General features: G+C 34.9%; 10 protein-coding genes across 11 annotated transcripts; 6 read left to right on the top strand and 4 right to left on the bottom strand.

The window, feature by feature from the left end:
• Positions 1-53063: 53063 nt before the first annotated feature.
• On the top strand, positions 53064-80967 carry LOC132555834 (probable nuclear hormone receptor HR38). Of its 2 annotated transcripts, none has more exons than XM_060220193.1 (9): positions 53064-53215; positions 71487-71665; positions 73200-74023; positions 74481-74664; positions 75060-75189; positions 75883-76043; positions 76331-76533; positions 76760-76938; positions 77555-80967. In XM_060220193.1, exons 2-9 carry the CDS (start codon positions 71645-71647, stop codon positions 77812-77814), a joined length of 1962 nt encoding a protein of 653 aa, XP_060076176.1. In that variant the 5' UTR covers positions 53064-53215; positions 71487-71644; the 3' UTR covers positions 77815-80967. The 2 variants fall into 2 exon arrangements, with proteins under 2 accessions (XP_060076176.1, XP_060076177.1); XM_060220194.1 differs by lacking the exon at positions 53064-53215 and adding an exon at positions 59091-59622.
• Positions 80968-95305: 14338 nt separating this feature from the next.
• On the bottom strand, positions 95306-104296 carry LOC132555838 (acyl-CoA 6-desaturase-like). Its single transcript, XM_060220198.1, has 10 exons — positions 104027-104296; positions 102784-102873; positions 102344-102541; positions 101673-101774; positions 100806-100992; positions 99031-99107; positions 98135-98232; positions 97495-97671; positions 96193-96318; positions 95306-95885 (listed from the first exon to the last, which is right to left on the bottom strand). The coding sequence occupies exons 1-10, from the start codon at positions 104228-104230 to the stop codon at positions 95834-95836; spliced, it is 1311 nt and encodes a 436-aa protein (XP_060076181.1). The 5' UTR covers positions 104231-104296; the 3' UTR covers positions 95306-95833.
• Positions 104297-113204: 8908 nt separating this feature from the next.
• Positions 113205-116797, top strand: LOC132555862 (temptin-like). The gene is made up of 3 exons (XM_060220221.1): positions 113205-113396; positions 115388-115538; positions 116733-116797. The coding sequence occupies exons 1-3, from the start codon at positions 113205-113207 to the stop codon at positions 116795-116797; spliced, it is 408 nt and encodes a 135-aa protein (XP_060076204.1).
• A 3344-nt stretch (positions 116798-120141) lies between these two features.
• LOC132555844 (temptin-like) lies at positions 120142-133401 on the top strand. Its single transcript, XM_060220203.1, has 3 exons — positions 120142-120324; positions 132461-132611; positions 133337-133401. The coding sequence occupies exons 1-3, from the start codon at positions 120142-120144 to the stop codon at positions 133399-133401; spliced, it is 399 nt and encodes a 132-aa protein (XP_060076186.1).
• Positions 133402-145172: 11771 nt separating this feature from the next.
• On the bottom strand, positions 145173-210621 carry LOC132555847 (mitogen-activated protein kinase kinase kinase 2-like). The gene is made up of 15 exons (XM_060220207.1): positions 210535-210621; positions 179428-179550; positions 168770-168882; positions 167715-167764; positions 159354-159459; positions 158925-159104; positions 158282-158392; positions 151125-151210; positions 150640-150716; positions 149390-149701; positions 149035-149183; positions 148372-148497; positions 147679-147808; positions 146781-146955; positions 145173-146385 (listed from the first exon to the last, which is right to left on the bottom strand). The coding sequence occupies exons 2-15, from the start codon at positions 179429-179431 to the stop codon at positions 146157-146159; spliced, it is 1848 nt and encodes a 615-aa protein (XP_060076190.1). The 5' UTR covers positions 179432-179550; positions 210535-210621; the 3' UTR covers positions 145173-146156.
• Positions 210622-229341: 18720 nt separating this feature from the next.
• On the bottom strand, positions 229342-233923 carry LOC132555846 (2',3'-cyclic-nucleotide 3'-phosphodiesterase-like). Its single transcript, XM_060220205.1, has 3 exons — positions 233777-233923; positions 230989-231664; positions 229342-229928 (listed from the first exon to the last, which is right to left on the bottom strand). Exons 1-3 carry the CDS (start codon positions 233921-233923, stop codon positions 229342-229344), a joined length of 1410 nt encoding a protein of 469 aa, XP_060076188.1.
• A 1772-nt stretch (positions 233924-235695) lies between these two features.
• On the top strand, positions 235696-240848 carry LOC132555860 (deoxyribonuclease-1-like). The gene is made up of 7 exons (XM_060220220.1): positions 235696-235836; positions 236688-236776; positions 237257-237343; positions 238187-238293; positions 238803-239073; positions 239830-239926; positions 240645-240848. The coding sequence occupies exons 1-7, from the start codon at positions 235696-235698 to the stop codon at positions 240846-240848; spliced, it is 996 nt and encodes a 331-aa protein (XP_060076203.1).
• A 4192-nt stretch (positions 240849-245040) lies between these two features.
• On the top strand, positions 245041-257520 carry LOC132555841 (cytochrome P450 3A9-like). Its single transcript, XM_060220201.1, has 14 exons — positions 245041-245117; positions 246126-246222; positions 247215-247267; positions 247764-247860; positions 248495-248611; positions 248980-249068; positions 250514-250665; positions 251256-251380; positions 252371-252455; positions 253214-253371; positions 253620-253708; positions 254433-254570; positions 256206-256362; positions 256712-257520. The coding sequence occupies exons 1-14, from the start codon at positions 245041-245043 to the stop codon at positions 256790-256792; spliced, it is 1515 nt and encodes a 504-aa protein (XP_060076184.1). The 3' UTR covers positions 256793-257520.
• Positions 257521-261803: 4283 nt separating this feature from the next.
• Positions 261804-266343, top strand: LOC132555859 (uncharacterized). The gene is made up of 8 exons (XM_060220219.1): positions 261804-261893; positions 262575-262724; positions 263317-263409; positions 264588-264650; positions 264802-264846; positions 265311-265396; positions 265770-265845; positions 266197-266343. The coding sequence occupies exons 1-8, from the start codon at positions 261804-261806 to the stop codon at positions 266341-266343; spliced, it is 750 nt and encodes a 249-aa protein (XP_060076202.1).
• A 4773-nt stretch (positions 266344-271116) lies between these two features.
• On the bottom strand, positions 271117-282465 carry LOC132555832 (dnaJ homolog subfamily C member 7-like). Its single transcript, XM_060220192.1, has 13 exons — positions 282416-282465; positions 280660-280757; positions 279754-279878; positions 279157-279270; positions 278582-278656; positions 278150-278268; positions 277670-277823; positions 277054-277218; positions 276268-276359; positions 276113-276186; positions 275748-275894; positions 274295-274450; positions 271117-272964 (listed from the first exon to the last, which is right to left on the bottom strand). The coding sequence occupies exons 1-13, from the start codon at positions 282463-282465 to the stop codon at positions 272834-272836; spliced, it is 1500 nt and encodes a 499-aa protein (XP_060076175.1). The 3' UTR covers positions 271117-272833.
• Positions 282466-288358: the final 5893 nt, after the last annotated feature.

Raw genomic sequence — 288358 nt, 5'->3', positions numbered from 1 at the left:
GTCCTTGGCCCAGATGTTGACCTAAGTGAGGACGATTATAAGATCTGACCGGGACCAATGTCTACAAGGTTGGTACTTACTGGTCTGTTTGACGTTCCGCTGAGATATTTGGTGATAAGGAGTAGTTAGAACGGTGTGACCGGGTAGGATGTCAGAATATGACATTACACTGTGATAGCACTATAAAATCTTCACCAACAGCCACCGAGGACACATACAGTAACGAAATGACAGTTTTCACTCAGAATGTGCATTCGCTCGAATACAAAATGGTGTGCATAAAGAAAATCAACGCCTACAATTGTGAAACGCGTTATGCTTTAGCTAAATGGAGTGAATATAGTATTTTACACATCTGTACATTACGGCAAGTATTGGCAATGCTATAGTAAATTGATTACAATATCTAATAATATTGTTAATAACATCTTTAGATTACCGAGAATGCTTTCCGGGCGAAATGCACGTACATCTACATGTATACTTTAATTATAAACGTTCATGATTTGGTCGCGGGGAACGTCGGCTGACGCTATGACTTAATGTTACATAAAAGAAATACAACTGAAGACTAACCGTTTGGTTGATGTTTTCTCGGTCATATCACGGTCTCTACAAATGAATATCCCCAGCCTTGTTCTACCAAAAACATTTTTAAAGGGGGATGTCTAATCGAACAGACATGCGTGACCAGTATTGAATCAAAGTTTTACACGGGTTTCCCCGGATGCAGTTAGTCTATATTATTACGTAGAATATTGTAACAAATGGCTCGAAAGATTGTAGTTTCTTTTTCTTGTTAAAATCAAATGTATTTTCCCGGTAATGTTGATAGAATTGGTAACAGCGCAAGTTTTATGCTACTTTTGTGAAATCGATGCTGATTGGCTCATTACAATGCGAATTGGTTTTCTAATTGTGACAAGCCAATCAGTGACGAGTTCCCTAAACAGATATAAATGCCCAACTTGTTCAGATTTCCAATTATAAACCGCGTGGCTGGTTTGAAATAAGAGTTTGAATATCTAACAAGATAAAGTGTGGTTGATACATGAAAATATTGAACATTAGTTACAAATCAGTCTTGTGTGCTACTGTAAAAATGTGTACATAACCCTTTTCTTTCTCATCTTAACCCTACTACACTTTCGTCCTATGTGCCGACCGTCCACTCAATTAAGAACTTGCTCTGTCCCTGAATCGTGATTCACCAAAATATTCTAGCTACTTCGTGCTCCCTGTTGGTCGATCTTCTTTTGACTTGGATACACAAAGTCTGGTAAGTCCTTTGTCTGTATGATGTGACAGAGTGGATGACATGTTACCGTGACCAGTGTATGATATTTCGATATCAGTGGCCCATTATCTGTGTACAGCGCGGACGTAAATCTACAGAATTACGTGCGTTGGATTATAAGCTAGTAACCTACATTGAATGTATCCCGTTGGGTCGTTCTTCTAGGCCGATCAGGTGACCAAACAACATGAAAATACCCTCGACAAACTTATAATTCAATCCAAGAATGATTGACGGAGATGCCTGAAAAAAGTAAAAAGTACCGCCCAAATGCTTTCGAATGGTAATAAGTATTATGTGTGTGTGTGTGTGTGGTGTGTATGTGCTGTGTCACGAGTGTACTGAAAGATGAACCTAGACCTTGTGTTAGGTCTTTATTGGTACCACAAGTTCTTATAATGTACTGTACATGCAGAACAGCTCTACTAGTGTTTTGTTCTTAACTCATCAAAAGAACAACACGAAGTACTCCCTTTTTTGTTGTACTCGATATAGTCCTCAGTTACGTGTCTTTCATTATTTTTTTTTCAAATTCTGTCCTTTGTCGTCTTGGATACTCATTTACTTTGTTTTCTAGACCTCCCATGCATGAGTTTCTCCTGTATACCAGTAAAAATATCTAAATACCGCAATATTTCGCGGCTATGAATTTTGCTCACATAAATGGTGTTGACATCGTGCTTTCCAACCGTGACGTTTTTTACCGTCAATGTTTACTATGTAAACAGCGTAGTCTACAAACTCGCAGTAAACATTCTCCTAGGATGATGTTTGTGTAGTCATTCCTGAGTGTCTGGATTTTTTAGAAGACTGCTGCAATTGGTTTAAACGTGACCTTGCATGCGATACGTGTTTGTGCCAAGAATTAATGGTGGATTAAATGTTTTTAAAGAAATCTCTACAGATTAGTCTTTATCAAATTCCATCTTAGTAAAACAAACGTTTAAACTCTTTCCTTGTGTGGTACTATTGAATCACTAGTCCGTACACGAAGCTGGTGTTACCTTGATTCTCTTCTGTAGTAAAGCACAACATAATGGTGGATAAGCGGTTCGCTTCATTTACTTATTTTGTGATAACCAAATATTTGTAAGCTAGCTCAAAAATCTAATCCTCCTCTTGCTTTCGTTTGAATCTAACGCTCCAAATAAAAGCGCAACATGTTTGGTGTTTTGGGTTACTAAACAACATGTTTTGGGTTACTAAACAACAGAGTCACACCATAACAACGAGGCTTACCTGAATATATAGCAATCTCCCAAACTCGCGCATGCCCAGTTTGCATACATAAGAAGGCACCGTTTAATGACTATTTCTGATGATAGCAGCATAAACAAAACTAAGCAATAATTGCTCGACAGGATACAATTCCTGAATACATTTCAACACGTCTAGTTCTTTGGATACAAACGCCATTAAATGTAAATCGGATAGGGTATTATTTCTAATCGTACATTCGACACTTATCCAGGTGGGCTGCTAATCATATTAACTGATTTCGAAAGGTAGCAAGATTCCTTGATGTGAACATTGTCGATTTTTTTTTTTCATAAATTCAAACTTAACCAGGTGTATTTTATTGTGAGGTAAGTGCCTCTCGCTAGAGTGCCATCACTACAATGATTTAAGGAGAGAAACGACATAAACGATATCGACTTGTATTTTATTGTGTATTTTCTTTATAACTTTTTTAAGAACTGTTGTATTAAGTCTACATCGTTAATCTTCGAGAGTCCTCTGGGTTTGCCGTAACATGCATGTCAGGTTTTAAACATTCGATTAGCGGCAAGCTTCCGAATATACAAATGCTTATTTGACATTTATGTGAAAATGTCAGATATAGGAAAATTACAAAATTCATCTAAGTATTGGACTAATGTACAACTACCTCCCCCTCTAGATGTTGACATTTCTGTAGACAAATTTTGATTTTCTAAATTACCTCCTGCATGTTTATGTTCAAAACTGTAGGCACTGTCAGGTTGAGAAGGACGAAACATAAGGCAGTTTAATTCATTATTTGGTTCCACTGTATTAAATTCTTAATTTCTAGTGAGAGGTGTCAATGCCTTGTGTACCCAGGAGAATCATTTGTTATCTAAATCCGAGATACGATGATCACGTGCCGGATTAAAAGTTAAATCTCAATCACTCCTCGGTTTTAAATATTGTGCAAACATGTCCTTCGATGTTTTCTTACTGATAGACTCGATTTCAACCTTCCATTGAAAGATATGGAACTTACACACTCTGAGTGAAAACACGTTTGCTATAGAATGCACCAAAGAAAAAACCGCTGATATTTTCGAAAGTAGTACCATATCTTAATAGGAAAATTTATGTGGTGGAGAATATATGTATATGACACTACTTAACTATTCTACTAAATACTCAATAGTTTATAATACTTTGCTGAATTACGGTTCAAATGATCAATAATTTTGTAAAGTTCAAATGTAGATTGATAATGTTTAGTTGTTAAGTTGTCGATTCTTTAACAGACAAGATAATGTTTTACTTACCTGTTATCGTGAAGTCCAAATGTAAGACTCGCTGGAACCAAAACACAGCGCGTATATGGCTACCAGTTCTATAGACAAATGTCATGGTGTCCTTTTTACAAAATTGCTATATTTATTTCATTGTGGGGCTGCTACACCTTTCCGTCTGGATTTGGAATTTTCTTTCGATCACTTGTGATTTTCCGAAGTCGTAAGCTTCAAGATGTAGGCTCTTGTCATCACTGACGAGTTCTAGAAAGATGAAACAGCTGTATGATGTCGTTTAATTCATTGTTTGGCTCTACTGTTTCTAACTAAACAATTCAAAGGTGCTATAAACGTGTGTGTCCTTTGTACAATCTCAAAGACAGTTTTTCTCGCCAATATCTCTCTTGACATTTCCTCATTAGGGTATGAGTTCTCTCCCCTGATCATGACATAATGAAATCAATAAATTAATCATTTGTGTCCCATGCTTTTCGCTTAAACATTGAATGAAATGTAGAACGGCTTAACCCTTAGTGTAATGCAAAAGATAAGTGGTACTAGCGTCTTTTACCGGCTGTAATTTAATTAGATATTGAGGACAAATTGCAATGCCAAACACCTGTCCTGTTTTCTAATTAAACATGCACATGTATACATAAACCCGTCTAATCCGACACCTGACATTTCCTACATTTTGTTGAATCGGTCAAGAGATACTCGGTATATTTTCAAACTTGAAATAGCTGTTTACATCTAAAACCAATTAAAATGTTTAATTGATATTTTGATGTTTTATCTTAATGCTAGGATACACGTGCACATATTATTGGTTGTAGAAGCCATACACAGTGTATCATACCAAATGAAGTCTACCTGACCTTACTTTTCTGACCCCTGACCAGAACGATAAACTCACCCGTAACAGGCTTTTTAGGTTTTGAACTTATGCTATCTACTGTAAAACAAGAGTTTTAAGGGTGTTTATCGCCGCTGTTTTCCAGGATAAAGTTGATGAACATTGTTAGGAAGTTGTAATAACGATAAATGTTCCATTGAGACTGATTTCCACACGATATGAAGCTGGGTTTATTTGTTGCTTGTTAGTATGCCAGGTGGTTCCGTCGTTGTTTACATTCGTTTAAAAAGCAGAAGACGCTTACCCTTGTGGAACATTTGGTCTTGTTCTCTTTTTTCATTATTATCGTTATAAACTTTTCGTTTGTTCGTCTTTTTAATTTTTTTTCAATTTGTGCTTGAATTGAGATTATCTCGATATGTCGGTACTTTCCTTGTAGTGGTATGTATCCATAAGTTGCTTGCCGGACATATTTACTGTTTACAGCTTTCGACAGAACAATTCAAAAACAACCTTTGCAGTTTTTGTTAATTTCAGGGTCACATAAGGTCAAAGAGCATCACGACTTGAACAAATATGGCATGACGTCGTAGATTTCAAAATGACGTCTTTTGTAAAATCTGTAATCATTGCATTAATTGGTAAAAAGAAAATCTGGATGAAAAATTATTGCTATCTAAATGAATTCAACTTCAGTCTAAATAATTAAAAGCCTCCAAAAATTAATCTGAAAGAGATTCAATGAAGATGGTAGATGAAAACAATGGAGTTATTTGATTATACACTAGAACTCCCATCAAAGCAGCCACTGTATCCATGTATTAAAAATACCCAACAACATCAGCCCATGTTCTGTGAATTTTTTTTCCCGGTTCTTTGAGCTCCAGCGGCCAAAGAAACTAATTCTGGGATTGCTGAAACTATATATAGAACCTGGCATCACACACCATTGACAGAAAGCAACACTTTAGCGGATTCTGTCACAGACCTGGAGACCGGCTTTTGATGTTTTATCTGGGTTTGTGCGTATTTGCTATGTAAACTGCTGAGAGCTACCGTATGAATGAATTTAGAAGCCTTATCAACTCTGTAGGGTTTACGTATACATTAAAAGCCTAGTTGTGACAGCTTCACTAATAGAAGTTGACGACATATGAAATGGCGTCAAGAAGTACGTACAAACGTTTAATCCTACATGAATGAAAGAAAGGAACTTACAAAATGACGAAAATTCAACATTGATGCTTATGCGGTGACGTGAACCGGATGATATGAAATTGCACTACAATGTTCTTAAGATTGTATAATCGGCAGATAAAATGTTGGATAATAGACAATACACATTGTTTTGGGAGTTTGAAAGAGCAGTCAAGACAATGGACATCGTCACTGAAGACATAGACTACGACATGACATTATAATGTCACAAGGGGAGAATTGAATTACACCTGAAAGACGAAGATTCCACATTCAAGCAGTAAAAATCGTTAATCGCGTGACGATCATGACGTCAGAATTGTAGTCATAGTGACGGTGATAGTACACCATTTAAATTATTGTGCAGTCGTTTGAAGATTTATTCCAGCCGTAATTGAATTAAGATGTAAGCATTTCTCTAAACTTTCGATTGAAGTGTCTAGATTTGGAATTTATATACGGAATATTTTACTTGAAAATCTCTGACATTTATAAACTATAAACGCCATATAAAGAAAGCCCCATGTTCTCATATAACAGGTGCACTCTGTAGATATAATCGTCATTTTGTTTTAATAATATAACTTCCGAAGTAGAAAGTTCAAGTTGATCTGAAAACCTGAAGATATATAATTCCTGTTAAAATGGTGCTGTATACCTACATACAACATACTACATACAACATACCTATATGCTACATACAACACAAACATGGAAACTTTAGATTTCGAACAATGAGAAAGCAACTGAATGACAAGTATCGACCATGGCGTTATACAAGTGCCTCCCACATGGCGGAAGGTGGAAAAGAAAAATCAGGTTTGACAAAAATTATTTTACGTAAAATTGACATTTTATAGAACATTTTACAGCAGAAGGCAAAAATTGCCCTTTGACGTAAACATCATGAATGAGAATCTGTATGCTGTACAGAAGCGCACGTAATAAGGGGTTAAAGGTCATCGTCTCCGACGCAATGGAATTTCGAGATAAATTCGCGGAGATGTGTATAAGCGATGATGGAATTGAACTTTACGGGCTTCCTGTACCAAAACACTACACCCATCCCAGCAGTTAACAATATCGAGTTGGACAGATTCATACGGTATGACGATATCGATCAGTTAAACTAATTCAGCGGAAGCATCCATACAAGAGCGTATCAAAAGAAATTAACTGAACGCTCTAAAACACCTTATAAACAAGAGTTCTGTTGACGTGGAATATTTGTGTATTATTTTTCATGACGCTATCTGTTTTTTTTTAAGAATAAAAAATGACGCAATATGATTAAACTACAGAGGATAATGTGGATGTTAAAATTGTCACGTACAGATGTAACATAGAAAGTTAGCAAATTTAATTGGATGTACGCTTTATTTTTAGCAACATATTTTTATATTGAAAATGTTACTTTCCATTCAAGTAAATAACAACACTATGTTACCACCTCCCTAGCGTTGTAAACCAGTTGTTTATAAGAAGAGTATGTCTAACTTTTGTTTTTGTTCGCCCATTTTTACACTTAATTGAGTATTAAATTTGTATTCACGGCTGTTCTCAATTCAAACTAAAGGAAATTTTTGCTTTGCTAAAGTAAGAATTCTTTTCAAACATATGAAAGAACAGCATTTCGAATAAATAGTAATCTGTTATTTGCTCACCTGCCCAAAGGGTTACCTCTTTTTCATATAAATATCATTAATCAAGAGGTGAATTGTGTTAATCCGGTCCGTGTTCCGGCTCCTTTTCCAGGTAGTCTAAATTATGGAATTCTCGCCGTTCAGGAGTTATATAGTCATTCGAATGTGTAAGAATCGATTAAAACGATAAGGATTGTTGTTAACAACGTACAATTTTTCAAAACTATATATTAACACAAAAGTTGGATGACTATAATTTAAACCCATGGGACTATCTAGATAAATTATAAAAAGGAAAGTATTTTAAAAAGAATGAGAACAGTTTAAATCATTTTATTTTAAAATGACACAACTGACACCAGGATTACGTAAGAGGCTATTTTGACAGGTTGCTGTAGTATTAGAACTAGGTAAACAAAACAGTCCTTCTGTCTCATGACATACTAGCAGAGGTTTTCCCTCAAGTAATATGGACAGAAATGTTCCCCCTCGTGTAAAAGAATGTTTTTGTTTTTATGGAGTTCAACATCCTTGCAACAGCCAGGATCATATGAGGATATGACAAGAAGATTTTTTAATCTTGAGGGAGACCCATTAAATGTTACAGCACTTTGTTTCACTAATTTGTGTTTAAATGATCGTGTTGTTTTCTATGAAGCGCAAAGCTGAAAAAATATAAAGACTTTAAAAAGCAAAGGCGTAAGGTTAGTATTTAGAGGAGAGATTGAGATAACACTTATAATTGATTTTTAATGGTTTAAACTATTTTTTAGTTAATTAATCTAACAATATTTTGGATAGTGCCAGCAAGTTATTTATTTCTTTTTTTGTTTGCTTTAATCACAAGTAACCTCAAATAAAGATGATGATTATTAATGATAGATACGCAACAGAATATATTTTATAGCGCAAGCACACTGGAATATCATTACCGGGACACGGTAGAACACACCGCAAGATTACATAACACTGACTATATGGCACAAAGTCTTATGAAATCCCGATAAATTTGGTATCAATTTTAACAAATGAAAATTGTGTAAATCAAGTTTATATAACAATATGATAAACTACTCTATACATATAAATATGTTTCAACGATGAAAGTGAAGACTTTAATTGAAACCATGTTAACTGATCTCAAAAATCCAAATGATTGCAAATAATGTGTAACAATTCTTCACGAAATATGGTACACAGGTATAGGATTTATATATATTTATTGTTTGAACATTGGCATTGGTTGGTGCTAGGTGGCAAACAAGGAAAACCGTTCGCCTTGAATAGTTTCTTAAATATAATTGACATTAACAAGTACAAATAGGATTGCGTTTGTATTAATAATCATTTTAATAATCGTTTTAATTTTCAAGAGACATTCTAATACCGTTAAACGTATATACTGGAGATTTTCATCAACGGTATAATGGTTTCTGTCTATACCTAATTGGACAAGATTATGTGGACAGGGGTTTATATATAGGTTCCAAAAGAAATCCCCATGTGTGTATGAACCTGACCCAATCATAAAGTGATTACACCAAGACATTTCTCATCATGTACTACAGCACTTCAAATTTACGTAGCAACACTACACCGTAGAGAATTGGCGTGTGTCCTAACTCAATTAACAAATAGTAGGACTTAAGTCCTTTCCCGGAGGTTTGTCCAGATTTGACCTCAAACTTAGTTTCCACAAATCAAACGAGACTGACATTATAGCTGCCATGCTACAGACCAGCTGATCTGATTTATTGATAGACCTGCTATTCCGAATGTACTTTCAAATAGACCTGCTATTCCGGATGTACTCTCTAATAGACCTGTCATTCCGAATGTACTTTCTAATAGACCTGCTTTTCCGGATGTACTCTCTAATGGACCTGCTATTTCGTATGTACATTCCAAAAGACTTGTTAATCCGAATGTACTTTCTAATAGACCTGCTTTTCCGGATGTACTCTCTAATGGACCTGCTATTCCGTATGTACATTCCAAAAGACCTGTCATTCCGGATGTACTTTCCAATAGACCTTGTATTCCGTATGTACTTTCCAATAGACCTGCTATTCCGGATGTACTTTCTTATAGACCTGCTATTCCGAATGTACTTTCCAATAGACCTGTTATTCCGGATGTACTTTCTTATAGACCTTCTATCCCGGATGTACTTTCCAATAGACCTGCTATTCCGGATGTACTTTCCAATAGATCTGTTATTCCGGATGTACTTTTTTATAGACCTAATATTCCGGATGTACTTTCTAATAGACCTGTTATTCGGATGTACTTTCTAATAGACCTGCTATTCCGGATGTACTTTCCAATAGACCTGCTATTCCGGATATACTTTCCAATAGACCTGCTATTCCGGATGTACTTTCGTATAGACCTGCTATTCATGATGTACATTCCAATAGACCTATCATTCCGAATGTACTTTCCAATAGACCTGTCATTCCGGATGTACTTTCCAATAGACCTGTCATTCCGAATGTACTTTCCAATAGACCTTCTATCCCGGATGTACTTTCCAATAGACCTGCTATTCCGGATGTACTTTCCAATAGACCTGTTATTCCGGATGTACTTTCCAATAGACCTGTCATTCCGAATGTACTTTCCAATAGACCTTGTATTCCGTATGTACTTTCCAATAGACCTGCTATTCCGGATGTACTTTCCAATAGACCTGCTATTCCGGATGTACTTTCCAATAGACCTGTTATTCCGGATGTACTTTCCAATAGACCTTCTATCCCGGATGTACTTTCCAATAGACCTGCTATTCCGGATGTACTTTCCAATAGACCTGTTATTCCGGATGTACTTTCTTATAGACCTAATATTCCGGATGTACTTTCTAATAGACCTGTTATTCGGATGTACTTTCTAATAGACCTGCTATTCCGGATGTACTTTCCAATAGACCTGCTATTCCGGATGTACTTTCCAATAGACCTGTTATTCCGGATGTACTTTCTTATAGACCTTCTATCCCGGATGTACTTTCCAATGGACCTGTTATTCCGGATGTCCTTTCTTATAGACCTTGTATTCCGTATGTACTTTCCAATAGACCTGCTATTCCGGATGTACTTTCCAAAGGACCTGCTATTCCGGATGTCCTTTCTTATAGACCTACTATTCCGGGAATACTTTTTTAGATTGATTATTTACCCGTATGTCATAGAGACATCGTCCAATACCTAGTTTTCCTGATGAAAACTGTCAGTTGCCATATTAATGGTGAAAATCCCACATGGACATTGTGAAAACAGTTTCTCTTTTCGCGACATACGGCCAAGGAAATCAATATAAATAAATACACCAAGGATTTAGATAAATTCACTTACATCGGTGATGAAATTAGATAAATGCGATATCTAAAAATAAGTGTATCTTAATACATAGAATCTCTGTTTACAAAACATAAACAAAAACACGGACTGATCATCAGTACACGTGTACTTTTATAGTGCAGTTACCTGACCCTGGCACATGACAACTGATTGATGACATCATGTGTTTTTATCACTACATCTAATTAAAAACGTATTAATCGATTACAGCCCCTCTAACTACCGTTACTATAAAGCTACAGCCAGTGTCTTTAAATAATATTTATCGTAATATAATGTAATAAATAAATTGAATGCAGAATTTCGGAACGTTTAAAATCTATAAGAAAAAGCTGAAATGAATACTGTATAATAGCTGATTTCGCAGAGGTGATAATGCTTGGTTGTTCTGGTATGGGCTTGTTCACTGTGTTTCACGTATGTCGGTTAAAATGATGTTTATGTACATTGTATAAGGTATAACAGATATTATTTTAGAATTTCATTCACTGTACAAAAGCTTGCAAAGTATTTAGCATCGCGCTATCTTTAATGACCGCATATATAGCGAAAATTAATCCCCACGATTATAACTAAATATAGAGTAATTGATTTGATTTTTAATAGATTAAGCATGTTGATTTCATCGCTTTAATTGTAACAGGTTCAGATGGGGAGTGCGGCGGAAAGGCAATTAGAAAAAGTGGAGCAGCGCGATGAGGTAATAGAGTGAAGGTGATGAGTTAGAAGAAAGAAGAGGAGGGAAGACGAAGGATGGAGGACGTGATGGTGGAGGACGAAGGACAGACGGAAGGGAACGAAGAAAAGGGATGGGGATAGTTGGGTAGTCATATTGTTCGAGTAAAATTTTCTTGTTAAATTTCGCTCAATCTGCAAACTTTTGAAGTTTGTACGGGAAACGATAACAAAAATGCACGTAAAATGTACTTTTACGGTAGTATGAACACATTGTGACTGATCTACACTGACGCATCTGGACATACATCATGGTGGAGACAGAAGAACAATATGGCGATGAGCGTTTTCACTTCACAGGTTCGTCCGTAGGTATAATGGATTACAATAGACCTGTTCAGACATTAGAAGTACACACATGTCTCCAAACGTTAAACGGTTCACGCCCCCAAAACTCCTCATGTATCACACTAAGAAGGTCAATGTCATCCTACTCACTTAGCAACATTTTTTTGTAAACGAAAATAAATTCGTTTAAAATATCCCTCAAGAATCACAGTCATGCAGATAGGTAAATCCAAGACAACAGACGAAAGTAGTGTGATTAAGGATAAAAAAAAACAACTAAAAAAAACAAACACAGTTTAGTTCAGAGAGAACAGAAATACTGATTTGATTTCTCTGTTTGGAATTAATCAATCTCACAAGTAACTACGATTGATAGAGTTGTAATAGAAATTATCTCAGTTTAAACATATTTTTGTTTTTCCATGTGCATCAGTATTTCAATCATTCGTTCATTACGTGCAATTATAACAGCTATCTCATAATTGATGATAAGGATATGACTTACTTAAAGGCGGGTATATTCAGTCATGACAAATGTGTCACTTACTAAGCGAAAGTACAAAATACCACACAGAAAACGCCTAATCAACGTTAACAGAGGCAATCTATTTTCTGTGACATTATAACTGACGTGCAAACGCACAGGTGACTCTACTTTCATTCATGAAAATCTGTGGAAGTCGCCATTGAGTTGATAAATGATGTAATATCACTCTCCTGAGGTCACGTGACTAAATATACAAATGTACTTGGGCCGTACATCAATCATGGCGTTAATATCGCGAGTTGCTGATGAACTTAAGTGCGAATATTATAACAACTGATCGCCCCGATACATCACTTACTAATGATAGTAGATGATTTATGAAAATGACGACGGAATTTTTTTTATCTATAAGCAACGAGTCCCTCAAAGGTGTACATCTGTATGTTACTTTACATTTCAAATTTCCTTATCCAAATTGCTAGACTGTCCTGAATATAATTTTCAATCTTGTTTTCCAATGCCAGATATAATGCTAATGTATGTATTGATATTTTTCTGAACTACTAAATATACTTTATATAACCATTTATTCCAAAGGTCTTGATTTGGAAGTCTCTCTTTAATGATACCATGGTCGGAAGTGTTATAGTTACTTCTTGTTCCTAACAGAAAATCCAAGATGTTAGTCCTGGTCATTTTCAAGTACAGCATCTCCATAGTTTCCCACCATTGCCTCTTATTTGCTCAGATAACTTTGCCTTTTCCTGCGAAAGGAAAGCCGTCACTGACTGCTCTCTTTGCGCATATGTACACAACGAGATTTTGATTGATAGACTCGGACGAAAAACGTATTGATCTCCGAATCTGATGTGTCATTTAAACATTTTAAACTTCTCTTGTGAAAATAGCTGCAGTAACTGCACATGTAGCACCTAACGAACAGGTAGGAATGTGAAAATCACGTGAGCGTGAAGGCCTATCGGACCTCTTGTATCAGTTTCTATTCTGTTTTAACTGTAATAATGCTGCTTTGATTTTTTATGTTATTGACCACTAAATTTCCTTGATGAATATGACTCTTTACAAAATTCATGTCCATTTTCAGGCCTCATTAAAATTTTTGATTGACAGTTCATACAATCGTGATAATTACAAGTAATTTGGGATAAGATTGATTAATTTAAGTCGGCAATGTTAATTGATATCAATCAGACAGCAATCTATTGATACTTCCGAAGTCATTATGATTATGCAAATATTATCACCTTAATTGTGTCAGTTATTAAGAATGCGATTAGCGTATAGTAATTTGACATACCATACATCATATGAACCCAATTTGTGAAACAATTGTTAGCTTAAGATACGAATAATGCTCTGAAATATTTATAAAATCTTTGTACAAAATATTTTCTCTGGGAATAGTCATAATTAAAATCAAGCACTATTTATGGTCTTTTTTTAATTTATGACTAATGATTAATCAAAGTTTTAAAAAATTCTTATTGTCTACTTGAGTATGTCGTAAACTAACATGTTTAGATAAAACCTTTACGTATTCTGAACATAAAATTTCACCTATGTGTTTGATATATCTTAACACGTAAAAGAGAAGTAATATACATTTTAAGTGTCAATTTCCGGACAAGCTAATTATATGTAAATAAAAGTAAATTGGATCGACCAGGAAATGAACGAAACCGAAGACATGATGTTTTAATAGTATTCTGTCACCTTTGACCAAAGCCATCAGCATGTTTACCTATATAGGTCGACGCGTGATCTTAATTAGAGTTGAAAGCTCATAATCACCTGACGATAAAATACCTGTGTTTTTCACACCTGTAGACAGGTTCAGGTCACCAACCTACTGTACCTGTACACGCGACAAACACAAAATCACACCCTTGACGGCCCTGGATAGAATTTCGTTACCATATCACTATATTATCACGGTGTTAATATTATTATCAAAAAGCCGGATTTTTTTAAAATCTGCTTCAAAGTTGATTAATCTGTAATCAATGTTTCTAAATATAGCCTTTAGACAAATTAGACAAAGTCTAATTTTTACCAAGGGTTGTATTTCGAATAAGGAACTAATTTTTAACTTATCGTTTGTTTGGACATGGTAACAAAGCTTGTAACGAGTAAAGGTGGACGTAACTGTAACAGCCACAGACAATACCACAACTCAACACCAGTACACTGCATCTCATATAGTCAAGTTGGTCTCTGCATCAGCGTATTTTAACAGAACCAATGCTGAAGTGTACGGAGAACAGGAACAGAAGTTTACTACATACGTTGCTAAACCGTCAGTTGTGTATAGGACATGAAATAAGTTATTAACATTACGCTCTGTTTTGTACTCATAAAAAGTACTGATATACCTCAAAAAAGTGGTTAGTTTGAACTTTATAGGCAAAACAGTACGGGCTGTACAAAACCAATGCTGTGATCAACCTTTCAATACAATTAAAACATTAGATACAGTGTTGTAGATTTAGTTATAAAACACACATCTCTTTAGTCAGCTTTAGTCAGTTTAGTCGTCATTAGTGATGCTGAGGGTCTAAAGTGTGCAAACAAGTTGTTGCACGAAGATGGAGTCATGTAGCGGTTTAAATTCTCTTTACATATGGCTAGCATGTTCCTTGAATACTTTGGAATACGTCACCTCTAACCAATCAAATGACGTTTCGTTTCCCAAGTGTCTTATATGGGTGCTCCGACTGGGTTGATCAGGCCAAACCAGAGACTGGTCGACTGTCGCCGCCCGCATGTTGTTATCGCAGCCTGGTACGTTAGATGTTTCCACAAACTCTCGTGCATCTTTACGGTCAGTGATTCCAACTTTTCTTCTGTCATCTTCTCCCCAGAACTGTGTCTGATGCTGACACCAATAGTTTATACTCCCCTCCTCCCTATCAAGCTATAAGCAACCTCTGTCTGTCAGCTTGCCGCCATACCAGTTTCTTCTTGTCTGCTCATATGACATGTAACAGTCGAAAGATTCACCATAATGACTGGACAGAGAAGCCATCGTAGTATCAGATACTCACCACAGTTCTCCATCCTTGCTGTTTACATTCATCAACCAACTATCAGTACATCTGTCGCTTTATCTCATTTGCCTCTTCATGGTAGAGTTAGCTCTCCCAACACTACCTGCTTGGAGATGCGGAACCACAGCACAAGGTTTAATGAGTAGTGTTGAAGTGACCTCTGCTGGGAAAATCATCCTTCGATAGATACCTGCCCTCAATGTCCATTCTCCTGCTGTTTCTAATATCCCGCATGCTTCCATGATGCACTTCCTGCTTATTGCAGATTTCACTAACCGAAATTTCGGGTCGTTTGAAACTAGCCGCTTATTTCGTCTGGCGCAGTGGAACATGTCATCACATGATTCAAGTCAGATGTTCACTCGCACAATGCAAAAGCAGCATTGTCCTTAATACCCTAGATAAACAGGTTGGAATGACCTCCAATCGCATGCTTTCTTAAAGAGAAAACTAAACCTGAACTCTTCTATGTTCCTGATGTCGCCAGGATACTTTCCGCTTATCCAACTTCTTTGTCTTCCCAAACCAAAATAGTTCACTTGCCTGTATTCCTCATCCAACGCTGTTATCTCTGCCTGGGTTATGTCCCGTTGTAGAGCGCTCTCATCTTGGTCTTGGAATAGCTCACAGGTCGACCTTATGCCAAAGTTTCAACGGTGTCCGAATATCAAAATCTAGCCTAAACTGTATTAAGTGCCCGCTTTGCGTTCCATATTCTTCCTGTCTATGTCCCCACCCTTTACCCTCTGAACTTGCGTCTACGCCTGTATCTCAGCAGAAGGCCTGTCGCACATTTGTTACTTTCGTCAATGATTTATGTGAAGGAGGGAGTCTGGTTCCTGAGCTGTGCGAGCATACACTGCTGAAACTCCGATATACGCTTTACAAACATCGCAGACATCCGTTATCCCTGAGACACTGTTCATGTCATTCAGGGATTTGTCGGCCACTTCCCAAATCGCTTAATTGGCTTCTTGGTGACTGTTTGTATCTCAACTCCGCTGATCTTAAACCTGCGTTCCTTCACCTTGTCTGCATTAAATCGTTGTCTTGTGATTCATCGACGACACCCGCCAATCAAGGTAAGTAATGTCACCATTGCAAATGAGAACAAGGTATACAGCAATGAAACCAGCAGGCAAACGAAGGAATATCACACACGTCCAGCTTCATATCGCACAAATAAATAGAATATTTCTCAATGAGATCACTTTGGCGGTCATAAAATTTCGCCATAATTTTCATCAACCTGCATCTTTTGAAACCCTGTATTACGAGTTTGTCCGTCAGTTGACAAGATAATGTGAACAGAATCTTGATTATCGAATCAACTGTGACATGTAAACACCATAGGTTGAAGATGCAGGGATATTGCTATCCAGAAATTGAAAAATCACAATAGGGAAACTGAAATCATCACACTTATCGTACACTGTGGAAATCTGTCCATGTTGGATTCGTCAAAGGAAAAGATTAAGTTCGTTTGTTATTGAAAGTTGCCATCAATATATCTGAACGCGAAAATGAAGGACTTTGACCTGTTTTGATAAACTCTCCGAAAAATTCAGCCTCTTATGAAAAAAAAATCACCCAACCGAGGGTTATAGTTAGTACCCACAGACTCGATAATGTTTCCTTCCTCTTATTATCTATTCTTTGATGTGGACATATTGTCACGACATCTGCTTTAGTATAGTCCATAACCATATATATGTATACCGCCGTTAACGTTCTATATAGAGAAAATCTCTCTTAACAAGAGAACGAAAGCGGTCTTTTGGTTTAGAATGTGGTATGGCGGTTTACAGCATGAAATAAACAAATGTTCCTATAGAAAAAAAAATGATTTTTAGCAGATGTACATAGCAGAAAAGTACATGACCTCCCTATGCACGAATAAGCTTGAAAAACAGTCATATATAGACTTCTATTCTCACACTTAAGTTCTATAATTGAACAGAAGGGTGTACAGGTTGACTGGATGAGTCGTAATATGAACATACCCGTGTTCTTGCAAAGTACTGTTCCAGACGAAGTCAGAATCGTCTGATATATAATAGCACAACGTGTTTACGACAGTCATAACCGACGACAGAACATGTTGGTTTAGACTACTGGGACAAATATAAAGACGAAATTTCATATATTCAGCTGTAATAACGTATCACACTAACACTTCATCTCTAAACATTCAAAATCCTCTGTTACAAGTACTAACAGCTTGAATAGAAACTTCGAAAACACGCTTTAACACTAACTTAATTAAACAATAGTGTGAATTTTCACTAAGCAATATTAAAATTCTGAATAGCAAAACATTGATGACGTCATAATAGGATTGCTTATGACGTCATAGTGGATTAAATTGCATGTTTTATTACATAATTAAAATTGATAACAATTATCGGAACCCGTTATTTTAGACATATTTACGGCTGCAGTGAATGCTGTAAATACAAATTTCTAATTTCAAACAATAAAGCATGTTCTATGTCATATTTCTTATAAATAACAGTTTTAACAACTATGCTTTAAAGATATGGCCGCCAATACGTAGAAACGTTCGTTCGTACGCATAATTTCTCCCGACATTTTAGGCCTAAGCTTCAGTGTCATGTTTGCTTTTTGAGGGACATGGAAAAGTTAGTGCAACATTTTGTTTAATCAGAAATCCAAAACAACAGACGAAATCATATAGAACAATATAGTACAATCAGACGACAGTTTAAGTGGAAGATAAATTCGATACTTAGCAGACAGAATATCTATACTGTAACACAGCCAGAGAACATGATCATCATGCCACGGAAAGACTTTCGTAATAAGAAAACAAGGCGTCCACTTGTTAACTTTTTATACAAATTAAGAGATAGATAAAGCAGAGCCAAACGATGTATTAAACCGCATCAGAGCCGAGTCTCAGCATTCTAGACCTCGTTAGTGATGCTATAGAACCCGTCAGTGATGTTAGAGAACTCGTCAGTGATGCTATAGAACTCGTCAGTGATGGTATAGAACTCGTCAGTGATGCTATAGAACTCGTCAGTGATGCTACAGAACTCGTCAGTGATGTGATGCTACAGAACCTGTCAGTGACGCTATAGAACTCGTCCGTGACGCTATAGAACTCGTCAGTGACGCTATAGAACACGTCAGTGATGCTAGAGAACTCGTCAGTGATGCTACAGAACCTGTCAGTGGTGCTATAGAACTCGTCAGTGATGCTAAAGAACTCTTCAGTGGTGCTATAGAACTCGTCGTTGATGCTATATAACTCGTCGGTATTGCTATAGAACTCGTCGTTGATGCTATATAACTCGTCGGTGATGCTATATAACTCGTCGGTGATGGTATAGAACTCGTCGGTAATGCAATCGAACTCGTCAGTGGTGCTATAGAACTGGTTAGTGGTGCTATAGAACACGTCAGTGGTGCTATAGAACTCGTCGGTGATGCTACAGAACACGTCAGTAATGCTATAGAACACGTCAGTGATGCTATAGAACACGTCAGTGATGCTATAGATGCTATAGAACTCGTCAATGGTGCTACAGAACACGTCAGTGATGCTACAGAACACGTCAGTGATGCTAGAGAACTCGTCAGTGATGCTATAGAACTCGTCAGTGATGCTATAGAACTCGTCAGTGATGCTATAGAACTCGTCAGTGATGCTACAGAACTCGTCAGTGATGTGATGTTACAGAACCTGTCAGTGACGCTATAGAACTCGTCCGTGATGCTACAGAACCTGTCAGTGGTGCTATAGAACCTGTCAGTGATGCTATAGAACTCGTCAGTGATGCTATAGAACACGTCAGTGATGGTATAGAACTCGTCAGTGGTGCTATAGAACTCGTCAGTGATACTATAGAACCTGTCAATGATGCTACAGAACCTGTCAGTGGTGCTACAGAACCTGTCAGTGATGCTATAGAACTCGTCAGTGATGCTATAGAACACGTCAGTGATGCTATAGAACACGTCAGTGATGCTATAGATGCTATAGAACTCGTCAATGGTGCTACAGAACACGTCAGTGATGCTACAGAACACGTCAGTAATGCTAGAGAACTCGTCAGTGATGCTATAGAACACGTCAGTGATGCTATAGAACTCGTCAATGATACTTTAGAACTCTTCAGTGATGCTACATAACCTGTCAGTGATGGTATAGAACTCGTCGGGTGCTATAAAACTCGTCAGTTGTGCTATAGAACTCGCCAGTAAAGCTAGAGAACTCGTCAGTGATGCTATAGAACTCGTCAGTGATACTACAGAACTCGTCAGTGATGCTACAGAACCTGTCAGTGATGCTATAGAACTCTTCAGTGGTGCTATAGACCTCGTCAGTGATGCTATAGAACTCTTCAGTGGTGCTATAGAACTCGTCAGTGATGTTATAGAACACGTCAATGATACTATAGAACTCGTCAGTGATGCTATAGAACTCGTCAGTGATGCTACAGAACCTGTCAGTGATGCTAGAGAACTCGTCAGTGATGCTACAGAACTCGTCAGTGATGCTATAGAACCCGTCAGTGATGCTATAGAACTCGTCAGTGATGCTATAGAACTCGTCAGTGATGCTATAGAACCTGTCAGTGATGCTATAGACCTCGTCAGTGATGCTATAGAACTCGTCAATGATACTATAGAACTCTTCAGTGATGCTACAGAACCTGTCAGTGATGGTATAGAACTCGTCGGGTGCTATAGAACTCGCCAGTAAAGCTAGAGAACTCGTCAGTGATACTACAGAACTCGTCAGTGATGCTACAGAACCTGTCAGTGATGCTAGAGAACTCGTCAGTGATGCTAGAGAACTCGTCAGTGATGCTATAGAACTCGTCAGTGATGCTACAGAACCCGTCAGTGATGGTATAGAACTCGTCGGGTGCTATAGAACTCGCCAGTAAAGCTAGAGAACTCGTCAGTGATACTACAGAACTCGTCAGTGATGCTACAGAACCTGTCAGTGATGCTAGAGAACTCGTCAGTGATGCTAGAGAACTCGTCAGTGATGCTATAGAACTCGTCAGTGATGCTACAGAACCCGTCAGTGATGCTATAGAACTCGTCAGTGATGTTATAGAACACGTTAGTGATGCTACAGAACCTGTCAGTGATGCTACAGAACTCGTCAATGGTGCTAAAGAACACTTCAGTGGTGCTACATAACACGTCAGTGATGCTAGAGTACCCGTCAGTGATGCTATAGAACTCTTCAGTGGTGCTATAGAACTCGTCAGTGATGCTATAGACCTCGTCAGTGATGCTATAGAACTCGTCAGTGATGCTACAGAACCTGTCAGTGGTGCTATAGAACCTGTTAGTGATGCTATAGAACACGTCAGTGATGCTATAGAACCTGCCAGTGGTGCTATAGAACTCGTCAGTGATGCTAAAGAACTCTTCAGTGGTGCTATAGAACTCGTCGTTGATGCTATATAACTCGTCGGTATTGCTATAGAACTCGTCGTTGATGCTATATAACTCGTCGGTGATGCTATATAACTCGTCGGTGATGGTATAGAACTCGTCGGTAATGCAATCGAACTCGTCAGTGGTGCTATAGAACTGGTTAGTGGTGCTATAGAACACGTCAGTGGTGCTATAGAACTCGTCGGTGATGCTACAGAACACGTCGGTAATGCTATAAAACACGTCAGTGATGCTATAGAACTCGTCAGTGATGCTATAGATGCTATAGAACTCGTCAATGGTGCTACAGAACACGTCAGTGATGCTACAGAACACGTCAGTGATGCTACAGAACACGTCAGTGATGCTAGAGAACTCGTCAGTGATGCTATAGAACTCGTCAGTGATGCTACAGAACTCGTCAGTGATGTGATGTTACAGAACCTGTCAGTGATGCTATAGAACTCGTCAGTGACGCTATAGAACTCGTCCGTGATGCTACAGAACCTGTCAGTGGTGCTATAGAACCTGTCAGTGATGCTATAGAACTCGTCAGTGATGCTATAGAACACGTCAGTGATGGTATAGAACTCGTCAGTGGTGCTATAGAACTCGTCAGTGATACTATAGAACCTGTCAGTGGTGCTACAGAACCTGTCAGTGATGCTATAGAACTCGTCAGTGATGGTATAGAACTCGTCAGTGATGCTAAAGAACTCTTCAGTGATGCTATAGAACTCGTCGTTGATGCTATATAACTCGTCGGTAATGCTATAGAACTCGTCGTTGATGCTATATAACTCGTCGGTTATGCTATATAACTCGTCGGTGATGCTATAGAACTCGTCGGTAATGCAATAGAACTCGTCAGTGGTGCTATAGAACTGGTTAGTGGTGCTATAGAACACGTCAGTGGTGCTATAGAACACGTCAGTAATGCTATAGAACACGTCAGTGATGCTATAGAACTCGTCAGTAATGCTATAGAACACGTCAGTGATGCTATAGAACACGTCAGTGATGCTATAGATGCTATAGAACTAGTCAATGGTGCTACACAACACGTCAGTGATGCTATAGAACTCGTCAGTGATGCTATAGAACTCGTCAGTGATGCTATAGAGCTCGTCAGTGATGCTATAGAACGCGTCAGTGATGCTATAGAACACGTCAGTGATGCTATAGAACACGTCAGTGATGCTATAGAACTCGTCAGTGATGCTATAGAACACGTCAGTGATGCTATAGAACACGTCAGTGATGCTATAGATGCTATAGAACTCGTCAATGGTGCTACAGAACACGTCAGTGATGCTACAGAACACGTCAGTAATGCTAGAGAACTCGTCAGTGATGCTATAGAACACGTCAGTGATGCTATAGACCTCGTCAGTGATGCTATAGAACTCGTCAATGATACTTTAGAACTCTTCAGTGATGCTACATAACCTGTCAGTGATGGTATAGAACTCGTCGGGTGCTATAGAACTCGTCAGTGGTGCTATATAACTCGCCAGTAAAGCTAGAGAACTCGTCAGTGATGCTACAGAACTCGTCAGTGATGTGATGTTACAGAACCTGTCAGTGACGCTATAGAACTCGTCCGTGATGCTACAGAACCTGTCAGTGGTGCTATAGAACCTGTCAGTGATGCTATAGAACTCGTCAGTGATGCTATAGAACACGTCAGTGATGGTATAGAACTCGTCAGTGGTGCTATAGAACTCGTCAGTGATACTATAGAACCTGTCAATGATGCTACAGAACCTGTCAGTGGTGCTACAGAACCTGTCAGTGATGCTATAGAACACGTCAGTGATGCTATAGAACACGTCAGTGATGCTATAGATGCTATAGAACTCGTCAATGGTGCTACAGAACACGTCAGTGATGCTACAGAACACGTCAGTAATGCTAGAGAACTCGTCAGTGATGCTATAGAACACGTCAGTGATGCTATAGACCTCGTCAGTGATGCTATAGAACTCGTCAATGATACTTTAGAACTCTTCAGTGATGCTACATAACCTGTCAGTGATGGTATAGAACTCGTCGGGTGCTATAGAACTCGTCAGTGATGCTATAGAACTCGTTCGTGATGCTATATAACCCGTCAGTGATGCTAGAGAACCCGTCAGTGATGCTATAAAACTCTTCAGTGGTGCTATAAAACTCGTCAGTGATGCTATAGAACCTGTCAGTGGTGCTATAGAACTCGTCAGTGGTGCTATAGAACTCGTCAGTGATGCTATGAGGTAATGTTTTAAGGCTACAGCAGGTGGCTGAGAAAAATCAGAAGTGATTGATTAAAATATCAAGATATTGATGTGAAGGTGCACTAGCCCCATAATTTCTAGTTTTCTAAATTTCACCATTTTTATAGATCCTTTTTAGAACAACGGCAAATAAAGGTGTATATTTATTTTCCAAAACTAATGATAGGATGATTTGTACAGTTAGTGACGAAAGTATATTTAACAAATTATAACATTAATATCAACACCTTTTTCTCCGAAACAGACATACCATTTGATATAAATGGCACAACGAGATGCAATTAAGTACACATGTATAATGAGATAATAATAATTAGAAATGAAACAATACAGTCTCTATCATAGTACTCATAGTTTCCTAAAATATTCCATATATTGTGTTGTTTTTATATGCAAAACGTTTACGAAATCTTCAAAATGTACTTAAGATTGAAAAATATTAAACTCTGTTATAGCATAATTTTACACGAAAGTATACTTGTGATGTTGCAAAAATTGCCGTACAATATAACAAGGCCACAAGGGTTAGAAGACAAGAACATGTGTATCATTAATTAATTAAATATTGATAACCCTGTGAGATCGTAAAATCCAATTATCGAGTAAACAAGGACACCATTAACGGTGTAAAAATTAACGTTCCGTACCCTGGCCGACCTTAAGTTATATAGAAACAAGCAAATTATACTTTTATTCTATCCATTTAGTTTGCCTGTCGAAAATATTGTAATATTTAGATACAAGTAAAAATACCTAATAAACGGTATTATAGAAATAATTCTAGACGTGGCTGTTTCATGTGTCGCTGAGTAGGCACTAGCATAAAATCGATAAAACTACTGTGTAAAGAAGCAGACAAATTGACAAGATAAACATATTTCGGATACAGATGGTCACGGAAACAAGTTGGAAACTTTAACGAAAATATGATATAATCAATTCATATATAGATATATAGCGACACTCCTTGTTCATTGGTCTTTTGAGAATCCAAGTCACAACATAACATCTGGTCGTGATGTTGTTATTATCAACTTATATCCTATATATCTTTTCAGCGTATATACTATAACGTTCATAAGCAAGTTTTTAAAGAGACACAAAGACAAAATAAAAACACTTCCAAAATCCATGTGTTCAAGGGCAAGACTTCCCGAAGAGATAAAGACTAGAAGCTGTGTCATTCTGCACAGGTGCGTTTGGTCTCCAGATTAATACAATACTTCCTTGTACCTCTATGGCTAGGTTTTGACTTCTCTTTCGATTTCCCTCAGTCCCCACCTTCATGTATGCTTCAAAATTTAGGCCCGCAGCATCAATGACGAGTCAGTGACGAAACAGTTGTATGATGCAGTTTAATTTATTGTCTTTACTGTATCTACCTCTAACTTGGTATAAAAAGTGGGTATTCACTTGTGTGCGGTTTTCATCTAAATATTTTCAGAGGGTTGTGACCTCTATGCATCAATATGGATGTGAATATTATTTTTTCTTACCCTGGTGGCCTTCATACACATGTATATATATATATATATGTATCATACTGTATTCCTAGTCGTTCGCATCGTTTACTTGACGTCATGGATATAAAACGGAAATCTGCCGTCGCAACCCTATTCTCAAACCTTAATCATAGTCTTAACAGTAACGCCTCTGAGAAACTATTTACTTGGCTCAATTGATTTGTCATAGAAGGATAGAAATATCTAAGAGGACCGAACGTTATATCGGCGAACGGTCCAAGAAATGTAAAACATTATGCATAATAACATTGAATTATTATTACATTATTCTTATTTAGTAATGATGCGTTTGAATTTCGATGCTGATGCCAAAAGAATATGTCTGCTGTATGTTATTTAGTGTTATTTCCTTTTCACGCCATAAGAATAGAGTGTGTTTTACTCAGCTCTATGATCACAGGAGGCAACTAAAAGTTAGATTCTTTCCTTGTTCTGCTTTCTCCATTCCAACACTTGGGATCTTGATCTTTCCCATTTGTTTCTGTTCGTTTTTCCTTTGTTAGTTGTAGGTCCATGTTTTTGAAGCTCTCTTCGCTTCTATCGTTTACGTCTGTTCTGCCAATCTGATTTAATTTCTCCTTTTGAAAGCTCTCCTGGCTTCTATCGTTTCTGACTGTTCTGCCTTTCCGATTTAGTTTCAACCTTTTGAAGCTGACTTGACTTCTGTCTCTTCTGCCAATCTGATTTAATTTCTCCTTTTGAAAGCTCTCTTGGCTTCTATCGTTTCTGACTGTTCTGCCTTTCCGATTTAGTTTCAACCTTTTGAAGCTGACTTGACTTCTGTCTCTTCTGCCAATCTGATTTAATTTCTCCTTTTGAAAGCTCTCTTGGCTTCAATAGTTTTCGACTGTTTTTCCTCTCTGAGTTTTATAGTTTCCACTTTTGGAAGCATTCTTTCCGTCTGTTTTTCCTCTCTGAGTTTTATAGTTTCCACTTTTGGAAGCATTCTTTCCGTCTGTTTTTCCTCTCTGAGTTTTATAGTTTCCACTTTTGGAAGCATTCTTTCCGACTGTTTTTCCTCTCTGAGTTTTATAGTTTCCACTTTTGGAAGCATTCTTTCCGACTGTTTTTCCTCTCTAAGTTTTATAGTTTCCACTTTTAGAAGCATTCCTGGCTTCTGTCTTTTCCGTCTGTTTTTCCTTTCTAATTTAGTTTCAACCTTTTGAAGCTGTCTTGGCTTCTGTCTTTCCCGTCTGTTCTGCCTCTCTGATGTATTTTCCACTAGGAAGCTCTCTTGGCTTCTTTTGTTTCTGTCTAATTTTTCCATTCTGATGTAGTTTCCACTTTTGGAAACTCTCTTGGCTTCTATCCTTTCTCTCTGACATGTCTTTATGTGCCTTAGTTTCCACTTTTCGAAGCTTTATTGACGTATATCGTTTCAATGTGTTCTTCTTCTCTCAGCTTTATGTTCCCACTTTCGGAAACTCTCTTGGTTTCTATCTTTTCTGTCTGAGCGTCCTCTCAGAACTTAAGTTGCCTTGTTTGGAAGACGTCTATCGTTTCTGTCCTAGTTTCAATTTCCACTTTTAGAAGGTCGTTAAACCGCACTAAATAAAAATATTATTCATATCAATATTGTCATATTTCCGAATATAGACATAATCTCAGGAATTTTTTTAAATCGTTCGAAATTTGAAAAATTCAATTAGTTGAATAATGAGACTGTTGATCATCTTACCTAGATTTTGACATTTACGTCAATAAGTGATTTACCTCCTTAGTCAAGCGTGTTTTTAATTCATTATTTTCCCCTACTGCAACTAATTCTCAATTTGTATGAAAATGTTGCTATATTTGTGTGTCTTTTATGCAATCTTTTCCATACGCATGAAACATATAAGGGATGAACAGCTCTATGGTGCATTTTAATTCACCATTTAATTATATAATGTATCTAATAGATACTGTTAATGCTTGGCCATTTTAAATGACATCAAATATGACAATAAATGGACTATTTTTGTACTTACATCGGTGAAAGAGCCATTTTGAGGTCTCATAGATTCTTTTAAAAATGTGGGTGGCTATTGAAGGAGACCAACTTCCGAGATGAACATTATATAACCAAGGCATATGTTATTATATTTCAGTTACATATGTAGTTTGTGTTGAGTCATCATTTTTTGAACATTTTGTGACAGGTTTATGCTGACTGATGAAGGATATAATTCCAGTTATTTTAAATTCATTGACAATATCAATAACGTTCAGTTAATAGGTAACACAAAATCACGGGTTATTTGTAAATTTCAAATAGCCGCGCTAGTCTTCCTAGCTCGAAGGAATTACCATAATGAAAAGTATCCGATCATGGTAAGAGATTTCTGCAATGTAAAGAGCAGGTTTTATTAGACATTTAATTTCAAACTATCACGAAAACTTCATTTTCATGTCATTCAGAATTAGGAAAATAATTGATGTAGAAAATTTGAAGATAACAGTACTTGCTAAAGCAGGCTAATTAGACTAGACACATGATCGCTAACACGGTATGCTGATATCTCAATGGGGTTTTATTGAGATTGTAAACATATCAATTCACCTCTTTAGATCAACAAAACACGATGTCTCCATGGTATCACATTTCTGTCCGCAAATTAGTAATTTGGATTGAAAATGTATTCTAAATAAAGATTTCTACATAAATGCCCAAGTATGTTCATTTCTGAATAAATATTCTCTGTTCAAAACGTGGTTATTAAAACGAATCAAGATTATATCATTCATGCGATACTTTGCCTTACTATAGTTACAACTTATGCACTGTTTAAATATAGACTTGCTGAGTGATTTGAGGTCTGGGAAAACAACGTATTCTTAAAAAATTAGCATTACAGATTTGAAAACCAAAAGTCTAGCTTTACCTATCATGCAGTTGACTGCATATTGATTCAAAAGAAACATGTATGTTCCTACTTTTGGGATATTATTGTAATATATAACAAAGATGCAAAACCTAATGCAAATTCACCAGAGATTTGATCTTATAAAGGAAGTATTGACAATTTAATATCATTTAAAGGTTATTATCATTATTATGACATTCTTAACGGCCCACCAACACATAAAAAGTCATTAGGGGCATCACACGGTAAAACACACAGCGACCCAAAACGGAAATAACATCAAGCAAACTAAAAGATAAAAATCTTAAATGGGTATGTTAACACAAAAGATTAAAATGGTACGTCATAGTCTATTGTATAGACCAACATCTTTCAGGTAACCGAGAATTTTACAAATCTCAACAGTTTCAAAAAAGGGCTTTAAGACTTGTTATTTTACGATAAAAAAATTCTCGAGTAGACAGAAGGTCAACGCAGTCAAATAAAAAATGATTAACGATGAATGGTTCATCACATTCTTTACCGAGGATTATTTTCGCCTTTCAACACATGTCTTATTACTGAACAACCAAGTAACAATGTACGATTTATCTAAAAATAACTAACAAACAATTGTCAGTATAACTTTGAAACTGTTACCGGACCCACTTACCGCAGATTTTTGTGAGATACGAGTTAACAAAGACTATTTGTAAAAGCTATGGTAGCCATTTTGATCTCACGGAGAATTACTTTAATTTGCGGTTTGATATAAGGTTAGATAAATCTATTTGACTAACGGATGTCTTGTCGCAACATGGTTTGGTTTTTTTGAAGAAATGTGTGGATTAGATATAGACTTGACATCGTTGATGTTACTGATGAAACAACAGACACCTAATCTTCTAGAAAAGCTCGTTTCCTTCTTCCTATTGTAGTTTAAATGTTCTTAGTATATATATTGTTTACTTTTCAACCTTCTTTCATCTGATGGTTTCCTCTTCAAATTACCCACGTCCGTGAACGATCGTCTATCCGTCCAGCGTTCCGCCTGTCCGCTATCTTCTTGTTACAACTGTTTCTGGAACAAAATATTGAAAGGATCATCTTTCTCAAGCATCATATGTAAATTGCAATTTGTCATTTACTCTTCCTAGGCAATTCTGATGCTATTGTAAAACAAAATGGCAAGCAGACTTTGGTAGGTAATATTTGCTATGGACGACAAGTTTTGTATGAATACTTTTCATATTAATTGATAGGTTTCCAGTAGTCCTTAGTCATACCATTTCATTTTCAAAACTAATAGGAAAACAGAGGAATACTTGTCATTTTTGGTTTGATATCAGAAAAGTTAGAAGGTATTGGATGGAACGTTCGCATTTTGCACTTCACCCTCACATCTACATTTTCAAACAATCATTTTAGGATTTTCCTCAGTCGCCTCCTAGGTTTCAAATTCCTTAGCATCACTGAAATGTCGCAGAAGGACGAAGACGTTGTATGATACAGTTTAATTTCCCAACTGAATCTACTGTACCGAACTATAAATTTCTATGTTGAAATGGTATTCACTTGTGTGTCTTTCGTACAATTTCACGTGGGTGATTACCGCCTACCAGCTAGTTCTTTCTATTTTTGCTTTGTCTTTACCATTAATATTTGTCCTCATATTACACTGGCTGTAGCAACGATATAACAAACAACAGTCCTTATTTTGCTTATACGAAAAATTAATTATACTGGAAGTAGAGAGAGGTAGATGGAAAGGCAAAGATCCAACTTATTTGGCACCAATGAAAATCTCCCCGACGGCTGCCACCAGGATTCCATCGAACTGTCTTCCTATCTAAATTACAGGAAAAGAGACACTACATAAATTTTATATCATATATCTTCTCAAAAGCTATGTTCAAATACCCCAATAGATCTATGTCTTTACCATCTCTTTGGTCAAATCAAACAAAATTCGAAAATAAGAAAAGAGACCAAACTGCAAATAGTTAACTGATAGGGTAATAGAAACCAGATTAGGATCCTTATATATATAACTGACAATCTATGATATAAACGATGGTAAACCATGTCCTATAAGTGACTATGGATTAGCAAAGACTGAACATTTCATATATATGTCACAACTTTGGATAAAATAAAGAAACGACTTTCACTTTTATTGATTTTACAATTTCGAATAGAATAAGATGGGGCATCACTTAAAAATAAATTGCTGATGTCTCATTTTCGGTTAAAACAAAAGATGTCCAGATATCGGATAGGAAAACAAAGATAAAACAGTTCTTATTCATGGCTTTTTATGACCAAAATCTTTTAAGAAAATAACAAATTTAAGATAAGACATTTTCTATGTAGACGGCTTTGATGTGCAAATCATTGGATGACAATTAAGATAAGACATTTATGAAATTTTGTTTTGTTGTGAACATCGAGAATAATAGCGAAGATAATACGTGTATTATATCTGGCATAATCCCACAGTTTCGGTTAAAAACAGGGACATTTCCTATGAATGACATTTATTTCACAATAAGTCACTTTAATTGAATTCTTGATATCCTTCAACACCAATCATGGTCTTCAGAGCGATCCATAATGCTGGATTAGCCATTGTCTGAAATCGAGGTGATGAACTTAAAAAATACATAATATCACATTCAAAGACTTAAATCAATAGCAAAAAACCGATGTTCTTTCAGATAGTACATTTATCGCCCATTTGAAATGTTAAACTAGTACTATTTGAAACAATAAAATGGAGTTACCTCTTACTTGCGTTTTTGTATGTGATAATGGCCATTATATGGTAAGGCGCAGTTAAGTCACAGACTGGTGGTTGTACTTTCCACACGGATATAATTAATCTAAGTGAACCATCTTGTAAGAACATTGTGATAGGCGACATCTTACTAAATTCCATTGAGAGTAATCTTACGTCAACCTGTACTTTGCTAAGCAACCATTACAGTCCAAGTCCCGACATAACACAACTGCTATTCTCCTAATAGTACCCAAGACAATTTGGATTTTATAGGCGGAAATATAATCAGAGAGAACTATAACTAATTTAAGCGCGAATGGACAAGACCTCTGCAATTACTCATATCATTTCATAAAAAGTCTGTACAATTGAACACATTTTCTATCGAGTACTGTAGAATAGCTTTCATTTTATTCTCTTTTCCTATTATCTGTCCATGTGTTTTTAGGGGCATAAGCGTCAACAGTAATTTTTTTGTATGGCCATAAGCGTCCCCACGTTGGAAGCATTACGAAGCTATTAGAGCCAATTATTGATCGACGAGGTAGTTATACTACCTCGATGACGTCACATATTGGATTTTAGATTTAACGTGCGTATGCTGTCTGCTAAAAATGAATTCTACAAAGAGGATGCGTGCGCATACACTTTCATAGTTATTTTTAGGAGGAAAATTCGATTTTTTCTGATTTTGTTCAAACCAAGTTTGGCGGTTGAGTGATATTTTAAATTTTTCTCAAATGAAGTAATTATTTTGAAAATTAAATAGAAATATCTTACACTTTGGAGGCCTTAAGTGTTTTGTGACCTGTTACTCTCGTTATGTGCCCAAATTGCTGCTTTCTTTGCACTGCAAATGGATATATATATAGGAAGCACTATTGTGCGCCAAACTACAGTTTCTACAATAGCATTAACGCTTTGTTCACCGTCGGAATTGGTCGCCACGACTTTCACTAATTGCTTTACCTTCTATAATTAGTAACGCAATTAAAGTAATTTAACTTCCTTTCTCTTGGTTACGAAATCCCAGTCGGAGACTTTTTCAGTAGATTAATCTCCTTTTGTGCCTCAAACTTCTCCGTCGCAGGTTGTGTAATATTTGTGATTTTCAGATACATTTTCCTTCTAACTTTATCTATTTATAATTAAATGAACGATGAGTTAAAACTACATTGTATTTCGAAATACTTTTTTCAAAGTGGAAGCAAACTAGTTTGTCGTTTACTTATAACGTCAATTGTTAAATCTTTAAACAATTTTAGTTAAATTTTTCTTAAGCAAAATTTTATTGCATTCTATTTAACTTAATTTTATCAAGATATTTCAACAATGTGACAGTGGGAAGATCATTACTTGACTGAAATCGATTCGTTGAAGCGACTTTTCCAGACGCATGGTATTGAAACTACTACTTACCTTTTGATTTATGGTTCCTTTGATCGTTTTTCATAAATGTGTAATATCAAAATCGTTCAAGTATCATATTCACTTTTTCATATTAATTAACATAGTTCTTATAATTCAGTAAGTACAAGCTTTTACGCATTTTAAATTTGACAAAATTTGACACCTTTATACCGCTCTTTTTAAAAAAAATCATTTTAATTCTATATATTTTGAAGAAATATTTCATATAGAGCTTGACAATTTAAAACGAAATTGCAGCTAAATTAGCTTTAAATGTAAAAAATAAAAAAGGAAAAGAAAAAGAAAACAGCGACAGGAACTGGGTTATTTTATTAAAAAGAGTCCATCATTTTCTATTGGTATTCCATGGCATGTCCATAATCAACATAAGACAATCTGGATAAAGGATAAAGTTTAGTGTCTGTCCGGATATCTAGGGGTCAAGGCAAACGAAACCTGACCAATTATCAAATTCGAGGCACACTCTGATTATGGTCGCCTTTCTGTGTGTATCTAGAAAATAGAAATTTTTTCCTGGCGGTGGAATATTTGTTTGCGGAAAGAAACCAAAAACAAGTTCATATTTTGTCAGATTGTGTTCTGAGTTATTACTATCGCTATGACTATAAGCAATAAGTTATTGACTGTTACAATACGCTAAACTGATATTCGAGCGTTGTCAATAAATGTTCAGAACAAACAGGGTTCTTTTCGTAAATTTAATAATTCGCTATTTTTACATTACCATAAAACATCTGGATCAATGTTCAACAAATTAGAAAAATAAATAAATAAAACAGTATTTTTCACATCGCGTATATGGTAGACACAAAGAGATTGTGAACTTAACTCAATTACGTAAATTTCTCTCGAGATAATGGTCTCACTGTTTTCCACAGAAATCACTTTTTCTGCAAATCAAACATGCTAATTGGGACCTTGACCCGTAAAAGGTTAAAGACTCTATTTGGGAGTGGTGTATCTTTCAATTCCTAATTGGTTCACTGACATTGCCTGTAAAGTAATCAATCTTACGTGTAAGAAACTGCACACAACGACAGGGTCTCGGTTAGCTGACTGTTAGTATCCTGTTCTTATATCACAATGGTACTTTTTCATTTATTTTTTCTCTTTTTTAAATTCTACTTCTAGGAACACCTTTTTCATAAATTTAAAATTAAATGAAGGAAATCATAATTTCTATTTCTGACGATGATTCCAATTTCGGTCTGGAAACACAACCAATAGTAGATTTAAGTGAGACTTCTCACTGACAATGCTGTCACCTTCGTCAGACCGAGATCTTTCAACAGAATCGGTCCATTTGTACACCGTGGTTTTGTTTTACGCTGCAGAGTTTAACACACATCCTTGCAACAACCGTGCATCATGAGAGACACCTTAAATGGAAAACAAAGTGCAGACAAGAATAGCAGACAGGAAAGAATGGATAAAATCACGATCTCAAGTGCAACACTGGGACCAGAAGACCTGTTTTGACCTATCCAATGTCCTCTTGCTGATAGACAGAGAAGAAAATCCCTTATATTCGGTATTAGTCACCTCCTACTATCATGAAGTAGAATATAGCATACTATAGATATGGACTCTCGATTCACCCTTAACATCGAAAAAAAAACACAATTGACCTGACAAATTAGACCGACATGCAATGAGATTTTGCAAGGATATATTTTTTCTCGTTTATTGTATGGGTCTCAATCCATATTATCATAACAGCAAGTTCTACGCTTTTTTAGTTAGCTTGTCATCGGTCAAGGTTAAAGAGTCAAAGGTCATATTAAAAACCTTCTGTAAATTGATTTAACAACGATACTTAACTGTTAGCTTGGACATAGGTACCATGGAAACATTTGGTATTTTGTATACTTTTTGTCAAAATTGTGCCATGACATTTATTACGATTATAAATGACAGATCGATGAGTACTCTTTTTATTTGTACTGTTTTATACACTTTCCTATCAGAGTTGTTGAGAGAGAAGATATTCGTTATTCAACAAAAGCGTTAGTAAGGCGCAGTCTTTTTATCGTTGTACTATCGCTGTCACACTGGTTATGATGATGACGTCATAATGGTCACACAAATAATGAATTCACTTATTCGCTGATTTGCTTCTGAAAGCGGTTGATGTTGTTGAAGCTGAATGACACGCACACCTGAATACACTACATAGCACATTATTTAGGAGAAACATTGATATTTTGATGATTGATTGACGATGAACAATCCGGATCAACCGTGCGTTTGAATCAAATGTGTTGACAAAGGCAAATATTCCATTCTCAGTGCAGAAATGACAAGGTCACATTGCAACGGTTTTCTACACGCGACGGGGCCACATACTTGCCATTTTATATTGCTACTACACTTAAATGTCACCACCTGGACAGGAAAACCCCAACAATCAAATTATTTTGACAACGGCATAACCAGATAAGCAGACATCACCGGGAATTAAAGAGCGGAGCAGAGAGAAAAAAATAAACAGATAACGCTCTTAATTGTGCAATAGGGGCGGAAGATCAGTTTCTGGCCATGGTATCGCCAGTAAGTGGGTGTGAAAGAAGGAGAAAAGTCTTACATTGACGACAGGTTTATGGGTTTTACGTCATAGGAACCCTACAGTGGGATATTGCTGGAAACTTTATTCCCCATAATTACAGGAGAGATTCGATACCTAATCCCTTGAATTGACTTTACATTCCGGATCAAAGTGTTGATAATGCTTGATTTTGTATATTTATAAATTCTGGCCACGTTCTGTTATCAAAGGTTAGATGATTCCATAGCCTTTTCGACCGTATAGTAAAGAATACTAGAGACTTTCAAACAGGAACTCCACTGCTTCATTGCTTGAATCAAATCATATAATGCATACAAGTATGTAATGTTTTACAAATTCGCCATATTGCTCCCACCCATGAACGTTCTCGTCATATACCATTTGCTATCACTTGAACGTTATAAAAGCAAATTAAATGAAAGAACAACTGAGTGTTTATTATTTTTCATTGTGACATAAACTGATATATAGTCATTTCATAAAAAAAAAAACGTCGAATTGCATTAAAATTGACTTTTCAGTATCTACAATTATGAATGCTACGAGAAGGTAAGCAAGTCTTTGCATTTCATGGACAGATATTACATGTACTATTTCATGAACATTTTGATTCTCTGACGTTGAGTATTGATGAGACACACCCTCGGCTGAAATAACATTCGTTGTCCGTAGTCGATTAAAATCCCATGTGCAGCAAGTTACCACATGCCACTGCGTGCAGCGACATGATCATCTCTCAGTCATTGCTTGCACTCGCTCATCAAGGAACATCTGAAAGAGGTTAGATCGAGACAGCTTTTGTTAAAATGTGTTATAAACAAACAGCGCACGCGCAATTTATACCAAACATTTACGCACGGGTCCACGTGGTAGTAAGTACCACACGCGACGTTGTATGTAATGTAAATAAACATGTGTTTGATGGACAATAAATGCTTCAAATATAAAGTGATGTGTTTCCCTATCTACGTACAGCACGGAGAGCCAATAGACAACCTCGCCATTATCCATCCGAAATATTATGTTATGTAGAGCTGCATTTAGTAATAGATTTAATGTATAGCTTAGTTATCATGTTTATAGAATAAAATATACTACATGTAGGTTTATATTTACTGTATACAGAGTTATATATACTGTATACAGGGTTGTATATACTGTATACAGAGTTATATATACTGTATACAGGGTTGTATATACTGTGCAGGGTTATTATATATACTGTATACAGAGTTATATATACTGTATACAGGGTTATATATACTGTATACAGAGTTATATATACTGTATACAAGGTTATATATGCTGTATACAGAGTTATATATACTGTATACAGTGTTATATATACTGTATGCAGGGTTATATATACTGAATACAGGGTTATATATACTGTATACAGAGTTATATATACTGTATACAGAGTTATATATATACTGTACAGGGTTATATATACTGTATACAGGGTTATATATACTGTACAGGGTTATATATACTGTATACAGAGTTATATATACAGAGTTATATATACTGTACAGGGTTATATATACTGTATACAGGGTTATATATACTGTATACAGGGTTATATATACTGTATACAGAGTTATATATACTGTATACAGGGTTATATATACTGTATACAGGGTTATATATACTGTATACAGGGTTGTATATACAGGGTTATATATACTGTATACAGAGTTATATATACTGTATACAGAGTTATATATACAGGGTTATATATACTGTATACAGAGTTATATATACTGTATATTATATATATACTGTACAGGGTTATATATACTGTATACAGGGTTATATATACTATACAGTGTTATATATACTGTATACTGAGTTATATGTACTGTATACAGGGTTATATATACTGTATACAGGGTTGTATATACTGTATACAGGGTTGTATATACTGTATACAGGGTTGTATATACTGTATACAGGGTTGTATATACAGGGTTATATATACTGTATACAGCATGGTTATATATATATACTGTATACAGGGTTATATATACTGTATACAGGGTTATATATACTGTATACAGAGTTATATATACTGTACAGGGTTATATATACTGTATACAGAGTTATATATACTGTATACAGAGTTATATATACTGTACACAGGGTTATATATACTGTATACAGGGTTATATATACTGTATACTGTATACAGGGTTATATATACTGTATACATAGTTATATATAATGTATACAGGGTTATATATACTGTATATTGTATATACTGTATACAGGGTTGTATATACTGTGCAGGGTTATATATACTGTATACAGGGTTATATATACTGTATACAGGGTTGTATATACTGTATACAGGGTTGTATATACTGTACAGGGTTATATATACTGTATACAGAGTTATATATACTGTATACAGGGTTATATATACTGTATACAGGGTTGTATATACTGCGCAGGGTTATATATACTGTATACAGGGTTATATATACTGTATACAGGGTTATATATACTGTATACAGGGTTATATATACTGTATACAGGGTTATATATACTGTATACAGAGTTATATATACTGTATACAGGGTTATATATACTGTATACAGGGTTGTATATACTGTACATGGTTATATATACTGTATATATATACTGTATACAGGGTTATATATACTGTATACAGAGTTATATATACTGTACAGGGTTATATATACTGCATACAGGGTTATATATACTGTACAGGGTTATATATACTGTATACAGGGTTATATATACTGTACAGGGTTATATATACTGTACACAGAGTTATATATACTGTATACAGGGTTGTATATACTGTATACAGGGTTATATATACTGTATACAGAGTTATATATACTGTATACAGCGTCGTATATACTGTATACAGGGTTATATATACTGTACAGGGTTATATATACTGTATACAGGGTTATATATACTGTATACAGGGTTATATATACTGTATACAGAGTTATATATACTGTATATAGAGTTATGTATACTTTATACAGGGTTATATATATATTATACAGGGTTATATATACTGTATACAGAGTTATATATACTGTATTGACTCGTCATTTATTCTCTTGTCTGTAGTTCCATATATTCCATATATGTCAACAGAATCTTAATTCAAACACAAAGTCCATGAAACAATAAAAAAACAAAACAGAACATGAAAGGTGTACACGGAGTAAGTAGAAGGAGAGGACAAGGCGGTTATGGATTGCATCATCTGCTTCATCCACTATGTAAGTCTAAATGTTAAGTTAGTGACGTCATATTCCTGAATGGAGACAAGATAAACAACCACAGAAACATCTGGTAAACTAACGAGTATCAAACACGTCTAATTCATGTCGTACGAAGAAACAGAATATGTCTCACTTATATTATCATGAAGGTTGAAAAACATCCTGTTATTCAACAACTATGGAAATGGTCTGTTTCGACCAAAGTGGACGAAAAGTTGGTCAACCAGAAGTTCTTTTTTTTTCATTTTTATCATTTCGCTTTTTTTTTTTTTTTTTATCACGACATAATTTCAGTAATGTTTTCAACCATATATTTGTGCCGTCGTTCACCTTTATTGGAAAAGAAACATATAACAAGAGAACGCTTCCGTTCTTTCAGTTAAGGCTGGAAATTTTGACAATATACAGAGCTGAACAATCAGATATCCTTTGATTGGTCAAAAACATTTGGATTTCTCTTTGAAACCCACATCTAATTACTTTCACATCTTGTGTAAACAGTAACACAATAAAGCGAACCCTGATTTGATGGTCCTTGTCATGATAACTAGCAACGGTTTGATTGAACAACACGTTTCAATTAATGGACACGGATTTTAATGCGCTCCTTTAACCCATAAAATTAATCTGGATTACATTCGTACAGGAGCATAGCTACATTCTAGATAAGAAGACAATATGATGAGATAATTATGACATCATGTTGAGTAACATTACGTTAATTTGTATTTTGCATCTTTTAAAACTCAAGGTGTATTGACTTCTTTACGTGGATATTTCGCAGGGTAAACAGGATTAAATGAACGTAAAGAATATTTATCTTGCACGACTTCAGGCTCGGCCTTTAGCTTAGTATTCGTCCAAGCCTTGTCAAGAAGGCTTTTGGTTCTGTCACCTGACTAGGACATTCTGGAGTTTTTAAACATGAGAGTTAATACTCCCTGCTTAAATCGTAAATTATGGTAGTTTAACGACTTGTTTGCCCGTTCACAGTATAACGTGACCGGGAGGGGTGTCCTGCTGGGGGCATTAGACGGTGCAGCACTAATCAAGAAGGCTTACACGGACATTGCGTAGCATCCCCAAAACACTCACGTTGGACGTTTGCACTCACCTTGCATACACCGGGAGGCCGAAGCGTCCTTTGGTAACTAAAGCGTTTGATAAAGTATCTAACAATATGATAGCAAAGCATTTAATTGCGTAATATGCGGTAAGCCATTTCTACAAACAATTATTCATTTTCTATTCGTAATAGAAGGATCTATGTGTATTTAAAAATTAAACAAAAGACAATGAATTAAACTGCTACATACTGTTGTTTCGTCTTTCGAGATGTCGTAAGTACTGCCACGGACCTAAGATGAGTTTTGTCCACAGAACTCATAATATTGATTCCCTTTTTATTTGTAATTCAATCCCTCCAATAAAACACAAATATAACTTTTACATTCTTGTTGAACTCCTCCCCGTTACCCGTCAAACGCCACTTGGTAAAAACCTGTTCCCTATGAGAATCAGTGTGACAAAGCCTGTCTGTAAAACGAATCTTTTTGTGTTGAAATACACGCAGTCTAAAAAGTTTAAATCCAGTCATGATGCAAAGGCGATGTAATTTAAGATTTAATTGTTAGTTTTTGTGGTGTTCACAATTCCCGAGAGGACGCTGCCATATTGTTCTCTCTCGTTATAGTTTGGCCTTGATGTCTAATTGGCAGAGGCCTTGAAACGTTTACTGGAGTAGATGGAGAGTGTTGGGTTGTATTCTGGACAGATAGTTCTCAGCGTTACTGAAACCATGTTCTCGTTTACAACTCAACTTCCTTCGCGACTTTTTTAACGTTAACATTGATTTACATATTCAATTAGTGTCTGAATGTTGAACAAGAATTAATGCATGCGAATATTTTCTCTATCGGAAAACGTTTGAGTATTCCCACCCCAGCGGAACAGACATTTGACTGAAAATAACTGTTTGATGTCTGCATATTTAGAAACGTCTGTATAACCATTAAAACATAAGGGTAGGACAAACAATTTGTCTGCCGCTGATTCGACCGCCTAGATGTTGTTGCCAGTTCTTTTCTTTCTGTCCTTTGTTCTTTTGAAATTTTCGAATACATGACAGCTAGGACATTTTTGAATCAATGGGCTAAAGGGCTAATCCACCTCCCATGTAGATTATATAATTCATATCAACCAAATGGCTTATTGTTATATTGTTTAGCATAACTGACGAATCCTAGAAGGGCGAAACGATGGCTCTGCTGTGTGTTATTTTACGTTTCTACTTAAAGGTCGTATTCACTTGTGTGTCTTTTGTACAATCTTCTAAACTGTTTGTTTTCTTTTCCGACGTTTTCCTAATTTCTCAAATGACACTGCGTCGGTTTCGTCCTTAAGTCGAAGCCCAGGGAAGAAAGTTTAAGTCACACCCCCTACTACTTCCTGTGTTATGCCTACTATTGTGGTATGTAATGACTGGTTTCCCATCAATTTTTCAATGCAATAGTATAGGTCAGGGAACACAACAAAACCTACTCTTTCTTCAGGTCATAGTAAAATTGTAAGAGTGTTTGCATTAGAATATACACATATATGAAAAATTATGCAATTAACTGATCTCAGTCGCCTCCTCGGTATTACATTTAGGCCCTTAGCATCACTGACAGTCCTAGAAGGACGACACAGCTGTAATATGTAGTTTAATTCATCAGTAGGCTATACTGTATTTTTTTTCAAAACTTGTTCATTTGTGTGTCTTTTATACAAATAGAAAGTAGAAAGTGTCAAAGCGATATCCATTTGTGTAGTGAATGCAATAGAAACTCCCACGTCTAGAGGCTAGTGGAATACACTGTGAGTAGTCTTAAGCATGTTCTCGCATGGCTCAACATCAAGTATTGCTCTGCTTTGTTGATGATGGACGAAGCAATCCGATCCCAACAGAACGTAGAAGAGTTCTGTACTAACGTTCTAGATACGAGTAGAACGGCCAAAACCTGCATTTTCCATTTTCAAGTTTTCTGCATTCATCATGATTCGGATTACGTTCCTCATGTGTTCCAACGATACATCAAAACGTGAAGGTCGTGTCCCAGAACGTGTTTGTGTTACTAGGGCTTTACAGGTTGAAGATATACACCAATTACATTTACATCTTGAAAGGCTTCATCTTAATCTAAATACTATTTATAAGAAACGAAGAAAGCTGCCAAATAAAACAGAATAAAACGAAATATATTTCTTATTACAGCGTAGCATATGCATAACGCAATCGTCGAAATCTAATAGACAAACTGGGTTAGTTTTTCTGAAAGGCAATTTCAACAAAATTGCGAATCATTGACAAAATAGAAATTCCTTTTCAAGTATGAAGTTGCTATTTACAACAAAAATTATTTAGATCAATAACTAAGTAAGATATTAATGGGGAGGAAGTATATTTCACTAGAAGACTCATTCAATACTTCTGTTACAATGAACAATATAATTCACATCCAGAACTGTCAAGTAATGGAATGTATGGAATTGCTGAATGCAATGCCTATACTATGCAAAAAAGATTTATTGAGGTTTATAACAAATTAAGAATGTGTGATTGAATAATGAGCAAAAATTTCATACAGGTTTCCTTTTCAAACTAGATAATGCACGTGCAAAGCATTTGCTGTTGCTGCGACACTATTAGGCAGCGTGCGTATTTAATAGATAAAGTGATCTGTCAGGAAAGAATTGACTAATAAACAAGAATAACAGTAAATCTGTGAAAAATTCTTATTTAGATGTTTTAAATAGGAAATATAGAAATGGATTACCTGTTTGATATTCTTCGTGTTTTCATTTATTGTTTTAACCAATGGAGCACTTTGTTTTAACTAATCTCCTTACCATTTACTTATCTATTTCTTATTTATTCACCTGGTTTCTTTATGTTTTGTAAGTCTACCTGAAGCGAAATTTTATCTTTTAAATTAGAATACCTTGTTATACCATAATATCAATATTTGATTATCGTCCCAATCTGTCAATCGAATGCACAAATGCAATGTTTGCGACGCATGATAGCATTTTAAGAGATGTGCAACTTTTCTGGCGGACCTACTATCGACCTTTAGAATTATACTGTGGTATAAACGTGAGCTGTATTTTGTATTGACATTGTCCTTGACGTGTGTTGACGTTGATGTTGAATAAGACCAAATGCTATCAAAGTAAAAGATGGAGTAATTAAAACGAAACCACTAGACATTCTTACAACAAAAATAACAAATTGTATAGTAAGCTTGGATTCAGGTCATTTAATTTCGTTATGCGATGTGAAATTAGACGTGTGTGATGCATGTTGGTATACCTTTTGCTTCCGTTGTTGTTTACCGTGTTCTCATTTGAAAACGTGGCATTGAAGATTTACATGACGAGTGTCGTTGATGAAGCAGAAGACAAATACCTTTACACCTTCTTTTTGGCTTTTTGTCGCGAAATGTTTCCTTTTTCCACATTCTATATCATATTTATTGAATTTGAGTTTCGATTATGATTATGTTGACATGCTGGTATTTATTTATTTTTTATACACATATTTTATCAGAATTCTGTTAGCATGCTGGCATTTTCTATGTTATTATTATTTTAGTCTTCAGCAGCCTCTCTTTTCCTGTTTCTTTTAAATGGTACTTGACACATATTGTAACCAAATAGACAATTCTAATGTAGAGATTCAATAAGATCGAACTTTGTTTGTCAAAAAAGGCCAAATCGGACAATAGATACACAATACACAGGGATGGTTCACTGATAATTGCTGATGCACGTGACCAAATATTTAAAAATTGTTGGTTTATTATGTTGTTTTCATCGTAGTTGTTGTTGCTAAATTTGATGAAAATGGAAACATTATCAATGTTACAAAACTTTTAATAATTACATTAAAACGTTTCACATGAATTCGAATAACAATTAAAGCGTTGAGTATGAAGTAGACATCTTTATAATATATTGATTCTAGCGTAAAGGCTTTTTCTAGATTTCCACTTTTATTCGTATAAAATTATTGTTAAACTTGTTAAGTAACTTTAGCATAATGAACCTTGAATCGAGATGTACAGAATGTGTGTAACAATCGTTAACTGTTAGTGAAAATCGTTAGTTATTGACGGGAGAACCCCAGACAGCATGTGTGGCGAGATAAGTTATTGCCATTACTTCAGCGCACCTGGTTTAGCCTCAGGGCATTTGTATGAATTTATGACGTCGCTCAATGTCTCCTCAGGAACGTTTAATATCTATATACTTCTCTATTCGATGGTATTTTTTAACATTATCTTTTATCCTTTTTGTTACTTTATTATTTATTTTATACTGTCCACCTTCAGACAATCTCGCCAAAAAACGCACTGCAAGTCCTTTAATTTCTATTTCAGCCTCCATTTCGTTCCCTATTATACTTTTTCCTTTCATATTTGTCAACTGTAATATTTTCGTGAGTGAAACTTTGACATGTAACAAATGATGGCAGAAGCTTCGTTCACCTTGATTTTGAGTTTCTTTATGCCGAACACGCTTTGGTGTGTCTAAATATAATTCATTACCTATTTCGATGTCAAAGGTTTCTTAAATCACTTTACCCCTGCATTTATTACCACACAGATGGGCGTTTGGAGCATAACTAAATAGACAGGCGTTCTGTACGGTGATAAAGCTGATTATTTATTATTGATAATTATACTTATCTCTTCATCGACTTCCTAATAAAGCTAAATGTGTTGTCCAATCACAATTTAGATCCCTAATTTCCTCAACAGTGAAACGTAGAGATGTAAACAGTTGTTTGATAAGGTGTTTCTGAAGCATTTATGTAAGTATTGCAAGGACATGTTGAAAACATTTTATTATTTCATTTGCTTCCTCAAAAAAAAAACGATTATAAATTTACATCTGGAGCCATTGTTGAAAGAAGAAAAGACACATACCAAATAAAATAATGTCCAAACTAACACAAACATATCACCCGGAAAATGGTCTATGTCAACATTTGTCAACTAAATATCGTAGTGGACCACAACGTGCCAGATCATTTTAAAACAACTTCGGTCGATTTATTTCTCAGCAAAATAACAGCAACATTCCAAGGATACTATTTAAACCAAAGCAATATATACAGGTATACAGCATTAAGCCCCTTTAAACGTTTCCTAGTCTTTGTTCACACGTGTAGGAAAGAGATTGAGATTGTATATGAAAAATAAATAAATTCCAACATAATTACAACCCAAACTCAATAAAACCATGGGGATGTGAACAAAAGAAAGATTTCCACGAAGACTGCTGCTGAGTACAAGGAGAGTGTTAAGGAAGAGTAAGCGTCTTCTGCCTCGTCGATGACACCCACCATGTAAATATTAGTCAATGCAATTAAGTAATGTCACGTTCTCAAATAAGAAGAAGGTATATTACAACGAAACGAAACCAATAGGCAAACGAACGACCATAAAACACTTCCAGCTTTACATCCCGTAAAGAAATAGAATGTTTCTCGATGAGATCACTATGGCGACCGTTTAAGATCACTCTGGCGATCTATTAGACTATAGCGTTGTTTTCATTGCTACGAAGGATCCTAATTTCTTCAAAGGCTATGCATTCTTGTGTGAGATTTGTTCACAATTTTACTAAGTTCTTCTAGAAATAGTCTCACAAATAATAGTTTCACATATGATACTGACATATTTATCACATCCTGATTTTTGTGACATTTAAATGCGACAAATTATGGAATGATTAAACGACTTCTTATAATCAAGATTATTTACAAACAGTAGCTACGCATGGAGATCTAGTGAAGCCAAAACGAGATTGACATTCACACATAGCTTATCATCTTACTGTTGATTCTCCTTCAGTAGAAATTAATTATCAATAACAAAACACCTTCCTTACAACGCTTAAGTCATCGACACAAACCAGTAAATTATTTAACGTTTAGTTATAGTGATATCTTGATTTGTGTACAGCCTACATAATTCAGTCGTTTGATTTATCAACCTGAAATTCCGATTCCTGAAATAAAATTAGCTGCAATTGTAATCAGCTACAAAACATTTTATTTTCAATCATGTAGTATGTGGATATATGGATTTTGGAATATAGAATAAATTTGCCTTCGACAATTCTTAACAACCTCGAATCAAACTTTGTTCAGGATCTGATAATCACCTTTTGCACTTTAAGTATATCAGGACATCCTACGCTTATTGAAATCCATTGGATTACTCTTTTTGGTTTTTTCTTAAAACGGCTGCTGTGTCTGAACAGCGTATGATGAAATCTAGAAATAGTTGATATGCGTTTTCTATATAAGAACCTACTTTTAAGGACTATGGTACAATCCACAAAACAGAAGAGTACGCTTAACAGTGTACTTCAAATTCGACAGTTTTTTATACATTTTTTGTCTGAGACTATTCGAAATCTATATTCCCTCTTTATACCACGTTTTACGCTATATTGCCGTCGTTATCGTATTGTAATTTCTCAAGTACGGTAATGGACCCCTGGAGTATCAACTAACTGCAAAAGTCATTCTATCTTCAACGTATTTTATATCACAAAACAATTCCCGATTTCGATACATGAAGGTTTCTTACGGCTATAAGAAAAAAGTGTTCTGTCGTTTTGATAGGTATTTTATCTATTAAATGAATAAGTATAATGTTGTTTTTAAGCAATAGATTGTTACGACAGTTTTAAAATCCAGTGTTACGAAAGGTTACCTGTACGGTTATAAAGAAATACTTATTAAATACTGTGAGTGTAATTGCAGAGTCCTGTCGTCTCCACGGGATCATAACACATCTCTCTAAAACAAATTACATATATATATATATATATATATATATATATATGAGTATAACGGTAGGTTAACAATTTCACAATTATACATTCCTAGCTAAATATTCTGTTAATATTTAAAACAGCAGGGTACAGATGTAGGTCATTATACAATCTGTGTACTACTTACAGAGACATTACACTGCTAACGACAACGATAAACACGTTCCTCTGATATCAGCGGTATCAAATAACACCCTCAATTACATTTGTACAAACCAGTAAATCACCACGTAATTGATTTGTAGATAAAAACATGCATTCATTCATAGAATCTGTCTATGTATACTTACGATTCAAACGGTTGTATTGTTGCGAGGTACAAAATCGAATTAGCAAATGTGGAGGTATAAAAGAAAAAGAAAAATAGGTGTCTTCAACCTTTTAATAAGTCTTAATTTACATATGTTCAACATTTCTACCACTGATTAGGCCATTCCACAGACTTACTTCAACTGTGCTGACAGATATAATTTTTTTCATATGACCGAGTTTTCGACTCCACAAGGCATTTAAGTTACTAAGACTCAGTTGGTGTTTATTCAACCTAGTTAAAGACTCATTTGACAATCCGAGATATGTTCAATTGCACTTAAACGACACTTAGACTCAGCTGATAAGTCATCAACTTAACTTCGACAGATGTAACAGTTCTACAATGCTAAGTCACCTTTTAACAACAGACTTAGTTTATTACTTTTCAACCTACCGAAGACTCGGTTGACTTTCATTTAGACTACCTAAGACACAAGTTGAAATTGTTTATCCGAATTACGATTCCTTTCACAGATCCTCTACCTCACTTAGATTAAGCTGATCATTTTTCAATCTCGCTTAAAATTCGTTGATAATTATCTAACCAAACAAATATATAATTTAATACCTTATCAAATAATGTTAACATAACGTCTTTGCTGTTTTTACGATGACGTCAACATCCAAAGAAAAATACATCTATATAAGGCAAGATATTTGACAAGTATGCACTGAAATATATGAAAAGAACAATCTTGAACCTCAACGAAACCAAACGCAGAAACAGGCGTTTGGAATGCCTATCAGAAATATTACTAGATGTGCATATTCACACAGGAAGATCATTATAAGATCAAATATCGTAAGAACGATGTGTTTTATTTGACAGTGAACACTGCCGTTATCTTAGGAAATAATCTGGGTTTTTTTAAAGTTTTGTTTATTTTTTGAGGGCGTTTAATACTTAAATTTATCCTGACATGTAATGATTTTTAAAAAAAACACTCTTTTAATCAGCGAGTGTACATCAACTGTTTTTTTTTTTTTTTTTTTGTTTCATTTTTGTATCAAATACTTAATAAACTTCAGATTCGCACTATAGATAAAGGTTTCATTATCAAAACATGTTCATTCACTGATTTACATTATTTACAAATGTTGTTTTTATTTTTAACAAATAGAATGAAATGATGTCAACTGTCATGGTAAATGTTTACATATGTTAAAAATATGTCCATCATCAACATTATATTAATGTGCAAGCGTTACAGGCACGTAATCCAAACAAATATGCATTTAGTTTAGCAGGAACTGGATATGTATTTTTATACATATTCCGAGTCACGACTATTTGAAATTGGCGCATGATCATTATTAGTATGCTAGAAAGTGACACTTGAGTGTTTCTTTAAAGATTAGTTGTACATGTTACTTTTAACACTAATGATAATTAGCTTAATTACTTTAAACAGACTTAAACTTTACAACAACTTATACATCAGTTATAATAGAGTCGTTCAAATTCTTGCATATAATATGATATTTCTACGACAGATTTAATAAAATGTTCTTGGAAAACTGATATCATTTAAACAAATGTTATTAACTTGGATAGTTGTAACAAGTGAGTTGTTTTCCGTTCATTCGTATACATAAACGAAACATTGATTATTCTCTCATTGCTATTTAAGCTGACACTGCTTTAGATATCTAACAAGCAAGCAATGTTCTGACTAGCGATTTTGTTCGTCACTACAACCATTGTACCTCACATGTAATAAATGAAGCATCTAATTGATAAATGCTAAAGGATATATGATATTTTTAACTTCGTGTTATATGTTATGAAATTTTGTATAAAATGTAACCATGAAATATGGTCATTTTGTAACGACGATGTGGAATAATGTGTCCTATTGTTTGGACACTGTGGCACCTTGTTCATTATATGGTTGTGTGTGTGCAGTGTGGGCGTTGTACTGTTTGAGCAATATCTTTAACAATTTGTCTATGTACATGTGATAACGCTGTGATAAAATAATCCTGATGTCGAGATGATGTAGAATTCTGTATAATCATACATTTTAGTTGGGCTCAAATTTTGTAACATGCATTTGTAAGTTTTCGTGTGTATGAACTTTTTTAAAGAAAATCACTAATACTAAAATTGATCTTTTTTTCAGTTAAATGTTTAACGGTTCGTGAATATATGAATTGGATTAAAAGTAACCACAAATTTAACGATAAATACATAACACATTTAGAAACAAACACGGCGATGTTCTTGTAAATGGTTACATGTGGTTCAAGGTTTTGTTCCTATGTTATCACCTAAATGTTCATTAGCCAGTTCATCCGTTATGAATTATAACTCTTTACTATAACCGGACAGTAGTCAAAATGCGGCAACAACCGTTAGGTTGAGAAGTATGGCTTTGAAGTTCATAATCGAAATTCGACTATTGTTTTGTCAGTAAATCTGACATTCTCAAGTATTTATTATAGTGTGACATTGATAGGATATAACCTTACTAATGTGATTTATCGGCTCGTGAACTATAAACAGCGTAGGAATATTTAAAAGTACTGTTAACAGACTGAAGTTTCTTCACTTATAAGATGAAAATTGAAAACGGTAAATGTAAGCATTTAACTGCGTTCAGTTGAAGTTCATGGGCTCTGTATGCAACCTGGATAACTCGAAATTCACAATGAAGTTGAATTTGCCCTCTTTCTGTTGGCATTCATTAGCTCTAATGAATGCCAACTGAAATCGTTTCAAGGATTAACTATGTTGGAAGGTACCTAGCTCTTCAGAAGGCAGCTGTAATACAAGTCAATGGATAAAACAGGTATTGTAGATTAAAAATAGATCATTGTCATGGTTGTTTGGGAATTAGAAATCAGCATCAGGTCGTGATTTCAAAGTCAGATGAAAATTGTCTTATGGGTCCCACAACGATAACAAGAAAATAATTAAACATAATATTGATTACTGTTTACTACTACACGCAAATTAAAAAGGAAACTTTGTTTTGTCGAATGTTTCATTATATATGACACCAATGTATAATCTAATTTAGACTTATGAATTCTAGAAATTTTTCGCCGAGAAGAGACATTTAATGAATATTTAGATAGTAGATACGTAGGCATTTTATCTATTAAAACACTTTGTCTGATCTGAACATCTGTAAATACAACAAACAGTGCACACAACACACAGTATAACTGACATTGTGATCAATTTCCTTTGATTTAGAAAACAGGGATAAAAACATTAAAAATTACGTATAAATTTAGCCAGACTTTTAAAAAAAAAGCTTGTTGCTGACGTGTATTACATATAACATATCAATTTAGATTTGAAACGGGATTACCTTGCCAGGTATTAAAAACAATGAACGTCCACGTCACCGACTGCACAGACCACAAATAATGATTACCAGTGGCATTGTGTTGACATTAATGAATTAATGACTGGAACGTTTCCTTATCGTACAGGCTTTCTCTGTTGGTATGTAATTTGTTTAAACACGAAATTGAATTTTATTTATACGTTTCTGACTTTTGCTTTGATCCAGACCATTACAGAGCATAAATAAAATGTATGTATGACAAGTGAATTACCCTGAGTTTAAATTATATTTCAACGCGCATGTTTATATTTGCAGCCAATGCACTCTCACGCTTTTTCTTCTCAGTTTGCATTTGATTTTCATATTTTTTATGTCAATACTATCAGTAATTCATTTACGTTATAAACGAAATATAAATGTATATTTTTTCCCCGAAAGTGCCATATTGTAAAGAAAATTTCTCACCTGACCGTTTTCTCCCAAATTGTATGGTTTTCTTTTGTCATTGATACTACTGTATGCTGACAAAACACTAGATGCACAACAGACGTCAATACATATGTATCTAATTTTGGTTTACGGTTTGCTACAAATAATGATTCATGCCTAGCGTTAAGTCTATTATATGTTTTTGTTAATTGATTTAGATGCAATAAAATCAAGTGAAAGGGAAAAATGAACGGATTGATGAATAAAACCCACTGGAGATACTTCCTCCTGTAGACATCCGTCTAGACTTGCTTAAGTCAAACAAATCCTTTAAAGACAAAGATGTATTGCGCTGATGTAAGTTCATCTTATAGATATTATCAGAAATGTAATATCCCATAAGTTATATAGTCTCTCTCTCTCTATAGTAAGATCCATTTTCCACTATTCCTATTAAGTTAACAAAATCAAGAAAAGCGAGAGAGCTTAAAAAGGGAATGCAAAACTACACGATGGTCAAAGAAAAAGGTTTAGTTCAAAAGGAATAAGACCAGGAATCCCAGAAGGGTATGCACTTTCTGCTTCCAAGACGAAAGCTATCAGGGTATGATCTTTATTTACTCTTTACAAGTTGGATCTTTTCTTTCAATTCATTCATTCGTCTTTTAAATATGTCTGCAGCAACAGCGATGGTCGTTTGTCCGCCATTTTTTCCCGAACTGTTCTATAATGGATACACAAGTAGGCCATGGACCAAATGGAATCTAGAAATAAAATTTGAGAATGAAATATGTCGCGAAAGAACGAAAAAAATCAAATTTTCAAAACCTACCATGTGCATCTGTCAGCCATTTCGTATTTTCTTGGCAGTCTCAAAACAAAATAGGCACCACTAGAGTCCAACGGGAACCTAAATACAACTTTTGTGAAAGATTTACAGTGTTTATCAAGAAATAGGAATAACAAGTTTCCGTTGTCAATTCCAAGATGACTGCCTTTAGTTATTCTGTTTTCCTCACCAAAAATAAACAAAATGGACCTACAAATGAGATCTGAGAATGACCTACAGCATATTTTTGGAGCAATACATATTAACAAACACTTATAGTAAGATTCAAGGAAAACGCCAGTCGGCCATACCGTTTTCTGATCAGTCTAAAACTAAAAACGGCACTGATAATGACCAAGGGAAATCTACATTTTAAGTTTGAGTATAATATATCTGGTTCAAGAAAAGCGATAATGAACTTTTATAGTCAAAATTTTAGATGGTCGTCTCTAATCTAAGGATAGAGGTGGACCTAAATTTTAGATCGATCGATTAAATCTTTAAAGGCACACATGGTAACCAAGGGGAATGTAATACTAAATTCGAGAAAGAAATATCTAGAACGTCTCAAAAAAAAGTATCATAATAAGTGTTGTTCAAGGATTTTAAGACACCACGGATGCGGAGGGACTCGAACAGTCCTCCAATTGATGCTAGTAGAATATAAAATGGAAGCCAAAGTAATGTCGGTTTCAGTTAATGGTTGATATTTTTTACAAATACAAGTCCATGTTTTTTACCTGACCAGGTGTGTATACTAGTAAGTTCTAAGGCCACACTTTGGTCTCAATATGAATATAAAACAATCAATAATTGTATAATTCTAGATAACGAAAAACGTTTATTTCTGTATGGAATAGTATATATACAAAATAACATTGTACATTACCATAAACACTAATATTGACCAGATACATATGTGATATTTATCACGGCTTTCTGATATATCCTCACGGTGAATAGATAAATAAAAAATCATCTTCAATAAATTAAAAATACATTAGAAGCTACAAAATGACAAAACAGCAAAGCATGATTTAAAATGTTGCTGGTCCATCAAATCATATGGATAGAAAATGTTGAGACATATATAAGTAATATATCTAACATCATCTGTGTTTAATACAAGAGAGACATCCATCAAATCACACATTTTCCTGTGAGAGAAGGATCACACATGGAAAAAATAAGTATCTATCAAATTGTACCTATTACAGGTTAGTCTCAAAGGTGTTTGTTTTATGTTTTCTAATCAAATGATTAAATAAACATGTGAGAGATGATAATGCATTTATTTAATCAAACTTTTATGAGAGGGAAGGTGAGCTGCGAATCGTGTCTTAGATGTACCTGCAATACAATTTGTCGTTTGAATTGTAATTGCACACGTGAGAGAAGGTGATTTATCTATTACTGAAATTATAATCTTAGATGTGAGAATGTTTTACCTGTAAGAGAAGTACTGGACTATACTAAATACCGGTAGAAGGAAATCTTTCTACTGATATATGATTTGTGTGAGACGATAAGATCAAATCTTAATGTTACCTGAGAGGGCAGTTAAAACGATTTAAGATAATTTCGTTCACATGCAAGTATGTATATGAAATCATATGTTCTATATGTGAGAAAAGACGAGATTTATATCTTCAATATATAAAAGTCTCAGACCGGAGATGAATTAAGAAGATGAACATCACGTACCCTTTACCAGTGGCAAAGATTTATGTTTTAGTCGTATATCTATATTGAGAGGGAGGTTGAGCATGAATTAGATCCATATCACTAACCCCTATATATCATCGTACTAAACAGCAGGATTTTTTTTCACTAATAATAAAGAATCTTACAGAAACAATTACAATAACCATCAAATCAATATTTTTATTAAGCACTTAATATGAAGGTCGTATGTTGACGCTAGTAAGGTATGGATTTGGGTTCTATTCCTAAATCATTCATGTTTTCCACACACGTCTTACACTTCCGCTTGCGTAGCTGGTCGATAAGATGACGTTGCTACCATTGTGTTCTGCAGCTTCAGCTTCAAGTTCTGGCTTCACAGATAATGCCCCCACATATTCACACCTTCTCTGACGCGTATACATCACGTAGATACGGAATAACGATGATCGACCTTAGCGTGTACCATTGACCCATATAGCGCAATCAACCTACTCATGAAGTATATACAGCATTTCATACAGAAATCTCCTATTCTATAAATAGTCTTCAACGTAGATATACCATTTTATATCGCTCTATTCCCTTATAAGGCAGATCTAACGAAATATCGATCAGTAGCCGTGTCTGTGTTCAGAATCCCTCATTTCTATAATTATACAAGCGTTCTTAATATAGTATTGCGTTTTACGAAAGCTAGATCATAGCAGACGCAAGCTACTCTGCTCCCTTTCAATCGACATACGATAATTGCTAATCGAAGTGTGGTAAGACGTCCTCTATTGGCTAGTTATGATAGTAGTTTCATATGTATATATCGTGTGTTATATTTAGCACAAATGCGTCAACCCCACGTCTCGTCCCTGTACTATCTCCAACACTGACGACAGGAAAGCCTAGCCATCCATGCACATCATTACGTATGAACCAATCGCAGACGCCGTTACATAGACTCCAATTACTAGGAATGTGCATTGAAATGTAGTGACGTGCGAGTCGCTACTTCGTGACGTCACTACTTGTTCTCGGAGACCCCGTTACAATGATGGTGAAATATATACACATGGTGGCATACTTTGCCGGGATCTCACAGTCCGCTAGCGTGCCGAATGGATACATGGGACTTGTGCATTCTCCATGTGAGTGCATTTTACCCCATACAACCTGGCGTTTCCGAAGGACTGGGTCGACTCCCCTGGACTGGTCACTGAACCTATTCATCAAACGGACATATCAACATTACCCCCAACTGAAGGTGAGACATCACAGTCAATAGTACACAAGTGTATGTGTTGTTTACCTTACCTCGGTATACACAGGTGTGATATACAACATAGTGCTGCTAGTTGTCACTCACATAGGTATTTGTTTCTTATATTTTGTTTACCTTTCAATTATTTAAATTAATTTTCTTTGTCGATTCTCAGATTTTTAAAACAAATTAATTTTTTCGAGTTTGACTTTGTTGATTTAAATTATTTTACAGAAAAAATATCACCGATTTCCATAAAACTTAATACGAATAACTCATTTTAACATATGGATGTTATTTAAAGTGTAATTAATTATAAAGTATTTTTTTTTAATCTCAGAACCCGGTGCTATCTTATTATATCTTGGTGTTCTGTTGGTGTTTATATTTTTCCATCGCGCACCGCACTTTATCGCTGTTACATGTCAAAATGACTTTGTCAATTTTAATTATTTCTGTATCACTTTCGCCGGCGGTTATCAGTTAGAATGGAATCTGATAATTGATTTAATATTTCACTCACACGTACCTTCGTTAGCTTAAATGTATATTTATCCAATACATTCAACTGATATAGACTGACGCCATAAAAGTCAACCATTCTGTTCCTCACTGCATAATACATTGTATATGCACATGTGCAAACCTTGTGTACTTTTCTCAAAGTTTGATATCATTCATAACTTGACTTTATCGATTTGGCGCAACTATCATTTCTTGCTTTATCTGTGCTGTGTTGTAGGTCTGTATTAGCTTTTTGTAGCGTCTTTTAGCATATTTTGTCGATTCAAACTTCATTTTTTAAATGATCCCTCTGCAAATTTGTTTAACTTTCACAATTTCGAGCATGTTTATGGTAATGATTTTGGTATAATCCACTTTATTTTGACAGAATAATATTTTACGATAATTCAAATTTACCGTAAAATGTGAATCGAATATTACTATATTTCCAAATACTACCCCCTTTTAACAGCATTTCAGCATGGAGGGGGGAGTGGTTGCAAGTAATGGGAATGTGTTTCCATCCCCCACACTGCCCAGTTGATGTACGATGTACCTTGGAGGCGGTGGTTGTCTAGTAACGATGGATAGGAAATGGTGTGATATACAGCATAAACTTTTATTTTACTTTCGATTTCTCAAGTGAAATATTTCATTTTCTTATCAACTGTGGTAGACATTTTTTATGCCAAACCAGTCCTATTTTCAGAAAATGATAATAAAAATTCAATTTATTCTACTTAAAGCAGTCATTGCGTTAACCGTTGTCCCACGTGGCGTTTAAACTGAATTGGCAGTCAATAGTATGTTCATAATCTCTACCCCAATAAAATTGACAAGGATGTAAAAACAAAATATGCATGCCCTATGGTCCAATATTTCATAGTTTAAAAAACCGCTTACGTTTTTACAGCGTTTCATACTAAAGTTTCCTTGTTATTGTCATTCCCTATTAACTGACGTTTCTCTATGGTATTTCATTTTCTTAAAATAGAATGATATGTTGCCTAATGTGCAATTCTAAAGTGAAGCCAAGATTGACCAATGGGCTACGCTGCCGTATTGGCGTCTAAATTTCAAATACCATATGTATTTAGGTTTCAGGAATAGCTTCCTCGGAAACACAGTGCGATACTCTTGTTGAAATTATGAGGCCTTTTTTTGATAAAAAAAAATAATTAACTACTTTGTGTTGACTAAACAGTGATAAGAAAAATGTTATTCGTATAAGTAACAGTACCAATGTTAGTTTAAAGAGTATGTTACTTATACCTGTAGGCATTAAAGAGTAGTGAAATCAAAACATTCATCAGGATCTAATGTAGAATACACATAATATATCGTTTATCATCAGTTAAGTCATCTTGTTCTGAATCTTGCAATTACCTGAAAATAAATTATGTATCTAGTTTTTATTTCAAATCGTTATGATTAGCGCCGTCAAGAAATCGCTTTTGAAAACTGAAACATATAACTTCCATTTCACTATAGGGACAATGAAAATAAAAATTGATACTGCCAAATATAGAATATATCCTGTGTGGTATGCTTTTCTTTTATATTCTGTCACTATCAGATACTATGTTAGCGAATAACGAGAAACATGGGATAAATTCAAATAAATTCTGCAGATACATTTTATATACATTATTGTAGGTCACCATGTCAACGCTTTGTGAAATGTTTCACTGACTAGCACTCTATTACCGTCTAGAGCAGTTCCCCATTTTCATTATATTCTGAAACTGATCCAGACCCGTTTTAATTCCCCTCAATCGCATTCTAATACTTGAGGTCCCTAGCAACACTGACGAGTCTTAGAAAATGAAAACTGTGTGCTGCGGTTTAATTCATCGTTTGGCGATACGATCGCTGTGTAGTAATTCAAAACTTATATTCAGTGTTCTACATTCACGTGTCTTTTATACCTTCCGTGAAACCAATAGACATCAAATCTTCTCGATTAAGAATTAAGTACATGCAAACCTTCCTCCTGAAGTGCCAGCTACGGGATTTTTATTTTGTACAGTAAATTTAATTGATATTAGAACTATGACACGTTGTCGATGGACTTACCTGGTCAATGCTACGCGGTATGTTGCCATAGATTTAGGGATAAACTAACTTTAAACTGTATTGGAATGAAAATAATCTGGTTGTGTGTTTCTTAATCCTCAAATGAAATAAAACGATTGTATAAAGACATGACATGAATTTACATGTTTGTTGTTAAAAGAGACAGCTGCATGATGCAATGACGAAAGTCAGTGACGAAGAAAGGTGCTTCTTACTTGCGTGTCTTTTACGCAACCCATTGAAAACTGGATACTTGGAAATATACATACATACAAGGCGGACCTAGACGTTGTGACAAACGGAGTCGATATTTGAAAGACTGTGCCATCTAAAAGATACTAACTGAGATATAAGACATGACCCGGTTTATTATTGGCATACATATCTAACGATGTTTCGTTTTAATATGTTGTAAATTGAATCTATAAATCCTAATATTTAAATCTTGTGCCGTCTTAAAATAATCACTTACCAAGATGATGTAACCCCCTATGGCGATCTACACCTATTAAGCTTACTTATATATCTTATTTCATATTCATTTTCAATTTACATCTTTTTCTTATTATACATGCATAACATGGTATGATATTAGACCACAGATGATTTTATCGTAACTGAATATATATACCAAATAGAGTTAATTGAATTAAATCACCGCAACTGCTATCTTTATTATGTAGCAAATTACGTTAAAATTCGGACAAACATTTGAGAAATTCTGGTGAAAGAAACAAATGAAGCTGTATCGTGTCGTGTCTAGACATTGTGTACATACCCTTATTAGCTTGACAAGTAATTGGCATTTGCTCGTGTAACGAACTATGATTGCAGAAAAGTACATACAATAATCTGCAGGAATGAATGATAGAGAGTATTTGAGCATAGTAACTAGCTGTTGGCTGGTCAAGATGAACTTACTGCTCGCTTCATGACACTCTTTTTAAATTTCAGCTTTCATATTCTTAATCTGGTCTAGACATTGAAAAATAGCTTAACTTCATATTGAAGAATTGATAGTTTGAATTTCCCATAGAAAACATCAGTTCAGGAAGATGCGTTTTATGTCTTGTGTGTCTGATATACCAAAGAACAATGGAATCGTTTTGTGTTATTTATAATACCATGAACTACACACATGGGGATTGCAGTTATTGCAGGTAAGACAAAGCAACCATATCCTTATAGTGCCAGTAATATGCCTTCCGTAGGCTAGTGACAACATCACCACAACAGTCAAGCGATGACAAGCCTCTGGGACATGTCTCGCCGTTTCCTTACTGGTAAACACACTTAAAGTACGATCAACACTCCGTGCATTTAATTCACCGAGTCTTCAGGTATGCCAAGTGTTATCAGCTTAGAATAAAACTTACATTCATTTAAAAATCTAAATAAGTTTTCAAGATGATAAATGCATTAACGAAATAGCCATCATCTTCATCTTGATGTATTAGGGTATTTTTTCTTTCTTTGATTTTGTCGTATAATAGGTGATTGTATCGATTTATAAAGTACGGTTAAGCTTGCGTTATCTATAAACAACTACTGGCTTACATATGCAGTCGTACCTGTATAAAGAATAAAAGAAACCGCTTTATTAGAAGGAATTTGTACGTTTTTTGTAACAAAGAAAATCTCATATCTTTAAAGCGCATTGGCGTAAAATTCAATATGAATTCAAATATAGGTTCACAAATGTTCATCCTTTTGTTAGAAATGCAATATTGAAGTTAATCGATGTTCACCTCGTTCGCACGGTAAGTCAGATTGCATATCCTGTTCTAACCTATAAAAGCTTTGTCGGAATATGCGTTCGGCCGATTGTATGTAACTAATAGCCCCTATGTAACCTGGTGCCCATAAGTCCCACGTTTTTACTGTAGCCACGGTGAATTGAGGCAATGAAGTGAAATAGATCTTATACAAGAGAAAAAAACAGAAAAGACATCTTATTATTTACCAATATTGGTGGATTGTTTTGGGTGAAATAGTTTATTTTTTTCGTATTCTGTATTGGATACCAAGTCAAAACACATCCCGAAATCTTGGAAACACAAGACATAATTTCATCGAGAATAGTATAACAATATGTACATCTATCATGAATTGTTTATCAGTCAAATACACTGTTTCTCTTGTAGTAAATATAGGGTCGAGAGTGTTGAGATATATTTGGAATTTGGATATCGCGAATTCAACTCTGCAAATCTTGTGGTATTTGAATGATATATAACCGAGTAATTGTCATTTCTCCATTCAAGATGCAATAATGTCTTGACTGGTTTGAATTCATTTACAAAATCTGTGTAAGTTAGATGACTTTCCCAGTTGGAATTATAAAATGTTATGTAGGCATATGTAAAGCGGATACCAGTGACATTATGCTACAGGATGTGATAAAACAACGATGTAATGAGTGGTTTTAAAACATTATAATATAGCTTATTTTTATAAAAGTGTTCAGTATAGCATAGACAATTTATGTAAAGTTGGGCTATGTGCTTGTTTGTTTGTTAAAGTTAACATTACGTTCCTCCCCCGTTATGGAAATGAATCTTACATGCGTGGTGTTTATGCATTTAACCTTGTCGGTTACCGCCCAATATATATATACAATATGTACTATATAATGGATAGTGTACTTCACCATATGGGTTTTTATTTTACAATTCTTTCGACAAATTGTGTCTGTCAACTGAGTTGCCTTATCTTATATGACAATATTTCTTGTGACGAATACTTTATATATAAAACACATGGATTATCAATGACAAGGTAAGTTAATATAATATTTTTCCTATGATCTGTAAATGGAAAATACCTCTACAGAGACCATACATGTATCGAGCGTCACAACAGATTTACATTTTCCCCTTTTTGAACGACAGCAAAAGCACTTTTCTAAAGTTTGCATTTAATAATACCGTAACCTATGTGTTAACGTATTTCGTTGTGACGACTACATCACTGTGCTTTGACTGTGTATTCCATGTATAGCCCGTCTCGGGTCTATATTTAGGACTTCTTACGTAGTACCGTACGCTCAAGCCACAATCCAGGTATCGATTGTGGACGGACGACAGTGGATGCTGTCGACATTCGCGCTGCTGTGACGTATGCCCGAGTAGGAGGTTAGGCATTGAGCTCAATTACTCGAAGCCTTACTCCCATACAAACAGGGCTTTCCCTGCGTTTGTATACACGGTGTGTATATATACGTACGCACGGGTTTACTGGCTTCTAATTTTAACTCTCGCTGTATCGGGTAGGAGTGTATTCGCTTCTGTGGTGAAAGTATATATATACATCAGTTAGAGGCTTGTGTAGTCAGACGTAATTCTTATGATCAAGACGATTTGTCTGGTTGAGAAACTATAGCATACCTGCACATACATCTCACCTGCTAAGATATTTACTATTCTTTGAAGTAACAACATCATACTGAAACTTCATTACCAAAGAAAATATAAATGAGACAATTATCAAGAATCTGGTGATTTTCCTTGAAATTCCAATTGACTACCTGTGAATAATTTGTGCAAATTTGGACTGGTGGATTCTGTATATGAAAACTCATTTGGAACTTGGAAAACCATGGACTTGTTTATTCCCTTGAGAAATAACAACATATTTTTACATCAGTGACACGTGAGCATTCCATGGACTTTGCTGATACGGACTTGTGCATTCCAAAGGAGTGTCTAGGACCCGTGTTGAACTTTTTTTCTCTGAGCATTTGGCCACTGGTCAATGTGCTGATAAGTTCACCGTGGATTATGTAACTTCCCTCTCGCGGAAGTATCCGGGACCCGATTGTACAGATACAGGTATTTATTTACAACATTACTCGACCTAGTGTTGACAACAATAACATTGATAGCTAGTATACTACCTTCATTGATAATGGATAGGCATAACATGTTTTCTCATCACTGTTTCTTATATGTTCTGTTTGCCTTAAATTGCTTTGAAATTAGTTACTTTTAATCAGCTGTAAAGTTCACCCCAGTGATATTACTTTGATGATATAGAGACATTTCATATAACATTGTACCAATAATATTTTATTTCAATTCAATCAAATCCGAATAATCAAATATAGTTTAAAGCAGACAATACTGTAATGATGTTTTTCTGCCATATCTCTTCTCCACTACTTTGTAGATACTTTGCCTATTTTGCCTTATTCAGATATATCAAACATTTGGTAGGTTGCGTTGTTCCCGTCTTAAATATTTGCTCTACTAAATTACCTTAAATGAATAGAGAATTCATCTTCCATATACACATTTGCTTGAAGAATATATTGTTTCATCACTAAGCTTGACATCACTCACATCCATCAAACCTCTGTATACATACTTGCTAAAAACGTAATTGTACTACTATTTGTCCGGTCTTTGATAATACCGTTTTGAAATATTCGAATCTATAAGCGTGGATAGATTCAAAGGTCACATGACGTTTGAAAAATAGCATGCTTGACAACGTCACAAATCCATGATCATAATGTGAAAACGGGTTCATCGAAGCTGAATTGATTATAGTCCTAATGACTTGAATGCATTGACATTACAGCGCTAATGCCAAAAATGTCTATCACCTTCGATTTGAATCACGTATTTGTAAGATCTTATTGCTGAAATTTTCATGGAGAGTATACCTGTTATTTGAAGATTCTGAAATTGCAAAATTCAATTATGATACATGTTGGTAGCCACACATTCCTATGCACAAATGTATTAGTGCAATGTGTTTCTGTATTGATTTAAACACATTATTGAACATGAACTGTTTATATCTTGGATGGTTTTAAACTTGATACAACCAAGATATATAAAAGCGTATGACTTTGATAATTCGAATAATGCCTTGATTGTTTTATTTATGACCAGGCTCAGGAGCAGTATGTCATATTCCTGGATGTTATAGTTGGAGTAAATAAAATAATAGATCATACGGTTTCTCGGTGACATAAGGGACCTATTACAGTATCAAATATTCAATTGGCTTACGGTTCTTACATTCTCAATAACTTTATTGCTTTAATGCCATGATTTTTTATTGTAGTTTAAAGATTCAAATTCAAAAGTTTTTGTTAAGGACATTTCAATTCGCACGAGAACTTCAGAAATGAGTTTGACATGTGTTTTTTGTTTTTGCTTTTTTTTTTTTTTTTCTTTCATAGAACCTAGACTTATCACAGATTTAGTCTGTCTGATTTAGGTATTATTAACAACCATAGGGATATGATCAATTCAATATTGCGATTTTATTTTCTGCCTAGAAGGGATACTTACATTTCAGTGATTTGATAAACAGCCCTGCGTTCACGCAATTGTAATATGAATAACCGTCTTTAAGTTCAACTCCTGTTATTACCAATACTTGCCTTGTCTAGTTTATATCAGATTTACTTTCCCGCGAGTGTAAATATATAAACTTATTTGAAATTAGGTTTTTTGTCAAACTGCCTCACTACATCCCACTCGTTATAATCAGTTTATCATCATGCACTCCTTATACCATGTGTCTATGTCTTAGGAATGAAATGAATGAAATGTGCCTTGATGGCGATTGTCCTTTTCGGAATGTTGTATTTTAGTATTGAAATAAAATGGTGGACAAATCAGGATCACAACGATAAAATGTCTTTTATGTTCCTTAAATTAAATTTTTAACATTAATTTAATATTATCGTTTCGTTTTTACCTACAGCCATAATACAGGCGAACTATATACATAATCATCGTAAAAATCTCAAATTTGAAGTTAAATTAGTGTTGCTCGACCACCATATAGATTATATGTCATGAATCATATCTACAATCGATAGATTAACTTGAATTAATTGTCGCACTTTCTGGGCCAAATTTTGTTATTGGGAATCATCTATATTCACATAACTTTAACATATACGACTAGTTATGGATAAATTCTGTTTGCAAATCACGGTATGTGTCGCTGTTGATAATGATATTCTAGTCAACTGATTCCACCTTTCAATATTACTCACATACAAACATCAACTAGGCTGATGTAGATTAATTTTATGCCATAAATAAGAGTTTATGAATTACTTTAAGCATATAAGTGCCTATTCAAATTCCAGTCACTCAAACATGAAATTAATTTTCATCTTGAAATTTATAACTTCTGTCAATCTCTTTGACAGGACACATAAATCATTAAACCAAAAAACGAATCACCATTCTGTACAAGTGTATGTTGACGTCTTCATCTTTTTTGACACATGAAAACGTGATGGTATATTGAAACTGGAATCAAACAAGATCCCCATTACAGATATTACCATTAAAACACTAACTAGATAAAATCTCTCTTGTAGCTTTGTAATTGGTTATGACTAAATGGAAGGCTGCTCATTTTTATTCTTTTGAATGATTGAAGACATAAAACTCGGTCCTGTAATATCTTAAGACAATAGAGAAGCTATATGTATGTCAATCATAATCTATTTTTTTCGGCATCGAATATAACAGGTATTATTCAATAACAGTTTCCAGACTAGTCAACCAGTATTCTCAGTCAGGTGTTGCTTACATAGACATATTGCAAGGCTATGTTGAAGATAAGGAAATCGGGGGGGTTGAATCCACTGACACATTCCTCGCTAGTGCTTATTGAAGACATTCCAGCGAATTCCGGAATGTCTATCTCTTAATGGTGTCTTTGTTATCGTTTTGACGTCTCCCAGGTTCCGTTAGTGTCAGTGTTTCTTTGGGTACTTTAAGTTTGGTTTCACACTGGTTTCTTACACGCTTGTGTCACATTGGTTCATTATGGTCAGGCGTTTCGTCGGTTTCAATTGCTCTAACGTTTCTTGGTTTCCATTATGAATTGTCGCGACCATTTCTCCCTGTTGGCCGACTTTTTAAATAATTTGCAATAAAATAGTATAGTGCGAAAACATGTCTCACAAGGTTACATTCTGTGTTTACATAAAGTATGTTTAATCTTTTATGACTATTCCTGAAAATTATCACTAAACAAAACGATATTCAATCTAAAATATCTATAATGTTTCCTGAACAAAATGCAAAACCCAAATAGAAACATGTATACGCCTAGTAATTAATCAGTCAAGCATTTAATATTCAAATATGATTCCTAAACTGTGTTTCATAATTACCGTTTTACCATACTATCAATCTAAGGCTTGAGTTAATGAATAGGTACTGTTGTTACTAATGAAAACAAATTGACATCCAATTACATTACAAGAGGAGCGTGCATTTCAATAGGAGGTCATTTGCACTGGATATCTATCACGCTGGAAACGTAATCGTATATGCAAGCCGATTGTATTTTGTACTTGGGAAAACAAAACACAAAAATGGTTGCTAGAAAGATTATATACAATTGCACTGGTTGATATTGAATTCAAATAAGAAATTCTTGTCATCATTTTTTATTATTTACAGTCTTTGGCTCTCTGGTGTATACGGTAACGTCTTCCTGACTAAACAGACAATCTCAATCAATCAATTTGCTGTAAAATGACGCAGAATTTACCGAGTACATGTACAACGCAACTAGTAACAGATAACTTAAGTACTAAGGCTTGTCAGCCAGGGTAATTGTAATGAAAATTTGGGAAAAGTTAAGCAGAAATTCTGAAAATGTAAACACACTAAGCCCTTTAGACTTTGTTTACTGTCATCTCTACTTTGGTACACACGTATTTTATGTGGAAAACATATGGATGATTTAAGTGGTCTTTCATATTATGACGTCTTTACAGAAAAATGACGTCACGTTATGACGTCACAATCAAAAGCCCGTCGAAAATTGCCGTCCCATTGGCAATTGTTGCTATCTCCTGAATTAAAGTTATTATTTGAATCCTTGATATGAAACTATTGTGATGTTTATAACTCTCAGGTATACCTTTTAGATATGACATACATTGTTGATGCAAACTTCGAGGAATAAAAACTCGACCTGCAGAACCTGCAACCAAACTGTCTCGAACGGCTTTTTTTGTATCTTTCGCCACACTTCAAAACAGTCAAGATGCCAACCCAGTGGTATCAAATTCAGAAATGAATTCGTAAGAATACCAGCATAACATGAAATTTAGGAGAGTACTGTTTTGTCACAAGCGTTTTACACCAATAAACAAACAACATTATGCTCAAACAGTTGTCAACTTATCGGAAAGAAAATTAGATTTGATATGAACATACATAAGTAATTTTAAAACATATTTGAACCAAATCAAATGTACATTTGCAATGCAATAGACAAAAAATAAGTAAACGTTCAAATATAGCATTTTCCTATATCTGTAGTAGACAGTTGATTGAGAGAAGGTTAATCTGAACTAAATCATTCACAAACTTCATTTTATCGACAAGTTATTCAGGCGCGTACCAAAAACAATTTCGATCATCAGCTATATTTTTTTTATCTTTTAAAACAGAATTAACCACTTTTCGTTATATTCAAATGTTAATTTGTAAGTAAGAGATTCTTTTCACAGAGTATTAGGAAATCTGAACATTGGATTATTAGGCCCATGTCTTAGCCATGTACCGGTCGTCACTTATCTTAGTCTAACCCAGGTAAAATCTGACCGAGCATACCTAGAGGAAAAACTAACTTGATTAGGTTTAAGGAAACCTTTCTCACAGGATGACGTCTGAAATTTGAGAAGTGGTTAGAAATCATTAAGTTTCCTTATCCCGAGGCTTGGAAAATCATACTTTATCTTATCTCGTCTTTGTTTTAGTCTGAAATGTTTGATCTATCTCTTGCCGTTTTATTCTTATATCACTTGATCGTCGCAATTTTCATTTGTTCATTGGTGTTATCTGATAAAGAACTTAATGTTCGTACACTGTGTATCATTCGACTTTTCCACACAATCGTTTTGATATTATAAATAGATAGGAGCTCTAAAACACCCGCTGGTGATTATCACATTTAGAAATATCACAAACAGAAATCAAATGACTCGTATGAAGACATTTTCAAACTGAGATTTGAAAAATAACTGATAAATTGGAATATTTTTTTTCGGGTTGATAATGTCAGTAGAAAAGTAGATCTCAGAACACTTTTAAATCTTTTACTGGTCATGCTATAAGGACGCCAACTTTATTTAACATTCATGTCTGTTGTTCTTGAAGACTTGTATTTTGGAACCGATTTTATTTATAATAACAGTGATGGTAACTATACGGTTTTGATTGGTCACCAATCTATTGATATGCATTAAAATGAAAGTACTTGGGTCCTTTACTTCATTTGTAATTGTAATTTTATATAACACATCCTGATTTTTGAAACTGATTAAATAATTTGATATCCCTTTTTAAGTAACGGGTATTTACAGACAATTACTATAGTAATCACCGTTGATGTAAAAGATATGAATAGATTTGGGATATGCTTATTCATTGACATTCAGAAAAAATATGTTTACTCTTTTGTTTGTTTATTTGTTTTCCCTATACAAATATTTTTTTCTATCAATGAGTTACTCTTAATTAACTGAAAGATGTTTTGTAATGCATGAACGTCTCAGCGTGATAGTGTAGGCTTGGGCCATAATCAAAGGGAGGTAAGTCATACATTGTTTCGCCAGTTACAAAACCTTATGACTACATTGTACGTGTGTTTGCATTTTCTTCAAAGTGATTCCTCCACAAATGGTTTTGTTTTAATTTCGTTTTAAATTGAATCAATAAAATACATTTCACCTTCAGTTACCCGATGATGAATGTTCTTCTGGATCCACATTATTTGCACATGTTAGTATCGGATTAATAACTTTTTGTTAATACTGGGTTTTCAATCATAGATATCGTAGTTTATTTTGGTGCCATTTTGTGTTGTTTCGAAATGCCATATAGTTTGACTGATTTTATCAATGGTGCATCATTAATTACTAGTAATAATTTATACACACGTAGAAAACTTATTTCGGTTCTTTAAATTTATTCCATATGTTTATGTCCATGTTGAACTCTTGGTCTGAAATCTGTTAAAGATTTCCGGATACATTTTTTCTGTGTTTATACAGTAAACACTTTGCCTATTTTACTATTAGAATATTTAGAGAGAGATTTAATTTCCGTTTGATCCTGAGAAAAAATATTCAATGGTTGACAGTACTTTAATGTAGACGAAATCAACCGTCGTTATCTACTTCTAGATTGGGGATAAGTGAACATAACATTTGGGTATTAATTCATCACTTTTGTTAAAACGTATGCCATGAACATGAGGGACTGCATTCTCGGTCCCATCGACTGTCAAACTTATCGTTATGCTATCTGATAGAGTGAAACGAATGGGCGTGATTACGGGAGTTCAAACTGAAAGCGCTGATTTCATTGGTTGGTCGTGCCTTGCCCTACATCCACATAATATTCCACGAATTCATCTGCAGACATCATGCCATATATTAAAGTTAATATAAAGCAAATTTGGATTTTTTCAGCGTTGTTTTATCTTAGCAACTTTGTAGATGATGCGAGTCAGCAAAAATAAACAGAACATGAAGAAAGTCATCGGTACGTTTAAAAACCAGGAAGAAAGCATAGATGAAATTGGAATAAAATATAGTTGGTAAAAAGAAATCTCGATGTACGATACAAGTACGTGTTAATAATTTTGGAAAATCAACGGAGCAGACTAATAACGGATATCGAATCATTAAGCTATAAAAAAAACTATGTCCAAGGGGATTGACCTGTTATAAATGATTTGATATAGCAGCATGGAAACTGTCCGTGCGATAAACTCCCTTAAATTAACCTATATTCAAGATGTTAAACATATTTAATAAAATCTATATTTAGACGTTACTTGTATAAACTGTGACTATCCAAAATGTAAAACATATTTAATAAAATCTATATTTAGACGTTACTTGTATAAACTGTGACTATGGTATATAAGTTTGTTTTTTTCTGACGGAATCCGTTTTACTAAATAGTCATAAGCACACTCGTGGTTAATTAAAATAGTTTAGATAGAATCCAGTTTTACGATTGCGCTGTATTTGGATAGCTATCTAGATCACTACAGTGTTCTACGTAAGGACGAATATAAGTCACTTGCAATCATAATTAGCGGTTTCATTAATAATGATCGACTATCACTTGACACATGAATTAATATCGCTTACTCGTGCCTTTGCTGCACACCAGGCATAGTTAACCGATAAATCACACGTGCTGCACACGGTGTTTGTCAAGCGTAAACCGCAGTTGTTCAATCTATTGAAAAACGGGAGCATCCCACATGATCGCCAGCAATTCTCAGATATCAAGTTCATAAAGGGTAGTATGTCGAGAAAATTAATACAGATGGATGTACTGTTAATATTTAATGTTATCTTCAAGATCATAATTGAAATAAAACAATCAGGTACGATTATATTATACTATTTCGATACCTCCACATCGACTATATATCCCTGTCCAAGTTAATCCATTATGATATATGCGGGTAGTGGGTTATTTCTGAATCATATCTGTTGAGTAAAAAAAAGAATCGATGATTTTTCAACTGATTTGACTTAAGCGCATGATTTCGCACACCCATACAGTAATAAGGCGGTTGCTCCGTGTCAATGGCTGCATGTCGTTACCAAAAGTATTTTTCAGAAGTTTTATAAATCTAAAATTAATGTTATTACAATATCTTAGGCTAGGCATATGCTACAACAAAACATTGCAAAAAATATTTGACATTTATTTACCATATTCCAATGTTTATGACATACTTCATTTTGTTTTACGCCGGATTGGCTTGTTCAATCCTGCTAACAGCGCCTTTCAGCGCGAGAAAGCGGCTTGATTTTTCAGTTTCCAGACTCCCAACTGGCGGAAAAGTACTTTGATTAAAAGATTTATATCAATATATATACATATATTGAAAAAAGGAATTTTATGCGTTTGTTAAACCATGTTTCTATTAAACTCTGTAGTTTCATTGCTGACGTCACTTGCCTGATTTATTTGTTGATGGTTTTGTTTTTACTATAAACCTTGGCAATGTGTATCGGATATGTCCATATGCTGTCGTCACCCTTGGTATTTATCAACTCTCATATGATCTGCATTGTCTCTAACGGCATTGTGGTGATCGCTTGTCTTGGACAGTCCCCAGACACCGTCAAATGTCAGCTTATTGATATTACAGCTAATAAACGTTCTAATGTATTTCAATTTCAAAATTGAAACTTTTTGTACGAAATTGTCGATAAATATTATTATGAGTAACAAAGACATTTTAGTTAGTCATAATTAATACGCTGATTTCAGTATTAATCAGAAACGTATAAGATAGATTACTTTGATGTCAAAACTTTTTAATAGATAACCGCAATACCACAAAGTTTATGGCAAAGGAAAAAGTTTAAAGTACAAACAGTGAAGTCAATTTCATCATACTGCTGTTTCAGTGTTCTGCTGGACTCGTCAATTAAAACACATATACAGGTAGGAAGCAGTTGTATAATCATCCAGGAAGTTTAGATAATGAATTGGCTTGACATATTTAAGTACTAATTAACTACATACTATGTGTACGTTATTTGTTATTTTCACATTTCAAAGAAATTTCTCGATTATAGATATTTTTAAAGAGATTTCTTAATTATAAACATATACCATAGATGTATCATTAGTGTATTTAGTTATAAAACATAACATAGATTGTATTTCTTTTTAATGTTTATTTTGTGAATAACGTCTTGATAAGATTACATTATACTATATATTCTTATATTGTGTGCCTATTTATTACATCGATAGTACTACAATATTCCTCTGTACGTATCCCAAAAACCTTGGATATATAAAACACACTTTCCTTTTTTCATAAAATATTCTTTAAATTGTTACGAAATAAAAACAGAGAAAAAGCGATCATATTAAAAAAAACTTAGTTTCACTCACGTCCCTAAAAGAGGATAAAGACCCGTATACTGTTTTTAATTATAAATTTCTAATGGAAGGTTTTTTCCGCTTTTTTTCAATATCTGTTAAGAGATTTCAAATAGACTCGAAGGTGGTCTCTACTAATGACGTAGTCACATTAGCTCCTGTTAGCATCCCAGATTTGTGCTGCAGCCAATACCGACATCAATAGCTAATTTATGATCTTTCTATCAGGTCATTGGTCCCCGACAAATATAAAACATGATATATAGCACTGTGTTAGCTTAGACAAATCAATGTGTATAGCAGGCTTAAGCGTCGTCACAGCGGTAAGTAGTGTTTAACATAGATATATATATATATATATATACTTGACCAATTGATCTGAATACGATAGTAGGTGAATATGAAACATTTCAATACATCTTATTTGAAATTCATATTTTGTAGTTTGTGATATACTTCTTTTCAAAGAATGATGATATTGCATCTGTCAATTTTTATGTAAGCATATTCATACTTATATTGATGGCACATGGTATATTTTTTTTATTTTTTCCCATTAACATTCACATTGAAATATATTTTATATTCCTCGACAAAAATTAGTGCAAATGTCTGTACATTTGTTATCAATTAAAAAGTAAATGAAGATAGCATTGCAATTTTATCGTACATACGAAGAAATGTAAAACGTTCTAGATATGCATTAGTGAACATATATTTACACAGTAAGACAAGAAAAGTCAAATATATGCCTCCTGACCGAAATTTTGTCTCTAAATATGAGAATTGTACATTGAGTAAAAGTACTGCTGGAGGGCACTGACTCGGGCCAAAGATTTTATTTATTGGAAGTTTTCGCAATCATAATCAAATTTGCAGGTAAATATGATGTAAGGTGACGATGACGATTTTGATATTTTTGTGATAACAGTGATGTACAAGACAGAGTTTTACAACATATATTTTTCAAATAAGATATTTCCGAAGTCTAACTTTTTCTATGTGAATTAAACAGTAATTTTTATGTTCACTAATTTGATGTTGAAATAATCATGGCTTCAGGGTAAAAGATTCGGTAACACCGTAACATTAACAATGTATTTCATTTTTAATGTTTTTTTTTAAAATAACAGTATTTTATGCATGTTAATATAATTGAGAAAAGCTTAAGGTGACAAAATAGGAGAGTTCAGAATCGGTACAAAAGCGCAAATAAGATTGCTGGAAAAAAAAAGAAAAATAACTCGATTAGTACTTAACTGTAGATTGAAGTCAAATATCACCTCTGTATGACGTATTTAATCGACAATTGAAAGAAAATTGTTTTGATGATGAAATACGGATGTTGTGAATGACGTAGACAGTTTAACATATATGTAGTGTGGTAGCATCCCCTTTCGTTCATTCGGTGTTTCATGTTATTTCAAATGATTTGTTAGATTGGAAATGGAAGGTGAGATTGACCCGATATGTCTACTGTGCTTTATTGTATAATGTTTTATCTCCGGAAAGATCACTGCCTTGGATGGTCAGTCCTGAATTGTATTTGAATATTGAAAGTGTGATTCTTGTCATTCATCAATGAAATAGGCCATAGCATTTCAAATCCTTATTCAATTCATTTTAACATCATTTAATTTCTATCCACGTGTAGTTACTAAATGTAATTTACCTCTGGCTAAAACGAATTTTGCTGTCGTCAGGATCTGGAACTGAAATGCTTATCGTTATTACATTACAACAATGACAAATATAAAATTGTTTTGAATTTTCTTGCTTTCAGTTGATATATTTTACTATAGTTCAAAGTGTAAATGGATAAAGAAAAATCAATATTTTTTACGTCCATAGATTGACCTACATGCACCAATCCAAATATAGTTGTAAGACATGTTTTGTTATTTAGGAAGAAAGCCATAATACCATGTATCTCTTTTTAAGTGTGTTTTACAACGGCAGACATTACCTCATTGCTTTTGTAAATTTAATTATCGCTATCAAATTTACACACACTTGCCCCCTTGTATTGAAACAAACCATCTGTAGTACGCATGCCTAGCGCGCGCTACATTCACGTTAGATAATTACCCATCCAGCTAGTGCTTTCCCTTATCATTAGTAGCATTTCGTCTCACAATTTTGTGGTCTGTAAAAATATCCAAGTATTAATAACAACAGTACAAATGAAACTTTTGTTGTAACCACATTTTATGTTGCAAAAATTATTCATTTTGACAGCGTAATGGCGAACAGTTACAATTGGTCAGGGACACGCAAGGGCTCACACAAATAGTTGATGTTTGGTCGGCACGTTTTATTAGAAGATATGAATAAATTACATTCAACTTCGTCACAACTGTAAAAATATAGCAACATATTTTCTGTTATTTTTTAAAGACGTAATAACCACAGGTCGTTTGCCGATAACAAAAACAGTCATGGTTGTTTTCTTTAACAACACGAGGTTGTGCGAGATCTGACAGACATGAACCGCTAATTGTGTCCCAACATTTATTTTTTGTGGGTTTTTTTTATCAGATCCATCTCGTTTTGCAATCAATTTTATTCGGTTGCATCAAACTAATTAGGCATCGTAATAGCCAATTATGAATTAACAGTTTACTTTTAAACGTGATTTATTTTCAAAATTTCAGTTTTTTAAGAGGCACTGAATGCTGAACATGTACGACCAATACCACTTGTCACCATGGAAATTTGATCACTTAATATAGTGTCAATAATTTTCAATAATACTCTCTTTTTAGGATTACCTTCGGAAGAGTCACCTGATAGTGCTTCTACACGCCTCGATAGGTTTCGACCTGTAGTAGCAACTGTGTCATCCTCAACTGTCATACCTCTCTCCCCTCGCTCGCAAGGGGACGCAACTCTTCCAATTCCGGGCCGTAGCATAGACAGCTCCATGCTTTTACTACAACCGCAGGTAAGTTTTTTTCATGTCGTGTTTTCATCAGTTAATTTTTTTTTATAAATATGTCACCATTACCTATCTAAGCATATCTAAGGTGCTAAAACAAAGCGCGGCCAGCTGTACATATGTGAAGTATTCATATGACCATTTAAAAAGCTGTAATTTCTTACATATACTTCAGTGAAATTACTTACAGAATGCGAATGACAGTGATTAAAATTTAAAGTTAAAATGCCCATGCTTGAGGAACAAGAATATAAGATAAAATTGGAATAATTATCTGCCGATTAAATTCCGCCATATCAATATTAAACAATTTGTAATACGGCACTCAGTACCAACGATATGGTGGGAACCATCTGGTTTGTGGTGTTGACATTTTAGATGGCAGGACAAACACGTGCTTCATATGTGTGGAGTCCGATAATTGTTATAATAACAGAAGATAAAACGGGAAAATTGGGTATTATTATTGTTCGGTCCAGCAAGTGCCGGCACGTGAATGTTATTGGTAGACTGACGTGCCGTACATATGCCATCGTTCCACCGACACGTTCTATTGGGGCACAGGGCGCTGTCCCAAGAGGAGCTATTCATTAAATGTTTCAGACATCAACGTCGGTGTCACGTGACATCATAACGATGATCGTTTCGGACCGTTTAACATGAACAGCATCACTAGATGACGGGTGTTTGCTCCTGAGGTGCACATGAGGCGACAAATAAGATTAATCTCGTTATGCATATGATGTTAATGGATGTCTTTATGTCCACATAATTCTTGCATTAAGTAATACTATTAACATACTGCGAGGAATGTGACGTTATATTACATATTATCTGCAATATGATATCATATCATTAAGTAATATTGATTAATTAAATAGATTTCTCGTTGTGCTTGTGGATTTTACTTTTGAAGTAGTTTTCTATGTGTAATCGGAGAAAGCTCCCACCAAATGTCTTTAAAGAATCGAAGAAAATTTAGAAGAGAAGAAAGATATATACATTGTATTAAAAGAATTTCAAACTAAAAACTAAAAAGGAGTCAATAGAAATTGGTAGAACAGTTCAATTGCATGTTGTGTTATTTACGGTGGAACCTCGGACTTAAATAAAGGTATACTTCATTGTTGGCTTGCCATGTTTGATTACGTCACTATGTTTAGTCATTGAGTTTAACATTTATTGTCATAAGTTAAATTTTATCATATGTGTTGTCTTTGTGAGTCCGTTCTGTTACGTATACGCGTATTCAGACGACAACCTCTGCGAAAAGACCGCTTCGAATGACGGAGAAATTGTTTATTGAACTCAAATAAAGATAAATATTTATCGGTCATGACGTGTCGTCCTTCAGTGGTGTAATTGAATCATTTTATCGAATAATTAAAGCAGTTGATAAAAGTTCATAAATGGCAGTGTCACAAGTATTAGTATTTTGAAATTAGCCTTTAGATAAAGGATATCATGATTCCATTTGAATTTCAAAGTCGGATTTTTTAATTGTATAATGTCATCTCCATTTGGTGTTGCTTTATTGTAGGCGTCCTACAGCACGGCTTCATCCGGGTTTTCAAGTGACCTGGGGTCAACATTCACGACATGTAGCACACAGCCTGCCATGTCTGCCGAGGTAGGGATATTCCCGACGTCGAGTTTCCCCATGGCCGACTACTCTTCGGATGCGGGTTTCTCCCTCACCGATAGTGGTGTGGACACGGGATTTCATGGAGGTTTCGACACACAGCCGCAAAGTTTCGCAACAACGAGTCACAGTCAAAGTTATCCCGAGTCGTACAGTTACGAGGGTACATTTATGTTTGAAAAAGACAGTGGAATCGGGAAACAGTTCAATGTGTTTACAGATTCTACCCCGACCACAAGTACTGTTGACAGTCAGCCACCACAGCAGATACAAAAATACACGGAGCCAATTATGACGTATGAAGGAAGCTTTCAGACTTTCCCTGCCCCCGATTGCGGGTTTTTTCAACAGCGTATCAGCAGCGAAAGTCAAAAACCTTTTCAAAGACATTGCAACTATACTCCACCCCATGATCTTTATCTATCTCCTCAAACAACGGGGTTCACAGATATGGACCAAAAGCAGCCTACCTTCTCTTCGCCCCAAACATTCAGTGAAAACTCAGGTTCATATGCTCGTGAAAGTGTTGGCTTCCAAGGGTACAATCCACACTTTTACGGAAACAGAACATTACCTCATTCTGAAAGTTGTTATAATATAAGTGACAGGCCACCTGTCGGTGGAGCAGCCTATCAGGGGGAGATAAACGTACACTCTGGACGTCCCCAATTTTCACGTCGGCCCGCCTTGACCATTGCGATGCCATCACGAGCAGCAGAGAGGTAGGCCAATAGAAAATAATCAAGAGTAAGAACAATGCCGATATTCTGATGTATTCTTATATACAGCAACAAAATAGTTTCATTGATAATACCACACATTGTTACTCTATCAGCAAAACAAAATGGAGTTCTATCTCAATTGACAAATGCTAGCTGCTGGTGAATCGTCTGTTATAGTTATTGTGTGTACTATTTTGTTCGAAGATAATATTACGGTTGTTTGCTCTCTAAAAGAAGTATAAACACATTTTTATGAAAATCATACCAGGAAAAGATTTATTTGGCCGAAATAGAACCAGTAGGAAGCCAAATACGATAAAAATATTGTGTAAGATAATATTTTTATTGAAATACAAATTACACTGTTATTTCTTAAACAATACAGTTTTCAAATTATACGTCCACATATGTTTCGGTAAAAATATTAATATACAATTCTCCGTATCTTTAATTACAGTGGAGAACTACAGAAGTACCATATCCAGTCTCCAACTACACCTTCAACCCCTAGTTCTACGCGATCGTCTCCAGGCAGGGAGCAACCCCAGAAAGAAGCCCTTATGTGCGCTGTATGTGGGGACAATGCTGTTTGTCAGCATTATGGTGTCAGGACTTGTGAAGGCTGTAAAGGATTCTTCAAGGTAAACAATGTTAAAACTACTTAATTTGTACTTTATAAACGTTTTTTAGCTTTTTTTCCAACACAGAAGATATTGTGCTGCCTTAAGATTTTTTTATCTTTCACGACCTTAATATCGTCACCCACACGTACAAGTTGTGATAAACACTTTACAGTTGTACTTGTGTCATCTAATGCGTACCCACGACCCAATTATAATGTCAAACTAAAATGAAAAACACCCTTAGGAAAATACTGCAGATTCATGATTCTTTCATCACCAAAAACATTAAGTGTTAAGTTGTGACTTCAAAGGTCTGACAAATGTATTGATATTCGGAAGCTTTAAAACTCTTTCGCCAAAACGCTTCAATATCTTTATAATCATGTAAAACTACCTTATTTTGATTTTTGCAGAGGACAGTCCAGAAGAACGCTAAGTACGTTTGTCTAGCAGATAAGAGTTGCCCTGTTGATAAGCGAAGACGAAACCGATGTCAGTTCTGTCGATTTCAAAAATGCTTAGCGGTCGGCATGGTAAAAGAAGGTGAGGATGAGTCTAAAAAACATACATTTACATTGGCAGTTTATTTCGTGGACAAATTATGCTAACCCATTCCACTAGTAAAATAAACCAAGTCAACATTATCTGTGCTACCCATTCCACTAGTAAAATAAACCAAGTCAACATTATCTGTTTATCATTTAAGTAGTAATGAATTCATTGAACGTAAATCTCTCAGGAAAGTTAGTAATTTTTAAGTGTAATATAGATACTAGTTGGGAATAGGTTCGTGTCTGCTGTAAGAAATCAATTTGAACGGGTTGAGGAAACCAACATAATATTATTATCATTATTTTGAGAATATATTAATCAATATCATGTTGGATAATGTCATATGTTTATAGATTACGACATCGACTTCCCATCTAGATTCTAGCAATTCATCAGCCGCCTTATAGGTTTCAAACTCTAGGCCATTAGCATCGGTGACGAGTCCCAGACGGAAAAAAACTGCTAGAAGATGCAGTCTAATTCATTATTTGGCTCCATTATATCTTATACTAAATTTGTAGTGAAAGGTGACATTCACTTGTGTGTCTTTTCCACAATCTTTGGGTATAATTCATAAAAAGCATGCTGATAGTTGACACATGTATCAGCACGACTGGACATGATTTGATTTTTTGTGCAAATTGGTAACCAAAACCCCTAACACTTTATCTGCTCTATTTCCAGTTGTACGAACTGATAATTTAAAAGGTCGCCGTGGAAGGTTACCGTCAAAGCCAAAGAGTCCACAGGAATCTCCCCCATCACCGCCCGTCAGCCTCATCACCTCTCTAGTCCGCGCGCATGTAGACACGAGTCCCGATATCCCGAACTTGGATTACTCACGAGTAAGTTGCTCTTAAATTTGAACACAAAGAAATTAATACGATATTAAAAAGAATGTAAAGATCATACATTGGCCAAATGAGCAAGTCAAAATAATTTTATGTCTCTCTTATCATTGATTATACAAGGAAACTGGGGGGATACTGTTACAAGTATGAGCCATGGATTTATCGATAACTTTGTCATATAAGGATGACAAATGTCTTATATCCCGGTACCTATCGTTCCTAATTATGCAACATCTGACCAATTCGTTCTTTTGAGTTATGTATCACTCCTGTTCTTTCAGTTCAAAGTGCCTTCTCCCGAGGATAGTCCCCGAACCACTGATGACTGCATACGCCTCTTTTATGACATCCTTCTTTCATGCATCGACGTCATCAGAACATGGGCTGAACGTATACCTGGTTTTGGTGATCTTTCTAAAGAAGATCAGGAACTTCTTTTCCAATCTGCTTCACTTGAACTCTTCGTATTACGTATAGCATACAGGTATTTACAAATGCATACTTGAATCTGATGGAATAAATTAAAATTGTGGAATAGCGACATATAAATTGAATTAAACGCAGTATTGTTTTTCTTTCCCTTTCAATGCAATATTTTGATAACAATTGCAAAAACAGAAATGGAGATGAAAGCATTAATGCTGATCTGTCCATTCCGCAGTCGAAATTTCCTTTCATTTATTGACAAATTTCTTGTAATGTCATTTCAGGGTACAACCCAACGACGACAAGGTTATATTTGAGAATGGGCTCGTCCTACACCGACTACAATGTTCTACAATGTTCGGAGACTGGATCGATTCCATCATCGACTTCGGTCTCTCTCTACATCGCAACACGCTTGATATTTCATCTTTAGCATGCATGTCCGCACTGGCCTTGGTCACCTGTAAGTTTTATGCAAAAACCCCTTTCGATGACTTGAAAATCTGAAACCATATTTCGTGTATTTTGAGTAAATGATTTCTGTGCTACAAAATACACTGATTATCAGAAATTGATATGACTTAAGATGCTAATCGAGTGGTCAGGTGGCACATTAGTAAGTCACGTACATTTCACCAAGACGACTAAGGTTGATTAGCTGGTCTAATGTGAAAAGTTATGATGTCACCAGCCAAATCATATAGGATTTCTCCAGATAATCCGGTTTCCTACCACAAAAAGACTTTAAGCAGCTTGTTAATATTTCTGATTGAAATCAGGCTTGTATTAATAACCAATACAGGTTAGCTGGCTCTAACCATGAGAGAAAGACATATTAAGAAAGACACCGACTTGAATGATATAAGAGATAATTATCAAACGAAATTGTATTTTAAGTGCCCTCCCGGTTTTCATAATGATTTTAAGTGCACTTCAGCAATAACGTTACCAGTGTTCATGTTGAACATCATACACTTTATGCCACTTTATGTTTTACTGAATTATACACGACGGCTCTGAAAGTATTTAGAATTTTGTATTTGTGTTCACATAAAAGTAATGTTTCTTTACCTTTGCAGTACGTCATGGGCTTCAGGAACCACAAAAGATGGAAGAACTGCAAATGAAGATAATTGACTGTCTTCGTGATCATTGTACCTACAACAGTGAAGCTCAGAGAAAACCTCATTTCTTCTCGCTCATTCTTGGCAAAGTGGCCGAACTTCGTTCTCTTAGCAGAGAAGGTCTTCAAAGGATGTTTCATTTCAAACTAGACAAAGTGTTTCAAGCACCTGCGCAAATCGAGTCTTTGTATCTGTCGGGATCTCTTCCTTTCTAAACGTTTTTTCATCGTTTCATCTCTTCATCATACTTAAGTACCATTAACTAGATTATTTTTGTACTGCCAGTCTATCCATGTGTTGTAAACACTCCACCATTGTCTCACAAAAAACTTTAAACGTAGAGCATAAAGGCATATGACATAGTAAGCAGGTGTGAATGAACATGTCATAACTATAAAGTTGACCGAAATGCAAAATTGTCTTCAAGTCATAATGCCGATGATGAAAATCTCAAGATTTTCAAAATAGCAGTTATTATTAACATAGCAAGCGGTCTGAATCTACGTCAATATGCCTAAACAGTGTCTATGGTTATTTTTCTAACTATTTGAACCACGTGCACATTGTTTGTCTCCGTTTCTCATGTTAAGTTATGGGCAAATGTCACATCATTCCTTTTGGTGTTGTTAATGTATAAATATTTTCGAACGTTTTCATATTTTTGTTGACTATTTTTTGCAAAATGAATTATATATATTAAGACTGATGACCTTATGAAAATGTTGTGCATTTAAAGTGTTGAATTGTTATTGCATTGATATAGGTTGAATTCTATGTACGGTTTGTACATTATAGTTTTAGATATATTTCGGTAGTGTTTAATGCAAGATGTGTTCCTTATTCATCTCATGGAGATGTTCGATATTTATTTTATTGGTCACAGAAATATGAGATTACAATTCTGTTCAAACATCAAATATTCTGGAGCATAATAATATATTTCTTGAGTGTTATCAACATAAAATAACAGATAAACTGTGAGAACAAATTGAGATACATTAATTTTCCAAATATTTAATTGGATTTCTACGTCCTTAAATATTTAAGAAATTGGTGATTTGACTGTTAAAGATGCCGTAAAAAGTGAAAGCTTTTTTATTCATTTTCGTATAGGATTTATATTTCAAAGTCATAAGTAAGAGTATAACTGTCAACTCATTCAATGGTTTTTTAAGGATTCAGTCATGCATATAATTTCCACACCTTCAAAACCACTAATTCAATATTCAGCTCCAAAGTATTTTGGGGACATTGTGCATTATTTAAAAACAAAACCCTAGTGCCATTAATTTGATCTGTAAAAACTTTGTCTTTTTTACAAGATTACTCGGTAACTTATCCAAAATCATTTGTTGAAAACGAATATTGGCGTCGTGTTATTTTGATAACGACAGATCTGAATTATCCCAAGTGTGATCAACCTTATTTATTTGACAATGATATTAATTAAATAATTAATATCGTGTATTTCAACAAATTCCTTAAGTAATTGCCCGGAAAGTTGTGAATCAATAGTTTTTAGTTTATTTTATGAATTTTTACTTGTCCGACATGTAAATTGTGTTTTTCATTTGAGCATAAGATTGATGAAGAAAATCTACAAACTGTCTCGCAGCATATTACCTAGTCAAGTAAAATAGATTTTTTAAAGGTGGTACGTTGTTTTGTTCACAAAACATTTAATACAAAGTATGTTGTACGAAAGAGCAAAGTGAAATAGAATTCGAATTTCCTGTTTGTCATTGCCCTTAGTGTTCAGTTATTTTGATATTTGATATATCAACCGGTGATTTGGGAGTGTAATGTTTAAGAAACAATGTATAACATTTTATAAACCTAAGTAAAAAGAATGGAAGCATGATATCGTTCATCATGTTTGTATCAAGAATATTTTTCATGTGGTGTGTGTGAAAATGTGTATAATTTATAGACCTGAAATAGTGCTAATGTCAACATATTTTGATTACATTTATTTTAAAGTTTTGATAAAAAAAATAATTTGTATCATTGTGCCTGCCTGTGTCTACCCTCTCAGTGACAAAGACACTCTTTATCGCTTTTAGTGCTTGGAATGTTTAGAAGTTAAACTGATAATGTACTTATTTTATGCTGATAGTGTACTGATTCTATGCTGATGATGTATATTGTTTATTCTACTTTTAATACCGCCATTGATGTTTTAGAATAAGCATTGAAAAAAGTATTTTGTTATAGAATTTCTTTGTATATTTCAAACAAACACTATACCATTTGTTTCTATGAAAGGTGAATGGGTATACTGTAGTGTCTATTTTTCACAACACTATACCATTTGTTTCTATGAAAGATGAATGGGTATACTGTAGTGTCTATTTTTCACAAAGAAAACCATATACTTACTCCTGCGTCAATACCCTTTAAAAGATTATTCCGATCACGAAAGCCTGTCAAACATTTTGGTCGGAAGTTTCTTAGATGTGTTTATGAGTTTGCTTAAAATTTTATGTCAAACAAACATAGAATTTTAAGCACAAGAAAATGCTTGTAAAAATCAGGAATAGCTGAACACAAAAAACACAGGTTTATTTTGATGCATAACAAGTGCTCCTTGTGATTTTTTCCTAATATTTGATGTTGATAACAAAAACTAAAGGTGGTCAGAATCTTTTAAAACAAAATTAAACTGAAGTATCATGTGATTTAAGAAAAAATACAGACATATTATAGCCTTTCATAGCCTATTGAGAATTGTATTAATGTCCATAGACATCACAATAGTTAACCTATTTTTTGATGAAAATGGTGTGAAGACTGTTGTTCCAGTGTTTATATCAAGGAAAATTACAGATTTTATGTTCCACAAGACAATTAATTATTTATTTAAAATCAGAATTTTTGATAAGATGTTTATTTTATTCAAGATAAACTGAAATACTTTTTATATATTTTCCTGCAAATTGGGATATGTTTTAGCCGTACGTTCAAAATTAAATAAAATTTAAGCTAAATATATTCATATGACAAACTTTATTTTGATGTTTTCCGTTAGATTTATTTGATAATTTCCAATGTTCCGACACTTGTGATGCCTGTGATAGCTGTTCTTAAAAAGTATTGTGTAGATTGTTATGACGTAGTGCCATCATGTGTCAGGTTTTTATCAGAGGTCAGTTTCCGAAATCCTGTACATATTTGTTGATGAACTGTTGGTCTTTTCGCGTGCGTATCCATGGTAACTATTATTTCGCACTTTTTGATAGTACAGTGCACGTGTATTTTCCACTTTGTTAGATGTTCCCAGTGGTTTAAGCCAAGCTTAAACAATGTCATGTGACCAAATGTGTCGTCAGCTCATCAGATTTGAATATGAAATAAAGTGTACAAAAATGTTTCTTGGTTTGAGTTTGTACTTCATCGTTATTAACGACGCGCACATATGTTTGCCATAAATACGTGCATGTATTTTATTTATTTATTTATTTATTTATTTTTTTTGATTGATGGAAGGAACAAAAAGACACACATGACGAGATCCTTCAGATAATAATTTAGAAGTTGCTAAGGTACGTGTAATGTGTTGCCATAGACAAGATTGCCCCAATCGACAACTCATCAGAATATAAGAACGTCACCGTAGTCACTGAGACAATTGGATGTGTTCTCTTGTGACGTTTTAGTCTTCCATATATTTGTTGACTCAGGCTAATGTCCAAAGTTAATCATCAACTGAGAATGAGCATACATTCAGACTATCTTGAATTTATCATAGCAAACTAGACGACATAACCATACTGAAAAATACGTCCATATTAAAGAAGAAATATACGAAGGGTGAAATCATGAAAATGATCGAGTTCCCAGTTGACAACTATTTCGACACGTCTGGTGGTTAGAACTGACTATTAGCATATTTATGAGAACTAACTGGGCCGCATTGTTGGCTAGATGATTTCCGTTTTTATATGAGTGTGACTTTATTAAGGAGGTTTTCAAAATAGGTCACTTAGACCTTGCAATGTCGTTTAATTTCACTTTCAGATATATTAAAGAACACAAACGAACTTTATTGACCCGATAAATCTATATACCCACTTTTCTACATCAGACGCTTAGCTCGATCTTTTCTTACAACGAAACCAACGTGGACATATTTCCAGCAAGATGTGTGAAAACCATAATGATTTCAATTTCCCATTTCTTGATAACAACACCACTGACTCTTCAATCTATTTTATTCAATGTTAACTGGCCGGTTCACGATTTAAATGATGTAGTTTGACGAAGCTTATGGGGAAGTTATCGGTTCGTCACAGTGACTTCGTTGAGAAATATTCCATTTCTTTGTTTGATTTGAAGATGGACGTGTTTATTACTCTTGTTGCCTGTTGGTTTCGTTGTTGTTTACCTTGGGTAGCAGGAAACAGCTAATCTGCATTTCTCCTGAAATTATTGGTCATGTTTGAGATATACTGGTAAAGCAGTTTGGTTATGAAAAATACATCCTTATATATATATATTTATAAACTACATAACAATTACATTAACAGTAAAAAGATTTTTAAAAAATTGTAAATCAAAACTTTCATCTGATTTCTGACATGTGATTGCCTTGATTACCAACTCAAAAATGCTTAAAAGCAAAAGTGCTGCGAATTCCAACCTAACACTACAAGAAATTTATTTCTGAACACCTGTCTTAAAATCACCAACAGTGTCATGGTAACAAACTACTAACATTCCTGCAAAGTCGGAAATCCTTCACAACATGACCACGTGTAAACACTATGAAAATTCCACTTCCTGTAAAGCAGGTGGTGCGTAGAACTAGATACGAGACTGCCCATATAGTAATTTCCAACACAATAAACATTGTCCACTTCAAAATGACAAGACCGATTTTAGCAAACATTTATTTTTAAAATTTTTGATTAAAACCTTTATAATGGGATAATCTAGTGAACTGAATATCACCTACGGCCACACAGAGAAACCTTGTACTGCTGTCTTGTTCTCTTTTACGAACAAAATTTTATTTAATTTCATTGACCATGATTTACACGGTGGGTATCGTCGATGGAAAAAAACGTGTAAATCTTTCTTTACTACACATCTAGTCCTGGTTTCTTTTGTTTGAATTAAACATGGACTAATCAGAGAGGCGCAGGCGTAATGATATGTGTCACAGAGAAGAGTTCATTTCCACCTATTGTTTAGATATTTTATACTATTTTCCCGGCAACCTTGTTGATAAATTTACCAATCGTACTGGAATTTATAAATATGGATAAATGTGTATTTGACGTTTTATGTTGTGTTTGTGCTAATATATTGTAATTTGTACAATTTTGATGTTTTATAGTAGTTTATTATTTATTGCATCTCTGTTGCAACATTGTAATGGAAGGGGAATCCATCAGTCTCAATCCTGGTAGAGACAAGGATGTCACACATCATTAAAAACGTCAAAGATAATATAAATACCTGCCTTTTATATCAGGGTAGAGACAGCGGGTGTATGCACACAATGGCTTCACCACAGTTTATTTCTATCATTAGTGGACTAATTTTGGAGGTTATCGATAGGGTAGTTCACCAAGGAAACCTGAGAAGTGGCAATCACTTGTCAGGTGCCTTGCCACCAACGAAAGTTTGGTCTTCACGACCCTCAAAAAATTCCATCATCCTTTATTTCAATGCCGACAGGGAAATTGAGGATTATGGAGTTTTTGTTTGAGAGTTTTGACGACCAACCTTCCCCGGGGAGGAAAATATTTCTAAACTTCGAATTTGTTAAGAGCTACCAAGCTTCCAGCAAAAAACAAACCAGTTCTTAGAGGGGTCGAGCAGTATATCTTAGAGTGGTTTATCCGTCCCTCCAACACAATATGCCCTTTATCAGCGCCTAACAACAACACTACATTACATGAAGGAGACAGTGTCGGCTTTATGAACAGACTATGCAGAATTCACTTGTAAAATGCATTTATCTCTGTAATGACATTGACATGAAATAACTTTCACCCTGCACTGTCAGTGCGTTTACGTATAAGTAGTGATAATATTTACTAGTAATTTTAAGATTAAGATCTTGGAAAAAAAAACAAGTTTGAGCATTCTGACTAGTCGTAATTCATTCAAACTGAAACATTTTTCATCTGAAATTGCAATGTTGCGTTCAACATTTACTATTCTTAGCAATGTGATATATATATTATTGAACACTTTGAATATTTAGGTATTTTTATGCAAATTATGAAATAATTTTATTAAATCAATAATATTTTCAAACCTTAAAGAATCAAATTTCTTTTCATTCCTCTTTCTTGAAAATTGTTGCGAAGAAAAGGTCGGTTATACACTAAACGATGCAGAAAAATTTGAAACACTCCAGCTAAAAGCGATGCTCATAGTCCTTGGTAGAGAGTCCTTTCTTTGAAACTGGTCAAGAAATTTTGTTTTAACAGCTACAAACGTTTTACACACACACACACACACACACACACACCCTCTCACACACAGATACACACACACACACACACAAACACACACACACACACCTTTAACTTCAGTGACATTCCCCCACAGCTACGTACTGCAAATCTCCGTATAATTTTAAATTACAAAAGAAGATAATGGATTTGATCTCACATTTACACTATACATGAATATTCCTTTATAGCTTTGAAGGCCAAAAATGAACTATTGTTACGATATCAATTCATTGACTGTTCTGGATGGGATCGTACACATTAACAAAAATTAGAGTTAAGATAAACGTACGAACGGAACGAAAAGACTAGTTTGAACCTTTTATATACATCAAAAGCATCTCGAGGTCGCATAACGGTATATTTGTAATTGCTTTGAAGTGAGGTGTAGCTCTTTTGTAATCTTCAAAAGGAACGTATCAGATTGTGATTGGTCCCGTATTCCTGAAACCGTTCTCGTGCTAAAGCATGAATTTTGTGCTCAAGCCTTACGTCTTGTTTAAGTTAAAAGAAAAAATATAAGGCTGATTTTGCCAAAGATTTAAAAACAATTTGAAAGGACTTCAAGCCAAAGCTATATTCAATGTTTATATTTGACATTTGTATCAGTTCATATGATTTAGGTCAATTATAAAAAAGTTTGCTTGAGTACAAAATCTATGCTTGAGCATGAGAATGGTTACATGAATACCGGCCCTATAATCAAATTACTTCGCATATGCCTTCAATTTTGCCATGACATGTCCCAGAGGTGGAGGATGGATGTTATATGTACTATAAATAAAATTATAAAGAACGAAATTTGATAATGTTCAAATAACTTGTGCAAAATTCTTAGTGATTTATTGACGATCAAGAATATACTGATAAAACCTAATGTAAGGAGTAATTGTCAGGGAAAACACATTTAAATAAAACCCGAGTGCCATCTTTCATCATTGATATTAAACTATTGATTTGCTTTTCGTTTTTTCTTGACTTTTTTGTTAATTCATAGATTCATATAATTATGTAAAGATTCTGATTTTCGTTAAACACTTTCCCGTCAGTTGCAATGTCATACTGTATACTCATACACTCTCCAGCAAAACCGTCTGCAATGGTTTGGATGCCAAGAGAGTTCACTCCTACTTTCATTCTGAGGATGAATCGTCGCTCCTGATGGACCACTTTGAAAAGTTCTTTCTAACTACGCTTGAGGATACAAAACTTTTTATATCTAACTCCTTACAGAATGGGTTTCAAAAAATGTCAGAAGTACTATGACGTCATTTCTGGTCCAAGAATCTCTAACATTTGCATCTGATAATAATAGCTCATTTTACATGTGTCCCCGATGCTGCAAAAGCATTTCACTGTGTTTGGTATAGACGATTTAAGTTTTAAATCAAAGTACATCAATACCATAGCTTCAATGTATTCAAATATCTACAGTGTAGTATTGCACAAAGGTTTTATTTTCACATGGTTTAAGATAAGGTGCACGACAAAGAAATGTTATTTCTCCTTGACTGTTTAGAGATTTTATCCGTGATTTGCTGGATGCTTTATGCTCTTCACCTTTCCAACTCAAACAGATGACGTTACCCTCCTGTCTGTTTGTAAACGTAGCTTGTACAGTCTCAGTGACATCTGCTTTAAGTGCAGTTGTAATTGGCGATTAAGTTACGCAAATCTACCGTGATTGATTTTGAAGAAAACAAAAGTGTTTATTTGAACCTGGAATATCGGCCATGAAGACGTCTCTAAATCACTGAATTTCAAACATGTTAGCATCTTTTGAACAAGTTCAAACCAGGTTGCCCAGATGTCAATGAGATTGTTCACAAGCTACGTAGTCAATGTTTTGACTTTCTCCATTGCAATTAATTTGGCACTGGAAACAATCTCTTGACATGTGTTAAGTTGTATAAATCAATTGTAATGCCAATTAGCCTTTTTGGTTATGAACTTCTGGAACTCGCTAACTGAAACGGACTGGAATCACATTGAAGCAGCTTATCACTTGAGTACATAGCGTATACGTCAAGGTTTTCCGCGGCGACCTAGATAGATATTGCTCTCCGTACGTTAGGACTTACATCAAAACAATGATTTAACGAAATTTCAATTCTTTGCTCTTTTAGAACAGATGTTCGTTTAACAGTAAAAACAAAGTGTGTTTATTGCGCCTTTTTCATAATTATTTTGACATTCGTACTGACGGTGAAGGTTTTATTCCAGACATCTGGAACATATTTGGTACAAATTAGGTCTGCAAGCAAGGCTTTAAGTATCAATAGTTGCTTTCTCCCCAGTTAAAAAACACTGGAAGCATCTTACAACGGATAATAGATACTCCTCTTACTGAAATGAATGACTCAATTCTTTTCATGAGTTTTCAGATTTAAATTCCTTGTTTGCGATAAGCTCTCTCCACTCTTGTAAATTTCCAAATTTTTCACATAATTTTGCAAAGCTTCTAAAAACATTGCAATCTTTTACCTAGTTGTGAACTAGAATGTGCCCCATGCATGGTATTTGTAGATCATGCAGTTGCTCGTTGTGTTTTAGATTGTTCTTGTCATGTGACCTACATAGGGTATATACGTGACAGTTGTTTTTTAACAAGGAATCAACGATTACCCAGTCTAGGTGTTTTTTCTTGTCAACTCGCGTAAAGATGTTCAAATTGCCATCATCCTCGGCAGTCTATCTGATGTCATGGAAGTAAGTTGGTTGCGAATGATTATGCTTTCCTTCGTTTTGAAAGTTATCACACAGAATGCTGTGTATCTCCTTAACGTGTATGCATGAAACATGTTCCAATTTAGATATGTTCTCAAAGACTCCCTGATGCATGTACTATGGAATACATCTGACTGCAATGTTGACAAATTACAATATACCTGTAAGATATTATGTAAATTAAGTTATGTCCTGAGAAAAAAAGACTTAGAAAAAGGACTTTTTTCAACTTCAAATAAACTTAGGGCAATTAAAATAAGCACTATTGATGTTAATAGAGAGGAAATCGATCCCTCTGTAAATAGTTACACACTAAAATATTTTAAAAGTGATGTGTCTATTAGCCTCATTTTCAAAGGATTGGTGCCTAGAGTTATATATTCTCTAGACTATTTGGTATATTTTTAGATTGTTGTTATCACAGGTGACAAATCCTAGACCTAAATAACCTGTTGGTAGGTATTATTAATGTTTGGATTTATTTGAAATTATATAATAATTTACATCGTTAATTTAACCATTTTTTCTCTTTTCCATTTATTGTCCAACCAAATATGCAAATGTTTGATATCAGCTGAATCAATGTTATGGAAAGCTGTTCCTAATGTCGATAATCTCGTAATTGCAATTATTACTCTTATTTTTGGTCTTCTAGACGATATACGTTTTTCAATGATATTTGTAAGTATTAATTTCTGTTACAAATGTAAGCAACTGGAATACTTTTAAGGTCACACGTTAATCACATTTACTATTTTTAAGGTTTAGGGCTCTGATAATGTCCTTTCTGTCTATATCACGAGGACTCATCTTTGTAAGTGACAAGCGAATTTCAAAATTATTAAACATGGAATAAATTTGTTTATATTTGTAGACCTTCTCTTAATATTCTCCTACAGTCCAATCTCTATAACAAGGTAGATTCGATAAACTTGAGACCTACTCCAGATTGGTCCTGACGAGTGTTTTTAACAGTTTCATGAAGTCAGTGCGAAGTCAATGTTCTATCACCTGTGCCAAGTACTGTTAAATGAAAAACTTACCAATCATCATTACGTATATGACGTCAATCTCTATGCGGTCCATAACAATGACATTGTTAATTTCATGTCTCTTTAATTGTTTTGAAATCAAACTGTGGAAAACCCAAATCTCAAGGACTCATTTTCTATTAGGAAACAAACTCACTTACTTTAACCGTTATCAAAATTAACATATGAGGAACTCAAAAATGTTAAACATTGAAATGTATATATTGAAATTCATATTCATGCTTAGGAAACTGTCTACATCAAAACCATTACATAATGGTAAGCATGAAATGTATAAACATGTTTGGTTTGAGGCCAAGGTCAGTCTAGGCACGTGTGTTTTAATGTGAACTTGTTACATTCTTACATAATTATATATTAATTCCATCAAATATTGATAACAAAAATTAAACACTGAAAGTTTTATCAGAAATAAAATCATCACTGTTGTCACATCAAAGAAAAAAAATCTACTTTTATTTTCATAGCATATCTTATTCAGTTTCCAGGCCTAACACGACGAAAAGAGATTACTATAGCGAACCTTCGATATAACTTTTCAGGGCTTACCCACCAACAAGGAATTACCACAGCATACCTCATTCAAAACTTTTGAGGACTAACACCGACAAGAGATTACCATAACATACCTTAGTCAGAACTTTTGAGGACTAACACCGACAAGAGATTACCATAACATACCTTAGTCAGAACGTTTGAGGACTAACACCGACAAGAGATTACCGTAACATACCTTGATCAGAACGTTTGAGGACTAACACCGACAAGAGATTACCATAACATACCTTAGTCAGAACTTTTGAGGACTAACACCGACAAGAGATTACCATAACATACCTTAATCAGAACTTTTGAGGACTAACACCGACAAGAGATTACCATTAAATACCTTAGTCAGAACTTTTGAGGACTAACACCGACAAGAGATTACCATAAAATACCTTAGTCAGAACTTTTGAGGACTAACACCGACAAGAGATTACCGTAACATACCTTAGTCAGAACTTTTGAGGACTAACACCGACAAGAGATTACCATAACATACCTAACATACCTTAGTCAGAACTTTTGAGGACTAACACCGACAAGAGATTACCGTAACATACCTTAGTCAGAACTTTTGAGGACTAACACCGACAAGAGATTACCATAACATACCTTAGTCAGAACTTTTGAGGACTAACACCGACAAGAGATTACCATAACATACCTTAATCAGAACTTTTGAGGACTAACACCGACAAGAGATTACCGTAACATACCTTAGTCAGAACGTTTGAGGACTAACACCGACAAGAGATTACCATAACATACCTTAGTCAGAAATTTTGAGGACTAACACCGACAAGAGATTACCGTAACATACCTTAATCAGAACGTTTGAGGACTAGCACCGACAAGAGATTACCATTAAATACCTTAGTCAGAACTTTTGAGGACTAACACCGACAAGAGATTACCGTAACATACCTTAGTCAGAACGTTTGAGGACTAACACCGACAAGAGATTACCATAACATACCTTAGTCAGAACTTTTGAGGACTAACACCGACAAGAGATTACCGTAACATACCTTAGTCAGAACGTTTGAGGACTAACACCGACAAGAGATTACCATAAAATACCTTAGTCAGAACTTTTGAGGACTAACACCGACATGAGATTACCATAAAATACCTTAGTCAGAACGTTTGAGGACTAACACCGACAAGAGATTACCGTAACATACCTTAGTCAGAACGTTTGAGGACTAACACCGACAAGAGATTACCGTAACATACCTTAGTCAGAACGTTTGAGGACTAACACCGACAAGAGATTACCGTAACATACCTTAGTCAGAACGTTTGAGGACTAACACCGACAAGAGATTACCGTAACATACCTTAGTCAGAACGTTTGAGGACTAACACCGACAAGAGATTACCGTAACATACCTTAGTCAGAACGTTTGAGGACTAACACCGACAAGAGATTAACATAACATACCTTAGTCAGAACGTTTGAGGACTAACACCGACAAGAGATTACCATAAAATACCTTAATCAGAACGTTTGCATTGCTTTCAAACCGTCAAGGGATAACTATAGTGTACCTGAGTCAAACGTTTTCAATGGATTTCTATAGCATATACACATTGTATTCTTTAGTCAGAACTTTACAGGGCTAAGACGCCGACAAGAGATTAATGTACCTTCGTCAAAGCTTTTCAGAGTGAAGTCATCAGCAAGTAATCAGAATTTTTAACTAATTTCAAAGCGTCAAGACAATACTATAGTGTACCCGACTCAAAACATTTCAGGACCATCAAACCAACAACTGATAACTTAAGCATTAACCTTAGTCAGAGCTTTTCAGAACTAGCACACCGATAAGAGACAGCTGAAGCATTTACCTTAGTCAGAGCTTTTCAGAACTAACACACCGATAAGAGATAACTTTAGCATTTCCCTAAATCCGAGCTTTTCAGAATTAACGCACCGATAAAAGATAATTAAGCATTTACCTTAGTCAGAGCTTTTCAGAACTAACACACCGATAAGAGATAACTTAAGCATTTCCCTTAGTCAGAGCTTTTCAGAATTAACACACCGATAAGAGACAGCTGAAGCATTTACCTTAGTCAGAGCTTTTCAGAACTAACACACCGATAAGAGATAACTTAAGCATTTCCCTTAGTCAGAGCTTTTCAGAACTAACACACCGATAAGAGATAACTTAAGCATTTCCCTAAATCCGAGCTTTTCAGAATTAACACACCGATAAGAGACAACTGAAGCATTTACCTTAGTCAGAGCTTTTCAGGACTAACACACCGATAAGAGATAACTTAAGCATTTCCCCAAGTCAGAGCTTTTCAGAACTAACACACCGATATGAGATAACTTAAGCATTTCCCTTAGTCAGATTTTTTAACACACCGATAGCTGACTAACACACCACCGACAAGAAATAACTTTAAGCGTTCGTTATTCATACTTTTCAGAACTAACACACCGATAAGAGATAACTTTAGCATTTCCCTAAATCCGAGCTTTTCAGAACTAACACACCGATAAGAGACAACTTAAGCATTTCCCTTAGTCAGAGCTTTTCAGAACTAACACACCGATAAGAGACAACTTATGCATTTCCCCAAGTCAGAGCTTTTCAGAACTAACACACCGATAAGAGACAGCTGAAGCATTTACCTTAGTCAGAGCTTTTCAGAACTAACACACCGATAAGAGATAACTTAAGCATTTCCCTTAGTCAGAGCTTTTCAGAACTAACACACCGATAAGAGATAACTTAAGTATTTACCTTAGTCAGAGCTTTACAGGACTAACACACCGATAAGAGATAACTTAAGTATTTACCTTAGTCAGAGCTTTTCAGGACTAACACACCGATAAGAGATAACTTAAGTATTTACCTTAGTCAGAGCTTTTCAGAACTAACACACCGATAAGAGATAACTTAAGCATTTCCCTTAGTCAGATTTTTTATAGGACTAACACACCAACAAGAAATAACTTAAGCGTTCGTTATTCATAATTTTCAGGACTAACACACCGACAAGAGGTAACTTTAGCATTTACCTTAGTCAGAGCTTTACAGGACTAACACACCGACAAGAGGTAACTTTAGCATTTACCTTAGTCAGAGCTTTACAGGACTAACACACCGATAAGAGATAACTTAAGCATTTCCCCAAGTCCGAGCTTTTCAGAACTAACACACCGATAAGAGACAGCTGAAGCATTTACCTTAGTCCGAGCTTTTCAGAACTAACACACCGATAAGAGATAACTTTAGCATTTACCTTAGTCACACACCGAGCTTTTACAGAGACTAACACACCGATAAGAGATAACTTTAATTTACCTTAGTATTTACCTTAAGAGATAACTTAAGCATTTCCCTTAGCTTTTTTTATAGGACTAACACACCGAACCAACACACACACCAACAAGAGGTAACTTTAGCATTTACGTAAGTCAGAGCTTGACAAGACGGGCATATCGACAAGAGATTCCTATAGCGTACGTTAGTCAAAATTTTCAGGACTACCACGCTAAGAAGAGATAACTTTAGCACACCTTCGTCATAATTTTTTAAGACTAACAACACGCCGACAAGGTATTACCATAGCGTACACTACCAATACACCAAAACTGAATCACACATTATGTAATGATAACATCAAAATGGTTCGATCTGTTAAATTTTATTGCAAAAAAATATGACAATATATCAAATATATTTTAAAATTAAAAAAAAAACTCAAATACGAAGGATAGATTCTAGCAATACTGAAATGAAAAGAATAATTGCATAACACAAATCACTGATTTATCTCTTTTGTGAGAAGATGAAAAATCTGACGGTTAAGTGCTGTATATACAACGACTTGTTCAGTGCATTCTTCAAATCTCAAATGGCATTCACATCAATTATGCTTCCAATTTTCGGAGCCTGTACTTTCAATATTATGATATCTTTTTAAATTTCATAATTACAGCGTGCTTTTGATATTCAACAGAAACAGACTTAGAAAAAGGACTTAAACTTTGATTTTTTTTTTTTTCGTTTTGAAATAAACTTGATTTAAATAGATTGTTTTCATATCTTTCTGTAGATAGTTACACACTTACATGTTAAGTTGATATTTTGAAATGAAAATGAGTTATTTTAATCAGTTCTGCTAGAAATCATTTGTCAATATATTTCAATCATTCTATTGTCATTTACTACATCTCATATCAAAAATGTATTACAATGTATATTGACTATGTACCTTGAAGAAAAATCTTAATTTTCACACTTCACACTGTGAAAAAAAAATATTTCAAAGAAATGTAAAAAAAAAACATGTTTAAACACATCTTCAATGATGATGTCATTACATTATGTAAAATAAAGTTACTAAAAACTTAAAAAGTGTCTTTTTCATTATCTGCAGATCAAAGTTCAGTAGTGCAAAACCTTGATTACTCTGACCCTGTTCAATGGGGAGATAAAAATCAGCCCACAAATATTGACTACATAGAAAATGTGTGTAGAAAAAGGCTAGATAGTGTACATAACCACCTGTTGTTGACTTATGAAAAGGCTCCTCTACACTACAGGATTATACATATTTTTGTTAGAAATTTCAGTATATCAGGTATATATGTAATGCATTTAATAAAAATGATGTTTATAAAATAATGAGTTCCAGCATTAAACTTATTTTTTTAAATACTAGTCTACTTATTATAAAAATAAAGTATATAAATTCCATGTCTTTAAAACAAAGGCACACATTTAATGACACTTAGAGAAACAGCGAAAGACTGTTTTAATTTAAACTTAAGCATCATAAATAAAATTCATGAAATCATAGCATTAGTTCATCATGTTGTAAAAAAACATACATTTAAAAAAATCACATTTCTGATTTCTAATAAGCCTGAGAGGAAGTTTATTTGGAAGAAATTCTGACTACATTTCCAACTGAGATTTATAAACCGGTATCACAAATTTATGAAATAAAAACCTGATGTTAGATATTTTTATCACATGATAGCCTTGTTATTCAGTGAATATACCTATATCATACTTTTGTGCTTTACATTTTTGTAAGATAGCTTTATGACGTCACTTTAAATAACAATACAATGTCAAACATTCACAGGTGACACTGTGACATAACAATGGAGACCATCAATAAAGAGCAGAAATGTTTTATTAAAGACTCAGTCATGACATAAAAAAGATCTTCAACTTCTTTCCATTTGTTATGTGATCAAGGAACCCATTATGATTTTCTTCACTCCAGCTTGCCAAAAGGAGAAAACCTTCAACTGATCTTATAAATTAACATATCAAATGGAAATTCATGTAAGATCCTGTATTAATTATGGTCCTTGTGTTAGAATCACACCTTCATATCATATTTATAACCAAACAATTTCAAACATCTTAATAATGAAAAGATGATATAGACAATTGGATCAAAACATTTTGCTACATGAAATCAGTAGAAAAAATAAACAAGGCACAGTGTTGTCCTGATAGTTCATTATATGTACACCATACTGACATGGGATTAGATGTTATGTTTAACTAAACAATGACAAAACATGGATCTTAATGACATATGATTTAAAACAAACAAGGAGTATTCAGTATGACCCGAACATCTAGGGCCGAAACATTTCAGGCATAAACTAGGACAAATCTGATACAGGCCTAGAAAGGCTTAGTCAAAGTTCACCTGAAAGCAAAACAAGATAAGTAGGTCTGCCCTTAATTCATAAATGAATAACCGATAAATGAAAACAGCCCTGGTATATAGTATACCAGTAAAGTTTACTCAATAATTATTACTTAACATTCACAAATTCAATTACACATCATCAATTACATAAATATATAACACAAACATTCTTGTTGAGCGCATAGGCAAGTAACTTTGCTTTTACTTTCTGCAATAAATGATCAAAGGTTATATGCTTCCTTATTTCGGCAAAAATTTCCTAACCAAGAAAATTCCAGGAAAACCTTTTTACCAAGTTACATTTAATAATTGATGTGGATTCAATTATCTATTTGATCTTGCAGTAGAACCAACACCAATACTTTAAATAACTACCAGTATAAAATGTTACATTGGTGCTGATCAGTCACAAACTTCGTGCAATATAGTCGTTTTTAATTAATAGAAATTATCTTATCTCAAGCTTATTGTGATTAACTACTTAACTCTTAATTGTTTATTTGATGTGAAACATTTGAATGGTAACCAAGTGTACATATATTGATCACTTACAGTATAAAATAATGCTTCGTTTGTAATTGAAACAAATCAAGGGAGATTACTCAGGTACAAATCACATTTATCACTAGTAAGGTAGCATATACCCTTAATTTGATTCAGAATTTTAATATCATGTTTTTATTTTTCTAAGTACAATGCACTTAAAGGGACATAAAAATACTTAAAACAACATACCCGGTACTTATCGGCTTATTATTGCAATTAATACTGTAAATTTCACATCGTAACATATAATGGGAAAATATATTAAGATTATATATAGTAGTATACAAGATCACAAGACTAGAAATAATCACCGACAAAAGAAATATGATGCCAAAAAAATAGATAGGTAAAATTTTACAAAAATGCAGCTTGGACATTTGGACAGATACTTTCGCATTCACAAAATCATGATATTTGCTTACAACAACTCTGTATCAAGACGTGTATCATATGTAATTTTATCTCAGATATATAAAACAAGTTAGAAATATAAGATTGAATATAAAGCACTCAAGACATACTTTTGTCAAATTGTGATTATAGATTGAAAACAGACTTTTTTTAAAGGTAATTAAAATACAATACATCTTAATATATCAATACACAAATATATATTATGAGTTAAAAATTGTATTTTTAACTTAAAGAAGAAACAAAGAATACTCGCACTGGTTTATTATAATTTTCCGAATTGGTCAAATCAGATGCTTAGATAAAACTTTTTATTACACATTACACAATACACAGGTGTACAGATTGTGCAGGTATTCTGATAATCTAGGTAGATTCAGCATGTTATTCTTGCTTATCTCTCTCAATTTTTCAAAAAAGGAACATTTTGCATGGAAATAGAAAAATATTGAAAGGTCCTAAATTACCTCTTATTTCATAGAAAAAAAGTATATAAACATCACAGTTTCAGCTTTTTAATGCAATGGGTTAATTCTGTTCAGATTGGCTAACCTTTTTCAAAATTCAAATGTAAAAGATTATAAGCCATGTTCCATCATTGGAAGACTTTATAAGTCTGACCAAACATTCATAATTCATTAAGTCAACACTTCATTGCTCACTGTAAACAGTAGAAACATTGTCTTCAGTAAAAAGTCTGAATTATGCAATATCACAAACAAAACTGATAGTACAAGCCAAGACAGAGAGGGACTTTGAATCACAGTACCTAGAGTTAGTATTATCTAACCTTCAAACCGGGCTTCATACCAAATATCACCAGATCTCTTTAAAGAGCTGAAAAAGATAACATCAAATGTATTAAAACGCATGAATTGACATTAGAATTTGTCTAACACTGTCATGTTTCATCATAAATGAAAAGTTCAAAATTGAACAAACATATTCTTGCTCTCGAACAAAATCATTGTATGAAATAATGCAAAACAACACTAGACTAAATGTATTTGGATCATTAAAGTCAGAAACGTTGAATTTTTAAATCACTAGAGAATTTCTTTACACCTGGAGAATATCTTGATAAAATCATATCTTTCTACAAACATTTACTTTTCAAAATACCATGCAGGTATAGTATACTTACTGTACGATGTCAGCAAATGCCCCATACAAAGATTTACACCGGTATGGTATGTTGTGTTTTTTGCAGATTGCTCGAACGTGTGGCACTATCTTGTGTAGATTGTGTCTTGGCATGGTGGGAAACAGACTGAAAAAATTTATTCCAACTTTGATATTTGTTTTATAGACATTTGTTTACAGATCTTACAATGTACATACAAAACATCAGCAACAGCAACTTTGGGGACATTCCAAATAACAAGATAACGATGTTTTCTGAAAATATTTTCACAACTGGCTGTCTTACCTTTATGTTTATCTCCTTCAATTCCCATTTCCTGATATATTTCTGTCTTATCCTTATGTTTACCTCTCCAATTCCCATTTCCTGATATATTTCTGTCTTATCCTTATGTTTACCTCTCCAATTCCCATTTCCTGATATATTTCTGTCTCACCCTTATGTTTACCTCTCCAATTCCCATTTCCTGATATATTTCTGTCTTATCCATATGTTTACCTCTCCAATTCCCATTTCCTGATATATTTCTGTCTCACCCTTATGTTTACCTCTCCAATTCCCATTTCCTGATATATTTCTGTCTTATCCTTATGTTTACCTCTCCAATTCCCATTTCCTGATATATTTCTGTCTCACCCTTATGTTTACCTCTCCAATTCCCATTTCCTGATATATTTCTGTCTCACCCTTATGTTTACCTCTACAATTCCCATTTCCTGATATATTTCTGTCTCACCCTTATGTTTACCTTTACAATTCCCATTTCCTGATATATTTCTGTCTTACCCTTATGTTTACCTCTACAATTCCCATTTCCTGATATATTTCTGTCTCACCCTTATGTTTACCTTTACAATTCCCATTTCCTGATATATTTCTGTCTTACCCTTATGTTTACCTTTACAATTCCCATTTCCTGATATATTTCTGTCTCACCCTTATGTTTACCTTTACAATTCCCATTTCCTGATATATTTCTGTCTCACCCTTATGTTTAACTCCTCAAACTCTCATTTCCTAATACACTTGAAAATGAACTAAACAAACTTATAAAGTTACTCTTCTTTTTGCCTGGTGGGTATAAATAAAAAGTAAATCATAAGATAGACAAAAACGTACAAGAAGAAACATCTAAATAAGTCTACTCACCTGATGAATATAAAGCAAAATCATTTGAATACCTGTATATTTTTTAAAGCTGTGTAGTTTTGACAAACAGTATCTGTATCAAATCACCAGTTCTGACTTATGTTAAAGTTGTCAGATGATGGAAAGAAAGAGATTAAGAGAGAAACAACTTACTGGTGCTCTATTTGGTAGTTAAGGTGCCCAGTAAACCAGTCATTGAAATAACCTGGTTCCACATTACATGTGGTGGCTAGTTGAAGAGAGAACCAGTCCATTTTATCATCATGGGCGATCTTCATTGGAATATGACTCATCTGAGTCACCCAGGTAAACCAGTGACTTTCCAAGAACCTGCACAACCACAAATCATAAAGAGATATCAGTTAAGTGCTTCAACCTTCTTGCTGTTCTTTAATCATTTCTGCAGTGCAATCTTTTTCAGTATCATAAATGACAGTAAGTTACAAAAAGTCTGAGATCATAGCTTTATCAAGTTTTAGCCTGAGAAATCACTTAGTGAAATTTAGACAGGATTTGGAGAGTCCTGATTGATGCTGATATCATTTTTTTTACACTTGAACAAAATTCATCTAATGTATTGATAAACATAGTAAGAAATTTGACATGATATAGACGCAGAAAATCTGTTAACATTTTTTCATCATTACTTGTTATGCATTAATTTATATACAGTTCATGTGTATGATCCTAACAAGAAGTCCATCAGTTTTGTGGCATAATAGCACCAATCAATTTTCACATTCACTTATTTTACAAACACAAAATAATTTTTAAAAAAAGGAAAAAAAATTACCTCACAAACATATACAGGCCAAATACACCCCATCCACCGAAGATTGGACCAAAAATATAAAACCAGCGAAAGAAGAATGTAATTGTCACTCCAAGATCCTGTAACAGAAATAAAATTTAATACAAGTCTAATCACACAACTTTGTATGTAAGTAAAAACCTTCATGTATCTACAACACTGTCATGCTGATTAACATATATATATTTATCCATGTTACACAATGAAATTCATTAATATTCTATGTTTGTTATATTTCAAAACCTTTTCAAATATAAGGTGAGAAATGGATGCTAGGCAGTGGGTGGAGGGAGGGGTAAATTTGAAACAAACGAACTAATAACATTTGGAACATAGAGTAGAAAAACTCTGAGGAGATCAAAACTTTGGAATCTAGGTCAGGGCAAAATTACAGATTCATGGACCCAAATATACCATGGAATTTTAATATGGGGAAAAGAATATCATTTTTTTCACTAAATACAATATTTTCTAAGCATTAATTTCTTTATCAGAAATGATAATGTTTTATCTGTCATTTTGTTCTACACAATATTTCTGAGGTCCAGATATTCAACACAACAATGCTTCTAAAAGTGCTTACAGAAAGAAAGGTTAGCAAGTGTATAAAGAACTAAATCATAGGAAGAGGTGGGGGGAGGGGGAGTGTGGGGGGAGGGGGAGTGTGGGAGGAGTTGGTGTTGGTATGCTGAAGTAGGGAAGGTTTCGTAAGGGTATGTAGACAGAGCAAAATGGGGCAGATGTCAGAAGGCGCATATTTTACTTATGTCAGGGGAAAAATGTATTCAACTACCACTAACACAACAACATCAGTATTTGTGTCTTAAGATGAAAAGAAAGATAGAGTAAACAGTTGGCATACTGGTCAAAACACTTACCATCCAATCTCTCCTCTTGAAGACAAACATTAGGTTCTCAATGTGGAAGTAGATGGGAAGAAGCAGTGGGGGTCCAACTAAAGAGAAAATATATACACTCTCTTTATACTGTGTTCTATGTACGCTTTTCTGAATCCATAGTTATCTGCCCTTGTGAGCCAGTATCAATTGTTATGCCATTTGTTTGTGAGACTGACATCATTATTTTGTTAAAATGGACGGAATTTCCTCTTACAAACTAATAAGGTAACTACCAATAATTGCTTACTAAGGCAGATTACTCTGCATTGAAACAAGACAGAGTTACTAGCGATTATATAGCGGTATATGAACTCAGTCAAATATACACAGTTTTCTGCTTATTAGCCAAAATTATATTTGAAATTTACAGAGTTCAATATTCAAGTTTTTTTTTCTGCAGGATAGTTTGTCTTGATTTTTTTTGCTTTGACTCCATAAAAAGTTTCAAAAGCAGAAAAAACTGTACTGTTGGATGACATAAAAACTTGTTTGATAACATTATGTACAATTTTTACTGAAGGCATTTACAACAAAATTTGATTTCATTATGAACATCATCAAAGCGTTGAATAAGCAGACAAAGAAAAAATATTTGTGTTTCCAATTCCTGACCCACCCTGTCTAAAAGACTTAATATTTGTGAATTTGTCAACTTTTGCAGTGATATTCAACCCAAGCTGCCAAATTTTTGGCATTGCCTTTTAAGAAATCATTCTTATGACTTGTATAACTATCGTTAGCATCGAAATATCTCTCCTGTGGTCAATTTGGATAGGTGAGATTGGTAGGAATACTGCCATCCAATACAAATTCAACTGTCAACATACAGGTAAGGAAATCTGGAACTGACAGATCACTGGATCAGAGATACAGAGTGTTCAGTAAATACACAGGTGTGTGTTCTGTTCACTAAACTTTCTGCTGAGATTACAATTTCATTACTCCATTTGGCTTATTTTCTGTTGATTTTATAATTTACACAATTATTTTATTCTGTTCTGCTAATAACAATGCATACCTATTACAATGCAATCAGAGCTGCATGAATATTTGATAATCAATCTACCTAGATCTATAATGAATTTCTGCAAATTAAATATGTTTATTTCAATGGTAAACTAAGGTGTACAATTTCCATAAGTACATTAGTACCTTGTAGACAATTTTGTACAATTTTCTTCAAAAGCATCTTATGAAATCCGAACTTGTGCAGAATATCCCTTTAAGTACATATACATGCATTGTGTCTGATTTCACTTACTACAGGAAAGACTATCATTTTCAAAAATTAAACAACATAGATATTCTGACAAATTGTGTTATTGATTATTATAAACATCTCATTTTTCCATGCAAATTCAGAGTTAGATACAGTAGAGCCAAATAATGAATTAAATTATATAATTCAGCTGTTTTGTCCTTCCAAGACCATTTCTTAATCAACATGCAGTGCTAATGCAGTCAGTGTCCAAAGCAAGCAATCATTATTAAAAAAAAATCCCTTTCTATATTGAATTTTTGAAAATTGAAATTGATTTTTCTCAGGCAGCTTAGAAATGTTGTTTTTTTATGGAATCAGCAATTCTCAAACACCACCAAACTTTCTTCATATCTTTATCCAGAGACAGATATCAGAATTTCAAACCAAGGGGATTACCATTAACTAATAGTAAAACACTATGTTTAAAGTATATGTAAACCAAGGAACATGACACGAGTTATTGTAGAAAGAGGACTTTTAAATCTTTTCTTACTTAAAAACCAGTAGCTGTGCTGTAATTGGTATGGCATGAATCCTTTCTTCTTCTGTGCCCATGACTTTGGGACGTAGTCTCCCAGCAAGAAGAGATACGCTACATCAACATCGGGGTCCTTCCTCAACACGTTAGGTTTAGCATGGTGCTGGAAGTGTCGGAAATTCCACCAATGGGAGGAAGCAGCCTGTAATGAAATTCAGGGTCAAAAGGTCAAATCATATTACAAATAACCAAATATGGAATAACATTTTGATAGAGTGACTTCTGGTGAAATAATTTCAGGAAAAATGTTGCCAATGAACTGAAAAACAAACATCACAGCTAGTTGAGACTCAATACCACCAGTTCCCATAAAGACTTTGTAAGTATAAGTCAAACTACTCATCCATTGAAAGGTCAACTGACCGTAACAGTGGACATAAACAAATAAATAAAAGGCACACTTGCTAAAGTTTGTCAATTCCAATGTGTTTTGTTGTTTACTGTCAACATACAATGTATAACAATGTTAAATATTAAGTTACCAGTGAGATAAAATAGTTTTACTAAATATGCATCTTCCTTGATCTCTAGATATCCAGGATAAAAAATATGCATCATTCAACCATGTAAAAGTCACGGCAGAAAGTAATTTTCAGCATTTAGAACAAATTTGATATCACAGGTATATATGTTCAGTAAAACTTTCATTATATCAGTCTGAAATTGTTTTTGTAAAGATTGTCTTTAACATCCAGTACAATATCTGGTACATAATATAGCACTGTACACAAAGAAATGTTAGCTCACACACATGACATAGTTACATTTTATGTTCAGTGGTATGAGCAATGATTTTGACCGGTGGTCATTGGAATGACTTACCTTCAAGTGACCAATTACAAAGTGATGGAAGATGTGGTTGATTTTGTGACTCGGGAATACAGACATGTGACCATAATCATGTTGGGACCAGCCAGCCTGAGCCTGAAAGTAGATTAAAAAAAATACTGAATGGAAAATGTTGACAATTTCACCTCAAATTCTGTTTTAATTGTTTCCATGTTATGCTACAGTATATACACCTAAAGGCAGGGTTTTTTCACTACTTTGGAAAAGTGGGCTGCAACTATGAATTTCACAACAAAATTTCTCAAATTGGGAAAGTCACAAAATAAAAAGTCATAGAATTCAATCATGATTTTTAGTTTTATTGTCTCTCCTGTGTACTTTAGCTACTTTTTGTTGAAGTAAATAAATAATCATTCAAACCTATAGCTGACACACAACAATATATATAATGGACAGCATCATCCTAATGTTATGATAAATTTGATAAACAACCATTAATTTGGGAATTTTAAGTCTTAGATTGGGGGAAATAGGAATTTTCTCATTGGGAGTGGGACCCATATTTTACCCGATGTCCTGCGGGGAAAAAACCAGTATTGTATATTATCTTCATCTAACATCTTCATCAATTTATATATACTTGGTATATAAATATTGCTCCAGTTTACATTTTGCTATCAAACACCTTCTACAAGAAACTTTACCTGTGCAACAGCCAGGATCATTGCTCCAAGTACAAAAGAAGTCAGTGTGGACCCCATATATGACATGAGGCAGTAAGCCAAGATCTCCAGAAGGATTATGTGTCCTAAATGCAGGCAGAAGAACCATGGTTTCGTCTTCAGTAAATCACTATCTTCAACATGTTTTCTCAATGCACGAAAGTCAGCTTGGAGTTCAGACTACAATTTTAGGATAAAATATCATGAAAAACTGCAATGGAAATGTTATTATTGAATAAAAGTAAGAAACAAAGACTGAAATACATTTTTGATGATAAGCAAACATTTCTGTAAAAGTTACTTTAAGCAATATTACAGGATGTATTAGGTGCATGCATTTAACCTAGCTTTGTGTACATAAAGTTGTGTTTTTAATGGAAAATAAATAACAAAATTATTCCAACAAGTTCGATAATAATTACCTCTTCCTTATCCTTCACATCTCCAACATACAATGCTTTCATAAATTTCTTAACAAAGTCTTTGTCATTGTGAAAGGACTTCCAGGCATCCTGAAAGAAAAATTATGAAAATGTTTTACCTCAAACTAATCAATTACTCAATACTATAAAACTATGAAACATATAGTATTAAATAAGGTTATCAATGAAACCTACCTGGGTTAATCAAAACCACAATTAGCTTTTATCATAACTATGAATGTAATAGTAAGTCTAAGGACTCAAAATATCAAGAAATTGACAACAATCTTATTTAATTGATGTGATATGTGTCAGGGGGGTGGGGGAATCCAGGATCGTGAACCCAAATCCAGAACAAGTCACACACATGTGCCCCAACTTTCCATCATCTGACACACAAATCACTGTACATCTGTATTTACAGATTTTGAAACACTAACTAAATGTTTTAGGAAGGAGCAATGGTAAACAGTCTGTTCCTTGGTAACCTCAGAATTGTCTTGACGATTTATCAACGCTTCAATATTGTCTGGCATCATTGATGTCAGTTCAACTGATATAAAAAAATCAAATGATAAAACATCAGAATAGTGGTGACTTCCCATTCTCCACTAAGGTGTAAGTTAAACTACCTGGGTTATGTCTTTCCTATACATGCTAATTATATTGAGGGAGATCTCGACCATCTAATGACATGTAGATTGTACATCCAACAACACTAGTTCCCTAACTTTCACCTAAGATACCTCAATAAATAGGCTCTTTAGCTGCAACAAAGCCTCCCAGCATCTTGTAGCTTAGTAGTCAATGACAATAATCTGTATTTAAGATTTCGAAAAATATCTTGCTTTCTCTACAGTAGGGCTGCGAGTAGGTAGACATGTGCATCTACTTGTTTAACATAAGAGGTCACCGCGACACCGGTTCTATCCATCTATTGTGACAATTACTTATCTCGGTTTACAAAACGCCAAAAAGCTAATAAAAAGAGAGATATGCGTTATCATTGTATGCTTGAATGAATCCGTTTTGGGATTGCTCCTTAGGACTTCTTTATACTGCACGTTCGACAATATGCCTCGTCTAAAAGACATTGTAAAACGTGCGATATAAATGAGTCCCAGGGAGGAATCCCAAACGGGATTGTTTAAATAATCAATGCTGTAGGCATACTGTTTGGCCTTGTTGTGGATCAGGTTTATATATACACATTACGATGATACAACACGGAAGAATACGTTACCGTAGCATCCTCCCCTGCATAGTGGTTCAGGATTTTTGCTCCTCCTGGATGCTTACTTCCCCATCGGCTAATATCATAAACTTTTCCTTCAATCATCAACCAGCTGTCTCCCTTTTGATTATGCTCCCGCACGTCATCCATGGATACATATTTCGGAGCCGGAAGTAAGGTTCCATTTTCGGATGCTTTACCTCCTTTCCCCATCCTGGTGATTAATGCTGGTACCGGTTGTTGAAGTTATGAAACGTACAGCGCTCGTACGTGCCGACTTACACAACCTACTTCGCAACCAGGAGCCAACGTCAATCAGACGCTTAATATCACTGTATATTTATACGGTTGTTTTAAACGTTTGCCGCACACAGACAATCTGTTGATGGGCCGATAGTTTTTGGTAACCACAACAGATCTGATTTTCATTCAAATGCTTGCTTATGAAACGTCCTCGAGCGAATAGAAATAGGAACCGTATACTAACACGTTGTGTAACACCGATAGGTCTGTATATTACAACACTGGACAACTAGGTGGCGTTTAGTATTGAAACGAAACTCGCTGTTCGCCTCTGCTTGAGGGTTCCTCATTCAAGTGTATGTTGTCTTGAGTTTTATCACACGATAGATTGCATGGTGAAATTATCCAGAGCAGAAATATACTATATTATCAATCAACAGATCAATAATAAATGGTTAAAAACTTGGAAAAAATAGACAGATCAAACAGTCAACGGAAAATTATAGATTAACCAAATACAAAACCAAAAGCATTAGGACGAAATAAGTTGGAATATGTTGTGATCACAAGAGTAAGATTGGGAACAACTATATCAAAAAGTAATATCATTATAATGGTTAAAGATGCTTCAACAGACTTCACATGTACGTACTCTAATTCAGAGGAGACAAATGCAATAAATCATATCTTTTCCATATTTCTAAATTCGACCAGGAAAGAAAAGATTTAATTTCCGAATTCAAAAGAATGAAACTCCAATAAACATTCATCAACCAGGTTTCAACATCACATGAAAATGAAACTGCTCATCGCATTCCCAAGAAAAATCGATGATTTAGATAAATATATACGATTAAACAGAAAGGCCGAAGGGAGACAACTCCAGAATTATCAAAAACACCATTCACAACAGGTAGGATATCCAGGGTATCCAGACAGACTGTTCCTTGGAGGATTACTATTGATTCTCTCATTCATTTTTGCGTGAGGTATGTGATGTCATCCTCTGTGCCTCATCCCCCGCATTCACATTTGAAAAATAGTCTTCACATACAACAAATGCAGTAGTGTCTCCCGGGGGTTTCCTAGCAGAGTGCTCGCTGCTGAAACTGTACATTGAAATAAAACATCGCACACGAGTTAACATGCCCTTTCAAGTATTTGTTAAACAAATGACTAAAGAGGAAGAAAAAATCACAAACTCCACATTTAAGGTCATGCATTCAGTACAGATTAAGCATAAAAGGAACCTCGGAATACAACGGTCATGGACTGGTTTGCAGTCCGATTCGATTCTTGTAACCTAGGTTGTAGCATATAGAAATGTTAGATAGTGCAATCAAAATACTATACAAACATGGAGATACAACATCCAACATCCGATATCTTCAGTGAGACATACATCAAACACCCGATATATACAACGAGACATACAACATCGCACACCCGATATATACAATGAGACATACAACATCACACACCCGATATATACAATGAGACATACAACATCACACACCCGATATATACAATGAGACATACAACATCCCACACCCGATATATACAATGAGACATACAACATCCCACACCCGATATATACAATGAGACATACAACATCCCACACCCGATATATACAATGAGACATACAACATCGCACACCCGATATATACAATGAGACATACAACATCCCACACCCGATATGTACAATGAGACATACAACATCACACACCCGATATATACAATGAGACATACAACATCCCACACCCGATATATACAATAAGACATACAACATCCGACACCCGATATGTACAACGAGACGTACAACGTCCCACACTCGATATATGCAATGAGTCACTATTCTCATATACAGTGTATTCCCAAAATACATTAAATTTCATGGCGATGTGAGATATTTACACTTCAATTTTCTGTCCTCAGTTTCGGTATGAGTCAATTCTAGACATATGAAATCTCCAGAAACTCACATAATTACACACAACCATACATGCATTACAAAATTTCAACAGACAAGCATACAACCCAACTATACACCATAAAACCAATAGACATTGATAAAGTGATAAAGTAGCTTAGTCAATATGATTGTAAAGGTTTAAAGACAATCGTGTAATAACAACAATCGTTTAATAACAACAATCGTGTGACGTCTGCGCCATTAGTCATTTTTTGTTTCCAAGCCTTCGTTTCGTAATCAGTTACAGATTTATAAACTAATGACTTCCATTACACTTTATTAAGGAAATTACCATCATCTAGGAATAGTTTGATAAAATAAATCAATTATACCTTTTTTAAGAATAGCCTCTTTGAGTATATTCAATTACTTTAAAACAAGAAACGTTTTAAAATAAAAAAAAAATATTCAGGTTATTTTTTTCCATATTACATATCCTACCTGAAAAAAGCAAACAGTTTTTAAATATCTATATAAGCATCTTAAGACGTCCATTCAAGAAAAGATGTGTACATATCAGTTCTTGTTCTCCTATCTAGACCCTTGATAGACTTAATAATACAACGATGGTTCTCTCTAGCATTACTAATTCAGTATTCGAAACTATCTACAGTTCGCACCTGTACAGTGTAGAAGGGTAGACTTTAATTTATAATCTGTGAAACTGTTTATGGGTTTAAAACACATTGATATACCACCGGGGTGCAAGCGTGCCATAGTATCACTTTTTCATTTGTTACAAGCTAATTTCGTTCTTTCTATATAATTCCGTTTATTGTTCAAAAGATACATCAGTGAATAACTTCTCAAAAAACTGACGATATATTATTTCAGAGACGGACGTTGTATCACATGTTAATGGTTATTTGACATGAAAATACTGCAACTTTACTTTCTGAAGCAGAATAGATGAATCTCAAATTTCGGCAGTAGGATTCACATTTTTTTGTTTTGGTTTTCTTGTTTTTGTTTTGTTTTGTAAACCCGTAACACTTGTGCTTACTAAACATGTATCATCTGCTTGAGTTGGACTGTTCACAATGTTATCAACTATCATAGCGTCCCAACCACGTTTAGTAAAATGCATTTTGGCGGATTGAGCCCCACAGTATTGTCTACGCTTCCCGGACCGTATCCATGGTCTTCTCTTTAATAACATTCCATTATGCAACGTCGTCAGACTTGTGTCCAAATAATGTTTTAAATAATGTTCATACTTAATTTTGGGTATATATTTATTTTCTGCCTCGAGTAATGCACGACACACATCGTTATAATAACAATCTATGTCCTGGATGTAAGGATTCTCGTCTGGTGACGTGATACAATCCAGTTAGCGTTTTACATAACATTTATAATTATTTTTTGAAAAATCGTTCAAGACTCTTATCCACTCACATTTGTTATATTTGTTACAGAGTGATTTACTAGCCATAAATAGAGGAGTGGAACAAACTATAGGACACTGTTCTGACAAGTTTGCATCCAAAACTTTACAGTAGTCAACATATTTACAGAATTTGAATTCTCAATTAGCATGTGATCAATTACAGTGCAATTGTCCGTTTCCGTGTAAAACGTAAACACACGACCTAAACATGCAGAATGAACATTAAGTGTTAACGTTAAATCTAAAAAATCTTAATCTTGAGCGATTGTTATCTTTAAATTCGTACCGGTCACGTCGTATTTTAACATCTAACTAGCCTATTATGAATACTTCCTTTTCTCATGGCATATATTATACAGAAATTCAAGAATATCAATGTGTTCTTGTAAACCCTCAATAGGTCGCGAAGCAGCAGGCATATATATACAGAAACCAGTGTGTATATTTACCACCAGATGACTAGTTTCGGCCCATCAATTCTAGGTCTATTACAATGTCTTAAAGCATATAACAAACACTCCATGGATATAGTACCTGTTTGCACGTTCATATTTAGCAGGCACAAACCCAAGCAATCTGTCACTTAATATTTTTGATGACTGCTGAGTAGGGTGGCTGCTGAAGAGGGACAATGGACCTCAATTGGTGCGGAATCGGAAATAGATATTTCACTTCCGGTTTTATCTGACTTGTGACTGACCTGATTTCTGGTTGGGTTAATGAGTAGGTGGCGAGACTGTTATAGTCGTCACCTGTTCCTTACTTAATGTTGGAAACTGTAGAGTGTCACGTCGTACTGCGGAAGCGTAGGTACATGTTTGTAGGAGTCGGTCTACTGTCTACCTGTTGCCGGAACTTACCAGACTTAATGCTGTTTTTTTCGAGTGGAATTGTGCTCTCCTACTTTGGAGGTGGTAGTGTTACTGACCGTAATTCTGATATTATTTTTATGCTTCCAGAAGGGAGAGCATATAGACCGCTTTGTCTCGCCGTCTCGCCGTCCGTCCGTCCTAATTTTGTCCGGAGTATAACATAAAACCTAAAGGAGGTATCAACATTAAATATTATAGCTAGATATATCTAAACAAGGAGAAGTGCAGTGCACCAGAACCGTCACTCTCTTTTGCATAATTAATGAGTTATTGCCCTTTGTTAATTTTCATACTTAAATGTTGTCTGGAGCGTTACGCTAAGACTATAAGATTTATCAACATATAACTTCATAGGTAGATAAATCTCAACAAGAAGGAAGACAGCGTACAAGAATCATAACTCTCTGATTGCCTTTACTTATTTTTCATACTTAAATTCTGTCCCATTCTGGGAGCATAAGCCGTCTTTAACAGCCCTTCTCAGTTTTGTCTCTCTATTTATTGTTCTGTTTCTTTGCAGGTTTGTTTAGTTATTGATGAACGTTTTAAGAACGATTTTGTGTCTCTTGTAAAATGTTGGGAATTTTTTGCATTTCCTCCTCTGTCAACTTCACCTTTTGAGTCGTCAGTTTAACAAAATCTTTACAACTGTAAACTGTCCGACAATCCTATCCCAAGGTCGTCAATCCACACGAGTCTTATGATTTTGTGTTAATTGAAACACTCCAGACCTATAAAAATAACTGCTAATCAACATAGCATGCACACATATATAGCTTGTGACAAAGAACTAATATAGGTCTAATATGTGTGAAGGAGCGGTTTGAATCCTATCCCAGATTAGTCGGTCCACAGGGGTCTTGCAATTTTGTGCTAATTGAAACATGGCAAGCGAAGACAAACTCAGAGATATGAAATTAAACTATATTTCACCAGGTTTAACAAATATATTTTAAGTGGTTTGAAATGTTTAAGACAATAAAAGCGAAACACACGTACTCTCTCGTGTTGACCAAAATTTTCTGTCACTAAAATGATTATTTATTTTTAATATTTACATTGATTATATACTGAAGAGCATAGGGGTCATGCGGAGAAAACATAATTTCGTTTTTTTTTATGTTTGTAACTCAAATGCTTTGGCAAAGTTCATGATGACAATATCTGTCTGTCTATTGTTGTTATTTTGTGTTGTGCCATGTGAATGTTTCTAGTTGTGTTTCGGATAATCTGGATGCTCGGAAGCCGTGCTATAGAGTATTTTGATGCGTCATTGTGGCACTTGTGATGGCATGTTCCGTGTGTATGCATGATATTGTGTTGAGTGATACAGGTCTATAATTTGCGGAGTTTTGTCTGTCACCTGTTTGTATATGGTGTTAAAGTTTGCATGTTTCCAGACATGAGGTAATTTGTCTGTGGTGAGTGATTCGTTGTCAGAAAGGGTGCAGCTATATATCTTTGAGTTCTTTGAGTAGTTGTCCGTGTATTTGGTCTGGAACTCTTTTTGTGGGTTGGTGTTTTCAAGAAGTTTTGTAATTAATTTACATGTAATATGTATCTCTGGCATGGTGGGATGTGGTGATGGACCTTTATCTGGTATGTTGTGATCCTATTATGTTGTGCATAATGTTTGAATTTGTTTATTCAGAATGTTTGCTGTTGTGGTAGTGCCGGCTACGAGATGGACACCTTTGTACCCAGGGCTGTTTTTTTCTGGTTGTGTTGATGTATCCGAATCGTTGCAATTATGGACAGATCTTTGACTGTTATTTTTATAAGAACGGTGTGCATTGCATGCTTGTTTCTGTTATTTGTAAGTGGGTGATATGAACGACACTTTGGGGTGAAGGCCTTTGGATTTGTGGATGTGACGAAGACGTGAACTTGTTGTCAATGGGAGCCTGTGTTTGTAAATCAGGTGTTTCTGTGGTTTGTAGACTGTTTTGTGAAGTGAGTATGCAATTTTCTTTGTAAGGTTGTCCAAGGTGCTGCAAAGTTCAGTAAGATAGTGTCTTATCTCCTCCCAATTGACTTTGTTGTATGATAATGCGTTTCTCAGTTCTTTTCTGGATCGCCTGAGTGTAATACATCTTTAAGTGTATTCAATATTATGGTCTCCTTTGCCCATAGGTGGTTTCGTGTCTTTTTTGTTTACGATTGATGGTCTTTGAATGTGAGTTCAAGTATGTGGTTGTCTTTAATGGACTTATCTGTGAATTGTGTAAATGAGTTGTCTTCTAGAATATCTAGTAAATGTAAATGCTGCAATTACTCAATTGACAATCAATGTAAGGAAGGTTGAGATCTCCACTGATGAATGTTATCATATTGTTGACCTAATCTGTTCCTAGAGATTCCCAGTTGTAGTAGTGAATTTCCTTTGTCTGACGGTGGTCTGTGATACGTCCCTATTATGAGGTTATGTATATTTGCCATTAAAATATTTGTTCAATTTACCTCATTGTCTGGTTGTAAGTTGTTGCGGTATAGATCTAAATTGTTATTGCTATAAGTACCCCTACATGACTTTGTCCGTTTCTATTTATAGCCCCATTTCTGTAAACTTTATATTCTGTAACTGAAAAATATTCGTACGATATGTTGATGTATTTTTTCGTTTGTTGTTCTTAGTTTTGTTGTTTTGCGTCCTGATGGGTGAGGTTGTAGAGGGTAGTCAGAAGCTTGGAGAGTTTTCAGATAGACTGCTGAGATTTGACAATTTTGTTTAATGTGTTTATTGAGTCGTTGTCAAAGAGTGTAGAAATCTGGCTGTCCACAGTTCAAGCATTCCGACGAGACATCACTGTGTACGTAATACAGGAGGAATGATGAATTAATACTCTGACAATCGACATAAAATCAGGGGTTCCTAACTATATATTCTAACTCTCTATTCTTTTATAAATCGGACGGCGACTCTAAATATAAAATGAAAAATTAACACTAACTCCATATCTTACTTTTGCACTCTTTACTTTGTAGGCCTAGCGGTAGAAAGCATTGATTAAACCAGTCTTGTGAATAATCTATTGGCATTTATAGCCGAAATACGCCAAAATGCAGAGCAGAATTCCCGCTAAATATTGGGACATTGACGGCAGGTAAACAACCTATGTGTTCCGATTACCGTAACGTAATCTATGCCGAAGTAGCCATGTCAACGATATACAAATTGTTGCCGAAGAGCCCCTTCATTAGAACTAGCTACAGCTAGGATTTTTTTGTGAAATTGGACATTTTGTCATGAATGTGTATCAAACAAATAAATAAAAAAAATGATATACATTTTTTTTCAAATCACGAGTAAATATGAATTGATGTCACTTATCTATTCAATTATTCATTTCAACTATTTATTCTTTTTTATTCTTTTCCCATTTTATATGTAGATAATAGACTAGCCCGAAGGTTTATGAAATCGTAGCTTTTGATATCAACTTAAATAGCGTTTTAATAAACTGGTTGGAAACATGGTGCTCAAGCCCCGAAAATTCTCTTTCAAATCACGAACGTCTCCGGGACTACCGAAACGACTTGTTTCCGAAACGACTTGTACTCCAATATGGAAATTTTTCATTATCGGAATCAGAAGATCAACATCAAATGCTTTCCATTCTAAAGAAGAACTTATTATGATAAATTACCCGAGAAAGCCAATTGGGTCGTATCAGCCAAGTATATCATCATCTATATGAAATTGTAAACTGCAATTAAAAAAAGTTATGACCCAGGATTAACCATAATTGTGTCTTCAAGGCACCACGATTATTGCAGGTTGATAGTGCTATCCCAAACAACAAGAACGACGTTATTGACCCCCACCACACCCTACCCTGACACCTTGTTTTCTTCTGTATCAATGTTCAAGGATACAGCAGTTGACAAATGATACAGAAATGCCTAGAATTAAATAGATCACTGCAGAGTCAAAATGTATCAAGCAACTACACACTAACAGACGAAAAACTGGAGGAAAACAACCCCTTCTTCCCAGTTAAAGAGCCACCTAGCGGCAATCATAATAGTTGCAAAACACCAACAACGAAAACATTATGAGCTATTATTTGGATATGGCATATGAATAGGAAAACTAAGTCTGTTTTTATCAAGGTCACTGACACGTATGACTTTCACCTCCTCCTAGCCCTAAACGTCTCGTTCCAACAACCCATAACACCAGACGTTAAACAATTTGACAGCAGATGTCAGGCGTTTTTAAGACTTGCAATGTCACCAAAACAGTTATGATCATAATTAAGAGAACGGGTGTCAAGGACACCAAGAGATGGAAAAGAAAGAACAAAATGACGCAGCTTATCTCTTCGACTCTTCAAACTTCTGACAACCCCGATTCTGCAAGAGCCAACTGGTGAATTCATGTAATAAATTTTCACGTTTTCCAATGAGATCCCATGACAACTACTCGTTATTTCCATCCTCTGCTGTTTATCTTTCTACGATGGCTATTTTGTAGCTAACGCATTTATCTTTTCGTTTCTAGTCATTCCCGTACCTTTCCATATATCAGTATCTCTGCACTCAATTATTGAGTCTACAGACAAAGTTGTACCTACCAATTCCAACTGGTCCACGTATACCAAAATGTGTTCTTTCCCACGGCGCGTTCGTATTGTTCAACTCTCACTGATAACATTATCCACACGTATAAGACAACAGCGAATCATCAGTTTTATCTAGTCGGCAAACATGATTTACCAAAGTATATACGTGTTGGTGATTTGCTCCATTGGGAGCCTAGTCAATGCTCACCCGGGTTTCATGGATCTGATTCCTAATGGTCACATAGTACCCAATCCCTGTGCTAATAGCAGCATACCTTGGGTCGGTGTTGGACACAACAACCGTACAGGAGGAGGTATTGCCAATGTGTTTGGGGCCGTGAGTATTCAAAATAATTATTGACAATTTGTGAGGTAGCATTATATTTTGTCATCCACGAATCCTCAGTTTTTGCATGTGAGATGAATGCACAAGATGGAAGAATCTTAGAATTTAGAAAAGGATTATTTTTTGATACACTAGATTTTTGCTGCTTGCCATTTTTCACGCATTTTGAAACGTTGAAGAAAACGAGCAAATGACTGTTTTAATAACAATAATTATGGAGCCATGTCAAAATGTAAACAGCAGAGTACAACTATATCAGCATTTATCAACAGACAACGACAGGAGATTCTCATAGTCGTTCAAAATGTGTCACGTGTCAGTATTTAAAGAAATCAACCATACATGAAGCTATCTTAAATTAATTCAATGTTGAAATGGGTGATATGTATGTATATATTATAAAGACTGGAAAACACGGCAAGTTGTAAAACACAAGCGCTTTCGTTTCTTCTTAAGGTGTTTTACATAGAAACGAAATGTGACGTCAAGATTAACAGTTCAGTAGTGGCACGGGAGATGATAAAGTTTACGCTCAGATAATTTTAGGTCAGAATATCTGGTTTAGGATGAATAGCTTTCATGAGGTATTTTTCTTTCTCTTCCCTTGTAGTTTGACTGTCTGACAAAACTTTATAAAATCAAAAGATTTGAAAGGTTTTCCACACATGTTTCTAAATGTTCGCTTAACTTAACCTGACGATAATAATTGTTACTAGTTTCCTCAATGTAAAATTCTTTGCAACCCTTTGTTCCAAAATTATAGTATTTCCCTTCCATCATATATTCGGATGTACCACACCGAAGATTTTTACACTTTACCACTTAGAATTCCTGTTGTTCTGGATACTTTGATTTGCACAAGATCCGTGTCAAACCTTTTGGTTGTCTTTTGCTATCGATAAATTTGGCCTCGACAAACACAATTTTACCTGTTAATCGTGTTTCAGTATCTCATTTAAACTGTTTGAATTGAGTTTTTTTTGTCTTGGATTGAGTGTTGATACTAATGGAATAATTAGTGAATTCTTATTTTTTTTATTTTCTTTTGTCCTGTTTATTTCTTCTGTTCTTTTTATCCCATCTTCTATTATTACATGGGATTAATGTTGTAAAAAACGTCTTGAGTGCATCGAGACGTTCCTCTCTGACCTGTTTCTCATAGTGGTAACAATTCTTTCTGCCAAGAAGTACGGGATTACACATTTCGTGTGTCCCGAAAAGCAAGTTTCAAACTGTAAATATGGATGAGTGTTCATTGGTTTGTGTTAGATATCGGTCGAAACTTCATCGTTTTGCTTTTTCATTAGTATGTCTAAAATTGGATTTGATTATCGTTGACTTCCATCATCAATTTTATATCCGGATCAAGGGTGTAGATTAAATAAATTATTATATTCTAGTAAACGTTCACTTGCTTATCTCCAAACAATAACACGGTCAGTTAAAAATCGTTTACAGTTTTCTGCTTTAAATATTACATAATCTTCGCTTTAAAGTTCTTTATTTTTATTGCATAGTATTATTTCTAAATAGCCAAGTGTCATTGTAGCGTACGTTGGCACTATCTTAATCCCCATTGCTGTTCCTATATCTAAATAGTTAATGAAGTGAATTTGTCCTTTTTCTTAAGACAAACACTGTAGCCGTCAGAAAGTATAAGATGATTTGGATTTATCAGGGTTTGCACGACAATGGTCGTCGCTTAACCTTCCTGTACACGTGATCATCTATTCTCATTTCATTGGTCTTTTGCTCATATTGTGCGCTAGTGTCATCGAATTTGTGCTTGAATTATCTTCTTTGATGTTTCCTTACCTAATACGAGTTTAAAACGATTATTAATAATAATTATTTTTCAATCATTTCGTCTCTACATTACATTTAAAAATGCTCAGACGTGGCTTTGGGAAGATCCGGAGAAATAATATGTATTGTCCTGCCGGGAATTATGATTTGATTGAAGTTGTGGTGGTGTTTTAAAGGCTTTCCTGACGGCAAAGATGACCTGGACCCGTGACTTGTGTATGGCTGATTCCGACATTGATGGTAAAACTAACGGTTTTGAACTCGGAGACCCTGACTGTAAATGGGTTCAAGGTGGAACACCAGCAAACAAACCAGTCTCTCACCCAGGTAAACTTATTCACTGCTTGTAAATGTCTCTCACCCAGCAGGTAAGATAATTGACTGTTTTACAACAGTCTCTAAGTCAGGTTAGATAATTCATTGCTTTACAACAGTCTCTAAGTCAGGTAAGATAATTGACTGTTTTACAACAGTCTCTAAGTCAGGTAAGATAATTGACTGTTTTACAACAATCTCTAAGTCAGGTAAGATAATTGACTGTTTTACAACAATCTCTAAGTCAGGTAAGATAATTGACTGTTTTACAACAGTCTTTAAGTCAGGTAAGATAATTGACTGTTTTACAACAATCTCTAAGTCAGGTAAGATAATTGACTGTTTTACAACAGTCTCTAAGTCAGGTAAGATAATTCACTGTTTTACAACAGTCTCTCAGTCAGGTAAGATAATTGACTGCTTTACAACAGTCTCTAAGTCAGGTAAGATAATTGACTGTTTTACAACAGTCTCTAAGTCAGGTAAGATAATTCACTGCTTAGTAGCAGCGTTTCCCCAGGTAAGCTTCACCTGTCAATAACAAGTTTTCTGATACATTTCTCAAGTATATTCTCGTTTCAAGTATATTCTCGTTTTTGCCGGGTACGAGCTGTTTGTCAACAACAGTTCCATTGCTGACTTTCCATAGGTAAAATGCAACTCACGCACGCTTTTATTCCAGAAAAGTCACCACTCCCATATTAGTCACCATAACTTAAGTAGTGTGACCATGTACGCTATATTTGCAGTTCGCCAAAAACCTAGATGTATCAAATGTAGGGCACTCTGACCTTTATCTTGACCTTTGACATACATCGGAGAAATAATAACTGGGCTCTGTCTATATTCGCAGGTTTCCACATATATATATATAGATCCTATTTACACTCGCGATGATTGTAGGTCAAATTTAAGTAAAGTCACGGCATCACACATACCGAAAGTCGCATCGCACAAGCACAATATCTTAAGAACAACAATAGATAAATAGATAGATAGATATTTTTTCCGGTGAATATTATTTATTACAATATTTCGATGGCGGAAAGAAGTCAAGAAAAACATATTCTTCGAAAAGAACGTGAGAAATCCTTTCAGAATTTTTTAAGGAAAATAATAAAGATAAAAATAACATTCAAAACACCTGTTGACGTATTGTTTCATTTGTTTGTAATTTTGGTTACATGTTTTCACGTTCTTTTTCAGGTGTCTGCGAACCAATGACCACCAAAACTTGCATGGCCGTTAATTTGAATATACAGTGCATCTAACAATTACAATTCAATAAATTATTTTTAAGTATTGATGTTTTTTTGTTATTTTTTTCTTTCTTTTTTTATTCACTCTAAAATACGTTTTCGTCAGGAATGCTTAAGCTATAAGGATGCTTTTCTGTCACAATAGTCATCAGTCAGGCAACCGAGAACGATTTTCGGTATGGACATGTGACGTAATGTTAACGACAGTTCTACCAGGTGTATTTATTGCGGGACTATTCGACCATATTTACTTTTGTACATGTACGTACAGAGTCGCGACCTCTAAGTTCACATGGTTTTTAAGAAGAAGTCACTGTTGAAAGACCTTATTTCCTGTTAACATATCAATATATCGGGATACAGGTTCCAATTTGTGAAACTTTCTGTGGGATAGGCCATCCCCTAGTGCTAGTTTGAGAATTAGTGATAAACAATTGGAGGCGAGCGTTTGTATCGTTGGCGTTTTTTCAAAATTGTTGTTCGCTTAGTGATCACCCTAAAAAAGGCAATGTCATTAATGTTTGTGCTACTTACGTCAAATGCCAACAACCTGGGAGAACTGCTGTAAATTTGGACAAGATGATAAATTCAACAGTCACATAATATCACTCCAGATGTAACTGTGAAAACTAAAATGTATGTCAGAGCAAAAAATATTCTTGTTATACAATGTATTTATATTGCTACAAAAGGTCATTCAGGGGTCAGTAGGGCTTTTGGAAATTCGGACGCATTGTACAGAAACACGAGTACCTGTATCAGGCCCTCTCTTACTATGCATAAATGGTATTGTTGATAATTTTGAACGTTTATGTTAATTGATTGCAAATGAGTGTCCCTTACTTCACTCAGTATATCTCCTGAAATCATTGATACTAAATAATGATCTAGATAAGATTGAATCCTGGACAAGTAAGTGGTTAGTTAAATTTAATCCAGCGATAAATAATTATGTAGATAAAATTGGACATTGGAGAAGTAAGTGGTTAGTTAAATTTAATCCAGCGATAAATAATTATGTAGATAAAATTGGACATTGGAGAAGTAAGTGGTTAGTTAAATTTAATCCAGCGATAAATAATTATGTAGATAAAATTGGACATTGGAGAAGTAAGTGGTTAGTTAAATTTAATCCAGCGATAAATAATTATGTAGATAAAATTGGACATTGGAGAAGTAAGTGGTTAGTTAAATTTAATCCAGCGATAAATAATTATGTAGATAAAATTGGACATTGGAGAAGTAAGTGGTTAGTTAAATTTTATTCAACGATTAATAATGATGTAGATAAATTAGACATTGGACAAGTAAGTGTTTAGTTAAATATAATCCTACTATGACCGAGGCGTTACATCTTTCCAATTTTGAGATTGTCCATGTATTAGGGATTTCGTTTCAATCATGTTGATGTTGCATTTGTAGAAAACCATAAGCACCTAGGAGGAACATTAAATGGAAACTGTAAACGGAGTAGGCATATTGAAACTATTTTTAAACATGTGTCTGAACAGGTAAGTGATTTACGACAACTGAAGGACATTGTAGTGCTGAATAGACAAACACTAGACAGCTGTTAAAGATAATATATTCTACCGTTATTGGAATATTACTGTGAGGTTTAGTACGGATGTACTCTCGCTGAAACAGACAATTTAGATAAACTTCAGCTAAAGTCTATTCGTGTTGTACTGTAGTACCCTGCTATACCAGTAGGGAATCATTACATTCAGAATGTAGGCATAAATCACTGGTAAACAGACGGAAAAGGAGAAAAGTGGAGCTCTTTTACAAAAGTCATACCGATCTCACACCAAATTATCTTTCACCTTTATTATCACATTTAGTTTCACAAAATTCCCAGTATAACCTCCGAAATGCTCATTAATACTGTCTACTCAATATCAGACTTCGACTTACTGATGGTTCTATTCCCGTCTACTATTCGACTTCGGTATAAAAAACCTAAACCTTAATATACGACAGATTACGTCATTCTCACCTTTTAAAAACTTCCTTCGTAAGGTAAATGACGTAAATATTTCCTTTTATCATTTTAATGGTGACTGGAAAACTAATATTTCACAGCCAGATTAAGAAGTAGACCAAATACTTTAAATGAGGACGTAATTCATGCGAATTTGATTTTAATCCTTGTCAATGTGGACATCACATTGAACAAAATTACCATTTTTCTTCTTTAACTGTAATACGTACGTAAAATCATATTCGGAATTAAATGAATTTATCCCACTAGACCTACAACTTATTTGCAAAAAAGTCTTGATTTGTCACTCGGAGGAAAATGAAAGAATATGTCTCCAAACTCATCAATGCATTCGGGATAAAAATAGATTTTGATTTCTATACCTCTCTCTGCTCAACTCCTCTCCTTTTATCACTCCCTCCTTACCAGCAGCCCCACCCCCACCCCAACACCACCCCCACCTCAACCCCTCAACTTCCCTATTAATCAAAGATGTCTCTTCAACATAATGTTACATGTATTAATATATCATTGAGCAGTTTACACGGAAATATCTGAAATTTAAAAATTGACACAGGAAGAAAGCATCCCAAGCAAATAATTATGGACTGTAAAAAGTCGAAGGAATGGCATAGAAGAATGTTAACTGGTGACGGATGTGTCGTAGAAGATTCACCGTGTCGCCCAATCTACAGCATTATTTACTAAACTATTCAAAGTTTCGGTATCATTCTTCAAAAGTGAACATGAAGTAGACCTCCCCGTCCTCCCTCTGTATACATTTCTTTATTTCTTTGCAAGCCATTTCTGCCATGTGTATTCTCTCATAAAACTTATTTGTCTTATATAAGGATTTATGTAATCATGTGTAAAAGTTTAAGTGTTGTATATCATATTCGGTAGAGGGGTTGATATCAGAGGAAAAACCCGATCCATTGTATTTATTAGATAAAATGAACTATATTGCAATCAAGAACCTTAGGACAGTGTACGTTCTAATTTCCGTTTTTATAAAATAATAAATTTATTACAAAAATCATTGGGAATAGAATAGTAGCAAATGTGTCCATTTCATGTGATACGTTTTAACTCCCTAAAAACTAGCCCCGCCCCGCCCCGCCCCGCCCCGCCCCGCCCCGCCCCGCCCCGCCCCGCCCCGCCCATTTCCCAATGTGAAACTTCATCTGGTGTTTCTATGATAACTGTGTCAGCCAGTCACTTGAAATGAGGTTATCTTATCTTTCACATTTTATAGATAAGAACTTGTAAGACAAGACACGTTTTCGATCATAGATAACTTACATGTACATACCTTGCATATTTACAGTTGCAATCGTCTATTAAATTCATTCTTAGAACAATGCCACTAAAAATGAAAATAATTATTTTAGGAATTTTTTTATTTGTTGGCACATGTGTTACATTCCCATCATATCGAGATAGTATTCCAAATGGACACAAGGTGCCTAATCCGTGTAAGGGATCTTCTGGATTGTGGGAGGGTGTTGGACACAATATACTTATAGGCGGTGGACAGAGAAATGTGTTCGGTAAGGTAAGTACTTGTCACATCATTTATCTATCTATTGTTTTAGGTATCAGGTAGGTACAGTTACCAGAGAGAGGTCTTATCTGGAGCATCACCGTGATTATGCTGCTAGATGAATGATGTCATTCTTAGAATATTCTGTAGTTCCGTAGAAATAACATGGGATAGAAATTTTACCTGTTTATAGTAACATATAAATTTTCATATCTATCGCCTACCATCTTGAACTATGGAATGTGAGCTCAAAATTATAATACTAAGAGGAATCTCTTGTCATTGCTATCGAGGTTGTTAATATAAATGACCTTGACAAGGGGTCAACTTTGTTAAGATTTAACATTGCATTTTCTCGATAACCAAGAGGCAAGCAACGATGAAATTCTGTCAGTAGTATAACCTGATTGATTGATTTCTATTGAACGTATTAACAAACTCTTGTCTGAAAATTCCGGGTTTCGGTATGGGTCAAAAATGAAGTGTTATTTTGGGTAACAAACTTTGACAAACTTCTGTTGGAGTACGACACGGCCTAGAGCCTTGATTTTTTATATGTAGGAAACTCTTGTCATTTACTGTCAAGTTTGTAAATATGAATGACCTTGATCTTCCTTCAAGGTCGCATAGGTCGATTTTGTTAAAATCGTAAAATTACTTTTTTGTTAATTACCAAGAGCCAAAGAATGACGGTATTTGATCAGTTACATATTGTGATAAATTACTATTGAATGTGTTCCGGTTGCAGTCAAAAATAAAGGTGCAAACGATGGGGTTTCAACCTGTCCTTGGATGCGAACACAAGAGCTTGTACTGCTATCGATAGCCTGTGTATTCACAAGTTTACAAATAGGCATTTGAGCCCAAACGCGTACATAATCAAGAATATAGCACCATTTTTGTGCCAAAATGAAAGAAAAAATGTATGTTTCGTTTGGAAAATACAACACTATGACTTCTTCATTTTTCAAAGAAAACTAAACATGAACATGATGATAATAACATGTTAGATATAATATATGCAAAACAAGAAGTCATAAGTTTTGAATATTTTTTTTATATTAAGCGAAATTTTCTGAAGGTCTAAAACACAACTTTCTAATTTATTCCATTATATAATTTATTCAATTATGAACTAAAATACATCTTCAAACACTATAAGATAAATCGCCCAAAAAAGTCATTAAGAGTTTTGTGCAATGTAATTTAAATTGATTTACAATATTTGATATGTACTTTTTAAGGAAAACCGAGCAAAAGGGTGAAATCTGTTTTGGATTGTTTTGTAGATTAAACAGAAATCAAATGTTTACATTGGGTTAATTAGTAAAAAGGGACTCTCACCAAAAGGCTTCTAAGTTCCCTGATATCTACAAAAAGAATGTTAAATGATGCCGCTTAATCTTGAATCCAATAAGGCTTCTTATTATGGTTGACTATGTCAATGTTGGTCTACATCATACAGTAGTGTAGTTCTAATTGTCCATGCCGACCATATCTTACGTCTTGAAGATGGCTGTTGGTAGCGAAATCTGAATTTGTCATAAACCTTTCTATGTCTAACTTTGGAAAGCCACAATTTTCCGCAGTGGCACCTAGTTTGACAAATGCCATATCCTTTGTGTCTCGTTCCTGTGTTCTAAAATATATGAATCCTCATATGCCCTTGATACAGGCTGCCACTATTCTAACGAGTGCCTCGATGACATCAATGAACTAGTTGCAGGCAAGTTGTGTTTTAAAAACCAGTCATTGCATCGTCCGTGATATGACTTGGCACTATCCATGTGAAATATGCTATTGATCTACCAAGGTTAGCTTTTTGTTCATCATGTTGAGTCTGCCTAGGTTTTAAATAAAACGGCATATTTGTTGTCAAACCACATGATTCCAAATCTGGAAAGACATCCCTAGACCCTTGATCATCAACAATATTGTCATCTTTCTTTAACTACGAGAGACTATCCATGATGACTTTAATAATCTTCGCATCATTATCGCTTCCAGGTAAAGGTCGCACTGTGTCTAGAATGTAACCATCAGGCAGGACTATGCTCATGAACTTCAAATAGTTAAGCTTCTGCTGATCACAGTAGGAGATTCTCAGAAGCTTGTGATCAGAACTCTTAAGAACAAAGATATATGTACCGTCAAGTATGACAGTAATCCGCCGGCCAAGAAATGCTTCTGAGAACACTCTTGTAGAATGTTCACGTTCAAGGAACAATGGAACAATTGTTTTTTCTAATGCTTTTACTAAGGAATACAATGGCTTTACAACCTTCAGAGAGGAGTTACGACGAGTGAAAGAAGACTCCTGCTTTGATAACATATGTGAAATCTGAATTTGTCATCAACCTTTGCATGTCTAACTTTAGAAAGCCACAATTTTCCGCAGTGGCACCTAGTTTGAAAATAGTGATTTGGCGCTTCTCGTGAGATACAATTTCAAGACGGTTTCGATTTTACTAGCACGTCGTTCGAAATAACTAACCATGTGCACTCATAAAATAAAATGTGATCTTTTTATGCAACACTCTGCTTTTATAATAATCATTGAAAGTGGGTATTTTTGTTTGTGAATTTGAGCATGGATGTAGCACGGACTACAAAGTGTGTAACATCTATGTTGGCTACAACAGATACCTATATATCCATGATTGCACGAGTCTCCGAGACTAAGTCTGATAAAATCACTCATCCATGACTGATCCCATTCTACCTGTGCGCTCACATGTCCACGACTCGACTAGCGATAAGGGGACATAACCCATGATATCCCGTAGAAATTAAAGTAGTTGTAAATGAACAAAATGGCTTCAATATCGCACCATATTTCATTTTTATCGTGAAAATATTGCTGCTTAATTTGTTATTTAACAAGGAATAACTTTCGACAGGTTGGTTTTATTAGTTGCATTGGATTTTGAGCGAAACATTTTACTATATATGCAAATGAGTGTTTACTCACACAGCCGACTTTATGGGCCGGATATAAGAAATTCACAAAAGGGTGGATGGTGGGCGTTTCTCTCCTCCCGAAAGGAAGCCTTCAACCGTCACTATCTTCTTATATAGGGTAGTTAGATACAGTAGAGCCAAATAAACTGTACCTTGCAACAGTTTCGCCCTTTAGGGGTTAAAACTTTGAACTCCAAAGGTGATCGGAAGACACTGGACGATTGTTCTTTGTGTTAAATTTCCAGTGTAAATTCTATTAGCATAAATAATAAGTTTAAGAAGCACACAGGGTTCAAGTTCCATTTTTCCAAAGAAATCTAAACATTTCAAACTCTACAATAAATATGCCTACAATGAATAACGTAACGGTACCACAGTGGTAAGATCCATGTTCTCAGCTGCAAAGTTTTTGGATTGAATGTTCCTATAGGGATTTTTTTTTTGACGGGAGATCACGTTGTATTTTTCTAAACAACTCGTTGTAGTGCTCAGTGCCAGATCCATCATAGTAATGTTACATCGTTTTCATTAAAGTGAAATTAGTTATCTCATGATGACCTGTTTTATCAGAAAATTTTAATTTTTGAAAAAAAATATTCAATTTCAAGACGGTTTCGATCTTACCAGCACGTCGTTCGAAATAACTGACCATGTGCACTCATATGATAAAATGTGATCTTTTTATGCAACACTGTTTTTTATAATAATCATTGAAAGTGTCTAGTTTTGTTTGTGATTTTGGGCATGGATATAGCACGGACTACAGAGTATGTAACCTCTATGTTCGCTACAACAGATACCTATATATCTGTGATTGCACGAGTCTCCGAGTCTAAGTCTGATAAAATCACTCATCCATGACTGATCCCATTCTACCTGTGGGCTCACATGTCCACGACTCGACTAGCGATAAGGGGACATAACCCATGATATCCCGTAGAAATTAATGTAGTTGTAAATGAACAAAATGGCTTCAATATCGCACCATATTTCATTTTTATCGTGAAAATATTGCTGCTTAATTTGTTATTTAACCAGGAATACCTTTCGACAGGTTGGTTTTATTAGTTGCATTGGATTTTGAGCGAAACATTTTACTATATATGCAAATGAGTGTTTACTCACACAGCCGACTTTATGGGCCGGATATAAGAAATTCACAAAAGGGTGGATGTTGGGCGTTTCTCTCCTCCCGAAAGGAAGCCTTCAACCGTCACTATATTCTTATATAGAATAGTTAGATACAGTAGAGCCAAATAAACTGTACCTTGCAACAGTTTCGCCCTTTAGGGGTAAGAACTTTGAAATCCAACAGGCGACTAAGGAAAATCCAAAATTGATTAGAAGACACTGCACGTTTGTTCCTCGTTTTAAATTCCAGTGTAAATTCTATTAACGTAAATAATAAGTTGAACAAGCACATAGGTTTCAATTTTTGAAAGGAACCTTAACATTTCAAACTCTACAATTAATAGGCCTACAATCAATAACGTAATGGTAGCACAGTGATAAGATCCTTGATCTCAACTGCAAAGTCCTACAGGATGTAGAGAATTGATAGTTCATTTATTAGATGCTCAAGTAATCGTCTATAATAGGATAATAACATAAATGATCCACTTTCAAGGTCACAGGATGTCAAAACTGTTAAATGGCTTATAATTAATAACCAAGAGCTACAGGATGATGATATTTTGATCAGTTGTACATTGTAATAACTTTTTATTGAATGTTTTAATAAAACCATGTCTGAAAATTCCACTTCCGTTATCCGGTGTGTTGAAACCTTTAAATGGCTTCTTTTCAATTATCAAGACCCAGAGGGTGGTGATATTTTGTCAGTAACAAACTGTGATCAATTGATCACAATAGACAACATTCTGTTAATATTCAACTTCCGGCTTTAGTTATAGATCAAGTTTCAAAAGTGTATTTGACAATGAAAAAAAAGCTTTCTTCAGCACTGTAGTTATATCAACCTTTTGAACAAGAACACGAGAATGACAGTATATATATATTTTGTAGTAAGAAGGGAAAAAAACAAATGCAGATGATAAAAGAAGTTTTTCAAAACAATTCCCACATTGACTTCTGCCTTAATATTTTGTGCAGCGTAAAATTCCACTAACTGTAATTAACTGTGAATGTCCTCACAGAGTAAACCATAAGCAGTACTGTTCGAAGTCCTTCGGGAAGTTCCGTGTCCTCACGGTGTAAAAGATACAATACTGTCCGGAATACCTCGTTAAGTGGCCTGCAAGGTACAGCGTTAGGCACCTGTTATATTACAATAGTTAACATAAAGTTGATTAGTGTCTGTTGTCGTGAAATACAATTTAACGCCTATCTTTAGTTTCGGATTTCTGTATTCTGTATCATCAAAATAGATGAAGGGCAATCATAACAGTTTGCAAGAATATCACGCACCATATCTCTCGTTGATTGATTGACAGTTTTTCCGTCTGCATGACTCCTCCTGTGTCTGGGCATCGTCTCACAGCCATAAGTACTGATTGTATGGTGTGAGATAGGGTAGGGGTGGTGGTAGGGTTCGGGCAGGGGTCTTGTATGGTGTTTAGTTAGCCCATTCTTGAATTATATTTAAATTTTTTGTATGGTGCATCCGATCTTTGTAATAATTTAATTTGTGCTCCAAATAAAAGAAGCCATTATACTGGTATCATTTGTGCTCCAAATACTGGTATCATCATCACTCTTTGTGTCATATCAGCTAATTTGTTTGTTTGTGAATACTCTTATGAATTTTGGTTTACTCATGATGATATTAAACAGCGTAGACGAGAAGCCAATACCCTGAGGGACTCCGTTATCTAATGATTTTTTTCTTCTGACATGGAGTTATTTATCATGACTTGAATTTTCTTATCTTTAAGAAATCGAGATATAAATCTTAGGATGTAACCTGAGATACCATTTTCCTTAAATGATAGAAAAAGTCCTTCATGCAAGACTAGAACGTAAGCTTTTTCGAGGCCTAGAAATACAGCTGTAATGTGATGTTTTTTTGCTTAGTGTGTTTTTAACCTCTGACGTAATTCTAGCTGGGGAGTCGAATGTCGACCTGTTGTTTCTAAAGCCGCTTTGATCTTCATGATGTTGTGTTTTTCTAAGTTGTGTTTCAGTCTGTTGTTTATCGTTGTTTCCAGTGTTTTACTTAGCTGAGAGGTCAAGGTCTGTAGAATGCTGATATTTCTCTATCTTTACCCGGCTTGTAAATATGTATAACAATATGACTATTCTGTGGGTAGGAATCTGAATTACATGTTATGTTAAACCGTCCAATGATCATATCATTAATGCTATCTGGACAATGTTTTAAAATTGTACAAGATAGATTATCTATGCTCTGAAAATGGACCGTTTAAGCTCATATTTTCTTTACCAGCTTCTTTAATCATATTTCCGATATTTGTGATTTTTGTTTTATTTTCTACAAAGTCATCAGTACAGTTTGCTTAACTACTTGCTTTTTGAAATTCATTATTAGTTTTTCCCTCTGCATTTTTCCTAGAAAAGGCATTTCTTCAGAGGGTGCCTTGTATTGTCCTAATTTTGTTCCATACAGGTTTTTGTGACTGTTTTATCGTTTAGGGAATTACAGAATTCTATCCAATGGTCTTGGTTGGTGTTCTGTGAAATTTTATTTTGTCTTTTCTGTAACATTTAAAATTCATTTCTGTGGGATCTTTCTTGCATTTACTCTCCTGTCGTGTCCATTTGATGCGTTTTGTTATGATACTTATTGATGATATTTGATGCTGGATCTAGGTCATCACCACTTAGAACCTTGGACCCTAAACCTTGGAACTAAAACATATATTGAATGTTGCTGTGACTTGATATTCACGGTTTATTTCTGCTCAAATTCTTGTAGGAATGAAATATGTAATTTCTTTTCTTCTTATTGATGTGCCAAATATTGGAATCAAAGGAAAGCTTTGTACAATGCATAGGTAGCATTCCACTGCTCATAAAACCATGCATCACACGATGATTGATGAAATACTCATTGTTTGGCAAATATCGTGATGATGACCAAAGACAAGACGTTTTTCCTTTTTGGCAATGGAAACTAAGGCAACTAGTCCTTTACTGAGTAAAAAGCTCTTGCTACGGTTGCCATCAGAATATCGAGCATGGTTTTCTGTGACCTCCATTAACTCTAGAAGAGATGATTTTGCTTTGACGAATATGGTTTGATCAGCTTCCTCTCTTGACACTTGTATGAAGGTAGACATGCTTATGCTTGCGGATACAGTGTTCGACTGACACTGTGTTGCTTTATATAGACGTCCAAGATATATTCCAAGATGTCACCATTGTTTACTGGCCGATTCAACTGTCTACACAGCGCATTTTTCACCTTAGTTTAGCTATTTTCCCCATTATTCTGCTGATGTCACCAGGTATTTCCATCTTCAACCTTGATGCCTTTTTTTCACCTGCGATTTTCCTTTAAGTTTCTATAGCAACACTACGTTTCCTGATATGTATGGTGCCATTTGAGTATCAACGTGGTCAGTATCAACAGCCTGACAGCATTGTATTTGATGGTTATTATACATTGTGTCCGTAAAATTGTAAACGATTCTATCAAAAAGTCATACATTTAGCATGTTATTGTTGTAGTTTACATGTGTTTTGTAACACCCTCGAGTAAATCAAAATCAATTACTGATAAACATCAATATTGTTATTTTACATTGTACAATCCTCATCTAGTATAAAAGATTGGTCCAGTTCATAGGGATGGGGCCTTAAAGGGGCGGTGAAGGTTCTGTTTATTGTGTGCTAACTACAAATAACAAAAGTTTATTGTGCAAGTATAAAAGAATGCCATAATTATCTTTCTTTCTTAATTAATTATACCTCGTCTTCTCAAGATATTTCGTTTGAGGACATACATGTACAAAAATATGTACAATTATCACTGAAATAACTCCAAACAGATGGAAGGTCTAGAGCATTCCCCACCAAAGGGAACTTGATACCCTACTCCCCACCAAAGTCATGACGTTACAGGAAAACACTTACTGCCCACTGGTCCCACCAGGGGATGTTTGGAGGGAAAGTCTCTCTCCAAGCCCTAATTACTCGTACGGTGTGGCAGGATAAACATGACAAATAAGAGTAAATATCTTACAGATGAAAACAAAGCAACAAACAGCGCATTAGAAGAAGTGGAATATTAGGAATGTATCGTTTAAACAGATTATAAATCATACACGTGTCCTCACTGTTTTAATCGGCACTGTGTGACATTGTTCCCACTGTTTTAGTCAGACCTGTGACAAGTGTCCCACTGTTTTAGTCGGTCCTATGTGACAAGTGTCCCCACTGTTTTACTCAACCCTGTGTGACATTGTCCCCACTGTTTTAGTCAACCCTATGTGACAAGTGTCCCCACTGTTTTACTCAACCCTTTTGTGACATTGTCCCCACTGTTTTAGTCAGCCCGGTGTGACAAGTGCCCCCACTGTTTTAGTCAGACCTGTGTGACATTGTTCCCACTGTTTTAGTCAGCCCGGTGTGACAAGTGCCCCCACTGTTTTAGTCAGCCCTGTGTGACATTGTTCCCACTGTTTTAGTCAGCCCGGTGTGACAAGTGCCCCCACTGTTTTAGTCAGCCCTATGTGACAAGTGTTTCCGCTGTGTTAGTCAGTCCTGTGTGCCAAGTGCCCCCACTGTTTTAGTCAGCCCTGTGTGACATTGTCCCCACTGTTTTAGTCAGTCCTGTGTGACAAGTGCCCCCACTGTTTTAGTCAGTCCTGTGTGCCAAGTGCCCCCACTGTTTTAGTCAGCCTTGTGTGACATTGTCCACACTGTTTTAGTCAGCCCTGATTGATGTTGTCCACACTGTTTAAGTCAGCCCTGTGTGACATTGTCCCCACTTTTTAAGTCAGCCCTATGTGACATTGTCCCCACTGTTTTAGTCATCCCTGTGTGACTAATGAAACTTTCCGACAGTTGTGGTGGGGAACAGAAAACCAACCACCTCACACACGGAATCATTATTGTAAGAACGATGTATATACGTACAGATTTGGAAAGATGCTCAATAGAGAGGAAAAACAATCACTAGAGAGGCATAGTACAACAACTGGTGCAGCACAAACGTAATATTATGCCTAACTGTGTCATACAATTAATGAGGAAGTGATATCCTAATCGAGAATCAGGAACTGCAGTATTATGACGCCAGTGAGATAAACACTATATTCTGATCATATCATTATTTCCTATTCTGATTTAATGTATTTGTGTTATATAGTTCTGTCTGGTTATGACTATAGTACTTTGATTAACAGTCATGTTTCGTGTCTAAGGAATCAAGTCTCCGTTGGTAAGGTAGGGGCTTTGTTAATTCAACATGTGTGACAAGGACCATAGCAATGTCTTCAGATTTAAACTTCCTGTATCGACCTCCAGTGAAGCTAATTCAAATTTGATTGACATCTACCATTGTTACATATTAATGTTCCTATTACAGGTTTGAAGCTTTTAGAAAGAAAATCATAAGCAAATTCAGATTCCTACCAGGAAAATCAGCACCCATGACAAAATCAGAGTCAAATATTCTAATGATAAATATAAACTTAATGATTAACATTCTCTGAAGTGAAGGCAGTTAATCTTTTGAAATTTCCTCCATTTCCCTAAGTTGTGTCCCATTTATATCCCACCCGTGGCCTTTAAAAGGAGCTGATCGGTGTGGATTGTACTTCTGATCTCCTAGAGTTACTGTCCTTCCTTTACTCTCTCTGTTGGCATACCTTGACAGCCGACGGAACAGGTTTCTTTGGCTCAGTTGGTAGAGCCAGCCGATTTTCACGCCAGAGACCCGGATACAATTCGATGCGAAATTACCATGTAGGGGATTGTAGTGTTAATTTAATTTACAGATGTCAATTATAAAACTGAAATTGGCGAGTTACATGTTCGCCATAGCAATAATATAATTAGTGTTTGGAATATTGAACTGTCATAAACAACATAACGTGTTAACAGTTGTCAACAACAGAATTGTAATGCTAGAAATTTGGCACGATTGACCTTCCAAATTAAACACCGACTTTCCTATCAAATGGACTGTGTGTTGACGAGGAGCGGTGCGCCAAAAAGAACGAGCAACCATGAAAATTTCCGAATTAAGCGCACACTCATTTTTGCCCATTTTCCATGTTGGCAGAGTTGAAAGTCAGCCAATATCGGGAAAATTCGACTTATTTCATATTGGTCGAGTAGTGGTTATTTTCTCAATGGTGCTCGAATATGATCGTAGCATTACTGTGCCGAAAAATCTACATGAATGATAGCTAATCAAAAACTCGAAAGTCTGGTTTTGAAGTTCCTTAAGATCTATTTCAAAGGGAAGATATTGTAACATATTCAACCTAGTAAGGGAGATGGGGGTGGGGGAGGGACTGTCGTAGGGCGAGGAGATAGGATGGGATGTCGTAGGGAGAGGGGTGGGGTGGGGTGTCGTAGGGGGAGGGGGCGTTACCCCGACTGTTCACGTAACGGAGGAATATTCCACAACGGCTATGGCGGGTCCATATTCAACATTCACCGAGATTGTAACAATGTCTCAGTTTCCTATATCAATCAATGTGTCAAGGTCACTCATAGACGTATACATGGTGTGTGTTGAAATATAAGAAGTTATGTATATCAATATGAATTGACATATAGATCCTGAGTAATTAGTCATGTTGATATATGAAGGTTCAAGACATACAGTCATGATAAGATCTTCATGTGATCACTATGGTGGATGAGTGTGATTGGGGAAGTCACAACTGATCATGTCCAGTCAAGCGTGACTTTGAATTTTGAACCTTTTGCTGTTTAGTGAATGGTTATATGTCACTGAAACTTTGCATACTTAATTGTTTTTATGGAGAAGGGCCGAGATTTGAACATCGACGATCAGGTATTATCAGTGGCTAGTAGCCGATCAATTACTCGCTTGTTTATCTAATTAACTACCTTTTTCATTCTTTTAAATGACCTACACAATAGTAACCAATTACATTTCACCAGTTCATAGGTTCATTGGACACTGCCCATCATTAGGTCTCAAATACAAAGTTTATGTTTTAAACTGATGAGTCCTACTGATACTAGAAGTTGTAGAAGTTGAGGGAAGACATGGTCACCTTTCTAGTCATAGCTAGTGGGGATTTCTCTTGATAGAGTATCTGACTAGAGACCACAGCGTTACTATAGCCTTACCGGAGTCATTAGTATTAGTGGAGGTGAACCCCAGAAAGAATCATTTTTACAAGCTATAGGCCCACTTCAAGCCCCATCGAATAGGAGCTGTGTAAGTCATGACTCCTTCCATTTACATCTGTATGTATTAATTATTGCATCAAAATCCAAGAATATCTTTAAATAAGTTCATTTCTGAGTTAAAATATAAACCAATCATGCCTTCGTTTTACCTGGTACAATGAACAACGACTGCACAACAGATTTCAGTTCAAAGGAAAACGAGTTCATAAATTCTCGCACCTGATTGTACTCATGCACAATTATCTTACAAGAGAGATATAATATAAAATAAGAAAACAAATCGCCTTGGCCCAGTAGCATTAGCTGTCGAAGTATATGAGAAACTTCGAAAGAGTGGACGAAGGGAGATAAATGGAACACTGTAAATAATATGATTTTTCTTCCAAACAGAAAAGAAGCGTAGTAATATCTGCATGAAACAGTTCCATATTGTCATTTAAAACACGATATCTTATAATATATTTGAGTTTTCTTTTTTTATCTATGTATATACATGTGTATATATAATGATAACAGCATCAACTACTTCCTGAACATGAACACATTTTACGTCCTTTCTGCGGAGGTATATGTGCGTTGTTGGGTCATTTTGTGGTAGCCTAACAAGCGAACAACTTATTTGGGTGGTGGCTACACAACGCACAGCGTCTTAAAATATTACTTAATGATCAATACAGCTGATCAGTATATATTCACAAACCTTCACAATAAATGGCACTTCTTCATTCCCTGTTCTTCTGTGTTACTCCAAATCAATGCAGTCAAGAGGGAAATGGTAACACTAGATTAAAACAATCCAAGTCTTCATTTAAAAAAAGGTTTTTAAATGAACTGTTTCTAAAAATATCCCTTGTCTGTTTGTTATAAGGATTTTGCAGCTGCAAAAATGAAGTGGACCGCTGAGTTATGTAGAAAGGATTCAGACTCTGATGGAAGGACGAACGGACAGGAATTAGGTGATCCGAACTGTACATGGACCAAGGGTGCAACGCCATCTGGTAGTGCGACAGGACATCCAGGTATCATGTTAGAATTGACCTAGTTTCTGGTACTCCTTGAGACTGTAATACCACGTTTAAACATATCTACCTGACACTTATCACTTTATTATTGTTATTGTTAATTAAGGGGCATGTGACCATTTGACATTTATTTCCACCAAGTTTGATTTTCTTCAATATCTTCCCAGGGCTCGAAAATCCAGGCCCTTTGCATCACTAACCACTCCTACATGGACAAATCAGCTGTATGATGCAGTTTTATTCATCATTTGTAGATACCGTATCTAATATCAACTCTGTATTGAATGATATTCACTTGTGTGTCTTTTGTAGTTTTTCATGCGAAATGTGAATAATACATTGAGTTTTACTAGGAAGATTCGTTTATCTATGGTAACTTTCAAATAAGAAAAATTCCAACGAGGACATACTTTGATTGACCAAGATTTACATGGCGGACGTCGTTAATGATGCAGAAGACGCTTACTCTTCTGGTACACTAGTCTTATTATCCTTGAACTTTTTCATGCATTTCCGTGTAAATCTTTCCTTTGTTCATATTGTGCCAAAGTTTTATTGAATTTGAGTTTGGATTATGATTATGATGACAAACTGGTATTATCTTTCTGTTTTTGTTATAGTATCTTAAGTGAAGCTTAGTTTACAATCTACGTTGACGTTGTGTTAGTGGAGTACACCTTGTGTCCTTACATATGTTTCTAATAGACACTTTATCATTACAGGTGTCTGTGAACCGATGGACCTCGAGGCATGTAAATCCGTGAACACAGCGATAGTTTGTTTGTAAAATTGTACTAAAGATTTATCCAGTATAAAAAAATGTTCAAATAATAATAATAAAATCGTTGGTATCTTCCATCGTTTCTATTTTTGTGGGTTTTTTTTATCTTTTAACTTATGTAACAGTCACAAATATGAGTTCAGTATATCTCTTACGACTTATGACTTATGCCTGCCCTGTTAATCAGAGTCCCCTAGTGAACTTTGTTGTCAGTCTGCCGTCCATAAGGCTCCAGATATCCTTAAACGTCCATTTTCTCTGGTAAGAATGACTTACGAGTAGACAGGGTTAGAATAAAGCAAAGGTGGGGTCTGTCAGCTTCTCGGAGTCTGGCAGTACCGCTCTTCTGTTTCTGTATCGGGGGTTCCGTCGGGTTTGGTCTCTCATGCTAAGAGTCGGTTTTGAGGTTTGTTCGTTGACACCGCCACCCCTCACCCCCTTGCATCTTAGTGTCCTTCATTGGCCCTTCATCAGAGTGGGTCCTGCGGCCAACCCCTGCCCTCCACTTTCCGGTTTAACTGACAATCGTGAGATTGAAGACCTGGACGTTGAGGGATAGGGTGAGGCAGTTGTTGGCGTTGTTCATCTCTCCCCTCATTGGTCTGGTATTGATTCTTATCAGTATGAGCAGTCTTCTGACGACCCTCGGTAGGAATCATCTTCTGACGAGTGTATTCCTGACGTGGGCGATCCCGAGCCTTCTAAGGTTGAGGCCGGGAGGGCTTTACCTGGGATGCGTGTCCTGAGGCCTGACGCTGCCCGGACTACCGAGGTGTGCTCAATACCTTCTTTGTCATCGGTCCCCGAGTCCACCACGTTAATCGAGATGTTGGTGACCCATTGGATGCCTGTTCGCCCAGACAGGACCTTGACTGAAAGCACTTTTCTTCTGCCTTGACCACTGCCAGGTCAAGAGTGAAGTAGAAATGTTCTGCTGCTTGCTGTGCATCAGGCTTTGACATGTTGCAATTTTCTGTTAAACCAGTTTAGATGAGATCTGGAGAATTAGCTGTCTGGTCTGGCAAATCAATGGACCTGGCGATTTTCGGTTCAAAGGAACATAAACATGTGTCTTTATAGGGTATCTGATCTTCCTGAGGATCGTATCACCCCGACAAATCAGGATGATATTTAGGACAGCGTTACTTCTGCTCTGAATACGATTTGCGAGCATCAGCTTCCTTGCAGGTATCTGCTCTATCTTACCTCGTGTTGGCCAGACGTGTCTCCCTCATGAAGAATTGTCCTGTAGAAGATCCCTACCTTTCCTGGTTGCTGACAGCACCTTCACAGGTAATACCCTTTTTGGGTACCCTACCTTCGGTTCAGAAGGACTCGAAGAAATGTGCGGTAGCGTCTACACTTCTTGTGAAAGAGAGTTTCTGATGCCTCCTCCCTCTCCGTGTCCTCGCCTGTAGAGTCGGCACAATAGGTGGACGTAGGTCTTTCCTATTCCGACTCTCATAACCTCTAGAATCAGATCCCATCTAGCAGGAGTTAGACTTACCAAAAACCGATCTACCCGTAAGGGATTGTCTCTACCTTTCTTCCAGAATGGAAGAAGATTACAGAGGACGCTTTGGCGCTGTCCTTTGTCACGGAGGGGTTAGGCATCCCACTTTTACAGGATCCTCCCTTGTCGTCAGAGCAAATTTTCTTTCCTCCCTCTGGGTATACAGAAAAAGTTTTCGCCATCCAGGAAGCATTCATAACCTTACTCCTCAAAAGTGAGGTCAGGGAGGTTTCGAGACTTCTACTCCAGAAAGTTTCTGGTTCGGAAAATTGATATTACAACAAAAACCTCAAAATTAGTTAATCAATCATGTGTCCTTTGCCAAGATTGTTGTATACATCATCGAAAATTTCTAGTAGTTGTGATTTACAGGTGTTGAATCTGCACAAACCATATTGGAAAGGATACCAAGTATTAGTTAAAATAGTATCAGACATAAATTCACAGATTAATCATTTCAGAGTAATGATGATAGAAAAGACTTATCCGTTTAAGATGGTGGAATTATTTTAAAGTAGTTAAAGTAAAGTATGTCAGCTCGTGATGTTTTACCAAAACCTTGAGAGATTTCAACGACAGCAAATGACTATGAAGACGGTAAATTATCGTGTTCAGGATTTAGGGCGAAAGAGCTGTGTGTGATGTAGTATCACTAATAAGTTCTAGAAAGATAAAACAATTGTGTGATGTAGCATCACTGACGAGTTCTAGGAGGATAACAGAGTTGTGTGATGTAGTATCACTGACGAGTTCTAGGATGATAAAACAGCTGTATGATGTAGCATCACTGACGAGTTCTAGAAGGATAACAGAGTTGTTTGATGTAGCATCACTGACGAGTTCTTGGAGGATAACAGAGTTGTGTGATGTAGCATCACTGACGAGTTCTAGAAAGATAAAACAGCTGTGTGATGTAGCATCACTGACGAGTTCTAGAAAGATAAAACAGCTGTGTGATGTAGCATCACTGACGAGTTCTAGGATGATAAAACAGCTGTATGATGTAGCATCACTGACGAGTTCTAGGAGGATAAACAGCTGTGTTATGTAGCAATACTGACGAGTTCTAGAAGGATAACAGAGTTGTGTGATGTAGCATCACTGACGAGTTCTAGAAGGATAACAGAGTTGTGTGATGTAGCATCACTGACAGGATAAAACAGCTGTGTGATGTAGCATCACTGTGTGACATCACTGAGTTCTAGGATAAAACAGCTGTGTGATGTAGCATCACTGAGATAAAACAGTTGTGTGTGTGATGTAGCATCACAAAACAGCTGTATGATATAATATTACGAGCTGTGTGATGTAGCATCACTGACGATGATAAAACAGCTGTGTGATGTAGCATCAATGACCAGTCCTAGAAGGACGAAACAGCTGTGTTATGTAGCAATACTGACGAGTTCTAGAAGGATAACAGAGTTGTGTGATGTAGCATCACTGACGAGTTCTAGAAGGATAACAGAGTTGTGTGATGTAGCATCACTGACGAGTTCTAGGAGGATAACAGAGATGTGCGATGTAGCATCACTGACGAGTCCTAGAAGGATAAAACAGCTGTATGATATATTACTGACGAGACCTAGGACAAAACAGCTGCATGATATAATATTACTAACGAGGCCTAGAATGATAAAACAGCTGTGTGATGTAGCATCACTGACGAGTTCTAGGATAAAACAGCTGTGTGATGTAGCATCACTGACGAGTTCTAGAAAGATAAAACAGTTGTGTGATTTAGCATCACCGACATTTTCTAGATGGATGCAGCATCACAGCTGAGTCCTACAAGGCCGAAACAGCCTCAATGCAATTTGTAATCATATATCAATATTGAATTGTGTTATTCACTTGTGTTTTATTACAATTTTTAACTGCAATGATAAAGATTAACAGCATTACTGGGACACTATTCATGGAAGCATAATCACTTAATGCTAATAGACAACTTATTTCTATTCATCTTATAAACGTCATGTTTGTAGAACAACTCCCAGAAATCATTTCAACAGCGATACAGCACTATAAATGTAATTTGATAGGATACCTCTCTATAAAATGGGCATGGTTGTATTTTGTAAGTAAATGATTCATTTCATTTATGTGATCCTTTGAAATATCTAATATACAAAAAGTGTTTAACCTCATATTTTTTTTATCTAATGGATGAGACTTTGATTATGGGGAAGTGAGAAAGTGTTGTAAACAATATCACAGAATACTGATGTGTGAAGAAAGCTGAAACCATAAAGTCCAAACTGATCAAACGAGAGCAAACTATGAACAAACAACCTGCCTGACCACATGGGTTCAGTTCTCAGCAGGTCTCCTCCCATAGTAAGATCCCTCATGCACTTCCACCTGTACCAACCAGAGTGATTAAAATTGGGAAAATTTTGCATCAGTGTTATTTAAACGAAACTAAGAAAACAGAAAGGTCTGTTGGTGGTCAGATAAATCCAATAGAGTCCACAAAAATAAGAACAAAGTCAGAGGCAGTATACTTGGACATCAGTGTATTTGTGACCTCAAAGTAGTTCTATACTTAAATATTACACATGTAACGTAATGTGAACAAAATCACAGAATTCATGTATAAAATATCTCCACCTCTGGTGATCTCTCAAGGTCATAACCTCAAAGTCATTACAAAATATTTGTGTTTCAGCTAAACCTCACATTTCTGAGTCATTTAAAAGGACAAATGGTGCAGGATGAAAACACAAATGACTTGTCCCTAAATTATTATCTGTTATATATGGAGAAAAGGAAAAAAAAAACTTTAAAAGTCAAGTATTCAAGAACATTCTCACATGTTGGAAGGTTGCATTTGGTAAAGATGAAACGGTCATGACATTAAAAACTGCTCTGTCATCTCATTTGAATATTGGTGAACACAATATCCAGTCGAAAACAAGGGATATGTACCAAATGGAAGACTGTAATAAACCACATTGAGATAATCATCTGAAATCTAATTTAATTAATATCAGTGTTACAGTTGGATTTTTATCAATTTAATAATTTGCACGGCATCATGAACGTGACACAAAAGAACGATATCAGTGAGAGGTATCTATCTGACATCTACTATTTATTTCATCACTGTTCAATTTTGTTTTTAACGTGTCTATCACACAATAATAATGACAAAAATAATAATAATAGACTTTATTTCATGAGGATTAAAGAATCTGTTTAGCCGAGGCTAATCTTCTACAGGGTCCTCATTACCTCCTGGTAATAAGCCCATCCACACACATAACTATTATAAGCCTTCAATTGCTTTTTCTTTGCCCACTTTCTTACTATCCTGTAGTAAGCTCACATCCTGACATTGAGTTGCAGGTAATGTGTTTTCCCCCTGGGAAGAATGCAGCATAAATACCATTAGACTGGACAATTATTTGCGGAAATGTTGGCTAAAAAATGATTATGAACTTGAATGAGGATTAGTTGAAAACAGATACAAAACTTAGGAACAACAGGAGATTTTCTAATATAAATTGTGAAGAAAGTAAAGAAACTTAAAAATGATTCTACAGTAGAAAATTAACCTGTGCATCTCATGCCCGAAAAAAATTGTCTTCTTGACTAAGATATATTCTGAACTGTTGGTTTGATGAAACTGATTAATGAAACATTCATTTTCCATAATGGGGGGGAAAATGCAATTTCAAATCTGGTTGTGAGCATTTTGTTCTTTCGATTTATGCAAACAGATAAAGTCATTCCCTTTTAAATATAACCTCTTTATTTAGCTCAGACACAAGGTATGAGAAATGTCTTATTATCAGGGAAAACTTATATTAAAGGATTCTTGATAAAGCCAGACTGGTACTGATTACATAAATTGGGGGGATTGGGGTATCAAATGTTCAAGAATTCGTATTTAAGAGAGAAAAAAAATTGGAACCCCATAGGAAAAAAAGAATTGCTTTCCATGTGAAAAACAAATGTTGTGACCTAAATGTACCTACCAATGTTATCCAAAAATTTAAAAATACATAGAAAATATTCTTAAATCATTATTTAAAATGGTGTTTGCCTGTCTTCATTTTTCAGCGTTTAAAAAAACAATTAACACAACAGTATCTAATTAGTTTTCAGTAAAATGTTGTTCATAAAGTTCTATTCATAAAATCTCTAAATATTAATAAGCATTTAAGATAATAGAACATTTTGCCAAACCTTTTCAGAGATCGGGAACACAGGCTTAATGTTTAACAAATATTACTGCCCTTGAGGCATTAAAAGATAACATACTGTGGCAGCATAGGACAGTCATCAGACAAACAATCTAATTTGCATATATATATACATATATATATATAAAGTTCAAATTTATAACATAATCTTTATACCTATTTACAACTCTTTGTGGTGTATATATATATATTTATTTATTTATTTACATACAGGTTCCAGTTTTAAACAATGAACACAGTAAAAACGCAAACATTCATTTAAAATGTTACAAGTGACAAAACTTCCTGAAAGGGAGACAATCCTGTCAAAAGATCGAAACAAGTAAAATATTGAATTTCTCTTTCATTAAGATCTGATCAATTCATACAAAACGCATTATTTTCATAATAATTAACAGACATTCAATTTAGTCCAAATTCTTTTTGAAACTTATCTGAAAGTAGATCAACATGTGAAGGCTATTTCACATTTCTTTATTCATTTGCCTCTGATTTTGAAACAGAAAATTCCCTGTTTTGACTGATACACTGTTACTTATGAATGCTAATATCAGATAAGATGTTGGAGTTTTCCATCAACAAATTAAGTCTGATGAAGTCGACTGTATCATCACTTTTTAAAGTTGCCTCCCTTCCATCAATTTTTATGCTAAAATTACGTGTTCAAAAATGCTTTCAATTACAAAACTGAGGAAAGACAGAAACATCTTTTACATGTCACTTACACTAACACACAAACTTGGACATTTATAAAAGGATTCTTATTCATAACTAGCGTAATCCATTCATTACCACACAGACTATCACTCTATATTACTCACTACCCTTTTCATTCTCCTTCTCCTTGAAGAGAATTCAAAATTAATTTCCATTCACTAATTCATCATTAACAGGACAATTGTTCGTGATTAGATTCTATGTGTCATGTCATCTTAACAGACATGTTATCTGCTAGGAAATAGGTTATGCATATCCATTTGAAGACTTTTATGATATGGAATCTGCATAATAAATGCTATAAACAGTAACTTAGCCTTAGTTTATTAACAGAATCGCCTAGAGGCACAAAATAATACTGGTATTTTTTTTACATCATAAATTGTTTTAAATTCAAGGGAGATAAATCTAAAATGGAAACAGCACAAAAGCAGGTTTCAGCTTGAATCGCTCAGCATTGCACCTATCCATTCAATCACCAAGATATAATGAAAAGATCTCAATTACTTTTTTCTGTCTGCAAACACCTAGCTACCATATTAAAGATTCAGAATCTGTTGATGAACCCTCAAATCCTCATTACTACCAACAATCACATAGGCTTTATAGCTTTACTGAAGAGTTTTAAATTCTTTATCAAAATGATGTTTTAAAACCACCAGATGTAGTTCAGGACAAGCAATAAATACATTACAAGTTTGTAAAAGAAAAACAAATCTGGAGAATAATGAGAGACAGAAATAAATAAAATGCAGACAAAACATTCCCATATGATGAGGTCAAAACTCATCATAATTGTCAATTTCTTGACAATCTTAGTTCAGCTGTTATCTGCATATGTAAGTCATTTTACAGTCCAAGACATGTACGAATCCTAAGTAAGCACTTTGTCCCTAACTTTGCCTTGTTACAACATAGGTAATCCTCATATCGGGATTGTCACCATTCCCGGAATTCTTAAGTCATCTCTTCAAGAAATCTATCACCTATTAAATATAACCATAGCATGTATTTTTTAATGGCAACAGTCCTAGGCTGTTTATTCTTTATTTCTAACTTATCATTTTGGCTTGAGGTTTTGTTGGATGAAATTAACGAAATGTACATAAATGACAAAAATCTCCTAGTAAACATTTTAACTGTTGTTTACCTTACTGTCTCTGTTTGTGTTAATGTGTATCTGAATCTATTTCAGTTAAGTACATATTTTGCTTTTTATTTTTTTGGAACTTTGGTATTTGTGTGAGAAGAATAACATACAGATTCTGTGTACTTTAAACTCCATGGTGAGGTTTCCATGAGTTCAAAGTGAAGGACTATAGAGAATGATGTCACTAAAATCTTAAAACAGCATGTAGTATTTTGACTAACTCAACTGACCTTATGTTTTATGTGCTTAACCACCTGTCTTTATTGCAGTTTCAAAAGAATGACTAATTCCTTCTGTATGTAAACTTTAAATAACCATTAAACAAACAATTTCCTAACGAACCAGAATTGTTTTCGTACATGTTAACAGAATCAACATCTGTATCAATTCTAAAGCTAAAAGAAAGGTACTGAACTTTGCATAATTTTTTGTATTTAAACTTAATCATAAAGAAATGAAATTGGAATTTTGAAATTGAATGTTTTTCAAACAACTTCACATCACTGAACCTTGTAGTTTTGCCTGGATTATGATTCAGTAATAATTTCAATTTGTAATTTTAAAATATTTTTTTTTCCTAAACTTCAAAAGAAAATTTGGCTTTTCCATGTCTGGGGAAAAGTCCCTCAACATATTTTTCATTTTTAATAGAAAATACCAAAAAGTGCTGTATAACTGTCTTGTAATATGCCCATCTTCCTAGGAGTCCAAAGTTATGTGTTGATCAGACTTATCAGTAGTAACAGCAATTACAAAATAATTCTAACTGAGTATAAAAGCAACATGGGAAATTTTATGTTGTTTTCAAGCACCTGTTTGTTTGTTTTCAATATCATTGATCCGTGTATGTTTATACATCTAAATCAGGTTTTTTTTTTTTAAATTTGTATGCTTTGTAAGGCAGCAGTGTGAATTCAACCTCTGAAACAGGTTCTCCATGTTGGTACAGATGAATAAAGAATGTATAAAAACAGGAAGACATAAAGGTAATGAACAAATACATACTTAACAAATCTCTAAGATTCAGGACAGATATAAAACAGAAATAAATTTTGACAGTACGTATATATGTATTGTAAACAAGATACTGAACACATTAACATCATTATAACTATTCAGTTTTTTTTTAAACATTTTAGTGAAAACTTGTTCAGCAGAAACAAAATCATATTCAACTTAATATCAACAAATAAATGTTGAAAGAAAATATTGGGAAAAAAATCTATAACTGACCATTTCATAGTGCTTTTAACAGTAATTAAAACAAAATCATCTATTATTAAGAGTGTACTTTCATACAATTTCAGTTCAAAAAATTGATTCATGAACCAAAAGCACACATACAAGGTACAAGTTCAGAACTTGCTCCAGCTATAATCCTCTCATAACACAATCTACCTAAATTTTGCTGAACATATGGCTGTATACTGCAGTTTTACTTTTGATTCTTATGAAAAAGTCTATAACCAAAATATTTACTTAAAAACCATAAATTTTCGTTGCAATTTTTAATTTGTTGATTTCATGAGTACTCTATATCAACAAAGCCATTTGTCCTGAATTAAAAGATTTGACATAAGTTTTTATTTAGTATCAGCAGATTTCACGAGCTCTATTTATCTACAAAGCAATCAATTTAAAAAAAAAAACACAAAAACTGAGCCCATAAAAAATATTAATTAACAGTAGCTGTTTCCTGAAAAGATTACATATAATTTCCATACATTACAATTACCAAAACATTTGAATTAGAACATGTTCATAGTACTAAAAAATTTTTAAAAATTTAATTTCCCAACATTATAAAAAAGATTTTAGCACTATATCCTCAATACACATGCAATCATCACTTTGTGAACCTCATGAAATATTTCCTAAACAACACACAGACATATATAACAGCTTCAGCTGTGAACCTCACGACGTGTCATGGGGAGATAACTCAACATCAACTCATATTGGTTTTGGTGCAATAGTTCTTATAATGGGGATGGGGATTCTATTTACAAAACAGCAGATTTCAAATGGTCAATGTACATTTTTGTAATGTACAAGATTGTAAATTCCTAAAGGTACAGTATGTATATAATATATATATATATTGTGTATGTATATATAATCATGTATATATATATAATTAATAATATCACAACAGCATTATCAATTCTTGTCAATATTGATGATGACACGGTACACATTTGTACATCTTTCAACAATCAACAGACGATTCTCTATCCATGATGACTGACTTTCTTGTTATCACATGATCAGTCACATGTTCAGTCACATGATCAATGATTCGACACACATACTCACAGATATTTATATGAATGTTTGTTATCACATTTTTTACAGCATACTCAACAAACTGGATGCTCACGATCAAATCTTGTCAGTTGACTGAACGTATATATACTCACATTCAAATCCTGGTAATTGACTGAACGTATATATACTCACAATCAAATCCCCTCCATTGACTGCAGGTATATATACTCACAATCAAATCCCCTCCATTGACTGCAGGTATATATACTCACAATCAAATCCCCTCCATTGACTGCAGGTATATATACTCACAATCAAATCCTGGTAATTGACTGAAGGTATATATACTCGCAATCAAATCCTGGTTACTGACTGCAGGTATATATACTCACAATCAAATCCTGGTAACTGACTGAAGGTATATATACTCGCAATCAAATCCTGGTAATTGACTGAAGGTATATATACTCACAATCAAATCCTGGTAATTGACTGAAGGTATACATACAATGTGTCTCCGAATTATCTGACTTCTTCCTTGGATGTACAAATCTCACTCCATAAACGGGTAAAAATCAAAACAAACAGATCATCTTGTCATTAAAAAGGCAATCAATTGTATCAGTAAATCATGTATTAAAATCCTGTTACCAGTAAAATTTAATTTAACCTTCCTTTCACCAAGGCACCCAGGGTTTGATTCCCGAAACAGATGTGAAAAGGTTTAGGATCGCCTTCATAGCCCAAGGGTTTTCTCTGGGTTGTCAGGTTTCCACACAAAGTAAGATCAAAACCCTTAACCCAACAAGAGAGATTAATGATAAATTGGAAATATTACTTTCAAAATAAATTTTCATTTCAATTTCAATCTGGTAATTACATTAGCTTTGTTCAGTGGAGCAGTACACTAAAATTTAACATCCAATATACACCTACACATATACACAGAGTACATGGTGTACTTTATTATACAGCATATACATCACTATATTAGTCTCCTAACTTCACATATTAAAACCTGTTGTCATTAAAATGATTGCAATCATCTTTAATCAAGAAAAATACGTGGGAATAACTTTTATCATCAAATAACAGGTTATCAAAATAAACTGCTTCTCCATGTATATATGTAGTCACTTCATAAATAGATCAATTTTCTTGGTAAACTCACCATAACGTACGAAACATCATTTAAAACATCTTCTATAATTTGATCTAGTATAGAGTAAAATCAAATAAAAAACCCAGCCAATCAAATGTTATGTTTCAAATAGTGTTGCCATTAAGCCAATAAATATGCTTGTTATAACTGAATTAGATCATCTGTAGGGTTTGATTTTTTATCTTTCAAAAGAGAATTGATTTTAACCATTGTCCTGCACTAACACCCTAGACAGCTGACCCACCGGTATCTGTGAGTTTCCAGTTACAGTTTATCTCCATATAATACTTGTAGGAATAAGTTAATACTGCAAACTCCATATCAACATGACCCCTATATATAATTCCAGTTAAAAAAAGTGACAATCTACGATCACTTTCACTTCAACATTGAATATGTTAGATCAGAAGGAGAAACATTTCTTTAAATTTCTATTTTTCTCGTATAAACCACGATTTTCAGTTGTAACTCATTAATTTCAGGTTCTTGAGAACAATTCTCGATGGAAATGGAGCAGGTCGGTGTGACTTCAACCTATTAAGTGTTCTGTCACTATACTGACTGTTGGCTCAGTTGTTGGAGACCCGGGTCTGATTCAATGTTAGCAGGAATGTCTTTTACACTGTTTATTACATCAATACGGAATCTTTGTGGAAAGCATTATAATCTACCGGAAGTACTTTTTGGTGAAAAGATAGTTTTACAAAGAAAGGAATATCTTTCAAAACAAAAAGATATCACAATTGAATCCTTTTCTCAACATGGTCAACAGGCTTAATATTATCACTGGCTTTCTAAAAGTAAAATATAAAGTTTTACAAAAACATATTACAATTATCTATGATTACAATAATGAGGAAACATCTTGCTGGAAAAGTTCCAGGATTTTTCTACGAAGAAAGTCTCTATAGATGTGGGTCATGTGATTCTGCAGATTTACATATCATACTGAAAATTTTTCCTTCAAACACTGGGACAAAAATTTCAAAATAATATTTGGTATATGACTGCAGCAGCAATCTGACCACTTGTGTGATATATAATTCATGTGATTTAACAGGAGTCGTGTACCCTTTGAACCTCATTGTTTGTTAGAGACAAGGTAGTGTGAGGGTCACACCAAGGTTATTTCGATCTGAGCCATTGAAGAGTCTGTACATTTCCTTCACATTTTGTTTCCTTCATAACAATGATGAAATCTGGCCAATAAACCTTTGACTCGTGTGTCAATTTTTGTAGGAGTCAAGCTTTTCCACGAACTCCAGTTTTCCAGAATTCATAGCATTATCTGATATGAGCAGTTGTGCCCAAAAAAAGTGATATTTAATACCTTTTCCGCTAAGATTTCCACATTGTTTTCCTTTACGATTATTTCTTTAACCAAGGGTTCTAAAGTAAGACAATACCCATAGAACCACTTTGGTGACATAATTCATTCTTTGACAAGTGGTCAATCTGCACTTCACACTTAACTGGAAATGATGCACTTTTTTCTTTTAAAAAAGATGAAAGACTTCAATGGGCATGGCGTTCATTTCCAAGTAGTGGTTGTCAGCACAAAAAAAACACATCTTTGGATGATAAAGAATTCGAAACTTTCCGTCCAAGTAGTTGAAAAACAACCACAACTGAGCTGTTACAGAGATGTGCACAAGCGGATGGTATCAAGGCATGAACCGGTTTTCTGGAGGGAGTTATCTGTCCCTGATAGACAGTGTTCGACTGTTGTAATAATTGTTATCAGCCAGCTGTAAAGCGATGCCGTAACAAGTCTTCCGAACTTGGTCGTTCAAGTGGATTTCGTCTAAATGTCAAACGTAGAAATTCACGACTGAATTCTGATGTTCTTTGAGGAAGTTCAAATTCTGGTCGCTCTGCGGTGGCGATTTTATAAATGGCTGCCATGGATTCCAACTCTGACCATGGTGGTTTTCCTGATATCATTTCTACCACTGTACAGCCCAGGCTCCTGAAAAGTGAGAAAAACAATTAAAATGATATTAATATGGTCCTGTCCCAAAGGTATGGAGTGCGAGATGGTGATATAAACTTGATGTACACAAATTAGGTTTTACATATAATTTAGTTTACACTATCTTTACATAAACAAATTATCTATCACACTATATGTACATTGCTATGAACTGATAGCAACATTTCTTTGACTTTTGAATAACAAAATAGGACCAGGGACCATATACTTCAAATTATCTAACAGTCCATACTTTTGTTTGGCATGTGTTCTACTTAAGATGACCTTCATACTTAAAATCTTATCTTAACATTCAATAATTTTGAAAGGATGAAATTATTTTCTTCTGGCTGATCATACTGATATTTTGCCACACAATCTAACTTACGTACCACACATCAGCCTTTCGGCCATATCCCTCTCCATTTATCACTTCTGGTGCCATATAGTGAGGTGTTCCCACAAACGACTTGAAACCAGTAGCACTACATATGGTGTGGAGCCGCTTACTGGCCCCAAAATCTGCTAATTTGATATTTCCTTGCAAATCTCGTAATACATTGGCAGCTAAGAAAACAAAATGAAAATTGTTTGATTCCACAAAGATTCTGCAAGATAAGCTAAGGAAAAATTCTTAAAAATTGATTTGTCTATGCATGGCAGGATTCATATCTGACAATATTTCAACACAGAAACATATTGTAATCATCATCTCATACAATATTTGCTGTGTAATTTCAACGTGAAAAGGTTAATTAAAGTTCTTCGTTTCAAAATCAAACAATTTGAGCATTTAATTACACTTGATAAATCCTAATACAGAGCTATATAAATCCATGAAGCTTAAGAGCGAACAAATTAGCACAAGAGATCCAAGAGGGCATCAATCATTGTTTGATCTAATTTTGTTCTTTATCATACACTGAATAAAACTTCAAAATTCCTTCAAGAAATAGCACCAATGATCTTTAGGTGTCATATCAAAGATGGCCATCTGTCTGCAATTTTCATTTCTGACCAGTCCCAAATCAAAAGGGCACAACTAAGTACCAAAGGGAACCTACATGTGAAGTTTAAGAAATATTCATCAGCTTCTTCTCCATAAAAAGCAACAACAAACTTTCATAAATAAAATCCAAGATGGCCATCTGCCAGCCATTTTGAATTTCTGATCAATACCAAAATTATGAACTCTGTAATAATTAGCCTAGAAGGTAATGACCTTCAATCCCTATAATAATTCCCTACTGACCTTTGAACTCTGTAATAGTTAACCTTGTTGATACTAACCTTTAATATCTCTATGTACAATGACATTTTTATGAAGGAAGGCAAGCCCCTCAAGCATCTGACGTGTATACTTCCGAGTCACGCTTTCCGTTAAAGGTCCATACTTGGACAGCTCATCTTTAATTGAACCCTGAAAATAAACAATAAACAACTGTGTTTCTTCCTTGTCATTACTAATGCTGGAATTTTTTCATCTCAGAAATTTTAAAAAAAGTTTTTCACACTCTATATCCAACAAAACTGAAAACATTTCTTCAAAGAATACTGACGACAAAGAATGATTTCAACTAATCAAATATTCATTTACTACATATTAAATCATTCCACAACCAGATAATTCTGTGATGTCCTCCTTATAGAGCACCAATCTATATCAAACATTTCCTTCATCATGTTTTCATTAGCTTTTCCAAATCTACCAGGATCGAAACAGCGATCAGAACCGATAACATCCATGTAGTGTAATTTTTCATCATTTACACAGATTCTGGTGGGCCAATTTCGTTCTTTCAATGAGGAATTCTTCATTCTTATAATTCAAACTTTTAAACATATACATTGTAGAATTTTTTTTCTTCCAATCTTTAACTTATATTTCAAATGGAACTCTTTCAAATATATTTCAGGAATGCTTTTCAACTCATGATACTATGAAATTGATCCAATCTAGATATTCCAGAACTTTATGCTTACTCCAGGCATGTATTCCATGAAGATGGAGAGAAGATTTTGATCTTGATGACAGCCGAAGTATGACACAATTCGCTCATGTTGAAAATTGCGTAATAACTGGATCTCATTTTCTAATGCTCGCACCTCCTGAAAAACAGATGCAGTTTATGGTAAAGAGACATAGTTTTTGATAACAATATATTTGTAACAGAGAAAATCATGAAAATGATGTTATCATGAATTTTCTGATAGTCAGTGTGCAATGTCAATTGATGTCAATTAGAAAACAGTATTAACATAGTTAAGTTAGCAAAAATGACTTTAGAAAAACATGTTTTTCTTTATATTGACCTTACACTTTTACAACAAATGCAAAACAAGCTAATTGCTTATATTAAGCTCTCTTGTGACTTGTATGAAAGTGTGAAAGATGTTTTAATGTGGGAAAACTTGGGTACCCGAGGAAAACCTACATGGTCCAACAGATGACCCCTATCTGTTTACATTCAGTTGGGGAATCCCATTTTTCTTTGAAAAGTAAATGAACTTTAAACTGTTTCATTATAAATAAACTTTAACGCAATGAACAGTCTATTTTTAATTTACATTTAAAACCTATCTAACAGATAGCAAAATTAAATCAGCTAATAAAATAGAATTCTCAGACTAGTGGTATCGACAAACCTTTGATAATTCTGCATTCATTTGTGTTAAGCTGACTTGTTTGACTGCAAGCTCTCGACCAGAGTCTTTGTCATAACATACAAACACCTCGCCAAAAGAACCTGACCCTAATTGATGACCTTTCTTCCAGTTACTAGGTGCTCGTGGAGCTAAAAATAGACAAGCAGAGCATTATTATTATCATAACAATAAAATGAACCTTTTTACTAAAGATGTCAATATTTGCATCTAAATGTTCAAGAACGTTTTCTATTTTTTATGATACTAAAGTCAAAATTTTCTTTACATAATATAATATTCATCTATCTTTTACTTATACTTACTGAATTACTTTTAAAACATCTTAAATACTTACACTTAGAAAATGATAAATCTGAATAATTATATATGGGACTATCCAAGTCATTTCCACGTTTGAGTCTCCCCTCAGGTGAGTCCATATCAGGGTCAGGGGGTAGGCCACTACTACTACTACTTGTGCTAAGTGTTCCTTCACTTCCCCGAGATATAGTGGACCGACTCTGAAAATTACTGGAACCAATGTCTGGCCTTCGACCTGACATATTCCCTGACCTCGGAAAGGTCATCCTGCCATCAAGGTCAGGAGCATGTGAAACATCAAATCCTCTTGGAAATGTCCCCGACTTCACAGGTTTATAATCAGTTACTGTAGAGAAGGAAAGTCATATTTCTTTAAATAAGAGCAAATCTTCAATGTTATTCATCTAGAACCAAAAATGAAATCACTACATAGATAGTCATGTTACCTGGATTTAATTCTACTAAATTTGTGGTCTGTAAAGTTATTGTTTAATTCAAATACCAAGCAGACAATTTTACAGAGAACGGAAATCCAGAAAACATTTGTTATAGTTGTATATCAGGACACCAGTTCACAGACATGCACAAAATTTAATACTTGTGAACAACCGAAACAGAGTCAATGCAAAACATTAATACCACAAAATTACACAACTATACAGTACATGTATCATGAAACTAAAAATAAATTGTCAAGGATTGTGTATAATACAAAAATCAAATTTAATAGTTTTTTTTATAATGCCTGGTTATGATCAAACCCTTTCAGAGTAGATATATATAGTTGATGCCAGGTGTATTTATTTGTATACAACTGATATACGACAGAGATTAAATACAAACAGATACAGGGACACTGCAAAGCTTTCAAAGGCATTCAATGGAAAATGAAATTTTGAAAGGTTATAATACAGATCACATCTACAGACTGTACAAAAGACACACAAGTGAATAGCACATCTTAATACTGTAGAATTAGATAGTGAATCATCATACAGATATTCGTCCTTCTACAGCTTGTCAGTGATGCTATTAACAACAATTTTTATACCCAAGGTGCCAATGAAGAAATTAAAAATTGATGAAAAGAAATGTTAAAATCTAGCCGGAGAGGTATTTTGATGAATTTCCTAATTTCCATGTATCTGATATTTTAAAAAGAACATCCAGTACATGTGTTTATTCTGAATTGTGCCAAACTGAACAGAGGTGGAGAACTTTTACTTGATCTGATCAACATTTTTCACACAAAAAATAAACAAAACATTATGATTTTGTGCTCACCACGGTCATCTTTAAATGAATCAGATGAAATACTTCGTCTGGAATGTGATCTCATTCTAAACGGATATGTATCGCCGCTGAAAAGGAGAATAGAACAAAGCATTAGAGAATTACAAAAGTGTATCATTAAAATATTACTTAACACCCCCTTACTGTATCAGTAATGGTTAAAATCATCAACTATGTGCTGAGCTTACAGGTTAGGAAACAATTTGAGAAAATTCACATTTCATTAGAACCAAATGTCTGACATTAATCTACACACTGCTATATCTATTTTGAGGGGTTAAGATTTTATAACTTTTCAAAAAATGCTATTTTGTTAGCAATTAATTTCATGGATTAAAAATACAAACAAAGTCCATGTGTACTAAATATTATTAACATTTTTTAACAGTTCCATCACTTCTTGGGCATAATCTGAATTTACAGATACATGAACAAAGTTTCCTTGAGAAAGAATGATTTTATGTGAGAAGACTTACTGATTGCTTAGGTAACTACTGTCGAGTGATGTATGACTATCTGAGTGAGTGAGGGAACCTTCTGGGCTGTTATACACGCCAACAGACTGAAACAGAACATCAGAAATTGTAAAAATGTTATCAAACAACATCTGTCCCATTTATAACCAACATATCTAAAATGTTCTGTAGACAATTCCAGCTTGTGTTTCCCAGCAAACATTTTTGCAGTGTACAGCATTATAGATGTTTGCTGTACTAATTCAAGGATGGAATTGATTTCATGTGAATGCCAACATAAGGGCAAATTTAATGTGTAATCTTTATCCAATAAGCATTCATATGCCTATGAATGCCAATTGAAGCAGTTAAATGCCTATATTTATCATTTTCAATCTCCATCTTGTTAAAAAGGCAGGCAACCTCAATCTATCTACATTACTTGCCACATTCCTGTATGTTGTTGGCAGTTCATGAGCTGATAATACACAAGTGACTTCGGTAAGAATACATCAAAGGAATGCCATACAGTGATATATATATTTCTTTGTGCAGTCTATTGTAGTTAACAGTTATGTTGTACATTCACATGATTTAATTGTATCATATACTTGTAAGTAGTATGTTAATTCTGTGATGTCTTCTGTCCTCAAAATCATTTCACTATATACAAGCCTATATCACATGTAGTCACTTTTTTGTACATTTGTGTTTTATTAAGATAACCGATATAAAATAAACTGAACTTGCATGTTCAAAAAGTAAATATAAATGCAAATTATTTATAATAATTTTTTCAATAACAAACTTGGCTATACTGTTTCACAAAATGAAAAATTTTCACAAAACATTACCTATTTACCCATTTATTGTATCTAGATATAGACATACAGAAATGTTATCATTTTGTACTTTTCAGGTGTGACTGTGAAATATTTTAAGTAAGATATTTAAGCTTGTGTAAATACATAAACTTGAGAAGATATCCTTAAGGACATATAATGAAAAGTTTGACTATTATATAATTTATTTACACAGCTGAAATTATCTAAAAATAGACATGACATATAGAAATGTTATCATTTTGTACTTTTCGACTCTGGCTGTCAAATATTAAAGTAGGATATTAAACCTGTATAAATTACATTTAACTTGAGAAGTTATGCTTAAGAACACCTGGAGGAAAAAAAGTAGACCATTTCTCTTCACATCTCTAAGCAAAGAGTTGTGTGAATGTTAACTTCAATCTAATATGAATGTGCTGATACACCTGGTAGGTTTCTATAAAGAATGACAGCTGAAAAAGAAACATGCACCCTCACACCTGTATCATAAGTAGTGTGAGTGACCTGAGTATACATAAAAAATACCACTCAAATTTGTAAATATTCCATATGTTAGTTTTTTTTCATTGATGTCTATGTATCTATATTCTCATGAAATTAACTCTGACAAAACAACACTGTACAGCTCCCAAGGTAAAAAGTGACACCAGATTTCACTGCGTGATTGCTAATATTTCTATATTTGACATGGCATCCCTGTACTTTATTTTGTGTGTGCTTTGTAAAGTTTAAATGTCTCTAAAACCACAATTTTTTTTTAGAAAGTCTACATTAAAATCTTTTGTTGAATTAATGAAATAAAAGAGTACTATGTTATGTCCAGTTATACAACACAAAGCCAAGGTCTGATAATAAGCCCACCCACATCTATTGAAATTCTTAGTAGAAATGCAGATAAAAGCTAAATCATTGCTGTGTTATGAGCCAACATTGCGTCTAAAGTAAAGAAAGGATACCCAATGTTTATTGCTTTGTTTGTTTGGTGTATTTATTGCCCCGTGAACAGCCGAGGTAATATTGAGGTGGCGTCTCCTTGTTATAATTCTTGGCTACCTCACTGAACAACATACTGGAGGCATGTCACATATCACACAGAGCAATTAGGGAAAAGTGTTTTTCCCAAAGGACACAACTGCACCAGTACAGAACACTTCTCAGCTTCCTGAGAAACAAAACCTACTACTGTTAGGAGCATCCAACCCTACAGCTCAGATTTCCACCTGAGGTTAAGTAAGTCAGTGCTCTCCTAAACCAGCTATTGTAGCACCTGTTTACTACAGGATAAATATTGTAGTATCAATACCTCAGTTGACAACTTTTAGTCTAGTTTTCAGTATACTATTGTTGACTTAATACACTGGTGAACATTTATTCCTGTAAGATGTGTCCTACCCTAAACGTATGATACTGGTACTGTAAATTTGCAGGTAAAGTACGCACTCAGGTATAGTGTGCAGGTACGTTAGAAAATGTCTGTAAGACATGAATGCCCCCGCCACCCATGTGAAATAATAGTGAAAGGTCCGAAAGAGATGATTTTGTTAATTTGTATGCAACTATGTACAACTTAAGTTTCATACTTAAGTTGACAAGTTGATTTAACGTACATGAATTTGGAATTTTGTTCTCTGGAAAAAATGAGGGAGTATATTAGTTCCTTATGCCTTAAAACCCACAAATACCAAATTATGTAGAAATAAGATGATGTTCCTCTTTTTTGAGTTATCTCCCCCTGGTGGCCATCTTTTTTTAGAATGCCGAGAAATTCAACACTGCATGAGGTCTTTCCATACTTGATATTTGTATGAAGTTTCATGAAAATTGCCTTCCGAATGAAGTTGTTAGGTGGTATATACTGATTTGGGATGCGACGCGACGGGACGGACGGGACGCAACGGGACAGGACGGGACGGGACGGACGGACATGGGCAACGCTATATGCCCCCAGCCATAAATGGCGGGGGCATAAAAAGTATATATAACATAAATATTGATTACTGGTTACCACAGTGCAACAGCTGATATTTTGATCCAGCGGTAATTAGGAAACCATAATGAGCATGACCCTGATGCATTTAATTATCTTATGTAAACAAATTCACGAAGCACCAAGCATGGAAGGATAAGCTAATTGGATAATTAACAGGTAACACTATGAGTATGAGGAGATTGATGACACCCAGCTTGGTTTGAACGTGTGCTATTGGTCAGAAAATTATGTTCTTTTAACAGTCTGAAAACGTTCAATCCTACTTTGTCAACATAAAAGCAGGTGATATGTTCAGTATTGCTATGTTAGTAGGAAATGGAGCATGTCCAAATGATACGAGTTTTCATGTCAATGGACCGTAACAGCATTTGTAATTACGTGAAATTAATTTCAATTTCAACCAATCTGTTTTCAATTCTAACTGAGCGAGTCCAGATTATATCGACAGAATAACAATTATATATCATTTCACATTTAAATGAACATAGTGCTCTGGTCAAAGTTGTTATTCAATTCAGTTGACCCAGAAACTGACAACATTACTCATACCGGATTGCCATGCATGGTTGATATTTAAACATCTTTTAATATACCCATTTCTACACATGACCAGACACATAAAGAATATCTACCCAAGAGATTTTTTACATCAATAAGACCGTCATCTCATTTCTTAACAGGAAAAAAATAAGGTCCACCAGTGCTTTCTGATCCTGATTTTATTTTATGTATTCTATACAAACCTCCTGACACTAGTGATGTTGGTCACATTTTAAAAGAGAGATCACATACAGTTTTTAAAATTCTTGGTCGTATGAATGTAGAGCAATTAATCCTATGTTGCATAAAGATTAGTCAAGATGAAATATGGATGTTAAGATCAACATGCATTCTGGCATGTTTTTTCTTCTTCTTCAAAAGTCTGCCTAGTACCTTTTTATCAAAGGTTATTGACAAAAACGATTCTATCTTAATGAAGTTTTTCAACATTTGTGTTGTCAGAGGTACACAGAACATGTTGACATACCTTATCCAAGTATAAGGTATTTTTGTCTGGTGTTTTATATGAGGTAAATGAATCATTCCATTTCACTTACAAAAACTTCAATTAAGAGAGAAAATGAAAATAAAAGGCTATGATAAAATCACTCAGCATAATTTTTATAAGACAGAAACATTTCTATTTGAACACTGCATTCTTAACTACTGGGAAAATGGTGTGCTGTGATATATTTGTTATTCAACAACGATGTTATAAGAAAAGTTGATGATCAGAGGAGATGATAAGATGATAAGAGGAGATGATAAGATGATCAGAGGAGATGATAAGATGATGATCAGAGGAGGTGGTAAGATGATGATCAGAGGAGGTGGTAAGATGATAAGAGGAGATGATAAGATGATCAGAGGAGATGGTAAGGTGATCATCAGAGGAGATGGTAAGGTGATCATCAGAGGAGATGGTAAGAAGATGATCAGAGGAGATGGTAAGATGATCAGAGGAGATGGTAAGATGATGATCAGAGGAGATGATAAGATGATGATCAGAGGAGATGGTAAGATGATCAGAGGAGATGGTAAGATGGTCAGAGGAGATGGTAAGATGATCAGAGGAGATGGTAAGATGGTCAGAGGAGATGGTAAGATGATCAGAGGAGATGGTAAGATGATCAGAGGAGATGGTAAGATGGTCAGAGGAGATGGTAAGATGATGATCAGAGGAGATGGTAAGATGATGATCAGAGGAGATGGTAAGATGATCAGAGGAGATGGTAAGATGGTCAGAGGAGATGGTAAGATGATCAGAGGAGATGGTAAGATGATCAGAGGAGATGGTAAGATGGTCAGAGGAGATGGTAAAATGATCAGAGGAGATGGTAAGATGATCAGAGGAGATGGTAAGATGATCAGAGGAGATGGTAAGATGGTCAGAGGAGATGGTAAGATGATGATCAGAGGAGATGGCAAGATGATCAGAGGAGATGGTAAGATGATCAGAGGAGATGGTAAGGTGATCATCAGAGGAGATGGTAAGATGATGTTCAGAGGAGATGGTAAGATGATGATCAGAGGAGATGGCAAGATGATGATCAGAGGAGATGGTAAGATGATGATCAGAGGAGATGGTAAGGTGATCAGAGGAGATGGTAAGATGATCAGAGGAGATGGTAAGGTGATCATCAGAGGAGATGGTAAGATGATCAGAGGAGATGGTAAGGTGATCATCAGAGGAGATGGTAAGGTGATCATCAGAGGAGATGGTAAGATGATGATCAGAGGAGATGGTAAGATGATGATCAGAGGAGATGGTAAGATGATCAGAGGAGATGGTAAGATGATCAGAGGAGATGGTAAGATGATGATCAGAGGAGATGGTAAGATGATGATCAGAGGAGATGGTAAGATGATATCAGAGGAGATGGCAAGATGATGATCAGAGGAGATGATAACATGATCATCAGAGGAGATGGCAAGATGATCAGAGGAGATGGTAAGATGATGATCAGAGGAGATGGTAAGATGATCATCAGAGGAGATGGCAAGATGATCAGAGGAGATGGTAAGATGATGATCAGAGGAGATGGTAAGATGATCAGAGGAGATGGTATCAGAGGAGATGGTAAGATGATCAGAGGAGATGGTAAGATGATCAGAGGAGAGGAAGATGGTAGAGGAGATGGAGGAGATGGTAAGATGATGATCAGAGGAGATGGTAAGATGGTCAGAGGAGATGGTAAGATGATCAGAGGAGATGGTAAGATGATCAGAGGAGATGGTAAGATGATGATCAGAGGAGATGGCAAGATGATCAGAGGAGATGGTAAGATGATGATCAGAGGAGATGATAACATGATCATCAGAGGAGATGGCAAGATGATCAGAGGAGATGGTAAGATGATGATCAGAGGAGATGGTAAGATGATGATCAGAGGAGATGGTAAGATGATCAGAGGAGATGGTAAGATGATCAGAGGAGATGGTAAGATGATGATCAGAGGAGATGGTAAGATGATCAGAGGAGATGGTAAGGTGATCATCAGAGGAGATGGCAAGATGATGATCAGAGGAGATGGTAAGATGATGATCAGAGGAGATGGTAAGATGATCAGAGGAGATGGTAAGATGATCAGAGAAGATGGTAAGATGATCAGAGGAGATGGTAAGGTGATCATCAGAGGAGATGGTAAGATGATGAACAGAGGAGATGGTAAGATGATCAGAGGAGATGGTAAGATGATGATCAGAGGAGATGGTAAGATGATGATCAGAGGAGATGGCAAGATGATGATCAGAGGAGATGGTAAGATGATGATCAGAGGAGATGGTAAGATGATCAGAGGAGATGGTAAGATGATCAGAGGAGATGGTAAGATGATCAGAGGAGATGGTAAGATGATCAGAGGAGATGGTAAGATGATCAGAGGAGATGGTAAGATGATGATCAGAGGAGATGGTAAGATGATCATCAGAGGAGATGGTAAGATGATGAACAGAGGAGATGGTAAGATGATCAGAGGAGATGGTAAGATGATCAGAGGAGATGGTAAGATGATGATCAGAGGAGATGGTAAGATGATGATCAGAGGAGATGGTAAGATAGATGATGATCAGAGGAGATGGTAAGATGATATCAGAGGAGATGGTAAGATGATGATCAGAGGAGATGGTAAGATGATGATCAGAGGAGATGGTAAGATGATGATCAGAGGAGATGATAAGATGATGAACAGAGGAGATGGTAAGATGATCAGAGGAGATGGTAAGATGATCAGAGGAGATGGTAAGATGGTCAGAGGAGATGGTAAGATGATCAGAGGAGATGGTAAGATGATCAGAGGAGATGGTAAGATGATCAGAGGAGATGGTAAGATGGTCAGAGGAGATGGTAAGATGATCAGAGGAGATGGTAAGATGGTGATCAGAGGAGATGGTAAGATGGTCAGAGAAGATGGTAAGATGGTCAGAGGAGATGGTAAGATGATCAGAGGAGATGGTAAGATGATCAGAGGAGATGGTAAGATGGTGATCAGAGGAGATGGTAAGATGATCAGAGGAGATGGTAAGATGATCATCAGAAAAGATGATAAGATGAACAGAGGAGATGGTAAGATGATGATCAGAGAAGATTGTAAGATGATCAGAGGAGATGGTAAGATGATCAGAGGAGATGGTAAGATGATGATCAGAGAAGATGGTAAGATGATATCAGAGGAGATGGTAAAATGCTGGACCACTTTTGTGTGTGTATATAAAAAGAAAATAATGAAAGACTCAAAGCAGATAATAAGACTTGGATATATACTAGGATTAATTGATGCATAAGTGTAAAGATATCTACTAACCTCATCCTCCGGAATAAACTCGCCTTCACTGTGAATGGACCCACACGAGACACTGTGGTTATAATTATGAGGTAATGACCCTGGTGGAGGACTAGGAGACTCACGGTATGACTGGAACAGAATAAATATTTACAATAAGTAAAACAAAACTAAAAGTTCAATAAATATTTACAATAAGTAAAACAAAACTAAAAGTTCAATAAATATTTACAATAAGTAAAACAAAACTAAAAGTTCAATAAATATACAATAAGCAAAAAAAAAAAAAAAATTTACAAATAGTAAAACAAAATAAACAATAGTTCAGTAAATTTTCAATTAGCAAAACAAAACTAAAGTTAAATAAATATTTACAATAAGTAAAACAAAACTAAAAGTTCAATAAATATACAATAAGCAAAAAAAAAAAAATTTACAAATAGTAAAACAAAATAAACAATAGTTCAGTAAATTTTCAATTAGCAAAACAAAAATAAAGTTGAATAAATATTTACAATTAGTAAAAAAAAACTAAAAGTTAAATATTTACAATTAGTAAAATAAAGCTAAAAGTTGCAACTTAGTCAGGAGGACATTTTGTCATAAATTAAAGAGATTATCGTCCAAATGAGAATCTATAGCATTTTTTTGGCTGTGTACATACCTGTGATCCGTAGGCACTATCGGCAACTGAAGGTGGCCCATACCTGGAGGACATAGTATCACGGTTGTCAGGGGATGTGGGCATAGTAAGGAAGATACGAAGACTTGTGATCTTGTTGTTCTGGTCGACTAGGCTGATGGCAGTCTCTAGGTCAGTCTGCTTTTGGATTGGTACTCGCATCTACAGAACAGATAAAAATGGACTCCAATCATCACTTGAAACTATACAGTACAATTTCGGTATTTCTCACTTCCTAATACCCATTTTTTTCTGGAAGGCATCCATATACACCATGAAAGCAACTCCAACATTCTAATTTCTACTAGTCTTTCTAGATGGCATTCATATTTTTATAAATGCCAACAGTAAACTACAAACCAAGTTTTTCCCTGTTATTAATGTCAAGTTTCTAAAACAATAAGAACATACCTCCCCATTGGCCTGTGTGAAGAACATGTTCATGTCCATACTGTGCATCTCCCGCACTTTACATCGCAGGTTATCATAGGTCACCGGGCGAGCCATGTAAATACTCCTGGAAGACAGAGAAACATGGACACACAATTAACTCATTTACCTCAGTAATACAAAAAGATTTAAACACGGAAAACAACATGAATATTTTCAAAGAAAAAATAACACATTTTGTGACCAACCACTGCATAGCACAGATATAAGTAGATGCTTGAAACATAACTTAAAGTGCAATAACGAAGGGATTGGAAAAAAATTATTGTGGGGCTCCTCAATCATGGCAAGATGTCAGTGATGGTGAGTGAGCCACTGATTCAAAGTAGTCCTTACTAAAACATACTGTTAATTCTTTTATAATGTATTCTTTTTTGTCTTACAAAGTTTTAAGATTTTTTTCTACATATTAAACAAATTTTAACATTTAAAGATATGTTAAATGCATACATATATATGTACAGTATTCTGTAGTTACGGTATTCTGTAGTTAAGTACAGCTGAGTCACATAACTAGTATTTGACCTTTTAGTAAAGTGCAGTATCTTCAAAGGTCATTCAATGCTTAAGGTCATTTTCTCAATTTGCATATGAATGTGTCAATCATATTATTCAAGATCCTGACCAATGTACATGGAACTCATTTTAATTCCACACCAGAGAATGTGATACTGAAAATGTGCATATTTTAATGATAATCTTGTTCGAGGGCTTTTCACATTGTGGATGCTCAGTTTTATTATTGTGCTAATTTGCCAGAAAGTGATACAATACTAAAATTTTATTTTTATTTGGTTTGCAATAGATTTTACTCCTACTGGTATTTGTCTCATATACTTTGTTTTAATTTCCTAAATATAGATACAACCTATTTACCATCAGACCAGCAAATTCTGACACAAAGTTGAGGGGTAAGCTTATTAAAGGTATAACTATATTGAATAGCATCACATATGGGTGGGCTTATTACGAGGCATGGACTTACTTGGGATAAACCCAGTATATAACATACATAAACATAAAGGTAAATTTTCCTTGTTCCCATTCATATAATGTGTATATTCCTGTAGAGACACAAGATAAGTCATTGCCTAAATATGTCGTCTACATAAAGGAATTCATCACCAATAACATCCGAATAAGAGGATCTGTCTAAAACGAGTTCTGGTATTAGAAATACCTGCTTAAATGTATGCAGGCATTGAGTTAATCAGAATCAAGACAGGTTTTAGACAAAACCTGCTAAAAATATTTCAAAATAATTGCTATGTACAGACATCAACATGGTGCATAGTAGTTAGGCTAATGATGTAGCTAGAACAAATCTTTGGGATTGAAGTCACTGAATTTTATATGTGAAGTCAAATTCCACATAAAAATTCAAATGCATAGTACCACCTGCTCTGGTTCAGGTTGTGTGTGTTCATCAGGTTTGGTTGATAAATCATTATATCTACCTCTTCTAGGGTTTATAATTGTGTAATGAGATCACTTACACTATAATTGATAATAAAGTGGTACTTCAAATATTTTTGTCGCTTGATTATTCCAATGGAAAATTTTAAAACGAAGAAAATATCCCAATCGTATGTTCCATCACGTCGGGTGTCAAGTAGTTCCGCAAATGTTTGAGAAATCCTAGTAACCATGTTATTTGTGAATGTGACCTCAATACAGAACTGTCAACATTTGAACAAGGGATCACTACCACCCACCCACACTGTGACAAGTGATGTGCACGGCTGTCTACATTCCTGTTCCTACTGTTGGCCATGCACATATCATCACAGTCCAGTAACACACAATACATTAACACACCAATCTTGCATATTGGTCAATAAAAACTGAATTATACTCTCACACATCTGTGCTTCTAACAAATTTTAATTTTCTGATGTAAACAAAGTTTCAACCCACTTCTGAAGTGTTTTCTTCCTAATATGAATTTATCTATTCTGTATCAAAATTATCATTGACAGACTTCAACCAACAAATTTTACCCTTGTATACTGCATGATGTGATGAATTTTTTTCAACTTCCCAAAAAAATTAAGCAATCTCCGTATGGACAGATAGAATGATTATCCAGACCTAAATAATGACTGTGAATATTTCAAAATAACTCAGCTGATCCCCTGAGTTTTTAAAGAATTAATAAAGGAGAGTGTGGTGTCACCAAATACACACATGATTGTACATGAATCAATGTTTTTAATTATGGTTACAAATAAAAGAATACATACTAAGAAATTAAAGCTATTTTCCCCTCATCCCACATACCCCATCAAAATCTAAAATTCCCTCATCCCACATACCCCATAAAAATCTAAAATTCCCTTATCCCACATACCCCATCAAAATCTAAAATTCCCTCATCCCTCATACCCCATCAAAATCTAAAATCCCCTTATCCCACATACCCCATAAAAATCTAAAATTCCCTCATCCCTCATACCCCATCAAAATCTAAAATTCCCTCATCCCACATACCCCATCAAAATCTAAAATTCCCTCATCCCTCATACCCCATCAAAATCTAAAATTCCCTCATCCCTCATACCCCATCGAAATCTAAAATTCCCTTATCCCACATACCCCATCAAAATCTTAAATTCCCTCATCCTTCATACCCCATCAAAATCTAAAATTCCCTCATCCTCATACCCCATCAAAATCTAAAATTCCCTCATCCTTTATACCCCATCAAAATCTAAAATCCCCTCATCCCACATACCCCATCAAAATCTAAAATCCCCTTATCCCACATACCCCATCAAAATCTAAAATTCCCTTATCCCTCATACCCCATCAAAATCTAAAATCCCCTCATCCCACATACCCCATCAAAATCTAAAATCCCCTCATCCCACATACCCCATCTAAAATCTAAAATTCCCTCATCCCTCATACCCCATCAAAATCTAAAATCCCCTCATCCCACATACCCCATCAAAATCTAAAATCCCCTCATCCAACATACCCCATCAAAATCTAAAATTCCCTTATCCCACATACCCCATCAAAATCTAAAATTCCCTCATCCCCATCCTAAAAATTCCCTTAAAATTCCCTCATCCCTCATACCCCATCGAAATCTAAAATTCCCTTATCCCACATACCCCATCAAAATCTAAAATCCCCTCATCCCACATACCCCATCAAAATCTAAAATCCCCTTATCCCACATACCCCATCAAAATCTAAAATTCCCTTATCCCACATACCCCATCGAAATCTAAAATCCCCTCATCCCACATACCCCATCAAAATCTAAAATTCCCTCATCCCACATACCCCATAAAAATCTAAAATTCCCTTATCCCACATACCCCATCAAAATCTAAAATTCCCTCAACCCACATACCCCATCAAAATCTAAAATCCCCTTATCCCACATACCCCATAAAAAAAATCCCTAACAATTCCCTCATCCCTCATACCCCATCAAAATCTAAAATTCCCTCATCCCACATACCCCATCAAAATCTAAAATCCCCTCATCCCACATACCCCATCAAAATCTAAAATTCCCTCATCCCTCATACCCCATCGAAATCTAAAAATCCCTTATCCCACATACCCCATCAAAATCTAAAATTCCCTCATCCTTCATACCCCATCAAAATCTAAAATTCCCTCATCCCACAAACCCCATCAAAATCTAAAATTCCCTCATCCTTTATACCCCATCAAAATCTAAAATCCCCTCATCCCACATACCCCATCAAAATCTAAAATCCCCTTATCCCACATACCCCATCAAAATCTAAAATTCCCTTATCCCTCATACCCCATCAAAATCTAAAATCCCCTCCTTTATCCCACATACCCCATCAAAATCTAAAATCCCCTCATCCCACATACCCCATCAAAATCTAAAATTCCCTCATCCCTCATACCCCATCAAAATCTAAAATCCCCTCATCCCACATACCCCATCAAAATCTAAAATCCCCTCATCCAACATACCCCATCAAAATCTAAAATTCCCTTATCCCACATACCCCATCAAAATCTTAAATTCCCTCATACCCCATCGAAATCTAAAATTCCCTTATCCCACATACCCCATCAAAATCTAAAATTCCCTCATCCCTCATACCCCATCGAAATCTAAAATTCCCTTATCCCACATACCCCATCAAAATCTAAAATTCCCTCATCCCTCATACCCCATCGAAATCTAAAATTCCCTTATCCCACATACCCCATCAAAATCTAAAATTCCCTCATCCCTCATACCCCATCGAAATCTAAAATTCCCTCATCCCACATACCCCATCAAAATCTAAAATTCCCTCATCCCTCATACCCCATCAAAATCTAAAATTCCCTCATCCCTCATACCCCATCAAAATCTAAAATTCCCTCATCCCTCACACCCCATCAAAATCTAAAATTCCCTCATCCCTCATACCCCATCAAAATCTAAAATTCCCTCATCCCTCATACCCCATTAAAATCTAAAATTCCCTCATCCCACATACCCCATCAAAATCTAAAATTCCCTCATCCCTCATACCCCATCAAAATCTAAAATTCCCTCATCCCTCATACCCCATCAAAATCTAAAATTCCCTTATCCCACATACCCCATCAAAATCTAAAATTCCCTCATCCCTCATACCCCATCAAAATCTAAGTCAACAACTTCAGCTGCAGATTGAATTACATTCGATTGAATTAGGATACTCTTAATTTCAGTGCAGAATCATTTTTTGGCAAATTATTATAATGAGGAATTTGTACATCAACAATAAGCAACATATGGAAAGTGCAATAAATGCTAATGTTTTTGTCCAATACTTTCAACATGGAAATCACTAAAATAAGATAACCACTAAAAGATGTACATTTACAGAACATAATGAAATATAAATTATCATGTGAATAATTATTAATAAAAAACTAACAAAGCGGGAGAGAACGAACGTCTTGGCTGCCTTTTGTCATGGATTGGATCATGAAGGAATCAAAGATGGACACCCAATGGCATTCAATAGAACCCAATGGTATTCAATAGAACCCAGCAGTATTCAATAGAACCCAGTGGTATTCAATAGAACTCAGTGGTATTCAATAGAACTCAGTGGTATTCAATAGAACCCAATAGTATTCAATAGAACTCAGTGGTATTCAATAGAACCCAACAGTATTCAATAGAACCCAGCGGTATCCAATAGGACTCAGTGGTATTCAATAGAACTCAGTGGTATTCAATAGAACTCAGTGGTATTCAATAGAAATCAGTGGTATTCAACAGAACCACATCAAGGGAGGTAACTACAAATGACACAGAAGATGGAACATCATCGTCTGAATTCTGTGGTTTTGTTATAAGATGACATGTTTAGGCTAGCTAGGATATGTTTCAGTTGGTCTAGGTAGCCGTAACACATCAACTTATAATAAAACTACAGAATCCAGACGTTGATGCTCTATCACCTGTCATTTATGTGAATAATAGTTTCACTTTCTTTCAACGTTTATAAAACAACAGATAACCTATATGAAAAATCATTTTCTGATGACAAGTTTCATAAAATGTGTCTGAAACTGAAGTGAATTAATTTTTCATTAAGAACATGATCAAAGCTTTGCAAGTATTGTAGAATATACATGTGATTCTTGAAGCCATCATGGCTATGATATCTAAATGACACATCATAGCAGGTAGTCATGTGAAAACTTGTACTACTTTAAAAAGAATCTATGATTAAACTGATATTAAATACTAGAAAAACAGTGTAAAAACATTAAAAAGCACATGTAAATACATCTAAGAATTCACTTTACATCTAGTGACTACTGACGCCATAGGGGAATTTACAGACTTGCGGGGGTGTTCGTCAAGAGTAAACAATCGAAACTTCTAACAGAAAATTATAGATATGTACTTCAAACACATTTTTTAGGTATTTAATTGTACTTGAGATATTACTAATACTTTTGTAGTCCGTCTGAGATCATTTTCTAATCATAAAATGCACTACTTGAAACCAGAGGACGCTAATAAGAGAAATATATATGTAAATATAGCAGAGACCAAATCTCTTGAAAAGCTCTGTCAGCTAAAGAGAAATATATCTCAATTCTCCCCTCATACTTTCTTCCCTACCAGAAATCAAATGGATAATGACACAAAAATTAATTTGGTTCTTAATGCAATTAAAATTTTACAAAAAAATATTTTTCAAATTTTCAGTGCTCATTTGATCAGTATTTGACTAAGTCGACATGCTGATAAACTGAAGGAGACATGCGAGTGATTTCCTTCACCATATTTCGTTTAAGTCCCATCAGCATCGCCCATTTCTATTTATAAACACTCCTACTACATACTTCAACATCACTTTTAGTGTTTCAAGTTGTTCAACAATTTTCTAAATTTGTACAGTAACCTTCAGACCACGAGCATCAGCTACAGATCTGATGACATCAGACATTATATACCGTATTTGTCAGACAAAATTTAAAGCTCTCGTGTGATCAATTTTTTAATTTTCAATTTATTTCGTGCTATTGTTTATCAATAAATCAGGATGTCTCAAAAATGATTTAAAATGTACATTAACTTTAGTTAGTGAATTTCATTAGTTCTTAATTTACTGATGAAATCATGTTTCAAACAGCAATTTTTGGAAAACATATAATATACTATCCCCATCTTCTATAGAACACCAGTTAAACCTTCTCACCACTCTTAACCTCCTGACTTCATCAACACAAGCATTTCAATCAGAATACAATCTTTAAATTGCAAAATCTGGTCTCGGGTAATACAGCCTTCACCATGGTTGTTAGTATGGTGGATGAACAAGTCTTTCAATTTATGCCTGTATATGCAGAGAAATGATAAACTAGCTCAAATGATTAGCCACAGCAATAGGCTTCTTCAGGACAACACTACTGAAATATTGTCCAGAAGCCCAATACTGTGGGTGAAACCAGTAGATATAAAGCCTTATAATTAAACCTGCTCCAGTCTGTTGTGACCCAATACTGTGGGTGAAGCCAGTAGATATACAGCCTTATAATTAAACCTGCTCCAGCCTGTTGTGACCCAATACTGTGGGTGAAACCAGTAGTTATCATGTTTACAACTGATCACACCAGCCTGGGTGATATCACCCCACACCCCCCTGAAGTGATATCACACCCCTCTCGATTTTTTATATTTTTCCATTCTAACTTATTGGTGTCAGATTTTAACATCAATATTGTTGGCCTGGATGAAATTTGTTTTTTGTTTATGAAAAATAATTTAGAATCCCGCTGTAATTTCTGGATGGTGACGTTTTTTTTCATTGGTTTGTCTTCTTTGTGATACACCCGAAACTGCCGTCTGCAAACGTGAACAACTAATCATCGCGACTAGGGATAATGATGGTGAGGCAACTTTAGAAGAACTCCCAGCAAGAATTGTCGAGTTGTATGAGTTAAAGAAAAAAACATGACAAAAAGACTATTATATAACCATTTTCATATCACACCCTTAATCAGCCCTCGAGTTCTGATATCAGCCCTCAGGCCGAAGCGGTGTGATATCAAAATAGTCTTATAATAATCTCAAAATATACTACCTTGTAATTAAACCTGCCTCTAGCCTGTTGCGACTGATTTGAATTATAAAATCTTATACAAATAATACACTTACTGACCCCTTCCTCCCTCTCATAACAGCTAGAACTTGAATCACTTTTGAATCCTACACAAAACTGAGTGTAATATATCGAGAACATAATACATGAATTTAAATTTATCAGAAATTAAATCTCTAAGGAACATTGAGAGATATTCTAAATGAAATCTGTGAACAATGGCACTTATTCTTTTACATTGAGCATATCCATCTGTCAAGCATCATATTTAAGATGAAGTATTAAATTAATGGCAGGTGACATCATTCTAAGAGATGCAGCCAATTCCATACTGACAGTTATATGTTTACCTAGACGAAATGAAATCGCTTCAAAATTTTAATTCTATATAAACCAACACACGGTTATATTTTTATATATCAAATTTATCTAACTTATTTAAAAAGAAACATATATGACTAAGACCATACTGCCATTTAAGTCACCTTGAACCAAAGTCATTTACCTAAATTAATGAGATACACATTTGTATCATTTTAAAGAGCACATGATTTTAATCAGAGGTTACGGTATGCTTGTAGAATTAGTATTTATGCAGAAAAAACGAGTGTAGGTTTTATCATGGATTTTGATCTTGAAAGACAAATATTCAGCTAGGTGAAATGTTACCAAAAATATCAAAAGGAAGTGAACTTAATTTTATTCAGTAACTATTTCCCACCTTTTCTCTCCATTATATTCCAATTTGATCCTCAGAGTCTGATCTCGTCTCTGCAATGAAAAGAATTTTAGAATGTATAAACTTTCTTGCATTCTTTGGGGAAATATATAGTATTTAATTTATCTGCTTCACATCAAGGACATTATCAAATTACCACATTTCTAAATTTATGTAGTCATTATCAAGATACAAATGAATAAGTATTCCACATAATTATTACAAGTATTATTATCTATACAAAAATAAAGTAAATTCTTAAATTGCCAATGGTTCATTAAAAGAATTTAGAATATTATTACCATCAAAATGAAACAAATATTTTCAAAGGGAGAATTAAATCGAATGAAAGATAAAAAGATGAGTATTTGACTAGGGGAACTAACTCTAATGAAAGATGAATATTTTGACGAAGGGAAGTAAATTTAATGAAGATAAATATTTGAAAAGAGTAAGTAAATATAATGGAAGATTATTATTTGAAGGGGGCTGGGGAGACTTAAATGAAAACGAATATCTCCACAATGGGAAGTAACTCTAATGAAAGGTAGATGTTTGACAGGGGGAAAACTTCAATAAAGATTGATATCTTGACAATGAGCGTAACTTTAATGAAAGATGAATATTTGATGAGGGAAATAACTGAAATAACTCTAAAGAAATAGGAATATCTTGACAAAGGGAAGTAATTCTAAAGAAAGGTAGATGTATGTTAGGAGGAAAAAACTTCAAAATGATTGATATCTCGACATTGAAAATAACTCTAATGAAAGATGTAACCTTCATTACAATATAATTAAAGCATTGATGGCCTTCAAACTAAGAATAATTTGATAATTGACCAATCCATTAGAAAGATGAAAAAGACGACCAGGAAGTAAACAAACACCATTTCAATAGCAAGAAATTCAATATCTGCAATTTGATAATTAAATCAGATAACTAGAAGTAAACACAAGAAAATTGTACTTTATTCTGACGGTTATTGTTTCTAGACTATTTTGGAATATAGGTTGGGGTTCCCGCGAGGAGGAGTGAGTTTTATCTTATGAATTTACCTTGAGGTTGGCTATAGCAGCTTTTTGGGCATTGGGGTTTCCCATTCGGAGCCCCCTCTCCAGCTGGGACTGGATGTTTCCCATGACATCCTTGAGTGCCTGGGGATTTCCATCTGAACGAAACAAAATGTCAGAATTAATCAAATTTTTCAAGGTAATGAAAGATGTTCAATTCATATCATTTACAAACCTATAAGTAATACAGATAATGAAAAAAGACTTTTACTGGTGATGTAATTTGGCTTTCTGTAACACAAATACAGTTGACAAGACTTCCTCGGAACTGTATGTGTCGCCTGCATAAAGTGTCAAGGTCACCCAGAAATCGAACTGGATGTGCAACGTTTATCCATAAAGTTGTAATACCAAATTTCATTTCTATAACTCAAAGCATAACCCTAAAAAGTCTGGAAAACAATAATTCCAGAGAATTTTCTAAGTTCAAAGGGGCATTACTCTGCCAAGAAGAATCACAGACAGCCGGAAATCGAAATTAATCTGTACCCTTCCAACAAGAAGCCATCTACTAAAATTCATTGTGATAACTCAATGCATAACCGATAAAATTCCGGAAAACTTTCGTATGGACGACACCGACAATGACGCATGACGACGGACAAAGTGATCCCTAAGTGTACACCAGCTCTGCAGGCAACACAATAAATCATTACTTCGGGTATTTTTTCTGGCTCAAGACCATTTCATCAAACAAATAATATCTTTATTCCTTACATAAACGATACTCTCAACCATATGAAATAATTGTTGAATTAAGAGTATTTATGCTGATTTAAAAACAGGTACCGGGGTATGTTTGTTATTGGTACATTCACAGGGAAGCTGTAGAAATCAATATCTATTTTGTTTCCTTTATTTTTGATTGCCTAGAGTAACAGTTACTTATTAATTCAAAAAAATCTCTTCAAGATTCTTAATCTTGTTGATTAAAATCAAATTACAAGAGCTATATTCTGCAGTCAAACAACACTTTTATCATATCCTAACCATACTTTAAATATACTATATATTCATGGTCAATTTCCGCCTTTGTATAAAAACATTTCCCTTCCATACACAAAGGAGGTAGTCAGGCTGGAATGAATGTGGAAGTTTCATGTTTACCCAGATACACAGGTAGATATATCGTTACCTGTACAGGTAGATTTCCTACATACTCATTATCAATACTAGATCTCGTCACAACAATATGTTAAGGTCTTAATAGTGAATTCCTTTCACCAGAAAGAAAACATGTAAGACATTGGAAACAATGACGGCTTGTATTGGAGTGTAAATAGAACATGTTTAGACAATCTACATATCAAGTCCTAGCAGCAGAGTTTTATGTATAATGTATTACATCTAGGGTTAACTGTATGGCGTGATCTTGCCATGATGTTCCTATTGCTAGAACAACATAACCACAAGTAATTTACCCTTTAATCACAAAAAGGCCAGTATCTCAGTGAAGTTTTCATTTCACATATAATACATTTGATTTTTTTTTTTTTTTATTTTTTAAAGATAGACTTTCAAAATGAAATTTATGTTTTTTATAATTCTAACAGGGTAACAAAATTTACAATTAAGATCCTTGCTCTCTTATAATAGAGATGACATCCAAAAATGTGAGATTATTTATTTTCACTGGAGTGAAAATTGGAAAGTGATTACAACAAAGATAATGGATGTGTAAACTCTAATTAGATGTTAATTTCATGCCTTCATTTAATTGATTACAGGTAAAAATTAGAATTTTGTTGTCGTTTGCTTATTGATTTGTTGCTTTAATCAGCCCTTCCTTATTCCTGAGAGGCTAAAAGTACAGTCTACGGTAATAAATCAAGACATTTAACAGAGATATACAGTTTACTATCACTGATAGACACAGAAGAGCAAAACACTTGGGAATTTGATAAAATCCATGTTTGCTGTTGAACATGTTTGTTGCTAAACAGGATGTTTAGATTATCTAAAAGCATGGTTAGCCATGTAATATTCCTTGATTTTTATTTGCCACTTAATATTCTCAGACTTTTATATGCCACATTCTATTCTAAGACTTTTGTTTGCCACATGATATTCCCAGACTTTATTTGCCACTCAATATTCTAAGACTTTTGTTTGCCACATAATATTCTAAGACTTTTGTTTGTCACATAATATTCCCAGACTTTTGTTTGCCAAATAATATTCCCAGACTTTATTTGCCACTTAATATTCCCAGACTTTTGTTTGCTATATAATATTCTAAGACTTTTGTTTGCCATATAATATTCTAAGACTTTTGTTTGCCACATAATATTCCCAGACTTTATTTGCCACTTAATATTCTAAGACTTTTGTTTGCCACATAATATTCCCAGCCTTTTGTTTGCCGTATAATATTCTAAGACTTTGGGTAAAAGCATGTGCCCAGGTGTACACACTGGCCATATCAATATTCCCGTTTGCTGGCCCTACCCTCCCCCACTCCCACGATCCCCTGCCAGTCCTTTTGTTTACACATAATATTCTAAGACTTTTTGTTTGCCACATAATATTCCCAGACTTTATTTGCCACTTAATATTCTAAGACTTTTGTTTGCCATATAATATTCTAAGACTTTTTGTTTGCCACATAATATTCCCAGACTTTATTTGCCACTTAATATTCTAAGACTTTTGTTTGCCACATAATATTCCCAGACTTTTTGTTTGCCACATAATATTCCCAGACTTTATTTGCCACTTAATATTCTAAGACTTTTGTTTGCCACATAATATTCCCAGACTTTTGTTTGCCACATAATATTCCAAGACTTTATTTGCCATATAATATTCCCAGACTTTATTTGCCACTTAATATTCTAAGACTTTTGTTTGCCATGTAATATTCTAAGACTTTGGGTAAAAGCATGTGCCCAGGTGTACACACTGGCCATATCAATATTCCTGTTTGCTGGCCCTACCCTCCCCCACTCCCACGATCCCCTGCCAGTCCTTTTGTTTACACATTCCAATCTGTTTGCCAGGTGGTCTTTTTACAAGAGATAAATACTTCATATATTAAAAAAAAACACTTCCTTGAGGCAGTAGCACTGAACATACTGCCCTCAACTGCAGACAATACCAGATTCCATTATATCTTAACAATGTATACTAACACTACCAAAGACCTTTATTGAACCCAATTCCTCATTGCACTTTATACAGTTTTCCAAAATCATTACCAAGGCACAAAATTTTCATTGTGCAACATACTATAAACAATTACATCCTGAGCCCATGACTACAGAGATTATCCTCTAATGATACAAAGACTGTAACACACTACATATTAGAATGATGGATTCTCTAAGTTAAACATGTCTGAAACCAAACAATTTGATTGTAGATTCAGAAAAGAGTTTTGTTTTAACTTGCTTTTTATAACGAGACTGAAGAGAATTCCAGATAAGAGAAAAGTTGGTCAAGGGACATTTCATTGTACATCTATATAAGACATTACATTATTTATTTAGCCATGCTATGTGCTAGACAGCTGCTACAGCTGCATGTAGTTTCATTACAATTTAAGTGATAAAGATACAGTGATAAAAATTAAGATTTTCTTTTGCAATTTTTTATGTCCCTAATTTGAGATGAGGCTTATTTTTTTATAGAGAGTACTACATCTAAGAACCAACAAAGATGGCTGATTAATACAAGTAGTCCTCATTAATATATTCAAGATATATAATATATTGAATCTATAAATATACCCAATGGGTTCACTTGAAGATCCAATCTGTGAATCAGCTGTAGAGTGCCATTAAGCTAACATGGTTCGTTACTCAATACTCTCCCATCAGTCTCCATCCATGTGCTCACGTGAGAGATATGTGGGAAAACCAGAATCCAAATTTTACCCATTTTTCTATAATAGACCCTTCCAAGTTTTGATCTGGACCAGTTCACGGAAGAAAATGGTGATGAAAGGAGTGAGGAGAGAGCACCAACATGACCTAATGGGCATATATCCAGGCTCTGTAGAAGTATCTCTTTATCCTCTACAAAACCCAGCAGGAGAAATCACGTTCATATTGACATGCTTTTCCTCCAGGCGTGGAAATTTTTCAAACATTTAGTAAAACCCTACAAAATTGATGTGATTTGCTCTGTAGTGAAATAAAATTATCAGCAAAGAGAAAATTACATATCAGTTCATGATAAAATATCATATCTTAAAAATATGTTTTTAGATAAAGTGCACACACACAAACACATATATATATATATATCATGGCTCATTAGCACTGAAATCTCACCATTAACCTATTTCAATTTGCATAAATGAAAACTTATATGATTTTATGATGTTCTAATACTGCTAAATTATCTAGGCATTCAGCATAGTCATTTTCAATCTGGGATAGAAACTACCTCAAAACCTAGGTCGACCTCACCCCACGTGCACAGAAACAATTTCCGTTCTTTCTTTTTATTCCACTCTGCTACTTCTATTTTCTCTTAACCCCCCACCCCCTCAAATGGTCTAAACTTCCATCAAAGCTAACTCATCCTGAGCTTTTACTTGTGGGAGCAAACCCACATGGTTGGGCATGTGACCCCATACCTTTTCGCATACATTCTGGGAATCGAACCCTGGATGCCTTGGTGGAAGACGAGTGTTACAACTGCAACATCTCACCAAATAAACATGTCACCCCTTTCAAGCTAACACGGATGTATTTCCTGTCTTTGTAATAGGGTGGGTGTTCAAGAAAAAAACTGATGTTGTTTTACATGTATATCGTTAAAATTATTGGTAAGTTTTGGTAGATGTGGTATAGACAAGTAAATATACTAAATATAACAATTACTATCCAGTATAATTCTTCATCATAATTGGCTGATATAAACACAGAAGAAAGATGTGAGCAGATCCTAAAATATTCATCATATTTTGTACATATTTGATGAACACATGTTTTGTTTTATCCTTTACTGTATATCTACAGAACATTGTACAGTTACTAATAACCCTAAAAAAAGGTAATAATACTTCAGGTGGAGTTGGACAGGGTTCCAAGTTCGGACATGTCATGATTAAATATTCTGGCCATGGACCTTCAGGTCAAGGTCACAGTATAATAATGTCCCGCATATAGTTTCTAGGTGATGTACATTTCCTGAACAAAAATTCATTTATAAATTCAGGCTTATTTGACCTTTGTTCTTGAGGTCAAGGTCACAGTGACCTAACGACAGTGCACATCAGCTTTGCGTAGTAAGGATATATAGAAAATTTCATTAAGATGTCATTTAATGCTTTAGAAATTATTGCAAGGACAAGAAATATTAGAAGAACCTAAAACAATATGTCTCCTTCCCTTCAATCCAAGGGGAGACAATGTAACACTGGTCCTGACAACCTGAGACCTAGGCTTACTGAAGGATTTAATAACTATCTTACCCATAAATCCCTTACCACAACTTTACTGTAGAAGTTATTTTGAAATTCTAGAATCTTGCCATTCATCATAACACCTTCCCTTCTAAACAAATCTCTCCTTTTTCTTTTCTACCCATCTATGAGGCCCCGATCATGACAAAACTGAAAAATATCTCGATCCATTCTTATCCTCTCTTCATATCATAATTCCAGATTCTCTACCTTCAAATGTCAATCTACCAGAAAGACCCTCATCACAGTTGAAATCATCTCCCCCTCTAATCCTGTTCATCACCCGAAATTTTACCCTGAAAACTTCAATCTACTTATGTAAGAGTTAAGACCATCACTACACAATTGAAATCATCATCCCCTTTCTATCCTTCTCTTTATCATTCAAAAACTGATTTTTTACGTTCTCATAAATGAAATCCCCACTTTATCCCTCTCTCTCTCTCTGTGCTGGCAGACTATTCCAAACGATTAAAAGATTACAATGGTATATGCTGCCAGGGAAATTCGGTCAGACCTCGGTGATGGAGCACTTGGTAACAGTGCGTGTGCAGCTATAACAAGAAAAGTACTCCAAACACTTAAGTAACCTTGTATCAAGTTTTTAAGTAGGAAGAAAAAAAAAGTGGATAGTTTTTAGCTACAGCAGTTACTACAGGAAGCTGGCACTACTTTCTTATCCATCACAGCGTGTTCATGTTTCTTCTCTCCTGGCTTCAATGAGTTGTTGAGAATTTCATAATGTGAATGAATTTTGTTACAAGGTCTTGCTATTCATCTATCCTAATTTCTCCTGAATACATTTCACCTTAAACTTACAAAAATAATAATACCCAATTACTTTTATTTTATAATGTTATCCACTTTTTCAGTATGACTAAACTTGAGAACAACCACCTACATAAGAGTCCAGTTTTTAAGACCTGTTGCAAAGACTTGAAGATAATAGAAGACTGTCAAGTGTAGAGCTAAGCAGGGGATAGTGGGTCAGGAGACAGGGGGCATTTTACTTGTTATTTCTATTTCACACTTTTTATGTAGGTATAACAAATAGTGTAAGCTGTTTCTGTGTTATTTTTCACTCAGTAACATGTACACCTATGAACTATTTATGGTTCTCACCCACTATACCATCTTGATACCTCCCTCTAGCTAATTCTAGTCCAGTATTTTTTTCTGTTCTATAAACAGATTATTGTCCTAACTAGGTCATGCAGAACTTGTATTATGCCCTGACAGGTAGTCGATTTAATTACCCCAGATACAGGTACTGTTCACAGTACCGATGCCCCGACTCATTTGCAACACGAAAGACCTATCCTGAAATCCACTGACCAATCAGAACGTACAATATTATTGATTGGTCAAACACAGATACTTACGACCTGGAAACCAATGATTTCTGTATCCGGTAGATAACACGATACAAAGTATAACTGTCACAGAGCAATTCATTTGGAGATTATCAAAACAAAATAATGAAAAAATTACTGAATCTTTCATACTTTAACTGTAAAAAATGACAATAAAAACAATTCTGCTTACACTTACTATTAACATTCTGAAATACTTTTTTTTCCCTGATAAAAACTTAGAAGCTACAGGTTGAAAGTTTAAATGAAATCTAACAGAAAAAAGTTAATATTCAATTACCAGTTTTTAGTTAAGCTTGAAAACAGTAGAAATAACTTCATATCTAATTAATGATCTCATCATTTTTCAAAGTAATTACGTAGTATATAGATTTACAGACACCTTACTAAACATCTGCCTAATGAAATGGCACTTGACACTTGTCAATAAACTCACTCAGTTCATCAACATCAATGCTTTGATTGTTTAGTTTTGTGGGCTATTTTTTTGACACAACAACCCATCTTAGACCTAATTGTTAACTTCAGTTTCCTACATCTTTGACCTAATTATCAAGATCAGTGTCCTACATCTTTGACCTAATTATCAAGCTCAGTGTCCTACATCATTATAGTGTCCTACATCTTTGAACTAATTATCAAGGTCAGTGTCAACATCTTTGACCTAATTATCAAGCTCAATGTCCTACATCCTTTAAGTGTCCTACACCTTTGACCTAATTATCAAGCTCAGTGTCCTTCATCCTATTTGGTCAACTATCCTTAATTTTTGACCAAATTATTAAAATAAGTGTCTTACATATTTGACCTTATTACTCAGTTTAGTGTCATACATCTTTCCACTTGTAATTACTATACAGTGTACTACATTCTGATACCAATGCCTTTCAGATAAATATATATCCATACTTCTGTTTTCAATAGGATTTAAATGAAATAATGACCAATCAAACCCATTACATCAGTTTTAATATCTTACTATCAAATGATTTAAGTAATTCACTGTAATCATCTTGAAGGAAAACAAACGCATCAGCTACTGAATCGTCTGTTAAATTTTACCACCATGCCTAGGTAAGCGAAAATTTTATCAATAATGACAAACACAACCAATGTTTATAATATAGGGTTTAGCAATTTGTGAATATATGTTTAGAAAATGATTTAATTGGCTATAAAAACTCAGATGCTAGACAAAATAACTTGGCACACACTTATAACCAAGTTGGAACAATATCTCAATACAGGATTTCTAAATCTGTAACAATCGATCTGTCACCATAATTCAACCTAGGATACAAAAAGAAATCATTTTCCCAAAATTATCCTGATCATCTGTATTCATTGCTATTATACAGATGAGCTCTCCCACTTTAAAAACCCCAAGTAGCACCTATAATGGGCTTAAAGTTGTAATTATCTAATCAAAATACCAAGTATAACTTCAATCTCCAAGTACTGATAATGCAAAACGCCAACGACAGTGACTAGTCCTTTATAAAGTAAGACAGGTTTACAAAGAATCATCACTACGGTCAACGCTTACGTCAGAGTTACTAGGCGTCGGATGGTAACGCCAATATATATAAAGAAAAGACAATGTCACCCTTATAACGAGGATAAAATCCCACATAGTATATATCTTTGAATTCCAGTCAAAGATATATTTATATATATGTATCAGTACGAGTCAAAATTGTTTTGAATTATCTCCCTTTTTTTCTATAAATAAAATAATTATCTTTGTTGAAGAACATATAGTTCGTATATATTCAGTTTAAAGTAAAAATAATCAACAGAATCGTCAAATTACTGTGTCTTTATGAGGGATTCTTTTAACCCTTATTCATGCCCATGACTTTATTGGGATGTTTTACAAAGCCAAATTGATAGAGAAGCCTGTAAACTTGTTTAGGCTGTCAGATGGAAACAGAAGCTAACAGTAATAGATTGTAGAATATTGAACACAAATTAATGAATAGTTTCCTTTATATACAGTATCAGTTACACTGAATGGCACCTAAATAATCTTTTGAGACACACAGGATCAATGTCAGAATTATTCAGTAAGCTTTCTTTAAACTTATCTAATATCTTTCATTTCCTGCGATGAAAATACTTCTTTCTAATTTGAATATTTAAACATCATTTTCTGACATGTTTAAAAATCAAATTTAAAACAATCAAAGTTACAGGTAGGTTGGTTCACTATTATATAAGACAATTTAGTTCAAGACAATTTCGTGTAAAGCCTACCAGGTTGGTGACAGATAACTGTATGAATAGCCAAAACAGAAATTACTCTCTATTGTATTCACCTACATAAAAAAAACAGCAGTTAGTCATGACACACGCAATATTTGTACTTAAAGATTTACTTTTTACTTTGACCCTATGTGTGAACTAAAATATTTCTTTACAAATTTTATGAGAATCTCTGCAGAACTGTGAGAAAATCAAAAAGGTACCTGTCAAATGTACCTAACGTTTTCTGGAAGGCCAAAAGTCAGGATTACATGTTTCCCATATGAAAGCTACAAATATAACTTCACTAATCCTATTTAATGAACAGAAAAGTTTATTCCCAATACAGATATAGAATCCTCTAATCCCACTATGAAAACAAAATTGATATTCTCTAACTTCTGCAGCTGCTTCCTACATATCACTACATTAAGTTTAGATCCTGCATTACTTATAGACATATATCATATTTAAACTCGGTTGGGGCTGATGATTCTTAATAAGATATCAGCAAAGGCAGAAGTGATATGTGTTACAGAATGTCACAGAGGAAAGTCAATCTAAAAAAACATTCAGGTAAAAACTTTTTTTTTCTCTTTTATAATTAACAGGTGTACCTGTCACACTTTTACCTAAGTGTGTGTGACTTTTCTATGGTGAAATGGGAATTTCACAGTTATAAAAATCAGTATGACATCATCACAACTCAAAGACATCACATCAATAATTTAATGATGTCTATATATTCCACATCAATATTCCACTCCTGGGGTAAAGACAATACTATGGACCACATGTCTACACACCACTTTTGTTCTAACACATTGGTTTCTATGACAAACTAACAGGATTGTGATTTTCCTGGCTGACGGTAATAGCAAAGTGGCTGGTTGAAACAGAATTACGTCCCTTAAATATTTATAAGTGGTAATTGTCTGATGACAAGTTGAAATAGAGTTATGTCCCTTGAATATTTATAAGTGGTAATTGTCTGGTGGCTGGTTTAAATAGAGTTTTATCCCTTTAATATTTGTTAGTGGTAACTGTCTTGTGACTGGTTGAAACAGATTTATGTCCCTTGAATATCTGTAAGTGGTAACTGTCTGGTGGCTGGTTTAAATAGAGTTTTATCCCTTTAATATATGTTAGTGGTAACTGTCTTGTGACCAATTGAAACAGAGTTATGTCCCTTGAATATCTATAAGTGGTAACTGTTAAGGTAAATATTGTAATCAAAGTGAACACTTAAGATCTACATTTGTATCTCATTTTATATCTTATTTTTTTCTCTTTTTTTTTTCCAAATTATATACTATCAAATTAAAGTTGCTTATTTCTGAAATTTGAAGACTTAGCCTCAGACCTTAATTGTTATAACCTCAGAGTATACTCCTGTTACTCTTGGTAATCATAACTTTCTTTAAATCAATTTTTTTACAATCTATATTTCTATATCCTCTGTTAGTTTCAGGACTTAAAAACATTTTGTGAATACGTCACTTGATACGAAGTCACACCAAAATTATGATCAATTTACAGACACAGAAAATATAAATGTTCTTCTTCACCTGGAATAAGTAACAGTCAAATAGTAAGTATCCATGCACACTTACCCATTATGATGGAGAATTTAGAACTTTTTGTATATTAAAAGAAATCCTCCCTTAGAGGTTGTCATGGATACAGGTGGTGTTGACTCTCTCTCTAACCCATAGTGTTGGTTGTTATGGTAACATCTGAAATATAAAAATAAGTTAAAGATAAATTCATTTGTGTATGATTTATAAAATGTGTATTGGAAATGTTTACTGGTGAAATTTTCATATATGTAATTAGAAATTACTAAGTTCTAAATAAAGATAAGAGGTCTAGAGGGCCTGCATGACATATAGATGTGCATTCATATTTATCTACATGTAGATAAAACAAAATATAAATTATATCAGGTAAAATGCATACTTAATTGATACATTATATTTCTAATGGTAAGCATAAAATAAATCAAAGTGAGATCATGGAAATAAACATTAAACTAATGTTATATATATGGAGAACTTTAAGTTGTGATATATATATATATCTGAGTAAATAAGAATGTGACCATGATGCAAGATAAATAACATGACAAATTACATAGAAAATAAATGTTTAATGAAATTTTGAGGAATTTCATGAAGCATCCACAACTATTTTCTAGGTGTCTTAATTCAATCACTTTAAATTATCACCAGAGGAAGTTAAATATAACAGAGGATCACACCATGACAAAATAATGTCACATTCTGAATCTTGACAAGTTCAACAGATCTTTTTGTCATTTCATGCTGTAATAAAATCAGGAGTCACAAGTTTTGAAATAGTTGATTTGAAGCTTACAACACTTGACGTTCTAGGTTGTGAAACTGTTTACATTCTGTTATGTATCAGTGATTTGGTGATGAATAGATGAAATGCAAGCATAGGTCAAACTTGCACCACTTTAAAATGTTTATTTAATGAACCATTCACCATTTGCAATATAAAAATTGTTAACAAAATGCAAGCACACATTCTTTGAGGTAGTTCCCAACTTTGATGTAAAGAGTTTTTATCACAGTCACGAAATTTATAATATTCTGGAAAACAGCAATGGAATTTGTAATCTATCACAAGCAGTGAGGGAAAAATTAACAGCCTTTTTTTATTATCAGAAGAATTTCTTAGTGCATTTTAACAAACTAAATTAGATGTTAAACTAAAGCAGCCATAAGTACTTATAAAATTCCAAATTCATTCAATTTAGAAATAAAATTGGCTTTTAAATGTTATCAAATGAACTGACTCAATACAAAGTTATAGAATGACTTATCATACAACTTAATTTGGGGTTTTAATGAAGATTATTTTGTTAATAAAAGTACACACTGTATAATAGTGAAATAAGATCATCTACTGAAAGGTTGATAATTGCCAATTATGTACATTTCCATTCCAGATTCTATTGCTTTATATTATTGAAGCCACTTCATCCTCACGGAGGAATTTGAGAAACAAAAGAAAAGATGCAGATACAGTAACCAGACAATCAATCCTACTAAATAAATAAACAAATAAATGTTTTATATATTTGAAATGAGGAAAAACAACTTTGGGGTAGGAAAACAAAACATCTAGATCCTTTTCATATCGCCAACTTATTCAGAATACCTGAATGTATAGGAAAAGGATTTTTTGCTTTAAAGAAGTTCTGTACCAATAGCTGCCCCGTATCACACAACAAAATCCACACTCCTGCTGTATTCTCCAATGAACCAAGAGGTTCAAAATGTTTAATGCTTACTCAAAGTTAAGAGGCGGGCTAATTACAGGAGAGAAAAAAAACAAGTTTAATATCCTTGTAAAATTTTATCCCACCTTCTTTACATGTTTTTCAAAAAGAAAAAGAAATAGAATAAACTTCACACAAAATATTGAAATAGAGCAGTTCATTCTGATAACACACTGATCCACTTACAGTTGTCCAGTATACAGCCAGTTACTATATTTGATTCAAAACAAAACATCTCCTTGTTCTGTGATACATGATCTACATCATTTCATGAATCAGAAAGATGAGAACATTTGTTTTTCATCCCATGGCAACCAGTGTAAGTTCACACATTAGAAACTGGGGTCAAACATTCAAGCTTCCCCCAGATCAAGACTTCAAAGCATCTTACTGACATGACAGATGAGAAAAAAGTCTTTGTGTCAGAGCTCTTGAACTGAACTCAGATGAAAGAGGGGGAAATGCGAGGGGAGAAGAGTGACAACTAATTCATTTGCTTCTTTCTCTAAATGCCTGAGGTCATGACCTTTAAGGTAAAGGTCACTGCTAATGATGACCTTGTGTCTGTACATGGCATTGTTATATGAAGACCTGCAGGTTGGGGACTGCACTCTGTACAATTTGTGGGTGACCTTTTGTTTGTTGTTGGATGTGGACATATATTTTTGTGTTATTACATTTCCCTTTGTTTACAAACAAGCGAATCTGCGTGTGCTGTAGGATAATAATTAGTAAAGGAGGCCTGTGCTAAACAATGAAGACACCAAACCTCGGTTTAACACTATGAACAGAAAAGTCTCCTCGGCCTCCATACATATCAGTTATTATCAAATTTTATCATTTTCCTTACTTAAAAATACTTGTCATGCTTTGTGTCTACAGACAGGAAAGTGATCTTACTATTTTTTATCAACAATACATACATCTGGAATACAACATAAACTTTTATATAAGTTTTCATCACCATTTGTCACTTTGGTCCAGACATGTGTACATCAATTACAACATGTAATATCTTACAACAAAAACTCTTTTATCAGGAATCTGTCCCAATTGTGGGAAGTATTTTGTTTTCTATAAGTTAACAAATCAGTTTTCCACAGCAACTTCTGAGTGCCTGTATGTACTTTCATATATAATAACGTCATTATTCAGCAAAATTGTGGCTAATTTATAGTCTGGAGCCAAACATGCTCAAATAAACTATACGAATACTTACACATCTATACTGGAAGCATTGATAAAAACACTAGTAACTACCTGATTATTGTTCATTCCCTGTGTTTAACTATTTTCATTTTTATCTCTTTGTGTATATGTACTTTTACCTGTTTGTGTATAAGTACATATATACAGCTGAAACTCCTTGTCTTGAAATAGCTTGAGTCAAATTTTGTTTAAGTTGAAATAATTTCCTTGTTCCGAATTTTTCCATCTGTATTTTTGTAATTTTGTTTTTCAAGCAGTGACTTTACCTGTATGTAAGACAAATAGCATATTACACAAGACATGAAAACATTCAGATAGGCTGCGCGCATCTTCAGGAAAGAAAACCATCAAACCAGTACAAAATTTTTGGACAAAATATGATCTCCACGATTCCAAGGTAGAAATTTTCTAGCTTTTTTACTAAAAAACTCCGATCAGATACCTTGCTAGATTTACTGTTTGGACAATGTTTTCTATAACAGGTCAATCAATCCTTTCTAGTGTTGCATTTTTCCAATATTTATTTATTCTTAGTAAAGTAATATTACTATGATCAGTATCTTTATACATCATTTCTAGTAGCATATCAGAAGCAAATTTTGTTTTCATTTTATTGTCATTCCTTAAATCATATCTACATATGCCTCATCAGTAAGGTTAGTTTGTGAACACGTGTGTGGGATGGAACAACTTGAGTGCAATCAACGTCAGGAAACTGACATCATCATCCTTATTTGGACACTTTGTTTGAATCAAAATTCGGATAAATCAAAATATTTTCCACGGTCCCTTGAATTTCAAGATAGCAAGTTTCAACTATATGTATATATCTCTTTACAAAAGTTTGTTTGACACTAATATAAAATGGGCTAGTTAAATACCAGTACACCTGTATGTCAGACCCCCAATTCTCCACCTTGTAGCCATAGTTTACTACAACCTTAATCCCTTCTGATCTAATACATAACCAGTACAGCAGTAACATCTTTGAGGATTAAATCCCCACCAAGGCCAGAACAACATTAGAATTGTTGTCATGTTGTATCTGGGTCAGTTATGAGGTGACCCAGGTTAGCATGAGATCATTCTTAAAGTTTTTATACAATGGTTATAAATAGAATGTCTCTCGCTCATAATAGCATGTTCACTTCAACTTGTTGCACTACAAACTTTCTTTGTAGTTGCTCTCCATACTTTCTCTTCAGTTGTATTCTAGACTTCCATCTGTTGTTGTCTCTAGACGTTCCCTGGTGTTGTATTCTAGACTTCCATCTGTTGTTGTCTGTAGACTTTCCCTGTTGTTGTATTCTAGACTTCCATCTATTGTTGTCTCTAGACGTTTCCCTGGTGTTGTATTCTAGACCTCCATCTGTTGTCTCCAGACTTTCCTTGGTTGTGTATTCTAGACTTCCATCTGTTGTTGTCTCCAGACTTTCCCTGGTTGTGTATTCTAGACTTCCATCTGTTGTTGTCTGTAGACTTTCCCTCGTGTTGTGATCTAGACTTCCATCTGTTGTTGTCTCTAGACTTTCCCTGGTGTTGTATTCTAGACTTCCATCTGTTGTCTCCAGACGTTCCCTGGTTGTGTATTCTAGACTTCCATCTGTTGTCTCCAGACTTTCCAGCGTGTTGTGATCTAGACTTCCATCTGTTGTTGTCTCCAGACTTTCCCTGGTGATGTATTCTAGACTTCCATCTATTGTTGTCTCCAGACTTTCCCTGGTGTTGTATTCTAGACTTCCATCTGTTGTTGTCTCTAGACTTTCCCTGGTTGTGTATTCTAGAATTACATATGTTGTTGTCTCCAGACTTTCCCTGGTGTTGTATTCTAGACTTCTATCTATTGTTGTCTCCAGACTTTCCCTGGTTGTGTATTCTAGACTTCCATCTGTTGTTGTCTGTAGACTTTCCCTGGTGTTGTATTCTAGACTTCCATCTGTTGTTGTCTCCAGACTTTCCCTGGTTGTGTATTCTAGACTTCCATCTGTTGTTGTCTGTAGACTTTCCCTGGTGTTGTATTCTAGACTTCCATCTGTTGTTGTCTCCAGACTTTCCCTGGTTGTGTATTCTAGACTTCCATCTGTTGTTGTTGTATTTCCCTGGTGTTGTATTCTAGACTTCCATCTGTTGTTGTCTCCAGACTTTCCCTGGTTGTGTATTCTAGACTTCCATCTGTTGTTGTCTGTAGACTTTCCCTGGTGTTGTATTCTAGACTTCCATCTGTTGTTGTCTCCAGACTTTCCCTGGTTGTGTATTCTAGACTTCCATCTGTTGTTGTCTGTAGACTTTCCCTGGTGTTGTATTCTAGACTTCCATCTGTTGTTGTCTCTAGACTTTCCCTGGTGTTGTATTCTAGACTTCCATCTGTTGTTGTCTCCAGACTTTCCCTGGTTGTGTATTCTAGACTTCCATCTGTTGTTGTCTGTAGACTTTCCCTGGTGTTGTATTCTAGACTTCCATCTGTTGTTGTCTCTAGACTTTCCCTGGTGTTGTATTCTAGACTTCCATCTGTTGTTGTCTGTAGACTTTCCCTGGTGTTGTATTCTAGACTTCCGTCTGTTGTTGTCTCTAGACTTTCACTGGTGTTGTATTCTAGACTTCCATCTGTTGTTGTCTCTAGACTTTCACTGGTGTTGTATTCTAGACTTCCATCTGTTGTTGTCTCTAGACTTTCACTGGTGTTGTATTCTAGACTTCCATCTGATGTTGTCTCTAGACTTTCACTGGTGTTGTATTCTAGACTTCCATCTGTTGTTGTCTTTAGACTTTCACTGGTGTTGTATTCTAGACTTCCATCTATTGTGAACTGTTCTTCCTCTCCTGAGAGTTCCCAAGTATATGCTATACTCTAAATGTATACTTAACTATAAATGATAATGTTTCTGGCTTTTTGCTCTCTTTTCTACTTGTTCTGTATTAGTAAAATTAATATCTGGAAATGTTTTCCAGTCTATTTTTCATTCTACAGATAATAAATAGTCTCTTCAGCTGTAAAGCATGCCACACAAACATTCAATGAAGTGGAACTCTGGACTAGTTCACTGCCAATGGTTTGAGAATTTTCCCATGACATTCCATGTTGCAAACTCTCTCATGTCAATAAAGATGCTACTTTTCACTTGTACATGTGAAACTGTTTCAACCATTTTGTGTTCATCATAAAACCTTGTGTCACATGTAGAGGTTCAATAGAATCTATAATGCCTTGATATTGACCAATCAGGATCTACGGTCTATATTATCCTATATATAGATAAAGGACTGTGTATGTCACACACAGAAATGTTTCATTTTAATGGATTTTAAATAGGAAACATTACTTTAACAACTGCTTGCACAGATATAAGAATATATACAAAATTGAAACTGCATTTTACAAAAGTTCTGAGGACCACATTACCATACAATACAACAAAGTCCTATTTTCCCCGTAATGCTTAGTCTCATCCTCCTCCATAGGTAATAATGACTCCTTATAATGATCAGATCATATCACCACAGCATCAAACAAAATCTACCTCAAATTGTTTACTTGGGAGGTGCAGTGGTAACACACTATAGTCTTTTACCTGTGCGACCAGGGTTCAATTTTTCATTACATGTGAAAAGCCTCACCTTCTCTATCACGTGGGCTTTCGTCTGGAACTAAAAGGATTAGTTCCCACAGCAGAATAACATTCATATGCTTTCATCTGAGGCAGATAAAGGGATTAATATATATATATATAAAACTTACAGTGTTCCCCCTTACCCCTGAATGCCAGGTACATAAACCCACAAATTATGTAAATTCAAGACTTCTATTTAATACAATTAAGAGGAACATTGAACTGGTTTCAAAATCTTTTGATAAATCAATAAAATTTCTTATTTTACAAATTTAGCAGTGGTTTTCTTTTTCTGAATTTCAATATTAGCCCCTAAGGAAGATGGATGTGATATTAATCCTTCCAAAAAGTAAAAATATGATTCTATGACTGCAAGTAGAGGAAAACTCTAAAATAAGACAAGTTTCACATGAAATGGAAACTCATGTAATATTATTAATTGACATTGAAATGAAACTCCTTAAAATTTATTGCGTCTGCACGCATGGAAAGTGCTATGTCATGGTGACAGAAAGAGACCTTATTAACAAACACCTGTCCAGAAACACATTACACCGATGTACAAAAGTAATTAAAACCAAGTATCTACCTTCGTCTGTACAGTTAACAAGGGACAAATCTAGGTGTTACCGTCATTGAGGTCAGTATCCATAGTATCACAGCATCTGTGGATTATACACCTCCATATTGTTTTCAAATAAATCTTCACAGAAATTGTAGTGATATCCCAAAGGTTATGACATTTCAAGATTCAACCACACAAACTACAGAACATTGCAAAATCTACAGCAGAGTCACATTTTTTTTTTATCCCACACGATATCTATTTCATGTAAATTCATATTGGGACTATATCTTAATTGAAAATCTCTTTTAAGTATAATATTTACCTGTATTAAAGCTAAATATAGACTTTTAACATAAAAACACGATTGACAAGTTCAACCTAGGTTTCTCTAGGTTTTTAATCTGTCATATTTAATACATATCAAACTTACATGTAGCCAAGATCCATATCTGGCTGAAAACCAAGGTCATATTAAGGCCTTTCTCCTATGTTTAGTGTTTAGGATATGCAGCAAAGTTATACAATATTATACATTAGTTGAAGGTCCATCTGTACATTCTCTGAAAATCAATGTATTCTTTTTATTAAGAATTTCCTAAAAAAGCAGACAAAATCCTCAGAAATATTTCAGAAAATGGGCAGAACTTTAGGCTTTAGCATGTTCCAGGATTACCTTACAATTATCTCTGATGTAACGCTGACCTCTCCTCAAAAAATATAACTGCTACAAATGTGCAGGCTGGCTAGGGACCAGATTGGAGACAGGCCACAGCATTGTGCAGCTAAGGATTTCCAAAGGCTACATTTGAAATTTCACAGAAGGGGATTTGAGAAGAAAAAAAAAGAAAATACCAACATGTCAACATTTTCCTTTTTCTGCAAGAAAATTTAATTTGAATATCTACACACAACTTGGTCTTACATTAAGTAGTATGTATGCAACTTAAACCAGCTTGACAGATCCCTTGTGTTAATTGCTAATTTAGCCATTCATCGCTTCGTTTTTATCTTGACTTAGGACAAACTGAATGCATCTGCAACAAAATAACGACAGAAACAACAAGTCTACTAATTATGATACATATCTAGATTTTGCAGAAATGAGGCAAAAAATCTTGCATGTCCCTTGAATTACATTTAAGTTGGCTTATACGTTTTTGCTCAAACCAAAATGACATGTTATTATGCATAAAGATATCGTTTTGAATGTGTGGCCTCTAAAGTATATGCCTATATACACAGAAATGTATGCACAGTACAACACACATCATAAAATGCAAGCTGGATTTTAAGTTCCACATTATTCTATTTCTTTCCCACATCAACTCTCTATGTATACAAATAATTTGATATGTATCCATTAAAATTGAAAAGAAATTAGAAGTACACGTGTTACAGAAATTTACTTTCAGATAAAACAAATTTTTACAAGTTCAGAAATAAATAAGATGTCTGAAGGGCCTGTATAGTAACATTCATGAACTATTCAACATGACATACATGACAGCAATATCTGTGTATGTTATTATTAATAAAGATATTACTAAGGCTCTGATGAAAGACTTTTTCTGGGTGAACTTTTTGCCCCTATGACCTTGGAAGTGAAACACGGTAATTCAGTTGATCAAATAACAAAGCACAGTATTAATATCATGATCAGTACCTCTTGGTTATTCAGAGTGAGTTGATTAAATATCAACCTGAACTTCTGGAGAAGGTGAAAGTTTTTTGTTATCCATTTGAACATCCCTCATTATTTCCCTTTCAGGGCCCTCACACACTACAGCCATCCTTCTTTCCATGACAGAAAAACCTGATGTAAACATTCCCATCACAGATAATCCTGATGTACACATTTCCATGACAGATAAACTTGATGTCAACATTTCCATGACAGATAAACCTGATGTAAACATTCCCATCACAGATACACCTGATGTAAACATTCCCATCACAGATAAACCTGATGTCAACATTTCCATCACAGATACACCTGATGTAAACATTTCCATAACAGATACACCTGATGTAAACATTCCCATCACAGATAATCCTGATGTACACATTTCCTTGACAGAAAAACCTGATGTAAACATTTCCATAACAGATATACCTGATGTAAACATTCCCATCACAGATAAACCTGATGTAAACATTCCCATCACAGATAAACCTGATGTAAACATTTCCATCACAGATACACCTGATGTAAACATTTCCATCACAGATACACCTGATGTAAACATTTCCATGACAGATAAACCTGATGTAAACATTCCCATGACAGATAAACCTGATGTAAACATTCCCATCACAGATACACCTGATGTAAACATTTCCATGACAGATACACCTGATGTAGACATTTTCATCACAGATAAACCTGATGTAAACATTTCCATGCCGTTGACAATACAGACAGGTAACATTTTGGCATCCTTAAATAAAATATGAATAAGCTCAAATAATATTTGTCGTCATTTTTTTTAAAATAAAGATAAAAATCATTTCCTTATAACATTCTATCAGTTGTTTAGATAAAACACTACAATTCAGTTTACATTTCTTAAATAGCATTAAGGAAGTTTATTCACCTCCTCTAAATTTATAAGGTACTCCTGATTTACTGTAAAATCATACATTTTCATGGGACTCAAATTTTGTGGTTTTCCAAAAATATCATTTATTATTGGCACTTGATTTATTGGTTAGATTTATTTTTGTTACAGAATTGATTAGTGCTGCACAATACTGTCAACTTTTTCATCAATTTGTAATTACATGGAGAAATATATATAGAATCTATTATGTAAAATTGATAGCGTACAGTCCAATATTGGTACTGAATCCTAGCAAGCAAATGTTTGCTGGATGCATATTACTGGAAAAGATATATGATCAATGAAGTACAGTCTAGACAAGTTAATTGTCAATTAATCTGTCCTTTCATCAATACAATTTAATTACATAAGTTACATCACATACATAGAAAATAAAACAAAGACAAAGTTTTAAACTACAGTTGAGAACAGTAGTGTAAATTTCGGTGTCTTGAATATCCCTTCAGCCGATGGACACCGAAGGCCTTTTATAACATAAATATATACAAATTCAAGGAAATTACATCCCGCTCAAAAGTAAATACCATAAACAGGAAGTTTGATCAGCTGTTTTGAATTGAAAGCTGATTCGCTGATATAAAAGTATCATTTGTAACACTTGTTGCTAAATAAATTGGTAGTTTCATCAGCTGTTATATATACACCAGTAATATATTGTAAGGGAAAATCTGCTGATTTCACAACCATGCTAAGTGTTAAATCAGTGCACTGGTCTGAAAGTTTATTTTGTCATTGTTGCTAATATCCCACAAATATTCATACCACAATCAAATTATATAAAATTTTGAAGCAGTCTTAAACATTTGGATTTTAAATTACTACCTGTAAAGTGTCTGAAGATTTGACATGATAGTGTTATGGTTTGTTATTTTTCTATATAAATGCATATATTTATGACTTTTCCTTTGACTGAACTTTATAATATACCTGAAGAGAAAATAAAGTATGAGCTTCAGTCTACTGACATCTTAACTACAATTACATGTATAATAAAATTATGTCTCAAGTTAGACTTAAGAGTAGGTAAGATAGCTAATCTAATTATATTTGTATAATACTGTCATCCCACATTTATATACAGTCAGGTAATAATCCAATCCATGTTCAAATTCTATTTCATTGTCATGTATAATACGCCTACCTTATAAACACTTGGTAATATATTGACCTCTGGGCTTGTTACAGAGTAAATATGGTTTTTGCACTCTATGATGTAACAGTGTCTTAATTAATATAAGTATGATAGATTTACCTGGTACACAACCTGAAGAGAAATCTTACCTGACACAACTTGAAAATTCACACGTTCGTCATTTAAATTCCATTCAACTTTTTAAGAATAGAATTTCATCTTCACATAAATTACTTTCAATTTTTCCTTTTAATTACTGGAACGCAAATTGCAACCCACACGCGTCCATGAAATTAACTTCCACTGATTAACATGCACGTACACTAAACAGCTCCAAATTCCTTGAACAGGCATGTTATGTTTATTAATGTCAGGTCTACACTAGGTCGGTGACAACAACATACTGAATTTTTCCCTTGTTGGCGTCCTTTTTTGTGAATCCATACTGACATGGATATACAGTAACATATTATGTAATACTTGACTTCACTTGTGGTTGAACAACTATGAAAAGGTTTACAATCCTCCTGCAAGTCACAACATAAGCTCCTTCAAAAACGTCAAATAAAACTTGATTTCAAACTTTATTCCTAATGCACTAAAACAGCAATGTCATTTTTAAAAGGGATACAGAAATGAGATCTATTTCAAGCTCTTTTCAAGGAATTCGAAAATGATTCGAGTCATCACACCTATAGTATTGGCGTCAGTATCCTAAGGGGAAATCAGCCCCTTTCTATTCCAGAATTATGTGTGTCCTTACCTAGCCTGTCTCTTTGAAGTAGGAATTCACTCCAAATTGACTTTCTTTTCATTCTGACTCAATAGATTAATCCCGGCAAAACCTGTTTTTTATGTATCACAGACTTCTAAATCCTGACTTCTCTCCAAATCGGACAAACTTAACTTGGTTCCAAGCGTGTCCAGTTTAGAGGGAATCCATTGTATTTAGTAATGAACCCTGTGACACTTTAAAGGAAAGGACTTAATACATCTGAATACAACATCCTTACAACAGAAATCCAATCCATTCATTCTTCTCTGTGAAAGTTGATCTGATACTTAAAACTGTTTCTCTATCTACAATCATTGCCTTCCTCCAAACATCAAAGAGTATCCTTAATTCCAGTTTCTGGTGGAAAATCTATGCATGCAATCACAACATTCTTTTCTCCCTGTTTATCAAAACCATTGAAAATTAATCCAAGTCCAAATCACTGTTGCATTCATAATGACAGAAAAAATGTAGCAGAGATCAGGACACATTTATATACCTTTGCTTATATCACTTATAACCTCATTGACCCATTGTCTCTCAATGACTGATTGTAGACTGGTCCAGATCAAAGGTGGTAGAGTCTATTATGTAGGTTGACAGGGGATGTCATTTCAAGGTCAAGACAGGACAGTATATTCTCAGGACAAGGTCAAGGTCTGCTATAACATACATGAGTGTCCATTTGTTATGGACAATTATGGTACAATTATACAAGTTTATTTGCATGGAGTCTTATGACCTAAAATCACTCATTGTTTACAACAACACAATAACAAATATTTCCAATACCTGCATTCTCTTTAAATCTGTGAAAACAATATGAATGTATTTGTATTCCTGTCTTTGTGTTTCATTTGACACTAGAGGTTTACATTACTAAACGTTGAATCATGTGTAAGTTGTAAATTACTTTTTAACATTACATTCTGACATCAATTGTAACTTCAGATAAACAAAACCGAACCATTAATCAATCTTTTCCATCTGAAATATGTTCAACAATGAATGTTTTACATTTGGATATTAAATTCAACAATCTGTTAATAACAGGATTTACCTCGACCAGGATCTAAACTTTGACCCATGGTACAAATAGATCTGCAAAAGTAAAAAGTGGTAATTAGATATTAAAAGCTGTAATTAAATGTCTTTTAGACTTTTTCCCAACAATTTTTTTTCTTCAATAAATGACATTTTAGCTACATATCCATTATGATCTTTTGATATTTTGTCTGTAGTTTTTTTTTATATATATATATATCTCAGATTTTGAAATTTCATTCTAGTTATAACGATGACCTGTATCTATGCTTGAAAACTGCTGTAAGCCTTTAATATGTACACAGCTCCTGTCATAAGAAACTTTTTCTTTCTTTTCGTTATCAATTATAATAATTATTCTTACTGGTCTGGAAATTAAAACTTACAGATAGAAAACCATGTGATGGTCCCTTATCATGTCCAATTCAACCTCTGCCTCTGACTTCAGGCCCAATGTGCTATCTGGTACACTATACCCAGCCAGGAAATGGTTACATTTAGGCTTTAATTGAAGTCCCCTACAATGATTCTATTTTGCCAACAAGTGAGGTTGTAGTAGTCCGGAATCCTATAAGGTTCATTAAAATATGTTTTACCAAATAACCTACATCACTATTGTAAGATAACACCATCTTCCAACAGATCGCACAGCTAGCTGGAATCTCCGGAATAGGTTTCAATCAGCTGAGGTTGATAATATTTCTATATGTATAAGGTAGTGTGTCTACATTATCTATGAACCTAAATATTCTCTGCCTCCCCCTACCTCCCCACTAGCCTCAGATTCATCAATTCTCATGGCAAAGGCCTATCAACACTTGAGAAATTTATTAGCTCAAGTTAAGTACAAACCAGCATCATAACATATATATTTAATAATGCGCTATTCACGATCAAATTAAAGCTTAACATGCTTTACTCATTTAAATTTCAACAAGAAACATTTTTTCAACTTCTGAGTTAAAGAAAAAAAGTAATTCCAGAAGGTGACTGCAATGAAAACAATTTTATCTAATTATTTAATTGAAATAAATTTATTTTGAAAACATTTTTATCAGAATTAAGGTTAACAAGACTTTTTCAAATTTTATGATCATGTAGAGAGATATGGTGTAGAGGATAAAAGATATCAAAGTTGGGGGATCAGAGACTAGTAAATAATGATATGATGTGGTGATTCTCCACAGGAAATATAATTTTTATCTGCGAGAAGTATAGCAGCTATTTATATGGGATAAAACAGATCAGTTCTCCGCAAATCACTTTAAAGTACAAGACTGAATAATTGAGCCATTGAATTTTTACTCTACTGAAAAATACACGGTGCGGAGGTTGACGACAAATTTAATTTCGGTACAATATTTACATTGACTGGTGTGTATGTATTTCAGGTTCAATCAGACAGTGTAGACAGTGGGACCCGGCCACCCCATATTATGTAAAAAGTACAAGTATATATACACTACACAACAATGTTTTCATTGAGCAAAATTGAATTTCGGGACAGAATTTTTTTCTTTTGTTATTTCCTTTGCATATATTAACTACTGTATTTGTCCTGCATCAATATCAAGGAGCCATTAACACACTGCCTCTGTCTCAAAGAAAAGAGTAAAGCCAGCACATTACCTTTGTCTCAAAGACAGGAGTCAGCACACTACCTCTGTCTCATAGACAGGAGTCAGCACACTACCTCTGTCTCAAAGAAAAGAGTAAAACCAGTGCATTACCTCTGTCTCAAATTCGCGAGTAAAACTAGCACACTACCTCTGTCTCAAAGAAAAGAGTAAAACCAGTGCATTACCTCTGTCTCAAATTCGCAAGTAAAACTAGCACACTACCTCTGTCTCAAAGTCAGGAGTAAAACCAGCACACTACCTCTGTCTCAAAGACAGGAGTAAAACCAGCACACTACCTCTGTCTCAAAGTCAGGAGTAAAACCAGCACACTACCTCTGTCTCAAAGACAGGAGTCAGCACACTACCTCTGTCTCAAAGACAGGAGTAGAACCAGCACATTACCTTTACCTCAAAGTCAGGGGTGGCACCAACATATTACCTCTGCCTTAAAGTCAGGGGTGGCACCAACATATTACCTCTGCCTTAAAGTCAGGGGTGGCACCAACATATTACCTCTGCCTTAATGTCAGGGGTGGCACCAACATATGACCTTTACCTCAAAGTCAGGGGTGGCACCAACATATTACCTCTGCCTTAAAGTCAGGGGTGGCACCAACATATTACCTCTGCCTTAAAGTCAAGGGTGGCACCAACATATGACCTTTACCTCAAAGTCAGGGGTGGCACCAACATATGACCTTTACCTCAAAGTCAGAGGTGGCACCAACATATGACCTTTACCTCAAAGTCAGGGGTGGCACCAACATATGACCTTTACCTCAAAGTCAGGGGTGGCACCAACATATGACCTTTACCTCAAAGTCAGGGGTGGCACCAACATATGACCTTTACCTCAAAGTCAGGGGTGGCACCAACATATGACCTTTACCTCAAAGTCAGGGGTGGCACCAACATATGACCTTTACCTCAAAGTCAGGGGTGGCACCAACATATGACCTTTACCTCAAAGTCAGGGGTGGCACCAACATATGACCTTTACCTCAAACTCAGAGGTGGAGACAACATATTACCTCTGTCTTAAAGTCAGAGGTGGAGCCAGCTTCAACTTTTGTTTTACCTACCTGTTGATCCTGTTGTAAACCAGTACAATATATTGGTTTCTTATTACGACATGGAAATGGGTGTGGAAAATGTTGAACAACAACTCCTCCATTTTGGTGTCCTGGCTTTAAAAATATTATGAGGAAATTTTAGATTAAATGAGCAAAACACATCTTATCTGAAATACATTCCACTCTACCTCAAAAATGCACAAAGTTACATGTCAAATGGAAAAGTTGGAGGTCGTATTAATAAAAATTCACCAGAATTTCAGGACTTTTTTTATGAAATAATTAACCGAGTTATGCCAAACCTCTATTTTTGTTGAGAAGTACGACAAATGACCTGCCTTTGACTTAAATTGGTTGGTGAAACACTCCTTGTCGAGGAAATGAGTGTTTTATCACAGAAAGACAAAAATGTATATTAGAATATCAGCAAGGGCACTGCTTTAATATCAGCGTATTACACAATTCTAGCAAGATTATATGCCATAAATGATTGTTGAAAATCTATTTTTGCAAACATTAATTTGTCTAAGTCAAGTGTCAGGCACCTGGCCTACATGTAGCAGTGATATTAGTATCAAGAAGGATTTTGTTATTTTGTAAGAAAAAAACGCCATTCAATTCAACAGACCCTATATTTTCAATATCCCACGTTAGAGCTTTTGTCAATTTAACGGCTTACACTAATCTTTCCTTTGAAATATAAATATGGAATATCATTTATTTTTAAGAAAAAAAGATAATTTGAATTGGACTTTTGTTTTTGTTATGGTCATTTTTCAAAAACTTACAACATGAAACATATCATAGCTCCTAAGAGGAAATAGTCTTAACATATCCTTTTTTAAATTTTACATCTGCAGGAATAAACTGCAAGCAACAAATCCCTACCCCCATCCCAGGGTGGCCCAACCCACGAGGCTTTTTCATTAAGTATCCAATCATTGAATGAAAAGGATATTAATGTGTGTACCCAAATGGAATGATTGTGGGGCCTCTCAAAAGGGTGATTGGGACCTCAATCTTTAATATTCTGAATTCAAACTGATGGGTGATAGCGAATATATGCTTTATAATGTAAGGTAAGTATTCTATCAGTTTTAGAAGAAAAATTTCTAATTTGAATTTAAAAACCATACCAGAGTCTTTTACCAAAATAATACCTTGACAATACTGTATCATTTTCATAAATTATGATGCTTGTTGAAGAGCGTAAAAAGAAAAATGTTCACTTTTATTTTATGTATAAGTTCCTGTGGTCTTAATCTTGAATCTTGCACATATCAGATGTCTATTCATATATATTCCATAATAAATGTGATATTTCATTGTTCTGCATACGAGATTACTAAATTTACATTTTTTCTTACAGCATATCGCAGTCGTATGATAATCTGTGAATAATTATTCAAAATTATATAACCTGACACACATATATTGTAATGTATTTAGCAGATAAAGAGTCTGTTTTATAAACTTTGGTGTCAACTTTTCAATAACATTTCTGTTAATATACTAAATAACTACTTCAAAGTTACTCTGCACAAGGAGGTGGTGGTGGTGGGGATGGGGGAGGTGGAGAAAGAAGCAGAATCTTAATTCAAACCAAAAAACTATGGAAGATAAACAGAAGAATGATTTACATGGCAGCTCCTGATAAAGTACAAAGAGGCTAAGACCAGCTCGGGAAGGCAGACTTCTTCATTTATGACACCCGCCATGTAAATCTTGGTCCATCAAATGTCACATCAGCTACATAATACAGAGGGAAATACCATTTTTCCTATAAGATCACTATAATGACCGTAACACTGTCCCATACTTTCATCAACCTGCATCTTTTGAAACCCTGTGTTGTGACTTTGCAGTTGTAGGCAAAATGCAAGAAAATTGTGATGAGCAACAAGTCCCCAAGTACCAAATTCAAACATGACAATGTAAATACTGTCTGTTGAGAATGGAAGGAACAGACTTTTACCCAGACAGGTACTTAAATGTCAGAAAGTAACTTTATATATATACAGAAACATCTGGTGATGAACAAATCACAAGCAAATACCTTATAATACAGTAAATCTTATGGTACAGATTCTCTGTATACAGAAATCAAACATTTTCAAACAATCTTGTTATCGAACTGTCATGATTAGCCATTATAGATTTAAATAGTGTTGTCGATCTATAATCAACTTAACTTAGGCTATCACTAATCACCATCACCAAGCAATGATGATTTTCTATCTACTATAATAGCCTTACGAGCAATATCGTGGCCTTTTGGTCTTTCAACAGATGAATAACAGATTCTCTTCGAATTATTTCTACGATTATTTCATTTTCTGTTAGAGAGTAGGTAAACATTCATAAATAAATAATTTTGAATTTAAGGAAATTCCTCTGCTTGTAATTTTTGTTAACGTTAATTTTAAGCAAACCTTACAAAGTTTAACCTATTTTAATCAACTTCAAAAATCATTATGAATCTTTACAAAGTGTATTATGATACATTGGTATAGTAACTTTCCTATTAGCAATGACGTAGCGTCTATTTGGTTCATTTGGTGACAAATAAAAACTTCCTTTATTCCCAGAGTTGCTCTAGCTGTCAGTTAGAATGTGTTGGCCCCATGTAACCCTAGGTAAAGATCTGCAGTGCGTGGTTCATCTTACTCCCCGTGGCAGTTTACGTTTCTCAGGAAGCTGACAAATGGACCTGTCTGTGCTGATGTCGTGGTGTCTTTGAGCAAGTCATTTTACCCTAATTGCTCTGGACGACATGTGATGGTCCTCCCATATGTTGTTCAGTAAGGAAAGCATCAGCTACAAAAGCCTCACCTCAAAATGACCTTGGTTGTTCATAAAGCAATAAATTCAGGTTTCTTTTCTCCATTGCTTATAATATGTGAACATGACTTTTATATATATAATCATATTTCATTATATACATCTACTGAGATCATTTATTCTTGTCTTCACAATGAAATCATCTAAATAAATAAAAAAATCTTCACCATTTTTCTTGTTTTTTTTTGTTCATGCTTTTGCTTCATGTTTGAGGACTTTAAGATAAAAAAAAAATTACTATAAATTGAAGAAAACAATATCATTCTGTGGTTAAATCCTCGCCACCATGACGTCTGGGTAAGGTCAACGTACCTAGCTAGCATCCCACAATTTCACAAGTATAAATGTATGTGTCTACATGTACAATACACTTACACAGGTAAAACAGGAGCTCTAGACTGCTGTCTACAAATCCAGGTGTGAAGAGCATGGTTACCTTTCAATGCCATGCAGTTCACAAATCTATATGTTTTATTGGCTTAAAGTGGACAGAACTGATATATTCAAATCCTACATCCTGAATAAACATTTAAGATAAAACTATCAGAGCTTCTCAAATTCAGTCATTTAATTTATATTCAGATTCATAGGCCCCTAAACATTTCTCTATCATTTGATTTATAAATCTATAAAACCAGAACAAAACGAAAGTTCTTCTGCCATCCACCTTCAGTTCCCAGAATGCTGTCTCATACAGTTCAGGTAAGAAGTAACCAATGAAAACTTTGATGACTTATAGTTAAAGTGTTCCTGATGTTTGAACATTTCCATGTTAATTATACAGCTAAAACCAAAAATGAAATAAAAGAATTTCTTACAGTTTACAAAACATGTGTTATATCACAAGTTCTGAACAACAATACAACTTTGATAACCATATCTAAAAATTTAAGTCAAAAAAAACCATTATAGTTTCAAATTCTATATATATGACGTATCTCAATTGTATCTTTTCCCACTAATTTTAAACTTCTTTTTCAAGATTTTTGAAAATAATATTCAGATTTCCACAAACTAGACTGATAAAAATGTTTGATTTGTCACATGTGTCTAAAGTGCTCTATTAAAAATCAACTCAAAAAATAAATATCATAAATATATCAGAATCTTTTTAAATAATTCAGTTTTTTTTAAATTTATCAATTAATCATTCCTTAAATTTGGAATTTACATTACTAAATAATTGCCACTAAGCCATGTGAAACTATTCAAAATTGATTTAAATGTCCATATAACGACCATACACACACAGTGTCGCCTCTCTGTAAGCCGACAATTAAGTGATTTTGAAAAACAGGCAAGATATAGACACATAAAAAAGTGAGAGCCTACAGGGGCACACTGAGGTAAAGTGACACATGTACACATACTTTATGGTGCGTAGGCGGAGTTGTACAACTTAACCGAGATCTTCACTCCGCTCAATGGCGACGTTTGGCTTTGACCACTAAGTAAACAATCTGATACAATTAATATCCTAATATTTAGACCAATCAAAAGTATTTCCTCAAGTCTTTTCTTAGTTTTTTTCCCAATCATTAATTTTCACATTTTATTACACCATCTCCTCTCAAGTTGTTGAAATTATCTGCTTTTCAGAATTTCAAAATACCTTTCTTCGAACAAGTATTCCTTAAAGGTATTAAGATATTTATTGACATAGTATTTTAAATCGTTTCAAATTTCCACTTGTACATTTACTGTTGATAATGGACTAAAAGGCGACTGAATTCATAATCTATATCGCCACTGATTGAGCACTATTTTTGTGTCCTCATACCTAAACACTCAAAAGTACTCTATCAGGTTATCTCTATATCATCATAAAGGGACTGTTTATAAACAGTCGTTCTAAATTATCACCTTGTGTTGCTTATTTGTTGTTACAGAACACCTGAGAAAATTGCCACCTTATTTTGCATAACTGTTCATGAAAGAAAACTTGAGTAAAAGGCCACCTAATTTTATTTATTTTGCTATTTGAGAAAACTTGAATAAATGGTCGACTTATTTTGTTATCCTGTTTTTTAAGAAAGTTGAGTTAATGGCCATCTTATTCTGTTTAGTTGTTATGAAAGAAAAAAGTATTTCTCCGTTGGTTAATTTCTACAAAAGGAATATGACAAACTGATACATGAAAATTTCATAACGAAGATGATTTTAAAAACTGTCAGAAGAAATCGAAAAACATACCCTGTTAAACAAAACAAAATATCTTTATATAACAATCTTCAAATCCTATGTTATTTTCATTTACATTTCTTTACTCATTATCCTACTCTGTCTTGACAAAAGATGTGTGTTCTAAGTTTAATGTAACAGATACCAATCAAGAGATATCCCAGGACATTATACAGTTATCAATTTTTCTTAATTACCCTGTATATTTTAGTGAAAATCCATCTTGGAATATATTTGATGGTTAATTTCGTGTAATTTTTCCCAGGTCAGTATTAACCCCCCTACTCATCATTTGGTTCTATCAAAACTATTGTACTCCTGTATAATGAAAGACAAGCACTATAATTTTTTTCTCGAGACCTAGTTTAAGAATTAAAGACAATGATTACGTAATATAACTTCAGTGAAACAGACACTTTATATTTCTGGTGTGCTGCATTTACATCTATTACACTTATGGTAACCGACACAAAAGACACCGATTATCTCTTGACACGAACACAATCCAAAATGATGCAATACAATTATGGACTATTAAATGGCGACAAAAATTGTAATTTTATTGAACGCCCTTCATTAGCTAGCTATCATGGAACTAGAATTGACATTTAATTTTCCACTTTTGACCAAAAATAACTACATTATGTCACAGTAGCATACACAAAACATATGCTGCACCATTACATTAGCTCTGTCATATCAATCAATTTGACATCATTTTGTAAAATTTGCAGTTTTTGACAATTTTGTAAAAACACTGACATTATCTTTCACGTATGACTAATAAGTAAAAGCATAATAAATGAATTACAAAACTGTAAATCATTGCTTATTTTTACACAAAAAATTTCATTTTACAACAACCACGTTGAAATGAGCTTTTCGTATCATTTTCTAGAACAAACATTAGGTACACATGACTTAGAATGCATATACGATCCATTTGTAATAAACAAACAAAAAATTCCTAAATAATGCAGAGATCCTGATTTGTTGAATCCTGTAAAGCAGCTTCAAACAAAAAAAAGCCACTATACATTTGCTATAAATGAAAGAGTTGCCAAATGGTGCATGACGATTATAAATCTAAGGATTAGGATAAAGGAGTCGCTCTATGTAAGTCAGTATGGCAAAGAGAAAAAATAAACTAGTAAAACAACTGTAGACTGAGGATTAATGGCCCGTGTTCTTATAAAGCTGAAAGCAGTAAGCATTACGTTGGAGATGTTGTAAACAACCTATTTTTAATAATGTTGCCAACGATTATGTGACCAAAAGAATTTGTTTCTTCAATGATTAATGCAGTAGACAAGATACCCTCTACTGCCTGTTGGTTAGCTTAGATTCTAGCTTGCACTACATCTCTAATTTGCGATGGGTAGATAAGAGATATTTCAAATATATTAACCATCTACATTATGTATGGTAACAACCACAAAAGACTATCACATCCTTTGCAATTAAAAATCTCCCTAAAATGTGTGATTAAAGTGAATTACTTCTTCCATGATTTATAAATAACAATAGCCTCATATCGAAATACACAAGCTGACATTTGGCTTTTTCGGGGTACATTTAACAGTTTCTTCATCGCGATATCCAACATGATGAACTAAAATGAAAACCTGTGGTTTCTTAACACATGATTAACATTAGTGTCTCTATAGCTAGTCACCCTGTGATAGATATCTTTTTTTCCAAAAATACCATTACCATTTAAAGCCATTAAACACTTGGTAGTGATTTGAGGACAGATGGACTCTGATAGTACAAAAACAAATTTTCAAAAGCATTATTTTGTATAATTCAAATAAGTTCAACAATATTTTTTAAATTTTGTTCAAACTGTCACCTAAGGTTAACTGTAACAAATAAAAAAGGAAACTGTTGAAAAACTTATGACAATTAAATCAAACAGGTCAATGAAAGAAGGGTATTTTTGAACATTTTGAGTTGGGCAGTATTGAATATTTTGAGTTTTCTTAAGCGAAAAATTGGAAAAATGATGCATTACAGTAGTTCATGATACCCCAGAAACTTCAATACTTTTTCTCAATCAGTATTAAATGAAATATATAAAGTAAATAATAAATCAAAATAAAAATTGTCTTCTACTTTCAAATTTTCTATTTTTCACTACAGAATCTGTAATGTTGATCAAATATTGATTTATTGTGTAATGCATCTGACTATAGATTATCTACAATGGCTTATAAATTACTCAGTCAAGTGTTTTTCATATATTAAATATGAACAGTACACATTGTGTAAATTTACAACTTACATAATTTATTTGTACAAAGTATTGTAAATGGGTTGCACTCATCAGTGTATGAACACACCAATCCCTACGTTTATAAGCTGATAGATCACTTACACGCTTATTATCAATAACTAAATCATTTTCAGTCTGCAGCGTACTCTACAGTTTATCGGTGAGCAATACCTTTCCATCAAATACCAGTTAACCTGTAAGGAACTATGATAAAATATACACAGTGCTCTGAGTCTACCCTGGGAACATACCATAGGATCCAGGTATTGACAACCTGTTCAGTACCAAACTAACCTCATAAACAGCTGAGATAACTACATGTACCATCACTTACATCACTTGGCCCGATTCCTGTCTGTCACTAGACGTTCTATTATCATCAGACGCCCCGTCTGTCACTAGACCGTCTATATATTGTCAGTTTAGTACCATCAGACACCCTGTCTGTCACTAGACCTTCTATATATTGTCAGTTAAGTACCATCTGACACCCCGTCTGGTCACTACACCTTCTATATATTGTCAGTTTAGTACCATCAGACACCCCATCTGTCACTAGACCTTCTATATATTGTCAGTTAAGTACCATCAGACACCCCGTCTGGTCACTACACCTTCTATATATTGTCAGTTTAGTACCATCAGACACCCCATCTGTCACTAGACCTTCTATATATTGTCAGTTTAGTACCATCAAACTCCCCGTCTGTCACTACACCTTCTATATATTGTCAGTTAAGTACCATCAGACACCCCGTCTGTCACTACACCTTCTATATATTGTCAGTTTAGTACCATCAGACATCCCGTCTGTCACTACACCTTCTTTATATTGTCAGTTTAGTACCATCAGACACCCCGTCTGTCACTACACCTTCTTTATATTGTCAGTTTAGTATCATCAGACACCCCGTCTGTCACTAGACTGTCTATAAATCGTCAGTTTAGTACCATCAGACACCCTGTCTGTCACTACACCTTCTATATATTGTCAGTTTAGTACCATTAGACACCCCGTCTGTCACTTGACTCTATATATTGTCAGTTTAGTACCATCAAACTCCCCGTCTGTCACTAGACTTCCTATATATTGTCAGTTTAGTACCATCAAACTTGCCGTCTGTCACTAGACTCTATAAATTGCCAGTTTAGTACCATCAGACACCCCGTCTGTCACTAGACCTTCTATATATTGTCAGTTTAGTACCATCAGACAACCTGTCTGTCACTAGACCTTCTATATATTGTCAGTTTAGTACCATTAGACACCCTGTCTGTCACTTGACTCTATATATTGTCAGTTTAGTACCATCAAACTCCCCGTCTGTCACTAGACTTCCTATATATTGTCAGTTTAGTACCATCAAACTTGCCGTCTGTCACTAGACTCTATAAATTGCCAGTTTAGTACCATCAGACACCCCGTCTGTCACTAGACCTTCTATATATTGTCAGTTTAGTACCATCAGACACCCCGTCTGTCACTAGACTCTATAAATTGTCAGTTTAGTACCATCACACAACTCCATCTTCCACTAGACCTTCTAGATACATCTAAAGGGCTTTATATGACAAACAGGATATTTAAGTAGATGGATACTACATCATAATATCAGATACAAATAATCATTCACCTATTTTCACTTTGATATGTGGTCTACTGTTTGAGGCAAAACATTTTGTCAAATCTAAAGTAAGATATCACATCTTTACAGCATGATAACACAAGTTATACCTTGCTAAAACTATGATCTTTTAACTGGCCAAGGTTCAAACTACATCAGGTACTGATAAAAGTTTGAAGTATTACTAGTTTCCCAGATATGATTACAAAACAATTCTGAGAAGACCTTATTTTTGTTTACCTCCGACATCTGGATCCTGATAAAGTCTGTGCAAAACTGGCAGAACATAAAATTAAAGTTTAGTATTCATTCTGTCACTCTGATGCTATCACAACATCTTTAGGAGACACTGAATGTATTTATATCAGAACCATTTTGCCACATGTCCATTATTTTTTTTTCCTATTTAAAAGTGAAAACTGTGCTATTGTATTCTTAGAAATGCACTTTAAAATCATTTAAATGATATGTCAGAGGATGACCTTGAACAATGACCTTGACCTTTAGGTGACACTTCCCATTTAAAATAACGTGACATAAATCTCTAAGGTTTGACTGTAACAGGATAACAAATACTGCCATGTTAACACTACTTTGTCTGTGTTATATGCCTTTAATGTATAAAAGTGTGAAGAAACTGCATCCTACCATATTTACCCCGAAAACGCCGAAAGTTCATAGACAGTTTGCACCCCCTCCCCCTATTACCCTTTCACCTACAACGTTTGACTTGATTGTTGGGAATGATGCTCTTTGAATATCAATTTTCAAGCATGTTGCTCAATCCACATAAATTAACCAAATGGCGGTAATTTGTATAGATTTTTTTTAAAGTCCAAACCCACCGTTTTCAAAACTTTGATAGGTCCCATTACAAAGAGATATATTGTAATACAATGTATTTGGTTCATTCTCATGTTAAAACTAAAAGTCGGAGTTCTACAGGTAAATGAAGCATTAGAGTCCAGGACTCAAATTTGTTCAAAAAATCACTGACTTGAAGAAAATAGAGATTAGTTTACATTCATTCTCTCAGAGCTATACTTTAACATTGCAGACAGATCTTCAGTTTTCTTAGAACTTTCCTTTTATTGGCCAACATCACTAACATGTTCTTGGAAGACAAATCATGAACAGTACCAGCATGTCTGTAACGCAGTTGTATCAATTTTCTAGTTCTATATTTAAGACTGCTTATCACATATGTGTCTACAGTACAATAATTATCCCTGTTTTCATTTTAAGAAAATACCTGTATAATTCTTCAAGTGATGACCAAGCCGTTAAGTCAAACTCCAGAATTTATTTACATCTGCGCAGTAACATTTTCTGTCCTTATATTAGGTAGAATGATAGACCTGGAACAACTGTGTCCAGTATATTACTTAAAGCACACAACATATAATTGGGCTAGAAGACACAGAGGTATTTAGAAGGAAGAAAGGTATATAGTTCAATATACCTATAACACAAGGATTAGGTCTTCTGTGGACAACAGTATAAGGGAAAGAGACCCTCATATCAACAACAATGTATAGAAGACAAGTACTGGAGTGGTTTAAAAAAAAGAGATCAAGGCATGGTTTGTGAACGGATATATATACACAGCTATATAATGAAGAAAGAAAAAAACAGTATACTTTGGGGTAACAATGGCTTAATACGTAGGTTTAACACGAATGCTGTTTAGAAGGGTAAGGAAAACATCTGGTTTCTTTCGTCCAATTTGAGGCAGACATCAAAAACATAATGATGGTGTCAACAAGGATAAAGAAATAATTTTAACCAAATGTATAGCATATAACAAAATTAAGTATTCATGTTTTTTCATCAAATTTATTACATGTCACATAACTTATGTGCATACCTTGCTGTGGATTTAGCAAGTGGAAGCATTAAAGGAGTGAGGATAATTAGTCTTGAATAATGATAAAGGGTTATTAAGGTATATCGCTATCATAGTGGTATTATTTTCTGGTCTCGCATATATGTTGTAACATTATAATCATGTGGGGACGTCTTATGTATATGTATTATTACAATGTGGGACATCTCATGTATATATATTGTTACAATGTGGGACGTCTTATGTATACATATTGTCACAATGTGGGACGTCTCATGTATATATATTGTTACAATGTGGGACGTCTCATGTATATATATTGTTACAATGTGGGACGTCTCATGTATATATATTGTTACAATGTGGGACGTCTCATGTATATATATTGTTACAATGTGGGACGTCTCATGTATATATATTGTTACAATGTGGGACGTCTCATGTATATATATTGTTACAATGTGGGACGTCTCATGTATATATATTGTATACATATATATATTGTTACAATGTGGGACGTCTCATGTATATATATTGTTACAATGTGGGACGTCTCATGTATATATATTGTTACAATGTGGGACGTCTCATGTATATATATTGTTACAATGTGGGACGTCTCATGTATATATATTGTTACAATGTGGGGACGTCTCATGTATATATATTGTTACAATGTGGGACGTCTCATGTATATATATTGTTACAATGTGGGACGTCTTAAGTATACATATTGTTACAATGTGGGACGTCTCATGTATATATATTGTTACAATGTGGGACGTCTCATGTATATATATTGTTACAATGTGGGACGTCTCATGTATATATATTGTTACAATGTGGGACGTCTCATGTATATATATTGTTACAATGTGGGGACGTCTTATGTATATATATTATTACAATGTGGGGACGTCTTATGTATATGTATTATTACAATGGGGGACATCTCATGTATATATATTGAAACAATGTGGGACGTCTCTTGTATATATATTGTTACAATGTGGGACGTCTCATGTATATATATTGTTACAATGTGGGACGTCTCATGTATATATATTGTTACAATGTGGGACGTCTCATGTATATATATTGTTACAATGTGGGACGTCTCATGTATATATATTGTTACAATGTGGGACGTCTCATGTATATATATTGTTACAATGTGGGGACGTCTTATGTATATGTATTATTACAATGTGGGACATCTCATGTATATATATTGTTACAATGTGGGACGTCTCATGTATATATATTGTTACAATGTGGGGACGTCTTATGTATATGTATTATTACAATGTGGGACATCTCATGTATATATATTGTTACAATGTGGGACGTCTCATGTATATATATTGTTACAATGTGGGGACGTCTTATGTATATGTATTATTACAATGGGGGACATCTCATGTATATATATTGAAACAATGTGGGACGTCTCATGTATATATATTGTTACAATGTGGGACGTCTCATGTATATATATTGTTACAATGTGGGGACGTCTTATGTATATGTATTATTACAATGTGGGACATCTCATGTATATATATTGAAACAATGTGGGACGTCTCATGTATACATATTGTTACAATGTGGGACGTCTTATGTATATATTGTTACAATGTGGGACTTCTCATGTATATATTAATACAATGGGCGATGTCTCATGTATATATATTGTAACAATGGGGGACATCTCATGTGTAAATATTATAACAATGTGGGAATTCTCATGTATATATTGTTACAATGTAGGGACGTTTCATGTAAATATATATTATTACAATGTGGGACGTCTCATGTATATATATTGTTACAATGCAGGACATCTCATGTATATATTAATACAATGGGGGACGTCTCATGTATATATATTGTAACAATGGGGGACGTCTCATGTATATATATTGTAACGATGTTGTAATGATGTGGGGACGTCTCATGTAAACATATAGTTACAATGTGGGACGTCTCATGCATATATATTGTTATATTGGGGGATGGAGACTGTATCCAGGTATACAGTATAGATATAGACATTGATGATTCACTCTCCAGTCATTCATCAGTACCAGGTAAGCAGAGAAAGGTCTACATCTACACATAAAGTGTATGATGATGGCCTTGATCGTGACCCTACACACAAACACCACCAATCATACACCACTGATACACCAATAACAAACAGCTAACATAACACAATAATCAAGTGTATTAGAAATATATCGTAAAAAGCATCCTCTGTGTCACACAGTGTATTTCAGCATTACCGTAAAGTTCTAAATCAACTCATATTCATATCAGCTGGTAACACACTTGACTGCACAAGTGTATCTTGGTTTACTTAATTACTTTCAACACAGTTACCCCTGTCTACAACAATACTGTAAAAACATTGTTTGACCTTTATTTTTGTTGTTTTTGTTAGTACTATAAATCCACAAATTCACAAGTCCATGAACTTTTACAATTAGTATTTATAGATTAATTGACTTTTAATCATCTGAGAAATTAGGTATCCTTGAAAAAGTATTTTTTTAATACAACAAAAATTGAGACTCGAGAAAATATGACTTTACAGTTTATTGCCAAACCACTTTAAATATCATCTTAGTAAACAATGCTTTACTGTAAGAGAACTTTGTATGTTGTGGTGATGAATGTGATATATTGCAAAGTAAAATACTATCATTACAACAATATCAGACATGGTTTTTAAATGAGAATTTAATCCTTGGTATTCTAAAATAGCGAAACAATGATATATCTTTACTTTAAATGCCATCTACTTCACTGGACATCCTGGGCAACTACATGGAAATTTGAGATCAAAAATATAAGTTAAAATTTGAACATTTTCCATTGGCTGGTATAGATGACTGATTATATATGTAACATGAAGATCGCTTATTTGAAGGGAAAATGGTGTATTATATCTATGTGTCTGAATATATACAGGAAAACAGGCTCATGTTTCGTGGTTTATTGTTAAGAAACAAAATACTGAATACCTCTCATTTACTTTTGTGAGGTTTCAGTCAAAATCTACAATGCAGGAAACTGAACATTGGAAGAGTACAGGAAACATTCTTTTACTGACTGATGAAATATGCCACAACCCTGAAAATCATCTGACTGATGAGATATTATAACCAAGACAAACACATGACTGGTGAGATTTTATAACCTGAACAAACATCTGACTGATGAAATGTTATAACCAGGTCAAACATCTGACATGTCAAATGTCAAATCTCAGAATAACATCTGACTGGTCAGATGTCATACTTCAGAAAAACATCTGACAGGTGAGATGTCATAACCAGGACAAACATCTGACTGTTCAGATGTCATATCCCAGACAAACATCTGACTAATCAGATGTCATACCTCAGACAAACATCTGACTGGTCAGATGTCATATCTCATACAAACATCTGACTTGTGAGATGTCATATCCCAGATAAACATCTGACTGATCAGATGTCATATCTCAGACAAACATCTGACTGGTCAGATGTCATATCTCAGACAAACATCTGACTTGTGAGATGTCATATCCCAGACAAACATCTGACTTGTGAGATGTCATATCCCAGATAAACATCTGACTGATCAGATGTCATATCTCAGACAAACATCTGACAGGTGAAATGTCATATCTCAGACAAACATCTGACTTGTGAGATGTCATATCCCAGATAAACATCTGACTGATCAGATGTCATATCTCAGACAAACATCTGACTTGTGAGATGTCATATCTCAGACAAACATCTGACTTGTGAGATGTCATATCCCAGATAAACATCTGACTGATCAGATGTCATATCTCAGACAAACATCTGACTGGTGAAATGTCATATCTCAGACAAACATCTGACCTGTGGGATGTCATATCTCAGACAAACATCTGACTTGTGAGACGTCATATCCCAGACAAACATCTGACAGGTGAAATGTCATATCTCTGACAAACATCTGTCTGGTGAGACGTCATATCTCAGACAAATATCTGACTGGTGAAAGGTCATGACCAGGACAAACATCTGACTGTTGAGATGTTAAAACAAGGGAATTATTCCTTTGAAAATATCTGAACCTCAAGCAAAGAGCAGATGGACTAGATTGGTCTGTATAATTTTAATCACAGTTAAGGTAGGTTTTTTTAGACTCTAAAATGAAATATTATGAGTAGCAGTCAAAATAGACTTTCATTATAACCTGTAGCCAGGAGACAGAATCACGAGTCTTCACTGCAATGGCAAAGACAGTCAGGTATAACTAAAAGAAAGGTACATAACAAAGATATATATGAGGTAGTTACAACTGGAATCACTAAAGTAAATGGGATGTTTATCTCCATATTTTGCAAACTAGTGTTTTTTACATACAAAGGATCTGAAACTTATATGATTCAGTATTGTAAATGATATCTGAGTCACGTTTACAAAAACATAAAACGCTCCAAAACTGGAAAATCCCATGACAGTGCTGGCTGCAAAAAAAACTTTGATTTTGCAAGAATCACACCAACTATAAACTACAACAAGTCTACGTTGAATGACTTCAATATCAAAACGTAAAAAAAACATTATGATATAGCAAGAATATGGCCTATCAATATATCACCTATTAATGACATATATTTATGTATCAATATCACAGACACATTTCGCTGTGTGTTCCAGCATGGCTTAATCTAGGTCAGCAGGCTAGGTTATGATGCCCGCTTATTGATTCATTTGGAACAGGTAGTGTTAGTTCCTGGCACTTCAAACTTTCTTTTTGCGTCCGTAAACCCGACAACACTGAATCGGAAATTCTTGTTTCGACTTACCGTCAACAACATGTTGATACTTCTAAAAGTGATCCACTAGTAAACTTCTTTACACAAGAAAACACTCCTCCATTTTGGAAGCACTTGTTGACCTCGTGAGAACACAGACGAAACTGACAATAAACTTAAAACAAATTTTACCTTAGGAATGTGTCATGTTGGGTTGTTATTTCGTGGTTAAGTATTCCAGAACGAGACACAGCAAACTTTTCTAGCCAACCTTCATCGTCTCGTATCCTGAAGCCGCCATGACAGTGACGTCACGCTAACAGCAAGTGCGCTCCGTCTGGATTCGTTTACATGTTTTACGCTAGAGGTCGCCATTTACTCATTTTGACACTTTTTCGTCTCATTCAGAATTTCACGCGCCAATGTTTTTTTCGCGTGGTCTAACTTCTTGATTATAAATACAATGCCTCTTAGATGAATATAGGTCTACGCTCTTTCCATTAAAGTAGAACGAACAAGATAAAATAATTTCATTCAACCACAAATTTAGAATATCTGTTTAAGTCCGTGATAAAACTAACAAAAATTTAGGAAATCGAGAAATATTCGGATGCTTTGTTTCCTTAGAAAGTGTATGCACGTACCATCACTTAACCTCCCACTTGCAGCCTTAATTTGTGTTATAACTCAACAAAATATCATACACATATTAAATAGTAATAATAATAAAGAGAAGGTTTCAGCATTTGAGAATTTCAAGAAACTGTTAGATTCGATCTGAAATCTTTGTTTTTGGACGTTTAGGCTAATAGACCTGATTTGTCTCTATATATGTCAAATAAAAATACACAGACCATGACATAAATGACATCCTTTGAAAAATAACTTTTGGAGATTTTAACCAAAGATACTTGTATTATATTTTCAAAACTACACCAAAAACCTTAAAACAACGACCCAGTAAGACACTAATTACTGTCTACCGTCGCACATGTGATTTACACGCGGTATTTTTTGCAGCTTATTTATGTTGAGGATAAGGAGACCCCAGAAATTCCGCACCTGTAGAATCTTGGCTACTGCGAGGGACTCATTAATGAATTTGGGATTTACCGGCCTACCTGGAAATCACACACAGAATATATAAAGTACGCTGACTCGACCGACCTAATGCGTCAGAACATTCGTATCCTTACGTCATTTAAAGAAGGCAATGAAGATGAAAGAGAGTGTAATAAAGTCAATTCACTAAGCGTCGAATTAATTACAATGAGTTGGTACAGTACGGTACATAAAGAATTATATACCTAACATTGATAAGTATAAACCATACCTGTCAATCTATTTATAACTCTTCTCCTTAATTTGAATAATTAATTTCGTCAGTATTTTTATCAGTGTAAGTCATGACTGTCTCTAATGCCTAACTCTTTATAATTTATTTACTTATTCATCCAATACATTTTTTTAATTCGGACAAACCTTCAACACATGAAAGGTCATTAGGGCTAAAAAGTGTAAACAAAGTTGTATACTCTTTACTAGGAAGTGTTATATTCAAACACTAAACACAATATGAAGGTACAGTTTGTAATCAAACATTTTAAAATATTGCGACGGATTACGACCTATAGATAATTATGTAAATATTGTATCCACGCCGGCGACCCGGCGACAGGAACCTAATAAAAGTTAGCCATCATTGATGTACATCTTAGTTTGAAGCCAAAGCTAGGTTTTCATCTTCAAACAGATATAACATCAATATTCTATATCTTAAATACACAAATGGTTAAACAGTACAACACGAGCTTTGTTAAGATTGACACTCGAAGGAGAAGTGACAGGCATGTCCACCATGATATCCGCAATTTGATTATTGGACTTAGATAACGCATAAAAAGTAATTTTTGAGAGCTACATGTATGCAAATTATTTCCTTGTTATACACATTAATAATCCCAGTTTCTTCACGTAGGTTCGCTTAATTTTCATCAGCGTGATATACTGCAAACGTACATATTTTAGCGGTGACCTTATTCTAGAACCTTCTACGCTAAAAGTGCTACGCTAAAATATGATTGTGTATAACACTTTGAAATGTACTTGATCTGTTTATGTATATATATTTTACCAGATTTGATAAAAAGGTATGCTGATTTACATACATGTACATGTGATGACGGTCCAGGTGAAAGGGCGCGAGAGGTCTTACATGTGGAAAGAAAGCGAAATCACTAGTTGAAACCCACGTGGTCGGGCAGGTGACTCAATACCTTTTTATGTGCGATCGAGGAATCGAACCCTAGTCGCAGAGACAAGAAGTCAGAAAGGGAAGCACTACAGATAATCCTCTGTTTATCCCATTACATGTTATCGTGGCCCGCAAAAAGGCGTTTTCCTACATGTAATTTCTCCTACTCCGGAGCACAGGAACTTGGCACGAATTCCCAACCCAAGGACCATATATGTGTTAGATCGGAGTTGTTGATAACAAAAACTGATTTGTCCCAATTACAACATCGGGACTTACGACATTTTCCTTACTTTTCCTGCGAGAAAAGCACTTGATTATTAAATAAAAATAAAAGCTAACATAGTCTTGCTAGTGTCGTTCAATTATTTTTATCCGCGTCGCTTTTACTCTATCATAAGCATTATATTTATTCCGAAATCAAAAATATTGGATCACAGACTTCGAAAAATTATCAAAATCTGTGTCTGGATGCGAATAGGCAGACATAACAAAAGACAATAGTGTTGGTAGAGTAACACTCCTACATAATGCCAGGTAGTCAATGGTCTATTTGCAATTCACGGATGGAAAAATACTGTAAGTGTACTCTTTATGGCTTTCTTTGAAAATATGACAAGAAAAGGTAAAAAGCACCAGTGTCTTCAATACAAAGAAAAACATATGATATGCTTATTAAATAATTATGTATAGATCCTATTTAGAAGATGATGTGTCCTAGGAGATTTAACAGAAAAGAAGGGAGGAGAGAACAAAAAACACATACTCGTAGTCAAATGATGATTTAACAAATAAGATTTCTTATAATCACGTATATCAATCTACCTTATTAAATACAGATATTTAAAATCTCAATGAAATTAATTAGACCTAGATATTGCCTGATAAGGCTTCCAGTGACGTCATGTTTGTCCTTCGGTTGATTTTAAAGTAGAGTTTTTAGTATTAAACAAAAGTTAAGGGTGCATGTAGCTAATCATTCACGAAAAAGTAGTTCCACATAATTAGATAGCACCTCAAAGATAATTTGAATCACCATTGTTCGTGTGTCATTGAGTGCGTGCACGTGGTAAACAACTATTATGTCTGGTGTCGTATGGCCCTCCACGAAGGCTTTTCTTGTTTGTGATGTACTCAAAATCCTATGACTTTACAGCTTAAATGGCTGATTTGTTTTGACGTAACCAAAATAACACGATGCGATGACAACTGACAGTGCATGTTCAAAAGCCTTCCTCGATCGCAGGTGACACAGTATTCCATAGCGAGAGGATACTTTGCACGATTATGGCGGAATATGGATATTTTCACAAGGTCAAAGCAGAGTTGAAAACGATGATAAAATCATTAAAAATGTGACTGAGAAGTGATCTAGTTAAAACATTAAACACAAAAAATCAACTTTAAGCTAAATCTCTATTGAATGGATTATGGAAATTCAAGGCCACATCTTTCTTCTATAGGTACAATGACCATCCCAGGTCGCCACCCTCTCCATATCATGTGACTAACTCAGGTCACCTCTTCCCAATAAATACTATGACTACCTCAGGTCACCTTTCCTCTCCATGTACTATGACTACCTCAGGTCACCTCTCCTCTCTATGTACTATGACTACCTCAGGTCACCTCTCCTCTCTATGTACTGACTACCTCATTTCACCTCTCCTCTCTATGTACTATGACTACCTCAGGTCACATTTCCTCTCTATGTACTATGACTACCTCAGGTCACCTCTCCTCTCCATGTACTATGACTACCTCAGGTCACCTCTCCTCTCTATGTACTATGACTACCTCAGGTCACCTCTCCTCTCTATGTACTATGACAGGTCACCTCTCCTCTCTATGTACTATGACTACCTCAGGTCACCTCTCCTCTCTATGTACTATGACTATCTCAGGTCACCTCTCCTCTCTATGTACTATGACTATCTCAGGTCACCTCTCCTCTCTATGTACTATGACTATCTCAGGTCACCTCTCCTCACTATGTACTATGACTACCCCAGGTCACCCCTCCTCTCTATATACTATGACTATCTCAGGTCACCCCTCCTCTCTATATACTATGACTATCTCAGGTCACCTTTCCTCTCTATGTACTATGACTACCCCAGGTCACCTCTCCTCTCTGTGTACTATGACTAACTCAGGTCACCTCTCCTCTCTATATACTATGACTATCTCAGGTCACCTTTCCTCTCTATGTACTATGACTACCCCAGGTCACCTCTCCTCTCTGTGTACTATGACTAACTCAGGTCACCTCTCCTCTCTATATACACCTCTCACCTCTCTCTATGTACTATGACTACCCCAGGTCACCTTTCCTCTCTATGTACTCAGAATACTTTAGGTCATCTCTCCTCTCTATGTACTGACTAATTCAGGTCACCTCTCCTCTCTTTATACTATGACTACCCCAGGTCACCCCTCTTCTCTGTATACTATGACTATCTCAGGTCACCTCTCCTCTCTATGTACTATGACTATTTCAGGTCACCTCTCCTCTCTATATACTATGACTATCTCAGGTCACCCCTCTTCTCTATATACTATGACTACCTCTGGTCACCTTTCCTCTCTATATACTCAGACTACTTCAGGTCATCTCTCCTCTCTATGTACTGACTACTTCAGATCACCTCTCCAGCCTATATACTGTGACTACCTCAAGTGTCTTCACCTCTCTATATACTGTGACTATATCAGGTCAGCCACCTCACCCTCTATAAACTGTGACTTTATCGGTCACTTATATACTGTGACTCCTTCAGGCCAACCCTGCCTTCTATCTGCTGACTACCCCAAGTCACCACTCACCTCTATGTACAGTGATAACATCAAGCCCCTCCCCTCTTTAAAAACTCTGACTACTCCGTAAATCTTCCCTCTCTGTTACCTGTGATTACATCAGGTCACACACCTCAGCCTCTATAAACTGTGACTATGTAGGCACTTTGGGTAGTACAACTCACCTACTCTCCCTGTGACTGTGACTACCTCAGATCACCTCCATTCTCTACCTATGTGACTTCCTAAGGTCACTTCTTTCCTCTATATGTTATTCCTTCAGGTCATCTCTGTCTTTTATGATCTGTAACTACCCCAGGTCACATTTCATCTCTGTAAACTGTGTCTACTCATTTTAACTCCCCTCTCTTTTTACTGTGACTACCTCATGTCACTTCTCTCTGTCTAAGCTGCGACTAACCCAGGTCACATTTCATCTCTGTAAACTGTGTCTCTTTCTACAGTGACTACCTCATGTCACTTCTCTCTCTATATACTGTGACTAACCCAGGTCACCCTAAGAAATAACAGACCTGCGGCCAGTACCTGGCGACTGCCCCTCACCCAGGCATTGAACTCACAACCTACAGGTAGAATGCTAGTGGAAAACAGAGTAGAATGTCTCATTCATTTGGCCACTGCAGCCCCTAGTCCCAATTATTCCAATCTTCTATTGACTTTTGTATATTAGTTGGTGTCAATTATTGACTCCAAGTCTATAAGTGAAAGTTGATATAATATCTGGTGGGAATGAGACGAGGTGATTTGGTAGAAAAGTCCGTACAGTGAATTATTTCAATCTTAGACCAAACTGTTTAGATTTCGTGATCAGACATGATGATCACCTTCCTCTGTGAAAGACTACAGCTCTTAATGTGGTTCATAACTCCTGAAAAAAGGGTTAAATGTCTTCTTTCAGCAATGATGACTAGATAAGAAATGATAGTCTGATGGATTCTGACTATCAATTGTGGTTTTATTTTTGTCTTGATTAAGGTTGAACTATAGAAATTGATGTTTTACTTAGTTTTTTTTTGACTGAGTTGAGACTCCCCACTCCTAAAAACAGTAATAACATAACTGTTGTGTCTATAGGTGACAACAATAGGCACATAATCCTTAACGGTCATCTGACAACAAAAACATTCAGCAAGGAGAAGGGTTCATTTTTCTACTTTGGAAGAAATCTTACTAAGAAGCTGTTTTCCATGATGCAGATGGTAGTTTTGGTGAAGAGTAGGAAACTATATCAAGTGTTACCTATTTTTTGACAGTAAAGTTGGAGTTCCATCAAAATGGTGAAGTTTGAAATAGGTGCGAAGAAAAACCATCATGACTGTGCAATTATGTTACAAAATAGCCTCCCTGGCTGCCATGTCAAAGTTTTGACAGGGTCTAAAAATAACAACACTTTGTTGGCTACCATTCCTTAACATTCTTGCCAATTTTTGGCTCAATGGCACCAGTGGAACTGAAGAAGACTTTTGAAATATGTTTTTCAAGATGGTGGCCATTGGGGCCATCTTGGATTTCAAACTAACCAGAAAAATAACAACACATGGTCAGAACCACCTCAGGATCATTTCAGAAAAGTTGGAGCTTAATCCCACTGGTGAAACTTAAAAAGAAGTTTGAAATAAGTGTTGCACTGGAAAACCATGACAATCATGTAACAAGATGGCTTCCCTGGCTGCTGTGTCAAAAGGTAAAAAAATAACAAAACTTTGTTGGTTACCTTTCTTTAACATTCCCACCAATTTTTTGCTCAATAGCTCCAGTGGAACTGTGGAAGTTTCAATTTTGTTTTTCAAAATGGCGGCTGCATGGCAGTCATCTTGGATTTCAGACATACCCGAAAAATAATAACACTTGGTCACTATCATCTCAGGACTATTTCATGCAAGATTGAGCTCAATCCCACTGGTGGACTTTTAAAAGAAGCTTAAAATGTCAAAAGTTTATGCACGTCAGACAACAACGGATAAAGCACACTGGCTACAGGGCATCATGGCCCTTCGGGTCAGATGACCTAAAAACAACAAATAAAACAAACAGATGTACTGGACACTTTATATGACAACTTTCCTTTTGTAAAATAAGGTTGACAGTAAATATTACACCAGCTATACATAGGGTATTGTACAATTTTTCTTACATAAAATCACATTTATCAAATCAGGCTTTTAATAAAGATAAAAAAAAACCAACAACAAACCCCTGGTGTAACAAAACTTTGAAATAAAGCAGTTAAAATACAAGCCTTTGTGAAATTAGGCATTTTACTTCAAAAACAAACTGGAAATACATGTACAACATACATCTGAGACAATGATATGTAATGTTTTAAAAAATTAGCAAAATTTTACTGTAAAACTGATATTCTTATCATGGACTTAGTCTATATATACATAGAAGTCCATGCCTGTTCATACCAGGAACCTATGTAAACTGGGCAAAGTTGATTTATATCAGGTGTTACCAAGTCATCATAATATTTTTTCAAATGACATTTCAGTCTGAAAAAAGAATAAGAACACAGCATCTTACAATAACAGAGACAAATAAATTTTGTATGATTTACAATTGACATATAGTGCCTGGATTTACTGGCAAAAAATATCCATCTACCTGTAAAATTCTGGACTATCGAATGTGTGTGAATAGTGATTAAAGGGAGATAACCTAGTCATTAGTCAGCTGATCTAGAATTACACTATACTTTAACCTGAGGTTACTGGAAAAAACCCAGTAAATATATGAAATTATCAAGATTTCCCCAATTTACATTAAGTAAACATAATATCATCTTTGGAAATTGCACATTATCATTTTAAATTGTTTATTGTGAATATACAAATTTTCACAATAACATTATTTAAGCACTTCATGTACATAAATTATTGTGCTACATACAATATGATTGCGCTAATCTCAAAGTTATTGTATGTTTTTAAAAGCAGACATGCCAATTTCTCATTGCGCTAATTAGACAAAAAAAAATTATAGCGCTAAATAAGGTTATTTACAGTATGATGTAGCAAAAAAAGAAAATTTCCCAGTTAAAAAATAAATTCAATTCAAATGAAGTCACATGACAATAAAGATTTGAAAACTTTCATTTATCTCAACATATCATGTGGATATGCTACCAGAACAACATATACATGTATATGGTAAGAAATAAATTAATTTAAACAGATGTTTTGAACTAGTTCTTCAGAATCATATATAACAAATAATTCTTAAGGCATGTTTTATTTAGAAAAATGCTATAATATTCATAAAACACCTACATATCTTCGTCCATTTTGCTAAGATGACACAATCTAGACTTGTTTCATAAATATTAAATGACAATTTTTTTTAATCCTTCCTTAAATTTATAACCCTCATTACTATAAACATATAAATTCCTTAATCAAACTACTCATCAAAAATTTTATTATAAAAGAGTTACTACTGTAAACAGTTCTATTTCTGTAATAATTTCATTTTGTGCTTTTTGCTCTGGAAAAAATTGAAGTTTCTGTATGTTGATGTCTACATAGTAATTATTGTGGATGTGCAATTTCATTATCACACAAATATGTCAAAAAGCGATGTGTTAAAATTAGGTTGTGCCTAATCAAAACACATTTATAAAACAAAATCAAATCATAATATCTTATATATAAATCTGTGCTGCTTTTGGTTTTAAAAACTCCAAGCAATGTAAAAGCTCAGACTTGCATTTTCCTTTTCAAAATTTAACTTCCACTTTGTATTAATTGTGATAATTCACAAGAGAAAGTATAGAACATGTGTTTACACACACTGTATGCAGGTCATTTTCATTATATACTGATTGCAGGTCATTTGTGAAATAGAGACATTTTCTTTTCATATCGTACCTAAAGATAAATTTTTTCATTCATATACAGCTTAAATCAAAGATGAAAATCCAAACTAAAATTGATATCAATATCATACATTAAATAACAGTTAAGTCAAACTGAACACAACGATGATTGTAAAGGGAGATAACTTAGCACAAATCAGAGGTATAACAGTTGTTTGACTGCTCCTAAAACAAACAATAACACAAACAAAGCTGGCTTTTCTTCCATCAAAAAGTCTACCTTGTTTCAAACAACATTTTTGATATCATAATGTGACAACAAGTTTCATTATGACACAGGGGCTGGTGTGGTTTTTGTTTATGAAAGTCATCAACTTAACACAGGATTTTGTGTTTTCCCTTGAACATTATTAATATCACATATACAGCTAAAATGACTTTGTATCATACTTGAGCAGCAATAGCAACTGTCATCTCAAAGTAAAAATAATCAGTGTACAAGTTGTAATTAGTAACTTACGGTAAGCCTTAGATTACATCTCACTGTAGAAATATCAGTGTACAAGTTGTAATTAGTAACTTACGGGTAAGCCTTAGATTACATCTCACTGTAGAAATATCAGTGTACAAGTTGTAATTAGAAACTTACGGGTAAGCCTTAGATTACATCTCACTGTAGAAATATCAGTGTACAAGTTGTAATTAGAAACTTACGGGTAAGCCTTAGATTACATCTCACTGTAGAAATATCAGTGTACAAGTTGTAATTAGAAACTTACGGGTAAGCCTTAGATTACATCTCACTGTAGAAATATCAGTGTACAAGTTGTAATTAGAAACTTACGGGTAAGCCTTAGATTACATCTCACTGTAGAAATATCAGTGTACAAGTTGTAATTAGTAACTTACGGTAAGCCTTAGATTACATCTCACTGAAGAAATATAAGTGTACAAGTTGTAATTAGTAACTTACGATAAGAATCTCACTGTATCAGTGTACAAGTTGTAATTAGAAACTTAGATTACATCTCACCTTAGATTACATCTCACTGTAGAAATATCAGTGTACGAGTTGTAATTAGAAACTTACGGGTAAGCCTTAGATTACATCTCACTGTAGAAATATCAGTGTACAAGTTGTAATTAGTAACTTACGGTAAGCCTTAGATTACATCTCACTGAAGAAATATCAGTGTACAAGTTGTAATTAGAAACTTACGGGTAAGCCTTAGATTACATCTCACTGTAGAAATATCAGTGTACAAGTTGTAATTAGTAACTTACGGGTAAGCCTCGGATTAAATTCTTTTCTATATACTGAAATATGCTTGTTGGAGAATTTTTACATTATACATTCAGCTTCTTCTATTTTCCCCTGATATTTGGAATATATCAAACCTCATTTACAATACAGTGCTGTTTTCTAGTTTCACTTTCACATTCAGCTGCCTGTACTTAATCCATGATCCCTAAAGTACAGTTGGTATCTAATTTTGGAAGACTGAAAATGATTGATATCTCATGGGTGATAATTTAACAAAAAAACTTCACGTTGGTGACAAGTAAAACAATATCATGAGATCAATATACTGTATAGATGTTTGATATCATGGGGTTAATATTTCTGGGATGTTCCCATTTGAGCTAGTTCACAGGTATCAAAGTTTGTGTATGGCTATCAACTGGTATCACATAAATTGGAATAACACACTTTTTTTGAGATTTTCATCGTAGAAATGTTTCCATGGCATTTAAATTAGCAAAGTCTTTATTGGCTGTAAATAAAGCAAAAAACTTCCTACCATTATCAGATATCACACATTCAAAATCAAACAATTTAAAAATCTGAATTTTTTTTTTCATTTACATGTACATATCAACCACTATACACAGAAAAATATTTGTCCAGGTTCAATTTCACATTTGAATCAAACTTTTCACAAAATGTAAAATTTGCCCTAAACTTTGTACATTTCATCTGTAACTTTACCAAATGTATTTATTTTAGCCCAGAAGCAAGTTAAGTATATAGAACTTACAGTTAAAACTGTCTCTACTGTCAAACATTGCTATAAATGTACCTACTCTGTAGGTAAACTTAGAATCACACTTTTCATTCATAACATATTTTGTCAAAACATGACTGAGATTTCTGTATGTTGATTGAAATGCAACTTTTTGTAGACGCTAATTCATCATTGTGCTAATTTACCAGAAAAAGATTTAGAGCAAAAATTTGACTGTGCCAGATTAAGAACATTCACAGGAAATAAAAAAGATATTTTGTATAAAGAATTCATTTTATTAAAATTGAATGACTGTTAAAAAATATTTCTTTCTATTACAGTGTTTATTTAAGTAATATTTAAAATACAACATCACATTTAATGTTTACATAGCAAAATGAACTGTATAAATTATCACAGAATTGTAAATAATGCTTTAAAATATATAGATATATCATTAGAAGCACTGTTATGAATACACTCGAAAAGAATAAATGCAACATGTTCTTGTTATGTATACAAAATTACAAGTCTTTATCTAGCTGTAACATGCCTTGTGTGCAAAGCCATCATAACTTCTATTTTCTTTAAACCTCTGGTACAGAATTTTTTCCAACATAGGGAATATCATGTTTGCCACTCAATTTTTAAAATAATGGCCGGGACTCACTATCAAGATTTTAAAATATTTACTTTCTCTCCTAGTAAATGCAAATTGTAAAATATAGCAGAAGTTTAATAATCACTTCAATTTTCTATATTTACCTAAAATATCTTTGCAATTCATACTGTGAAATCATCAATATTCCTATGATCTTATTTTTGTTGAATTCAATGAAACTCTAAATTCCCAAATTTGACAGAATTATGATACCATTGGACTCATCCACAAAATCATGCATCAACAAGAATATTTTTTGGGAAACCATGAAATTTGTGCTCCACAATGATTTTACAGTCTAAGAAATGTTTGAAGACAATGAAAGTTTTTTTTTCAATTTTAAATAAAAATCTTAAATATCATCTGTTACCAATAGAAGCAAATATCCTTTAAGAGCTCTTGCCACAAAAATAATGTAAGAATGTCTGGGTATTGTTAAACATTACACAAACTAAGCCTTAAGTTAATAAATAGACTATCTACATAATAAATAAAATGTTACAATATTTCATAAGAATACAAAACACTTTTTTTGACATAATTTTGAAGGACTTCAAATCATTTAGAATTCACATCGTAGTACATAGAACATGTAAACACATGTTAACAGCCCCATAATTCAACTTGGAAAGGTGGACAATTAAAAAACTCTGAGAAGCTTTAAGGTTGGAAGAGAACAAGGATAAATAACATTAATTTAATCCTCTATGTAACAAGCATTTTCATTGGCCAGTTTTATAACTACATGTTCATCCATAACATAAAACATGACGTTTGATTGGTCAATGCAACAAAGTAAAAAATCAGCAAAGAAAGATGTCCATTTTAAGGATTATGTCTGATTAATTTATATGTTAATGATGTATAACATTAATTTGTGCTCAATAACATAAAAAACAATTAAATCCACCAATGACCTTAATTACCACCGGTATATTACATATAGTATAATGAGTTCCTATATTAACAATTCAAACATTTCTGTATATGATAATACCAAAAATCACACCAGGAGAAACTATTCAAATTGAAAGATCAAGTTCCTGGAGTGCTCAATGCTTGCTTTTCTGCCAAAGTTAACACAAGTACCAGGTATATTCTTTTGATAGTCTTATGTTGGAGAATTATAAATCTGCAATTGCTTGTCACTGAAAATAGTCAAGTAAAATGTTGGGATGTTATAGACTAATGCGAATTTTCATAGTTAGCAACCTCAGTTAAAGAGTGGAGGTTTCATTCAATCCCTATCAAGTGTAGTTTGTGTTTCTGTGGATATTAAGATCACAGACCAACACAGGTCACCTTCCAAATGTCATCTAACACAGACCACCTTCCAAATGCCACATGACACAGGCCACCTTCTAAATTCACTTGCAAAGGACCACCTTCTAAATTAACCTGACCCAGATCACCTTCCAAATGCACCTGACACAGGCCACCTCACAAATGCCACCTGACATAGGCCACCTTTCATATGTCACCAGACACAGATCACCATCCAAATGCCACCTGACACACGCCACTTTCCAAATGCCACCTGACACAGATCACCTTCCAAATGTCACCTGACACAGGCCACTTTCCAAATGCCACCTGACACAGATCACCTTCCAAATGCCACCTGACACAGACCACCTTCCAAATGTCACCTCACACAGGCCACCTTCCAAATACCACCTGACAGAGACCACCTTCCAAATGCCACCTGACACAGTCCACCTTCCAAATGTCACCTAACACAGACCACCTTCCAAATGCCACCTGACACTGACCACCTTCCAAATGCCACCTAATACAGGCCACTTTCCAAATGCCACCTGACACATGCCACCTTCCAAATGCCACCTGACACAGACCACCTTCCAAATGTCACCTCACACAGGCCACCTTCCAAATACCACCTGACAGAGACCACCTTCCAAATGCCACCTGACACAGTCCACCTTCCAAATGCCACCTGACACAGACCACCTTCCAAATGTCACCTCACACAGGCCACCTACCAAATACCACCTGACAGAGACCACCTTCCAAATGCCACCTGACACAGTCCACCTTCCAAATGCCACCTGACACAGACCACCTTCCAAATGTCACCTCACACAGGCCACCTACCAAATACCACCTGACAGAGACCACCTTCCAAATGCCACCTGACACAGTCCACCTTCCAAATGCCACCTGACACAGACCACCTTCCAAATGCCACCTGACACTGACCACCTTCCAAATGCCGTCTAACATCGGCCACCATCCAAATGCCACCTAACACATGCCACTTTCCAAATATCACCTGACAAAGGCCACCTTTCAAATACCACCTGACAGAGACCACCTTCCAAATGCCACCTGACACAGGCCACTTTCCAAATGCCATCTGACACAGACCACCTTCCAAATTCACCTGACCCAGACCACCTTCCAAATGCCATCTGACACAGGCCACCTTCCAAATACCACCTGACAGAGACCACCTTCCAAATGCCACCTGACACAGACCACCTTCCAAATGCCACCTGACACTGACCACCTTCCAAATGCCACCTAACACAGGCCACCTTCCAAATGCCACCTGACTCATGCCACCTTCCAAATACCACCTGACACAGACCACCTTCCAAATGTCACCTAACACAGACCACCTTCCAAATGCCACCTGACACTGACCACCTTCCAAATGCCACCTAATACAGGCCACCTTCCAAATGCCACCTGACACATGCCACCTTCCAAATGCCACCTGACACAGACCACCTTCCAAATGCCACCTGACACTGACCACCTTCCAAATGGTGGTTAACACAGGCCACCTTCCAAATGCCACCTGACACAGACCACCTTCCAAATACCACCTTACACAGTCCACCTTCCAAATGCCACCTGACACAGACCACCTTCCAAATGTCACCTCACACAGGCCACCTACCAAATACCACCTGACAGAGACCACCTTCCAAATGCCACCTGACACTGACCACCTTCCAAATGCCACCTAACACAGGCCACCTTCCAAATGCCACCTGACTCATGCCACCTTCCAAATACCACCTGACACAGACCACCTTCCAAATGTCACCTAACACAGACCACCTTCCAAATGCCACCTGACACTGACAACCTTCCAAATGCCACCTAATACAGGCCACCTTCCAAATGCCACCTGACACATGCCACCTTCCAAATGCCACCTGACACAGACCACCTTCCAAATGCCACCTAACACAGGCCACCTTCCAAATGCCACCTGACACAGACCACCTTCCAAATACCACCTTACACAGTCCACCTTCCAAATGCCACCTGACACAGACCACCTTCCAAATGTCACCTCACACAGGCCACCTACCAAATACCACCTGACAGAGACCACCTTCCAAATGCCACCTGACACAGTCCACCTTCCAAATGCCACCTGACACAGACCACCTTCCAAATGCCAACTGACACTGACCACCTTCCAAATGCCATCTAACATAGGCCACCTTCCAAATGCCACCTAACACATGCCACTTTCCAAATATCACCTGACAAAGGCCACCTTTCAAATACCACCTGACAGAGACCACCTTCCAAATGCCACCTGACACAGGCCACTTTCCAAATGCCATCTGACACAGACCACCTTCCAAATTCACCTGACCCAGACCACCTTCCAAATGCCATCTGACAAAGGCCACCTTCCAAATACCACCTAACACAGACCACCTTCCAAATGCCACCTAACACAGACCACCTTCCAAATGCCATCAAACATAGGCCACCTTCCAAATGCCACCTGACACATGCCACTTTCCAAATACCACCTGACAAAGGCCACCTTCCAAATGCCACCTGACACAGACAGCCTTCCAAATTCACCTGACCCAGACCACCTTCCAAATGCCATCTGACACAGGCCACCTTCCAAATACCACCTAAAAGAGACCACCTTCCAAATGCCACCTGACACAGACCACCTTCCAAATACCACCTGACACTGACCACCTTCCAAATGCCACCTAACACAGGCCACCTTCCAAATGCCACCTGACTCATGCCACCTTCCAAATACCACCTGACACAGACCACCTTCCAAATGTCACCTAACACAGACCACCTTCCAAATGCCACCTGACACTGACCACCTTCCAAATGCCACCTAATACAGGCCACCTTCCAAATGCCACCTGACACATGCCACCTTCCAAATGCCACCTGACACAGACCACCTTCCAAATGTCATCTCACACAGACCACCTACCCTACAGAAGCAGCTGAGTCTCAAGATTATAACTTACAGAATCCGTTTCTATAGAATAACCACGAGGTTGTGTCTCCAAGAATTTTCTGGGAAACAATGCTTGTGACATAGATAAAGTTATAAAAGAACTTTACATCGGTATGCCCATATAAATTAAGAAACTTCTCCACTAATTAGGTAAAATGTGACAAGTTTTCCAAGTGGCTACTAGTAACAAACGACATAATTCATATCTAGACACTCAACATTTTACATCACATTTCCCACCAATAAAAAAATCATGACATGACATTAAGTGTGACATGTGTACATATCATTTAAATATTTTACAGATTAAGCCTGGTATATTTACACAATACAAAGCATGTTACGATATTTTTAAGCACTGTATCTGATACACATTACAATATTTATACTATCCACAGTACGCAGTGTCTTTGTTAAATCATACTACTGTTTGAAGGACGATACCTCTTAGATCCCTGTAAAAAATGTCAGGAATGATGTTTTCCTTGGACCCACCAAAGCTATAAGAAATGGTGACAATTTGAATACTGAAACTGGATAGTGTAAGTTTTCCCTCATAGACTACAGTCTTCCAGGGTTATTCCCCTTAGACCAAGTTTATCGGTCTACAGTATTACCAGAGTACTTCCCCTTGGACCAAGTTTATCAGTCTACAGTATTACCAGAGTACTTCCCCTTGGACCAAGTTTATCTGTCGGTGTGGCAATCTACAGTATTACCTTGGTTATTCTCTTTGGACCAGTGTGGCAATCTATAGTATTACTGAGGTTATTGGACAAGTGTATCAGTCTCAGTATTACCAGGGTTATTCCCCTTGGACCAATGTATCAGTCTACAGTATTACCGGGGTTATTTCCCTTGGACTAATGCATCAGTCTACAGTATTACCAGGGTTATTCCCCTTGGACCAATGTATCAGTCTACAGTATAACCACTGTTATTCCCTTTGGACCAGCATAATTGAAGTCAGTGTTACCATGTTTTTGTTTCTGAAGGGACCCTGTAGCAGTCTTAATTGAATAAGTTAAATTAATAACAACACAGAGAGAATTGAATAGTCATCAAATATCAATGTCATTCATGAGATTCTGTTTTTCATCAAAATGTTTCCATTTTTCTTTGAAATATCAAGATTACCATTAATTGAAATAATTGTACATTTCACTTTGAATTAAAAATCTACTTTTTTTCTTGTCTGTGCTTTTAAAATTTAGCAGAGTAACTAATAAAACAAATTGTCTTCAAACCATAACACGAACCTCTTTACAAAATGATTTAGCAGATGCTGAATCTTTAAAGAACAAAAAAAGAAGGGATAAAAAGAAAACAGAAAAAACAACAATATGGATGCATTAGTAATCATACAATCATGTAGCAACTCCAACATATATATATATATATATGTTACAACTGTTAGGTAAACAGAAATATTAGCTATATACTTAAGGAACTTGTCATATACACTGACCATATATTGGTACTGTATATGTAAATGGTAAATCAGCTTCTGATTGACAAACAAAACTTGTTATAAATGAACTGTCTAGATGATACTGAGGTACTGATAGTCATGTACAATGGTAAATCTCATTATACAAAAAACATTACAAGGTTCAAAATTACCAATAAAAAAATGTGACTGGCCACAAGCTTTAGGAATGTTCTTCTGTTAGTAATTACATGTAGGAATACGAAATGTTTATCTGGATAAAGCAAAACTAGTCACCGAAATAAACTATGGATTGGTTATAGTATGTAAAACTTTATTCTTATACTTTATTCTTTTTTTTTAACATGAATACTTGATAATGATTTAAAAAAGAAAATAGGAAAATTGTGTATTGTAACACAATGGAGCAGTTTTTCACTGAAATGATTTTGATGTTTGTTTATGAAGTCTAGGGACTTTAAAAGCACCTTTGATTGTAGATTCATTGTACAATGAAAGTTTGTGGAAATAATTATAGTTATAAGAGCTTCCCAAAAAAACCCAAGGAAGTCTTCAGAACACTACAGAAGGATTCAAATTCAGTATTACTTTAGGTAAGGAAAATACAAGAGGGTTTCCTAATAGTAATACAGATAAACCAAGACTTCTTCCAGTTCTTACTGGGTCAATTAGGAAAACAACTCCAAAAGAAAACTGAAGCATCAGATTGAGACTGGATGAAAAACTTGGCCTACTATAAGGTTGATTTGTGAAAGGTTTTTCATCTCCTTATCATGTCCTATGTCTAGGTGTTGTCTGATGTATGAACGTCAAGGTTTTGGTGACATCAGGGGGTTGACATCAGAGGGACATCAGGGGATGACATCAGAGGGTGACATCAGAGGGACATCTGGGGATGACATCAGGGGATGACATCAGGGGATGACATCAGGGGGTAAACTGGATACACTTATGGATTGGAACATTCTGTAGAGATGTCCAAACAGTACAATAGTTTTAGAAGACAGCTCCTAGGCCTAATTGTGCCTTATCCTATCAGTGGTGTAAATGGAATTCGTCACACTTTACAAGCTGGCTCTTACCTGTCTGGATGGAGGGGGTAATGGGTTGATTCTACTGTAAGTTCTTGAATCCAATATATAGCTTACTCAAAGTCAGGGGGTTGGCTTCCAATAGGGCATTCAAATAGCTTTGGCTCATCTGTTACCTCATCAGTGAATACTGGTGTTCTGGTGACATTAAGTACTAGTATAAAAGTCTACGGAACAGAAATTATATGGGTTTATTTCTGGATAAATTCAGTATAACACTTAAACACTACAAAATGTCTGAAGAAAATTATATGGGACGAAAAGATGACAAAACTTGTCTGTCTATCAACCACTGGAAGTATAGAAATAGGGTGAAATATACTATCAGTGTGAAGGTTTTCACTTCACTCATCTGAAACAACTTTCACATCATCACCATCATAAAGCAATTATAGAAAACTCCAGTACAACGAAACTGCAAATCTCAATAGTCATAATATGTGTGTATAAAGCTCAACTTACAGAGTAGAATGTTGGAAAATATCGAAAGATCATACAAATTAGTACAGAATAGTAATTAATTCCATGGACAATCTTGAGAACTGTTAAATGTTAATCACCAAAATGTAATAAAGATATGGCTATCAATTCTGGATAGTGTTTCTGTCAACAGAAATGATAGTCTTGTTTACAATTTTAATAAAATCCTGAGAATAAAGTACACACTCTGATTGGGGTCGAGAGGTCAACTTCACAAAAATCTTCCCCTATATGCCTCATACTGCCATATTTAGTCTGTGTACTCTCAATATTTTTAACAGTCCTTAAATTCTTCCATTCAAGGTCACAGATATCTAAGAGGTCAAATGTTGTCTGGACATTTTTTACACCATCAGCAGCAGTGATGGTTATATGAGCACTTCTTCCCCTTTCCAGGGTATTAGATATGGTTTCAGGTCCAAGGGAGTTAACTCTATTAGCAGAGGAGGACCTTGCCAGAAATTTGTCACGTTCTTCCTCTTCTGGTTTGTCAAAGAGTTTACACTGTGCTGTTGTGAGAACCACCCTAGCTCCAATGGTACGAGGTGTGACTGTAATTCCAGTGATTGTAAGCTCGAAGACTTTACCACAGGCGGCTTTCACATCCTCCCGTTGTAGGTATTCAGCACGTCGTGGGACAGGTTTTTTCGGATTTCCAATGAATTTGGCAGTGCAGTGTAACAAGCATGGTGTTTCTATGCTTTCTAAGCTGAAGTATTGGTAAACCATTTCCTCAGTCAAGTCTGAAAAGTCATGCAGATATTTCAATATTCAAAAATATATTAATCTATAACTATTGTTATATGTAATTATTTCATACATATTTCAAATACATGTATCATGTACAAAAGATGAGAACTTAAGGTTTTCAACTTAAACATTTAAAAAAGTTATATAAATCATTCAAAATGAAATGATATCAAATAAACATAAACAGGTATTCTATTATGAATTCAACAATTTTTTTCCTATTTATCTACAAGTTTGGTTTGAAAGATTTCAAAGAGAGTAATGGAAAACAATTTGTTCCATATGATCCAATGAAAATTTGAGTTTGAAAATCATGTCATCTAAACACCATGTGGACACAATCTGTAAACATTCATAACAGAAAGGTCAGGTAACAATAATACCTGACTTAAAATCCTTTTCCACTGATATGAAAAATAAATTAAGTAACACTACTCTGCATTTTGTTTTGTCATGTGACCCATGAATCCCACGTGGTATTCAGATAAAAAGAAAATTGACAATGTGTGTAATGTATGTAAAGTGTGTAGCTTACAGGATACAAACAAATAACCTCCCGATATTACAGTGATGTGTAGTTACCAGGAAACGTTCAGTTATACTTTCATCATCTCTAATTACAGTTGCTTCACAATACGATAGTAGCTTTAACTATTAACACACATGGGGTTCAGTATCGCCAACTCACCTGATTTCTTCATGTCAGTCTGATATTGACCATATCATGACCTGCTCAAAAATTCTAGATTGACCTGTTTTTTCCTTACTGTAATAAGTTTTTATCAGTTTCAAAATAATTTTTTGGACCATATATCGTCAAGATAATGTTCAAACATAAATAAAACATCATCTAAATAAACACAGATGTGAAAACTATAAGTAGAATTCCTTATAAGATCTTTTTCCGTGACGACCCTTTTATGTACACATCAATGATTTTGAAGGCTGTGACCAGATATGGTATAGAAAGAGGTTGGTAACACTGAATGCTAGCTCTATACATACAGAAATACTTGGTAGATAAGTCCACATGTTCAGCTGCTGAACACTTACCTGACAGCGATTCTATGTTAGGGAACATTTTGTCTCTAATTTCTGGATAAATTTTCACTGACTCAATCACACATTCTTTTGCTATATTTTTCAGGTGGACGGAGTCACTAACAGTCAGAAACCATCCAAAATAGTATGGATCACTTTCTTGGTATCCTTGGAGTTTCTTTCTTATATCTTCTGCCTTTACTCCGTGACTGTTCCGCCTGGCTAACTCTTCCGCATCATAGCGCCATTTTGTCCGTGGTTCCACAATTATCACAACATAATGGTTTGCCTTAGCCATTTCTACATAAGCTTTCATTTCCCAACGTTTTGTGTTTGTATTGTCAATGACAACAACCTTGTTACCACGACTACATGCTGCCTTTGCCTTATCTTGACAGTCCTTGTGAGCGTAAGGTAATTGGCTAGCATTGAACTTGTACTGACCATCTTCTGACATGAAGTAGTTATCAGCAGAACACACAACTGTTGATTTGTATAAAGATTCTATCTTACGAACCAGGCTTGATTTTCCACTTCCAGGGGGGCCCCTCATTATAAACATCGTCTGACATTTTTGAATATGATTAATGGTTTTTTGGTCTCGGAAAAAAGCGAAATCTGTTGTGTCCTCTGGATCTGGCACATGTTCTGTTTTTAGTAAGGCAGGAGGTTCCACGTGTAAAGTATCCTAGAAAACAAAAAAAATAATAATATATATTTGTTTGATGATCATCGCAAAACCATGATACACCATATTTATAAAGTACAGTATTTATCCTCATAAATGTCCATATTGCTTAGTAAGAGTTTATACAGCTCTTGTGGGTGGTTTACTTGTACACATTTCATCAAAAGCACTTAGCGAATATAATGTAAACACCAGATAACATATTCTTTTAAAAATAAATAAATCAATCCTAGATGCATGTCAATTTTTTAAGTTTTTGTCATATTGGCGTATATGTAAATTAGACACATTGTCTCATAAGATACAATCTATGCGCTGCATAAACGTTATGTTTGCATGACCTTTTTACTACTGATTCAGCTGTCAGCAATGCATGATCTCATTGTGATACTTAATTGTGTTATCATTGTACTGATATTTAGTAATCATAAGAAGAGCTCTACTGAGATTAAGTTATCGCTTCAAAACATGATTCAAGATAAAAATTCTTGAATCTTGTTTGAACAGAACTGCCAATTCAGTACTCAGATGCCTGGTTACCAACAGAGGATACTTGAACTGAGGTTTTTCCAATGTCTGGGCTAGAGACAAGATTTCTCTAGTCAAGTAGTGCACTGTGGCTAGCATTTTACTAAGATTATGTGGCAGTGTTAAATTTTAGACCTTTTTTATTAAAAGGTATTTAATTCACCATATTTGAATAATTTGTTGAATAAAAGCTACTAAACTTATAGAGTATTTTCTGGGAGAAAATGTTAACTTCAGACGTATGTCCAACGTTTGTGATGCTATTTTTAATGTCTTGTCCAACCAGTTCGTCCCGTTCGTCATATTGTTATGTAAATGTCTTGTCACCTGTCTGCATTTTTGCCTGTGCACCTGTTTGTCTTGTATCGTCATTCCCACATCGGACATCGAACTGCTCACATTCTGCTTACATATGGACAGCAGAGGCAAGATGCATATTTTTAAAAGCGTATGACCAGAAGTAATCACTGTCAGAATTAGTGTTTTTTTATTAGTATTCGACCCCTGTCAGACTGATAGGGTAGGTATTTTATTGTAAGACTAATTTACATGTAATTTACAAAGATAATGGTAAATTCTTGCTATTTATCATGTTTCCGCTCAATTTGGATTTATTTAAAAGTTTGCGTAATGATAATTGTAAGCATTACGGAGATTGATATTTTTATCTTTTATTATGACAAATTAATGTCCATTGTATAATGTAAAGTATTTAATGCGTAATGTATTTGTGCACATATTGGTTATTTGTGTTAATTGTAGGGTCTTCTGTATATTGTCCAAAAAATGTTGGAAATGGAAGAATGGAGTTAGTCTTCAATTCTACAAAATTCTACGTAGCTATGAACCTGACTACAATTATACATGAACATGTTCCCTCTCCAGGAAATAATTTTTCCTGGAGTTTTCTGGAGTAACAGCAATGCTAGTGCAAGTATTCCCGAGCCCTGACATGGGTGCTTATATAACAGTGGTCATTATTTATTTCAATAACTCCACTAGGATTCAAACCTCTGGTTTACTAATCTGACATTTAATCGATTGTGCTGAAGAGAAGTTCTCTCCATCTGCAAGGTATATTTAACAAGAGTTACAGTAGTCAACACACATGTGCAGTATAATGAAAAGCACTGATTGAAAATCTTAAACTTTCTTAAATATTTCAGGTAGGTTAATCCAGTTATTAATGGTCATTACAGTTATATACATGTAGGTCAAAAGGTAGATTGGGCTGTTTAATGAGCGCCCTGGGGGAATAAATGTCCTGTGAATGTCCTAAATCAGAATTATGTTTGCTTATTGTTAGGCATGTGTGTAAAGTGCACAGTACTAAAAGAATTATCTTAAAGGTTTCATTAGCAAACGCGGGGCAAGCTTAACGTCACAGAACACTCTCTCCTATATAGCAGCCATATATACTGTTACATGTTCCGTGTTAACTGCCAGCAACGTTGCATTTCAATACTCTCCAGATGGTTAATGAAAATGTTTTTGCATGTTGTTAAACGTGGGTATCAAATGTCTCACAGGACAATAATTGATTAAAGAACTACAAACAACAAACGCTGTCTGTGTCGATATTACCTCGGATCTTTCTTCCTCTATCACGAACTCGAGTCTCTGTGATGTGGTTGCAGATTGTGACTGTTCCAAATTTTCGAGATCTGCAACCTCATTTTCATCTGTTTTAACATGCTTATAGTCTTTTCTTTTTCCACAGCAGTTCCCCATGCTGACCACTAGTTTTCAGACCTCGAAACGGACCAAATATTGTCTTATGTCAATTTGTTTTGCAATGTTGACACACAGAAACGAAAACGGAAATGGTAGCCTAAAACTAAATTTAAAACCACAAATTGAAAATTAAAATCCGGATATTTATAGCAGTATATATTCACAGAATGCCGGAGTCAGCTGATATTTCATTCAACACATACATCTACTTTTTATAATATATCTTTATATAGATATATGTAACCAAGCCGTTTGAAAAATAAATAATGTTCAAAATTTAATTTCTTCCTGATTGATAATAAAACCCACCGCCCACCTTCCTTAGTCATCAATGACCTAAATATCACTCGATGAACCACAGGTGTCGTCATCAGTTATATATCAACATTACACGAAAATGTCTTAATAAAGATATAACTTTCGTGTGCCATAGTGTTGGAAAGAAGAAAAGAAGGACTTTGCTCACTAATTTAACAATATTTCTGCCGAAATGAATACCATACATTTATTTGAAACACAATGAAGGTCTGCGGACCCCGGAAGTAAACAAAAACCGTGTCCTGCAGTGCTAAATAAAGAGGATGCTGACAGATGTGGAACTTGAGAAAAGACACAACATATCCAAATACCAACAAAAGGTAAATACAAAAATGTAGTTTCCTCGAACACTTTCGTTTTTTCTGATTCTACCAGTTAATATCCTGATATTCCTTTAAAGTGTAAAAAATGAATTAGCTCCCCTTGGGAGGTTGAATGCCATTATGTGGCTTTAACGGTTTAGATGGTTTAGTAGATGTCTTAACATTGATAAATTTGCATGTAAACTAATATAAATTGTGTTTTTGAGAGTTTATGTGTTGTTTCTCATTCGTTAGTCTAAACAGTTTATCGTATTTTTCAATAACCAATTTTATGGTGGTCACACTGAACAGAGCCATTGCGGGAAAACATAAAATATAGGGAAATAATTACCTTTATCCAAACTTAAATTTAATAAAATCAGTCCAAAACATGATTAAAAGAAAGATTTACATGGAGACTCATGAAGAAAGTACCATGAGAGTAATACCACGTGTTCCGGAAGAGTAAGCGCCTTCGATACCTGCCGTGTTAACTTGATCAATCCAAGTACTTAGAAAGTAAAATACGGTTCTGAAATAAGCAGCAGGTATACAACAGCGGAACCCTCCGCCAAACTAACGAGCATTAAACACGGCCAGCTTCTCATCACAAAAGGAAATAAAATATTTCATAGTGAGATCACTGTCATCACAGTAAAACTCGCCCATGTTTTTCATCAATCCGCATCTGTGATTATATTGCTTTAGTAGAAGTCCCTATCTGCGATTTCAGTGTATCGAAGAGAATCAATAAATTTTGTATAAACAGTTGGTATCAGCTCCTTAGGGCGATAGAGGCGGTGCCAATTTCATCAAATTAAACCAGGTGAGCGATACAGGCCTTATGGGCCTCTTGTTAAAGTTTCTTCTTTTTTTTTCCGGGAATACTAGAAAGAAGTAAGGACGTTAAAATTGATCTGATGTGAATGGACATGACTCAATTTCGTCTTGTATACAGATGTATATGAACAATCAAAAGTATTCACTGAAACGTATACTTGTGTACAAGGAAGTAAGTGTGTTTTGGGGAAATACCGGTGTAACAATATCAAGAAAAAGATCTTAAAATATTATCATTCATTTCAGAGAGGAAAGACCTAGCCACTAGCCAACGTGTAGTGTAACATACCATACAACATCAGTATGAATATGTGGTTGTGGACATGGCCCGTTTTCTTCACGTTCTGTTATTCGGCAAGTGTGACGGGTCTTCGAATTAGCGCATTTAATGTAAGGACGTTCGGACAGAGCAAGTCCGGCAAAACGGATGTCATGGACATTCTGACAAAGGTAGGCATAGAGGAATTCGCATATTAGTCATACTAGCATAAACTTTCTTCGCTTCAGTCTCATTAGGATGTTATATTTTTGATACCCTCGGTGCATAGGATGTGATGAGACATTCACCGTTAAACATATTTTATAACGCTACATTGCCCTTCTGTCTACTCGAGAATTTTTTATCGTAACGTTACAAGTCTCAAAACCATTTTTAAACTGTTGAGATTTATAAAATTCGAGGTTGTCTGAAAGATGTTGGTCTATATTATGGACTATGACTTACAATTTTAATTTTTGTGATAATATACCCATTTAAGATTTTTAACATTTGTCTTTTGCCTTTTTGTTTGTTTCATATTATTTCCTTTTTGGATCACTGTGTGTCTAACCGGTTGGTGACCCTAATGACCTTTTATGTTTTGTCGGGCCGTTAAGATAATCATAATAATAATAATTTAAATGTCCATTTCTGTGATCCTCACTGAAGTTGTAGATAGCAATATATAGAAGAGTGTTATTTCAATTAGAATGTCTTAAATAGATATGTACGTTTAATATATTTTTTATTACATTTTTGTAATTAATTTTTTACTGTTTTCCAAACGTTTAGTGAGATTTGTGTAGGATAATACTGTGATATGGTATTAGTGAGGGATTATTCTGACGTTATATCGACCTTACAATGGTCTGGAGGGGTTGAATACCAAATCGATATACAACAGTCAATAGGACGTCAGTAATTTTCGACTATACCCGTAACGGTGTGTCATTGTGAGTTCATCTTTCCAGAGTTATCATTCCTTTTGGTCCAGATATAAACTCGTCTCATTAATACACATTGGGTTATATCTCATATTCAGATTGTCCTGAGATACGACATCATCCTGATTCAAGAAATACGAGACAAGGCCGGAACAGCAATCCAGAAATTGCATCAACTGGTCAACGAGTTAGTATAATTATTTGAGCTATAAGTAGTTTCTTAGAAAAGTTCGGCGAAACTGAAAGTGAACTGCTTGGCTCTTTTGGGGTCCAACTATTAGCCCGCCCCGGAACTCTGTATGGTCAGCAATTGGTCAAATATTCTGTGTAAAAATAATGTAAATTATTGATCCTTATATGATGGTGATCGTTATTGTTATGTGAAAGGTTGTCAAGTGAAAGTTTTAAAGTCAATCACGTGACCGTGAATCCTTTTCCAGTGAAGACTTTATTATCAAAACCTATTACTTATATGGCAGGAAAGACAACCTAATATTGAATTGTAACATAAAAAAAAATATTTAAAGCTTCCCCACCCCTGCTTCTTTGGCGCCGCGATACAGTTAATAAGCCCGCACAAAATCTTATGTTTGAAATAGCACTCTATATGTTACTGACATTAAATGAATTCTTCTTCCTGTTTTTTTTTTTTTTTTTAACTTTTAAGGAATCCGGACCGGATCAACTATAACATGACCATTAGTGAGCGGCTTGGGAACACCATATCTAAAGAACAGTACTGCTATTTCTACAGGTATCAAACATACAACATACATATCCACCCAATCATATTTCGTTTAATAATACTCTGCAATCATTGACATTTGTTGGGGGTTTTATTTTCATTCCTTCATGGACACTCTTAGTCCACAAAATCAAATGTTCACGAACTGTTAAAATAAGTATCAATATGTTTATCGAGTTATATATATCCACGAAATTAAGTGTTCGCAAATATTATTTTAATAAACACGAAAATTAAGCCCGCGAAAATATATGAATTTACAATAAAGTTAATTTTATTCCAATTGTCGCGAATTTTACGTACGCAAATTTATGTATTTCATGAGTTCGCAAAATATCAACATTTTCTGATAGGAAAACCAAATGTAATTAAACCATTCCAATAATAAAATAAGGCGGTGTTAAAAAGAAAATAAGGGAAATATTAGCTCCCTCTTTGCTATCAGACAAATTGGAGTTACGCATGACAACAAGACAACACCATATTGAATATACTGTTTTACATTGTCTTCTAGAATATTATGCTGTTACCTTGTAAGAACCGCTTACAAAACTGTGTTATATACCAAAGTATAGAAAGCCACAAATATTTGTACATAAGAATTATTTGATTAAAATCATCTTATTCAACCTATGTTTTATTTGCATCCAAACAGGAAAATCGCCGAATTTCAACGCAGTGACTAGAAAGCACCGCTCTGATTGGTCATTATTACGAAAGTTAATTCATCACTGAAAAATCTCTAAAGATTTCGTATATGATGACTGCAGTGATGATAGTTTTTGGTCAGATTTACAAATTGGAATATTTCACTGGCAAAAAGATAAATAAATATACCTTATTTTGGAACAGGACTGATCGTGTAACAGTGCTTCGAGCGGAAGTCTATGATGAGGGTGGTAACAATACTAAATTTGAGAGGGAACCTTTCCTGGTGAAATTTCAGGCTAGTGTTCAAGGTTAGTACCTTAAACCAAGCACAGACTGTATAGATGATGTATTGTGTCTTCAAGCGTAAATATTGAACTGATATTTATCTGAGCATAGGTATATGTCCGTAAAAAAAAGAACGAAAAGAAAAACGCACGCTTTCTCTTACAACAGCATAAAACGTTCTATACCTTTAAGATGTTGTGTATTTATCTATTTATTTATTTATCTATTTATTTATTTATTTATTTATTTCGTGTTCGGCTAATGGTTTGATCTTATTTTGGTTTTGTTCTTTCTGTTTTTCAGAATGTGTCAATATTAATTATTTTGTTATGTAATCATTGTCTGGTATATTATTCAATCTAATTTTGGAGAAGAAAACATAACGACAATGAAGGGAAAGTACTTCTGGATTACATGTAGTGTTGCTACAAGGGAAGATCGTTAACCAAGTATTCTATATTACCCTGTGATGATTCAGTACATACATTATCAACACCTTCTTTTCATTTGATATATTTCTACACTCCTACAGGTTTGAACACATTCGTGCTGGGTGGACTTCACATCAAACCGGATCATGCTGTTGAAGAACTGATCGAATTAAGAAATGTCTTCGACCAAGCAAAAACTGTGTTCAATACAAATGATATCATGATCATGGGCGACCTCAATGCTGACTGTTCTTATGTCCCCAAGAAAGACTGGCCATCTATCACGCTGAAGACAGACACTGATTTTCATTGGTTGATTGGTGATGACGTTGATACAACAGTGAAAGCCTCCACTGATTGCGCGTACGACAGGTGCGTTTATCCAGAAAAGAGATTCCTCATATTTGGCATAGTGATATATAGTGATGTGCCATCATGCTAAGCTAAATCTGACTTAATAGCTAACGGTTAGCCAATCTTTCAGTAAAGGCTTTGTCTCCTTTTCAGGTCAAACATATATCATTATAACTTAGAGTTAGAATTCGCGTTTGTAATCAATATTCATGTTGTTGACACGTGTCTTTGTAAGATGTTGTGGACATGTGTCTATGTAGATTGGTCTTGGCATGTGTCTGTGTAGGGTATTTTGAACGTGCCTGTGAACGGTGTTTTTGTCAAGGATTTGTTTTCAGCGTTGTGACCGTGCGTCTGTATAAGGTGTTGTAGTCACGTGTCTGTATAAGTTGTTGTGGACATGGGTCTATGTAGGGTGGTGTTGGCACGTGTCTGTGTAGGGTGTTGTGAGCACGGGTCTTGATTGGGTGTTGTGGACACGTGTCTGTGAAAGATGTTGTGGACATGTGTCTATGTAGGGTGGTGTTGGCACGTGTCTGTGTAGGGTGTTGTGAGCACGGGTTTTGATTGGGTGTTGTGGACACGTGTCTGTGTAAGTTGTTTTGGACATGTGTCTCTGTAGGGTGTTTTGAACACGTTTCTGTGTCGGGTGTTGCCATTTGTGTGTGTAGGGTTTTGTGATTCATGTTCCAGGACCGAACATATTTAAATGGTCAGATATGAATTCAGTTACGTACATTGAATCATTAAATAACATTATCTTTATCTTCCAAGGTTTATCTTGACCGGAAATGATTTTTTATCTGCTGTTGTTTCCGGAAGTGCCGACATCTTCCGCTTTGATGACGAATATGGTCTTACTGCTACTCAGGTAAGCTGTTGTTAATTTTTCTAATGTTCAATGGCTACTTTCGTGTCATCTACTGATTTCGTCTGTTACGGACTGACTCGTGTATCAACTGATTGATTGGTTAAGTGGTTTATTTTACCTATCAAATGACCGCTTCCTGTATCAAGAGGCTTCATGGACAAACAACTGAATTCGTGTATCCATCAAATGACTGCGCATCATGTTGAACGACTGACTTCTTGAATTAAACGGCGGACTTCCTTATCAAACGGCTGGCTTCCTGTTCAAGCGACTGACTTCCTGTATCAAACGGCTGGCTTTCTGTTCAAGCGACTGACTTCCTGTATCAAACGGCTGGCTTTCTGTTCAAGCGACTGACTTCCTGTATCAAACGACTAGTTCCGTGTATCAAACGTCACACTTCTTATATCGACTGACTTTCTTATTGTAAGAATTTGATTTCTTCAATCTGGACTAAAATGATAAAAATATTAGAATACAGGTGCAACATATCGCGACTTATGTAAAACTAATCAAACTAAAAAGAAAACAACAACTTTCCGGAATTGGGTTACTTCCCCTTATTGCTGTGCCTTAAAGCTGTATTTATAATTAAGCACTGTTATTGACTAGTACCGTCTTATTCAACACAATTGATATTTTCTGTCCTCGCAGTGAAGTTACCATCGAAAAGCTCTTGCGCACTATCCAACGTTCTCTTTTTGTTTTGATTTTTCAGGCGGAGCAGGTTAGTGACCATTACCCAATCGAACTCGAGCTGAAGGATATCCCCAATGACATCACCACACCGAACGGTCAGTGCGCGGCCAGAATCGATAAGCGCTTGCTGTTGATAGCACTGTGGTCAGCTTTAGTTTTCCTTCAGTGTCCGGTAGCTCCGAAAGACAACGGAGAAAAGAAAACTATTTCGATTGACAACTGATTGGTTCATATTGTCGCGATCTCAAAACATTATTATAAACAAAACCTGCTAACGATTGTTTAATGTGTTTATTCCAACCTATTTAGTGCAACGAAATCTAAGGATTAATGTTAATGATATTCCTAAGCTTTTTTACAGTGGAATCTACATATCATGGTTGCCTGTTGTCACACATAAACTTTTTTGTTGTCATGTTGAATTGATGATGTGATATTTTTATAGAATGATTATTAAGCGTCTAGCGTGCCATGATTTACTATGTACAAGTATTATGACGGATCTCGTTCTCCTCAAGCTGGTGAAGGATCATGATTTTGCTATAAATTATTTACATTTGCATGCGATGCTATCACTACTCCGGTCCCCGTTTCATTAATTTTCCTCGAGGAAATATTAACTCACCTAGAATAGCATTGTGTAAGCTAACGATTAACTTAAATCAAAAGAATTTTCCTTATATAATGGACAAGGAAATTTCCTTAAGGAAGACTCATGACACTGGGCCAGAAGGAAGTATGGTTTTTGATATGATATCAGTGTGTGATCATTACAAAGTCAATGTGGGCATAGAAACGACAATAGTTCGCCGTCAAAATGGCTGTTCCGCTCGAGGTGTTACACTGTTGAAAATGATTATTTAATTTAAAATCAACTTTTTATCTACATAAGACAGCAACATGAGTAAGGAATGTAAATATATTTCATGAACTGTCGCGCGCAATATCCAGCTGTAAAGCTGTGTCATTTATAACGGCCGTGAATGCCGTATTACAAAAAGTAAATTGCTTAAAACCCTCTAAACTTTCTGTAAATGAGAAAATAGTTTGGTGTTACAGAAAATGCCAATGGTCCCCGGTTGAATATTATAATGTATTTTACAAGAGTCTCAAGGATAAGGATTATGTGATTGATGTCTTTATTTTTGCTACAACTATGTATACAAACCGAACTATATCTGATATTTTTCTTAATGAATGTTAAGCCTTGTTACAATTGTATTTACTACTTACAATGATATTTTTAATCAATTTCAATGTAAATATTGTAATGTATTTCAGTTACTGAAGTTGGTTATTTTTTTGTGATTGTATCTGTACTTCTGAGATTACGGATGCGCCCTTGCCCTGCAGGTCGAGGCAGAGATGGTTGTTCCGGGTTCCAGAATTCAATTGACAAGCTGGCATGTGGTTGATTTTAGTGGATAACTCTCCAAACAAATGTGATCTTACATGGCTGGGAAATCAAGTTTTGTTGAATGTTTTATCTATAAATATAAGAATCGATTTTACAATCTTTCAAAGAGTGCATTGCGGTTCCCAACATCTGTAAGGTACCGCAATGCACCTTGGGGAAAAATGAAAATTTTTTTAAATCAATTATAAATTCAACATTTTCCTTTTACTACGGCGGCACAAAAGGATGTTACAACAGATATATCAAGAGATCAAATATCTATTTCTGTCCCCGCTGCAGGTCGAACTCCTCCTCATGTTACTATTCTCTTCCACTACATCGTTCTTCAGCAACGGGTTTGTTTGAAGAGTCATAAACAAGTGTGGATAATTGTATGAATGGTCCTACTGTAACATCCCTGGGTAAACAGGCCCTTTCCACCCAATACTGTTTCTGGTCGGGCCCCATCGGTCCAACGCCGTCGCTCCCGCGAACTCCATATACCTATCGATCTGACTCAAAAATGGAGCTGCTGTCGTCTAGGTGAATGGCGAGTGCGTTACGCTAAGGTATTATATAATGATTATCAATATAAATCTTATTGTATTTGTATACATTCCGGAATCATCCAAATCAATTGATTTATTTATTTATTAAAACCCTATTTCCAATATTGTTATAACTTTGTATTAATTTTCTGTCACTTTTTCAAAGTGCCAGTTTGATGATAAATGTTTTTTTTTTTTTTTAAAGTATTTACTTATTTTTGTATTTATTAAATATATTACGTGTAAGTATTGTCATATTTGTTTACATTTTTACCAATTTAACTTCATATTTGTCCGGGGTTGGGCAGGGGGTCGTGATTGCGCAGTTAGAAGAGTATCGCACTTTTCGAAGATCCGAGGTGTATGGTTCGATTCCTAATTTAACGTAAACAATTTGTGTTTCTCAGGACCAAAGACCTTGCTGAAGTCCATGAACAAAACACATGACCACAGTTACTTTTGATATTACATGTTGGATCTCCCGCATGGTGTTCAGTGATGTAGCAGCCAGCTACAAATCACGATAGGTGTGTTCCGCAGCTACTACATCACCATTACATGTATTCCACCTGTACATTATGTAGCAATTTTTGCCTGTTTCACATCTTACATTCTGCCTTAGAACAATTGTGATGTGGACAATCTTTATATTACAATGATACATATTTTATTTCTAAGATTCTATTTGATATTGTCATCGGTTATTTTGTATGTTCCATTTTATAGATATATGGATATTTGTATTCCTTACTGTATAATTATCTTATGCATTGAATCTTTACGTAGTGACCATCATAAATTACAGCTCTCTATAACCAGAGAACCTCTGGCTTCTACACCACACGCTAACTGGTTTGATTGACAAATTGTTTGGTAACAACATGTCTAACACGTGATGTAGAAGCCAGAGGAAATTCGGTCATACCTTGGCTTAAAAACTGCTTTATGTTTAGGCATTTTTGTTCAAGCCAGTTAAACACAGTCCGTATGGTATCTCAAGCTAACACTGAATTTCATCCTATTTATGAGACCACTGACCATATGTTACATTACGGACAAAAAAAGTAAGAAGGGAATTCTATGTGTGGTCGTAGAGCAGAAAACCTCACCGTTAAAGGCATCCCAGTCGGTCATTGACTATTGTATATTGTTTGTCATAACAGCGAGGATTTAGATACTGTTGTGTTTTAATGTATTTACTGTTGTATGAAGATATCTAATTAAAACTAATTGCATTTATTTACGTTTTGTTGTTTCTTGTCAAAATACCTGTCAACAGTTTAGTCATTTTTGCAGAATATTTTCAATCAATGAAGTCAGGTCATACACTCTTACTGAATGAAACAATAAATTGGTAAGTTTAATATTTCGTGATTTTAGCAGTATAATCTTCATTTATAGTGAGGTTCGGCATATCAGAAAAACACTGTCCTTTCAGGCACACCTGTACGACCGCGAAGTAGTACAGCGGATTTCGAAAAGGACTTTATGATTTCATTTCTAAAACAATCGGAAACAAAAAAAAATAATCGAATCAATATTTTTTGTCGATATACGTGTCTAAAAAGACACTGAGCTGTTATCCTTAAGATGTCTAAAGATCCAAACGTTAATATATATTGTTGTGACTGACTTCTTGTGTTTATTTAGGGTCACGAAACTGGATATGACCAGGCGTTTGTCTACATGTATTAAATATGTATATACTTAAATTATATATGTACATCATTCGCCCAACTCTTGGTATGTTTATTTAAAGTTTTTATCAAACAGCTCGTGACTTCAACACCTACAGAATAATCGCCATGAATCATATACCGGTGAACTGTGACGTCACGAAATGATAATGAGTTTAAACTACATATTTGAAACATTAGATATAGAGCCTAGAGCACTTCACGGAAATATGTTTATATTCGATACACGAATTGATAAACTTGTCATTTTATTTCATTTTATGCAGCTAAACTGAGAATTATGAGGTCCGTCTCATGACTTTCGAATTATTAAACCTCATACTTATGACCAACCGTTTTAACATTTGATACTTTTCCCTCTTAAGGTAAAATGTGTATTGAATTTATTTCACATAAACAAAATTCGTTTTACCTTAAGATAATTAAACTTCTCTAGCTTTTTGTCTTATTTCACTTATGTGACATTCTTTTAACCTGTGTGTACTTCCTTGCTTCATTTCTAGAAGTAGTCTGTATAAAACGCTAGTATGAACAAGACTATGTACATTAACCGACATTCATATGAACTGAAATATACGAAATGACATTAGAATTGACGTAGGAATAAATTCTGCAAATCATATATGCCGACTGCTTATGTATCACATGATCTAATCAGTCACACTGATCAGTCCGTCTAATGGGAAGCAAACAGCAGCCTTCAACTGCTGATGTATTTACATACGTGACGCTCTAGATTATGAACCAGAGTGTGAATTCTTGATTTGTTACACAATGGAGGAACACGATGCTCTCGGGGGATGGGGAATCACTGTGGCTCTGGGGAGTGGCGTTCTCGCACTCATCTATATGTAAGTATTGCAAATAACATGCAGCAACAAGATTCTAGGGACTTACTAAAACCAGGAAAAATGGCCAGATCTCTCCAGAAAATAATTATGTTTATCTACACTTTAATAAGATAAAACAGTCTTTGTTTATTTCTTATCATAATTAAGTAGTGAAATGGTTGTTGCATTGTAATGGCGTTTAAAATTTCTGTCCTGTAGAGAAACAGCAGTGGTAATAAAACACAACAAAATCGACATCTTGTTCAAAATCCTTTCGATAATAGGACTACTATTTAGCAAACCGGTTATAATGTGTACACATGTCAGTTTAGTTTTTTTTTTTTTTTTTTTGGGGGGGGGGGGGGGGGGGGGGGGGGGGGGGGGGCTTAAATTTTGAAATAGAGAAAGAGGATAGCGGAAGTTCAATTTATTTTAATACAATAGATAAGAAGCTAAGCCAAGCTATATTTGTTACACTAATGCCCGTGCCATGCCCACCAACTACATCTTAGATTAAATGTTTTCACGGTGCACGTTTCAACATATAAAGCGTTATCATATAACCTTGGGATAGCCCAATCGAAGCAGATATACTCAACTATACACAGCTATACATGATACAGCTATACACAGCTGAGTATGGTAGATTCCAACACATGTTAACATCCTTATGCATCGATATGTATTTCACGGTAATACAAACTTCCTGGATGCATAGATCGGACAATGTTGCACGATGGGCGTATGATGTATATACGATTTGCGAACGATAGATTATGTAATGATGAAATTTACAAATCATCCATTGCGTAAGTGTCAGACATGAAAATGAGGTGTCCCGAAAAATAATAATTGTCAGTATATAGAACGTATATTCAAAGGCGACTGTTCGATGAAAGAAAAGATATTAGCTCAGCTGTTCGGTTATTATTTGAGGTAAAAAGAGTTACGAAGTTTGATTGTTATTTTCCTTTCCTATAGATTAAGTTAGAGTTCGTTGACAACTCAAATATTTTCCCGTTATGTTAGATACAACAGCTGGTGGTTTCGACGAATGAGAAAGGAGGGGTTGCCCGGGCCCCGGGGACTACCCATCCTAGGGAGTATCCCGCACGTGATTAGGAACGTGAGTATTCAAATGAATTTTGAATTCATGTGAGGATGAACGTGAGTATTTTGTTAAATTTGAGTACCGTCCTCGGATTTTCTTTGTTTTATAAGCCTGGGGATGAGGAAGAGGATAATGGATTGAGGTAGTGATGGAGACGGAGGAAGGGAGGGAGGGGAGAGGGTAATGGAGTTAAGTAGAGATGGAGAGGGAGGAAGGGGAGAGAGTAATGGAGTTAAGTAGTGATGGAGAGGGAGGGAGGGGAAAGGGTAATGGAGTTAAGTAGTGATGGAGAGGGAGGAAGGGGAGAGGGTAATGGAGTTAAGTAGTGATGGAGAGGGAGGGAGGGGAAAGGGTAATGGAGTTAAGTAGAGATGGAGAGGGAGGAAGGGGAGAGGGTAATGGAGTTAAGTAGTGATGGAGAGGGAGGAAGGGGAGAGAGTAATGGAGTTAAGTAGTGATGGAGAGGGAGGAAGGGGAGAGAGTAATGGAGTTAAGTAGTGATGGAGAGGGAGGGAGGGGAAAGGGTAATGAAGTTAAGTAGAGATGGAGTAGGAGGAAGGAAAAGGGGAATAAAGACAGATAATTATGAAGAGAGAGAAGGGGAAAGAGAATAATAGAGACAGGGAAAAAGGGGTAAGGAGAAGGTGAAGAGGGTGATAGAGTCTGGTTGTGATGAAGATGGGGAGAGGAAAGAGTGTAAAAGAGGCAGGTAGAAGGAAGGAGGGAGGGAGGAGAGGAAGTGGGTGGCAGAGACAGATACTGATGAAGTGGGAGAAGGGGAAAGAGGGTGATGAAGAGGAGGGAGTGGTTGTGGGATAAGATAGATATGAAAGAGAAGGAGAAGATGATGAATGAATCATGGGGAGGTTGAGAGGAATAGGTTATTGGAGTCAGGTAGTGACTCGTACTTATAACACATTAGATAATGAATGAAGGATGTTATATAATGGAGTTAATGAAGAATAGACATATATTGTATTAAAGGTTGGTGTCTTGGTTATGTTTAGGGCATAATGGAGTCGGAAGATGGTTGGATGAAACAATATGGCGACGTATTCGGGTACGTACAGTTACCGCTGGTGATTCGTATTTATTTATATACTTATTTATCTGAGAAATAAATAAAGAATGTTATGGTCTTTGTATGTGCAGCGCACTCAATGTCAGTCCGAGATACAACCGTTGTGGTACCCCATTTGCCTTTAGCTGAATTACGTCTCCTCGCTTAGTCACATCCGCGAAAGTGGAAAAATTCTGGAAATCCACGACATGCTGTTGTTATTATGATGTATATAATCTTGCTATTGCCATCAGACGAGCCTTTTTTTTATCATTTTATATTTTTATCATACGCCCCCAGTGGAAACAAGACATCTAAATGACTATTTCTGGATTTTATTCACAGAAGAAAATATCCATACGAATCAAGAGCTCAAAAGAACCTACGGAATTCACATATATTTTTCTCGATACCTTTTTCTCGAAAATTAAATTTTAATTAAGAAAGTTATATATATTCCAAGGAAGGTAATAGCTGTACTGTGTTAATTTATCAGCTGGGTGAGCGGTCAGCAGGTTAACGTTGTTGTCAAAGATCCTGCACTCTTAAAGGAGGTGTTGGTGAAGGATTTCTCCCACTTCACGGACAGAGGCGTATGTATATCCTCTTACTTATGTCTGATGCTGGAGATGTGTGTTTATGCTTATTATAAGTAGGAGTGCATAGTGGAAATCTTAATGTTTTAGAACGGGGCTCGATTCCGTGTATTTGATGAAAATAATATGAGTCAACTACCCAACAATGAGTGGATTACCCGTCTTTCTATCAAATCAAGACATCTTAAAGTAAAAAGGAGAGATGGATATGGGTTGACAAAACTATTTCTTAATTCTTGTATAACTATGACGTGTTAATTTTAGTACATGTATATGCGTGGCATATCCCTCCCGTTCCGTTCACGTGTTGGGTTGTAAATTTATTTCGGGAAATGGGTTTGAAAGATACTTTGTTGTATGATTATGTTAAAATATATATCCTCCATATTTTAGATTTACTTCAATCCCTAAATATATTTCTCTCTCGGAGTTTTCATGAAGCAGCTAAGGATGACGATCCTTTTTTAGGTATAGAGCTCGGCGTTTTCCGTTATTACCGGTTCCTTTAAGCTCTCTCTGTTGTACTGAATTTGATATCGTTTGGAATCTTGAGTCAGTTTTAATTTATGTAACCGCCATGTAGGTTATCGGTAGGGAAATTCAAACCAAAGTGATAATTCTTGATTTCTAGCCCAACATCAGCGGACACCCTGTAATGAGTAAGCATGTGTTTGCTGCAGAAGGAAAGGCCTGGAAACGAATCCGCGCTATTCTTAGTCCTACTTTCAGTACCGGCAAGATGAAGTTGGTGGGTATTTTGTTTTTGTTTTGTTTCAATATCAATGGGAATCTCGTTTTCAAATAAATTATTTACTGAAAAACAGCAAACGGTTCACCATACTAAAACCATGCCGTTTTTCTGTGATACCTAAAATTATCAAAATAACATCGGCTTTCCCAAGAAGTCAACTTATCGACAACAGCTTCTTTAGGGCTAAAACCGTTTTTTTTAAGTGACTGACATTATTGAGTTTATCAGAATTGTTATTTAAATAAACTGTCCTTACATTGTTGATATCCGTGATACTTCATAATGATAAAAATTATACACACCTTAGCAAGCGATCTCATCAACGGCAGAGAAATAAAATTATGTCTGTTTTTTTTTTCACCCAGATGAATGAAGATATAAATCGTTGTTCCAAAATGCTCGCGGCGAAACTGAAGGAAGCAGCAAATGCCAAGAAAGTCATCGACCCAAAAGAGTAATTATGGAGACATTTTTATTTTACCTAGCATCTGGAAAATTTCTGTATTATTTCATCAGTCTTAAAAAAATAATGGAAACCCACGAAAAAAATTGTTTACCACAAAACTTTAAAACTTTTATAATTATTCTTATTATACTTATAATACATAATCTAACGCAAATTATCTCACTGTGGTGACGTCACAATGTATATGGCACCATGAAGCAATGACGTCACAATCGAAACAATTGAAGAAATCAATCAATCCACAGCTCCGCCAGGTCAGAGATAGAATACGTTTGGGACATAACACAGCTGATGTGTGATTGTGCTGTTACACTGATACTTATAGGAAATCGGCATTGCCTAAACAACAGCGTAATTTGATGCAGATAGGGCATATATTTTGTCAAACAGCTTATTATGTTTCATAAATATTCAAATATTAGTTATCAGATTCGTACAAATATCAAATTTTTACATTGGAATGCAGTAAGGAGACGAGGCAGTGAAAATGTTTCGTTCCAAATTGGGACTTTTCTTCTTAAATTTATTTGTAATGTGTAAGACTTAAGTAGATTTTTATTTCCGTTTAAATTTTGTCGGTCGATCATTTTTTTATATCCATTCATTCGGAAGCTCTCATTTCGTGCTGCGGTAAAAGTTTTAAAGGCAATTCCATAACATGCCAGCTATGGTATTAACACCAGGTTTAAGCCAGGTCCAGCTTAGGGTGGTGGGTAGTGCGAATTTGCCATGATAGTATGTTCTGATTGCGATAGGATACTGTACTTAATTAAGAGGGCGATATCAGACACATACACAAAATACCTTGATAATTTTATACAATACATCGGACGATTCGCCGACAGTAAACATTAATCGTGGCATCTTCCAAACGTTGACATCATACTATTGTGAAAACAAATATTTGAATATTATTTTTCTATTAAAATACCGCCCTACTGAACGAATATTCGAGTATTCGTTGACATTCTATATATAATACATGCACTTCCGCTTTTGCACCATGCTGAAGTAGTTTTCCCATTCTACAACAAAACAAAATATCGTTCACTTTACACTGTTAACTTTCGAGTGTTTAAATCCAATAAAATTTCTATATCACGATCGCTATTGTCCCGTATGGATTTAACTTATTTTGTCAGGATACTACTAGAAGTCGGACATACTGATTTGTATAGGAATATCAAATATCGAACATCTTTAGAAAATTTTGAACCCGCTTGTTTTTACAATATACATCAAAATGACCTTTTCCAGTGAAGTTCTTTGAGAACCTCCATATCTCGATTCCCGAATCGCCTGACCAACACCCCCTCCCACCCACCCCCTTTTATAGCGTCAATGCGGCTATATCATTGTAGACAAGTCTACCAATCTATCTAGCTGGACTTGTCCTTCCTTGTATGAATTTTTGTAAAATGTAACATTTCCAGATATTTTGGAGCCTTCACAATGGACGTCATATCCGCTACTGCCTTTAGCCTCGATGTGGACTCGCAAACAAACAAGGATGACCCGTTCGTCAAGAACGCCAGAGGACTTTTTGTCCCCAGGAAAAGTTTTCTCTATATCATTTCATTAGCCAGTAAGTTGCTAGAATTGTAGGCAGACTATCTTTTACACTTCCTCGATACTCCAGGGGTTACGATCACTTACGCTCTCTGCGCCAATGGAACGTGTCATGGCAAAATTGAAGGTGTCATGTGCGAAACCTTGTGGACAAAATGAAAAGACTAGTTTGAATATTTGATGTACATCAAACGAATCTCAAGGTCGCATAACGGTATATTGTGGTAGTTTTGAAGTTGTGTGTCGCTCCTTTATAATCTTCAAAAGGAGCGTATCAAACTCTGATTGGTCAATTTTTTTTCTCCCGGTCGAACCAATCAAATTACTTCGCTTGTGCCTTCAATTTTGTTATGATATGTTCCAGGGATGCAGAGCGCGAAAGTGGTTGTAACCCCTGGAGTATCCACGATGTGTTTTACGATGATAAATTCTAATTTTGTTGAATTGTCTCTCAATATTCTACAAAGGCAATAGTGTAAACGACTAGTACTGATGATATAACTTAAGGCGTTTTGTGTAAAAACAATCCAAGTGTTTTGTATACATGTGACTGGATTAAAGACCGAAATGTTTAGTTAATGTGTCATTCGTTTCATTGTTTGACAGCTTTATTCCCTCCGCTGAGACACTTATTTAGTTGGTTACAAATGGGATTTTTCTCCGGTAATGTTGTGGATTTCTTCGTCAGGACTGTTAATATGATGGTACAAGATCGGCGACAAAACCCGAACGTATGTCTGTTCAACAGTGGTATAACTATGATTAAATTGGTCAAATCAGGCTTTTGTGATCGGTAAAATCAGATTAATTTATTGAATCAATGTTTTGTGATAGGTAAAATCAAATTAATTTATTGAATCAATGTTTTGTGATAGGTAAATCAGATTAATTTATTGAATCAAGCTTTTGTGATCGGTAAAATCAAATTAATTTATTGAATCAATGTTTTGTGATAGGTAAAATCAAATTAATTTATTGAATCAATGTTTTGTGATAGGTAAATCAGATTAATTTATTGAATCAATGTTTTGTGATAGGTAAAATCAAATTAATTTATTGAATCAATGTTTTGTGATAGGTAAATCAAATTAATTTATTGAATCAATGTTTTGTGATAGGTAAAATCAGGATAATTTGCTGAATCAAGGTTTTATCAGATGCAAAATCAAATATATCGAATGAACGGTTTGTTTTGAACAAAACATATTTTGATCTCGAGCCTCAGAAAGTGATATGTTGTACAAGCTTGGCACACATTACAAACCTATCAGAATTGAAACTCACTTGAATATCAATATGCATTAAGAACAATGTCCTGGGCCCAATTAAAATTTATTGTACCGGAAAAGGTCCTCGTAATTGAGATAAAGATATGTTTGATGAAATAAGGTCTCCTTGCAGCAACAAAAATGTCAATAGTGAAACATCACGGAAGTTATATATGACGTCACAATCACCTTTCCGAAGGCAATAGGAAAGAACATGTTTAAGTCACGCGATAAAACAGATACATTGTGATTCAAGTGTTGTTAATCATACACGCAGAAGCCCCAACCTCAAGGGTGAGATTCTTGAGTATCCATAACCGTCCCCATGAAGCAAGTGTCGGTATATTGATATACGTTAGAACTTTATCTATATATTTTATGTTTTCCTTTTTTCCTTCTTTCGTTTCGATATTTTCTAGTCTTTTTTATCTTTATTTTTTTTTTCATTTCAAGATAAGAAGAGACTTCCTACAGCTTATGATGAATGCTGAATTGGAAAATACCGCCGAAAATAGCGACTTGATTTCTGTGAACAAAAGTAAGAAACTTGTTTTATTTTTATCTTGGTTAAATACACCGAACAATCAGAAAGTATCTTACTATTGTCCTTAAATTACATTAGCATTTCCATTATAGAAACTACCGACTGAATTTTAAAACTATTGTGTCTTGCTAAACGTGAGAATGATATGAAATGTCTATGAAATCAAAACAATTGAATAAATGTCCAAATTCAGTATTTTTTTTTTTTTTTTTTTTTTCTCATTTTCTCAAATGTTTTTATCAGTTTATAAGTGCGAAGCTCTATTTCGGTCAGATATATAAGGTCACGTTTCATTCACGTCCAGGACGTGATCCATCCGAGAAAAATTCTTCCGGAAGTGGAAGACATGGACCATAGGCGCTTTTCACTCGTAACTAATTTAGTGTTAATCAAAAAAGTACTGACAGTTTTTTCGCTTGCCTGACTTTTAATTATTTCCAAACATAAAGATATGTTATGCACAAATGAAATTAGCATGAATCAAAATTTCTTTATTCCTTCAAGTTCTCGCCAACCAATAACATTGCATCAGAAAATATATACAAACACACAAAACGTCAACGTCATGATAATTGCGCGACCGATCACTCGCTGTAGCGCGCCGAATGTACTTCATTTCTTAAAGAACTAATAAAAATATATTGTTTTACTTTCTTGATGCTTTGAACTGAGAATGCCATTGTGACATGTAAACCTCGCCCATTCCAGGCACTGCCTGACTTATAACATATGTAATATTTATATATTTGTAGAATTATCAACGGATGAGATAATAGCATCGTCAGTTTTATTTTTTGTCGCTGGCTACGAAACTACAGCATCATTGTTACAATATTCTGCCTATGAACTAGCAGTGAATCCGGATATACATGAGCGCATGCTCCAAGAAATACAAGATACTATAGGGGATGTGAGTATCGCAAAATACTAAAATAAATTCGGTTCATAACAAATTTATAACAGTCCTTTTTATTGTTAAATTAATATATACACGTTGTACAACAGAAATTCCATAGTAAATTAGAAAATACTGAATATTAATGTATTTAATCATAAAGTGGGGTCAGTTGTGTTTATTCCTGAGTTTGAGTATTTTTTGTGTCGAATACTCATGAATGTAATTGTAAATATATTTACGATGTTGTGTATTCACTACAGGAAGAGCCAGTTTACGAAAATATCCGCCAGCTGACATATATGGACCAGGTGTTGTACGAAGTCCTCCGGAAGTACCCTCCGGTGAACAGGTCACGTGATACATATCTGAAAATTATAGAGAATTGTTGCAGCTTGTACATAATTGTACCTTTTCTACTTAGATAAAATTGTCAGGTACTGAACTGTTAGAGAAGCGAATCTTATTACGGAAAACATCTAAATTATCATACTACGTAATGGGTGTGGATACGGAAATTTAGCGGAGCTGGTAAATGTGTACGGTTTAGAAAGTGGTAGACAGATATAGAGCGATGACCTATGTGTGGTCACTAAAATTATAAACTCTACTTAACACTAACATCCAGTCTGTTGAACGGGACTTAAAATGGTGTCCGGTGTGCGTTTTGTCGAAGAAGAGTCTAGGTGTGTTGAAATAAAAAATATTTTAGGAGATAAGGCAGACTTCGAATAAACACTGTATATAAAATTACCATATGTGCGAGTATATTGTCAAATTGCGACTGCTTTCTAATGTTGAGTCAGTATCAAGCCATGGAGTCGATTTCTAAAATTCAGTACATTTGTGAAGTCGTCGGAACTGTCGACTCCATCTCTGTCCAACAAGCCTCTCCCCCTACCTACTTGTAACGCATTGCTCTAGCGAACAAAAATAAACATCAAATAAATTAAACAAGTAAATAAATTAGAGTAAAAACCAATTGCACCAAGGTTATTTAATCATTATATGTGCTTAGCAAATTTCAAAATCAATGAACTAACTTTCCACTGAAATAAATATGTTTTCAATAACAGATTAACTCGGTCAGCCTCGGAAGACCGTGTCATCGATGGGGTCACTTTGCGGAAAGGGTTCCGAGTGGTCATTCCAATCTACAATATACATCACGATCCAAGATTTTACCCGGAACCGGAAGTATTCAACCCAGAAAGGTAGGGTAAATAATTTTTAATGTAGAATATTCCTGCTTAATTAAAATATTTTCTCACTTTCTTATGTTCTGTCTCTTTTTCTAGTATTTTAGTACTAAATAGTTCCGGGATATTGTAAATTTCCAGAATATATCACGATAATTATGCTTCGGAATGTGAACTTTTGAAACCCAAGATATTTTTGTATTTATCATTGTATAGCATTGCTACGATGTAACCTCACCAAATTCAGTTATGTATTATCAACTGATAAACTGCCAACAGCGTAGGGATATTGCAAGCAATATAAACAAATTAACATTGTCTTCAACATTCATATGGTGACTGGACTGCCCATATAGAGAATATAATAAGTAAATCCTCTAGAAAACTTAATCTATTGCGTGCCTTTAAATTTAAAATTGATCGTTCATCCCTCCAACAAATGTATTTTTCTTTCATCCGTCCAATTTTGGAATATGGAGACGTTATTTGGGACAATATGTCTATTGCCCAAGAACAAGTCATTGAAAACATCCAATTAGAAGCAGCACGCATTGTGACGGGTGCAACCAAACTTACCAGCATTTTAAAACTTTACAAAGAGACAGGATGGGATCCACTTAAAACTAGAAGAAACTATCATAAAATTATCCAGCTCCATAAAATGGTCCATAGCAAAACACCGCCATATTTACAAGATATACTTCCTCAGAGACACTCCAATATACACGGTCACAATACTAGAGAAGCCAATAACTTTCTTCCAATTCGCTGCAGAACAAATACATATAAAAAGTCCTTCTTACCTTCAACAATCCACCTTTGGAATGATCTCCCTGCTGCTATTAAAAATAATCCCTCTCTTTCAAAATTAAAATTGTATTTAAGTGCCAATGCTACTTCACTGCCAACATATTATTTTGCTGGATAGACTTGGACAAATCTACCATGCTAGATTGCGTATGGAATGTAGTTCCCTAAATGACCATTTATTTAAGAAAAAAATTGTTGAATCTCCGTTGTGTAGTTGTAGGTTATCAAATGAAACTGTCGAACATTATCTTTTATATTGTACCAAATATAGTAACATTAGACAAGACTGTTTTGCTACTTTACCTTTACAAATAACCTTGGATACTTTAGTTTATGGAAACACTATCTTACCGAGAAATACCAACGAAATAGTATTTCAAAGTCTTCAAAATTACATTTCACGCACTAAAAGATTTGAATGATTGTTACATTATTTTTGTATGATAATTAAATATTTATATACATATAGTATCAGTATCGGCGCGTCACCAGCTGGTTGAATATCAATCCGACATACGTCTACTTACTAACTCCTTTCCTTGAACCCCTACTCTCTCTACCCCTCTACTCTGAACTGATAACATGATTTCTCTTGTTTTTCGATATCCATATGACGTTATTTCTTTAAACATTAATAAATGCTTGCAGTGCTGTTAAGTAGAATCACATCAAGGAGACAGATTTATATAAGTGTTCATCACTTGTTTCTGAATCCTTTTCTTTTGTATACCCAAGTACCTATGTTATGTAATAAGAAAGAAATAAAGTTTAAACTTATTCATATGCCCATGAATGCCAACAGAAATGAGTCCAATGCTTAAATTGAGTTTTTCTCGCCAGATTTGCTGACAGATCTGCTCAAAACAGCGTTCAATTTTTATCATTCGGATTCGGTCCACGGATTTGTCTTGGGCTTCGGTTAGCTATGATGGAGACAAAAATCGCCATGGTTCACCTTTTGAGGAATGTCAAATTTATTACATGCACAGAAACCCAGGTACTGTCATGACGTCATTTCCGTTTTATTCATTGTGTCGTACTGTTCCTTGTAGTCAACCATTGACAGCTAGTTCTATCATAATCCGTTGGTTCAAACAGCCCTTTGTTAAAGATGCTCAACCGTTTCACCGTGACTCCATTTTCAAAAACTTCTTACGCAGATACTCTGATTATTGATATGTTTTCAATTTCGTCTTTTTTTAAATTTTGTCATCAGATACATTGTAGTTCGCCAATAGCCTTCATCCAGATTGCGTCGTTTGTCCTCCAATACTTCCATTTCCAAAACCTGAAGGATTTAAATATTTCATCAATATTGTAATATCTTACATGTCTATCTTCTACAGATACCCTTAGAGCTCTCAAAAAGACCCGGATTGACTCAGCCGAAGAAAACTATATCTTTGATGGTGGAGTCAAGAAACTGAACTCTCTAATGACCGGGAACTTTATCCCACCACACAGTCCAGCTTACAGCACGTGTCCCGACACGTGGTATACGGCACATTATTATACAATCATGAAGACAGTATACAGTGAATTTACGTCATTGAATGTAGCAGGATCTATCGGACAGACAAAAAGACGTTAATTTTTACACTACACTTTAGTTCTTACATTCCAGTCTTCTATGATTTTCTAAGAATTAGACAATGGACAAGTATTTAATTACGTTATAATCTTTAATGGATAGCAATGCAATGCAGTTTAGTATTGTGTATTTGTATAGTCTAATCTAAAAGTGAGTATAATAGATATATATTGTTACAAGGCAATCAAAGGATTCACATTCCAACAACTTGGTGGTCTTTACCTTATCTGTAATCTGTTAATTTATCCTGAACGAATTCATCAGTCGTAATTGCCAGGTTTATATTAAATCTGGGTTTAGAGATCAATATATATATTTAGATACACACTAGGTATGGATCACATTACAATATGATATCACAGATATAGAAATTAGGAAGATTCGTGCTAATTATAGTCACAGAGACACAAAATTCTGTAACCAACTAACCGATCAACAAGTCGTATCTATTTCCTAGTCTAATTACCAAGAATAGTATATTAACACTGTACGTTAACCTGTACATCTTACATATCAATTATACATATACAAGATATATATATATATATATATGATTTAACCTGAAAAACACATTTCCGTAGCTATTATACTTTTTTATTCAAATATCTATATATTTTATATTGATAAGCTGTGTGATTTTATTGCTGAAAAATGAATAAATAGTAAATATCTTTGCAAGTCAACACTTTTGTTTGTTCAGGGAATGACGTCTTTGTAAAAAAAAAAAAAGGGGGGGGTTCACATTCTGAGCTCCAAGAGTTACTTCCCTCCCTTTCATTCTACAGCCGATCTGGCCTTGAATGGAATATTCACATAAACAGATCCATAGGAACAGTGAACACCAGGTACCATAGCAACTGTACGGTGAATGTTTTTCAGTAGGTAATGGTTTTCTTACCTTGTCACTTCGGTGTCAAAAACTAAGATCCTTGTGTACGGGTGTCTGAATATGGGGAATGTTAAACGAGAAATATCGGGATTTTCCCAACAATCCCCTCCCCGGGGTCTAAAGGTGGGGGTGGATCATTCGCATCTAACAGGACATGTAATATGCTTTGGTAGATCCTGCACCGTTAAGGAAAAATAGCCAAAATCCTTAACTGATTACAAAGTCCTCTCAACGCTTAGTACAAACGACACAAAGCGTCTATTAATAATTCTACTGTGTAGCCTGTCGGCGTTTAATTAATCTCAGTAATTTCAAGAGAGCAGAGTACATCAATACATTGAGTATAAACATTGTTTTAACAGATGCGTACGTGGTTTGAACGAACATTTACCTCTTCAACTCTGGAAAAATCCTTCCTCACTTCAACGCTTAACAATCCTGCGACTTGAAATCAGCCGCACAGAAAAAACGGAGATAGACCCCGGAAATCTGTATTACATGGCGATAAAAAAAACTCTTAATTGCTCATTGCGGCCAAGTTTGATAAAATTTCTGTTTTAATTAAATTTCAAAACAGAGGCACGCAAATCGCCAAAAATATCAACTTGACTTTGATTAACAAAATGCTACAAGTTTTACTGAATGTGAATGGGTAGAAATGTTAGACTATCTACTTCCCGCCTACCCAGCTCTTTAGTTTTAATACCCCGATCAGCACGTGCGCGCTGACACCCAAATGTATTTTATTCCTAATTAGGATAGAATGTAGGTAAAGTTGTTCCATGACTCAAGGGGAGATACCGACCTTACGACAAAGGCAAGAGCTTACAAGGAAAATAACATATTGCTTCAGCGGTCAAAGCCGGGACAAGGACATAGGTCATAGCTGAATAAGAAATGAACACGAGGACTGAGTCGAATGGGCCAATGTATATTCGGACAATTACGTCACACTGTATCCAGAAAATAAAATGATAACAGTTTACTGGTACAATGACAAACGGACACAGTTTACTGGTACAATGACAAACGGACACAGTTTACTGGTACAATTACAAACGGACACAGTTTACTGGTACAATTACAAACGGTCACAGTTTACTGGTACAATAACACAGACACAGTGTACTGGTACAATAACAAACGAACACAGTTTACTGGTACAATTACAAACGGACACAGTGTACTGGTACAATAACATACGGACACAGTTTACTGGTACAATTACAAACGGACACAGTTTACTGGTACAACAAGAAACGGATACAATGTACTGTCAAATAAAAAAATATATATGTCAGTGTGTTCCGTCGGTGATAACGTCAGTTGCGGAATAAAGAATCACGTTGATGCTTTAGAATAACGTGTATTCTTTATGACGTCATACATTTACAGCGAGTATGGTATTATGACGTCATCAATGGTTGGTCTATGACAACCGATGTGAACGAGCTTTTGTCTGAAGTACACCAAGGTAAGGTTTCCGGTACAATTATTCAGTTACCTGATGAAAAACTTAAGAATGCAACTACTAATATGGCGAGGACTGATTTCTCGGCAGGCTAATTCTGTTTTTTAACTTTATTTCGTCCGGGACCAGCCATAGAAATTACTAAGGAAACAGAGTCAATCCTATGGACACGCCATCAGAAAGAATCGAGTTAGTCAATTTAAGGTCTTGGTTTGTCTGTATTTAAATTGTGTCCAGTGCAGCAATTCTATATATATTGCTGTGTTCCTTGATGTTCCTGTAACATCTATCCTTGTCAGCATTCTATCGACTTTTCCCCTGTATGTAGGACGTACCTACTGTCCCCATTACGTAGTCGTTAGAGACATCTAAACTTGTGACTTCTTTTTCAAGCCCTTAATTCTTCCTAAGGTCTCCCTTGAGACTGCCTTTTGGCCGAAAGGGTTTTGGATTGTTCCCCTGACATATCAGAGTCTAATTATTGTGGTAGTGTGGCCACTGGTTTGCCCGATTTCATTATATGTGACGGGATGGGATCTCCTGCTGCAGTATGCTTCCGTGAGATAACACTATAAGGTCAGCTTCATTTCCGCACCGTCACAAGGAGGCTTTCACAAATATAGCCTCCCAAACCACATGCACATAACTCATCTCACATACATCGAGAGGCCGTCCTTTATTGAGTCTAGCTGCTGATAGGACGTTATAGAGTGTAGATAAACTCTTTAAGGAATTTTAACCAAGCTTTACTCATTATTAAAAGAGCAGTATAACTAATCATATCTCGCAGAATGAATCTCGGGGTTTTACGGTCAAGATCAAGGTGACTGATACAGCACATTTGTAACTTCATTTTTTTATCAAAATGTACACCCTTATTAATGACCCTTATAATCTGGGCAAGTTTGAATTTCAGAGTTCTCGGATCAAAACATCTTTATCAGCGCTCAAGCGGCTTCATTTCTTAAGGAATTTCAATCAATTCATTACACAATTATTTAAGGACTATTACATCCAATATTGTTTTGAGTTTCTGGATTGTAAGCACAATGTCAAGGTCAATATTACTATTTTCAGGAAACTCGTGCCGGCATTTTAGCGGCTTAATTCCCTGGGGGATTTAGATCAAGCTTCGACTTCATTTGAAGGGTCATACTATCACTGACACGTTTGATTTTCAAGGTTACAAGGTCAAGTTTAAATGTTGATTTCACGTTTCAAAAAATCAAACTGACATCTGTTCCTTAGATTCTCAGGACTATGAATTCACCAATTATGTTCCGGCTGTTACAAATACAGAAGGGAAAAGCTGTAGGCATGATACAGGCTGGAAAGTCTCGGCTTCGATATTTTGGTTTCAGTATTCAGACAATTAACCACCTGTTGTATGTATGTCGCTTAAATCAAACTTGGTCAACATCCGACCGCCCACATAGCGACGACCCCTACAAAAAGACCGCTAGGAATGGTCGACGTATTTACAGCAGAGGCAACAAGTACATTGATTGGGTATCGTGTATCTGTTCTAAGGAAAGCCTAGTAATGGACAGCACGACGTCCCTATATTGGACCTATTTTGTTGTGACGTTACCTTGACTATTGGTTTCGTTAACTGTTTGGGCTCAACAACTATACATTGTTGTGGGCGTGTGGAGAAGACGAGCAGAGCGTCTTGCAAACTGCTGCGTCACAGAACGGGAGCGCTCTGGCAGCTGAATTGTAATGGTATGGGGCGATATTTGTGGGGGATCTCGTACCAGACTTACTGTGGTAAACATTAGTTAAATATTCAGTCGCTACCGGGACGAACATTTTGGCCCAGCGGTTTGCTATTCTTCAGACGCCATGGCGTTGGCGCCATTTTCCAGCAGGTTTGCGCGCTTACGCAAACCAGAGCTAGTCGCATCAGTAAAAATTTCAAAAAGTAGAATATAAAACAGGTTTGATTGGCTCTTGATTTGTAACTAATTGGGACATTCTTCGTTAACACGTAACATAAAAATTAGCCGTCAAATTTACAGCAGGTTAGCCACGAGCGATGATCGAATTATCAGCGACATCTATACGACGATGCTACAATGATGTTTGCCTCACAATCGATGGTTGTACCCATTGCGACTGGAGTTACGATTGAAATCGAACACAACGTCTTTTAATAAAACCAACTGAACGCAATGTTTTAGCAATTAACCATGACAGCAGTTATATTTATCAATTAATTTATTCGTACATGGTTGGTAAAGAATTTTAAATGGCTTGATTAATCAACAACTTTCAATACAAAATAGTGTTACCTTTGTTTTTGGTTAAGTTTACACACTACTGTGTGTCTGAAAAAAAGGTTTTCTGAAAAACAAAAACAGCCCTCATAATTATCTGGTCACTGTGTATAAGAAGATACATCGATTAATGGATAAATCGGATGGGAGAGACGACTTCGTCCAAGGGTTGTGATTTTATTTCTTAACGTTGTGTTTTACCATGCAGATGGCCACTTCTCCAGTAGCCAGCGAATCAACGTCCAGTTCGGATACCAAGGAGCTGGAGGTCCTCCTCCCGTCCTTTCTCCGTCAGGCGGTAAGTGGCAAAACAAAACGGAAAGATGAGGACATTATTTTTGTTTCTTTTTTCCATATTGATTTTAAGGATATTCAGGAGTATTGCTCCTTATTAGCTCACCTCCCCGAAAGGCAAATGAGTCTATGTCATGGCGCGGCATCTGTCGTCTGGCGTCAACATTTTCCTTCACCTTCAAATAATTTCTTCTCAATAAGCAAAAAGCTTGTGCCACTGATATTATGCCTGTATCGTACCGGGATGAAGGGTAGTTAAATTTGTTCAAATGAATGACCTTGGCCTGCTTTCATTGTCACAAGGCCAAATGTGCTAACAAATTCAAACAACTTCCCATTAACCGGAAATCCCAGGGTACTGATATTGGGTCTGTAGCGTGCCAGGATGGAGGGATGTCAGGCCACAGAAATCAAATGTTATGAACTAGTAACTTCTTTTCACAAACCCTTAGTCATGCTACTGATGTATTAGCAAGTCTGTCGAGGTGGAAGAAACTGAATTAATAAAGTGACAAAGTCCTCTTTGTAAGCTACAGAACAGGCAAGCGATTCAGACTCATTGGGCCTCTCGTATATTTCTAAGAAAGGGGTCGTTTTTCCTTATATTTTTGTAATGAATGAAGTATATTGCTAAATTACAAAAGATGAATATATTTGCGTGTAACTGTATCGTGCGTTATTGCAGACGGCTTTCCAGCAGATGGGAAAAGAACTTGACAATTATATGAAAGGGTCTCGAAGCATGAAGATTGTGGTTGACGGTATCAACAAAACAGTTACCTCCCTTTGTGACAAGTCGTGGCCTCGTGTTGAGGAATTCGCAGCTCTGTTAGAGGTAAGACAATGAGCAGGATGATAGTATTATCATACATCTAATTTTAAATGACAAAACGTTTTGTCGTTCTGGTAATTTAGATTAATTAACTTCCTGTTGTTCACGCGAGCGGAAATGTTTTTGTTTTCGCCAGGGTATACAAACCACACACAGTGTATATGAACACACGTGCTATTCAGGGAAGCGTACAAATGACGTATCTTTTCACTTATAACGTTTTTGTCTTAAAACTATATATATTAAAGCAATTCAATGTAAATTAATGTAGCGCGCGAGGGGCCTTACTGTGGGAGGAAACCGCAATACCCAGGGAAAACCCACGTCGATAGGCAGGTGACCCCATTATTTTCACGTCCGTTCCAGGATTCGAACCCCGAACGGCCAGCTGAAAGGCGAGGGAGTAAACATTGCGCCATCCGACCACCCGTGTTTGTTTCATGCCTATCATATGTTGTTGTTGTTGTTGTCGTTGTCGTCGTCGTCGTCGTCGTCGTTGTTGTTGTTGTTGTTGTTGTTGTTGTTGTTGTTGTTGTTGTTATATACACTAAACTCGGAATCATATTGTTTATTTTTTTTCTTTTTGTTTACACAGGACCAAGCACAGCTATGGTCAATATTGGAAATCGATATCCAGAAGATGGGAAGAGGTTTCAAACACTTTGGAGAACAATTCTACATGGTACTGGTAAGTTAAAATAGTTCCATTGAACCTTGACTTGTTATGAATGTCATATACTTATTTTTTCCCCAAATAGATGACCTCGCCTTACTTCCAATGTTAGTCTAGTCAGAACGCAAAACAACAACACAAACGATATCGGTATTTACTTCGATCCGATGTATTCTGTTTTATATCAAGGTGTAAATTAAGTTCAAATGTACGAGTATATGTTCGCCGTAAAAATGACAGACATATAGGGTCATGCTATTCAAACTGTGATTTCTTGGAAAAAGAAAACAGATACTGATCTACGTGATAACAAGGAGCCATCACGTTTAAAGTTGTAAAGAACCATAAAGGATATTTGTTCAGCTTGTCAGGATAATACATTACCACAGACCATCTATTAGAAGATAATTAGTCGTGGTCCCAGAGATCTTTAAGAACCTTTCTCTGATGCAAGGAAATCACTGCGAACTATCACTGTTGAAACAAAATCGTAAGAGATCGTTGTAGTGGAAGACTTTGATTTAGCCTCTGTGATGTAGTGATTATATAACGGTCTGCAACTTCCCGTGGATTAAATATGTGTTACGTTTTATGAAGAAGGGACTAAAAGATGAAGCCCTTTGAAGGACGAAACTTAAAAAAAAAACATAGCTGAAGTCCCCTCCGAACATACAGGAATGGGAACTTAATTAGTGTATTTTTCTATTATGCGCTCGCATAATAAATGTCGCGTAGGCAGATAATACATATATATATATTCATTACAGAAATGACGTGTTTACGTAATGGAAAAAACACATTGCTTTTATTACGTGTGCAGTAATAGAAACAAGATGTTTTCATGAAAAATAATGTTTCCGATTGCAACAAAATTCGGAAGTGAGATTGTACTGTGTAATGAATGTGCTAATTGAAGGCACACTTTGTGTAACACTTATGTCTTACAATACAATAGTTAAGGTCAATGTTTACGTTTTTCAAATGTAGGTCAAAGGTCGCGGTCAAGGGGACATGGTCAAACAATTTTGGTACCACCAGAAAGGGCATAGCACAAGGAACACACATGCCAAATATGAAAGCCATACTTCTTATGATGCAATAGCTATGGCAAATATAAATATTTTTCAAGTGTAGGTCAAAGGTCACGGTCACATGGTCAATTTTTTATATGTTTGTTTTATTCCTTTTTTTAGAAAGCAATTGACCTTCGTAAGAAAACTAGGAAAGAATACGCCGAGCTGAGGGCTAACGTTAAGGTAATCCATCCACCAATACAAAATAAACACTGTTGTCATGACTACGACCATTATTTCAATCTGTTCTCTCGCAATTTTGAACAAAGTGCCTGGTTATAAAAGTATGACTTAAACTGCTCGTATCATTATTGATAAATTATTTCTTACGCAGAAACAAGATGAAAGTTTCATGGTGAAGAAGTCAGAGAAGGCAAAGGTATGTAACTTTAATAATATCTTGTCTGCTTTAGCTTCTTAATATTTTAACTTATAGGTAATGTTCACACACTTTATAATCAAACGTGACTCCTTTTTCACTTCAACTTAATGCGTGTAGGGATTTTGCTGCGGACGGGCCGACGTTTGGTCAGATCCTCATTTTTCAGTCAGATTCTAACGTAATAAGATACCCCTCTGTCGGGCCTTGTAAACCTCTCTCCATGCTGCAAGAATGATAGGTTTTACACAGATTCACAAATCCCCCTCTTTCTTCAAGCTACATTCTTCAAGTGGCATGGTGCATGACCTTCCTACATTATATTACCATTCACGGTCAGGAGTACTGTGCAATGAACGAACGAGTGATTTTGAGAAAGTGTTCATTGATTTTAATGAAATATCTAATCGCCTTAATGGGTTTCCTCAAGGGGTCGTTCTAACACCGAACGTCTTTTTTTTAAGGCGCGGCATCATATGGAGACAAAGCTTGCCGAATGTCTTGACATCGACCGATGTTTGGTGATACGGATAAAGGAAATACAGCTTGGGTTCGTATGAGTGATATTATTCTATATAGGAAATAAGAAATATTGCACGCAACCTACTGACGTTCGATATAAACCTTCTTCTGAGAAAACGAAAAACCCTATTCTCTCTTTCCAATGTTTCCCCCCACCCCCTTCTCTCTTATCATGTCCAGAGTACGGTATCCTCCTGACGAATGTTTAATCCAATTCTTTAACTTTTACTGACTTTGGAATAATCATTTAAATAATATCAGTTTTGAATTTAGAAAACAACGAACACTCATTTTAATCACGATAGTTCACGTTTGATAAAGTGTGATGTAGGAATGTGCCGAGAATGTGGCGTCGCCAGCAGAACACCGATATTAGCCTCACCATATATTTGCTTTTACAGACAACGTCGTTTTGTGGCAGAACAGTACAGTCAGTTCATGGCTGCCCAAGCTGGATTTTGTAAGGACACACTAGAGGTTGGGTTTATTTTTTATCGCTTTTTTTCTAAATGTTTTGAGATATTATATGCCATCAATAAAAAAAGTCAACAACATTAGTGTAAATGATGCGATTTTTACCACAAATATGTTTAATTCCATAAAAAAATGTTTCGGGGAAAAAATGATGCCCTCGCGATCAGCTGTCCGCTTTGTTCACCATAATAGTTTTATAATTACTCGATATCTACCAGCGATAAAAACGGACAAATCGCCCTAATTGTTCGAAAAAAGTTTAATTTATTTAATATTGAAAACTTAATATAAAACTGTTCAAACATTAAAAACATATCTCTCCAATATACAAACATCGCCATTTTCAATTTGCAGATATTAAATATGGTACCCGATATATTGACGGGGTTCTTGCCCAAAAAGTCTCCTCGGTGTCCAAAACCAGAAAAAAAGAAGTTGGACCTTCCAGTCCCCAAACCTCCAAAGAAGAAAAATGCCACGAGGCGACAACAAGCACAATGAAAATGATGTCGTTTTGTCTTTATCGACAAAATAAATCAAATGATGCTTATATTTCCTTGTAATTTGTGTTCAATTTAGTTTGATGTTTAAACTTTAGGTAATACATTAAGTATACACCATGAAAATTTATCAGTAGAATAAATCAGCGGTTGATATTATACAAATCCACGATAACGGTAACAATTTTAGTCAGACTAGGGAAATCAGAAATATAGAACATATGTAATGACGATGATATACAATAAGAACATGCTCCGAAGTTATCAAATATTTGAAAATTGCGAAATTTATTGAATTATGACGCTAGTACACCTCCCCGGGTAAAGACTTGCTTGTTGCTTTTTATAAGCCCGTCGAAAGACGGGACGTATTATGTTTTCACGCGGGCTGGCGGGCGGCCGCACATCGGTTTCCGTTCGATAACTTGAATAATTTTTACAGATTAATTTGAAACTTCATATGAAGGTTTATTACCATAAAAGCCAGATCGATTTCGATAACCAAAATTTTTCGCCCATTATTTACAGAGTTATGGCCCTTGGTACGTTTTCAAAATAGGTTTCCGATCGATAACTCGTGAATGTTTTTTACAGATTAATTTGAAACTTCACATGAAGGTTTATTACCAATAAAAGCCAGGTCAAGTTCGATAACCAAAATTTTCCGCCCAATAATTACAGAGTTATGGCCCTTGGTACATTTACAAAATAGGTTTCCCCTCAATAACTCGAGTATTTTCTATACGCCCGTCGTATGACGGGACGTATTATGGTATGGCGTTGTCTGCCCGTCCGTCGTAAACTTTCCTTGTCCGGGCCATACCTGTGTGTGTCCTTGGTCTATTGTCACCATACTTTGTACACATATATATCTCAAGGTCACCGAGTGTCGCGTATAAAAAATTGCCTGCCTCGCATGCATCGTTTCGGAGTTATTCCCCCTTAGTTCACATACTATATTAGCAAATGGTGGTATGACGTGGCTAAAACTCCCCAAAATGATTTTCAGATTATTCCAAGACAACTTCGTTATTCAGTCAAATACTGCTTCACCATCGAAGACTGGCGACGGGCGTACATTGTGCCTCAATTAGGCCCTTGTTCATCATATTTTACAGCCAAATTTTGTGTAAATATTAAGGAATTGGCCATTTTTATTTAAAGCATTTACCATGGCTGACATCATGATCCTTTTGGTGTTAAGATTATTGTGATATGTGTTTGGAGTAATAAGGTTTCCACTTCAATGTCTACTATGAAAAGAACACAGTCAATTTAAACATTTGTCGATTCTTTATTTCTGTGACGTCATATTGTACAGGTTGTTTATATACATCATCACAGTGATATAAAAATGTCATTCACTCAATCTTCACTCTCATAAAACACATTCACACCAACCCAAGTCGCACTCACATCAACCACATCTATCCTATTCTCATCTCATGGCTGACAAAACTAAATGTTTCAGGTACCTATCTTCAGCTCAGTCACATGATCCGACATTTTACTTGCCATATGACATATCACATGACAATCTGTGCATGTCAAATGATTGATGAAAGATCCGTGCAAAAAATTCCAAACATTTTAACGGAGAAAATGAAACATCCAATAATATAGAGGTTGGTGATTTCATAGAAATGAAAATAACAATAATAAAATAAATATGATTGTAATCAATGCTCCTCAATCTTATAACTGAGCTCTACAGTTATGTCTTCAGTCTATCCTAAATTCATCTATTTTTATGTCAGATTCTGTTTAAACCGGTAATCTGCCTTTGTTTCTTATAGAAAATAAATATATCTTATCAATTCCTAAAGCTGTCAAGAGAAATGAAGCTAGCCTATTGACCAACAAAATACACTTCAAGAATGGAAAAACTACTCAACATATCAGCACGGATAATTCAATGTTCCATATGTTTCCATAACTCACATTTTATAGTGCTTGAGAGAAAGTGTTGTTTTGAAAGATAAAACATTGTTTTGGTAAGTGATTTATAACAACTTGTTTATAAGTCTGTTGAATGGATCTTGTAGAAAAAATATTTGTATACAGGCTATATTAGTGTATAAAAACAAAACTGTAAACGTTTTAGTTAATTAACAAAAACGGAAAGAATGAAAAATGAGCAAGTTAAAAATGCACTTTAAAGTGAGGATTTCTAAATTTTGAATGTTTAATTTTGGTTTTATTGAGCAAACAATAATAAACATATTGTCAATAGTGATAAAAAAAAAATGAATATATCGGTTTAAGTAATATCAAACCGAATTTTTCTTTTTCACACTTCAATAATCAATCCCAAAGAATGATAAACCAGAACAGAACACCCAGTAAATAAATAACTCCTGTAGACTAAACCAAACATTAAAAAAAAGAGCACAAGTAGACTTCAATCAATCACAAATTTCCGACCATTCACATTAGTATGAATACAGAAGTCTTTCCTACCAACATTATCTTTTCATTATGGTATCAGGTTGATAAATAAACAAATGATTGTACCGGGAGACCTGTGTCAAGACATTTCATGAAAATTTATTAAATAAGCACAAAAAACAGTGAGTTTGCTCAATATGAATCCAAGCATACATTCTTAGCTGCTCCTTATATAGTAGATTTTGGAACATATTATTGAAATTGTGATTCCTCTCAAAACACAGTATTATTTTCTCTTATATATATGATTATTGAGACCTCATTTATCAACTTGAGTCCAAATCCTTCAAATTTAAAGTTACTTTCACAACATTTTCACTAACATGTATACACATCTAATACAACACTGTTACACAGTTTAACACAACATATGTCCTCCCTAGTCTGTACAAAATAAATATTTAACTTTCTTTTTTCCATAAAATTGTTGAACACATGATCTAACGTACAATTCTAATGTATTGTACAGGTACAGAAGCAATAATCTACCAATAGCAGGGCACAGCTTTACACAATTGCAGTGAGTAGTACATAGCCGTTTTGTCTAATGAACGTTTAACATTTTTGCAGCAACAATATTCAATTCTAGAATCCTGGCAAGTTGGTTCTGCAGTGCAATAATTTTAGAATTTCACAGATCATGAGTGTATACACTTGTGGAAATGTATTCACACAACTTGATTTGGTTGCATTTGAAGTCTAAAGACCATTAAGGTCAGCTTGTTTTATGCAACAGGAAACAAAACAGACATGTTTACAGCTTTATGTGAGGTTTTAGTACAACTGTTATGACAAGCACATAAACTACATGTTTAACAAGGTCATGTAGAGCTTAGATTGTGGAGACATGAGATTTTTTCGTTTGATCATCTGCAGAATTTTTCTTTTCATACTTGTGTATATCTGGATCAGAAAAAAAGACATATTTATAATACACCCTGGTGAACTGGATTACAGAATTTTAAGAATAAACACTGCCTAATGATAATGAATTATTTAAACTAAAATCTAGTTTAATTATGAACATCTACAACCAAGTGTTAAACAAAGTGTGGCTGAATCAACTACAATACATAAGTACCATTTTCTACAATCGTTTTACCATCCTGTCACTCTTTTATACCTTAGTGTACATAAAATTATACCACCTAAAAAAATGGTTGATTCCTTCACATCTCACACACTCTGTATGTCAGAGCTAGCATGCTTCACACTGGTCATTTGTCTGATGAAAAGTGAGGATGTAGTCATTAGAACATCACACTTTAATCTCCTACTGGTTGTATTTCAAAAATTTCTATTCCATAAAATCTGGTTTACTGTAAAATAGATCAATTTGTTCAGTGATACCAAAAGTTTTCAACAAAATGGATTTTTTTTCATTAATGTCATAATTTTTCTTTGTTTGCTTTTTGTAATTAATCTGGTTTTCATGGTGTCTATGTTTACTTCTCTAATTCCATCCCTAAAGGTAGCTGAAAGCAGAATCCCTTGAAAATAATATTTGTTTATCAATCAATATAGAAATAATTAATGTAAAATCTAAATGCTCATATAACAAACAGTATGATGTATGCATATAATGGAGTACAATGTATGTTAATGATTTTTCCAGTATTTTTTGTCATGTTACCAGAACTATGATAACAAAAGTGTGATATCCTATCTACTACAGATTCACCGGGTCTCCTAATGATCTTTATATTCCATGTAATGATTTTTATAACACATGTTTGACTGTTTTATGATCACTCCAGATATAACTTAATTACACTGACAATTATTCACCACATTATTCCTTAACATACTCTTGAGACATGCATTGCAGACAGCTGTTGATGAACATGTACTGTACTATTTTTTTCCAGTACTTAAGAAAAATAAACATTGTGAATACATTCAACGCTCACAAGATACATATAAAGAAACATATAAAGACTAGTAAATGTAGAATACTTGACACCCCAAGAAAGTAAGGTTTACAATCTTTTGGCCCATTAATAGACTGAAACATGTAGACAAAATATGGTTAACTTTCCATCAGTCAAAACAAAATCAAATGTTGTTAAATTGAATGAAATGATACAAAATTATGCTTTTGAAAGTAAATCGGAGTGTGAACCATCATTGTAGACACCATCAAAAATCACAACAAAGAAAAGCCTTGTAAAGTCAACAAGATTAGGATATTGACACAGTAGGTCCAATACATTATCTTTTGAACCCTTAACAATTGACTGATAAGAAATGGTGATTTTCATTTCGTTCTTCATCAAATTGAATATCACAACCAAGAAACCATGCAACACCCCCCACCCCCCCCCCCATCAAAAATCTGCATGTATCGACAGAAGTAAGCATTGATATATTAGTATACAGAGTGATACACATATGACTACAAATTAATGTTTATCAAAATCATTTAATTATTGGTTACAAAATGCATCTATGAGACTTACAATCTGTTTATTTGACAATAAATATGGATATTGACTGTTGTTCTTTGACAATACATTTGCCAACATTCTGTGTTCTGTAAACAAACTGCTTATAATATGAATTTGGGGTATCCAGTTGCGTCAACTGGTGTGAGCATGCTGTGACAGCAAGACATCGAAGAAATCACACTTAATCAATGCTACTTATAAGAAATGTATGTGTATAATTTGTCAGTATGAGTTGCTTATGACCTACAACCCACTACCAACAGTGCTTACTGTCCATGTGAAGAGTGACAACATGGAATGATATGTACCACCCCAATATCCCTGTAACTTAGCTATCAATAATTAGGCATATATACAATCTCTAGATGAATTGGAGTACCGGAAATTTGAATTGTAAGTGAAACAAGAATAGGAAGGGTCCAACAATCACTAGGCAGAAAATTATTGTTAATACATTTTCATATTTGCTTATTCAAACTAACTGCAGGTTTACCATAACTTGTTCTTGAGGTGCCAAGTATCCTTAAATAGTATTTGACTTGTAAAATCTACAGAATCCACCCATGGATCTACCCGAGAACCAGTCTGTCACACATTACTATGTGAAGTGTGCTGAATCACCAGGATCAGGTCTCTTTTGCCGTCATAAAATTTCTATGAAGGTATGTTCAGAGCTATTCCACTATAACACCCATCCCATCCCAGGACTTCAAGTATCATTTAGATTCAAGTAAGATGTATTTAGACTATTAAATAATTACCATACAAATCCTACAATAAGCACAAAACCCGACACATTTCCTCAAAGTCAGGAGCAGGCTTATTCCAGGGCAATAAGACCAGGGGCCAACCCATTTCCTAAAAGTCAGGAGCAGGCTTATTCCAGGGCAATAAGACCAGGGGCCAACTCATTTCCTCAAACTCAAAGTCAGGAACAGGCTTATTCCAGGACAATAAGACCAGGGGCCAACATATTATCTCTACCCCAAAGTCAGGGGGTGGGTTTTTCACAAGACAATGTTACAACATTTGTTGGTAATCCTACAGAAAGGCTATAGATACAGTAGGGCTTATTACAAGGAATGCACTTATTACCATATGAATTATAAGTAGTACAAAATGTATTATACTAAGTTTTAATTTAAAATGCAATTACAGTCTGTGGTGTAACAATGTGTCTACCTGTCATTTCCTCAAACAGCATGTCTATTTACTGAAGAACAGTCTTTAATAAACAAATTCACTTTCCATACCCTCGCTGACCTTTTTGAGTTGAGAGATTATCAGACTTTGTGACTGCTGAGCAAGTCACCAAGTATTCATCTCTGGGATGTAGTTGAATACGTGACTTCATTTACTAGTTTGTTTTGTTTTCCTCTGAACAATTCAAAGTTCAACATTTGCACTCGAAAATAAACCAAACACCCAGTTGAGAGTTGATTGTGTTTCTTTCTCTGTTGGAATCCTCAGAACTTTGTGAATGTCAAGACCTGGACATGGTCTTCATTTCAATGTGATCAGGTGTTCATGACATCATAAAACCCATCACAGGTGATTGAAACATTTGTTTTACCAAGAATAAGATGATAGATCATGTTAACCAAACTGAAAAGTAAATCCCCCTGGAATACCGCCTCCTTGTTGGGCTCCACCAAAGCTAAACCCTCCAGGACCTGCACCACTGGAGAAAAACGTCTGAAATATCTGGTTAGGATCCACTCCAAAGTCTGAAAAAGACATTTGACAGAACACATGTAAATTCTGATACATTAATGCCACCGTCTCTCTACATACTTTTCCTTATACACAAGATGAATGATAGCTACCCAAGTTAATAGGCATGTAACAGTCTCCAGAAAACTGATACATAAATGTATACTTCTACATCAGGTCATGAATTAAATACTATTCAAAACAAAATTTTTTTATGAATTACAGTCCACGACACACAGATGATTAATTTGTGCTGGAAATAATTCTAGTCAATGAATGTTTGAGAAGCCAGCCGTATTCTGTAAGGAACAGTGTTATTATTACTGTTGTATGTTAATCTGCTAACATATACCAGGAAGTTGTGCCAGTTTACAAATATATCATGTTACTTAATTGCACTAGTGGTATGTGGAAAGAATCAGTAATACCGCCAATTTTAGATAATGACATCAGAAGTTTGAGATAGCAACAAGGACATCATCATCAAGATTCCCCACCTACGTTCATTTGTAAAATATATACATTTTAAGTGAGCAACATGGAAAACTTGAAAAGATATCAGCCAATCAGGCCACAGCAGCCTCATTAAATATGCACAGAATTTGCCGATAATCAAACTTGAATAAGGAGTTAAGGTAACAAGTCATTCAAGCAAGTCTCATCATAATTCTTTTGTTCCATCAAAAGATCAAAAGGTGAAATGTGGAAAGCATTAAGTTAAAGTGCCAAAAGATATCAGTCAATCAGGTCACAGCAGCCTCATTAAATATGCTTAAAATTCACCATTATTTAATCTTGGGCAAGTGATTAAGGTAGCAAAAGTACCAACCAAGTTTCATCAAATTCTGGCCCATCCTTCAAAAGATATCATGTGGAAAGCTGCATCTGGATGGATCTATGGACGTATGGAATCCATTTGAATATCCTCCGCCAATAAATAATAATACTATCCAGGTAATTTGAATCAATTCAAATGCCTAGTTAGGTCAAAGGTCAAAGTTTTTCAGTAAATAACACATTGTCTCACCTATGTCTACATATGCCCCTATTGTGAAGTTCTAGTTACAAAAGATAGATCCTCTGACAAGATAATGTATGTGGGGACGGACATACGGAAGGACAGACAGACACAACATATTGCATCATTCACAAGACTTGCAGTAACATTTATATGACAATTTATATTTAAGAACTTTGAGTCACTTTGAACCTACACTGTAGGGACAGACTGTACGTGAATGGTATTTTGTATTGAGATTGTTGGCTTAAATAACACTGCCATCTTTTTATCAACAAAAATACCTCTGATCAAGTTTCAATCTACATTCACACAAAAATACATACCAAATCCAGCACCTCCCTCCAACTCATCAATATCAGCCCCTGAATCATATCTGCTCTTTTTACGTTCATCAGACAATACTGCATAAGCTTCCCCTACTTCTTTAAATTTTTTCTCTTCTTCCTTTTGTACATCTGGTGTATCATGACTGTGACGATCTGCAAACACACCAAACAAATGTGATCAGTGCTTTTAGGTTAAACAAGTCTGGGACCTATAGTCCTTGACAAAAATTATTAAAATGAAATTATTGATATTCAAATGTTGGGGTCCTCTATGTATATATCTATATCAAACAAATGTTAATAATTACTGTGTTTTTTCAATGTTAATTTTACAGCAGCCTGTTCCTTATTGAATTGGGAAAATATAGCATAATTTTTAATACTGCAAAAATATTCCTGAATTTTGTTTCATTTTGGGAAAACAACACCCTTTTGAGACAGTAAACTAGGGCAAATAAATCACTGGATTATGTGTGTGATATTTCTAATCATTGACCTTAATAAGGAACTGCAGTAGTGAGAATTAAATAACATAACTTTGTTTTTATGACTATAGCATCCTAAAATATTTATGAACATATTTCCTGGAAAAATTTGACCAATAAATGGACAGACTAGAAACACACTGAATAAACCTGACTTCCTTCAAAGCAGGATACATCTGCTTAATACACAAAGAAACATAATTTAGCTTAATCCTATCCCAGAATTATAAGGAAAGAAAGACAGAAGTAATATTCAATTCTATTAATATCTGTTCCATCTAACTACTTTTACTTCAAAACTATCTTTTATATACCTTGATATTACTGATAGACTTAATAGTAATAATATACACAGATATTGAAAACTTTGTTGGCTAAAAGCAGATATTGGCATATGGTGAAAATTATCACTGGAAACAGCAATATATTCAACATCAATATAGTCTTGTTTTTGTTGTTGTTTGGGCCTGGTTATGCAACACCAATGAGTTATTGTACAATGAAATCTTACAAAATCAGTCTCTGAAATTCTCTCCATCCTGACCAAAACAAATTAATCCCCAAGCAAAAACCTCCGTTCCATACAGTCAGTGATCAATCTACAATTTATTTTCACAAGTCCTTTTAACTTTTATTGCTTAAAAATAATGGGTTCTGCAATGGAAAATTTAACTTTTCTCAAAAATTCTATGAGTACAGGAATCGGAACGCATATGTAGATTAATCACTGATATAGCAAACTGTGATTAAAAATTCACTCCAAAGCAGCCAAATTGTTGAGTCCTCTTGGTGTCTGGTTTTACATATTGCTGCATCAGGTCTGATTAGTGGATAAATCCCTCAGCCTCAATGTTGCATTCCCCGTAGAGTTAGATTACAGCTAATAGAAGTACTGTCATGCTGGTGGGGTATGACCAGCTATCTGTATTCTAGGAATTGAACAAGAGGCTGGTGTCTTAACTTACCAGGGTGATGCACTAACGCTCGCTTCCTGTATGCTTTCTTTATCTCATCCACTGTTGCTGTTTTTCCTATTCCTAAGATTTTGTAATAGTCTTTCCGTTTACTCTTCTTTAATTCTAATTTTGCTTCTTGTAGTAATCGTTTATTTTCTAAAAATACACAAAAGAAAAAAACCATTAAATATTTCAAAAGGAAACAAATGAAATGACATACTCTACTTTCAAATCATTTTATCTGTTCACAAGTAATTCTTTATTCATGACATATACGGATTTCAGAAGGCAACATTTATATCATTAAAAAAAGCCCATCAAAAACATTTCAATACACATTAATTACCATAATGCAGAATCATAGAGTAACCTACCTTGACTTTTGTCCAACTTCAGAATTTTTTCATAATCTCGGACAGCATCATCATATTGTTCTGTATCCATGTAACTGTCAATTAAAAATGGACATGTAAAGTCTCCACAAAACATACAGGTATTTTCTATGCGAGGAAGGATATGAAGTTCTTACCATTTTGCACGCCGTAGATAAGCTTTCAAGTATGTGTCATCTAGGTCTACTGCTCTTGTACAATCAGCAATGGCTTCCTCTATTTTGTTTAACTGTAGAAAAAAAAAATGAAAAAATATCTGATTAGCATTAAGTCTCAAACAAAGAAGGGCAAGATCGATTGTTAAGTAAATGAATCCAGTCAAACAGTCATAAAGCTTAAATCACAAAAATATCAAAGTTAAAGATAAAAATATATAAAGTAGAAAAAGTTCCAAAGGAAGATATAGGTCAAAATGATTAGGATTCAAAAAGGACATTTAAGAATCAATTTTTTCCCAAAAACAGTTTTAAATGTAGAACTGGGGATTACCCTGTTACAGTCCAACAACAGGTAATGTGTAAATCATGTGTGTGTGTGTGTGTATATATATTATGCTTTTGGCAGCAGTGGTACTGCCTGCCTGATCATATACTTATGCACTAGTCGGAGTGTAAGTGTACAAGAGAAATCATAGATATACAGTGAAACTTCACCTAACAACCACATCAATATTATGACCACCACCCTAGTATGGGCACTTTTTTCAGTCCCTTTTTTCATTATCGATCTTGGTATTAGTCTCTTTAATGTTACGACTACTATTCTGTATCACAACCATCGCCTAGTCCCAACAAGCACTAATTAACAGGGTGGTTTCACTGTATTTATATTCATATACACTAGGTAGGGTAAAGTATAACAGATATCTAGCAGTCCATTTAAAACAATAATGTGTTATTTTAACAATAATTTAACAAACTCACCTTTGAACCAACTGTTGCTCTGTTGAAGTAAAGTTTAGAATTTGTGAATTTATTGTTAGGGTCAATGGCTAATGCCTCTGTGTATAAGTCAAAAGCTGCCTGTAGATTTCCTGACCGAAATTCTTTGTTTCCTTCTTCTTTCTTCGCTATTAAGGCTTTGGCTTTCTGCAAAAACAAAATGTGAGAGAAAAAAATTATACTATGTTATGCTGTAAAGAAGTTCAAGAATTTTTCCCCAAATTTTTCAAGAAATTGTAAATATCCAACATACCGTTCACCATTCCTTAGTTTTGCCTACCAACATTATTGATACCAATGACAAGTTCAGATGTGGTGAGAATAAAGCATATAAAATTTTCAAGGGGAGGATGTTTGGTATTGAAACTGAGAACAAGACTAACATTTTGACTTTTTGCATTCACATCTGAATCATTTTCATAACGAAAAAAATTTAAGATGTGGTTAGCATTTTCATAAGAAATAAGACAACCATACTCAGTAAATAAGGTATTTTTCTTGCTGTGTCAAAAATGACAAGCCGTACCAAATCCAAATATTTCTGATATGTAATAAGGGAGGTAACTGTAAACAAAGTTGTCAATATTTTGAAAATTACCCTGTATATTTCCCTGGCTTTTTGATGGTCTGGTGCTAGTCTCAGAACTTGCTGGAAATGCTGAAAAGCTTTGTCTATGTTATCTTGGTAGTATAAACACATCCCTCGTACATGTATAGCATCAGCATTCATACCGTCTTTGCGTAATATATCACTGAAAGAAGAAATGGAGAAAAAAATTTAAAATCACTGAAAAAGAAAATTATCCCTTAAAGATATGGATGTTGAGAAAAAATAGGTGAAGTATTTTTTTAATGTGAAGTAAAATTAAACATTGAAGCAATGAAACCTAAAATATCATAAAAGTTAAACAAGAACATTTCATCCAATTTTTTTTTAACAAAATGGCATTGTTTGCTTCATAGCAATGTCTATGTAAGCAATTTCACTTTAAAACTCAGATGCATACTTAAATTGTCAGTGCAATAATCTAAGTTGTTTCAAAAACTGTATAACATTATAGAAATAAATAAGACTTACTTAGCAAACTCTTGTGATTCCTGGTATCGACCGAGTAAAGCTAGCACCTCAGCTTTTCTTATTCTGAATTTTACACATGCTGGACATTGTTCTATACATCTATCCATACAATATAACACCTAAAATATAAAAAAAAATCATGAATTTCTTTAAGATACTTGAGTCATCTAGAAATAGTCATAAAAATTTTGGTGAATCTGTCAAGTCAGGTACACTTTTGATGAGTCCCTATACTGAAAAAAGAAGGAGTTCTCAAAATTTGAGGGAGGAAATCATATTACAGGGTTCAAAGAATAAGTCCCAAAAACCACTGGTTGAATTCCTGAAGATTGCATCACTAAATATGTTCACAAAAATGTGGTAAAAAACAATGTGACATCCACCTTTTTAACTTGGTACTGATACTCTAAACTGTGTATTTATCATCATTACCTTTCTGTAATCTCCTTTCTTGAAATCGGCTTCTGCTATCTCTTCAAATTTTTTCACATGATCTGCAAGGGCCATCTGCAATAAAGACATCATATATTGTTATTTGCTGCATTGAAATACTTGTCAATATATTGTGGTTATTACATAGCTTCTAACAATAACCATCTCTTACAACAACCAAGGATAACAACAAGCTATTCCTTGCCTCAAAGCTGACCTGAACAATTGACAGTGGACTTTAGAATGCTTTTCCTGCACTCCTACTACTATAAAGAAATCTTAACAGATCGACAGAGGAAAATGAAATTTCCCTTTTGGCAATGGGACATTTAAAGCACAAGTCGGATATGTTGACAAAATTTTACAAAGTTTTGTAGTTATAAGTTACAGAATTTTCCAGTTATATGCTGGGAACTTTTCTTATTTCATTTATAATATATATTTACACATTTTATTGCTTAAATTTTATGTTCACAATCCATCTGTCTTAGTTATATAATTGTTAAGGAAGAATTGCTGAAGAAATTTCCTTCAAACACTGGATAGTATGTAAATTGATGAAGACAATTCCTTACATCAGTTAGTGCAGTGCTGTTATTAGGCTCCAGCATTAAGACTTGTTGATAGCATCTCCCAGCAGCAACAGGGTCTCCTAGTGCCAGGTGACATTTCCCCTCTCTGACGTATCCCTTTAAGGTTGAAAATAAATGTTATGGTTAACATATACTAGAATGGTTGAAAGATTTTTTAAATATGTAATGAGCTTCCACTCACACAGGGCTATCTAGACTTGTATCACTTCCATCTTTTACGAAATCATTTTTGACCTCAACATTAATACAGTTAAAGTTGCATGGATTGTCATGCAAATTATCCCATAACTGATACTCTACAAGAACTGTGCATTTTTTGCAAATCTGATGCAAAAGCACCCAAAGGTCAATATATAAAAATGGATTTACAGTATATAAGTTGTTATCAACTTGTTTCCAATTCCTGTTCCTTCGATGATATACTTGCTTTGTTGCGTTTATATTTCTGTTTGGAATTTAATAAAGTTTACATTAATATATATAAAAAAAAGAAGAGATCTACGGAGATACAGGGGGTAACATAGAACTAGAAACCTATGAATAGGTCGTAGTTATTGAAAGTGAGGGCAAGCTAGGTACCTTTACGAAGGCGCTGTCCAGTCGTACTGACTGACGTGCATCTTCCAGGGCTTCCAGGTACTTGTACAGCATCATATAGGTGGCTGCTCTGTTCCCGTAGTAGGCTGCACATGTTGGACATAGTTCTGAAATACAGTATATATATTGGATATAGATTCCATAGAATACATTAACATACTGTGAAAATATTAATGTTTGTCAGAGGTTTATTTCTGTTGAAGTGTCCAGGAAAAGATAAACATAAAACTTGACATGGATAATATAACCATTTGATATCGTGAACAAGATTTCTCCACAAAATCGAGCGCTAAAGAAATTGCAAATTTTGTAAAACTATGAAATAAATAAGCCCAACAAAAATGTATGATTTTATATCAAGTCGCCGAACAGATAATTTATTACTGTATGTTATCATGCCATCTGTTATATCTGACTTTCAAAAGAATTTTTCCTTTTCAGTCTTTACAAAGAGGAAAACCTTTGGTTAAGGTTGTTGTGGGAATTCACAAAACAGGACATTAAAGTAAAAATGGAGCATTACATTTCAACCCAATCTGTACAAAATAATCTAAGAGAACTAACACTTCTGATGTATGATACTACATCGAAGTACTACACATTTTAGTACACCTTAATATTGAATGACATTATGGAGCATCAAAATGCTTTATTTCCCATGTGATCTTTTATTTCAGCTGAATGATCTTGAGTATGTACTTACAATATTGGTATAAAAAAGATACATATCATAAAATTATCTCATTCCTTATGGGTCCTGCAAAAGAAGAATCGGTTTTACATGGACGGAGTCTGTAAGCGTGAAGTACATTAAACTGAAATAAATTCTCTAATATTTTTCAAGAGAGATTGGAAATATTACAATTATGGGCATGTCTCTGTATTTACCTATGGCTTTAGAGTAGCAATTTAGAGCATCTATGTATTGCCGGTTCTTGTAGAAGACATTTCCTTCCTCTTTCTTTTCTTCTGCGTATATTGAGGGACTGAAAAAGTAGAGAAAGAAAATAAAAGACATGTCATGATTTTTACAACTCAAAATGAATTGACATTAGTTATCTGAAATTTTTTGAAATGATTTATTAATTTTTCTTAAATGACAATACTTCAGAGTCTTCTTGTCTATAGTGGAGTCCTACATATAAAATACCTCTACTAGCATCTTGAAATATCATCATGTAATGAATAGAGCATTGACAGGTAATCTGACATCTAGTTCACGTTTCAGTTACCTTCCGAAAGTGTTATCTGGTTTGCATTTAAAGTATCCTAAAACCCCATCAGTGTCCTGTATGTCAAAGGCCCCTCTCTCCCGGTTTTTAAATCTCTGTATCCACACTTTGTCTGGATGACTATAAGAGTACACACACTCTCTAAATTACAACTACTTAATGATTTTTTTTTTTATGTGCATTGATTTATGTTAATATTTTCACTATCAGACAAAGTTTGTCTTGATCAAAATATACATCTAAGTGTTCTTTCTTTCAAAGTGTATGAAAAAGCCAGACTTGTACCAGAAATCTGAAATGTGTGAGGAGGATGTGCTATGTGAAAGACAGATACTTTGCTTGTACATTTGTTAGACTTGTTGACATATTTCTATTAGATGTATATGGTAAACCTGAATTACATTTATTTCTAGCTATATTTTCCTCAGTGTTGTATATTGCTTTCAATGATCAAACAGCATGTGAACGGAAAGGAGTACAATACAGTGTTTTTGACATCCTACATGTGGCTGGTCTCTAGCATGGTGTTCAGTTAGGTAGTCATGAGCCACCAACTATTTCAAGGAAACCAGTCACAAAATGATTCTTACTGTTCATGGAATGATATTCTCAGTAAATCAAAGTATATAATAAATAGAGTATGGTAGAGTACTGGTTCTGGTTTTACAGCTTACATAGTGTACAATGTACATTAATTTGTAGTTACCAAACATGGTACAATCGTTAATTTCTTAATGTAATTAGACCAATAAGGAATCAACAGTAAGTTTACTGCTTTAAACTATGGACACATCCTAATTCCTATTTATTTTCCCAGTTAATGTGCAGAATCGCGTCCGAAGCAAGAAAAAATACTTTGAAAACGACATTTTTACCTTTCAGTTTCACTTTTAATATCAGTGCAAGTAATAATTCAGTTACTATGGTTAATCGACTTGACACACTAGCATCATAACAATCGACACTCAGTCAAAATAATTGGACTTTAATTAACACGAAACCATATGAAAATATACAATATCAGTAACTGAGTAAGTCCAACGACATGAAATTACGAAAACGCCATGGAACATTCTAGAACAGAACATACAGACATGTTATGAAATTTGTACCTTGGCTCCGGTTACAAGGAAACAGTGTCTACAGACATTAGATATATCCAATCACTTATTTATTGTAATGACTCTGTTGCGAATAAACACTAATTTTCTTTCACCGTCGGTTTAAGTCTACCGAATGACCAATGCCTCTTTTGATCTTCGTCACGTTTTGCCAGCAATACAAGTTCGAAGGACATATTTATTTCCAAAATAACTCTAAAGTAACCGTGAGATGTGTCGAAATCAGAAAAACCCGAGATACAAACCCCTAGAATAATTAAAATTAAAATAATGTATTCATTTTCACTCAACTCTTTTTCGATTGTTGGGGACTCCACTTCCATCTGACCGTCTTCCGACATTGTGGAACAGGAATAAAAACAGATCTCGCGAGATTTCGGAACGTAGAAACCCGCGAGGTATCACAAAAGCGTTTGACAGTAATGTATATTCATGTGCCCGTTGATAGCAAGACACACTTCTTTTCGGTCCCTTCACGTAACCAACAAATGAAAGGCATGGACACAAAAAGCATGCACACATTGATCTCACATCGGCGGAATTAACGATTTCGGCAATTAACATTTCTGATGAAATCAAATGAAGCAAAAATATCCTTAAATGATACTGTATTTCGCGGAGTTATCATAACAGGAGTGAGAATCTGAAAGAGTTAAAAATTATGAATGTTTGCATTTTAATGGATATAAGTACCTTAAATGGGAACAAATTTAAATATCTATAATGATAAAAAGGAATTTCAGGTTACAGCTGAGCGCCCGAACACATGTTATCAGATCTAAATAATCATACGAGTTATCTCCCTTAGACTGTGTACGTGTTGATGGAAAATTGTCGATTCCTTCCTGTAGAGACCTACATATGTACATATGGCTTCTGAATGATTTCTTGTATGTATGCAAACACTATAATAGCTCATTTTGAAGGCAAATATTGACTTATCATAAACTGTTTTACTTACAGATATTCAGTGAAAACATTAAACACCTGCTCAAAAAAATATTTGACTAAATAAGAAAATCATTACAATATGGTAATTTAAAATAGCTGTTTGTTCATAGTTGTTGCCATTCTAATTACCACTAGTAATAATTCTTATGAACAAAAAACTAGAATGTCGAGGACCTACTTTTCTTGAAAAAAAGTATTTTTGTGAGATATCCGACGATGATCAAGATAAAAACAACCTCCCCAATTTCAGGGTATTAAGGTGCTTTACCCTGGCTGTCCTTCAGGTTCTGACGGGCGTGGCCAAATAGGATAAAATTGACTCAAAATAAAAAAAATCCAATATCCATATAGTGTAGGTTCAAAAGCTCTTCATGGACGGAAGGGTCTTTAAAGACTCTCCTGTCCCTATACAAATATCCTTCTTAGCATTTCTCATGTTCTCCTTTCTCTACACATTCATTCCAATTGTTTCCATTAGCAAGTTTACTCAGGTGACCGGCTAGACCACTGGGGGTCTTGTTAGAGACTGAAATTGAGTGGATATATAAACATGGCTTTCGGATTATTTTCTCACTCTTCGCCTCCAAATACTGGACGATTCTCAAACTTCACAGGTACATTTCCCTTTCATATGTTGTTACACTTGAAGCCTACATTATAAAACACCCTCGGTGCATAGGATGTGACATTTTTTGTCGTAACATCACAAGTCTAAAGACTCTTTATGAAACTGTTGAGATTATCAAAAGTCTAGATTATCTGAAAGATATTGGTCTGTATTATAGACCACGACTTACAATTATAATATTTTGTGATTATATAACTATTCAAGATTTTTAGCATTTGTGTTTTACCTTTCCCTATCGAAAAGGAGTCAATTCTTCTCCTACTGTAAGGAAAGATTGAATTTTTCTTCATTTGATCTGAAGTATTCTTGGGCGAATGGGAATGCAATTGTGGGTATCGGCCTCCTGAGGCGGAAGGGGCAAGTCAAACTGATGAATTAGTGCAAGTTATTTAAACTCCTACTCCTCTTGAAGGCATACCTGTATTTTGTCCTAATTTGATTTGAAGTAAGCTTTGATGAAAAGGAATCACTTTTTTTATAAACGGTAGGTTTCAGCCCCTCTCGAGGTTGAGGGACAGGGCCTATGCAGTAGGGGAACAAGAGCAAATTCTTGAAAATCCTACTCCTCCAGCAGGAATGATTGGATTTTGCCCAAAATTGTCTGGAAGGTTCTTGATTGAAGGGAATCAAGTTTGTATAAACGGTGAGGGAGGGCGGAGCTCAGTATCGTAAATAAGCAAATTCTTTAAAATCCTACTTGTCTTGTTGGAATGATTTTGTCTTAAGTATGAATAGTTTGGCCAAGCCAAGCAAAAGCCAGGTGAGCGATACAGGTCCGATGGGCCTCTTGGTAGTCTAATTCTTATACTAGTCCTTTCCTTGTTTTTTAACCGTGTTCTTATTTGAGAATATTGCATTACTTACTTGGATTGTCCAAGATTTACATGCCAAGTGTCATCGATGTAACAGAAGACGCTTTCCCTTCCGGAGGACCTGGTTTTATTTTTCTTGTACCTTTTTAATGTCTACAGAATCAGGCTATCATTGTTTTCATAGTTTGCCTTATTTTCATGGAATCTGAGTTTGAATTAAGATTTTATCAAAATGTCCGTATTTTATATCCATTTAATTAATGATATTTCCAATTAGCTAAAAAACAACAAGCTTAGTCGGAAACAATTATGAATACCATCCTTGTTTTCTCAAGACAAATTTATTCGATAATGCAGTTCAATTGTTTTGTATAAAATGGATTAATAGGATTATATAAAGGAACGTAAGTGGACATAATCTCTCCACCAGACACAGTAAAGCCGATTATTGCTGGATAAAACCTCATACAAGTGCTTCGATCTTTGAATGACGGTAATTGATGTTGTGGAAGACGCAAGGGACAGTACAAGTTAACTAGACGATTTTTTTACTACTTAGTTTTAACCTCTCATATACACAACGTGTATCAGAGTTATATGGATGGACGGATGAATCATTGTTGGTCATTTAGAAGGTTGTTTATTACGGAATTAGTATGTCAAATATTATCCAATCCAAAACATGGACTCATCACATTCCTCTTTCGTTTTACTGTCCTCTATTGTGGTAGTTTTAAAAGTAAATACATTAGCGGTCAGGATGAAACAACATAATGGAGATAATAGTATTTGTACGTTAATTAAAAACAAAAACAAAAACAAAAACCAGAAAAAAATCACGTCAGTGTAAGCAATTTAATAAGTAACAAAAAACAGTGATAACAATATTAAATAGCAGACCTAAATCAATAAGGATACAGTTGCATGTTCTAATTTACAAACATAGAAAAGGTTTGACTGTTTTCACACATGGGCGTGATTTCTTGATCACCGTAAAAATATCTAGCATGACAGCCACCACAGAAGTCATCCTGACAGTCAGCCCATGGGTAACCTTGGCATCCACCAATCGACCGTCTTCTTTCACATGGACTGTAATTACATGTTGTCGGTGGTGCAAGGCTTGAACACCTGCTAGCAGGGGGAGTCAACGGTACTGATAACAAACAATGAATTCAATTAGTAACATGCTTTAGTTCTGAAATGAAATATAGATATCTACCTTAATTTGATTTCAAGATATCAATAATTTGTGATATTTTGCCATCCCCCAAAAGTGAAAAATGAAACTCAGAAAAAAAGAAAGTTAAACTTTGTGTTATTAATATAAATACTACCTCAAAAACGAGTTTCCATTTCACATGAGAGTTATTGAAAACCGTAGAAGTTTCAATTTTTGCGAACCATGGCGAGCAACAATTGGGAATCTGAGACGGGTTTCATAAAATATCACATCAAATGAAAAGAAATTCAAGATACTGTTTATCACAAAACTCAGAAAAGGTATTAAAAGTAAAACGTGATGGACAAAATAAAAAAGGGGAGGCAACTGATTGGTTGTGCCATTTGAAATTGATGACGTAAGGTCATTGGCCATATTATAACATCACCATCGATTTCTGACTGAGACAGCCAATGAAAAACACTTCGGGGTATATTATACGTGTGATAGATTCGCAGAAATATCACATGGACGAATCCGCAGTATAACAAGCGGTTACGTAATCAATAGGTGCATGTGGCCACCACTCAATAGTAAGACAACAACGACCAATGTACACTTAAATTTGGTTTAAAAAAAACAGTTTGGAGACTACTTTGAAAATTGTGATGCACCGGTGGCTGTTAAAATACAGGACAAATTGATTGAGGTTGAGTTAGCCCTTTATATCCCCTGATTGTTATTCTCTTCAAATTTCAACCTACATGTAAAACAGACTACAGCACAACACCTGATCCATAGGCAGAACTTAACCGTTATACTATCAGTTATCAATATATTAAAAAGAAGGGAAGTAACTCTATGAACATTCAGTAAAGGGACTTCCAACATTATTTCGAATTTATTCTCAACTCGTGTATAAAATTCAATCTGGTTGCATTCCACTTAGCCATATTGTGGCCAAACCAAATTTTTGAGTCCAAGTTATTTAAACTAAAACTAAAAAAACTTTGGGTACAAAGATACCTGATTACTAATTTAAGCGGCACAAACAAGACAAAGTTGCATGCTACATCTGAACTTGATGATAATTTCTTGAATTTTTACTCGTGATCTCTCAGCCTTGACAACATGGCGATAGATGACATTTGTGGGGTTTCGTTGGTTTAACAAAGGTTATAGAGTCTATCTGCTTCATTCACACTACCCTGGGTTTATTACCAAGATGTTCTAAAAGTGGGAAGTACTGGTGCATATCAGATCAGCAGGTATATTTAGTAATATTCCAACAAGTCTTCATGGTTAAGTGGTTTTGACAAGGACCTTATAATCAGGTTTATCAACCATCCTATATATATATATTACATTCTACCGGTCAACAAATTTTAATATGGGGTTTACTTGTGATAATTTGCATTTCACCAATATTGATAGAGAATTTAAAATTTGAAGAAAATGGTTGATTAGATTTAATTAGACCAAGAAAACAGTTTCTTACTGCAGAATACATTACCAGCAATTTTGCCTGTTTAAGGGAGATAACTCGTACTGCACCTTAAATCCCAATCGGGTTCAAGACGGTATGGATTACCATTATGATTTACAAGTATATGACTTCATGCATACTCGATGTGGCGGTATAGTATATTTCTCTAGGTTGTCCGTCAAAGATCCCAAGACACGTTAGTGATATTATTATTACAACTACATGATAAAATGTTCTCGGTTAAAGGCACATGGATATGGGGTAGAGATTAATTGTAACTACGGTAAATAAAAAAAAATTCTTAAATTTTGTAGATTAAGCATAATATAATTTATAATACAATGAAATAGTTGAGGTCTCAAACAGAATTTGAAAAAAACATTCTGAATAGTAAATTATTACTTTACTATACTTTATAAAAAGTTTTCCATATCCCAGATTTTCATGCAACTTTCGTTCTTTCCAATTCTTGTTCACAAGAATTTAAATATCAGAGCGCATGAAATTGCCATAGCCTTAACAATATGAATGTACATATTGTTGTGGACAAGCTGAATGATATTCTTCATCGCGAAATTGATTGATAAATTGGTCGGGACAGATCCATCAAGATGCTACGATTATTCAAGAATAGACAGCAGGTACATAAATTCTGTAGAAATCAAACATATCACAGAAAAACCTCACTTATATTATACAGACATCGACATTCTGTTCTAATGCGAACATCTTGGTCTTGTCATGATCAGATGTACACCTCCAAAAACATACTTGTTTTGTGATATTAAATTGGCCTTGTGATACTGGTACTTTTGTACACTTACCTTCACTTCTTGGACTCGAGAAACTCCAGAAAGGGGACGCTGAAATTAAAAAAGGAATATATATTGATCTTGTGATAAACAGTCTTTTGTACACTTATGTAAACATATTAACCTTGTGATAAACAGATTTTTCAACACTTACGTAAACATATTGATCTTGCGATAATAAGACTTTTGTACACTTACCTTCATTTCTTGGACTCGAGAATCTCCATAAAGGGGACGCTGAAATTAAAAAGGAAAACATATCGATCTTGCGAAATTAACACTTTTGTACACTTACATAAACATGTTGATCGTAAGATAATCAGTCTTTTGTACACTTACGTAAACATGTTGATCTTGTGATAATCAAACTTTTGTACATTTAC

The sequence above is a fragment of the Ylistrum balloti genome, unplaced genomic scaffold, assembly GCF_031769215.1.
Source record: "Ylistrum balloti isolate Yb309-2 unplaced genomic scaffold, AGI_CSIRO_Ybal_v1 Utg370520, whole genome shotgun sequence".
Lineage (NCBI taxonomy): Eukaryota > Metazoa > Mollusca > Bivalvia > Pectinida > Pectinidae > Ylistrum > Ylistrum balloti.
The sequence above is the reverse complement of the archived record's forward strand: the minus strand, read 5'-3'. Positions and strand labels throughout refer to the sequence as shown.

Bases quoted from the DNA above. Each gene is read 5' to 3' on its own strand.
- LOC132555834 (XM_060220193.1), top strand. From the start codon at position 71,645: ATGCTTTTACTACAACCGCAG. The intron at 74,024-74,480 runs GTAGGCCAATAG...CTTTAATTACAG, and splicing joins CCATCACGAGCAGCAGAGAG to TGGAGAACTACAGAAGTACC. The intron at 76,534-76,759 runs GTATTTACAAAT...ATGTCATTTCAG, and splicing joins GTATTACGTATAGCATACAG to GGTACAACCCAACGACGACA.
- LOC132555838 (XM_060220198.1), bottom strand. From the start codon at position 104,230: ATGGGGAAAGGAGGTAAAGCATCCGAAAATGGAACCTTACTTCCGGCT. The intron at 102,874-104,026 runs GTAACGTATTCT...TTTTTCTTTCAG, and splicing joins ATGCAGGGGAGGATGCTACG to GATGCCTGGAAGTCCTTTCA. The intron at 95,886-96,192 runs GTAAGTATACTA...TATCTTTTTCAG, and splicing joins GCATTTGCTGACATCGTACA to CTCTTTAAAGAGATCTGGTG.
- LOC132555862 (XM_060220221.1), top strand. From the start codon at position 113,205: ATGATTTACCAAAGTATATACGTGTTGGTGATTTGCTCCATTGGGAGC. The intron at 113,397-115,387 runs GTGAGTATTCAA...GGTGTTTTAAAG, and splicing joins TTGCCAATGTGTTTGGGGCC to GCTTTCCTGACGGCAAAGAT. The intron at 115,539-116,732 runs GTAAACTTATTC...GTTCTTTTTCAG, and splicing joins CAAACCAGTCTCTCACCCAG to GTGTCTGCGAACCAATGACC.
- LOC132555844 (XM_060220203.1), top strand. From the start codon at position 120,142: ATGAAAATAATTATTTTAGGAATTTTTTTATTTGTTGGCACATGTGTT. The intron at 120,325-132,460 runs GTAAGTACTTGT...GTTTGTTATAAG, and splicing joins AGAGAAATGTGTTCGGTAAG to GATTTTGCAGCTGCAAAAAT. The intron at 132,612-133,336 runs GTATCATGTTAG...TTATCATTACAG, and splicing joins TAGTGCGACAGGACATCCAG to GTGTCTGTGAACCGATGGAC.
- LOC132555847 (XM_060220207.1), bottom strand. The intron at 149,702-150,639 runs GTGAGCACAAAA...CCTTCTCTACAG, and splicing joins TTCATTTAAAGATGACCGTG to TAACTGATTATAAACCTGTG. The intron at 147,809-148,371 runs GTAAGCATAAAG...GTTTATTTTCAG, and splicing joins TCATGGAATACATGCCTGGA to GGTTCAATTAAAGATGAGCT.
- LOC132555846 (XM_060220205.1), bottom strand. From the start codon at position 233,923: ATGGGGAACTGCTGTGGAAAAAGAAAAGACTATAAGCATGTTAAAACA. The intron at 231,665-233,776 runs GTAATATCGACA...TTTGTTTTCTAG, and splicing joins TAGAGGAAGAAAGATCCGAG to GATACTTTACACGTGGAACC. The intron at 229,929-230,988 runs GTAAGTGTTCAG...ATGACTTTTCAG, and splicing joins TAACATAGAATCGCTGTCAG to ACTTGACTGAGGAAATGGTT.
- LOC132555860 (XM_060220220.1), top strand. From the start codon at position 235,696: ATGTGGTTGTGGACATGGCCCGTTTTCTTCACGTTCTGTTATTCGGCA. The intron at 236,777-237,256 runs GTTAGTATAATT...TTAACTTTTAAG, and splicing joins TTGCATCAACTGGTCAACGA to GAATCCGGACCGGATCAACT. The intron at 237,344-238,186 runs GTATCAAACATA...ATTTTGGAACAG, and splicing joins CAGTACTGCTATTTCTACAG to GACTGATCGTGTAACAGTGC.
- LOC132555841 (XM_060220201.1), top strand. From the start codon at position 245,041: ATGGAGGAACACGATGCTCTCGGGGGATGGGGAATCACTGTGGCTCTG. The intron at 246,223-247,214 runs GTGAGTATTCAA...GGTTATGTTTAG, and splicing joins TCCCGCACGTGATTAGGAAC to GGCATAATGGAGTCGGAAGA. The intron at 247,268-247,763 runs GTACGTACAGTT...TTAATTTATCAG, and splicing joins CAATATGGCGACGTATTCGG to CTGGGTGAGCGGTCAGCAGG.
- LOC132555859 (XM_060220219.1), top strand. From the start codon at position 261,804: ATGGCCACTTCTCCAGTAGCCAGCGAATCAACGTCCAGTTCGGATACC. The intron at 262,725-263,316 runs GTAAGACAATGA...TTGTTTACACAG, and splicing joins AATTCGCAGCTCTGTTAGAG to GACCAAGCACAGCTATGGTC. The intron at 264,651-264,801 runs GTAATCCATCCA...TTTCTTACGCAG, and splicing joins AGCTGAGGGCTAACGTTAAG to AAACAAGATGAAAGTTTCAT.
- LOC132555832 (XM_060220192.1), bottom strand. From the start codon at position 282,465: ATGTCGGAAGACGGTCAGATGGAAGTGGAGTCCCCAACAATCGAAAAA. The intron at 276,187-276,267 runs GTAAGAACTTCA...TTTAATTGACAG, and splicing joins TATCTACGGCGTGCAAAATG to TTACATGGATACAGAACAAT. The intron at 272,965-274,294 runs GTATGTATTTTT...TGTCTTTTTCAG, and splicing joins GGAGGGAGGTGCTGGATTTG to ACTTTGGAGTGGATCCTAAC.